A 211,510-nucleotide genomic window follows, 5' to 3' on the forward strand; every position below is an offset into this window, starting at 1 on the left:
ATGACGACAAATATGAAAAAAAAATAAAATTCTCCACTTCAAAATGAAAAACCTGAGGAGTTATTTTTGTTCAACTGAGCTCTAAAAAAATTATGGGAATTCAATATTTTTGAAAGAAAAACTTGATTTTTGTTCACTGCCCACTCAGACAACCATAAATATGCACACTGTATTATGTGACTGAAACAAATAGATATGAAAATGCTCATAAATAGCCTAAATTACATTAACTAAGGACCTAAATTATATTGTCTTTTAAAGTGAAAAAACTAAGAGAAATATACCAAATGTAAAACTATCATGTATATAGCGAAGCCTAAAAATTAAAAAAATAAAATAAAATAAAATAAACAATAGTAGCTATAAACAAGACGCAATACTTTTAAACCTTTATTTCATAAAGCAAGTTACTAGAAAATAGTGATGGAATACAAAAGGAGAAAAAGCTAACCTTTTGTAAATTGCAATAAAAAGACTGCTAGTATTTAAATAAAGTAGATATAAATATTTGGGTGGCACGGCGGGGCAGCTGGTAAAGCGTTGGCCTCGCAGTTGTGAGGACCCCTGTTCAATCCCGGCCCCGCCAGTGTGGGTTTCCTCCGGGCACTCCAGTTTCCTCCCACGTCCCCAAAAATGATGCATTCATTGGAGACCGTAAAGTGCCCCGCCGGTGTGATTGCGAGTGCGACTTTTGCTTGTCTTCACGTGTCCAGCGTTTGGCTGGCAACCACTTCGGGGTGTACCCCGCTTAACTGCCCGATGACAGCTGGGATAGGCTCCAGCACTCCCCCAACTCTCCTGAGGATAAGCGGCTCAGAAAATGAATGGATTGATGGATTCTCATTGTTGCAATGACAAATTCTCACACTCGTGAATTATTATTATTATTTTTTTAAATGATTTGACCTTTTTAATATTTCTCCGTCATTTTGCGTGTGTGTGTGTGTGTGTTGGGGGGGGACTGGGGGGGCTCCTGCCTTGCATATGCTGACCTTCTCCTGTGAGAGGCGTGCAGCGGTCAGCAGGTGGTCAAACCAATGCCGCGTCAGCGGGTTTTGAGCTGTTTACAAGAGGAACATCTGCTTCAATGATGTCACTTCCTGCTCATCAAAGCAGGAGGTGGGGGGATGGAAAAAAAAAAGGAGACAAAAACTTAACAGGTTCTTGCACGAGTGTTTATTTTAGTTGGCAATGCACGGACAAAACAGACACGATCAGCTCCACGGAGATTAAAAATATTGGTTGGTTTTTTTTTTTTTTTTTTTTAAGTGGGAGCAAGTCATAAGTCTTTCCCTTCAAGTTTCGAACACGTCCCAAGTGCGTGTGCCAAAAATCAAGCTAGTCACGTCGAAATTAAATTATATTTACTGTAAAACATCCACGTAACCTTGCACGCTGCAGCTCCCAGCTGGGCTCGAGTGCCTTACCGAAGCAATTGCCTGATATTCCTCACCGCGCGCGTGTAAAAGTGCGGCAGGTGGGCACGGCTGGTCCGGACGGGTTCGGCGTGAACGACGTTTCGCTCGATGCTGAAGGCAATGCATCAGGTACTGTTGGCGTTTGGAGAGTGGGCCAATCAGTTCCTGATGCAGTATCATCCACATCGGAAAACTCTTGCGTCACACCCCATTGTCGTCATCTTCATCATCATCATCATTAATGGTCTGAGGCCCAAAAGTCAAAAGTCGGCAAGAGCCGATTGTGTTCCGTTTCACCAGCGTAAACAAAGAAAGTGGATTAAAAAAAAAAAGTTTCCTGTGGCTGAATTTGCTTTACGTGATATTTCATGAAGCTTTAATTTATTGATTTACATCAAATGATACTGCCGGGAAATATATGAAATTGCACGTTCCTATTTCACATTTTGGTTTATTTGATGTTCATACTGTGATTATAAAAATCTGAATGAACCCACCAGTTATTCGGTATTTGAGTAGTTTTATTGTCACCGATTATGGACTCGAGATATGATTTTTCGGACTACATTTTCCTTGAGTCACATTCTTGTAAAGCGGCGATTCTAAAACTGCGGTACGGGGGAGTCCTCGGTCTACGACCGAGATCCGTCCCTACAGTAGCGACTTCTCTCGAATTTCGACTTAAGTCGGATTCCGCCATTAAAGTCAGAATTTACAACAAAATACTTTGTATAAAAAAACATTACATACGTTGACATAAACAAGATGATGTACTTAGCATTACGGCTGAGAGGTGGATGGAGAAGAAGAAGAAGAAGAAAATGCGAAGATACTCCCGGCGCACAAACACAGGCAAGCATTAGCCGGACAAAATGGCTGACGGGGGCGTTGTCAAGCCGAAACGTCTTCGGTCGAGATAGTCTTAACCCGAGGACTCCCTGTACTTGGAAAATGGATGGATCGTGTAACAATAGCGGTAGGCTGGCTCCCTCTAGTGGTATATAAATGAATCACTAAATTAAATAATCTGTGCATAAAGTTACTTTTTATTAATTAAGTGCAGTACATTTATGAACGGTACAGTTCAATAGTGTAAGACGAACTTCCATTAAATCTTTTGGAACGGTTTTTTTGTTGTTAATCAGCTACAATTAGGAGTACATTTAATTTACAGTAATTCCCCAGCCTACAGACCACACCTGGTTATAAGCCACACCCAGTACATTTGGAAAGGAAATACTATTTGGTACAGGCCGCGCTAGCGCTAACGCTGACACTAGCACCGCATTAACGCTGACAGTAGCACTGCGCTAACAGGGCCGGACCAGTAAAAGTCACTTCCTCGGCACATATATTCCACCGGTCTCACTCTTACCTTTTCCGCTCGAGTGCCCCCTTGTGGCCGTTAGAAAAAAAATGCACAAATAAGCCGCATCACCGCATGTAGAAAAAAGTCGCTTTTTATAGGCTGGAAATTACGTTTTGTTTTTTTGTTTTTTTAGTAGCCATAACCAAGCAAAAGTCAAATTTTATGGATTTTATTTTGAAACTAGTTATGTACTTGGGGGGGGGTGGTCACATGATCAACTAACACCAATAAACTGTAAAGGCGCGTTTGTGTTTGTTCTGTTGTATTATGGGATGTATAGTGATACCGAAAAGACTGTTACTCTGTTCGCTGTGTGTTTCTATGCCATAAATAAATATATCTATATATAAAGAAAGAGACGGCGTCAAGTCTTTTCCCCTCTAACTATGGAAGAGCCTGGAAGTACAAATGCAACAAGCGTAACATTCATATTCAAACTGTGCCTAGTAAACTATTTTAATTTTTGGAGATTATTAGGGTACTTGGAGAGTGTTTTTTTTTTTTTTTTTTAGGTGGTACTTAAAGTTGGAGAAGCCAGGTTCAAAAGTACCAGTATTCGAGACAATTTTTGGCTCCTCCGATCACCTCCCGTGAAAATACTACGCTATTATTTTGAGAAACGAGCGCGCGGCGCCTTATCGGCCATGGGAAAATGCGCTCGAGTGTACAGTACACATCACTGTAAGTCAAGATGGCAGCACAAGCATCTGGAAAGTGAGCGCATGCAAATCCGAGCGAGGCATGCATTATGAAAGGAGGCTGTGCTTCAAAAAGAGTTTTTTTTTTTTACCCCAACCCCGTCCCAGTCCCTGACAAAAAAAAAAATAAAATAAAAAATAAAGTGCGGAAGGAGGGAGGTGAGGAAGAGCAGACAGGTCCCGGGTGAGAGGCCCTTGTGTAATCGCAGTGACATCTTCATTGAGGGCCGCAGTATCCCTCGCCTCGCGCCCTCCCCGAAAGGGCGTCGCTGATGCCGGTCGATGGGCGCGGGAGGGCGAGGGGCCGCGTTTAGCATAATCCCAGAGGCCATTGTGAGAGGAGCAAGTGAACGACTCACAGTTGCCAGCTGAGATTTCACCAAATCACGGCAGAATAGAGGTGGACGCGGGGGTGGGGGGCGAGACAGTGGGGCTAACACAAGAGGAGGGAAAAATGGGAAAAGAGATGAGGGAGGGGGGGACGACGACTGGTGGCGGGACAAGCGGCAGCCTTGACGAGGAAAAAGCGCTCTCGCGACTTTGTGCCCACCTCGCATCCTTTGTTTTAATTTCACTTTATTTGAATCCCTCATCAGTTATTCGTCATGCAAATGTGATCGAGTAACGAAACTGTGACGTCTGATTTCAAGTGGACAGCCAGTTATGCATATATCGGACAAGAATAAGTATCAAAACCCTAACTTTCTTAATTTTTCAAAATTTTTTTTTTTTTTTTTTTTTTTTTTAATTGAATGTACATGAGTGTCACGTCCCGTTACCTACTTTGCTAACTACAGTGGTTAATCAATACTATTTTATTTATTTATTTATTTATTTTTACATGGTTCTGTTGCCCACGACAAGTTATTTTAAAATGCTTCATATTAATCATGTATTTTCTAGTTTTAAAAATCATACTGAACATTTCCCATGTATCCCTGAAATTGCTGTGCTCCCCGTCATCATGGGGTCTGGCATTTTAAGAACCCCTTTGATGCCTTCAGTGACAACACGAGCAGCATTTTGTCGTTTTAGAGGCTCAAACCGTGAACAAAATAATTATACTTCAGTTTCATATTTTTCATCATGTTATGTCCTTTTTTGATAGAGTCAATCTTAAAATCTCCACTCTGTTGTAGTGAAACATACATCGAAACGTATTTGTGAAACAGTCCACAGTCAGGTTGGTAACTGAATACTGCTACCGACTGAAGGTCGACCACATGGTAATTCAATCCTAATTTTAGATTAAAATTTACATTTTTGTTGTTTTATTTTTAAATTAAAAAAAGGCAGATTAAAGGCTAGATGTTCTGTTATGTCTCTCATATAATAATATTTCTGGATCTATGTTATGTTATGCAGTCAAAATCCATCCATCCATTTTCTTTGCCGCTTATCCTCATGAGGGTCGTGGGAGTGCTGGAGCCTATCCCAGCTGTCAACGGGCAGGAGGCGGGGTACACCCTGAACTGGTCGCCAGACAATCGGAGGGCACATTGAGACAAACAGCCCCACTCACAATCACACCTTGGGGCAATTTACAGTGTCCAATTAATGTTGCATGTTTTTTTGGGGGATGCTGGAGGAAACCAGAGCGCCCGGAGAAAACCCACGCAGGCACGGGGAGAACATGCAAACTCCACACAGGCAGGGCCAGGATCGAACCCTGGACCTCAGAACCGTGAGGCCAAAGCTTTCCAGTTGAGTCACCGTGCCGCCCTGCAGTCAAAATGTTTATAGTAATCAAAGAAGTCTTTGTCAAACAAAGTTTACATTAAATGAAATTACGTTTTAGTCAGTTAAAGTCTATTAAAAAATACAATTCTTCTTGTCATATTGCAACTATTTACTATTTATTTTTTTCCAGTGCGACCCTCATATTCGTTCATAGACTCACCGACTTTTTTTAAAAATCATTACATTTTTGTAGAACGGTTTCTCTATAATACAAAATTAGATCTACACATTATGGTTTTTATTCTATTAAAACACCTTTTGGGGGATTTACTGAGGGGAAAAAAATTATGTTGTATTGTCTTTTGGCTTAATTTTAAGGGCAAATAATGCCGTAGTTTGCAGTAATGTAAATGTAATGTAAAGTAAACATTTTTTTTTGCGCCAGATCGTCTAACCACACGTAAAAGTAGATGCTAATATACATATTGTGTTTTGCTTGCTGAACAATTTTTTTTTTTTGCTCTGGCTAAAAAGATTCAAATACAATTCAACAAATTCATCGTGAGCTCTTGCATAAAAATAGAAAAAATAAAACGTACTGATGGCCATAGACGAGTTTCGCTGTTTGAAGTCGCCTGTAACAAGATTTGCTGTGACCAACCAACCAACCAACCAGAAGAGAGAGAAATGCTGATGTCATCGGGGACCAGCAATTTAATTTTTTTTCTTTTTTTTTTTTAAAGAAATGGCCCCACTGCTAAAACAGTACGATCACATTGTGAGACAAACTGCAGAATCTCTCCAGGTGATTGTGAGAATAAAAAGCACCTTCACAGTTGCCTGCAGAGATTACGCAGTCGGCCCCTTCAATGCTGGCGCGGACGTGTCCCACGTATTCAAGTCAATTGGCAGCAGATGGCGAACACCAATCACAATAAAGAGACAGTTATGACCGATACGCCCCCGACCGCCCGCCGCACGGCCTCCCTCGTGCCAAAAGGTCCTTCGTTACCATGGTGACCAGGCCAAGGCACGTGCCCGGCCATTGTTGAGGTGTATCCTCCGGGGTTGAGCGGCACACCCGGTTAAGGGTCAGATGTCACCGCGGCCTTCTCCCAAGAGGTCACCGCTCGCCTGCCTTCGACCTTTAACCCCGCCGCAAACACTGAAACAAATTGAGAAACGAGGGTGAGATGAGCATTTTGCATTTGAGATCTACTACAGGAGAGTAAGGAAGGTGACACTACTGCTCATGCACTGTATGGAGAATACTGTACAGAACTGAAAAAAATAACACTGCTGTATGTCTCCCTCTTGTGGTCATCTGGATTTAGAACGTTCAAATTTACCAATTACTGTAATTTGAGTACTATGCGCCTTGAAGTATATAATGCGCACTCCCAAAGGAAGAAAAAAATAAATAAATCAGGAAACCCTTCTACCAATGTATAATACGCACCCCCAATTTGCTGCTACCCATATGCTCAAAATATTAGGAATCATCTGTATTTATATTTTGTTAGGTTTGTACTTGTATTGTTTTTCAAAAACCTGTCCGTACAACAATCATTAATAATAACCATTGTGCAAGAGCTGATGAAGCCGTAATCCCTCAACCAACTAAAATAAATGCTCAATGATGGCATAACATTTTATTAATATTGTTGACAACACATACTGCAGTCTGGAAAAAAACTATTACGTCCTCTGAGCTCACGTTGTTGTCTCGGATTGCCGCGCTACTTCCCGGTTGGTGGTGTCATTGTCACGAGTGATGACATTTCTTTTAAAAGCAGCTGCACAACTAGCCGTTGTAGTCGACATTTTTTTTCTTCGATGAAATTAAAACAAACTCACGTGCGGTTCTTTCTGATGTTTGGTTCAGTAGCAACAAACATGCTACCCTAACGCTCGTAAAATGCAAGCACCCCAAGGAGGTCATAGAGTTCAGGTTGGGGGCGCACATCACCGTAATAAATATAAATGTGTAACATAAGACTTCGAATATCATATCAAAATGTACATGTATACCTTTTTAAAACATTCTATAGACCTGTATTTGACTATACAATGTGATTGTATTTTTCATTTTTCATCTATACCTATATATAATGCACTTTATCAACTTTTTGAAAATATTTTGGGAAAAAAATTGCACATTATTTTTGAGAAATTACAGTATTAGGGATGGGTGATACTGCCTTTTTTATGACTTTCTTGAAATGTATAAATTATCCCACAATGTGTAATCTGTAAGGTTACAAAAATGTTGTGTGGTAACTGTAGATTTAAGCAAGTCCAATTCAAGACTTCAAGACCGCTTTTACAGCCACTTTAGCAATTTAGGATTCATTAAATATGACCATGAAGAGTTTGCTCAAAACATAGCATAGCCTAGTTGCGACAAGTTTGTGATATTTTGTACCCGCAGGACAATAAAAGTGATATACATATTTTTTTTAATTACTTCAGAGCAATTAGTAACTCTTGACTACGGCTTCTGGGGAATACAAGATCCTTTGAGTCTGCGGTATTTATAAGACTTTTGGAGTTCAGATGTAAGGATTAACTGTCATTTTAAGCATCATGAAGGCCTTCATTTTGGACTTTTTAGGGACTGGCAAACAATCTGCTGCTCGTTTTGAAAAACTTCCATTCCCGCCAAGTCGCAGTGCACTCGAGGATACCGCTGGGGTCACTGGGTTGCGAAAAAATGTTGCTCGGACATTGACAAAAGGAAAATCTTAAGTTTATTAAACGGAACAGGCTGACAGTCCCGACTTTGTTAGGCGCTAAATGAACAGAGTGGTTTTGACAAGCCTAACCTCTTAAGCTTCGGGTCCCACTGAGCTCGGCACAGCTAGAGCTAAATGCCATCTGTCCCAAAATCTTCAGCACCCCCCCCCCCCCCACACACACACACACACCCCTACCCACCCCCCACCACCACCACAAAAAACGTCCAAGTTTAGCATAGTAATAATTGTGGCGGTAGTTCAGCAGTTGTAGTGGTAGTAGCAGAAATGGGGTTGGGAATTTCTGGAATGAGGTTGATTCGATACACGTTATTAGATCCAAAAATGATATCTTTAAGGGTGGATTAATGCAATACTATTCGGTTCAGTGTGGGATCGATACGGCTTGATGTAGAGACGATTCCGTAGTTAACATTTGTTGTAAACAAATCAAAGAACCTTGCCTTAATTAACCCAACTCTATAAAATGGCATTTGTCTACTGTACTCCTATTTTCAAACATCTAACAGATCATCTAAAAGAGCTTTATGGCACTTAAAATAAATTACATATAGTGTATGTTTAGTTAAAACAATTTGTAAATAGACCACAACAATTTATTTTGAAGAGAAAATACATGCCCAACAAAATTTAATTAAAAGAGCAGAGGGTGTGGGGGTCTCTTGCTCAGTGCTATTCAAGATAGGAATGCCACTCCACAGATCCGCTACCCCCCCCCCCCCCCCCGCCAAACAATTCCACTAGTGATGACAAATTTTTTTTTAAACTAAGTCGGCGTGTTAGTGTCGAGGCTACCTGGCTGTGTGTCCTCACGGAAGTTTCTTTTTGCGGTCGCCACAGTATCAACACCCGAATGTAAAAGAGGGCTGTAATTGCACCAGAGAAGAAGCAACTTACCGATGGATAGCTCACGGGAATTGCCGAGATCTACACTGCCGTTCATCTGCACGGTTAAACTTTTGTGGCGGTGTCGACAGCAGGCTTAAAAAAAGTAGGTGACGAACGCTACTTTGCTGTCACTGTGACCACCGAAGCAGCTAAACAACTTCAAATCTATTTTATTTTGAAATGGTGACGGGACGGAGAAATGTAGTTAAACTCGTCGTGTCGGTGCTGCCCAAAACTGTTGTATTTGGTTGTAAACATAACTGTACATGCCCGCACAGCAGCGGAGCAGAGCGCGAGAATTGACCCCTCCGTACAGGGCACTTAACCACGCCTTCTGAAGTGACGTCACGCCACGTGCGCTGACGTAAGACAAACAATTTGTAAAAATGGCAAATACAATACATTACATTCTTAACTGAGACAGATGCCATGCTTCTGATTTCATTCAAATCAACGATAAATTATAGATTCTAAATCCAATACATTCTTAACTGAGAGAGAAGCCATGCTTCTGATTTCATTCAATCATTCACACGTAGCAATGTTATGCTAGCGGAGAACGTCTCATTCATTTATACAAGACGTGTATTAAAAATCAAATACAGGGCATATCTTCGTGCAAACACAGTCTGGTTAAGCTTCGGCCGCGAGCTGGCAAGAAAGTGACACGTTTGTGCAGTCCGATCATCGCTAAATATCGCTCAACAAAGAATAAGTGTGTCAATCGTTGACACGTAGCACTGTTATGCTAGCGAAGAACTTCGAATTCATTTATACGAGACGTATTGAAAATCAAATATAAGGCATACCTTCGTGCAAACATATCTGTTCCGGTTGATATTAGATGGATTTTGTTGATGATGCGGTCTTCCACAACGTTTGATCCATCGAAGGCATTTTTCGTACTGGGTCTTCGGTTTTGGAAAGGGTACGAATCGAACTCCACCAACTAACCTTTCAGGATACCTGTCGTCACTATTACAAAGTCAGTGACTACACCTCTTAACCATATCTATTGTTAAAGAACCCAAATACGCGATAAAACGCTAACAAAACCTATACTGGACCATTCAATGTTGTCAGAGAAAATGGCGGGAGCAAAAACGGGGCGTGGTTTATGCAGATCTCTGGCCTCTGATTGGTCAGTGACGCGGATTGCGCAATATCCACGGAGGGGTCAATTCTCACGCTTGTGAGATTAAAACTGTAGAGCCTCGGGCAACAAATTCCGAGCCTCGCGATATCCATTCCACGGCTCTCCAACCGATGTAACGAAGGATTCCTGATGGATTATGTATCGGTGATGGGTATGCTACAGATACAGTCCTTTTTCTTGCCTTTATGAATGGCTATCCGGCCCCTTCGGTTTATCACTCCTAAGCCTACTTCATAGTAGTGATCAGATGTGGTACTCGGGTTAGTAGTAGTTAGTGGTGCTAACCAACTTACTGTTAAATTCACTCCAGCAATATTTTCCATGAACTGTCAGAGCACTTTCAATGCACTGTACTTTTTTACTTTTACTAGCGTGAAGAAGGATCAGTACTCCGTGTTACAATGACGTTTGTGAATTTCATTTATACACTATTGCGTGTGGATGTCTATTTTTAGGATCTATGTTCGACTTCCACTTAGGCCCCCCGTTGCGCCAATCACACGGGATCACTCGTCATTTCACTCAAATACACCAATCAGGTGGCATAACAGTCACATGATCACTACGTAACCATCGCAAACCAATCAAAATGACTCATTTTTCACCAATTAGACGACACAAGGCAGTCACCTGACCGCGCACATTGCCTATCAAAATCACTCACTTTTTTTTTTTTGGGGGGGGGACGCCATGCAACTGTTTATTTTACAGCAGGGGTGTCAAACTAATTTTTGTCACGAGCCACATGATAGTCAAGGTTTGCCTCAGAGGGCCGTTATGACTGCGAAACCATAAAAAAAAATGTTTAATCGCCACATCATATTTACACCTGAAATTTATGAACTAGTTTGGGATTCAGAAATCAAGGGTAATGAGTTTTTTCAGCCATTATTCATATTTGGAAACACAAAAAGGCTTATAATATCTCAACATGATCATTTATATGACACTTTGAAATTTTGGTCCAGATTTTCACAGGAATCATGGAAGTTGACAGAGATGATTGGCCTCCGCGGGCCACACAAAATCATGTGGCGGGCCGCATCTGGCCCCTGGGCCTTGAGTTTGACACCTGTTTTACAGGGCCCCCCCCCTAAAAAAAACAAACAAACTGTGATGCAGTTCTTACATTGTGACCCCCAAAACTTGGATATTTCTGGTCACTTCTAACTTAAAAAAAAAAAAAAAAAAAACACCTTGCGGTAAATTTCCAATCTTTTTTATTGTTGTTTTAGCAGTGGAGATTGCAAAGTTAGCATCAACACATCAGTGGTGTCACACACGAACACGTGCGCATAATCAATAAGTCTGTTCAGCAAAACAGCTTCTCCATGAAGTCATTTAAGTGAATAAAGCAAATGCAGCGCAGGCTCGGTTCTCGACCACAATCCGTTGTAAAAGGCGGTTCGAGAAGTGATTTGTTCGAAAACCAGATCAACCGCCGCACGAGTTACGTTATTTCCGTTTTTTTTCTTCTTCCAGGGATTCGTTCGAATTCACAATAATAAAGCTGGTCTGGCCGTGCACGTTCTGTTATTTAGGAGTTTTGTTGGGGGCGTTTGAGTACCGATTTGCCTTAGAAAAGAGAAGCACAAAAAAAAAAAAAAAAAAAACTCAAAATTTTTGTTTTGAAAACTGGTTTGTTCGAGAACGGGGAGGTTCCAGAACCGAGGCTGTACTTCACCGTTTCTGTAGGGCCCAATGTAGATGCATGTTGGTTTGGGGTGTGTGTGTAAACTCCCATATATTTTTATGTTCATGCTATGATTTAAAACGAAAAAAAAAAACTGAAGTTACTCATTGAGTAGGCTTCTTGTTGAGTACTTACTCCTTCTTAAGTAACAATTTGAATGACTCCCTTTTAGTTTTAACTGGAGTCATGTTCTAAAGTAATAATAATAATAATAATCTTACTTGAGTACAATATTTGGCTCGTGTACCCCACCTCTAGTAGTGGAGCTTGTAATGGTGGTCCTTTAGTAGTAGTAGTAGTAGTAGTAGTAGAAGAAATAGTCGCAGTGGTCTCTTAGTAGGAGTAGTCGTACTACTTGAAGTATCTTTACTGGTGGTACGAGTTGTTGTAGTGGTGTTGCCGTGACGGGAGCAGCAGTGTTGCGAGGTACGTCGACTAAATCGATTCATCCATGACCAATCTAGCAATCAACTATTTTGACAATCGGTTCATCATTGAGACGCTGTTGAACTTAAAAATGATCAGATTTTAGCCGCTCAACAGAAAATATTCTGTGATTCCTGTTCTCCTTCATGATGGCAGACTACCGTAATTCCCGGCCTACAGAGCGCAGCTGGTTACAAGCCTCACAGAGTACATTTGTAAAAGGAAATAACATTTGCTACATAGATACGTCGCAGATGTGTAAAAGCTACAAGTGCCCACGTTGAAACATGAGATATTTACAAAGAAAAACTGTACACAGAAAAGAGTTTAATGCTAGCGCGGAGCTAATGCTAGTGCAACGCTGGCACTGACGCTAGCCCTACGCTAGCACTAATGCTAACAGGGGCCGTTAAAAAAAACATACTGGTAAAAGTCACTGAGACACAGCAGTAACACGCTAGCACAGCGCTAACATGGCCGAACCGGTAAAAGTCACTTCCGCGGCATATATATTCCACCGGTCTCACTCTTACCTTTTCCGCTAGGGTGCCCCCTTGCGCCCGTTAGAAAAAAAACTGCACGACTTAGCCGCATCGCCGCATAAACCGCAGGGTTGAAACCGTGTGGAAAAAACTCACGGCTTATATAGGCTGGAAATTACGGTATATTTTGTGTTGAATCCAAATAAAACAAATATCTGCTTTTATATTGGAAAACAACGGTGGGTTGGTGGGTGTTAATGTCACGCCCAAATTGCAAGTCATAGTTATGAAAACAAGAAACACCATTTTTTAGCAAGCGCTCTGGGATTTTCATTGATATTGTACTAGTAGATTAAAATGACATTGCAATTATGCAATGAGGCAAGTGAAATTTAAAAAAAAAAAAAAAATACAAATGTGCTTGCCAAAAATGATGATTCTCAGTTATGTAGGTCTTTCTCAAAAGTTTGAATCGAGGTAACTTGACTAATTTGTTCAATTTGCTGTTTTTTGTTGTCCAAAAACAAAATGACAATTTACACTATTAGACTTAGGATTTGCATTAAACTAGATTTTTTTTTTTTTTTTTTTTTTTAAAAAAAAAAAAAAAGGAGGCAGAGCGGACGTGTTCACCCAAGTATGTTCCTCTTAAGTTTTCGTAATTCGTTACGGACCAGCCACTCACATCTATTGTCTCCTTTAGTCGGTCCCTCACTGCGACTCATCAACGGATATTTGGGATTCAGTCTTGACCGAGTTGCTTTACGCTTTGCTGACCTCAGCGTGTACTGGGGGGCTCAAACAATGCCGTAATGATATCAACCAATGAACTTTCGTCCCTGGCTCCATTCAAAAGCGGGTGTGCGTTCCGTTAGCTGTCAGCCGACGTTAAGAGCAGCAAAATGACCCCGTTGCCCTTTAGGCAATGTGTGCACTTTAGCACTTCATTAAGGTCCCAAAGACGGCGATTGTCTTGGGCCCGAACAAAAAGACTGACGCATTGCATCAGCTGGAGGTAAATTTATCAAAGAATGTCCGATACAAAGGAGGGACCGGCCCAAATTATGAAACTGTTCTGGAAGAGGCCTCCTGCTGCGCTGCCATATTGTACTGTTTGTTGACGCTCCACTTTTGGTCTTTAGGGGTGAGATTCAGATGGAAAGCACCTCGGCTTATGCGAGCGTGTTTTAGAAACAGGGGTGTCAAACTCATTTTCATCGGGGGGCCGCATTCGAGTTATGGCTTCCCGAAGCAGGGCTCTTATGACCCTGAAAATTATATAAATGTATCATGTACCTCACTGTGTTATTATAAGAATACACGATTGCCACTCCATTACTATATACATCTTTACAAAAGAGACCACTGCAAAAGTATTTTCTGTGATTTGTTTTTAAAAGGTGTTTAAAATGAACACTTTGCTTGAACAATTAAATTAAGCATTTACATGAATTACCGTAATTTCTGGACTATAAGCCGCGATTTTTGTCACATGATTTCAACCCTGCGTCTTATACAATGATGCGGCTAATTTATGCTTTTTTTTTTTTTCTAACGGCCGTCAGGGGCGCTCGAGCAGGAAAGGTAAGAATGAGACTGGTGGAATATATGTGTCGAGGAAGACGCAAGTTTAATGTAACTTCGATCTTTGTGCATGAAAATTAGCATGAACAGACACTCATCATGGAAAATGCAAGAAGAAATGAATATGACGTAGCTTTCAAGTTACAAGCAATCGAGCTGGCGGATAAATAAGCAAACAGAGATGCTGTGCGTAAATTTGGCATAAACGAAACGATGGTGAGACGCTGGAAACGGCAGCGGGACGAACTGGAGCAATGTAAAAAGAACCCTCCCCCCCCACAAAAAAAAAAAAAAAAAAAAAATAGCTTTCAGAGGTAATAAAAGCAGGCGGCCTGAACCGTGTTGCTGCCGCGTCTCCGTGACTTTTACCGGTCTATTTTTTTCTACCCATCCCTGTTAGTACTGTATTACTATCATATTGCTGCTCTGTTATTGCCACGTCACAGGCACTCTTTTGGAAAGAAAAGCTAAAATATATTATCAAAACTTTCTGCGAACTCTCTTTCTTTGTAAATATCTCATGTTTCAATGTGGGCACATGCGGCTTATAAACAGGTGTGGCTTATGTATGTACAAAATGTTTTTTCATTTAAAATCTTACTGGGTGAGGCTTATAATCAGAAGTGCAGAAATTACAGTAGTTAAAATGCTAAAACGAATAAAAATGGCAGGTAAGTCAGTGTTTAAAAACAAAGACCTGAAAGGTTAAATGGTAATATTTGAGTTTAAAAGTTAAACATAACTGAACTCGAGTTAGGAAAGTCCGCGATTGGGTGACGAACAGTTCATGGCGTACCTCGCCTCTCGCCCGAAGATAGCTGGGATAGGCTCCAGCACGCCCGTGACCCTCTTGAGGATAAGGAGCGCAGAAAATGGCTGGATGGATCTTTTGAGTCTCTCTAAAGGGAATACCCTCCACTGAGAACTACTGATTTGCTTAAAATGAAAGTGAAAATACCAAAAGGAGGTGCATATTTTTAACAAAATAAGTTAAAGTGATGGAAAATGATGATGACAAAATTTAGCAACATTTCCTGGGGGGGGGGGGTCATAGCAGTCGAAAGTGAAGAACAATCTAGATTCTTGTACAGATTTTCTGAACAGATTGCAGTTTTCACTTTTTAAAACTATTAGAGTAAATTTTTAACACCAATTTCCGCCTTAACAAATTGAATACGTATGAAAATATTAACTACAAAACATATATTCCTTAATGAAATGCAGGAGGGGTGGAAATCAGATGGAGACCACATCATAACTTATACGCCACAGTATAGACGTTATATAATGAGGCGATCATACTATAGTTATGTGATTTTACTCCGAGAGTAACCATGACTACAACTCCCCCCCCCCCCCCCCCCGATAAAAACAAGTTTGACACCGGCGCTTCACCGAGTCACCGTCCCAATATCCACGGGCGCCCCATAACGACGGCTCGGTATTTCCACTCCCCCCGTGATGTACGCGCCGGCTACAAACAATCGGCGCGTTTGCGAAGCGATGTGACATTCGTAGCGCTCCTGGATTTTCCGTTCGGAGTCCCGCCGCAGGAGTAAAAGGAGAAAGAATGAATGGAGAAGGTGGGGGGGGGGGCAGGGTAGAATGAATGTGACAGAGGAAAGTGCGCATGGGGTCATGAAATTCATGCTACACTGTTCACACGGGTACTGTAGGTTACAAGCAAAAATTTGTGTACACGTATATAGGCTGTGTTGGGAATCACGCCCAACGTATCGAGTCGGCCATTTTTTAGTGCCGTTGTAATGTGTAGTGAGTGCAGGTTACCTCAGGGGTGTCCAACTCATTTTTGTCACAGGCCACGTTGTGGTTATGGTTTTCCCTCGGAGGGTCGTTATGACTGCGAAACCGTAAAAATCTTTGATGGCCTCATCGTGTTTACACGCAAAATTTATGAACTTGTGCGGGGAATCAGAAATGAAGGGGAATTTGGTTCATGTTTGGTGAAACAAAAGCGGTTATAATATCAATGTTATCATTTATGTGAAAATTGGAAATTTTAGGTCCGGATTTTCACAATAATCATGGGAGTCAACAAAATCATGTGGCGGGCACCGTCAAGGTAACCCCAGAAATGACCTTCCGTGATAAATATTGAACAAATAACATCTTATCCGAGCGCGTTTCTCAAAATGAATGTAAACAAAGCACTTTACGGCCGTACATTTTCTGATGTTTTTCTGAATCGATGCAGTGCATCATGGGATACAGTATATTGCTTTTCTCATAACTAATCAGCTGGTCATATTTGTCAAGATGCGTTGTTGGATATACTTTGAGGGCAGTACAGCATATAGGAAATGATGTATACTCACTTATGGTGGCAGATAATATATATATATATATATATATATATATATAGACTGATTGACCTATTCAACATGAGTTGAATTATGATTGGTGAATTCTGAACATAGACATACCCCCATTTTATAACCAAGTAATTTTAACTAGGTAAATGTAACTACATAAAAAAAAAAATGTAAAGTCAGCAAAAAATGACAGGAAAGGCCTACTAGAACATTGAACTTTATTTGGAGTTAGTTGGAGTTAATTTAAATGGCGTTTGTTGACGTCCGCTCAACATTGTTTTAAATGCGATCTGTACGTTCTGAACACACCAACATCCCCAGTTAGTGATTAAAGGTTTTTTTTTTTTTTTTTATCCCTCCTATTTTTCAATTTCAGTTGTTCAGGCGATAGGTCACATTAATGTTGGGGAAAACGTTTTGAAAAAGCGATTTTAAAATGATTTCCGTACGTGCGAATACCTGGCATTTGGGCCGGGGTGCGAGGAATTTGAGATTGATAGTCACATTACAGAGCTTCGACGGGACGGAACGGTGATTGGATGTGCACGCGGCACAACACGCCGTCCTTTCCATATTTACATCCCATCTTGTAATTGGGATCATAATTCCCCACCCCTCCCCTTACTGCACAATCTTCTATTGCCCTTGTGGATGGCTACAATTATAAATGTCACACAAGCCACACGGAGCAATTTTCTGCCTTTTAAAATGCGAATTTATGGTTCATGCAAATGAACCGGGCGGTCGATTCAGGCCCCAGAACGCGTTGCGTTTGAAAAAAAGGCCCCATGGTCATTTCCAAGGTGACCTCTCCTTTATCACTGTTGCACATACTCAATCGGAACTCGCCTACCAATCACAAACAAACGCCATTCATTTAGATAACAAAAATGACATCAAACATTCCTCGCAACAGCTGACGGAATATGATAATTCGTCTAGGGTAGCGAGTAGATGGAACGTTTCCGGTAAATTAGCAGACCTCGATAGCGCCCTAAAAAGCCCACAAAAGAGGGAGTAGGGAAAGGAGTGAATGATTCAACATTCGCTCGTTTCCCTAACCCACTAAATCACTATACGAGGGGGGGGGGTGTGAATAATGAACTCTATAGTTCACTCATCAGTCGTGAAAAATTGCTTTGAAATACTTAATTGCATCATTGTTGTCACATAATTACAAAAGTAGTGAATCAATGCCAGCTATCACAAAATACAATTAAAATCAAACCACTTTTAAAACGTAATCAGTTTTGGATTTTTCATTGAAGAACAAATGTTGGGTTATTATCAAACGCCCCTGAATCAACATCTTTAAAAAAAGACTAAAAATCGCGCACCCCCCCCCACAAATGTTTAAAACTGTTGAGAGTCTCTCTCAATTCCCATTCAAATAATAATAAAACAAATGAATAATACTGATGACCCTAGTTAGGATTAGCTTTACAGAAAATGGACGAATGGATAGGATCATTAGCATTTTTGCATAAGCCTTTCAGGCGACAATCACAATTTTCATGTTCAACTTCATGAAATAATTTCATGTTTCATTGTTTTAGATCAGGGCTGTCAAACTCATTTTTTGTCATGGGCCAGATTTTACTTAGGAGTTTCCCTCAGGGGGCCATTATGACTGTGAAACCGTAAAAATCTTTAACTGCCTCATCATATTTACACGAAATTTATGAACTAGTTTTGGAATTGGAAATCAAGGGTAATGGTTTTTCCAACTATCATTGTTTGGTAACACAAAAATGCTTGTAATAGCTGAACGTTATCATTTATGACATGACAATTTGAAATATTGGGACGGATTTGAACAAAAATCATGGAAGTTGATACACGGGATTTGCCTCTGCGGGCCACATAAAATCATGCGGCGGCCGGGATCTGGCCCCTGGGCCTTCAGTTTGACACCAGTGTTTTAGATTATATTATACTTTTTTTTTTTAAATTATGCTAAAAATACATTTCATCCAACTAAATGTGAGTTCCCTGTTGAGAGCCAACCTCCAATTTGGTTTCCTCCCTTAAATTACTGTTAAACAGATTCCACAGTAGTACAGTACATGATAAATTTGATATGCGCAAACGTCAGGAGTTTGAAAAAAAAAAATAATAAAATGTTAACATTTATGTTAGTGTTACATACCATTACGTATTCGGTGCTTTTCTGAGGTAACGAGCTCGCACGTGCGCGACAAATGACTGACAACTTGTAGGTCTCCACTCCTGTCTCCGACTGTTTGGTTTTCCTTGAGCGCAGTATTTTCTAGCACATCAACTCCAATACATAAGGTGTGGCAGATTTTTTTTTTTTTTTTACAAATCATATTTGGTATGTCAAGTTTTTTTAACTGCAAATATCTTTCATGTCCATGGAAACTTTACAACTTTGAAGCTTCCCTTCATTTTGCAACACCAGTTACATGGAAATAAAAAAAAAAAAAAAAAAAAAAAATTTAAAAAGTACGTTTGGGAACCTGGTTTTCCCCGAAAAAAAAAATGCGCTGCAGCTCCCTGATCTGCTACTTTTGGACCAAAGCCTCGGAGCACGTGGTTGACCGCAGGCTAAAAGGGATCCCCGGCGTCATCCGAGGGCAGACGGTGGCTACCATTAACACCACCCCCCCCCCCAACGACGCAGAGTCTGTTGGTTAAAAAGTCCAACATTAAATTAGTGCCGTTTCATAGGCCTGCTCAATGGGTGTTTTATTGCGTACGGCCAGTTAACGCGTGACCTTTGCAAAGAACATTTCTGAACATTACTACAGCCAGGCGCCGTTAGAGGACACGACCATGATGAGTTCACTTTCGGTACAACTCTATTGTACAGTATTGAAAATTAGCATTCACGTCGATAACCGTACAAAGCAAGCGTTTAAAAATATTGGGAATTTTTAAAGTGGGACACTTACCATGGGAATTCAGGAATTCAAAGTTTTGAATGAGACTTTGGTGGTGTTTTTTGGGATTGAGGGTGTGTGCATTTTTATTATTATTTTTTTTTAAAGGATTGAGTCAAGGGACGAGTGTATAAAACTCATTCATGGTTTTGTTCTTAAATGAAATAATTGATCAATGAAGCAAAATGCTTAAACGCTTGAAAACGATACCATACGCCAAAAACAACATCAATTCCCAGTTCATTTCCCCCCAAAACATTCCCAAAGAAAGTCTCCAATTTGAAATATTCAAATAAAATTTCCTAGTTTCACCTCCCATGGAAATTTACAGTAAACTTTATACAAACTTACTGTAACTAAGTAATTCGGTGCATTTTGTGTCAAAGAAAAATCAATCATAAATCGAGTTCCGGACTGTACATTTTTGCACAACTGCAAATTTTGCATTCCGTCGCCATCAGGCAGAATCCTCACATTTCCTAAACCCGCTTCACACGAAATATGATTGAGCCATTAATCGTAAAAACAGCAGACATACGTGAGGACTGGCCAGTAGTCTCGATGTAGGAAAAAATAGGAAATCTCGTCCGACAATGACTATTTGGGACTGATTAAACCAGGGGTGTCAAACTCATTTGTGCTGTACTTATGGTTTCTCTCAGAGCGCCGCTATGACTGTGAAACGATAAAATTGTTTAATCCCCTGATCATATTTACACATGAAATTTATGAACTAGTTTTGGAATCAGAAATCAAGGGCTAATGGGTTTTTCCAACTACTGTTGATGTTCAGAAACACAAAAATGCTTGCTATTTCTCAATGTTATCATTTATGATAAGAATTTAAAATTTTGTACAGATTTTTAGCAAGAATCGTGGAAGTTGACACACGTGATTTGCCTTCGTGGGCCACATAAAATCAAGGGGCGGGCCAAATCTGGCCCCCAGGCCTTGAGTTTGACACCTGTGGATTAGACCATTGAGTATATTTGTGGAATGTATCTAATTTCTTGCACATTATCTACCTTCTTAAAAGCCTCCTGCGGACAAGTGTTGAAAACTAGCACTTGGGCCAAAACACAATGGATCTTGCTTGGCAAAAAGGGTTTTAGAGACAGGTCTGCTGACCACATAAAATAAAAAGTCTGTGGGATAAGAGTAAACAATGGGAGTCAGATCAAGTTTCCGTTCAGTGAAAACGGCGGGGAGTCGCTAAAAATCGAAGGGAAGTCCAGAGAAGTATTTCTCACGTTATTCAACCAAGCTTATCCAGGTCCCGAAGTCATTTTAACTTGAACCCTGGCGCCTCTCAGCTGATCAAACTAACTCTGGAGACCTTGAGCCCGAGATTGATCGTGGACTCGTTATCGCAATATCAGGCGCATGCACCTGCCGTTTGTCACACGCCCCTCTCCTCACCCGCACTCGCGCGAGGCAAACGCTGCAGGTTTTCGTTATCCAAGGTCTTGGCGCGCACCTCTAAAAACCAGATGGGCTTTACCCACCGCATACGCTCGTGTATTGATTTGGTCATTTCTTCTCATGACCACATTCCAAAAACGTGTATTGAATAGACTGAAACGTCCTGTGCTGTACAACGCCTTTCGCCCAAAGCCAGCTAAGGCAGGCTCTCGCTCTCGCTCCCTCACCGGCGATCCTATTGAGGATCAGCGCGACGGAAAAATGGATGGAAACTGAATTTTGGATCATTTCCATAAAGTTTGTAAAAAGAGGTGGTGAACACGCAGCCCGTGGGCCACAGACAGACCCACGAAAGCATTTACTCTGGTCCGCGAGGAGATTCTAAAAACAAATATAAACCACAAATAATACTCCCATCACAGTTTTTCATCAATTTTGTGGTCTCTGAGGAAACACTAAAACGGTGCCTGATTGGTAAAAAAAACGTGAGCTGTATACCCAACATCGGAATTAAAAAAATATATATATATATTTTTAAATATCATGTAGAAGAAGTAAAATTTTTCTATTTTGTTTCTATCAGGCAAGTAGAGAGTGTAATACAATATATTATTCAAATATTTGATGGATCTTGAATCACCACTTCACAATTGGAAAGGTAGCCGTCAGAATAATAATCTCTTCTGCCGCTGACTTTAAATCAAAGAATCATAGAATGACAAATTTAGAAAACTTCAAAATTCCAATAACTTTCTCAAGGAGACCATCATTTGCCTCGATAATTTTTTAAAACGGAAACTTCTGCACAAGCCTTCTAATGATTCTGCTGAGCATTCCAAGATTTTACGCAGACAACGCAAGTGCACATTAAGGAGGTCCGAGCAACTTTTCACATTACTACGCAGTTCTTTTTATTCATAATTTCTAATTAACGACGCCCGATAGCTCGATCAAAGCGGAGGCAAGTGCCTTATTTTACAAAGATATTTTTCCAAGAATTCACCGAGCACCGATCCAAGAATCACTAAAACTAGCTCGGCGCAGTGTGGGTCAGCACCACTAAGATTTACAAGGTCGGGTCGAGATGAAAACTGACGTAAAATAATAAAAATGCATGCTTGGAGGTTAAGCTTGGTTTAAATCCATCTCGAAAAAGGACTATGTGCGCATTGTGCTTTTTTTTTTTGATTGATGGTCTTTGTCTGTGCGAGAGCTGACCGTGCAACAAACATCTATTAACCCCCCCCAACACACACACGTGGACAGTGGCCATTTGATCGCATGTGGTGTACGTCGGGTGATGAAACGTACCTTTTAATGATGATGCTCTCTGGGTTTGTGGGGAGCGACCTCAACCTCGCACCCTTCCATCGTGGCTCCTTGCCGTTTACGGGACACAGACACTGTTGAACCACAAAGAAAAAAGGCATTAAAAACAAACATCAGCGTAATATCAGGGAAACAACAATGGAGATGATTTGACCTCCCGATAGGGTCAAGTTTTGCTCCCTGTTGTCGGATGCCAGGACTCAGCACCAGAGTCTGGCTTTGGGCCACCTCGGCACAAGCGGACCCAGCGTAATGCTGACAACCCAGTTAATGTCGGCCAAGTGGGGGCAGAACTCTGGAGGTGCTGAAACAAAAGCGCGGCACCATTTCGGGACGCGAGATGGGACACACTTATCTGCAGTAACGTCTTGACGATCAGTCTAGATCGATGTTTTCAACTGAGGGGAAAGAAATACCGAAGGAAGATGGAGGGCCCGAGTATCAGTTATCGGTCACAAAAAAGTTTGTAACCTAACAACCTAACCCTCGTCACCTTTAACAGTAAGAATACTCATTAAAACAAAATTCGACGTCCTGTAACATTTAGGGGTTTTTTGTGTTTTTTTTTTTTTTTTACTTTTACACTGAAAAACTCAAGTTGACCAATTTTAAATTCACTCATAACGTCATCTTTTTTTAATGATTTCATCTTTTAAAAAAAATGCTATTTTTCCAACACTGACTTTGTAACCTTTTGGTGAAAGCTGCACTCGTTTAATTTTACTATTAAAATATGTGGCGGGCCAATGAGAGGAGGAAAAAATAAAACAAAAACACTTATCGGATTGCAAATGGCCCCCGGGCCAGACATTAGACACCCCCAGTCTACAGTATATCTATCTATTTTGTCCTGAATGCTGCTCTGTTTTTGTTTTTACCTAATGTTTTTTTTTTTCCTGTATTCCTAATATGGGTCTAAATGTATGAATATTGCTGGGGGGCCAACTTAAAATCCTATCTCTTTCTCTCTCTGGTTCGAGAAACCGTTGCACCGACGCTGCACATTTGCATGAATTTTAATATGAACGTGGACGCCTCAAATAGATCGAATTGTTCCAGGAAAAAAAGACCAAAATCCCTCCCACGTCAAACAAAATAAAAACACTAATAGTTTCGCTAGGAAATTAGCGTAAAATTGATGATGTAGCTTGCGTTTATTTTTTTTCCAGGTTTTGTTTTGCACGACGCATGGCGCTGCACAAGGTGTGGCTCGGAGGTTCTGCGAAAACAAACTCCGACCTCCATGTTGGGATCCATATTTGCATTTCAAGATCATCTTGATGCCACAGGAAGTCAAAAAAAAAAAAAAAAAAACTTATCCAAGTTATCCCAAACAGCCAAGCCCTTTTTTTTGTCCATATGTCCCATCATATCAGCTCCTTGGTGCCTAGCAACCTATGCAAATGAGCAAGGAGCGTCGATATGGTCAGCGAGTCCAACTGATTGATGATGCAAACCTTCTTCGCTACAGCCTTGTTGGTGACCTCTGACTCCTGCTGCCTCCGGGGGTTAAACTTATTACCCTTTGACTCACGTGACCTCTGCTGTACACACACAAAAAAAAGCGCTACATTGAAGGATGACCACTTCTCAGGCCAGAGCATGTCCAGAGGGGCTGACCATCCCAAACCCAAGAGGGATGTGACCCCGTTGCTACCACGCGCTCTCTGGATAATACTATTAGCAGGTCAATAAATGCTCGTGTGTGTGTGATTCGGGGTGCAGGGGGTGAGGTGGGGGGCATTTTTATTAAGCATGAGTAGAAGAAAGGGACATTTAATTGGGTGGATAATAAACTATGCATTTATTTCGGCTTGGGCTTCTTGCTGGATATAATTCATTTTAGGATAGCAAGAATTGGTAACATTGAAGTCTTACTTCCTTCCTATCTCGTACTGTCGATTTTTTTTTGTACTACAAGTCTAAACTACAAAGCTCAATAAATCAAAATGTTGATTTGATGGTCTGTTCAATGAGGTTTCTAAGTAATAGCAAGGATGGGACAATCAATGGGTGAGGGTGCAAAAATAAATGAAATAGTCAAATCAGTACAGTTGAGGAAAATGGAGTTAACGCTGCTAAAATAGAATAAAAAAAATAATAATAATTTTCAACCCTCCAATACAGAATTTAACGACATGAAACACATGGCGCCCATCCAATTTGTAATCCAAAGGGTGATTGGGTGCTTGCCAACATGGCACGCTCGAGGCCAGCCACTGCATTTCAGCAGTCATCGTCCTGATTCACTCATTCTTTAAACGCATCTGCACAAACAAACTACCGATGACGAAGACAATTACGACTTTGACGAACATCATTTGCAGACACTTTCGCATTCATCACCATCAACTAAACAAGAAATATCGCAGCGTACCCGCAAAGATTATGTACACGAGCCTTGTGGCAGATTCGGAAAGTGCAAGACAAATGCAACAACCAGCCAAAGCACCCTGAAAATGTTCCGTTTTCATACCATATTAAAATCTAGGAACAAAAACAACTGATTACTATGCATTATTGGCATTTGTGGGCTTTTTATAACAGTTCTAGGTTTTTATTCATTTTGAATCAAACGGTGGACCACATTAAAAGATTACGAGGGCCGCTTGTGGCCCACGAGCCCTAGGTTGCCCACCCATGTTCTATAGAAGAGGCTTAAAACAAGCTAAACAGTGAATAGTGAGAAAAGAGCTAGGTTAAAAGAAAGTTTAAAAAAAAAAAAAGCATTGAGGGAAGCCTGCACATACTTATAAAGACACACACACACACGAGGACCACATGCACACTCACAGGTTACGAGAAACACGAGAGGAAATCCCCAACAATGCGGGAGGGGAAACTTTACCGGCGGAAGAAAGTATAAAGGAGGAAAAACGGAGTCGTACCATCTCGAAGCATCCACGAGGAAGCAGAGGAAGAGGCGATGGAGGGTGGGACACCTGCAGACGTCGCTGGCGTGTTCTCTCTCTCTCTCTCTCTCCTCAGTCGATGCTCTGTCTTGGAGCAGAGTGCATGTATGAGCCAGAAGTGAGTGTATGTATGTATGTATGTGTGTCAGGGGAGCAGAGGGGAGGGGATACGACCCCTCCCCGCCTCCTCCTTCTTCTTCATGGGACTGCCTCCTAGACTGGATGGAGGGGTAGGTGGGGCCACTGCAATAAAGCAAACACACACACACACACACACACACACACCACACACACACACACACACACACACACACACACACAACACACACACACACACACACACACACACACACACACATTATGCGCCTTCATTTTCTCATTCTTTCCCGCCTCGTGTTTCCCTCTCAATCCCAAAATGACCCCCCCCCCCTCCCCGTACATTCATATTTACATGCTCTGGTTAATCCCGAGTGCGGGGCGTATGCCGTTTACGGCTGGTGGTGGTCCACGACCTGCTCCACTCTGGCACATCCCATCGTAATTGAGCAGGACGGGACCGGGCGACAGTTGGGGAGATGAGCGACGAAGGAGAAGAGTCGTGCTGGGATGAACAGTAGCAAAGGCTTTGGGTTCTTAGTTCTTTTGGGGGGGCGCACACACACACACACACCACACACACACACACACACACACACACTACCAACATAATGCCCCCCCACCCCCTTCTGTCCAGACATAAATCATTCCCATATACTCGTTACATTCAAAGTATTGATTTTCCCTACCCTACCGCAGCGTTGATTGCAAGGAAACCCTTTCACAACAGTCACAAACAGGAAGTGGAGAAGCAAAACCACGGGTGGGGGGTGGACAACAATGGCGGACTAGCAAGTGCCACATGCACAAGACAAGGTTCTATGGCAGTGGTCTCAAACTCAATTGACCTCGGGGGCCGCTGTGAGCACGTTCTAGCTGATGCGAAATTTTTAAAAAAGTCAATTTTTTTTTTTTTAAGCAACTAAATAAGATAAGCAAGGAAGCTGGTGTAAACAAGTTGTGTGCAAAACTACTCATGAAACTCTCCATGGCAACACGACTAACTTTCGCTCACTGAAAAATGTTTCTCTGCATGCATCAAGCTTGGTCGCCGTCACGCCCCCCCGAGAGCCGCATCCCCGCCGTGATTGGTAGGCTCATCAGATCCACACACAAGGATGTAAAAGTGCAATTCATATAAAACCTCAGAGCCGCACAATCATTTCACTTTCACAGTAAAGCGGGGGCCACAAAATATCTCGGGGGCCGCAAATAGCCCGTGGGCCACGAGTTTGACACCACAGTTCTATGGTTTTCTGCAAACATGCAGTTGACCCCCGGAATGGTCGCCAATCAATTGCAGGGCACATACAGACAAACAACCGTTGACTTTCACGGCGAAGTACAAGCTCCATTATTCAATTAACGGGTATAGTTTTTTTTGAATGAGGGAGAAAGCCGGAGTACCCAAAGACGGTCAGAATTCTGCAGGGAAGCAGGGCTCGTCTTCACATCAATGTAAAAACACAAAACACAAATTTGGGTCCACTGAGGAAGATGTGGGTTTTTCCTCCTTTACGTAAACACAAGTCAGCTCTATTCGCATGTTTGTGCGCGCAGTTATGCACTTAATACAAATTGGTGATCGAAACCAAAAATAAGATAATAACCACACTTACAAATATCTCATAGGAATGCTGTTAAATTAGCAATATCTACACAGTTAAAGTAACATTTCCTGTATCATGGTCTTATTCCGGAAGACAAATCACACCTTTTATGGTCACGCTATTTGCTAACTTAGCGATCGATAGATGGTAATTTACACGGATAAACATCACATAAAACGATCCGGTCCAAAAGGTAATAGCTAACCCAAACAGGGCATTTACAGTACACTTGTGTCACTACTAACCGTTATTGATACACACAGCTGGAAAGAGAGAAAAAAAACAAGTATACTCTTCAAACAATCAATAATCCGCCTACTAAGCCGCACTCAATGCTTCCAGCCACATTGATGTCACTGCCCATGCACAAGGAACGTGACCTGGACAACTCAAATGAGAAATACACAAGGTTTGGAGAAATGTACCCCAAAAAAATTATTAAATGATTAAGACACCTAAATTATGGAAATGAAGATAGAGCATATTTTCCCTAAAAATGAATGACTTTGGGGCCTTTTCTACAGGCTGTGTGTGTATTGCTGGGATGTAGACAAGATAAACAAAACATTTAGTGAAGGAATATTTTTTGGGGGGAGGGGGTTCACAGATAGGGGGCAATCAAGGCAACATACTGAAGCAGACGTTAGAAGAGTGTCAAAAACCTGAAACTGAGCAACACCACAAAATTATAGCCTAAGACTATTTGCGACATACTGTGCATAAATCAAATCTGTTGTTAAGAGTCCACTAGTGGGCTATAATCCACAATGTCCTTCCATTTCTTAAGAACACCCCAAAGCCAAACACTTAGCAAGAACCCCCAAAAAAGTGTAATTGTTGAAAAAAAAAAAAAAAATGCAAACTGTGCTCCAATCCTCCTAGGCTGTTAAAAAAAAAAAAAAAAGTCAGACTTGGTTGAGTTTAAGCAGCACAGTTTTTTTTTTTTTTTTTTTTTTAAATGTGCGCGCGTTTTGCCTTGTATTTGGAAATACTCAAAAGTCGAATCACTCGGATCTCAAGCCGCCACTTGACTTCGCTAACTGGAAAGCAGATTTGGCACAAGAAATTCAGAGACGAAATGAAAAATGTATCATATCGGATTTTAATTTCATTCCTTGTGTGTTGTTACACACTTGGCCATTAAAAGCTGATTCAGATTTACCTCTGACATACATTTTTAATAATGTCAGAGATTTGGGGAACACTATATTTCAACAGAGCCGATACCAGAGATGTGGACAAAAAAATAAATAAATAACAAGCCCCCCCCCCAAAAAAAATGGTGGCCACTGTCCGAAGATTGAAAGTGACCATCAGGAGGAGCGACCGCTGCGGTTGCCATGACAGCACAGCTGAGGACACTTTGCCCTCTGACCTCACGGACCGCTACGTGTGCTCCCAAGCGCTGACCAAATCAGGGGTCAATTAAAGCCAAGGTTGGCAGGGGTCAGATTTTAACGACCTCCCCCCTCTCTCCGGTTACGCGGCCGGATTGTATCAAAGTGTCCAAGAAGCGTCATTCATCCTAATCAGAGTGCTGCACCTTGCGCAAAATAAGGCTCCGCACTCCCTCTGTGGGACATATGCAAGATGCATGGGGGGGGGGGGAAATCAACGTACACATTTACATACCTGAAATATAAAGATCACTCGAATGAAGGACACAATGAAGCACCACGATAGAGCTCGTGCATGTGACGTCACCATTTTCACGGCGCCATATTGGCGGGGAAAAAGAGCTGCTCGACAGTGTGTGTGTGTGTGGGGGGGGGGGGGGGGGAGACGTTGAACCGGAGCAGAATATTCAAAATTCCCAAGTATTTAGAATGCCAATAATTCTCAGAACAGAATCGTCTCCAATGTACACGGAAGCATGTTGCGGCCACAGGTTAAACTTCGGTTAACCTCTCCCTGACACTTTTTTTTTTCTTTAATATGCATTGTTCTCAAATGAGTCCAATGTGTATTTAAAAAAGAAAATAAACAGTCACAATCATGTTTACGTAGATTAACGTGTGGCTGCAACACGCTTCCATGTACGGGGACTGAAGACTATCCCAGCGGTTTACTTTCTTTAAATACGCATTGGACTTATTTGAGAACAATGCATATTTTTAAAAAAATACATCTGTCACGAAGAGGTTTACTGAAGTTTCACGTGTGGCCGCAACACACTTCGTGTATGGAGGAGCCGACTCACTTTTTTTCCCCCAATTATAGTTAATCAATGCGAGTTTGTGTAAAACCAGGGGTCATCTATTTAAATATTGGTATTTGTATTGAAAAAAATATGAGTGCCTCCAACACTATTTGGGATTTATTCTTGATTGAGAACAGATCCAGCAACGAATTATTTGTATGCGTCCAGACTTTTCTAGGCTTTCAAAGTATTCCGTGTAAATCTCGACGACCTACTCACCAGATCCATGTGTAGATGCAGTTGTCCAAGACAAGCGGAAGCGGGTTAACAGTGCATTTTTTTTTTTTTTTTTTAATCAGCAAAAACACCAACTTCAGTATTAAATTTGGGTCCTCTATGCAGAGTTTATCTAATTTTTCCACGTAGCTTTGTTTATTATCATCTTCTAAATGTTTAACGGTATCGGACAAAACTCTGGGCGTCGTGCTATAAGACGCATTTTCGTGCAGTCTCCAACCGACTTAGCATTGAACAATACTTTGTTAGACCGTCAATATGGGCAGTCACGTGACTTCGGTGACGTAGGTGCACGACCTTTATGTCATGGTTGATCGTTCCTGCCCTCTCATAGCAATAGACTGTTTACAGTTAGCTAGCATTCCGCGACCTGACTTTAGTGAAACCAAAATTATATGGCTTTGATTGAACAAATTTGTGGTATAAATATACAGCGCTCAACACTTTTCTGTCATGTCATTTTTACAGCAAACTTACCCAGAAAGTTCAAATTGGGAGGTGACCACTCTACCGCGGGAGCCACTTGAAAATGTTGATTACCGAGATTGACTGGCGACCGATACCAGCTCGTGAAGTAGGCTGGAATCGGCCCTAGCTCAGCCGTGACACTAATGAAGACAAGCGCTATAGAAAACGGACGGATGGAAGTTGATTCCTATTTGGAAGTGTTCATAAGTCCCAGCACCCTGACTGAAGCTGCAGTTCCGGCTGAAGAAAAACGGGCTCTATCGCAGGATGCTACCACCATCACACTTCACTGTGGTGTGGCGCTCTTCTGGTGATGTAGTGGACTGTTTGGATGCCATAAAAAACAAATATATCATCAGGTGTTCCAAAAGCACGTGGGACAATGCGTTATGGTCTGATGATCCCAAGGTTGACGTTTTTGGACTCTGTTTCGAATAGCACGTTTGACGCAAAAGGTGCTCACTTCTACATCCACCATAGTGCTGCCTTCCTGACAACTTGGGAATTGGAAAAATTTCTACCTCCGATTAGGGAAAACTGCATTAGCACCAAATGCAGTCCAGTCAATACATGTGAAGTCCATATTCTCCGATTGCCGATATCGTTTATACTAACTAGGGCACAGGTGTCAAACTCAAGGCCCGGGGGCCAAATCTGGCATCCAGGGTTTTATGTGGTCCGTGAAGGCAAATTATGAGTACCAACTTCCATCAATCCATCCATTTTCTTTGCTGCTTATCCTCACAAGGGTCGAGGGGAGTGCTGGAGCCTATTCCAGTTGTCAACGGGCAGGAGGCGGGGTACACCCTTAACTTGTTTCCAGCCAATCGCAGGGCACATAGAGACAAACAGCCGTACTCACAATCTCATCTAGGGGCAATTTAGAGTGTCCAATTAATGTTGCATGTTTTGGGGATGTGGAAGGAAACCGGAGTGCCCGGAGGAAACCCACACAGGCACAGGGAGAACATGCAAACTCCACACAGGCGTCGCCCGGGATTGAACCCGGGACCCCAGAACTGCGAGAGGCCAACACTTACCAGCTGATCCACTGTGCCACCTATAAACTTCCATGTTTTTAAAAAAAAAACAAAAATGTACTAAAGTTTCAAATCTGTCATGTCATAAATGATAACACTGAGATATTGCAAGCAATATTCTGTGTCCATCGGCAATAGTTCAAAAACCCATTACCCTTGATTTGTGATGACAAAAACCAGCTCATAAATTTCATCTGTAAATATGATGAGGTGAAAGATTTTCATGCTTTCACATTCATAAAGGCCCTCTGCGGGAAACTAACTACAATGTTGTCCGTGACACAAATGAGTTCGACGTCCCTGAACTTGGGGATGAATCGCTTGAATTATTATTATAATTTTTTTTTTTTTAACACACAAATGTAAAAAATGACAAAATAAAAGTAGTCTTCCAAATAACAGTAAAAGCATCCAACTCTACAATGATTTGCTAGACCGGCAATATGGCCAGTCACGAGTTCGATAGGAATTCTTAGGCAGTACATAGAAATCTCATACCAACAAACTTCAGTTAAGCACAAATAGTATTGAATGAATCCATAAAAAAAAAATAATAATTCTCAGGTGCAATGAAACATTGTTGCAACGCAAATTTTTGAGTATACAATATTCTCCCAGAATATCGCTGTTTATGGTTTGCATCATTATTATTTTTCAACCAATCTTGCTGTAATGCCCTCGCATTGTGGGAAAGGAGAGCCACAGTGATGCATTTTTATTGGGAAAGCCGCAAAACATAAACGCAATGAGCACAATCGTGCAAAAAGCGGCTGCCGTCCGCAACTCACGCCCAGACGCTGACTCGCCAACGTCGCACTCCTCCCTTTCAGACCCCACCTCTTAAAGGCAGACACTACAATCTTAATAATATTTTGCACACCTTTTAGGCTGTTATGCTTACATACATTTACAGAGTTTAAGTGTATTTTCATACACTAAAATGCATTTTAAGTTTGTTTGCAGGATTTTGCAGGGGAACAACTGTATAAATGTCTTCACCCGATGCATCTTGGTCTTGAATATATCCCCCACGATAAAGGAGGGTACAATTATTCAATAAACGTTAAGAGGGGATTTAATGCGGGGGGCTTGTAAGAATTAAAATAGGGAGGAGTGTAATTCCAGTTGAGCTTTTCTGTAAAAATGAAACCCATTTAGCGAGAAACATGAACAGGAGAGACTATTTGCTTTAATCGGGGATGTAAAATTACTCGCCAAGGACGCTCAGGCATTAAGTTTGATAACGCTTAAAAAAAAAAAAAAAAAAACTACTGGATTGCGCCGATAGTAACCAAACTCAGGGGGGGAAAGTCCTACAATGGCGGCAGCAAGATGGGGGCTGATGTTTAAGAAAAAGGATGACACCGTCTTGGGCGTCGAGAAACTAGGTTGGGATGGAAGGGGGCAAAGACAGATGAAGGGGCGGAGGGAGCGATCAGAGGGGTGCCAGACACAAAGAGGCCAGGCTGTGGCCGGTGGCACGCGATGGGCAGATTAAGCAGCGTTTCCTCCCCTAACTGAAGCATTAGGACACCTGACTGAGTCCCGCCAATGGCAGCCAGCCAAGGATTTATATGCGTGTGTTTGAGAAGGGGCAGGAGGGGAGAACTGGGGTTCGCCTTTCAGCACTCCTCAACAACACAAAGAGGGGTGGGGCGGGGAAACAAGGGGTAGCTTGGAGTGGAGTGGATATGCTGGGGGGGGGGGGGGATTTGGGGAGATTGGGGGGTAGGGGGTGGCCAAGCCTTACCCCTCACCATCTGTTACCCAGGCTAAGTGCGGACAGGGCCGGATGACCAATACACACACACACACACACACACACACCTGTTAGTGTGTCACTGGGTGAGTCCGCGTCACGGCAGATGGGCCGGGCACCATCGTGGCACCCACAGACAGCACGCATTAAAAGTGAGTATCCCCCCCCCACACCCCATCACCCACATATCCCAACCTCTGCCAACTGATGCCAGCCAATTCTTTATGTTTTGCCTGTGCTTGATTAAGACGTCTGTGATTAGACATTACGAGGAGCAGGGGAGGGGCGGCCGGATCATCCGTAAGGCTTTTACTGTAAACAAACACGGACCACTTTTGCCCTAATGCCACTTAGCAGTGCTAACCCTAATATTTTCATAAACTAGACCACCTTTCTTGCATTCTTTCAGATCTGGATAACTACCATTATAAAACAAACAAAAATAGATTTTTTTTTATTTTATAAATGGAGAGATGGATTAGGTTCTTTGTATGTGTGTAGATTAATAAAAAAAAAGAAAAACAAAATGGCTTTTTTTAAAATGTTGATAATTCATTTAAAAACCAATCATCATATGTACTTTTATTTATAGCTGTACTAACAATTTAATAAAATTAAAAATACATTAATAAATACAAAAAAATACTTAATTTTTTTATTTACAAAAAAAATATTTAATGAGTATGTTTAGATATCCGTAGATATCGTTCACCAGTTAAGAGATACTATCACAGCATCCTGGCAGCATCTTAGTGTAATTTTTTTTTTTTTTTTATTGCTTTTAACAAAACAGTGGGAAAAGGTCCCAGCATTGTGGAATACCTTTCCACACGTACTCTGAAACCAACTCCAAATTGCTAGCGTGTCCCCTCCATTTGAGACAGCACATACAGTGGGGAGAAAAAAAAGCCAGCTATTCAAAGTAGTGTGAAAGGGGATCATGAGACATCTTTTCAGGGAGAGTACTTTTTATGTACAGTGAACCGCTGCTCTGCCGTAATGCAAACATATAATTGACACCCCAAAAAGGTTCATAGAGTGGTTGCTTGAGTTATGAGCTTGTCAAGGTGCGAGCTGTCCCTTGGTCGATTTTTTTTATTTGAGTTGTAAGCAAAAGTTTGAGTTATGGTGGAAGCGAACTGCATGAAAAGCAGACGATTATTACGTCTTCAAAAGGGGATCAACACCCAGTGAAATTTTACTTGAAAACTAAAAACATTTATCCCGTGTAAAATCATACAACTGCCTTACAAACACTCGCTAGCTCAACACTAACACGCGCATGGACATCACAGTAGTTGTAACCCTTTGAGCAATGGATATTTGGACCAAATTGTGTAACAGCACATGAAGAGAGAAAATATTCAAAAGTCATTCTTTATGCTCTCCAATAAATTACTACTTTTAGGCTACTGGAGTTTAGTTGCGACAGTATTCGTGTTACCACCAAGTCTAAGTGAATATGTCTGTGTAACTGCACCCTGCCGGACAGATTAATGGCATTGGCATTCATTTCAATGGGGATAGTCATTTTGAGATGCGGGGGTTTTGACTTACAAGCACAATCACAAAAAACGCACTGTCGGTTTTTGAGAAGATTAAAGGCTTTTAGGTGCGCCTTATAGTGGGGTACGGTATATTATTATGCAGGGCTTGAGCCCAAGCACAAAAACAGCAAACCAGTCAATTTTCTTTAGCAATTAAAAAGGTACACAAAAGGGGGGAAAAAGGTGAATTTGTGTATGCTGAACACCAAATATGGGGAGACTGAATTTAGTTACGCTGTACTGTGGGGTCCTTGGTTGCCTTTTTTTTTGTTTTGAAATCACTAATCTAGACCAAAAACACTTCTAGGCCATAGATATTAAACTGAGGATTCCCCTTTTGTGCGATGTAACTACATATTCTTACAAATCGCTTGTAATCTGGCACCACTGAATGCAATTACATTTGTGATAAGCATCAAGTGGGAGGTAGGCTACAGCAGTGTTCCCCAACCACCAGTTTCTTTGTATTTTAATATACAATAACTGCAGCTCTAAGGGCGATTAGCTTCTTCCCTGACAATCCTATTGTGATTCAATTTAAAAAAACAAACAAAAAAAAAAAAAGTATGTCACTTGATGTGTTTCTCCAACTCTACTCTTGCTTATAATTGCCCAGTTTTGTCAGGTTTGGCGACACTGCTTAGTGGGCGGTGGGACGACAATGAGCACAAGTTGAGAGAAGCAAGCTAATCTTAAGAGAATTGTTCCATGGCAGCTCCAAACACTGTGTGACAGTACAGTCTCCGCTAGGATGATGGGACAAGTGTATCAAAAAGCGGCGAGGCTGGCCATGATGTACGGATTAGAGACGGTGGCACTGAAGAAACAACAGGAAGCGGAACTGGAGGTAGCAGAAATGAAGATGTTGAGGTTCTCGCTTGCTGGAAACAGGTTGGATAGGATTAGAAATGAGCTCATTAGAAGGACAGCCAAAGTTGGACGTTTTGGAGACTTCGATGGTTTGGACATGTCTAGAGGTGAGAGAATTGAATATGTTGGTAGAAGGGTGCTGAAGATGGAGCTGTCAAGGAAGAGAGGAAGACCAAAGAAAAGGTTGATAGATGTTGTGAGGGAAGACATGAAGACTGTGGGTGTTAGAGAGGAAGATGCACGAGATAGGCTTAGATGGAAAAAGATGACACGCTGTGGCGACCTCTAACGGGACAAGCCGAAGGGAAAAGAACACGCAGCTCCAAACACAGTTTAAAGGTCACCCTCCAAAACACAATTTTACTAATCAGGGATGAAGAGGGAAGAAAAAATAAGAGAAAATGTTGCTTTCCAGTTTCCAGCATTTCCTCTCACTTCTATCAACTTTACACATTTTTTCCCCTAGATCTGGCAAATTAGTATTTATGTAACGATCAGTTTTACTTTTCCAATCAAGTACTTCTGCAACCGCTTCATCATTGGAGGTTTAACTGTATTTGCTTTTACAGCAAGTGGCTGGATATCTATTTTTTGTTGGGGTTTTTTTCCCCCCTATAAAGAGGTCATAGGAGCAGACAGTCCGGCCTTGCTGAGCAGTAATCTTAAAATACCAGTAATCCTCCACACACAGCACCCTTCTGGATAGCGAGGCGTAGCAGTGCTGGTCTAGCGTCGCGAGGTGCGGCCCGGTCTCAGTTTAGCGGCCATGCGTCTGTCCGGGCTTGACACGCAAGCCGAGCCTTACAGCTGCCAGGACTCACACTGGGAGATGAAGCGCGGCAAAGCTGTCCCTGGTCACTCACTGAGAATAATTGCCATTTTTTTTTTGGGCGTCCCATACAATGTAGACTGAGTGCAGGTCACTGAACTCATTCAAGCGGCATGTCAGAACAAGTGGCTCCAATGAGTGGCTGCTTAATGAACATAAAATTTTGTTTACGTTAATGAGCACTATTTTTCCCCCGACCAGACAAGAACACCCACATCTGTGATGACTTTGCTGAAGTAACAACAAGGGCGCACCTGCCCTGAAAGAGCACACAAGAACATTCCCAGGAGATTTTTCCAACAATGCAATTGCACTAAAACTCTTGTAATTACATTGTAATAATAAAAACGTGAACGAGCTAGGACAGTACAGTGAACCTTCACCTGCTCTTTTTTTTCCTGTAGAAGTAAAACTGATCTGCTGGGGGGGGGGGGATGCTTTGCGCTTGACGGCTAACGGCAGCGTGATGGAAGATTCCAGAAGGAGTCAGAAAGGAGGGAAAGCCTTCTTGTGGACTTGACGGCAGGAAAAGCAGTGGTAAACATCTCAAAGTGGTACAGAGAAGGTCTGGATAGGCTAATGACAGCTGCTCAACATAAGCGACTGGAAGTAGTCAAGAAAACATATTGCAATATATGGATTTACTATACATCACTCTATACATCAGTCCAATGTAATAGCGTGTCCAGTGGCAAAGTAGTTCCTGATAAGTGTTGAAGTGGGGAAATATATGCCAATGCACCCCCACATTTTAATGTACTAAATCATCCTTATGCCATTTTTCTTTTAAACGTTAATGACAAAATTAATATGTACTTTAATTCAGATTTAAATGATCAAGATCCTGTATTGTTTATTGCCACCATTGGTTCATCAAAATTGTATGCATTTTTTTTTTATTTTGCTTATTGATAATTAACATTCAACACAAAATAAAACTAACAATTTATAAACATTTACATATTTCATATTTTTACACATTTAAAAATAATGTGATTACCTATGCAACTATAATTATATAAATGTAATTGATAAAAATCAATAAAATGGAAGAGCATTCATTAAAAAAAAAAAATCCCCATTCACATTAAATGGATAGATTTATCGTTGAAATATTTGACATCTACTTTTAAAAATGTATCAAAGTGGTTAATTAAAGACTACAGTAGACCCCTACTTGTTGTGGGCGATAGCGATCCCGACCACGGAGGGGAAAATTCTCAAGTGACAGTCCCTTATAATTGCAATTAAATAAAAAGCAAATAAGCAGGGGATCAGATTAAAAAAATAATAAAAAATGAGACTGTAAAAAACAGGAAAGGTTGCAAAAAAAACAAAAGGGATGAATTTGTAAATGCTGAATTGCAAATATGCATGGGTACACCATAATTACAAATAAACTAGTAAGATGATTTTGCATTTAATTTCAACACTATTACACATTTTATGTCACAATTAAATGAGAATGAAGCTTTTATTGAAGAACTGGTTTGTAAATTATAATACAATTTAAAAGACAATTATTACTTCATTAAAATAATTTACACACACACTTAAAATTAACCAGCCCATCTTAAATTTCAAATGTGGGCATTGAGCACATATGTTCACCCGCTCCCGGTTGAAACCATCACAGGCGATCAAAGTTTTATTTTGCCATTATTTGAAAATCGGGGGAAGTGGCGTCAGGTTTTGCTCGCTCACCCCGACAAATAGTGAGGGGTTCACTGCACCGTACAGTCGAGGTAAAAAAAAAAAAAAAAAAAAAAGGTGAAAACCTGCCTTGTGCGGAGCGGTGGGCGCACAATGTTGTGCGGACACATTCATCCCGCAGACCGGTGGACGGCCCAACTGCAGAACCAGGAAATACTTCAAGCCTGACACCACCTGCGGGGGAAGAACTGACTTTTAAAATCTTATGCTAGTGGTCGGAAGATATGATGTGCAAATACTTTGTTACGGCACTTGCATACATTTTTAGTCTCTGCTACCTGAATGCTAACATACAGATGGGAAAGTGCAATGGCACACAGTTAATTACGATCTGTGGCAGTGTTACTACCCTTTGACCAGTGGACATTTGAACAAAAAAGGTGAAGCAACACATAAACATAAAATTCTCCAAATCATACTGTGGTGCCTTGATAATTTTTTTCTGCCCCCGTGTGTACTCTTAAAACATGCATCTCAAATCATCTTTTCCTATTGAAATCAATGTTACTGTCATTAATCTGTTCCAAAAGGCAGTGTCATATTTACCGATTCATATGTGCAGACGTGATTTGACTGAATGAAAAAAAAAAAGACTGAAAAATAGCGAGCATGATAACCAATTTTAACGTGCAAGTTTTATAAATAGTATTGTGAATGAAATATATCTAGTACATCTATAAATAAATGCTATTCTGTTTTCAAAATGTACACAATATGATCTTTCACTGTTTAGGTGCATACATTTACCCCAAAAAATTTCAAATACAAATTCAGCTTGCTACTAAATTGAATTCAGATTTGCATCACGGCTTGCAAGCGTGCTTTCATAGCATGTATACCGTATCCATTCAAAAACGTTTTCATTTCTTGTTTTTGTAAATGATGGAAACATGTATTTGATGAGAATTATTAACGTCAAGTAAATAATACAGACATTATTACAAGTAATTGTTTCTGAACTCTCAGCGTCTGCAACTGGTTATTGGCCTTGGGTTGAGATCCGAATGTACCAGCTATGGAAAAGTTTGTTTTCGTTGCTTCCAGTTGTTTGACGTGTTTTTGTCGTTTCGCGTGAACTTCCGATGCGTTGAAATGTCTTGATCCATAATCAATAGTATCCTGACCCCATGTGCACAATGCTTTACCGTGTCGATCGATTTTGCGAACGAAGTCGCTTCACAGAGTGCCAACTTCCTTCCTGACAACTGTATCGATTTCTCGTCCCATCGGAACTTATTTCTGACATATCAATTTCTTTCACTCAAGAGGCGTCTTTCCTCTTGACCACCTCCATCATGTACACTTGAAAGTGGCCCCATGAACCGCCTCGTATACAACAAGCGTTTTCATTGGTCAGCAGGAACACATTCGACCAATCAACTGACACATACCTAATCTTCCACCTCGCTTCCAAAAATCGAACAAGTGTGGATTCTGGCACGGGTTACGCTCAAAATATTGCAGAAATATGGAGAATTTTTTTTTTTTTAATGAATGCAATTGAAAAAGACGGAATTCCACCAATAAACGGGAAAATCACGTCTGTATCTGTGCATGGGACAAACCCAGCAACAAGGCTAGCTGACGGTTGTGGTCTTTCCTATCATTTTGCAGCAAGCCGTATTCTACTTAAAATTAAAGTGGGATTCATAACATCTCAAATCATATCTCATTTCATCAACACATCAGTTTGACATTTTCAAAAAGAATAAATGAATGTGAGTGCAGTGTTGTTTTATTGTCAACCATTGACCAACACGGATGCTAATTAGCTTTAGCATTAAGCGTGATGACTGAAAGCTTTTTTATTTTTTTTAAAGATGATACGTTGTGTCGACCCCTCACAGGACAAGCCGAAAGGAAAAGAAGAAATAGAAGACGGCAAGTGTAATTCTGGTTTAAGTTTAGTTTTCAGCAAAACAATAAAATAACCGTGAGTCAGCTCATGAGTGTGCACACTGGATGGATCAGTATATATATATATATATATATATATATATATATATATATATATATATATATATAGACACATGTACACACACATACATACATAGAAAGATATACACTTTGAGACATTTAGTTCTTGAAGTGTTCCGTGTGTAAAGTGCCTTAAAAAAATTGAATTGGCATAAGCACATATAAATAAAACACACTTTATTCAAATCTAAATTAGAATGTCATTTTTACTTCCACAAGGTTAGCAAAACTATGGGAACTTACTGTTGAGTAAATAATTTTCATGGAATATTCCTTCTCTTAGAACACCACTACGCATATTAATAAAACTGGGATTTATGTGTGTATTTTTTCCATTATTCCAACTTCTTTGTATGTAATTTGTCTATTAAAACCTACCGATACTTTTGTAACTGTATTCAAAATGTATAATTTGAGTTGAATTCTTGAAACTTTTACCAGTCTTTTGTCACACATATTTGTATAAAATACTCAAGTAGACTTACAGACAGCAGTAATTTTCCAACCTCTGCTTGATGACATCCCTTTTGACCTGGTTGAATCCGACCATGGCGAAGCGAGCCGCCGCCAGTACCCGGTGAGGGTGGCCGGTGATGGCGGCTCGGCGGCCGGTCGACGCTTTCCCATGCGGAGGCACGAACCCGAGCGACCAACACGCCCAGACGAACATGTCGAACCAACCAGGCGTGGGTTCATTAGAAGTTCGGTTTCGAGGAGTTAGAAGACTTGTAACCAAGTCGTTGAACTCACCTGTTTGCTATCTGCTCATTTTTCTGGAACGGAAATGTCGTCGTTGCTAAGCAACAGCGGTTGTTCCCATGCTGCCGTCAAGGTGGACGTGGATGGAGTAAAAGTCCGGGCGAGGCGACGATTGGTTAGCAAACTTTTTGTACCAAGTAACAACTCAAATAATATTTCACACGATTATAGTTTTGTTGGAGTTCTAAAGAGCAAGCAAAAAAGGAGAAGGACTTTTTTTGTGAGCTTATTTAAAGGACTTTATATATAAAGTACTCTGAAAGAGTAAGCCCTTATTCCAGTTTTCAAATTTTATACAAAAAAAAAAAAAGTGCTACAAGTACCACAATCACAACCAAGATTAAAACACGGTAACATTGTCGTCCTACGTGTTCAATAACAAAATCAAAAAACAAAAACAAAAAACGAACGAAGCAGATGTTTTGTTCCCCAAAAGTACATTTAATTGTGTAACTTGTTGTAACTTTCCACACAGTTTAAATATTAATGCTGCATTTTGCAGGGGGGTTGTTCCTCGGTAGTCGGGGTACACTCCGGATCAGGTGTTCCACCTAACTACCACGGGTGTCATCCACTTATGTGTATTATTCTCAGCCTTTGCAACATCATGCAAAATGAATAGTAACACTGCTTGATTATCAGAAAAGAAAAAAAAATACATACTTAAAATACAAAGTGTCTGAAAAACATTATATAGAAATGTATTGTACTGTAATATGTTAAATACAACTGAACTGTACTTAAAATGTATTGTAATTTTTGTTGTTTTAAACAGGTCGTATGCATCTTGACAATGTTCGTGGCATGTCGTGACGACCCCTAATGGGACAAGCCGAAAGCAAAAGTAGTCTGTGATTGCATTGTTTTATTCCCACCACTCTTTCCTCTTGTACTCTGGTTTATTCCCACATTCCAAAAACATGAATGACAGCTTCAATCACAACTCTGAATTGCCGTAGGTACGTGACTGTGAATGGTTGTTTTAATATGCGCTGCGATTGGCACTAGCACCCCCGTTGACCTGGAGTATTACTACAAAAAAAAACCTATTATTTTTTTGGTAATATCCATCCATCCATCCATCCATCCATTTTCTTAGCCGCTTATCCTCTCAAGGGTCGCAGGGAATGCTGGAGCCTATCCCAGCTGTCAACAGGCAGGAAGCTGGGTACACCCTGAACTGGTTGGCAGCCAATCACAGGGCACATCGAGACAAACAGTCGCACTCACAATCACACCTTGGGGCAATTGAGAGTGTCCAATTAATGTTGCATGTTTTTGGGATGTGGGAGGAAACTGGAGTGCCCGCAAACTCCACACATGCGGGTCTGGGATTGAACCCGGGACCTCAGAAGTGTGAGGGCAATGCTTTCCAGCTGCCCCCCCCCCCCATTTACTAGTAATTTAATTAAAAACCTGCAAACATTGAAGACATTAGATGACATTTCAAAATTTCACTCTTGACCTTGAAAAAGTATTTTTATGCCATTGCCTTTGAAATGTTTGAAATGTGTGCATTTTCTACACGAGAAGACAAAAGACACATTCTAACAAGATAATTTTTTTTATTTCAAAGAAAAATATCTACCACACTAAACTTTTACAAAGCCGTTCTCCTTATTGTAACACATCCTTTTAGTGTTACAAGCAGTTTGTTTTTTGAATGGACAATTACAACAATTGAAGTCCTTTTTTTGAAGACTTATGTAAAAGTTGTCACTTTTTGTTTTGGTAATATAGTTGAGCTGGTTGTACTGCATGCATTAAAAAAAAAGTGAAGGAAAACTTAAAAATAGTCATAAAAAGTGCTAAATCTAGATTATGAAAATTAACCCTTACTTTCATAGCTCCATAAGAGCAGAACACGTCAAATTAATGTAACAATAGCTAAAAAAAAAAAAACATTGCTTCAAAAATATAGGAATGTACCACTGACTTATTTTTTTTTTTTGTGATTGGACCACATCAAGTCTTTATGTGGTTTTGTTTAACGATAATTTGGCACGTATTGAAAACCTGACAGAACTTCAAAATTGTACTTGGGGTGTTGCTCAGAAGTGACAAATACCAAGTAGTACTGTACATTTTATACAATACAGAAAAGCTTATTTCACTATTAAACTGTTTCCATTAAACATCCGCGATAGGAAACTTCCTACACAAGGTACCGAATAACTCATCCAGTCAATTAAAAACAAAACAATGCAGTGTGAGTGTACATTGTCTCCTTTCTGTTTTTCTACATAAATAAAATACACCACAATGTTGATTGTGACACAAAAGTAAACGTGTGAGCTGATTAGTGTAGATGAGGGGCAAATATTATTCGTCATTGAAATGAGCTTGAAGGGGGGAAAAACAAAACAAATGCAGTGTAATATTAACAATGAAAAGCAGCAGCGCGACACTCACAAGATATCACAAGCCTAATAACATAATTGCCAAAGTTCTTTGTGTCATATCAATAAAAATAAATGTGGTTACTCCAAATTTTTTTCTTAAATCATTCTCAGTCATTCAGGACAAGGTAATCTGCAAAAATGCAATTGAGGGAAATAAACTCTTATTTGATTTTGAATTATGCTTTTGTTTTCTCCGCAAAACGACTTTGGTGGCAATTATGTTGTTAGGTTAACGACATATTGGGAGCAGCACACCTTAAGTCCCGATTTGAGTCCATGAGAGAAGCACTGCATTGTGTCCTCTTTCTCTTCCTCCTACAAAGCGTTATTCTCCGGGTCAAAGAGCGCCGTCAGCCCGATGGGCTCGTTGCTGCTCGGCACATCCTTGTCCGGCTTCACCTTCTTGTACAGTGACGGAAGATTCCGGATGTGGACCTCTTTTCTGAACTGCTGGCACAGAGCTTTCTGTTGGTGGGTGAAAAGAGAGAAGTGAATTGGATGTTTTGGTTTTTTTTCCCCCCCCTTCCCCTCCTCTCAGGAAAATGGAAGCCCTCTGCAGAGCAAGGTTTCTCAAACTGAGGGCTGGGACTCAAAACGGGTTTCAGTTGTACTTCTGTTTGGTAGTCCATGAACATTGCATAAGAAGGACATGGCAAAACAGTTGTTGACTGTTTGTACATTGACTTAAGAGTGCTCCAATTTACGGGTTTTTCAAGTTATGAGCATTTGCTTTGTCAACAACCTCCTGACATTCAATTCAAGCCATGAGGTAAGTCAGCATTAAGCGCAGCACATTTCTTAGTTGTGTATCTGTAAATCAATTATTATTTTGCCATCAAAAGCCCTGTCTCAGTCTCTTTTTTTATAGCTTCAGGTGTCCCAAAAGCCCCCAAGACCCCACCATAAATTAACTGATTAACTTGACTTTTTAAATTTTCTTTTCACATTTTTTTCCTATTTTTTGGTCAGAGACAAGTGTTTTGGGTGAATCCAACCTATGTTCATCCATCCATCCATCCATTCATTTTCTTAGCCCCTTATCCTCATAAGGGTCACGGGGAGTGCTGGAGCCTAACCCAGCTGTCAACGGGGAGAAGGCGCGGTGCACCCTGAACTGGTTGCCACCCAATCGCAGGGCACATAGATACAAACAGCAGTTGCGCCTACAATCATATTTAAGCGAAATTTAGAGTCTCCAATTAATGTCCCATGTTTTTGGGATGTGGGAGCAAACCGGAGTGCCCGGAAAAAAAACACGCAGGCACGGGGAGAGCATGTACACCCCACACAGACGGGGCTGGGATCGAACCCCGGTCCTCAGAACCGTGAGGCCAACGCTTTTGACAAGTGGATTGCAGTTCATAATTACACCGTGAAATTTTCTTGATTCAACTCAATTTTCCAAAATATTTTTTTAAATGCACAATTTTTTTATTTCATGTTTCTAAACAACAGCTCATTTAATTCACTATTTTATTAATGCCCATTTATTCATTTTATAATTTAAATTTAATGATAATGAATTAAACACTCATTTAATATAATAAAGAAAAACAAAAAGTAAAAACCCGGGACCTCAGAACTATGAGGCCAACGCTTACCAGCTGATCCACCGTGTCGCCCCCCTCCAACCTATGTTTCACTGCTAATTACTAAAGAATGGGATAAGATAGAAAAATTGAAAGAGAAGCATATGCTTTCTATTTTGGCATATTCAGTGCTTTTATTGTCGCAGAAAAGTATTCTATGGGTCTTGAAGGATCAGTCAAAATGCTGTAATATGGCTGGCAATGTTGGGAGCGCTTGCTCTGAAAACACCTGCCAACTTAATGGCAGTGTTCTGGCACCATACTGCCGGATCTCGGGTCGAATCATTAAGACAACATCGCCACCTAAGGACTAAATGTGACATTACCCCAACACTCCCGGCGATGAGCTTCCTGAACTGCTCTTTCCTCTTCTTCTCGCCGACTTTGTGCGTGTTGGGTTCCATCAGGCGGCGGTCGTAAAGGTCCAGAGACTCAATACTGATGTTGGGGACCTGGTTCATCACCGCCCTCAGCTCCATGTAGCGAGGGCGCTGAAGAAGGACAGGAAGAGGTTATGTGCAAAATCCTTCACATTACTGGACAGCGTGGGCCAAAAGTAGGTATGTCTGTATACATTTTTTAAAAATGAAATGGGGGGGGGGGGGGTGCAAGGGGTGATGACAGGAAGGAGGGGAAAAAAGATTTATTAAAGGGAGGGAAAAGGACAGAAGGGTAAGGGTGGTAAGGAAGTAAAGAAGAAACGAAGGAAGGACGGAAGGAAGGAAGGAAAATGATCTATGAAAGATGGGATGAAAGGCTGTATGTATGGAAGGAAGCAAGGAATGAAGTAAAGAAAAAAGGAAGGAAGGAAGGAAAAAGATGGATGAAAGATGGGATGAAACGCTGTATGTATGATAGGAAGAAAAGAGTGAAGGAAGGAAGGAAGATGGGATAAAAGGCAGTATGTATGGTAGGAAGAAAGGAATGCAGGAAAAAAACAAAAGGAAGGAAGGAAAAAGATGTATGAAAGATTGGATGAAAGGCTGTATGCATGGTAGGAAGAAAGGAATGCAGGAAAGACAAAAGGAATGAAGGAAGGAAAACGATGTATGAAAGAGGATGAAAGGCTGTATGTATGGTAGGAAGCAAGGAATGAAGGAAAGAAAAGAGAAGGAAGGAAAAAGATCTATGAAAGATTGGATGAAAGGCTGTATCCATGGTAGGAAGAAATGAATTCAGGAAAGACAAAAGGAATGAAGGAAGGAAGGAAAAAGATGTATGAAAGATAGGATGAAAGGCTGTATGTATGGTAGAAAGAAAGGAAGAAATGACAGAAGGAGATCTATGAAAGGCTGTATGTTTGGTAGGAAGCAAGGAATGAAGGAAAGAAAAGAGAAGGAAGGAAAAAGATGTATGAAAGATAGGATGAAAGGCTGTTTGTATGGTAGGAAGCAAGGAATGAAGGAAAGAAAAGGGAAGGAAGGAAGGAAGGAAAAAGATGTATGAAAGATTGGATGAAAGGCTGTATCCATGGTAGGAAGAAAGGAATTCAGGAAAGACAAAAGGAATGAAGGAAGGAAGGGAAAAGATGTATGAAAGATAGGATGAAAGGCTGTATGTATGGTAGGAAGCAAGGAATGAAGGAAAGAAAAGGGAAGGAAGGAAGGAAGGAAAAAGATGTATGAAAGGCTGTATCCATGGTAGGAAGAAAGGAATTCAGGAAAGACAAAAGGAATGAAGGAAGGAAGAAGATGTATGAAAGATAGGATGAAAGGCTGTATGTATGGTAGGAAGCAAGGAATGAAGGAAAGAAAAGGGAAGGAAGGAAGGAAGGAAAAAGATGTATGAAAGATTGGATGAAAGGCTGTATCCATGGTAGGAAGAAAGGAATTCAGGAAAGACAAAAGGAATGAAGGAAGGAAGGAAAAAGATGTATGAAAGATAGGATGAAAGGCTGTATGTATGGTAGGAAGAAAGGAAGGAATGAAAGAAGGAGATCTATGAAAGATGGGATGAAAGGCTGTATGTTTGGTAGGAAGCAAGGAATGAAGGAAAGAAAAGGGAAGGAAGGAAGGAAGGAAGGAAGGAAGCAAGGAAGGAAGGAAGCAAGGAAGGAAGGAAGGAAGGGAAAAGATGTTTAAAAGGCTGTATGTATGATAGGAAGGAGTGAAGGAAAGACAAAAAGGGGAAGCAAGGAAGGAATGCAGGAAGGAAGGAAGGGTGGTATGTACAGTTGAAGCCAGAAGTTTACATACACTGTGTAAACACACAATCCATTTTTGTCTTACTGTCTGAGGACAAATCAGACTAAACCTCTTCTGATTCAGGTCAGTCAGGATCACCAAATTTTTTACATTTTGTTGATTGCCACGATGAGAGAGAGAATTTGAAGACAGGCTTGTAAAAACAAAAACTCCCATTATCTGCAATAAAATGAGTCCAGCAGCAAGATGAGTCTCTCCAGGACTTACCAGGTTGTCATAGATTTGCATGGCCAGGTGAGAGAGGCTGGCATTGCAGACCTCGTGCTGCCCGTGCGTCTGGAGGCCCTTGAGGACGCTGACGAAGAACCAAGAGACCGCCTCGGGAAGAAGGTTACCTCCGATCACCTGCGCAAAGACAGCACGCTGGACAATGTTGCTTGTCATCTTTTAACAGAAATATCCACTCGAATAAAAGCCAGTACATGACCTGTATCAAATATTCATTTCGTCCGATGACCATCCAGCTGAATTGTAGTCATTTAACATGACGTTTATTTTTGCATGAGGTGGTGGGGGTTGTCCTACCTGCCGCAGGAGGGTCCAGCAGATGATGGAAGCCGTGCGGTGACAGTACGTGGCGTCCTTCCACGACAGTGAAGTGAAGGTGAAGGACAACAAGGTCATGTAGATGTTCTAGATTTAAAAAAAAAAAGTGTTTGTTGAAAGAAGTTGACCTAGTTTTGTTTAAGTGTGTGACATCATGCGTCTTACCTCATTATCCATGAGGCTTTTCCCGAGCTCAGTGAGCTCATCTGTAATCGGGGCAGTGGACGGCGCCTGTGTGGCATCCATCATCACGTCCTCCTCTTCAGTAGCCATATTTTATATTAACACAGTTAGTATTTATTCATTTACCTATGTGTTCATTAAAAAAATATAAAAGAACAAATAATATGATTTTTTTTCATAGTAAATATTGTGTATTTCACATATGCATTATTGCATATTTAATTCAATTTCATTTTCCTTATTCCAGATATGATTCTCACCTTCTACTTCCTCCTTATTGGGAGCAGGTTCGGGTACTTTTCGTGAAATGCAGCTGACAGCTGAAAACGAAAAGCATTACATTTCATCACTAAACAGCAGAAAACCCTACGATATAACACACAACAGCGAAGCAACCAAACAATTAATCCATAAAACAACAATCCAAAGTACAAAACACTACAAAATAAAAACAACCTCTCTCTACACTAATGCAAAATACAATAATACACCCCACAGGGCAAAAAAAAACAGACACGCAAACCATTTTAAAGAAAATAAAAACAAAAAACATCACGCATAAAGCCACACTTTAACCCACAATTCGGGTTTCCTTATTTCTTGGATGTTTCTTTTTTAAAATGAATACGAAAATAACGTTTTAAAAAAACAAGCACATTTATTTTATATTCTTTTAATGTATTAATTCTTTACTTATTTTAAAAAGTTTGGCATTTTTTAAAAATATATTTCATTTACATATTTTCATTGATTTGTTTGTTGTGGTGATGTTTTGGGGGAAATAAATACACGTTTTACTGTACTATAGTTTTTTTTAAATATTCAGTTTTATGATTTTGGATTACTTTTATCATTTTTACGATAGTTTATTTTTAAAATTTGTCTTATTTAATTAATTTTTTTCCTTTTCATTGAATGCACTGAAGTGGTACAGAAAATGAATGGATAGATAACTTGTTTGGTGTTGTATTGTTTTCAAAGTCATTTTAAAATGCAATAAATAAATTTCTCATAGAATATCATGCCCATCCCCATTTTTTCAAAATGTAAAAACAAATAAGTGGACGGCGGGAGAAAAGGAACCTACTGATGAAATCCAGCACCTCCCTGGTGAGAATGCGCACCAGCTGCTCCTCCAGCATCTCCTGTGTCACCTGACTCTCTTGACACACCACCTCCTCTTCTTCCTCCTCACCACTAACAAAAAAACATGCAAATGTATTTGAAAACGCTAGCTCAAGTCCGAATATGCACGATTTAACATAGTGACGTATAAAAGAATACGATATTCAGTGACAGCGCTTACTTGACAGAAGCCCTCTGGTTAATGACTTGCCACTTCATGTTTAAGCTCTACAGGAAGAATAAAAAGAAAGGTCAGGAGAGTGAGTAACTGCACGCACAAAAATTTCATAATGCAGTTAACGGTCAAATGTAAAACCTGCAGAATGTAGTTGAACAGAGGGCCGAGCAGGGGGCAGAGGAGACTGTCGTTGTATTCCGAGGGACACGACAGCACCATCTGCCTTACGAATAAGCGTACAAGTGGTTAAGGAATCGGTCGAATATTTGTCAGAAGTGTGTTCTTCAAAAAAAAAAAAAAGGACACATTTAACATCTTTGTTGCGGCCATGCGTTAAACTTCGGTAAACCTTTCCCCGACACTTTTTTTTTCTTTAATATGTATTGTTCTCAAATGAGTCCAATGCATATTTAAAAAAAGAAAATAAACCGTCGATTACACAGGTTTACTGAAGTTCAACGCGTGGCCGCAACCCACTTCCGTGTACAGGGACTGAAGCCTATCCCAGCGATTTAGTTTCTTTTTTTAAATACGCATTGGACTCATTTGAGAACAATTCTTCTTCTTTTTCTTTCAGCTTGTCCCTTTAGGGGTCACCAGTGTCATCTTTCAATGCATATTTAAAAAAAAAAAAAAAAAAAAAAGTCCATCACTGAGAAGTTTACCAAAGTTTAATGTGTGGCCGTAACACACTTCGTGTACGGAGGAGCCGACTCGCTGTCTTTTTTTTTTCCCCCAATCATAGTTAATGAATGAGAGTTTGGGTAAAACCAGGGGTCATTTATTTAAATATTGATATTTTTATTGAAAAAAAATCTAAGTGGCTCCATCGCTACGTGGGATTTATTCTTGATTGAGAACAGATCCGGCAACGAAGTATTCGTATGCGTCCAGACTTTTCTACGCTTTCAAACTCTTTCCTGTAAATCTCGACGACTAACTCAAAAGATACGTGTGTAGATCCAGTTGTTCAAGACAAGCGGAAGCGGGGTAATAGTCCGATTTCTTATCGGCGAAAACATCGACTTCGGCATTAAACATGGGTCCTCTATGCCAAGTGTCTCTCATTTTTCCACATACCTTAGTTTATTATCACCTTCTAAATGTTTAACGGTATCAGACAAAACTGGGCGTCGTTCTAGAAGACTTATTTTCGCATCGTCTCCAATCGACTTAGCATGGAAGAATGGCTTGTTTGACCGACACTTCCGGCCAGTGACGTGATTTGATGACGAAGGTGCACGAGCTCTATATGTGCTCTCGGTCTGGCTGGCGACCAGCCCGGGGACATCAGTCTACGCCCCTAATATGGATAAGCGCTATAGAAAATAGATGAGGTTTATTAGATAATGCAGTTTTAGCTAATCACAGAGGAGGATATGAATGAAGGGGCGAAGCCTGTGGTCCGGCACGTGTTCGAGGGAGAAGAAAGCCGAGGCAGAAAGTTCTTCAGCCAGCCTGTCTACGTTGTAGAACTCCTGTTGCAGGGAAAGCCCTCCGTTTCCCAGGATGTGAAAGCTGCAGAAGGGAAAAATGCCACGATGAGTGTACAGATATAATGGGTGACATTGAAAAGCAAGGACGGCTCTAATTACCAGTTGTCATACAGTTGGCTGAAAAATCCCTGCATGCGCTCCAGGTTTGTTTTAAAGGAAGGAGCGTCGTATGAATCCTGAATGGAATGACCCAGACCTGGAGAACATGAAAGATTAGGGCAGGATTATTGCTGCTGGTTCAAGTGCCCAATTCCGATTAATTGCCTACACAGTGTTCCCCCTCTATATTATGGCTCATCACTTGCACCCATGCTAGTTTGCATTTTAAAGCAATCATTATGTTTTTTTTCCTTTTTACAGTACATAGTGATACCTTGACGTACGAGTGATCAAACCTAGTAGTTTTTAGATTTTTTTTGTTGTATGTTGCGAACAACATTTTTAGTTCTGAACGTTACTTGGTGGCAGCGAAAAAAAACACAACAAGCAGACGTTTGGCAGACAGTGAGTAATTTTTCATAAAAGATTAAGTGCTTGCTTCAAGTTCTTTATAGCCTCTCTCGTCACACTAAACATAAAACAAGCACAATTACACTGTGTGCTCCATAACTAGCTAGTGAAATAGTGCTATCTTTATGATCACCCACAATGTAAAATACCATAAAGAAAATTGCAGCAATGTTGCAGTTTTCTAAACCTGTAAAAAAATATTAAAATAAATATTTGAACATAATAATCAAGGGCCTATGTCCTGTTTTCCTCTGTGAAAAACGACTGATATTATTGTATTTAAGTGAGTAGTTCTGATAGTCTTCTGTGTGTACAAAAGTACATGTGATTATATTCCCCACTGGTGGGTACAATGAATGTCTGAAATCATAATGCAGAAACTAATTATTTCAAATGTATTTAATTATGTTATTAATGCAGAAACTAATTATTTAAACTGTATTTAACTATGCTATTACTCTACTTTTATGTAAAGTACAATACTGTGGAGTGCTTGAATCAAGTACCGTAATTTCCGGTATATATATATATATTTTTTTTAATATATATATATATTTTTTTTTAACCAGCCCTGTTCGTCCTACCGTATTGTTGTTATGTTAAGATAAGGAATTAAAACCTTGAAAACTCTTTCTGTGCACTGTCGTTCTTGATAACTCGTGTTTCAATGTGGACACTTGCGGCTTTTACACAGGTGCGTCTTATGTATGTACCAAATGGTATTTCCTTTACAAATGTACTGGGTGAGGTTTATAATCCGATGCGCTCTGTAGGATGGAAATTACGGAAGTGTAAATCCAGGCAAGATGATGACATAACTGCTTTTGTGAAAAAGCAAGAAAAGGCTCACCCAGAACGACATTCCTCTCGCCGTCCATCAGCTCGTGGACTCTGGTAAAGGTCTCACTCAGACGAGCTCGGTTCTCCGGTGTAAACAAACTGTTTTGAGTTCTGTGGGGAGATGAAGGAAAAACGTGACACTTTATTTAATCCAGCTGCTTGGCGATTTCCTGGCACGCACCTGATGAGAGCCAGCAGGTTTGGCAGGAAGGCTAAAAACTGGGCAGCGCAGGGGTTTCTGTAGATGGCCGCTCCGGATGGCGTATAGCCCACGAAGAAGCCTCCGGCCTTGGCGGCTTCCTGGTCCGCAGGCCAGTGTGCCCGCTTCACCACGCCCAGCATTGCGTTCAAACAGAAGGCCAACTGGAAGAAGGTTGGAGAGAAAACGGTAATGCTGCTGTTGATTGACGTCCTTGTTCTAATTGAAAGGTACCTTCCCCAGTAACAAATATGACTGGTATTTCATTGATTATTAATTAGTATTATTGTTGTGAAACAATAACAGGTTAGAGTAAAACTCAAATGAAAAGATTTGTAAATGCGTGTGTGTCTGTATTGTAATCAACAAATAGTGGTGGGAGTGTACACATTCTATACAACAATAATGTAAATCATTATAATAATGGGACTACTAATAAAAACCATCTAATCTTATTTTGAACCAAAATTTAAAAAAAAAAGGTTACAGCTGCCTTGCGTGTGTGCCTGCTGGCCGAGGCACACACGCACACACTAAAAGGAGCAGCACAATGACCATTGAATTATTGCACAAAAGCACAATGTAAAAACAGTTTATTACTTACATTACATGGAATTCTTTTTTAATAATCTTTATTAAAGTAAGTAAAGTAAGCTTACCCTCCCCCTGTTGAGGCTGACTGCATCCACTTCTTTGCACTGCTCGTTCACAACCTGATCAGCTCCGATGAAGGAGAGGAAAACGGCCGGGTTGGAAAGCACCCTGGGAGGCGAAGGAGAGCCAACAATCAATGACAATTTGCACAGGCGTTAAAAATCACAAACATGCCAAAAGAGGAAGCGACTTCAAACTTACTGCTTCGTCGTGTCTGAGGTCCAGTCGGCCATCACGGAGGCCAGCAGCTCGCCTATGAAAGCCTTCTGCTTCTCGAAGTCCTTGAACTCATTGCTGATGAGCACCAGAGACTCGATCAGGGCGCTCTTCTCCATGACGGTCAGAGCGGCATCGCCAGAGAACATCTTCTTCACGTGGTTGTAAAACATCTCGAAACAAGGCTGCCAAAAGGGGAGGAGGAAAATATATACACTGTAGTGCAGTGGTTCGCAACATTTTTAACACCAAGTGACCAACACTTCAAAAAAATTGCTAGTGCTCCAACTACAAGATGAAGGTAGAATTAAATCCAGACATATGTAAATTCAAATTAAATACAATTGAACTCCACTTAAAGGTAGGCAGTAATGCTTTCTGGTACCAAAAGAGGGCGCACTAGTGAGCACAGCACTCAGTTGATTAGTGAATCTACAAAGGATTCAGAGCACTTTTTCCGCTTTTTGTGTAAATTTCTTAATTGATTAATAATAATGAGCAAAATCTAAAAATATGCAAAAATGTAAATGTAATCCAATTTGGAACATGGCCGCAAATAAAGTAACAAAATGTGGAAAAATTAACTGGCCGTGAAAAGTTACTGGATCCACTGTAAACACATGTACAGGTGCATTTTTTAAAGATACATGTATTTACTTTATTCAGCTCCATCTGTCCGCATTTTTGTTTTTTGCAGCTTCAACTGTCAATTCTAGCTTCAAGTGTCAATTAAATTACCAAAATGAACTGCGGGTAATCCCGGCAAATCTTGATGATGGCAGAGCAGGCGTGCCTCCTCACATTGTTTACAGCTCGGGTGCGTGGTGCCTGTGTTGAAATACATTTTCACAATTGAATCCATGGGTTGTGGAAAAAAATAGTGATCGATATTGTGTGCGGGGGACGTACCTTAATTTCCTGAACAGGCTCAAAGGTAACGGTTTCAAAAAGCTGCAAAGGCCAAAAAGGATGAGGGAAGGTTAATCATCGTTCATAAATAATCAAAATATTGCAAACCAAAACAGCAGCACCACAGCTTGTAAATACTGCAGAACTAAAGTCTAGACTGAATTTTCTCTGGATGCTCCCAGCAGGAATACATTACACATTAAATATTTGCTAAAAGAAAACCTTTAAACCAGGATTCTAATTCGTATTGTGATGACTGCGATTTAGGCCACTTAACCAAAAGAACCTTGCTGTTTTCCAAGTCAGTCTAGCGATACTTCCCACATTCACGTGGCTACTGCATGGGAAAACGAAAATAAGCAGATCCTCCTATCTGCACGTGATCCTGTTACTGGCAGCTGAGTGGAGGTGGAGGACAGACGTCAAGGTCCTTGTCATCCGTGAGTCTGCGTTCTCCTGGCAATTTGTTTCTCAATCTATGTAATGACAAGAGAAAGAGCTTGGCCACCTCGTGAAGCATTGCGGCAAGGTCGTAGTGGTCCGAGAGGCACATCTGTCTTAATTATTAAAGAACCCTGAAGACAGCCTGCGACAGGGTCCATCATCAATCGTAACGGTGACCACGTCAGAGGTGCACAACACAATGTGTGTGTGTGTGTGTGTTACTCTGAGGACTGTTTAAAAATAAATACATTTTAAAAACGCCTTGTTTTGAAAGCTTTTCTAGGCCTAGGTCTAACTTTTTTCCATTTTTTTTTTTTTAACATCATTAGGGATCAGAACAGTTCTGTTTCTTAGCACACCTTTCACATTCAATACTCTCGACTGACCTTGCAAAGGACCTGAGGCAGGAATTCCAGTCTGTGTTTGACGAAAGGGAAGAGAGTGGACACGTTGGTGAGCACGCAGGACATGATGAGAGGCTCTTTGGTGTCGTAGCTCAGCACGGCCTGCAGCAGCTCCATGCTCCCCCCGACGGGCAACTTCTGCACATTCCACATTCCAAGCAATTGAGCTAATATTGACGTGTCTGTTGCCGTGTCCGGTTTGCTAGCTGTTGTCAGTTACCTCCTCCTCGAGGCTCTTCAAGACCTGAGACACCACGCACTCCATGAACACCGTCACAGCGTCCCACTCCAGCACTGGCGTGGAGAAGAGCGAGGACAGCCCCTCGCCTTGAGCTAGAGAAAGCATGAGAAAACTTGAGCGTTCTGCCATCTACATATACGCAAACAAGACATAACTGTGCAGTCAGCTGCAATATTTTAGCATTAAGCAACACCTCCACAAATCCATAAAAAAGCTACAATATTACGAGAAGTCGGAATCGAGCAAGACATAATTTATGAAAATTATGAAAATAAAGTTGTAATATAATGTGATGTAAATTTTCCAAGAAAAAAAAAAGTTTCCAAAAAAAATTGTAACAGAGATAATTTGTGTAATATTGTAATTTTATTTTTGTAAAATGAGAAATTTAACATTTCTACACTCTAAATTCCCCCTAGGTGTGATTGTGAGTGCGGCTGTTTGTCTCGAAGTGCCCTGCAATTGGCTGGCAACCAGTTCAGGGTGTACCCCGCCTTCTACCCGGTGACAGTTGGGATAGGCTCCAGCACTCCCCGTGACTCTCATGAGGATAAGCGGTGAAGAAAATGAATGGATGGATTAACATTTCTTGTGGCATTATTTTTTTTCAATTTTGCTTCTTACTGACTAAGATTGTTAGACTTTTTTTTTTTTTTTTACTATATTCTTTAAAGATTGTGGAAGATGCTACAAAATTATAAAATATTGTATCTCACTAGGGTTCCAGCTATTGTGAAACACAAAACATGAACATACTGTATAACTTCAACCACTTTAAAGAATTTAAACACCATAATTAAAGAGGGAATTAATTCCTCCAAAAAGTACATACGTGTGGCATTGCTGTTGCCAAGCTTGTACTGCAGCCACATGGCGGCCATCTGGAACGCCTCCAAGGGAACAAGGCGACACGCACACCTCACGCCCTCTCCCTGATGCGCCCGGAATGCTACGGGGGCGAAAAGAAAGATATCCAGAATATTCCACGACAATCATAGAGAGGATCAAATTATTCATATTACACCAGAATAAACGCTTACAATTAAAGAAAGTGTTGAAATCCTCATCACTGTCAAAGTCCACACGTGAGAACTGACAACTTGGGTGATCGTTCCTGGAGGGAAAACCCGTCTGGGGAGAGGACAAATCGTGAATGGGCAGCCGGGTTGGCTTCTCAGCGCACTGAACATAACGACGCACTCACCTTGACGAGGTTAGTTATGGATAATCTGAGGTACTTGATGGCCATTTCTACAACAATGGGCTCTTGGGAGAGAGTCTCGTGTCTGAAGACAGACGCCCACGTGGACAGAGTGGATGACCTCAGAAACTGTGAAAACCAAGAAAAATTCTGATTCAATTCAGTCAATACCCTTACAGAGTACTCCACAAAAGTCTAATTGCCAATGCCACAAAAACAGTAAAGTGGAGTTCCAATAAAGGTCAGTGTGGTACTGGATGAGTGATAATTTGTCATTCATCTTACCAGGCTGGAATGTGTTGAGAAAGCCAACACGGCTTCCAAAAACTTGCTGAGGTTCGCAGGAACGTCCACTTTGGCATCTGAACCCTGAAGAGATGTTAACATAACATTTAAAATAACCATATTGATACCACAATGAAGTGTTGTTAACAATCCTGCCAAATTTGAATAATGAGAAAATAAATCAACACAAATCAGCAACTATATATAAGGCTTCAAAAATCACAATAAACAAAAGATCAAGCTGTTTTCTGTACTCTCAAGTGCTATGAGGGCAGTGACTGAATCCACGGCTTCAACTGTCAATCAAATACCACTACCACAAACCAGAAAAATGGATGCTACGTCATCTCGTATCATCCTCTTACGCCTCAACATAACTATGTTTGAGCCACAAAAATATTAAGCTTAAAGGAAAATTTCCGTGATTTGGAGTGACAATTTATCCAATAGGTCATATGTACTCTACCTTGATAATGTGATGTTAAATCTTCTCTCATTTAATAGTGTTTTGAGAAGATTTTTATCGACAATTACGAATTTCCGCAAGCTCGCTTCCCGGCCAAGCCGCGGAGCTCAATCGTCACACTCCGAGTCATTCCACCCGAAGAACTATCCGAATATTCAACATTTACAGCCATAGGTTCAAATCTGTATGGAAATATTCCTCTGTCTTCCCGATCAACCGATACTATTTCTTCATCAGATGAGGATAAATCCGAGAAATCAGCGCTGGGCATGATGGTGTCCCATGTAATCGAGCGTTTGGAACAGCACGAAATACGTCACATCCGCGCACGTAGGTCATGTGACTCGCGCAACTGAAAATTCATAATGGGCGATAAAAGTCTTCTCAAAACAGTATTAAATGAGAGAGGATTTAACATCACGTTATCAAGCTAGAGTACATATTACATGACCTATTGGATATATTGTTACTCCAAACCACCAGAATTTTCCTTTAAAACCTCCAATAGCTGGGACATACTATGTCACACTGGGTTGTCACGGGTTTTTCCCATGCCACGACGAAGCGTTCTAAAGCAAGCACGCAGCAGAATATCCGAAAATAAGATTTATTTTCCCCGGCATCGCTAGCGTGCTAACTATACATTGCACGTAAGTGCTTTACGCAGAAGCTGGCATTTAAGTTCTTATATAGTGTGGAAGCGGCAACTTATCCAGGCCAATATGCGTCACTAAGTCACTTATGAACCATGCACAAAAAAATCAGGACAGCTAAAATGGTAAAAGCGGTTCAAGGGTATCCCTCCATGATAAATTGTACATTTGTGTGCCGTGTGAGATCATCAAGTGTAAACAGATTCTGGAAAATGACTTGCGAACGCACCACCAGATAGGTTAGCTGACTTCCCAGAGCACACAGCACCTGACACAGCCTCTTCAGAAAAACATAGCGTCGCTCCACCACCTCAACCGATCTACAACACAAGTACGCAGTCATCAGCTGCAAAGCGCTTCAAGCATACACATCCTTCTACGCGCTATCTACTTACTGTGTTTCGGAGGAGGCCGGGCCATCAGCTGACCTGGAAGCAGACACACCCGGTTGAAACGGTGACAAACACAAAAAGTGAGCGCACGCTGAGAATCACAAGTAAACTCACTGTGCTGCACAGAGAATGTAATTGATGGCGACATCATCAAACAGCAACATGAACGGCTTCCTTTCCTCCAGCTTGCCCTACAAAACAACAACAACAACAAGTTACGAGCTGGATTGAGAATTCAGCAATAAAGATCTGCAAGTCGACCCCGGCATTCCGAACCCTGCGGCTGATGGCGATGAGGAGGCACTCGGCCGCCTCCAGCTGCAGCTCCGGCTCGCTCAGCAGCAGGCACAAGCTCTCCAGCAGACGGCAGTTGCCGGACGTGATGTATACCAGGGACACCCAGTCGATGTAACCAGCGAGTGTGCTCAGCGTTGCCACGGCCACTCTGCAGTGAGCCCTGGCCTGACATACACGTTTCATTTGTTCAAATTTGTCCAACATTAATTTTACATTATAAAAAAAAAAAGGTCAACGTACAACACGACCGGTTTAGGGTGTAGTCTGCCATACGCCCACAGCAATGTTCTTTCTAAGCTGCGCAACTGCGCATTTGCGCACTTGTCGCAGATGAAAAGAGATCCAGCGCAGTAAACTACAGTCCGACGGTTTTTTTTTTGTATCACGGCAGCAAACCGGCTCTCACAACGACCTGCTGCCCTGTCACACCGGGCCACACCCCCTACTTCCTGGTTTACCTGTCTCCGCCCCCTCCGCTCTTAAAGCGGTAATTATAAATGGTGTGTTATGTTAAAATTCCACCTTGGCACAGCCTGATTGAGGATGAAAGCACAGATGATACAATGCCCAAAAAGCTAATTCTGTATTTAAAATATAGGACGCAATATAACATTAACCCTAAAACTGTTTGGGGGCATCATTCAGCTTTCAACATGCATTGCCAAAGATATTCTGCAAGCAATAATTCAGTTTCACACCAAGAAAAACAGACGGGGATATCATTGTGCGTTAAAGAAAAAATAAATGAAACAAAGTTGGAAGCGACATTTCAAATTTATAGTTCATAGTTGGCTCGGTTTGGTTAGCGTTGTATTTTTTTTTTGTTTGTTGACATTTTCAGTGTAAGTTTGCAAAATCGTTCTTAAAAATGTTCTGATGGGAATGTAATCGGAACCTTTTAATAAGCTATGTAACTTCAATGGATGACACTGATTGATCACAGTGCGTACGTCTCATGTTGCTCATGGTGGTCAAAGGGGGCACTCATGGCCTTTGTGTGTTTGCTCAGACACGTGTAAAATTAGAGGGAACATCGACCCACAGTTAGCTGGGAAAAACTCCAGCACTCCTGCGACACTTGTATGGATAAGTGACTTGGAAGATGGAACGGAATTCTAGAATGGCTGTAAAAGGAGCATTCTGACTTGTTGGTCTCCTACATAAGCAGCCTTTGATGTAGAAATTCTGCTATTTAATGCTAACACACGGTTCAAAATGACACATGGGGTAAAAAAAACTAAACAAAACAAAACTCATGAACATGTCAATATTTAAACTTGTAAGCAGAGAAAATTTGAACACAAATGGTCCAAAAAGTTGTGGATAAACAGTACTAACATGCGTAGTTCTTTATCCAAGCCCCACACATCAGAACGAGCACAATGCCAATTTATGTTTATATTATGAATGTATGTTTATATGAAGTATACTGAAATACTGCACAGTGCTATTTTAACTTTAGGGAGAAAAAAAACTAACTCATGAGGCAATGCACCACTGTATATAAAGAAGACTGAAAAGAATCACTCACCTTCATTTCATGCTGTGGCGACCCTTTCTAGATAAAACACATGAGGTTGGCAATTTGGTCAAATGAAGGCGGCATTTCCAAAATCAAAACATTATCTGAAACATCTTATTTTACCAGTTTTTGGTACTCTTTTATGTTTAGGTGCAGAATGGTCATGAGGAAGTTGAAGATGCTCTCCATGTTCTGCGAGAGCGTCTGCTGGATGTCCCGGCGCCGCTGCAGAGGCAACGTCTGGAAGGTGATCACGTCCTCCGCCAGCCTCAGCAGGATCAGCATCACAAGTTCAGTCTGGGCCTCCTTCATGAAGTCACGAGTACAACGGTGTCAGTTCACTTCAGCTCAGTGAGCATTTGGTGAGCAACTACATACATATATGTCGCTTTTTCGTGACACTTCTTTCAAAAGATGGAGCAATGTCACCAGTCATCATGTCACATGAGGCCAACACTACCTATACCTCGTGTACACCCAAAAGTGAAATTAAAAGTACCGTAATTCCCGGCCTATGGTGCGCACCTGGTTATAAGCCTCACCCAGTACATTTGTACTGGAAGTACCATAGGCCGCAGCCGTGTAAAAGCTGCCCACATTGAAACACGAGATATTTTACAAAGACGGTACACAGAGAGTTTAAGGCTAATATCGCCCGCTAACGCTAGCGCCGCTGTGCTAACACTAGCGCCGCCGCCGTGCTAACAGGGCCAGTTGAAAAAAAAAAAACATATCGGTAAAAATCACTGACACACGGCAATAACACGCTTGTGCAGCGCTAACAGGTAAAAGTCACTTCCTCGGCACATATAATCGGGCTCACTCTTACTTTTTCCGCTCGAGTGGCCCCTTGCCGCCGTTAGGAAAAAATGGACAAATTAACCACATCACCGCATAAACCATAAGCTTGAAAACGTGCGGAAAAAAAGTCACGGCTCATAGGCTGGAAATTACGGTACCTTTTTTCGTCTCTAATTGATGCAGCTAGTGAAAGCCATGTTGTATACTTTGCCGTTACAATTTGCCCGTACTGGCTAACATTAATTTTGAGTACTTTAACTGCCAACATGTGAGTTTGATGACATAGTACCATTTGTGTAAAGTAACTAGAGTATATATGTTTGCCCATGTGCGATGTCAAAGTCGGTTTGTCGTTGTGTGTTGCTTAGGCCAGCTAATACTACTGATGAGCCTCATGTGAGGTTGGTTTGCGTGTTAAACTACTGAAAAGTCATTTATGTAACATGAGTTTCTGATTCTGTACATGCTAGAAAAGCCTCATGTTAATGCTTTATGATCCTTTCCATTTCAAGTGCTTTACCACCATCCTGTGACGTCTATATTTCCACACAATCCCCTTTTGAGGCGGCATCAATTATTTAGATTTTCACATTTAGCAGCAGGGCTCAGCCCCGAACTGCGAATAAAGGGGATTCACTACAGGTGCATGTTGTACTCACCCCTTCGCTCGAGAGACTTTCCATCTCCTTAAGCATGTTTGGCCAATTCTGTGGCCACTCCCTCTTGATCATTTCCACCACCACTCGCGAGAGGACATCTTTGATGTAGCTTTCCTCCTCTAGGATTGGATACGTCCCCTGAGTGCAAAGGGGAGGCAGATCAAGCACCAGCAGTCACATTTCGCCAAAACCACACACCAGCGGCAGAAATCCAGGGGGAACTGCGAGAATGACCCCCGAGGCCCACTTTTTGGTCCGTCTTTAATGTGCACCCTTTATTCCTCTTATTACACCACTTAAGTCAGTGTACCAGGTGATTATTAAGAGAGCATGTTTCTGATCGGCTGCATGTGCGTTGTTATTTTTACTTTAAAAAATTAACCCATGATTACTTTTTTGGGTTGTCATTTTCTGGTCATGAGATTCAAGATGATGTTTGTTTACATAGTTCAATGATATACAAATATTATTTTCTACAGCTTGATACAATATGAGGACAATGACACCAGCTACTTACTTTTGATAACAGCTGCATGGTGCAGTCTTTCACCTGGATTTTCTCCTGTTGGTGCATGTCATTCCAACGGAACCTGCGAGGGGGAAAATGCTTATCGCGAATGTTCATTCTCGTTAAAATCTTAAAAACACTTAAGGCTAAAATATGACACTCACTTGATGACGTGTTCCAAAATTTGCAAGCCAAAGTGCCTGATAACAGCAGTCTGGGCTTTGTCTGCCAAATGTAAGCCGCACGGGACACATAGGAGGCTTTTCTCTTTAAACTCCTCGAAAAACTGTCATAAAGACAACACAACAACGGCAAATATGACGGGAACACGTTAAAAAAATAACCAGACAGCGCATTCTTACAACTGGACGGGATACATTTTAGTACAACAAGTTCAATTTAAACCGTGAAATAGTTTTATACAACTGGAGTTGACTTCTCCTGCTCCCACGTGAGGCAAGCGTTTGAATGAATGTAGTGGATGATGTTAGCAATGCAGGCTAACTCTCGAAACATTTGGGTAACAACTGGCAGTTTGTAACGTGCAAGTCCGATTTGGCAACACTAATAAGACAATATTAATGACCGGAGAGTGTTTTATATTTCACTAAAACGATGGATTTAAAAAAAAAAACTACATTCAATTCTTTTTTAAATAAACGACAATTTCAGCCGCCGGCTAGCAACCAGCTAGCACAGAATAACGACGCTACCTTTAGGGCCTCCAGTCGGTATATTTGACTCGATTCCGGATCCATAGTCACGTTCACAGCCTTGATAAGCTGGTCACACATGGCGGCGACAAGCGCATCCATGGCTGGCGTGGCGCGGCGCTAATGTTTACAACAACGCGAACCGTAAACCACCTGCTCTGCCGTTTTGATGCGACGTCCGACAGACGCTCAACGTGCGGAAAAGTGTGTCACGGGTGTAATTTTTGGACCCTTTCGCTTGCCGTAGACCGAGTTTTGGGGCGTTGAAGTTTTTACTTAAAAGTCGAATACACAGCTTGTGGCAGTTAAAAGGACGGTGAGTCACGAAATAATATATTTAAAAAAATAACTACTTTTATTTATTTGGGATTAATCAACGCGGGTGACCTTTTGGATAGATAGATAGATAGATAGATAGATAGATAGATAGATAGATAGATAGATAGATAGATAGATAGATAGATAGATAGATAGATAGATAGATAGATAGATACTCCCAGTAGTAATGTTAAAGATAGAAAACAGATGCTCGCTGCATATCCTCTGCAAACCGTTTATTTACTTTTTTTAAGTCCATATTTCAGGAATAATTACATTTACAATACAATTACATTTAGCGTTCCATTCGGCAATTTAATTAAGTATTGTTCTGGACCTTGTCCTTGCCGTAGCTTGGTGATACTGGGAGTTGTAGTTTTTATTCTGTATCGTCAAGCGATGGTAGGGCAACAGTGGTCACTGAAATAAACGCATTGTTACAATTTAAATTTGACCGTTATCGTAAAAAATTAGCAACAGCGAATAATTTTATGTTTTTTTTTTCAATTATATTTTGTTGTGAATCCGTTTTGACTGTGGTACAGTGGGTGGAGTTATCTTAAAATGAGTGCGTTAGGGGGGCGGGGACACCTCCTTCCTTCTCCTCCTCCTTGTCCTCCCCACGTCACATTAGTCTGGGATCGGCTGCCAGCTAACGTGCAACGTTTTATATTCCCCAAAGCGGAGTTTGTGGCTCTTTAGCTACGTCTTTTCACGGGTAAGTCCGAGCTAAAACACGACCAATGTGCTTTTATTCGCCAAGGCGAGAAAACTATTGTTTTAACGCTTCCTTTGGGCTCGTAACCAATATGTGTAAAGTTGTTAGTCGAAACTTTCCGAGAGGAGGGAGGCCATGTTATTGCTTGCAACAGGTCTTCAGTGGCCGTAGGTTTTTCGGGGATATTGTAAATATGTTTTTTTTTTTCCCTCCTTCCTCGTTAACGACAGGACGACGGTGGATACAGAGAGGAGAAAGTCTCCTTCCCCAAAGCGGCTTCTCGGGCTGTGAGGGGATTAAAGTCGCTCCGCTTTCGTCGAAACTGGCAGCGGTGCGGATGCATGCTTAAGCTAAATGCGTTACGAAGCTAAAATGATGCCGGTGAGTTAAATCGTTATTTTCTATTTTAAACTTTCTATTTTTTTTTCCACGTTTATATCATCGTTTGTTTTATTTTGAGACCCCACAAAATGTTGCCTCAATTTGATGTGGCGACATTCCTGTTATTAAGGTTATCGTTGTCTTTAATGTACGTTCTCTGTTTCTACTGTAAAAGTAACATTACGTAGTGTATTTACATTCTGACGTGTGCTACTGTTGACACTGTCATCTTTGAACCATTTCCCATGTTTACATTGTGGGTGGGGAGTGTGCAGTGCTGACTCGGGTACTGTTTTTTCGTTTGTTGTAACCAAACAAGACACTATCTCAAATCATCTTTTCATATTGAAATGAATGGAAAATGTTTTATTAATCAGTTCTAACCAGAATTTTATGGGACGTTTGCTAATACTGGAAATCCTGGCACATACAGTATTCCACGGATCTGGACTTAAAAATGATGTCAAAAGGAAAAAAACACACTCAGTAATTTTAGCCTTTATTTTCTGATCACAAATTTTGGTTTTCAGTCAGATTTTGACCCACCACCATTGAGGTGAAAACCTGCGTGACACATCATCAGTGACAATAGATGAGCACATTTACTCGTGCACGTTGTTTCAAAAATATTGGTCTGTCCCACTTTTTTTTTTTTTTTACGCAACCAATTTAAAGTGGGAAGAATATTTTGATCAAATTTATAAATACTTTTGAATGTTGTAAAACTATTTTCTCATTTTATGTAGGCAAGCTGTACTTCTTAATAGTTATGTATTATGAAAGTCTATTTTTTTAAGCAATTATGAGTAAAAATAGTGAGATACATTTGAGTAGGCTTGAAATTTTTGACTGTAATGCGAAATTGCAGAAGGAAGATCTATGTGCAATGGGGAGGTAAATCATTTCCACCTAATAGGGTAGGGTTAGTTCCCGCATCGTTTTCTATTATAATTGTGCATCACTCATTGTTCTAAGACCTTTAGGAAGCTGATGTAACATGCATTTCCTTTGTGACATGTGAGGCTTTTTGTACATTTAGGGATTTTGCCTGAGCAAAGCTTGAGGTGAGGAACGGCTGGCATCGTATTCTTTTGATCAGTCTCATTTTAATAAATGACAGCATAATAGATTAATCATTTTTTTAATAGTAACAAATCTAGTTATTTAGTTAGTTCGCAGCTCATTTCCACTGTCAGGTGGAAAAGACCAACTAGAATAGCTTAAAAAGGACCTTCAAGGGATTTCTTGTTTATCTTGCTAACCCAACAAAAGGACGTCAAATGTTATCTGTAAAAAAAAAAAAAAAAAAAAAAAAGTAATAATAATAATAATTAAAAAAAAAACTTTTAAGTAGAATAATTTTCTATCTGGAACTTGTCGCTCCTTTAATTCATTAGTTAATTAACGTCTTTTGAAGTCAAATATCCATGTTGACCCCATGGGAGCTCTGGCAGTGAATTTAAAGTGTTGATTCGCGCTTGTTGTTTTCCCTTCTTGGAAAATGCAAGATTATCATATAACATCACTTTGAGGAAAGCAAAACAAGGCTCGCTCTCATTTGCTCTTGGAGAAGAGTCAAAGCGTGCTTGCTTCCAGCTGTTTAATTATCACTTCCTGTTAAATGTATGCCAATGCGTAGCACTAAAGAGAATAAAACATTGTACTGGTATTTTTAAACGGTAAAATATGATCATCTAACAAAAGTCTACTAGCTTGATGGGAATATACAGTCCGACTCATGTGACTAATGACTGCTGTATCATGTGTCATCATTCACGCAAACTGCTATATAATTTTAATTTGATGTTAGTGAGGATGCACAGATTCTACTTCAGATACAGTACAAGGCTTAGTATGGAACATTTAGAAAGTTGGAGGTATGCACTGGAAAGGAGAGGCATGAAGATTAGCCTGAAGTCAAACAGAATATATGTGCGTGAATGAGAGGGGGGGAGGGGAAGAGTGAAGCTCCAGGGAGAAAAAGATAGCGAGGGTGGACGTCGTCAAATACTTGGGGTCAACAATCCAGAGCAACGGTGAGTGTGGTAAGGAAGTGAAGAAACGGGTCAAAGCATGTTGGAACAGCTAGCGGAAGGTGTCTGGTTTTCTATGTGACAGAAGAGTCTCCACTGGGGTGAAGGGCAAAGTTTATAAAACAGTGGTGAGGCCGGCCATGATGTACAGATTAGAGACGGTGGCACTGAAGAGACAACAGGAAGTGGAATTGGAGGTGGCAGAAATGAAGATGTTGAGGTTCTCACTCGGAGTGAGCAGGTTGGGTAGGGTTAGGGAGCTCATTAGAGGGACAGCTAAAGTTGGATGTTTTGGAGACACGGTTCGAGAGTGCAGACTTCGATGGTTTGGTCTTGCAATATAGATAAAAATATGATGTCTTTTAATCAAATATTGTTTAAAATAGGGTTAGTTGAGTTTTTTGAGGTATCATTTGGCGACTTATTGAACGTTGTTTTTTTTTTTTTTTTTTTTTTTTTAAGTCTGAAGACAAGTGACATACGTCATAATGTAACCTCATGTGCGGTGCATTTTTAAGAATTGTCTTCTTCCGCTCAGACTGGTGCTTCTAGTAAGACTGCTCAATCAGCGAATGATTCACCTTGAGCAGCAGCGACAAAATTAGCATTTTGGTGACTTCCTCCTGGTGTGCGACCGCAGCCCGGTACACAACGCAACGGTGTTTATCGTCAACAGACGGACCCCGCGTACGGGGCATAAATTTCGGCACCTTTTCAGGATTAGTTTCATTAGAGCGCATTTGCCTTGAATGTGTCACTCGTTGAATTTATATGAGAGTGTTTGAATGAGATACAGCCAGTGGGGTTTGCCTGATTAAAAACAAAACAATCTGTATAGCCACATCGCATGGAAGGTATTGTCTCGAAATGACAAGCGTAACCCATAGCTCTGCTTGTACAGGCCATGACGCTGGAGGCGGACTAGAATGCAGCGTTGTAATTGCTTTCCGGCATTGTAAATAGAGGGGGTGGGACTGTTTCGTGAACACAATGAGCTGCAGAGACTCCGGCTGTGTAATGTAGAGAGCAGATTGTATGTAACTGTGCTGTTGCAGCACACTGATAGGTGACGGACTTGCTTGACTGCACAATATAAGTCACGTGCCTCTGGTATTTTAGTCGTAACGCTTTCACGAATGAAGAATGTAATTTCAAGCTTCTTCCATAGCATGTCATACCAAAAACTAGATTTAGTGGTGCTTTGGGTCATTTGGTTGTCCTCTACAATGGAATTGTGGAGATGTTGCTTTGCCTTCAAAACTGACCTGAGCTGTACTTCTTGGTGGTTGTACAGCAAAACCCTGACAATTTTAAATAGTTCAACATCATTAGGATCTGCTTGTGAAACCGCACAGAGGCGCTCCTTCAAAAGCGCTGAAACTGCTGTCCTGGAACAACCAAATTCACACGTTACAGCAGCGTTTTACCTGCATTGGTAAGTTGGCTGTCAACAAAGTCCTTTTTTAAAGGGGATCATGTAAAAAGCTAATTTTAGCGGTAACTATTCTTTGTATATATTAAAATAGCAGAACAATCCACACAAGCTCAAATTGGTTATTTTCTTGTAAATTTCACAGTCACCAGCCTCTTCCTCATTCTTCCACCATGACGACTGTCGCTCGGTGTGTATCGATTCTGAGCAGATTGCCTCCCTCTCTGAACACAAATGTACATATTTGTCTTCTTTTTTTTTTTTTTTTGCTGCCAAACAATAACATCTCTCCGGTGTTTCACGTTGGTGGGAAACTGCGTGTGTGTAAACAGAAACCTGAGCAGGCGTTCTCTGCAGCCGCCATAGGCTTTGTGTTGGTACTATATGACCTTCGTTACGCAAGTACGTTGTCACCAGGTTCGGTTAACAGCAATGCTTTGACATTTATCCACAGCGTAACAGTTGGGAACAAGTATCAATCTTAAGGAGGAATGTGGGCATGGAACTGTGAGCACTGTAGGAAGATTGTCAATGTCTTCCTAGCGCTGACTACTGTGATATTCTCACAATACACCGATGCTCCGAGTTGATTTGGAAGAGGCGCTCGTCCATGTCCGACTGCTTGTAGTACAGAATTTAGCGTTCAGGTGGTACAATTCCAGCAGACATTGTGGCGGCTCTGTATGAAGAAACAGAAGGAACTTCTCTAGTCTATGTTCAGACCTTTAGGGTGTACAAGCCTGGACACTATGTTGTGTCAGCGCTAGTATATATTTTTTTCTGTGAACAATTAATCCACACCTTTTCTGTACTGGTTATTGCATCCAGTGGCTAGAGATGAGACTTTCAATTTCAGGTGGAATGAACTCCAAACTGGTTGCAGGCATGTGTTTCGAAATGATTTGTCTGTTTCAACTTGGAATCTTTTTGGGGCCACTTCTTCCTTGATAATCGTGCCATGTTTGTGTGGTTCAATAGAAAAAATAACTTCAATACATTGTATGCCCCAAAACCTGATCCAGGGTTTCAATTTTTCCTTCCTAGTGTGGTGTCAATGTACGACGCTCAGTAACTCGGTGTGTGGAAAGTATCGCCAGCTTTTATTTGTTTATTTATTTATTTATTTTTAATTCGGCTCGAGTTGCATTTAGCCATGTCACTGTCTGCAGCAAATTACAGTTTTTAAGCTAATTTCTTTCCTCTGTTGTAACATCTCTGACCAAATCAATGTTGCATGAATTAGTTATCTTGAAGTGCTACTTTTTAAATAAATATCCTTTTGTTGCTGTTGCTCTTCAGGTAAAAGTAAGTAGTTCCACGTATTAACAGTTCCCTTCTAGTCTGGATGTGTCTAAATCAGATTTCAGTCATCAAGGTACTTTGGAAAATATGATCTGCCGGACATTTTAGGTCCCCCACCCCACCTGACAGATAATGTAATTGAGGAATGGGCGCTGATTATGAAGCACAGAAAGAGTTGGCTTCACCTAAGACAAAAAGGCCATCTGGATGGTTTCTGCTGCCTTGCCTTTTTTGAAGGACTCATGATGACATATTGGAACCGTGTCAACGCTGAACGCTGTGACAGGGACAACGGCGATGGCCGCCGAGGGAATGCTGCTGCAGTGTCTCACCAACGGACAGTCATCACAATCGGAGGTGACTCTCCCAGCTACAAGATTTATGTGCTTACCTCAGCCAGAAGCAAAAGTGTGCGACAGGTGCTCATCCCTACACCCCGACGATTATTAGATGGTGCATTTAAAGTTAAAGTTAAGCAAAACTAATGTATCGCAACAGCACATGTATGGTTGGCAGCACAAGCTGTTGATGTTAGTTAATTTCATATAGCCTACCACCTCCAGTTAAAATGGGTTGTATTATCATCACAAGAGGTTGACGATAGATATATCTACTGATGCACTTTCAGTTGTGGACCGGCCGTGATGTATGGATTAGAGACGGTGGCTCTGAAGAAACAACAGGAACCAGAAATGAAGATGCTGAGGTTCTCGCTTGGTGTGAACAGATTGGATAAGATTAGAAATGAGCTCATTAGAGGGACAGCCAAAGATGAATGTTTTAGAAACAAGGTTAGAGAGAGCAGACTTCGATGGTTTGAGAGGATGATGCACGAGATAGGCTTAGATGGAAAAGAATGACGCGCTGTAGCAACCCCTAACGGGACAAACTGAAAGAAGGAAGATTGAACAACATTAAAGGGTATCGATTGATTGCTAATAAACACCTTTATACGTGCTTCTAAGGCTACAAACGCTGACTGGCTAACAGTTAACATCCAGTCACTAACTTGTTCTCACAACAGCCAACTCTACGCTCTCATTCGCTGGCTCCCACGTCACTCACCAGTTAAGGATCCACAGACTGGAAGTCAAAAATGATATAGTGTGGAACAGGCAAGATTGGGAACTCAAGTGGCTAACAATATTATGTTGACCTCACGTGCACATTTTGTATTTTAGTAATGTATAATATAAAGGAATCGGTCTTAATGATTATAAGCAATGTACAAAATGGACGGTTGGATCAATGTTGCACCTGATACTTCAATGACAAGTCAACTTTCTATATCCTGCTGAGGTGAATATAAAGAGCTTATTGGGAGCATAAAAATGCTCTGAGCAGAGATGGACAGCCAGGATATCTTATCTCACTTGGAACCATTTCAAATGCCAATTGAAGATAACGAATTCTTTCTGACGGCGTAGTTGTTTTTCCTTCCCCAGTCAGTACCAACACGGAATGCGAGAGGATGACCTTCAGATTTGCTAGTTACCCTGTTGTTGCAGAGTAACTCAATTACATAGTCACCCCCCCTGTGATCTTTCTGTTGCTGCAAATAGGAAAGTGCCCCCCCCCCCACCCCGTCAGAGAGGTTTCATCTCTCCTAACGCAATATGCGTTATACCAGTCACATCTGAACAATGGTCCTGAGAGGCAAATTGACCCTGACATGGAGAATGAAGGCTTCAGAAGTTGACACATGGATTGAGATTGATGTAGGTGCTTTTGTCCCACCTTTGTTTGAAATGCAATTTTAATTGGCTTTCAAACTCTGCTGATTCACTCGCTGTAAGACATAAATCATCCTGCACCTACACTCCTTGTTCACCCATTCACCGCTACACCCCTACAGAGCAGCCCTCCCTCTTTGTGATTGGCTGTGTCTGTACTATTGACGTATCAAACGCACATCTCTTCACGATCTACACACTTGGGCCTCGAAGAGCTTTTTGCCGCTCGGTGTGAAATTATTGGCATCTGCCACGGACGGGGGCTTCCAAATTGGAGTTTAGGGACAAAGTCTGGTTACTAGCAAGTTGAGTTTGCTTTCCCTTAGAATGCTTTGGAATGCAGACCTGGCGTGCTTTTAAACCGCATCAGTAAATAGCATGTTCATCATTGCATTACGACACTGTAACGTGTCAATGAGTTCCCAGGAAGTCACGCATGCAAAATAGAAACGCAAGATGCTTTGAATCCTCTCAAAAGCCACAATATTTACATATCCTCCTAAGTGGAAAAGCGCAAAGAGGAAAGCTACTGTTAATATCTGATTTGCTTATTTTATGAACTCCCCATAGACATCTAGATCATTATCGTTGTCTGTCATGAGACGATGTCGCAATATAGTATACAGGATGACATGACCACAATTCTCCAAGAGTAACTGGTAACTTAATCCAATCCATCACCTTGTTTTCTGTTGTGCAGGTCAGCCTATCTCATCTGATCTTGATCAAGAGGCAGGTTTATAACCCAGGGTTGTCGGCACCCAATTGGAGGACCCAAATAAACAACCGCTCACACTTAGATTAACCCATTCATGGGCAGGGTGGCAATTTTTTGTCCTATTGAGAGAAGTCTCCTAACAGGCCACAATCAAGGAAATAACACTTCTTTTTCGTTTATGGTTGAGTTATATGATAACTTGAGGCAGCCATGTTGGGTCAGGAAGGAAAGGGAAATGACTCCGTGCTAACTTTGACCGATGAGTTATCCTCTCCTGTTACCAAATTAGTGCTTCAGATTAAAACACTTAAATATTTTGACACACTGAAGGATATAATGCGTGGAAATCATGATGTCCCAAAAATGGGACTCTGCCCACGAATGGTTTAAGGTGTGAAACAATTACAATGCGAATGATGTTTTAAAAACAAACAATTCAAAGCAAAATCTCTGCCTCGAAATTTGACAGAGAACATTTTAACAAACACAGCGAAATTTCACCAGTAATGTGTACTTTAAAGTAGTATTATGATGATAAAGATTGGAGGTATGTCTACATGGGATTTATAAAGATGGTAAATGAAGCAAGTGCTGTCCCCTGCAGGTTCGTACAGTGTCTTTTAGATGTCTTAATGGATTGCCTTTTGTTCGAGGATTTGATGTCGCAGCCTTTCATCTGGAGAGGTTGTGTTTTTGTTGTGTCCGTACCGAAGGGGCTTAAAAGGGTTGTTGCAGGTTCCACCTGCATAATTATCATCCTTTTACTGTCAATCATAGCTTCTACTTATCCTTTTCCTTATGATCGTGATCGATGATCATAATAACTAGCATCTTTATAACATGGAAACATCAGCTGTTGGCACAGTGACTGCCTATAGATTTTCAACTAGCCCAATTTAAGCTTACCCTTGTAATTCTGAGCCGGTAGCCGTTTGAAAAGCTGTATTTTTTTAATATCTATACATATAGCGGATTAATTTAATCCTTCAGATGTGCTTCCAATGCCTCAGCCATATCACAGCTTTACTTTGAGAGTAGCTACACTGAATCCTGCTGAGTTCATGACCACATCCTCCATGCTATGATTTCCAGTCATATCAGTCAAAAATGCCTTGGGAAACGGGGCAGCGTCTCCGATGGTGTAAGAACGCAACTACAATCATATTGATCGATTCCCGTACTTCACTTGGCCTTGAGCCGATGTGGTGTACTTTCTTTATTGCATTGGCTCCCAATTTGTTTGGTTAACCAAGGAAGTGCATTCTCATAACTTCCTGCACTCCCCGTTTGTTTTGACAGCCTCATCCGCTTGATTTTTGTCACGTACTGTTCAGGTGACGGTTGTATAAACATGCAAATTGTTGGGCCGAGAGAAAATAATGAAGGTGCCGCACTGTCGGTGTATTCAACATGTTATAAAACGGGTACGTATTTACTTCTTTTTAAACAGCTGCATCATATTTAAGAAGGATCTCATTTAGTGAACATTTCAGACACAAGCCTGTTTGGTACCAACTCTACTCCTCAAGCGAGTTAAAACCACATATAGTAGATTCTAGGGATATAAATGGGAAACAATTCTTCAAAAAGAGGCCAAGTACTTGCTGTTTAATGCCACTCTATTATTTCAAGCGCGCCAGGCCAGTATGAAACTGAGAGTTTCCTATTGGGGCAGGGGTGGGAATATGCATGCTAACAGTCAACCCTATTGCTCAGCTCTGTATGTTACAGTATTAACACTCCACACAATCCATTTTATCGCAGCATGGATAAAAAGTGTTCCTTCATTGATGCCTGATAATACCATTTTTGTTTAGAGTTATTGACTGGAGAAAAGATCTTGATGGTAACCTTATTTTTGCATCACGAAAGGTCCAAAAGTCATACATTCAAATATGCACGTATTGCACAAACCTGCAGCATTCCTGCATTAAATATTAACTCGGTGGGTACAAGATCATTTTGGTCCTAGTACGTTGATTTTAGTGCAAAGTGCGATTGGCTTCTCAGCAGGCGCCTTTCCCTTCCCCTCCGCCTTCCACTGTTTTTTTCCCCCCTTGGCCCCTCCCTCCTTGCTCTGTTGTGTCTCCTCCCCTTTCCAAATATTAACAGGGTCATTTGAATGTCCTACATTGCTGGGATGTTTTGATGATGTCAGGTGCTCTGCGGTTGCTGGAATCCTGAGTAAAGCGCGTCCAACTGAGTTTAAAGCATTCATCATGGTAACTAACTGAGCAGGTTGGCAGCAATGATGATGATGAGCAAACTTGAGTAGGAATTGTTGGTTTTGTCATTCTCTGGGGTGGCCCCTGAAAACAGAGCTGTTTATAACCTCCTCGTCCGCTACATTACTCTTGATGATGACTCACTAGCTGATTCAATGGGGGCTTTTATCTGCATTGTAATGGACCAGACTATTTTAGTCGGCTGGTCTTGATTCATCCCCTTACCTTTCGCTGTAGAAGACAACTCATGCGTGTTGCTAAGGAAATGTGACTCCTTCACCCGGCATCACGGATCTATTTGAAGATGAAAAGGGGAGGATAAAGCCATTTTAAGGCTTTGTCACAATTGCCTTTCTTTGCCGCCTTGTATCAAGGCAAACCCAATACTTTTGTTTCTAGCTAATGGCGTCGGCTGGCCTGCATACTTGCTACCACAAAGCCTTTGTACCCGTGACCCGCCCGACCTGATTTGTTTCACGCCGAGCACCCTGTCGGCCGCACATAACAAGAATAGAAGCATTTAATAGCTCAACCTAGGCATTTAGATTGGGGGACAACAACATGATGGGCACTTATTCATAGCGGCACAAAAATTATAAAAAAAAAAAAGGGCCTGGTGCGTTATGGGAGCATACCGCTTTTACTTCAGCCTTATCAAATCTGCCCTTCCTACTGTCTAATCAGATTGCATTTGAGAGCATATTCCACTGTTGGCCCCAAAGCCTCTTAGGCACGAGATTAGATCCTGCTTTATTGTCATGCCGCAACACTATTAAATGCATTCTTACCAGAAGTGCACAAAGCATTTCAGACCAAAATGATGTACACTTAAATACAACACAATTTTTTTTCATTAATAAGTACAATATCAGCATTGGGTTAAGTGACTGCGTAAATATGCAACTGTCAGGAATTTGATAATTATAAAGTGCAGCGTATGCATTTACCCAGGCTTGCTTATGGTTGCAACTGTATTCCATGTAGTTTTAGAACTTGAACAAGGTTCGCTCCCTGAATCAATAATGGTTTCATATCTTATCGAGTGACTCATTATTGGTAATCCATTGATCATACCCATCTGCATTAGTTATTTAATTCTTCCTTTTTTCTTGCATGCTAACTATGTGCCTCAATACTGCTTTACTCACTATTGCCACTTAACCAAAGCCAGGTGATATGAGGTACGGTGCTAGTTTTTGTACCTGGTCAACAGAGTACATTTATGGATACTTTTCAAGTTTAAAGAGAATTTGCCTGAGGAGTCTGGAATGTAATCAGATAACTCTTAGACATGGTAAAGCTACTTTCTACAGAGAGTGGTCGCTATTTGCAGGAGACTAGGACCAAGCTCTGCCTCAAATAGTGAAAATCTATAAGTGATTGAGACCCACCCCAAAAGCCACCCAAGCACAAAATGGTGGGAAAGCACAACTTTTTTTTTTCCTACTATACAAGGCTACAACAGCAGGTTGACCCACTTCGCCTCACTTGGTTTTTTTTGCTATCAAGACCAAAGTAATATTTTTATATTAGACATGTCTGAGTGCTAAAAAACAAAATATGCAAATGAAGACTGGGATTATGCGTGTGTTCACTGTATTCTTCACTTAGCTACACTGGCCTTCCTTAACGTGGCCAATTCCCTGATGTAGTGACAGAGACATGATAACAAATAACTTTTCCAAGTGATCCGTTCACGTCTTCATTTTCGTGGTTTCCTGCTGTAGACTACGGAGGTGGAAAACCAGGTACTCCAAATCGAATGACAAGTGGGGCCGAACCAAGCCAGGGAAATCGTCAAGTTGGTGTCAACACTAGTTAAAAGATCCATGGCATACGGTGAAATGGAATTTTGGAAGCTGGCCTCGGATTTCTGTGTTGACACACAGGAATGCGGGCCAGCCTGCTGTTACTGCTATCAGTGAAGCTTTCACACACACACACACACACACCACACACACACACACAGACTAGAAAATAAGATGCCAATAACAGGGAATTAAATTATTCTTAGAAAAGAATGGGATTTTATGTTATTACAGTAGTACCCCAATTTACAAGTTATTAAGGGGGGGGGAGCCATTGCTCGGCTGATTTTTTTTCTTTTTGAGTTTGAAGCAAAAACCTGAGTTAGAAATGCAGCAGATGGTGGAAAATTCTTCAAAAAAGAGGCAGTGTTCGCTTCAAGCTGTTTAATCCCACTCCCCAGTTAAAGTTTAAACCTGACACCAAGATAATTGCACAATGTATTTGACCAAACTGTATAATTTAGTAAAGGATGCTAGCTTAATGCTAAGACTCAATGCAAAACGCCATAGACAGGCTTGGGAAAATAGCATTAATGTTGCAGTTGAGTGCTACTGTTTAAAAAAGAAAAAAGTTTTTAAAAGAAATGGTTCATTCTTTGTGGGGGGTGTAATGGATTCATTGGCTTTCCATTTATATATCTATAAGGTTAGATGATTTGAGATGATTTCAGTTACGAGCATGGTCAAGAAAACATTTAAACTCATAAATCAAGGCATCCCTTCATATTTTCATTGCAATCGTCTAAACTAGCCTTTCTGTCTTCCTCCTAGATGTTTCTGACAGTTTACCTCAGTAACAATGATCAACATTTTACTGAGGTTCCCATCACTCCAGAAACACTATGCCGGGATGTGGTGGACTTGTGCAAGGAGCCTGGGGAGGTCGACTGTCACCTGTCGGAAATGTGGCACGGATCCGGTGAGCGACCCAGTCACTGTTTTCCAGAGCCAGCTATTTTTTTTTCTGAAATGTAGCCTTAATGGATATTAACTGTGTTCGCCTACATGACAATTTATTTGTGAAGGACTCTTGACGCTCACAAATGCAAATTTAGAACCATAATCCCAAACTCAAGGACCTAGACTCATCTAGCATCCATTTCTGAGAAGCATTCCCGTTTGGAACTGAAGGAGTTATTTGCGTCTGTGTTTCCATGGTGATGTGCCAATTATCATGTTTGAGGACTTGCACAAATAGCGTGAAGGGGGACCGCTCAGAAGCTGCATCGTATTGCTGACTATTCTCTCTATTTTCCACATCTGAGTGACTGCAACCCGTTAGGAATGACTCAAGTCAATTTTTATTGAATGGGTAATGAATTACTTGGCGCTATATCAGCAAGAATAACTGACAATGAATGCATCAATCATTCTCTGAGGTCATATGTACCGCATGCTTTGATTCTGGCAGCGTAATGAATTAATTTTGACCTCTTATTTTCACATCTCTGTTTGGTTTGTGCTTTGAACACAAATAATCATGACGAACCTCCGTGTTCCAGAGCGAGCCGTAGGGGATGGGGAGCGAATGCTGGATGTCCTCCAACGGTGGGGGCAGCACAGGGCGGAGGTACACTTTTTCCTGCGTCACAACCGAGCCCCAAGTAGGGAATCGGGTAAGTATTCGCCCCTGCCTCATTTCTTGAGCTGTTGTTTTGTCTTTTTAAAACATTTTTTTTCACAGTTTGTCAAATTGTCTTTGCTGTTTTTTTTTTTTTTTTTTTTTTTTTTTTTTTTTTTTTTTGACTGAGTGTTGGAAAATGTGAGGGATACATATTTCAGGCCAATACCTTGGCTTCCACTTTGTGTAGGAAGGACTGTTGAAAGATTTTTTTATGATGAACAAGTAGCACTATAATTAAACAAAAATTGACAACCAACGCCATTGCCTGTCAGTAGTATCCTGAACTGTTTGAGCTTGGGTAGAATGCGGTTTCACGCAGTCAAGTCAGTGTGAGCTCATTACTGTTCTGTTTTTCTTAAGAACATAGAAAACCTGAGAGTTTTGGGTGGTGTGCGATCCTCTCAGCCCTTCAATTGCATAACTAAGCCCCTTTTGCCCCCTCACCGCTTGAGTCTGGGCTAGAGATTAGGTGCATGTTTTCCCTTCCTGTTCTCTTAGCTCCTCTTAGTTTCCCACAGTTGGCTCACATCTCTGGAGTTGTGGCACTGTCCCTTCATACCTATTCCTTCAATTTTAAATGATTCTTTTTGGTTTGTAGTAGTAGTTGGTGTGCTAATTTAGGTATTTAATAATTTCCCGCTAATGCAGGTATTGCCACGACAGATTCATCCATCCGTTTTCTTACCAGAATTCCCAGCCCCCAGAGCGCACCTGGTTGTAAGCTACACCCAGTACATTTGTAAAGGAAATACCATTTGGTACATACATACGCCGCAGCTGCATAGAAGCCACAAGTGCCCACACTGAAAGACGAGATATTTACAAAGAAAGACGGTACACAGAGAGTTTAACGCTAGCGCCAAGCTAACAGGGCAGGTTTAAAAGAAACAAGAAAACATACCGGTAAAAATCACTGAGACAGGGCAGTAACACGCTAGCGCTGCACTAATAGGGCCAGACCGGTAAACGTCACTTCCTCTGCACATATATTCCACCGGTCTCACACTTACCTTTTCCGCTCGAGTGCCCCCTTGCGGCCGTTAGAAAAAATGCACAAATTAGCCGCATCGCCACCTAAACCACAGGGTTGATAGCGTGTGGAAAAAAAGTCACAGATTATAGGCTGGAAATTACGGTATGTTTTTGGGAGGGACCAGAGAAAACCTGCGCAGGCACAGGGAGAACATGCAAACTCCACACCGGCAGAAGTGGGATTGGAACCCAGATTTTCAGAACTGTGAGACTAACACTCTATCCAGTCACCCCGCCAGTACAAATTCATAACTCAAAATGTCTTATTTGGGTCCATCAAAAGTCCATCATAAGCTATTATGTAGGCAAAAGGGCTTTGGCTATGGGGGAGGGCTTTATATGACATAGACCTGAAGTCCTACTCCACTCCCCAGTTTCTAAAAATGCAAACAACCTGTCGCGGAGGTCTGTAGCCTCCCCGCCATTCTTGTTGACAAATTCCGGCTTGCTGGACCCTCCCACCAGGCGCATGGTTATGTATGAAGTCAAAGCTCCAACTTGTCAGTCACAATGAGTGCTGTTGTTTACCAGGAGAGGAGAGATCATTGAGTGGCAGTCACCCATTTATATTGCTTCCTACTGTTGTGCATCCACTTACTGCAGCACTTGTGAGATAAGAGATAGTCTTGTCCATCACTGTGAATGCACCTTTGTGATAGAAACTGTCAGACTTGCCTGTAAAAGAACTTTTCTTTTTCTTTCTTTTTTTTTTTTAAATTTTCTTCACCCTAGCATTTGTCTGATTGGGTGTTTTACCATATTGCTTCCTTAGGGGGGTCCAGAGGCTCAGAGCCAAAGAGAAATGGGATGAAGGGTCCACCAGACAGAAGAATGGAGAATGGGGTGAGTGCCTGAATCTATTGCATTTTTTTTTTAATCAAATTAACACCACGATTTGAAAAATTGTTCAGAAAAGAAAATGCTACTGAGGACCTAAAGCTACTTTTGGGGGAATTAACAATTGACTAATTGCAATTAAATAATGTATATATTTTTTTAAGATGATGGAAAACACTGAAACCCTCCGTTCTTTCCTCATTAAAACCTCATGGTCTTCTACTGTTAATTGGACCTTTGATGACTTTGCATTGTTTGAAGCATCCCATTTTAACATAAAGTATGTGACCCACTATATCATCTCTTCTTTACTGCCCAACAAGGAACTAATTATTCACGAATATAAATCGCAAATTAGAAATTAAACCAGGGCGTGTGTACAAAGACTTGCTTGTTCGTGTAGTTAACTTTCAAGTTGCTCTAATTCCAAAACGTTCTTTTCCTGGGGAACAAAAAACTGAATTATTTTGGTCAAACATTCCCTTGATTAAAATCCTAAAATAGTACATACAGTATTTTAAGTAACGTTTAGCATTCTTAACTTTTTTTACTAGGGTAAAGCAGGGATCCCAGACCTCTACATATATTTTGCATCCATCCATGTATTTTCTATCGCATATCCAAGGTCTACAGTCTGGGATCCCTGGTAAAGAGAACTTAAACACTATCGTTTGCATGCTGATGGTTATCTGGCGTGTGCCATGATTTCCCTAATTGAACCACTCTTGGGGGGAGTTCAACTTCCAGTTCCCACTCTAGAATGAAATGATAATGTAAATTTTACTATACCTACATTAGTTATATATTTGGATCTTTTTGTCAAGGTGTCAACACCCAGGATGGACATGACTTTGACCGAGCTGCAGGAGATGGCAGCCAGGCAGCAGCAGCAAATCGAAGCCCAACAGCAACTCCTCGCTTCCAAGGTACAAACCAGGACATGCAAAGGAAGATGAAAGTCCAGACTGAGGGGTGGTAGAGATGATTGGCTATGGAGGATGAAGAGCTTAAGTGGTGGCGGTGATAAAAGTAAAAAAAAAGTGAAAGGAGATTGAAGGAGGCCAGAGGTTTAAAAAAACAATTATGATATTCTGATAAGGAGGTTGTGCTGGACATCTGGGATGAATCACTGCAGGTAAAATGTTTAAAATTTGAGAAGCCTGAGACCACTGCCTCTCGTGCATTCTCAACAAACATGCGGCATGTCTCCTGTTCATGCACTCAGACAAACCATAGTAATGTCTAATTAAATTTACAGTTTAATAGTGAACCTAGCCAAATTACCTTGTTCAATTGCCACCATGTATTTTGCGGTTTTAATAAGCCATCTATCATCCGTCTTCCCCCAAGCCGTCTTTTGTGTAAACCTGTGCAAAAGCCAAGGAATGTACCTTGAAGTAAACAACAGCACTCGTGAATGTCAGCAAACAGGAATTACCCATTGGCACACCGCCTCAAACTTTCAGTGCCTGTTCCCCCAACATTACAAACTGCTGTTTCATGTCAAGAAGGATGATATAAAAATAGCCTCTTGATGCTTGTAAATATCATTCCACCTGTCATTTTGTCCTCTGTTTAATGTATTTTCCCGGTATCGGTATGTGACTACGGAATTGTTGGCAAATAAGTTGTCTTTTGCCGTCTTAAAAAATAAAATAAAAAAACTCCTGATTCTGGCATTTATAGTTCACAACTAATCTGAAAATCAGATACAGTACAATGGTAATACTTGTAGCGACCATCAGGCCAGTGGCGGAAAAGCAGGTGACCAACAGAAGGATTTTGACATGATAAAAAGGAATATTTTCTGTGTGTGCAGACCTTTTTATGAAGTTATCAAACTGGCTATTGGATTTAATTAACAGTAAACATTAAAAAAAAAAAATGTTTTACTTTCTATTTTCACCACCAGGAGCAGCGACTGCGCTACCTAAAACAGCAGGAGCAGCGTCATCAGCAGCAAGCCTCTGAACAGGAGAAGCTGCAGCGTCTCCGTGACAACATCGAGAACCAGGAGGGTCGCCTCAAGAAGGTTCGAGCTCTCAAAGGCCAAGTAGAGCAGAAGCGCCAAAGCAACGGCAAACTCGGTAAACTCTCAAAGCAGCCAATGTGATATAATGTCTCTAATAATAATGCCATGATATCGTTAATACAATTACATGACTTGTATAAACTCTATACCCGTTGTTCCTTCACCCCCGCCTGGTGTGCAGTGGAGGAGATCGAGCAGATGAACAACCTCTTCGTGCAGAAGCAGAGAGAGTTAGTGATGGCCGCGTCCAAGGTGGAGGAGTTTAGCCAACAGCTGGACTTGATAAAAAATGGAAAATTGGACGGCTACCATTTCCAACAGAGTGGCATGGCTGAACTGGACCGCTTCTACACGGAGCTACAGGTGTGTGCTAGGAAACAATACTTAAGAGTAAGTTTCGACTGGGCAATCAATGGGTTTTATCAATTTATTTGAATTTTAATATTTTATTTTGCGGCTTCCGTTGTAAGAAGCCAGTCTCCTACGAATTTGCACGATCAACATGGCCACAAACAGACTATCTACTTCACAAAAGCAAACTGTTGCCCACTTTGTAATTTAGTTGATATATTTAGCGACCCTTTCGACTACTCAAGTGACTATTTTTCAAAAAGTTGACTGGCGAGAAATTGACGAGCGGAGTCTTTTAAATTTTGTATTGGAAGAAAGACAAATGGGTACTTTACGCTTTGAACATTGTCAGACACACAGGTTTCACAAACAGTGATTCTCGACGTGTTAGAAACGTGTAACTTTATTTATTTCAAAGTGGCAAATATTTCGGTGAAGTGACGTTGGCTCGCTTATACAACTGTGCATGAGAGAGCTGACATTAGACATTGACCAGCTGAGCCATGGAGTTTGATACCTCACCTTATGATGTTAAATATATCTAGTTATTGGTTTGCCAAATGGGAAGAATAAACATAGCTTTTAAATTAGCCAGGGATGTCCAAAAGACTACTTTCTAACCAGAAGGGGAAAAACTAGCAACACCTTTGAATCACTTCATTGTTGTATTTTTTTTTTTTCTATAAGGTAAGCGGGTAAACTCAACCAAAATCTTGTAATTTTATTTGTGGGTACTAAAAAAACCCCACAAGATTTTATATTCAGAGACTGAACTCGTTTGTGTCTTACCAGCTGAGGATCCAACTCAACGATGTGCAAAATACTAAACTGCAGCTGCAGCGAGAGAAGTTGAACAAGCGCAACATGGAGGCGGCCTCCATGGACAAGAGGATCAGCGAGCTCCGAGATCGGCTGCGGAAGAAGAAGGCAGCTCTTGAGCAGAAGGGGTTCATTCTTGTAAGAATCTCGTGTTTTATTATCAAGGTCATTAACTGTCCACATCTTGGAGTGGTCTTGACCATAGTCCCCTCTAGTGGCGGTTTGCCGATCTCACCCTCAAGACACCTTGGCACGCTGAAGCGTTCTGTACAGTAAACCTCCATTTATGTTCCATACCCACTCGTGATAGCTGAAAATCTGTGATATAGAGAGAGAATGTAATTATTTTTCCCCCCCTTCTGAACGCTTTAAAACTAATTTAAACTTGTTTTAACTCACTTAAACCCAAGAAACACTTGCGTTTTCCTTCATAGCTGATCTAACTCTTGCTGGAAAACAAGAATTTCTTAATTGCTCACACAGTTCTCCAAATAAGAAAAGTCCTTGCTTCAGGCTGTTTTCACTTTAGCTTGACGTTTACTGTAACACTGACACATTTAAATATAATAGATTAAATCACAGATAAACAACAAAGTCTTCGATTAAACCATAATTTCATCAATCTAAAATATGCTACTTAATGTGAACATATAATGCAAAAGGCCGAAGATGGACGAGCAGAAATTAATATAGATTTTACGGTAGTTTTAAATCTTAAAACTACTGCTACTTTGACACACAACACACATCAATACATAGAATATATTCAAACCAGAAAATAAAAAAAATTACATTGAGAACAAAATGTTCTAAACCATACCAAAATATAATAAAAGTCTGATAGCTTAATGCGAACATATAGTGCAAAATGCCATGGATGGGCAAAAGAAAATTAATATTACGGTAAAAGGTGACCTAAACGCATACCGAGCTTCCACCAATCTCACAGGCATGGATTCTCTTTGTTCTACGGGAATGACGACTATTAGTGAAATTTAGTGGGGGATGATCTGTGCCTTTTCTTCTCGCTCTTAATCTCACAGAAGAGCTCAGTGCTGCCTGAAATGTTCACCAGGTCAAAGCTTACAGTTGTAAAAATTTGGGATCGGGATGGTGAACAATGAACCGTAAATGTAGTGGCGAAATACTGTACTTGCTCTTCTGTGTGAGACGATCAAACAAGTACTCTGCTCTGTTCCACCTCAGCTGTCTGTTAATTCCCGTTTTGAGGAAAAACTCCCGTAACATGCGAGTGGATTTACAAGTGGGCTGCTGACATTGCAGGCAAGCTGTAATGTCAGGGGAGATGTTATCTTCCCTGGCTTGCAACAGGAAAAGGGCGAGATCGACTGTTTTTCTGTAAAGGGCACCAAACAGTTTTTTTTTTTTTTTTTTTTTTTGAAAAGGAAAATGTTGAAAAACTCTTTGTGGATCAAATAACATTAAATATGTAAATAATAAGTTCATCAGGCACCTGTTTAAGAAAAGAGTGAAATACAATAAGCCTTTATTAGATCGAACCTCCCCACAATTTTTAACTGCTTATACATGAGTATTTATATTTTCAATTTAATTTTGCCGGCTTATTAGCATAAAATGGAAATTTTAACTATTTTCAAGTATAAGCTGAAAGAATGTAACTATTACCCCTTCAGTTATGGTGCAGGTCAAATTGACTTAGTTTAAAAGTTTGAAATTTTCTAAATTGCGTTTGTGTAATTTGTGTAAAAACAAACATTTGATAATGGCTGTTGCACAAAATATTGACTGACTAGTAATGGTGTTGTGGTGTGTTCTGATTTTATTATTTTATTCATAAAACTTCTGCCAACACAACAGTAGGGTTTACAGGTGCCTAGCAATAGAGTAGAACATTGTGAAAAACCAAAGTTCAACTCAAAAAGTGAAATTCATAAATTCAAAATCCCTCCACACAGTGAAATACCATTAATTTGGAAAAAGATTTTAATAGATTTCAGCTTAATCCCCACATTGACCATCTCAACAATGAATTTCTCCAATAAATGTTCTATGCTCTAATTTAGTCGGCTGCACCTGTTCCACTCTACTTCTCAAAAGTGTTTTTTTGTTTTTGTTTTTTTTTTTTTTCCCCCCCCTTAAGAAGCCCATTATTATTTTACATGCACAGTAAAGTAGGACTAGTGTCACACATTCAGACAGGAGGTCCTGAAAAGGTTTTGCGAGGAGGTGATTCACCCACGCTGCCCAGAATCATAATGAGCGGGCCTTTTTCACACCCGCACAAAGCCTCTCTCCATCCCAAGCTGCTCTCTCCTCCGACCCAACAAGAAATGTCTGGCTGACATGCATGCGCTACACACACACACACACACACACTCACCCGCTCACTAAGGCTACTCTTCATCTGTGAGTCAAAGGAGTTCAGCATACCCCAGAAGAGGCGGGCCAGGTTACTGGATAGGGAATACAAAGGGGGACAGTATTTTTTTTTGTTAGTTTTTTTTTTGTTTGTTTTTTTTTGAATTGCTGTTGCATGTTTGTGCTTTTGTTTTCCCCAAGAATGGCTATCCCACTAAAGAGAGGGCTTCAAAAGACACCCATCCTCAGGTAATCAAAACTAGCATCAATGCAGGACCATCTGTTCTCCATTTTCCTCTTATCTGCAGTTTGACTTTGCACGGGGTTTTATTGACTCTTAAAACAAAACAAAACCTTGATAGGCGGAGTGCGTCATTTCAAGTTTGTCAGGCACATTGCACGATCGCATTCATTCAAGGTACGATACACGTCGTGCGCCAACATTTTGATCTTGATAACTGTATTCTCATGAACAAAGTGAAAGTCTTAGTTGTAGTTGTTTACACGCATTTATTTAGTATATACCATATTTGCTCACATAGCAACAAAAGTTTTTTTACACTAATAATTACAATATTGCAATATGACATGAATTATAATGTAGATTTGATTTATGAGTTGAAGTTATGTGACCAAGGATGTAACACAATATGCTCGATAGAAAATATGAAAATCAGTTTTTCCCATTGACTTGCCATGAATTCATTCCAGCTCCACCAAAACTTAACATTTTTTCACTTTTAATTTTATTGAAAAATAGCACTAGTATAAGCATGCATGGCTGTCTCATTCAATAACTGACTGATGATGTATCGGCGATGTTGGCTTTTGGCTTTCTTCACTTAAATGGAAGAGTGTCTGAGTAGCTGAATGAGTCAATTTATTTCATAACTTGATTCAATTTGCAGGCATATCTAAAGCCTGTACGTAATTCCGATTTTTGACATGGGGGGGGGGGCACACAAAACAACCAAGCGAAAGCTCGTAACTTTAAAAAACTTAAGTTGGGGTGCTTGTAATCAAGGTACCGATTGTACCTTTTTTTTTTTTTTTTTTTTCAACCTTGTGAGGAATATTTGACTGCTGGCATCCTTATGCTGACATTGGAGTTTTGCCACCCATACATAGATTGAAATATTTTCATTTTAATACAGTTTAGTACAGATTCTTCCTGGGTGTTCTCCACTTTAAAATGTTTGAACAAAAAAATCATATTCTGTTGTTTCCCCCCCATCACTAGGCGCCTTCTGACGGACCAGCCAGCCAGCAACAGTCAGGTGGTACATCTCGTGTGGCAGCGGTCGGCCCTTACATCCAATCATCCACGCTCCCCCGCGGTGGCCCCGGAAGACACGAGCTGCTTGTAAAACCAGCCTACCCAGACGGCACCACTACCTTGCCAACGCATGATCTGCAGAGCAAGGGTGGAACAGGTGAGTTAGCACTTCTCTTTACCGTCCAACAGCCTCTTAACTCGGGAGTGGGCAAAGAATGCCCATCTAACATGGACATTATCAACAGACCAGTATTCATTTCTTAACCAACCTTAATCATGGGCAGAGTGGCAACTATTTGCCTTTTTGAGATAAAAGTCTCCTAACAGGCCACAATCAAGGAAATAACACTTCTTTTTCGTTTAATGCATAAATCAAAGGGCAAAGAAGATGTACCCTCTCGCGGGCAGCGTCCCAAAACTGACCCGTCTGTTCTGTTACCAGTTCTATGAAGTGGTACATACTACTGATATGTTTATGAATTAATTCTTACTCTAGAATGACACCTGCGCATTAATAATACTGAGGGATTAGCATTTTGAAGACATACTTGGTTGCATACTGACCTTTCTCCCTTTCCTCTCTTGAAAAACGCTCCATGTGTACTTGAAGCAGCCATGTTGGATCAGGAAGGAAAGGGAAATAACTCCATGCTAACTTTGACGGATGAGTTATCCTCTCCTGATACCAAATTATGGCTTCAGATTAAAACAGTTAAATATTTTGATATACTGAAGGATATAATGCGTGAAAATCATGATGTCCCAAAAAATGGGACGCTGCCCATGAATGGGTTAAAATTAAAATGTATTTACAGTGTGAATGGGACAAAGTGGAAAACTGTGGGTAATTGATTTATTTCAATTCGGTTACATGATGAAGTGTTGTGATGATCACAAATGAGGTGACAGGAAAAAAATAAAATTGTAACTAAAGGCACCACTGTATTTGGTGGAAGACCAACTTTTGACAAGACTGCACTGCACCCTGCAGGAGCAGAGAAATGTGACGCTCCCGCTCCTTTTGATGTCACTTTAAGCTCAGAAGGTAGCCCGCTAACCTCCTGGTTTGCTGTGTTGGTTTTTAAGCATCAGTAGCTTTCAAAAGAGCTTTCTTGGCTTGTTTTGCAGTGACCCTTCATGTGCTTTGTAAAACGGAGCAAATCAATGCCGTTTGTGCATCCTGGTAATTTTTTTCTTTCATAATTTGCTGGCTTGTTCTTGAATGTGTCTCGGTAACCGTTCATTACATATTAAAAATAGATTATAGCATTTCCTCAAAGAGCTGCCTCCTCTGTAGCAAACACCATTCACTTAATTTCCTGATGTGCCGTCAAAATATGGAGACGTACCATCTTTAAAGTTGAAATTCAGCGGAGCATTAAAAGAAATTTGGAGCAGCGCACAACTAGTTCGAGCGTCTAAATTGCCCCTAGGTGTGACTGTGATTCCGGCTGAGGTCTGTCTCCATGTGCCCTGCAATTGCCTGGCAACCAGTTCAGGGTGTACCCCCCAGCTTTTGCCCGTTGATGGCTGGGATAGGCTCCAGCACTCCCGCGGCCCTCGTGAGAATAAGCGGCTCTGAAAAAGAATGCATGGTGAAGAGGGTTTGTATCAAAAACTGCTCTTAGTAATTTCATATTGTACAATTGCATTTGTACAAAAACGAGTTTTACTCAGATGCCTAATAGTCCGTAGTTTATTGAATTCATGGCATAAATAAGGAAATCTGCATTGCCCAATGCATGACTGTCATCCATCAGTATTCCCCCTAAGCGTCCATGTTGTTTTCATCTCTCGAACTGTGGCTTTGGATTTGAAAACTGCTTTATTGAAGCGACTTTGTGTAATATCTCAGGCCCCTGCTCAGACCAGCTTACATGTCCACTTCTCAGGCTATATGGTTATTGATTATCTCCCCCCTCCTCCCTCCTTTGGAATCCATCTTCCTCAGAAGCCATGTTCTTGTTTGAGCCTCTGAAAGAGCTTCGGGCCAAGAGAAAAGGTATAACGAAGTGGTGCTTGCCGTGCTTCTCTCTGGCTTTCTATTGATATTGCTATTATCTTTGTGAGGAAAATGATAACCTGATTTTCTTGCTTGACCATGTTTGCGTCGCAATTGTGATTTCATAGTACTTTTGGAGGTTTTTGGAGACTAGATTCTACCTTGACTGTTTTTTTGAGTTGAAGTGACAATCCTGTGTGGATATACCTATGCACGAATCGGAATCTTTGTGTTTGAAAAGGGAGCATTTCAAAGTTAAAAAAAAAAAATGTTTTCAGAGTTGTTCATGGAAATCTTCATGAATTCAAATAATTATCTCGTCACTCCTACCAGATCTTTCCAATGACTGTAAGCTTTCCCAACACAATTACAACATCAACTTGGGAAAGGGTTGCATTTTCTGGTTAAGGGACACGGTAGTGTGCGGAAGCCTCTCCTTTACAAATTGCCTCTTAATTATTTTATTCATCTTCTGCTCGCTTATCTATCCTTCAGGGAACCATTCCTCGAAACTGGAGTCCAACGGTCATGTTCCAGCTTCTTCAACACTCCCACGAATGACATCGCACTCCCACAAAGACCAAGGTAAGCAAACACACAAATGGGTGTGAGCAGGGATGAACTAGTCTACTAAAGTGTTTTTGTTTGATATCAGGAGAAAGAACTCTAATTCCACATTAAAAGAGTGAGGGGGGAAAAAAGCAAAGCCTGTTTTGTATGAAGCCTTTTTTTATGTGAAAACATTTAATTTTAATCACTATGAAGTGAAAATAAGTCTTGAAAATTTGGCACATCACAAAAGTGTAAAGAATCCTTGAGTTTAAAAAAATGAAACAAACATCTTGTGAGGATACGCGGCTATGGAAATGGATGGATGGTCAAAATACCATTTCTTTACAACAAATAATGTCTTTGATTATCTATGTATGGCAGTGGCATATTATATAGAGAGAATTAAAAAAATGCTCTTCTTTGACGGCAGAAGGTGTATAATTGACTTGTTACCACTTTTTTGACATGTTCTTTGTCGGTATCTACTGAGGTTTTTTATATGATCGTCTTTTCCTTTCGGCTTGTCCCGTTAGGGGTCGCCACAGCATGTCTTCTTTTGCCATCTTAGCCTATCTCCTGCATCTTCCTCTCTAACCCCAACTGCCCTCATGTCTTCCCTCACCACATCCATAAACCTTCTCTCTGGTCTCTGGTTTTTTACATGATATTTTTCAAATGTAAGATATGTGCCTTGGCTTATTAAAAGTTCATTTATGATTTATTTAGAAACACACATCTAAATTTGTAGGGTCTTTGAGCCCTAATCAACCAGCCCGGCCGGGGACAAAGCGTTTACAAAACCTGGACTTTCTTTTCGCTTTGTGTAGCGCACACTGTGTCCAAATGAAATCACATTCTTTTTTTTTTTTTGGTGACGTTTTAATCAGATGACGCCGAGCCCAAGAGGGACAGGAAGGTACGTCCACTTTCCTTGTTCGAGCCAACTGAGGTTCCTGCCACGTCCCTCCGCAAAAACCAGAGCAGTGATGACTTGGTCAGGGATGCCCAGGTAAGAAGCAAAGCAAATATCATCAGAGCTTCTGCGCAAATAACATTTAAAGTAGTGTATCTTAATTGGTTTTGCCATCTTGTCATTTTAGTCTGCTCCAAAGGTGCCAATCAAGGTACCACCGCCTGTGCCCACTAAACCAAAAGGCCCAAATGTCATCCCATACGGCAAACAGGGCGTCAACATGGGCACCTTTCCTAAAACTAAGCCTCACAGCAGCCACCCCCAGGCTGGCCACAGCGAAGGCAACGTCCCTCTCCCGCCCTCCCAGAGCCAGACACTCCCACTGCCTCCAAAGCAGACGGACCCACCGCCTGCTGCCACCGTACGGCCTTTCACCCCAGAATTGCCTTCCTCCAAGCCGCAGACCCTCGCCACCAGCTCCATCTACTCAATGTACACTCAGCAGGCCGGTATCCAGGGGGCCCTCAGCAGATCTCAAAGCCGGCCCAATGGCTTTGTTAGTGGTAAGCACGTCACCCCCCCCCCCCACCCCCCAAAAAATCATGCAAACATTAAATAATTCACTGCTGAATGAGCATGTCAAATATTCATCAGTATGACCTTAATTTCAAACACTTAGGATGTGATGAGCTGGTTTGGTGTTTATGAAGATGTTTTCATTGTGCTCGCTTTACTGTTTCATAACATTTTCATATACCCGGGTGGGTGGTAGATGGAGAAATTTTATCCCAGTGTTATAAATGGATAAAAGTACGGCAACATTATTTCATTATGCTCCTCCTCGGTTTGCGTAAACTGTGGCCATGATGCATTCAGGGACACTTGTTCTCCAGCAGCTTGTCAACAGCACTTAACCTGTCCTATTTGCAGTCTATGGGAAGCCGGTGATTCCCAGTGGAGGTTCCCAGCACCCAGAGAACCCTTACCTGGAACGTCACTCCCCGGCGCTGGAATCAGAGGTGGACCACAACAACGCAAACCACGCAGGTCCCAGTCCTTCTGAGGGCGGCCAACCAGAGGTGGAGCGCATCCCGCGACCCCTCAGCCCCACTAAGCTGCTCCCTTTCATTTCTAACCCCTACCGGCACCAGAGCGACGGGGACCTGGAGGCCCTCAGGAAGAAGCTCTACAACGCCCCTCGGCCCCTAAAGAAGCGCAGCTCCATCACGGAGCCGGAGGGACCCACGGGGCCCAACATCCAGAAGCTCCTTTACCAGAAAACCACCCTGGCAGCCATGGAAACCACCGTGATCATGCCGAGCACTCCCGCCACACCTAGAGAAGCAGAGAAGGGAGCAGAGGTAAACATGGGGCCCCACATTCCGGGCCCTTTGAGCAGTGCAGAGAACCACCCATCAGATCCGGGACTATCCCTGGAGGGACCCCAGTTCCCAGGTGTGACCGTTCACCATCCAGCTCCCTCCGAACAAACCAGATCGACTGCTGTCATCCTCGACGCCGAAGACATCGTCCCCCCGCCTCCTCCGTCACACCCGGCCCCTCGACCCGAAGATTCGCTCTTCCCGCCACCGCCACCTGCTGGTATGGAGGACCCCATCCCCAACCTCCCCCCTCCGCATCCAGAGGGCTTCCTGGAAGAGTTCCCCCCTTACCCGCCACCTCCGTACCCCAGCGGAGCAGAGCAGGACACCCTGACCGAGGACACCTTTAATATGAAAGCGCCCGAGGTGACCGGTCAGGTTGCTCTGCCTCCAGTAAGTCATGAACCCTAATCTTCATTTAAAACTTTGACGCTGTATTGAAACACTAATTTGAAACCCCATTTCTGACTTGAACCCTTATTTGAAAGTAATTTTTTTTTTTCTTGAAACCCTGGCCCAGGCTTGAAATCTAAATTTGAGACTGAACTCTGGCTTCAGACCCTAATTTAAAACCCTGACCCAGGCGTTGAAACCCAAAGTTTAAAACCTAACCCCGTGTCAACATCGTGTCCTTAAACTTAAATTAAATTTTTTATTTTTAAGTTTTAAATCAAGCTCTCGATGTTTGTTGGGTCCACAAGATTTGTTGAATCAACAGTCATGACCCGGGTCGACGTTATATAATTAGATAATCCTCATCAGGGACTGTATTGTTTCTTGGAGAAAACGGTCCTTATTCTGATTAAACAAAGTAGAGGGTCAGCCTACTTTTCTCCCGGATTTCCACACTCCTCCTCATTCTCTGAGACACACTTTGGTTTAAAAATAAACACCAGTTTACACGTCCTTGTGACCCTACCGTCAGAGGTGGATTTGTATCGGTTTTACCCCAAAAAAGGCGACCAATTAGAAATCAATGTTGTGGCCTATTTATCTCGAGCCCCACCTTCTCTTTTGTTTGTCCAGCTAATCGGGTTGCATAACGCTCAGTTAAGAGAGGTGAAATTGTTTCTTACCGCTTGGCTTAATCGTGTATGGGGGGGGATCTGTCTTCCTTGCTTCAGTTGAGCACAACCACAGCACAAAGTGGACGTGTTGTAGCACGCTCATTGTTATGATTGTGTCTTGAAGGGCAAAAGGACCAACCTGCGCAAACTTGGCTCGGAACGCATCGACCACAACATGAGAGTCAAATTCAATCCGCTGGCCCTGCTTCTCGACTCCTCTCTGGAAGGAGAGTTCGACCTGGTCCAGAGAATCATCTATGAGGTAAAGGCTCAAACCCAAAACCTGGACCTTCTCTGTTTGGGATTCGCATGTAATATTTTTTTTCCCACCTTTCGCGCTAAAGGTGGAGGACCCCAGCCAGCCCAACGACGAAGGCATCACCGCGCTACACAACGCTGTGTGCGCCGGACACACGGAGATCGTTAAGTTTCTTGTCCAATATGGCGTCAACGTCAACGCTGCAGACAGTGACGGCTGGTGAGTCGGAACACGCACGCAAGTCAGATTTTAAAAAGGTTGTCAGGTCTTTCTCTTTTGGTCAGGCCTTATCCCTTTGATCACAGAGAAAGAAAATGACAAGATTATTTAAAAAAAAAAAAAAAACAATAATAGTTTTAAAAAAAATTCCCTTTTGGGATTAGCTTTATTTCTAAGATTTGAAAAAGCAAAAAAAAAATCAACCAGGTGTTTATTCGTAATTTGAAAAACCTCCAAGTTGGAGCACTCGTCAGTTAAGGGACCACTTTGGTTTTTTTTTTTCTGTGGAAGTGAGTGTTGTTGTGTGTGTGTGTGTGTGTGTGTGTGTGGGGGGGGGACATCGTGGAAAATTATTCCTTCCAAGATTGATTGATACCAAAAAAAATAAACACAAAAATAAACCTTTTGGGAGAATTTGTCACCTGCTGATTTAAAAGCGAAAGGCAAAAAAAAGTATCAAGCTGGACGAAGCAAAAATGACCTTTCTGACACGGTCTTTTCTTCTTGCACCTCAGGACGCCGCTTCACTGCGCCGCCTCCTGCAATAACGTGCAAGTGTGCAAGTTCCTGGTGGAGTCCGCCGCCGCCGTCTTCAACACGACGTACAGCGACATGCAGACAGCGGCCGACAAGTGCGAGGAGATGGAGGAAGGTTACACCCAGTGCTCCCAGTTTCTCTATGGTCAGTTGGATATGACTTTTGGCATTACAGTAATCCCATGTTTATAATTTTAGATGGGTTCCAGATCTGCCTGCAATCTAGAAAATTTTGAATGGAAATTTTTGATTATCAACATTTAAAACCTCATAAAATACTTAACTGAATAATAATAATTGCTGGTTTTTTACTCTCAAGACATGGAAGACTTGTAGAGTATACCGTAACTTCCGGCCTATAACTGCAACTTTTTTCACGCGCTTTCAACCCTGCGGTTTATGCAGTGATGCGGCTAATTTGTGCATTTTTTTCTAACGGCATCAAGGGGGCACTCGAGCTGAAAAGGTAAGAGTGAGACCGGTGGAATATATGTGCCGAGGATGTGACTTTTACTGTGATGTTGTTGTTGTTGTTTTTTTAAACCAGCCCTGTTAGCGCTAGCCTTTGCGCGGTGTTAGCGCTAGCGTTAGTGTTGAACTCTGTGTACCGTCTTTGTAAATATCTGGTGTTTCAATGTGCGTTTGTGTTTGGGTACTTGTGGCTTCTACACAGCTGCGACATGTATATGTACCAAATGATATTTCCTTTACAAATGTACTGGGTGAGCCTTATAACCAGGTGCGCTCTGTAGTCTGGGAATTATAGAAACAGACTTGCACATTTTTCCAAACAAGAGATATTCCGTATTTGATTGATGCTATTTGTCACTCGGTTTAGGTTTACTGTAAAACTGACACACAAAATTTTAATTAAGCATATGTAAAACTCATTTCATCTAAAGAAAATGAGCTGTCTTAATGCAAACATATAATGCGAATCTCCATAGACATTAGCAGAAACGTAGCCCCAATTAACTGTTACATTAACAACCACATATACAAGCAGAGCATACAACAATAAGTCATAGCCATATTACTTTTTTTTTTCTGTAGGGATATGAGATATTAGTGGCACTTGACTTGGACGTTGAGGACCTTCTCTGCCTCTTCTTACTTTTAATACTACTCTAGTAGCTAATTCTAGTAGAGCTCAGTGCTGCCTTGGCACAGTGTGACAGCATACTACTTATTACACTGAAACCGTATAACACCATCCATCCATTTTCTTAGCCGCTTATCCTCACAAGGGTCGCGGGGAATGCTGGAGCCTATCCCATCTGTCAACAGGCAGGAGGGAGGGCAGACCCTGAACTAGTATCAGCCAATCGTAGGGCCCATGGAGACAGACAACAGTCGCGCTCACAATCACACCTAAGGCCAATTTAGAGTCTCCAATTAATGCATGTTTTTGGGATGTGGGAGGAAACCGGAGTGCCCGAAGAAAACCCACTCAGTCACAGGAAGAACATGTGAACTCCACACGGGTCCGGGATTGAACTTGGGACCTCAGAACTGTGAGGCCAATGCTTTCCAGCTAATCCAGATTTTCCGAAGGGGGGAAAAAAAAAATCAACAAAAAACAGTCACTTAAAGTTGCACTTGTTAGTTCGGTATGTCAAAAGGCTCATTTTTGTGTGCTTAGGTGTTCAAGAGAAGATGGGCATCATGAACAGGGGCGTGGTCTACGCACTCTGGGACTTCACGGGAGAGAATCCCGACGAGCTGTCGTTCCGCGAGGGGGACTGCATGACGGTCATCCGCCGGGAGGACGAGGACGAGATTGAGTGGTGGTGGGCGCGCCTGGGAGATAACGAGGGCTACATTCCCCGTAACCTGATCGGGGTAAGAGACGACGACAAAAAAAATAAATCCCACCCCCAACCCCGCAAAGCCAGTTTTGCTGAGCAAAAAAAAAAAAAAAAAAATCTTAAGAAGCCATGTCCAAAAAAGGCATTGGAAGTTGCCCATTTTGTTTGAAAGGAGCCATTCCAGGGTCTTTTTAGGCATTGCAAAAACTCTCAAAGCCATGTCTTAAAAGATAAAAGTGGCCATTTTGGTTTGAAGCAGCCAGTTTAAGTTAAATTTTGTCACGAGTTGCCTTGTTTCATAGTATGAGCGAGGTCTCATTCATCACTGCTCACACCTTTTATTTGTATGACTTTTAACACTTGGTTGTCATCTTTATTTTATTTATTTATTTATTTATTTGCCTCTTACAGCTGTACCCGAGGATAAAGCCACGACAGAGAAGCCTCGCTTAAGGATTCCTGCACATTTCAACACACACATTCACTACTCTTACGTTGGACTTTGTGGTAAAATTTCGGGACCTCAGACTAAAGGCACAGATGTGAATGTCCTTGGAAATGTTCACGGATCAAACACCTGCTGTGAATTGTGCTGTTCACCTCAGAATGGTGTGCAAAAGGTGTTTAAAACGTTGAACAGTTTATATTCAGAAGTGTAGAGAAGGCCAGATTCAGTCCACCTTTTAGGTTTGTGCATTTTCGATTCATCCTGAAATTTTACCCCAAATTCCAACATCCCTAATTTTTCTGGCTTTAACAATCCGGGAAGAGAAGGAAACTGATGGAATGAAGTAACACTAAAGCAGGGCTGGGGGAACCTACATCACCTTATTAACCATTTCCGGAAAATAAAACCTCTGTGGAACTGTTGCAAAAAAAAAAAATTCATATTCATAAATTCAGTAATGCCCTTGGAGGATTTTTTTTTTTTTTTTTTTTTTTTTTTTTTTTTTCTCAAGGTTCCCCACCCCTGCACTAAAATGAAGGATAAACTAGTGAACACTTTTCTGGCCCAACTGTGGCACTTTTCTCCACATTTTTGTCGCAGTGCCGCTAATTTTTTATTTTTATTTTTTTATCATTGTCGTACAAATTTGTGAAAGTGACTGCAACTAGGGATGTAAACAGAACGTGCAGTATTCAACGTTTTTTTTTTTTTGTTGTTGTTTTTTGTTTTTGTTTTTTTTTTTAACCACGGCTATCAGGTTGTGGTCCATTTTTTTTTTTTTTTGAACAGCGTCACATGATGAGGAAATAGGCGTTGCTGATGAAATAACGTAAAAATTCTCCGTTACCACGACAATCTTGAGCGGAGTTTTGTTTTTATTTGACTGTGCCTCGTTGTATATCTGCACTGGAGGTGTCACGTCTCCTCAGCTAAAAAAAAATATATATCAATTGATTATTACTATTCGATTAACTGCTGTTCAGCACGTGGCCGATGACGCCCAAAAGCTTTTTGAGCGTTTTTCGGTATTCTTGATATTCAACTTCAGGCCCGTTTCCTGCTATGCGTACTCTTTGTTACCGGTCAGACAATTTAGCGCGCTAGTAGATGGGCTCTTACACAAATCTTAATATAGAATAAATTCTCAGTCATCATTAAAAAAAAAAAAAAAATGTCCATCTTAAGATACTACTCGGTCCAAAGTCTGCTATTATACTGAATTGTCAAATGACTGCAGAGGATGTTTTAGTACATACAATTTAAGATTAATATCGAGGCAATGGAAAGTAGTTACATTATTTATTCGATTTGAAAAAAATTAATTATAAGACAGTCGTTACACTAATGTATCTTAGTCGTCCTACTAGTACGTGGAATATCAGGGATACCGAACTAGTCTCTTTAGTCAAAAGCATCAGCAATAGATTTTTATTTTTTTTTTAAACCAGGAAACTGGTCTTCTACTAGTGCGCTCGCCGTTGTTGCGGTTATTCAAAATCAAGGCTAGCTAAGTCAATTGAACATTGCTTGTCCTTGATATCTATCTTTTGGTTATGCTCATAAAACAAAATGTATTACTAGTAAGACAGACATTCTCCTAGTGCACTGAATTGTCTTACTAAGTGCAAAGCGCGTACAAGTTTCGACCTTAATTTGCATATCAATGTTACGCTGTAAATGTACAAATGACTCCACGGCCATTGTGCTTGGGCCGAGATGCCACTATTTGTTTAAATGTGCTTCTTAGTCACAAACTAGTGATTTGACGCCATAGGAGTGAAAACGACCCAGAGAGAATATGCAGTATATTATATTCCCCCTAATAGTAATGTACAATGACAAGTTAAGATGACTACCGAGGAACAGTTAAGTTAGCATGTATCCCTAATTCATGGACTTTTTCTCATATATATATATATATAACAATATGGAACTTGTGTACTTATTTTGAGCATATGTCACAGTGCAGATATATATATTTTTGTTACCATGTTTCCATATGCTGTCTTAAGAAGTGTAACCTCAAATGTACTGTAGTATTTTCAACATTTATAATAAAAAGACTTTGTACCACGTGAAGCTTTTTGTTTTCCCTCACCTACATTTTTCCAGAGCATTTGTAATGATTAGCGTCGCCACTCGACTGTGATGGGCTCCATATCGGCCGTCTGGAGCCGATCACAGCAGACTTTGGAGCAAGAGGCGCAATTCAACCTTGACGGTGAGTCAGTCAGTCCCACTGATCTTAAAAAAAAAAAAAAAAAAAAATGGATGGCTTATTGGCCACCAAAACTGAAGTCGCCGAAAGCAGATATCCGCCATCTTGATCCTCCCAAAACAACCATCGCCTTACCTGGTCCATCAATTGCCAGTTTCGTGGCTGTAAGAAAAGATTCCACAGGTAAGTTAGAAAGACTTACTTTGACACTGTTAAAAGTTCGTAAAGGGTTTTTTATTTTCTGATGAACTTAATTCACTTGATCAAAGTTTTGTTTATGGTTGTTGTTCACTCTCTGCTTCACCTTTATAGGCCATCGGTTTTTCGCGAAAAACCAACGTAAATATTTTCCCAAACTTCATCAGTGGACAAGCAAGAAAACACATTTTCTGTGAAATTTTTGATGAATTTTGTAATACAGAACTCCGCAAACTGAATTAGTTTTTCAAATGCGAGGAAACAAGTTGAAATTTTCTGTCTGAAATTGGATGTCGCAGAGACAACAAATGAACAATGCGTTGAGAATTTATTTGCCCATTTCCAAAAATACATAACAGATTTACTTAAAATTTTATGTTTTTATGACAAAAAATGCTTAGGTTTTTTTTGGTACGTTGTTGATAGTTCTTCACAGCGTATTTTGGGAAAAATTAACGTTACAGAAATTGTGCCCTAGGTAATATGCAAGGTTTCTTGGTCGTCACGGTGTTCTGTGTCTTTCCTTTGCACTTCGCCTTTTTTGGCTTACCAAGTCGAATTAAAAATCCTTCATGTTTCCAGAACTGGGAAAAAAAATGTCAAGCTCACACGACCAGTTTTATTCTACATTCCAAAATTTGAGAGAGAACACCGCCATGGTTTCTTTCGGCTTGTCCCTTTCGGGGTCGCCACAGCGTGTCATCTCGGATGAACGCACATATTTGTTTGGCACAATTTTTACGCCGGATGCCCTTCCTGACGCAACCCTTCTCAGGGAGTGGAGGCCCCAGAACCCACAACCCCTGGTTTACCAAACCAATGCTCTAACCACTGAGCTACGGGACCTCCTCAGAAAACGCTTCAATTTTTTTCGATTTAATTATGACTCCTCACCTACAATGTGAAAGTGCTATTGGTCCATTGCATGTGCGCATGTATAAAAGACCCTTACTCATTTCAGTTTGCATTTCGAGGCAACAATGACAATGCAGGAGTTCGTTCGGTTCTATTTCCATCTGGGACTTTATTATAAAGACGTTGGTGCTTTACAAGCAAGTCGTTGAAACTTACTCATTACAATGAGTAACTTACTCATTACAATAAGAAACAAGTTAGCTTTTTTTTCCCCCCCAATGTGCCTTTAGGGGCTCCGTACATTTGTCAGTACTGTTCAGTTACATTTTTAAGTACTATACAGTTGCGTTTAATCTTTTAGAACTGTTTTATTTAGAAAATTATATGCCTCGTTGACAATGCATTTTTAATTTAAGCATTTATTCATGTCCATTTTTTTTTTTTGGGTCGTAGATTGCTGAGACAATTTAATGTTCAAATTGGTCTTACATACATCCATCCATTTTCTTTGCCGCTTATCCTCACGAGGGTCACCAGAGCCTATCCCTGCTGTCAACGGGCAGGAGGCGGGGTACACCCAGAACTGGTCGCCAGCCAATCGCAGGGCACATAGAGACAAACAGCTGCACTCACAATCACACCTAGGGGCAATTTAGAGTGTCCAATTAATGTTCCATGTTGTTGGAATGCGGCAGGAAACCGAAGTGCCCACCCGGAGAAAAGCCACGCAGGCACGGGGAGAGCATGCAAACTCCACACAGGCGGGGCCGGGATCGAACCCGGGTCCTCAGAACTGTGAGGCCAACGCTTCACAAGGTGATCCACCGTTCCGCCGATAACAATATTGTGTCTTTTAAGTCTGTGCTATGCATTTATTACGGTTAGTTGTATTTAACTTTAAAGTACCAGTATATGACATTCTTTCATTGGTTTTCCAAGCGGCTTATCCTCTTAGGGTCAGAGGAGTGCTGGGCCAAGGAATAGTTTTTTTTTTTTACACAAGTGTTACTGTACTGTTCATAAAGCCTTAGAATGATATTCAAAGTACGGTATTTATGAATAAATACTATGCTACTGGATTTTCACGTTGGTGGTATTTGTAGCGCTATGTTTATTTATTTTTTTGTTTTGTTTTGTTTTGGGGTTTTTTTCCACTCGGAGCAAATAGGGTTGAGAACTACTCCTGTAATTGAACTTTTGACGTCCGCCATCTTGTGGGTTGTAAACTACAACATTCTCCGTCAACAAGATGAAAATTTACTCTATAATATTTGCGATACTAAAATGAAACCTTCGCGTGCTTTTTGGTGAACGCTTTTATGTTGGTCGTAATGGTGGCACTTTGAGAGCCAAGTTTTTTTTTTTTTATTTATTTCCCCACGTCCCCCACCCCAAGAACTGGTCTATAAATTGAATTTAACCTGCAGTTCCGCAGGTTTCCTGTAGATGTCACTGTATTCCGTCTAACTTGGGTTTAAACCGACAGGTTACAGTAGTGCACCTTCTTTTTCTCTCTCTCTCTCTCTCTCTCTCTCTCTCTCTCTCTCTTCTCTCTCTCTCTCTTCCGTCTCTAGTCCAGCCGCAAAGCACTCACTTACATTCAGTCACACTACAAAACGAGACGATTCCACGCCGGGCTGAAAAAAAAAAAAAAAAACACAGAGACTTAAAAAACAAACCATTGAACAGCTAATGGGGCCGGCAAACAAGAAGAAGTAAGAGTTTTTTTTCATTTTTTTTTATTTTTAGGGCGATACAAGTGTACGTTTCGTGGGCGGCTTTGGCTTGGAAGTGTTCCAGTGTGGTGGCTGTTGATATACAGGACTGGTTTAAAAAAAAAAAAAAAAGAAAGAAAGAAGGTTGTGGGGTAAAGTCCACTTGGAAAGAGCGGTTCCAGCAAGACTACTCGTTTGCTGCTTTTTTTTTTCCCCCACGATTCCGACGCGAATCAGGTAAGACTAAACAGCACACCGTTGACTTTCCACTGGCTTCACTCAAACATTGTTTTTGTTTAAAGTCGTGTTTAGGGTTCAAGACGTTTGTCCGTTTAGACGTGTCGAAATTGATCAGTCAGTGTGTGAGCTAATCAATTGAAACTACTTACTATCACATGCCACTCAAGTGTGTTTGTAAGAGAGAACAAAATGTTGTTTTTTTTTTTTTTCTTTAAAGCACAGGTGTCAAAGTCCAGGCCCGGGAGTCCAAAATCTGGTCGCCATATCATTTATGTGGCTCACTAGAGCAAATAAGTGTCTTGTTTCTCACTAAATGGATTTGTTAATCACAATACCTTTACTGGAATATCTTTTTTTTAACCCACTTAAGTTTACAGATACTCTACATTTTATTTTGCACTTTACAATATTTTACATGTTACGTTACAAGTACTGAGTTGTGGCAGTGGACTTCCAAAGCAGATTGGGGGGGGGGGGGGCTTTAAGTGTTTTACTAACATCCACAATTGAAGTTTAAACAGAGTTACATATTGTGTACATGTTTTCGCCAGAGAATTTTAGGAAACGCCATAGACAGGCTAACGAAAAGCATGTGTGGTGGTGGTGTTGTAGCGCTTTAAGGAATAGCTATATGGCTACAAATTGTGCATTCTTGATCCTCTTACTCTTCTCCTTCTAATCCAAGTCACTCTTTCCCAGAAAGAGCTGCCATGAATTAATCATGACCCGCAAAGTCGTTCCTGACATTCTATTTTTTTAATCATCAAGTCCGGTATTAAACTGTTCATTTCACGTCCCACAATGAACTAAACTCGTATCTCAAGGCATCTTTTATTTTTCAAAGCAAATTACCACACCATCGACTTTCAAATGTGTTTTTGTCACGGGCCGCATTGTAACAACTGTTTCCATCCGAGGAACAGTTGTGACCGTGAAACCATATACAGTAAAGCCTCGGTTCTCGAACGTCCCTCGTTTTCGCACAAATCAGTTTTCGAATGAAAATTTCAATATTTTTTTTTTTTTGTTTGTGCTCTGTTTTCGAACAAAAATCGGTACTCGAACGCCCCCGACAAAATCCGGAAATAACATATTGCGCGCGGCCAGACCAGCTGACCCACGACGCTGCTTAGTTGTGAATTTCCACGCCTGCGAAAAATCCCGGAAATAACATCGCGCATGCCGCAAGCAGTTGACCCACCCACGACGCGCTTTGTTATTGTCAATTCGAACCCCCCCACCACTCCAGAAAAAACCCAGAAATAGCATAATGTGCGCGGCGCGAGTAGCGCACTTTCGTTATTCTGTATAAACGCAGCCTCTGTACACAGACGTGTCCCGGTAGTGACTGTTGTTTTTCTTCTTATCGAGGACTACCGTATTAACCCCAAATCATTGCTCCAAAGAAGGCAAGTTGCTTATTTAAACTTATTCTGCACTTTTGTTAATTAAAAAAAAAAAAAAAAGTTTACAAAGCTGGGGCCCGAGTCGCTACAGATACTGGCACTCCCAGCCTAGCGTACTCTACTACTAAAGCATACATTTTAAGCAAAAAGTAAATGTATTTCTTAATTTTTTTATTATATAAAGTATTTAAAGTATACATTTATTTCGACTATGCAGTCTATTATCAGGAAAAGCTAAAAAAAAAAACATGCTTTAAAAAGGACAAATTTTTTAGAATCAGACCGCATTATTTCTTTTTCCAATCATTGTAATGGGAAACATCGATTCGGTTTTTGAACAAAACACTTCTCGAACCGTTTTCTGGAACGGATTGTGGTCGAGAACTGAGGCATCACTGTATATCCTCGTCCTCAGTGTCATATTTCATAAAACAGTTCCTTGCGTATATCAAAGGCTGTCCAAAGTTTTAAAACTTGCATTACTTTCAGCCATCAGGACAAGCTAAAAAAAATGCTTTAAAAAGCCAAATTTTTTTAGGATCGGAACGCATTATTTCTTTTTCCATTCGTTGTAATGGGAAACATCGATTCGGTTTTCGAACAAATCACTTCTCGAACCGTTTTCGGGAACGGATTGTGGTCGAGGACCGTGGCATCGCTGTAAATGTATTTTTACACAACAAAATTATGGATGGCACATATGGTTGGTTGTTTCAAGTACTGTATTCTTAAATGAATTTTGGTTGTTCCTGCAAGAGTAGGAAAACGCAGGTCCCAGGGCGGCAGAAGTTGAGAACCACTGGTTTAAATTACATTGCTCAACGGCACAGGTTCTGAAGGCCACGGACAGATTACAGCAGATTAACACGGCAACACAAAGGGCTCAAATCTGATTGGACAAAATTAACATCCACAATACATTTACCATAGAAGCAGATTAGGCACAACAAATGCTAAGAAATGAAGAGAGGATAAATTAATACAATCTCATATCACAAAATGATTTCAATTTCAGTCGTCTGTGCAGTTCTGCGCTTCTGAGAGAAGAACGGCGCGAGTGTGAAAATGTCCCAACCGGCGACACGGTTGAACGAACTCAGCACGGGCACGTTTGTGCTGTGTCCACCGTACAATGTTTTTATTCTTCTCTTGGGTATTGGCTGCACGCCTTGTTCCGTTATTCCAAACAAAGGGAGCACAATTTGGCCATTTTTTTTTTGGGGGGGGGGGTAGAAGTCCAAATTGCAAAGCTCAAGCAAAAGCCAAATGGTTTCATTCCGCAGCTGCCGCCGTCTTTTGTCGTAGCGCCGCCTGCAGAGCGTTCGAAAGTCGACAGCGGACTCGACGCAAACAAAATGGTGCACAGTTAAACAAAGGAGGCTTATTCAAAGCGTTCAATGCCTTGGACTGTGCTCTTTTTCTTCCGTTTGTCTGGCAAACACGTGCGTTTTTGTCCAAAAGTGTCGTGTCTTTTTTTTTTTTTGGTACAACTGGCGATGAAGTCGCCTTGTCATATTTGGAGGCTGTTATGTGGAGACTGTGGGGGGGGGGGCTATCGCACGAAACCAGGGGTGCTCAATGCGCCGATCGCGAGGCAGTTTCGGTCGATAGCGACGGTGTGCCGAGAAAATAAAAGAAAAAAGACATCAGCATGTACAGACGACAGTACAGGAAAACATGCCATCAGTGAGTCCCCTCCCCACTCCCACCCCCGCCCATTTTAAGCTCTCGCTCAAGAAATATTAACAGACATGAGTATGGATGCTGCATTAAAGACGACAAAAATGTATCACTTTGATACGGAATGTGAGGCGGGATTATTTTTCACGATGTCTGCCTCATCCGCCGGCGTGGTGAAATGTGCAACGGCATTTTCGAAATTGCTTATGGAAAAAAAGACGCCGACGTTTCCGGCGAAAAGCCAGCTGATTTTTGCCTACGGTTTCCACTACAAAGCCATAAAAATGTTTGACCGCCTCGTCGTATATTCATCAGAAATTTGCTCATCAGAGATCAAGAGTTTTTCCATCTATTGTTTTGTAACAAAAACGCTTGCAATATCTCAATGATATCATTTACATGACGTGACAATTCGAAATTTAGATTACGGATTTTAACTTCAATCATGGAAGTTGATTCCATGCAGCGGGCCGGATTGGCCCCCCGGGCCTTGAGTTTGACACGTGCCTTAAAAAAACATGTTTGAAAATACAAATTACAATAGCTGTTTTTTTTTTTTTTTTTTTTTTTATTCCTCCCTTCAGTCAGGCAAAATCTGAAACTCAAATTTTAACAAAAAACTTGACAATTAGAAATTTTGATTACGGATTTTAACTTCAATCATGGAAGTTGATTCCAGATGACTTGCCTTTGAGGGCCGCATAAAATCATGCAGCGGGCCGGATCTGGTTCCCCGGGGCTTGAGTTTGACACCTGTGCCTTAAAAAAAAAAAATGTCTGAAAATACAAATTACAATAGCTGTTTTTTTTTTTTTATTATTCCTCCCTTTAGTCAAGCGGAATCTGAAACTCAAATTTTGGCAAAAAACGTGACAATTCAAAATTTTGATTACGGATTTTAACTTCAATCATGGAAGTTGATTCCAGATGACTTGCCTTTGAGGGCCGCATAAAATCATGCACCGGGCCGGATCTGGTTCCCCGGGCCTTGAGTTTGACATCTGTGCCTTAAAAAAAACATGTCTGAAAATACAAATTACAATAGCTGTTTTTTCATTATTATTATTATATTATTATTATTTATTCCTCCCTTCAGTCAAGCGGAATCCGAAACTCAAATTTTGGCCAAAAAAAAAAAAAAAAAATAAAATATATATATATATATATATATATATATATATATATATATATATATATATATATATATATATATTTTTTTTTTTTTTAATATATTTTTAAAAAAATTTATATAGTTTCTAAACCCAGTCTAGAAAATGAGGACCCATTAAATCAATCAATTCCCATGAATGAACATCAACGGGGAGACCGAAGAGAAAGTTATCATCCCTTTTTTTTTAATTTCATTATCCTTGATCTCAACGCGTCGACGCCGTTTTTATCCCCCCGGCTCGTCGCTTGCGCTGCCCCCGTTGCGTCGCGTGTACGGCTTACTTTATGTACTTGCGTGAAAGCCTCTAATTCCCCCCCCCCTTCCTAAGGAGCACATAAGCGCCACTTCGGCGGTCTGACGGAGCGGCCGTCTGAAAGCGCGGAGAGGCCTTGACGGCCGTTTGAGCGCGCGGGAGCTCGATAAACGACTCCTGAAGGGCTCTTCGGCGTGCCTCCTACGCAACCTGATAAAAGAAGCCCAGACGAGGCCGTAAAGGCGACCGGGCACCTTTTCATTGCAGTTTACTGCGAGCGAACTCGCTACTGCAGTGATTGGATGTACGGTATATTTGCTGCTGTGTACTGACAAAGAAGTACATTGTTGAAATGTTTTTGCGTTGGCATGAAAAAGTATATTTTGTGTATAATCTTGGAACCGCTTCAGCATTCAGCCGTTCTAGCACTGCACATTTAAGTATAGCGTACAATGCCTTTGCTTGTGATTATTTAGAAATGTTTGACTTTTACCGTCAGAATCAAAAATACTGTGTTTGTATTGATATGCACATTTCATGATAAAATGTTTTTTTTTGGGGGGGGGGGGCACGATGGATCAGCTGGTAAAGCGTTGGCCTCACAGTTCTGAGGACCCGGGTTTGATCCCGGCCCCCGCCTGGGTGGAGTTTCCATGTTCTCCCCCCGTGCTTGCCGTGGGTTTTCTCCGGGGACTCCGGTTTTCTCCCACATCCCAAAAACATGCAACATCAATTGGACACTCTAAATTGCCCCAAGGTGTGATTGTGAGTGGGGCTGTTTGTCTCCATGTGCCCTGCGATTGGTGTACCCTGCCTCCTGCCCGTTGACAGCTGGGATAGGCTCCAGCACTCCCTGCAACCCTCGTGAGGATAAGCGACAAATAAAATGGATGGATGGATGGATGTTTTTTGTGGGGAGGTTATGGTTTACAAAAAAAAAAAAAAATGAATGCATTCTTACAGTTATCTTGTCTGGTTAGTATGATGCATATTTTTTTATGTTTGTTGTTTTTTATGTTATTGAATAAGTGTCTGACACTGTTGCCTGCTGTTACATTAGATTTTTGAAAAATTTATCCATCCATCCATTTTCTTTGCCGCTTATCCTCACAAGGTTCGCGGCGAGCGCTGGAGCCTATCCCAGCTGTCAACGGGCAGGAGGCGGGCTACACCCTGAACTGGTCGCCAGCCAATCTCAGGGCACGTAGAGACAAACAGTCGCACTCACAATCACACCTAGGGGCAATTTAGAGTGTTCATTTAATGTTGGATATTTTTGGGATGTGGGAGGAAACCAGAGTGCCTACCCGGAGAAAACCCACGCAGGCACGGGGAGAACATGCAAACTCCACACAGAAGGGGCCGGCATCGAACTCGGGTCCTCAAAACTGTGAGGTCAACACTTTACCAGCTGATCCACCATGCCACCTTGAATAGTTTGTGTTCCATAATTGTGATAGTATTGGAGTGGTACACGCCCGATTTTTCTTGTGGGCGGCGTGGGATCGATTCCCGCTCAGCGATGGTGTCGATGTGTGCCCTGCGACTGACCGGTGACCAGTTCAGGGTGTAGTCTGCCTTTCGCCCAATGTTAGCTGGGATAGGTACTCCCTGGACCCTTGTGAGGATAAGCGCCTCGGCAAATTAACATGGGCAAGTCCCCTCAGGTGCCAAATTGACGATGCCGCCCATATTTTCCTCTTCTTTCAGGTGTTCCAGTCAAGCAGGCGACCTGCGCGTGAATATGTTTGCGTAAGCAAAATCCGGCGGATGCACCGCGGCGATGAAGGCCAGCCGCTCCTCATCACTGCGGCTCCTGCTGCTGCTGTTCGGCTGCTGCGGGTGCGCGGCGGCCGCCCACCCGTTCAGACCGCCGCCGGACCTCGACGTGACTCCGCGCGTCACCGTCTCGATCAACAGTAAGCGTGCTTTGTGTCGCTCGCGCAGCGAAAGTTGCTCATTAACCAAAATATTCGGTCGGCACAGTCCAGTCAGTCGGAGCGGAAGAGCCGCATCGGAGGTGGAGCTGTTAAATCGACAATGTGATTGTTAACGGCGTTGCAGTCGGTCATATTAACTACTGTTAAAGGGCCGCTGTCATGAAATGCATGATTTTTAATATGTTACTAATGAAAAAAGGTAGCCGGAATGGACCCTTCGTTTTTTTTTTTCACCACAAAACATGATTTTGACATCTGTGGCTTTTTGTAATTCGCGCCATGAAAAATCCCCTCGAGGGATTTGTTTTCGTTGAGAAACAGGAAGTTACGTGCTGGGCAGCACCGCCCTCAAGTGGACTTGTTTATACGAGTTTTACCCGCCGGAAGGTAGCTCGTTTGTTCCTCCGTGTTAGCCAAAATGCCGGCTCGTTTTATTGCTGAATATTGCTCGAACACTCTGGAGGATGGATTCGCTTTTCATACTTTTCCAAAAGACCCGGTTTGTCGTGAAAAATGGATTGCATGGGTGAAAAGGACGAGAGCTTTGTGGGTTCCAAATGACAAGTAGGTGTGTGTATAGAGCTACTAAAAAAAAAAAACCCAATAGTTGTGGGGGGCGTAATCCGTAAATAGGGGTGCCGCTGAAGGACGGCCTACGCTGTCCTTCTGGATCGCCGCCGGACTTATCGTCACGGCTTTGGCCAGGGTGACTCGTCGCAGCGCCGGGCCGTGTATCTCCTGCGCGGAAATGGATTGGACGGGGAGGTGGTTTGGCCGAGGCGGCCTTGTCGCTTGCGGGCGGGTGGCGTTGTTTTTATCACAGCCGCGCAGAGGTGGATCGGCCGGGGAGGTGATTTGCCCGTGATCCGCATATCATCTAAATATGGCTCGAAACAACAGGGTAATTTTGCCCCGGTCACTTCACTCGGCTGTGTGATGTTCTCTTCTTCGAAAACAACTTCCGTGTCAGAAGGGGCGTGTTCGTCTCCCATTGTAGTCTCCACCGCCTGTTTTCATTGGCGAATGTCCGGGTGTGACGTCACGGACGGGAAATGCAGCCAACATGGCGACCACTTGGATGTCGAACGACACTTCCACAACTTTACGCGTGGATGACGCGCTCTCCGTTCATATTTATTTTTCCGTATAGACATTGAAGTGAATAATGTTATGTATTTTTCATTACAATATCTATTTTAGAATATTTATAGGCATGACACTTGGGCTTTCAAGTCTTGGAAGTACATTTCGAGCTGTAATAATGTGAGACTTAGTCTTTTTTTTTTTTTTGTGGTCTTTTAATATCTTCATCACGTTGCCTGCTTTCTTTATTTCCTTGAACTTGTTTGCCCTCCGGTCGCAGCGCTATTCCCAAGTGGGTCTTCTCTTTGTTCCGTCCATTTTCTCTGACGTACTAACGACGGCCTTCCACTGTCTCTGTCGTCTTTCAAAGTCCTCACGCTCGGATCCCCCCGCTGAACACCCGCAGAGACTCCCGCTGCCTCGGCTTCTTTGAGGGAGGCGCCGTGACCGTGACAACTGTCGCGCTCGACGACCGCCACGTACCACCACGTCATTTAAAAAAAATAAGCAGGGGTTTTTGTAAATAATGGGGGTTCGGTTTCCCCCAAAAAATATTTGGAGAGGTGAACTCTGAATATACAGGTGTCCATTGTATATGCTTGTGAGTATTGTCCGCGCTTTCTACATATGTTGCTGCTCCATTTGTATTCAAATAGCTAATGTTTAAAGTTTTGTATCACGAACCAACGGAGCGGGGGCGGACCTCAATGCAGGACTCCAAGACGAGGGCATGATGTTCGGCGTCGATTCCAAAACAAGGCAGAGGTACAGATACGTTAGGCTAGGCAGGATCCAAAAAAACGTAAAGAAAGGTCCGATGACTATGGGGAAAACTAATGAGCATAACAGGACGTGATTAACAAAAAGGCACAGAATCGCCGTGACGAGGATAGCTCAACACTACACTTACTCTCAGTGGTGCAGAATCCTACTGGCCGTGAACGCAACACAGTGACACGTGGCGTTGAACTGGTAACGCCAGCGACAAAACACCAAAATTAAATACATGGTCAATTAGAGTGCGGAATGCAACAGCTGTGACGAGTGCCAGAGGTGGCACCGCCCAAAGCGGTGGCCAGGCCACGCCTTCACTTGGGAGTTGTCCAGCCTTGCTCATGACAGTTTGTACCCACCATAACACCGCTTGATTCCCGCGTCTATGGCATTTAAAATTTTTGGGTTGCATCAGGCTAGCAAACTTTAGGCAAAGCTATGCGGTTTCAGATGCGCAATTTGTAATTCTCTTCACATTGCGTAGTTTCTGTTTCATGTTTAGTTTGACAGTAAACCTCAACAGCTTGAAGCAAGCACACTTGACCTCTCATTTGAAACACTTCGCTAACCTTTGCTTCTTTTAAAGTTTGCCGCCGCCATTTCTGCGTTGTAGCCGAAAGTATTTGCCAGCAAATTTGGACAAATCATCCAAGCAACGGCCAGCATTTTGGATAAACTCGTGAATTGAAGCCCACAGTCGAGGCATCTCCCGGTAGCTTGGTCCTCTCGCCATCTAAATCCCACAGCGAGAGCTCCAGCCTTGCCCACGAGTCCTCCGACATGACTCACCTCAGCTGCAGTACAACAATGCAGCTCCGATCTACAACCCGCCTCCGTGCTCTTGTTCTGTTTTCTATTCTGCAGCGGGCACTTTTTATGTCAAAAAGTCTTCCTCGGTTTAATTGACCTTGCTCTCGCGTGAAATTCTTTCATATGGAAATGTCAGCCTGTCATCAGGCGGCTTAATATTTTAGCAACCTAATGACGGTATAGACGCTCGACCAGCTGACGAAATCCCCTCTTTCCGCGACGTTAGTCCTTCAACCAAAATGCTCTGGACAAATAGCAAATCCAGCAAATTTAAGATCAATACATCGTTGCTTAAAATACGACCTGTGCAACGATTAACGTTTTTGTGAGGAATTGTTGTGGAGTTTTAATGAGCTTGCGTTTCGGTGAGGAAATTGGTATTCTCCAAATGTGTCATAATTTGATGTGCAGCCATAACCTTCACTGTCGGTATCTTGAGATGATGTAGCCTCGCCTTGCTGCTTATTTCAACCCCCCAACCGGGCATGCAAACGTGGCCTTTCACCTCCAATCTTGTATGCAGTGATTACGTGCCTCAGTGAATTATTCCATCAACGTATAGCATTAATATAACTCCGATTGAACCCCCACCCCCTCACTTTCCACCACCGTGGCGCTCTTCTGCTGACCGGAATCGTCTTTCCACACACGTCCACAAGATTGCATCAAATGTGTCATAAATACGAAAATATCAGAGTTACGACTTGGCCTTGACTTAGAAGAGAATGAATTTCACAGGTTTTTTTAAGATACGAGCCATCGCATGACAAATTTTTATTTTTGTCCAACATGCAATGCTGGTTACCAGTAGCGGGCGCTCGGAAAAGTTAATGTTACAAAGAAAACGGTCCTCAGATGCGCTCGGGGAACATGCAATTCTGATGAAAGATATCCTGCTATGTTACGAGGGTGAGGTGAGGGAGAAGTATCTTCGCCGAGTTTGATTGAATTATTATCAGTACAGTAGAACAACTTTCACTTTGTTAGCGTATCACTGACCTGACGAATGAAGTGTGGAATGTTTTTTGCCGAAGAGTCGGGTTAGGGATACGTAAATGCGCAATGTCATGCAAGAGAAATGTCCATTTGCCTATTTGAATCGCATCATACTTTTAAGACAGAACACTTTAGGACAGGTTCGATTACGAGCCAAGTCGAACTTTTTCATCTGGTGACTTCGTACTGACTGAGTTAATCGCCATTGTTTAAATGTAGAAAATCAAATTTAACTCGCTTATAAAGACCCCAACGATATTACTCGTGATCTTTCCTAGTAAAAAGTACTCACCCTGCTTTACATGCGCAGTACGATTCCACTATCTTATCCCGTTGGATTTCAATATGAAGTTTGTGAGGCGTCAATTTTTTTTGCATCGACCGCCAACGTTTCGCCGTAGCTCTGACATTGCGTCCTGCTCCGTCCAAAATCTTAATTCCGTGCACACATCCTTGCGTGAAATAGTTGAGACCTGTCTGTAGAACTCTCTTGGACAAGTCTGACGCATTTGGCAAAAAACATACCGCAATATTATCTGGAATACGAGAATCAACCTCAAACCTGTTATGTTCAGTCGCCATTTTGGAAGCTTGTAGGACATAGCAACGGTAGCTAAGGGGGGGGGGGGCGGAGCTTGAGATCGCCAGTCAGAAAAGTCCATTACGCTACGCATAAGCCACAAGAACAAAGAGTTTAACTTGTTACATTTTATGAAATTGTTCTTATTTTTTTTTTTTTTATGTTTTTATAAAAGTACAATACTTTTCTGACACCGGTTAGGGCATGGGTGTCAAACTCATTTTTGTCTCGGGCCACATTTTCCTTATGGTGAAACCAAAGAAATACCGAATCGCCTCATAATATTTACACTTGAAATTTATGAAGTACTTTTGGAATCAGAAATCAAGTGTAATAGGTTTTTTAACCATGTTCATGTTTGGTAACAAAAAAAAATATCTCACCATTATCATTTATGATATCTGACAACTTGAAATGTTGGGACATATTTTCAAAAGAATCACAGATTTTGACACCGATGATTTGCCTTCGCGGGCCACATAAAATTATGTGGCGGGCCGGATCTGGCCCCCGGGCCTTGAGTTTGACACCTGGCGGTTAGAGCATTATCCTCACAGTTCTGAGGTCCCGGATTCAAATCCCAGTCCCGCCTCTGTGGAGTTTGCACATTCTCCCCGTGCCTCGTGGGTTTTCTCCTGGCATTCCAAAATTGTGCATGCTAGCTTAATTGAAGACTAAATTGTCCATTGGTGCGAATGTGAGTGCAAGTGGTTGTTTATCTGTGCGCTGGGATTGGGTAGCAACCGGTTCTTGGTGTATACCGGCAACCGGTTCAGGGTGTACCCCGCCTCCTACCCAAAGAAAGCTGGGATTGGCTCCGGCACGCCCTCGACCATTGTGAGGATAAGCGGCTCAGAAAATTTATTGATGAATAGATGGATGGAGAATACTGTTCCAGTTTTTCTTTTCTTGGATTGAACCGTTCTCACTAGTTTTAAAGTAAAAAGTGATGCAATCTACGTTAGTCTGTCAAGATGTTGAAGAGAAACTTTATCTATAAAATGAAAAACCCTCAAAGTTTTTTTTATGTACAGGAAGTCATAATAAATCAGTCCTAGCCTGCACTCTCGCACAGAAAAGTATCAGACGCTGTAATGCTTATGATTAAGCAAAGGAATCTGAGAGGCATCGCCTCGGCTACGGCGCATTGTGTTCGCCCACGGGGAGCCGCTCGTCATGTGGCCGCTCACGTAGGCAAAGTTATTGTACCGGAAAGCCCACGCAGGGATCCGCTCATACTCCTCTTCCTCCTGCTGCGAAGGAGTCGGCACACGATCAGCCGGCGGGAATGAAACGCGGTCCGCCGGCAAAGGTGGCAGCAAGTCGCAGGTCATAGCCGAGTCCCGGTTACTGTGCCTTAGTGATGAGCGACTGTCTCTGTGAACGTTGGTGTGTTTGTTATACTGCCACCAGGTGGCCAAGGTGCACAAGAGCAAGTGGCACAGTGTCTATGGAATTGAAGTTTAAAAAAAAAAAAATGGCAAAGATGTCATTATGTCGTTTATGTCATTTTTATGAAAGAAAAAAAAAAACAGACTTGTGACAGAAGAATTTAAGGTGGAGGTGGGACTGCATCAGGGATCCACCCTGAGCCCCTTTCTGTTTGCTGTAGTAATGTATAGGCTGACAGATGAGGTTAGACTGGAATCCCCTTGGACTATGATGTTCGCTGATGATATTGTGATCTGCAGTGAAAGGAGGGAACAGGTGGGGGAACAATTAGAAAGATGGAGGCGCGCACTGGAAAAGAGAAGAATGAAGATTAGCCGAAGTAAAACTGAATATATGAGCGTGAATGAGAGGGGTGGAGGGGATAGCGAGGGTGGATGATTTCAAATACTTGGGGTCAACAATACAGAGCAACGGTAAGGAAGTGAGGAAACGGGTCCAACCGGGGTGGAACAGTTGGCGGATGGTGTCTGGTGTGCTATGCGGCAGAAGAGTCTCCGCTAGGATGAAGGGCAAAGTCTATAAAACAGTGGTGAGGCCGGCCATGATGTACGGATTAGAGACGGTGGCACTGAAGAAACAGCAGGAAGCGGAACTGGACGGAGCAGAAATGAAGATGTTGAGGTTCTCGCTTGCTGCGAACAGGTTGGATAGGATTAGAAATGAGCTCATTAGAGGGACAGCCAAAGTTGGATGTTTTGGAGACAAGGTTGGAGAGAGCAGACTTTGATGGTTTGGACATGTCCAGAGGCGAGAGAGTGAGGAAATTGGTAGGAGAATGGCAAGGATGGAGCTACTGGGGAAGAGAGGGAGAGGTAGACCAAAGAAAAGCTTGATGGATGTTGTGACATTTGTTTGGAGGTCAGTGGGTGTTAGAGAGGAATATGCACGAGATAAAGATGACACGCTGTGGCGACCCCTAATGGGACAAGCCAAAAGGAAAAGAAGAAGAAGAAGAAGGTTATTTTGATGAAATACTTCAGTATTAAAAAAAACACATTACACTTCTTTTTTGGGGTGGGGGTCGTGGGCTGGATCCGATTAAAGGCATTTTCATTCATTTCAATGTGGGAAAATGATCTGAGGTGGAATCCTTCTGTAGATAATTCAGAAAAATGACTGCCACAGCTGATGAGAACCTCAACTCGTACGGGAGTATCCAGTGACCGTTAAACACTTGAAAGTGCGTATCACTTCCTGATAAGCGAACGGATAGAACTTCAAAATGTAAAACAGTACTAGTAGAGGTGTAGAGTTTGTGATTTATTTTGATTTGTATTTTTTGGTGGGGGGTGGGTACATGTTAGTATTTTAGTACTAGCACTAGTCTAGATTGTGGATTTTCACTTTTTGGATCCCGCACGATAAACTGTAATTGAGTTTTGTAATTTTTGTCTGATCCTGCTCACTCAAACTGCGCAAAGGTCGTTGCGGTGTCACGTTTACTTGAGTCAAGCGGCGCCCGGATCGACGGTCCATTTGTCTCGAGTAAGCCTCAGGCGCCGTCACATGACTTACAAACGAGAACTTTTTCACCACGCAAGGAGCACATCCAGTACCCCGCCGCACACCACGTCTCTTTGTTTAGTACTCGCAAGCAGTCGACCTCATTATAGCAATTAATTTGCTTTCACATACTGGTTGCGATGCAGAATTAGCAAGCTAAAAAGTGTTGGGCCTCTTCATTATCATTTGTTTCCGTTTAATACTTCATAAAGCTTATTTCTTAGCTGAGCTGTGTTTTTCAACGCCGCTATAGCGTGAATTGGAGAGAGAGGAATACAACGCCAAGTATCAAAAGGCTTTCCCAACTTTTTCCGCTACAATTCCGCAGTCGTACGCTTGGTGATGCCGATGATAAATACATGTACACAATATTCGAGCACATTCATTAACATATACTGTAATTTCTCGTGTATAATGCATCTCGAAGTATAATGCGCACCCCCATAGTTGACCTAAAAAAATCAGGATAACCCTTCAACCAATGTACAATGCGCACCACCAATTTGCTGCTACCCAAATGCTCAAAATATTGGGAATTATCTGGATTAATATTTATTTTCGCATTACCGTAATGAATATAAATGTGTAACATAAGACATCGACTATCATATCGAAATGTATACGTATACCTTTTTTTTTTTTTTTTTTTAACCACTCTATGTACCTCTATGTACCTTGTTTTTCCATCCATACCTATAAATATTGCGCTCTGTTAACCCATTCGTGGGCAGCGTCCCATTTTTGGGACATTCTGATTTTTACGCATTATATCCTTCAGTATATCAAAATATTTAAGTGTTTTAATCTGATTCTGGTTTTTGGGACGATCTACTAAGAAAATCAAAGTACCCTCTCGCAGGCAGCGTCCCATTTTTGGGACAAGATTATAAATTAGTAAAGTTATCATAAAACTGTTATTATGTTATTTCCTTGATTGTGGCCTGTTAGGAGACTTTTATCTCAATAAGGAAAAAAATTGCCACCGTGGCCACGAATGGGTTAACTTTTTGAAAATATTTTTGGGAAAAAATGTGCGCATTATTTTCGAGAAATTGCAATGTGAACATATGAGCATTTTTGGATCGATAGATATTCGGACGCCAATACTTTTCACTCGCGTGTATTGTTTTAAACTACACAGCTTACCTGTAACTCTCTTTGTTTTAGGTTTAGTTTGACAGTAAACCTCAACTGGGAGGGGCAAAAAACAGCTCAGAGTTGTGACGTGGGTCGATTTACGGTCATGAAACCGTTTAGCATGCGTTCACAAATTTTTCCCTGCAAACAAAAAAAAAAAATCAATTAACAGTTTGTATGGAGTAAAAAAAAAAAAAAAAAAAAAGCACAAAAGTCCGGTCACTCATATGTCAAGTCACTGCTGTGCTATTAAACGAGTAATAACTGTGTTATTGTTCAAAATATCAGTGCCTTTTTGCATCTTTATGAAGTTCTCCAGTCTCACCGCAGAATAAAGTAGGAGATGATGTCGCAATGTTTTGTTTTTGTTTCACAATCGTGAACAAACGCCGCTCGTGCCCACAGATCTGCTCGATTGCCGACGCTTTGGCTCCTCTTCCGCCGTTAACTACAGCACGATGTTGCTGGAGGCCGACGGCCAGCGCCTCTACGTCGGGGCCCGCGGGGCCGCGTTCGCTCTCGACGCCGCCGACGTCTCGGCCGGCCCTCCGCTCACTGTGAGTTTGCTTTTTGTCCAAACCGTCTTTTAAGTCTGGCTAAGCTACGTTTGCGTTTCATTCTGTTTGTGAAGAATGCTCATGTAATCATTGGACTATCAGAAAGAAGTTATCACTACATATAGTAATGTCATTTTTAGAACTTATGAATTATGGCTACCCTGGAGACATTTAGAAGAAGGAGTCCTGCCATACCGCCAAAACTCCTTTCAACTGTGCTTTTTCTTCCACAGGGGTCATTACAGCTCGTTGTGAAAATTGTCGGTGCTGCCGTCGCCCATATTTTGAATGCAATATTACCCAGGATGGGAAGTTGGTTAGGTGTAAATTTTTAAAAAAACAAAAACATTTCTTTTATGCAGTTATTTGCTTCATCAAAGCCATTAGAGTGATAGATTTCAATACTATAACGTTTTATTTGTCTTCCACTAGCACTTCCAATTCCATCACTTTCAGACCTCATTTTACACTTTGCGAAAACCATCAGAGCTACGCAAAGTGCAAATAAACCCTCTTTAAAATGTCTATTTACAGAACTTTTAAAGCTGTTGGCAACAACTCAGAAATTTGTTGGACTAGTTTAACACCAAATTAAGCGCCTACTCATTGCGGTGTTAGTAAATCAGACCCTTGTTTTTGCCTGAATTAGAAATTATATTAAATGCGCAGTTGTTACAATTGCATTATTGGAAGACAAATTGAAAAGGATAAATATTTTATGGAAAAGTATTTTATATTTACATATATTAAATTAAAATATTGCTTAACACTACAATTAGTGTGAAGTAATGAATTTGAATATATTTTTTACTCTATTGATAGTGCTTAACTGTATCCTTTAAGAAGTATTTCACATTGCCGTTTTTATTTTTTACCCCATACCTGAATGAACCGCCACTTCTGTTCATTTTAAAAATCAAACGTGGGCCTCGACTACAGAAGCTTACACCCCGTAAAGATACCCATTATTTTATTACTTCTTTTATTCTATTTTTTTGTCGCAATAAATGTCTGAAGCGCTTGCTGTACTTGGCTCCGTATTGAGTGAAATCTAGTTATGGGGCTGTAAATTTGGAAAAAAAACAAAAACATTCCTGTTATGCAGTTCTTGGCTTCATCAAAGTCATTAGAATGATAGATTTCTATAGTGTAACGTTTTGTTTGTCTTCCACTAACACTTCCAATTCCATCACTTCAGACGTCATTTTACACTTTGCGAAAACCATCAGAGCTACCCAAGGTGCAAATAAACCCTCTTTAAAATGTCTATTTACAGAACTTTTAAAGCTGTTGCCAACAACTCAGAAATTTGTTGGACTAGTTTAACACCAAATTAAGCGCCTAATCATTGCGGTGTTAGTAAATCTTTCGCCTGATTTTGTTTTTTTTTGTTTTTTTGGCTGAATTAGCATGGGAGCCACAACCAGTCCTCAGTATTTTAAATCGAGCTCGTAATATGCACGAGAATCACGATAGTCTGTGACTCGCTCACTCAAGGGTGAAAATAATCTTCATCTTTCACACAGCAATAGTCAATGCTACGTAACCTACTGTTGCGTCTTCCCGTGTGTTGCGTTACGTCAGATCGCGTGGGAGGCCTCCCCCGAGCAAAAGTTGCAGTGCCTACTCAAGGGGAAAGACAACAAGGTGGGGATTTAACTTTTCTTTTTTTCCCTAGTTATGTATTTCTTTGATTAATTTTTTTTTCCCCCCTCCTCTTCCTTTTCCCACCAGACGGAGTGTTTTAATCACATCCGCTTCCTGCAGAGGTTCAACTCCACGCACCTCTACATGTGCGGGACTCACGCCTTCCGTCCTCTCTGTGCATACGTAGTACGTAGATATTACATTTACATACATACGTGCTTTACATATCTAGACTTTGGAGCCTTTGCTCTGCTTTTAGCGCTATTTCGAGTTCGAATTTCATTCACGATTGAACTTCGTCTACGCCGCCATTTGAGAGATGTGGAAAGAAATGGAATAAAAATTTCTGTGATGACCCGGCGTGTGGATAAATGAGAGCCGCGGTCACTTTTGTACCGTAGCTGTTTACTTAAAGTAACAGTCAAATACACAAATACAGAATGAGAACACTCACAAGGAGCTGCTGTAGACCACTGCTCACACATACATGCTCACACTGAAGTATAACCGGTGTTGACGGTCTGAGCGCTCCCGGTGCTGAAAAGTCTCCTTGTGATTAACATGCGCATTAATATACGCTCATGCGCGTATATTTTTGTAAACTTCCGGCCAGTCTGAAACATCCCCATCCATGCTCCAACTTGTCGCCGAGTGTTCATGTTCGCCATGGATGTCTCAGAAAGACGAACACAGCGAACGTACATATGTGTATATCTTTTTTATGAACTTTTGTTTAAAGGCTAGGGTTAGGTTATAACATATGTTAGCTACTTCTATTTAGAAGAAGGGGAACTATGAGACCGGGGGATTTCCCTGTAACGGTCTGCTATGTACCCAAAGTTCCCCTGTTAGCAACGCTTGCACATTAATAACAAGGAGACTTTTCAGCACGGGGGAGCGCTCAGACCGTCACACCGCCCCCACCTGACTCCAGATCCTGTCACTCGCTGAGTCTCAAATGTAGTCTTCAAACAAAAATTACTTAGTGCAGTACTTTGACTTCACAAAACCAGATTATTTCTTCGCGTTATTTTTAGTTTTTATTTCATAAAATGCTATCGCGATTGGCCGGCGACCAGTTCAGGGTCTACCCCGCCTCCTGCCCGTTGACAGCTGGGATAGGCTCCAGCACTCCCCGCGTCCCTCGTGAGGATAAGCGGCGAAGAAAATGGATGGATGGTTAACTATGTTTCAAAGTGCAATACCTAACAAAAGTCTTTTTCCTTTTTGGATTTAAACCTAGACGACGGAAATAGAAACTGCGCACGGAGGCGTAAGGGTTCGAACCCTGAACTTCACAGCAATCAAGCAGACGTGCCCTGCTGTAACTGTTTTTCGATTACCATTTGACTAATTTCATTTGTTTGAGTTCTGTGAAGTTCCAACCTTGAGGTCCACCAGCGTACATTGGCGCTTTTCTGCGCTGCGTTCCAGCCTCAAGCCCAACAAGGTCACATACGCAGGTGTCTGGTTGTCATGGCAACACTTTGCTTAGGGAAAAAATCAATGCGTGAGTTAGAGAACACACAATTTTAATAATCCATCCAATTTTCTGCAGCATGTTTTCGGATTTGGGTATCACAGCTGACTTTTGGGCAGAGACTTTTTTTTTAATTATTATTATTATTTAACTTGTACGGCAGTCAAAAATGATCTCTAAAAACATTTCCTGTAGAATTGTTTTTTTTTTTTTGTAATGACGGTGACAGTTTAAATTAAATCATGTTATATTATAACTTTTAGGGAAATACAGTAGTCTTGGAATTGTGTTGCGAGATAAGTTGTGTTTCTCACTTTTTTTTTTTTTTTTTTTTTTTAAAGAATGCTGAGAAATTTGCGATGTCTCCACCTGAAGAAGGCAGAGACAAATGCCCCTACGGCCCGACAACGGGATTCACCGGCCTCATCGTCGGTAAGACACGTCGAAAGACGCCAGCGCCCTCCAAAAAGAATCCCAAAACCCGAGAGGAATCGGTTTCTCTCCCAGACCAGGAGCTGTTTACCGCTTCCCAGTATGAATTTCGAAGCTTCCCAGATATCCGTCGGAACTCCCCCACACTGAAGACGGAGGACGCTCCCACGCGATGGCTGAATGGTGAGAAGACACGTTAAAATTATTATTATTTTTAATTTCTTCTGTAATCCAACACTGAGCATTTTCATTTTTTAAGAGACATGTACTAATTATTGCATTAATTTAGCTGTTTTTCTGAAAATTTGTTAATGAAAAGAAATGTGATTTGTCTCATTAAATATTTGTTTTTTATTTATTATACAAAATATCGTTCTACACAATTCCACACAAGTATTTATCAATTAAACTTTTTTATTGATTAGTTAAATTCTGAATGTGATTTTCATTCAATTAAACAATTTTACTAATTTATATAAACATCTTTTTTATACAAACAATGTGTTTTAATTGTTCTTAATTAATTAGTGAATTCGAATTTGATTAATTTTAAGTAATAAAATATATAAATAAATTGAAAAAAATTCTCTTTATAGAAGAATTATTTTCCTTGCACATGAACATTTTTAATTCTGTTCAATGGTGAATAGTTACAATTGCATTATTGAAAAAATTGATATATACATAATTTATTGTATGAAATTATTTCTTAACACTACAATTAGTCCAAAATAATGAAATTGTTTTTTTTTTTTTACTTTATTGATAGTGTTTGTATTTTTTCTGAAGTATTTCAGATTGCCCTTTTTATTTTTTACCTCATACCTTCTGTCCATTTTAAAAATCAAATGTGGGCCTCGAGTACAGAAGCTTACAGCTCTTGACATTATTTTTATACCTGTTTTATTTTATTTTCTGTCACAACAAATGTCTGAAACGCTTGCTGTACTTGGCTGCGTATTGTTGAATAATTTCCAAGCCTCCTGAGAGAAATCTAGTTATGGGGCTGCGCATCTTCGTGCTTGTTTTCTAACAAACGGCATCAGAAAAAACAGCGTCTCGTGTTTGTGTCAATGACTTGGCTGAGCTCATGCATAAATATGAGCTCTGGATAAAATTGGGTCTCGTTCTCGACGGGGAATAAGAACGATTGTTTCCAGTAATGGGAAGCAGTTCAAATAATTTCTTACTGTACTTGTGTATTTCAGCTTAGTTTTTTGAAGACTTTGAATGTATACATCTGAAAAATATCTGCACTTCCTCCACAATGTTTTTTAAAATAGCCTTTTTGTAATTCATCATATAATGCCAGCAAAGCAATGGGAACACACTTACAATAGTACTGTACAATGCTCCACGTGATAAGTATACAATTTAAATTAATTGACAGCAAAAAAGAAATAAACATTTCAGTCTCTCCTTTTCCTCTCCTCCAGATGCCAACTTTGTGAGCTCCGCGCTGGTGAGGGAGAGCTTGAGCGGGAGCGTCGCGGGCGACGACGACAAGATCTACTTCTTCTTCACCGAAGGTGGCGCCTCCGGAACCCACGGCAGGGTGCCGCGAGTGGCTCGCGTTTGCAAGGTGAGCAACGGCTCGGCTGATGACAGCCTGATCGGAGGCGTTTGTCATTAATATAATATAATATAATATTTCACTTTTAACCAAAAAGGATTCTTGGGTTTTCTCTGGGCGCTCCAGTTTCCTCCCACATCCCAAAAACGTGTAACATTAATTGGACAGTAAATTGCCCGTAGGTGCGATTGTGAATGCGGTTGTTTGTCTCGATGTGCCCTGCGATTGGCTGCCGACCAGTTCAGGGTGTACCCCGCCTCCTGTCCGTTGACAGGTGGGAGAGGCTCCAGCAGTCCCGCGACCCTCGTGAGGATAAGCAGCCAAGAAAATGATGAATGGATGGGTGGATTCTTCTGTTGTTGCAACTTTGTAGGACAAATTTCTTTGTAAATATCTCGTGTTTCTACGTGGGCACTTGCGGCTTTTACACGGCTGCGGCGTATGTACTGTATGTACCAAATTGTTATTTTCTTTACAAATTTACTGGTTGAGGCTTAAAACGAAGTGCGCTATGGAGGGCAGGAATTACGGTACTATATTAACCTTTGTTTATCTGCCTTGTGGCAAAAAAGCTAATTTATAGCCGCTTTTCTTGGAGAATGATCAAATTTTGGGGCAGGGAGACGAGATTCAGGCGGATGATAGGGGATGGTGCCGTCCTGTCTTTTTGAGATATTTTCAGTTTGACATAAATGGCTTCTTTCACACCTACGGCAAACCAGTATTCCCCCCGATCCCAAATTCAGATATAATCTTCCTAAATAGGATGTCCCTTCTTTTTGAAATGCAAATAAAATGTTGAGTCACCACCAGAGGAAAGTGCTGTCCTCTGTTGTGCCATTTTGCTTGTGTAGCCGTTGCTCAGTCTCACCAATGTAGAGGCCGTTGTACTCATCAATAAAAAAAGTCTAGTTTCTCTTTTGGTTGGCAGTGTTAGCCGTAGGGGTTCATAACCTTTTATTCTTGTTTTTTTTCTCTTGTCATCTGCTGCTCTCTTTCCAGGGTTCCTCCCACGTGACAATTTGAACCAAACGTCTGTTTGTTTGCTTGTTTTTTCCTGTCATATCTGACCCCCTGTTTCCACCTGTTCCGCCTCAGGGTGACCGAGGAGGCCACCTCACTCTCCAGAAGCGCTGGACATCATTCCTCAAGGCTCGGCTCGTGTGCTCCTTGCCCGAGTACGACTTCCACTTCAACGCGCTGCGCAGCGTCTTCGTCATGCCCGGAGAGACGCCGCGGGACACGCTGTTCTACGCCATCTTCGGCCTGGGCTGGTGAGTAGAGGGGGGGGGGGGGGACCCCGGCGCAAGTCGGAGATCGATACGTTGGGACAGTCGGAATGAGATGAAAGGAAGGATGAGACAGTGAAGACGGAAGGTTGGGAAGGGAAAATCTGCCCGAGAGCAGATTAAAAATGCAGATTTGAATCTGTTTCAAAGTTAAGACTGTCTGGAGATGTTTTTTCAGTGCGGTTCTACCCTCCTCGAATTTGGAGCCCTCCAGCAAATCACAAGAAGTCGGAGCTAATTAATGCCAGAATTAAACCGTAAATGTGCTGCTTGCCCGTTATATATCGTTTGCGCCCTCATTATAATGTAGTTTTGGGGTTTTTTTTGTGATTGTTTTCATAGGATTTGACTTATGATTTCGAATTCATCCCATAACCATACTCAAATCCTTAAACACTTGTATCTTAAATCATCTTTCCCAAATGAAATTAATGCAAATGCCATTAATCCTGTCCAGCGCCCAAAAAGACATCGACAATAAATGTTAGTAACATGTTAACAGAGGAAAAATAGCAAACTACAGTATTGAACTTCATAAAAACGTACAGCAATAATATCATCGAATTGAATGTAAAGTATTAAACGGTTTGTGCATCATAATATTTCAATGGGTATTGTGCTTCTCCTTCTGGTATGTGTGGTCCTTGCCCACCAGGGGGCAGTGTAACATACACAGCCATTTCATGTTAGTTTTTCGCAGAGGATAAAGAATATCTACCTGTATTATTGTATGATTTTTCGACATTTCTTGCGACCATTTGTCTTTGAACGAAAGGTGTTTCCAAGGTGATAATTAGCACAACATCAACGCTATTTTGCTTATTTGCTTAATTTTGCTTTGCTGGTGTGTGATTATGTGCTAAAGGAGAGCCAAGGTCACCGATGCAATTTTCAAAATAGGGTCTTGCATATTGTTTTTGTCAAATTATTAAATGCCATAAATGTAACCTTTGAGAGTGTACCAACCCCGTTTTATTAATCTGCTTTTGCACATTCTCGAGTATTGCTTCTCACCTCTGGCTGCATTTTTTTTTCCACTTGTCTTTTCCTCCTACTCTAATCTGCTCCTCACATCTCTGCCAGAACTCCTCTTGCGCCTTCTCTCCTCTTCCCATTTATCTTGTTTTTTTCATCTTTTAAACTAGGTGCGCCGCTGATCTACTGTACTTCGTCTGCGGTCGCCATGGCAACGCCGGTTTATCGCCGTTGCGGCTCGCTGTATTCTCTGCTCTCGCTCACTCTGTGTGTGTTTGTGCATGCGTGTGTGTGGTTTTTTTTTTTTTTTTAAAGGAAAAACACAAAGGCATCTGCGTTGTGTCGCTTCTCGCTGTCTGAAGTCCAAGAGGCCTTCCAAGGGCCTTACATGGAGACCCAGGACTCTGGCTCCAACTGGAATGAGTACAGTGGAAAAATTCCTGACCCGCGACCTGGAACGGTAAACAGTCACACATACGGTACACATGTACGTGTTCCGTGGCACCTTGACTTAAGTAGACCAACTTACCAGTTTTTCGACTTATGAGCCGTCGTTTGATTGATTCCCCCCCCCCCCCCACTTTAAGTTCTAAGCCAAAATTTTGGGTACGAATATTTCATAAAGAGCTGCTGTAGACCACACCTCACATCCAAGCACTCACTAGCAGACTAACTTTCACGTTCGGTAAAGGGTTTCTCCGAATGAAACGCGGACGCGTGGCAGCTATTGAGTCGTTTTGTGGCTCTGGGGGACTCGATTGAAGCTCTCCAGGAAAGCTTGGAGGGGTGGGGGCACACAAACTGTCACTTACCGTAATTTCCAGCCCATAGAGCGCACCTCCTTATAAGCCTCACCCAGTACGTTTGTGAAGGAAATACCATTTGGTACATACGTAGGCCACAGCCGTGTAAAAGCCGCAAGTGCCCACATTGAAACCCACATTGAAACACGAGATATTTACAAAGAAAGACGGTACACAGAAGGAGTTTTCATACCTTAGTTTAGCTTAACATAGCAACAACACGGGAGGACAAACAGGGCTATTTAAAAAAAAAAAAAAAACAAAAAAAAACCACTGGTAAAAATCACTGAGACACAGCAGCAAGACGCTAGCGTGGCGCTAATGCTAGCGCGGCACAAACAGGGTTAGTAAAAAAAATAAAAGAAAAACATACCGGTAAAAATCACTGACACACACCAACACGCTAGCACAGTGCTAATGGTAGACCAGCGCTAACAGGGCCGGTTAAAAAAAAAAACATACGAGTAAAAGTCACTTCCTCGCCACATTGATTCCACCGTCTCAGCCTTACCTTTTTCCCTAGAGAGCCACCTTGCGGCCGTTAGAAAAACTGCAAAAATTAGCCGCATAAGCCGCAGGGTTGAAAGTGTGTGAAAAAAGTCGCGGTTTATAGGCCGGAAATTACGGTATTACATTTTTGCTAATCTTACTTTTCTGTCAGCGACTAATATACTAATCCATCTCTTGTACCAAATTATGCAGAAGAGCTTTTTATTCATATACGCAGTGGAGAACTGATTTGATTTCACCGGAAGTTCACTCTCTCACACTCACTCACGCACACTCAAATCCCTCTGCAAGTTTTGATATACCCGATTGCTGGGGTGTCAAACTCATTTCTTTACCGGGCTACGTCCGGGTTTCACTCAGAGGCCCCTTTTGACTGTGAAACTATTAAAATGTTTAATCGTCTCATCATGTTTACATAATCAATTTATGAACCAGAATCCGAATCAGAAATCGAGGGTCACATGTTTATCAACTATTCACGTTTGGTAACACAAAAATGCTTGTAATATCTAAACTTCATCATTTAGAATGTATGACATTTTTGAAATTTTGGTACAGATTTTTACAAGAATCATGGAAACGGAAACTCTTGATTTGGATTCGCGGGCCACATAAAATCCTGTTGGCGGGCCGGATCTGGCCCCCGGGCCTTGAGTTTGACACCTGTGCCCTATTATGTACTGTCAGGTTTAGCTGCGTACGCCCAGTTTTAATACACCCAAATGAATAATCCACCCCTTCCATGACTAGCCAAACTATTTAAGATCGACACACGCTTCAACGTTACACCGAAGTTGGTGCACTCCAATATTTCACCTAAAAGAAAAACACCGATTGCCCAGTGTCGGGTACGTTAGCCTCGTTAGCCAAAATGAAGCTTCTGCTTGCTTCTCACTGGGGATGAAATGTCTGTGATCCTCAGCAGAGATCCAAAAAGGAGGCAGATTAGAAGATGCAGGCCGGTAACGAGGCCGAATGTCTGTAAAAGGAGGAAGAACGGACTCCAAACCCCCAACCGGCTTATTCCGCAAAATCCTCTCCCCTGCAATTAACTGCGGCGGACAGCTTTGGTGGCAACTTTTTTTTTTTTTTTTTTTACCGCCGAGACAGCCCGGGTCGACGTTATCCGCCGCGCTGTCACTTCAACGCTTAATTTTCAACTTTGCTATTAAACGGCAAAGTGGCAGACATTCAAGGGAGGCGGGAAAGCCGCTTAGATGACTCGGCCGCACTCATTTGAGAAAAGGGACACTTGGAAGTTCAATCGGGCGTTTCGAGCTTACGGGCTAAACGGAGTCGACGTTTCTTTGCATGCTTGAATGCTCGCTAAGCCTCATTTGAACCTGAATCATCTTTATTTGCCACATTTGGAGGGGAAGCACAAGGAATTTGGAACTAGTAGTTGAGTCACACTTCTGACACAAAGTGTGTGTTTCTTTCGGCTTGTCCCTTTCGGGGTCGCCACAGCGTGTCATCTCAGATGAACGCATGTATACGTTTGGCACAATTTTTACGCCGGATGCCCTTCCTGACGCAACCCTTCTCAGGGAGTGGAGGCCCCAGTGGGATATGAACCCACAACCCCTGGTTTTCCCAACCAGTGCTCTAACCACTGAGCTATCTGACACAAAGTACCGTCTCATAAAATACAAATTGTGCTGTAATAAATGTTGGAAAGAAATCTGGAAAGCTTAAATGCAAATGTATTGCTTCAATTAAATACAACAGTTACAAAAAACATACAAATACAATACAAAAAAAAAAGTCACATTCAGCATTCACAAGTTTGCTTGTTATTTCCATGTGCAGCACGGTACATCTGCTGGAAAGTGTTGGCCTCACAGTTTTGAGGTCCTGGGTTCAATCCCAGACCCGTCTGTGTGGAGTTTGCATGTTCTCCCCCGTTTCTGCGTGGGTTTTCTCCGGGTGGGCACTGCGGTTTCCTCCCACATCCCAAAAACACGCAACATTAATTGGACACTCTAAATTGCCCGTAGGTGTGATTGTGAGTGCAACTGTTTGTCTCGATGTGCCCTGCGATTGGCTGGCAACCAGTTCAGGGTATACCCCGCCTCCTGTTCCAGCACGCCCTGTGACCCTTGTGAGGATAAGCGGCTAAAAATATTGGATGGATGGATGGATATTTCCATGCCCATTCTATGTTATTGGATGATGATAACCGTTTATGCGGTGATGCGGCTAATTTGTGCATTTTTCCCTAACGGCCGCAAAAGGTAAGAGTGAGACTGGTGGAATATATGTGCAGAGGAAGTGACTTTTACCAGTCCGGCGCTGTTAGTGCTGCGCTAGCGTGTTAGCCCCGTGTCTCAGTGATTTTTACCGGTATGTTTTTTTATTTTTTTACCGACCCTGTTACCACGGCACTAGTGTTAGCGCAGAGGCGCTAGCGGTAGCGTCAGCGCGGTGTCGCTAGCATTAAATCTCTGTGTACCGTTTTTCTTTGTAAATATCTCGTGTTTCAACGTGGGTTCCAACGTGGGCGGTTGCGGCTTTTACACTGCTGCGGTGTATGTATGTACCAAATGATATTTCCTTTCGAAATGTACTGTGCGAGGCTTAAAACCGGGCGCCACTTGTAGGCCGGGAATTACGGTACAATTTCGGTAATTTGCACTATTGGTGCTGGGACTTGGTCCCTATCTGCTGCAAAACTCTCCCTTACGTGATTTTTCTTGAGCAGAAAAAAGTAACACACAGAGTAACACACTAAAACCAGTCATACAAACAGAAATTTTCCATTTCCGTACTTTGGCCGCCTCTCTGTTAACCGACTGCTTTGTTTGCCTCGTTTTTTTTTTTGTTTTTTTGCCCCCACAGTGCATCACAGATGCCACTCGGGCCAGGGGCATCAATTTGTCCACTTCCCTGCCCGATGACGTGCTCAACTTTGTCCGAAGACACCCGCTGATGTCGCAGCAGGTCCAGGCTTTAGACCGCCGCCCCCTGCTGTTCAAGAGGACCACGGACTACACGCACGTGGCTGTGACTGTGGTCCAAGGCTTGGATGGCCAAGCATACCATGTCTTATTCATGGGAACAGGTGGGCTTTTCGTTTTCAGACTGTTCCCGTAATGCTGGACTCATTTACAGTGAACTCTTATTGGTTTACCAAATGGCAAAATTTTACTAATTATGATGAAATTCTGATTTTAAAAGCCCCATAACAAATATAGCTCTCTGGTGATAATCAACACAACTGACCAAGCAAATACTGGTACATGCTTTAAATGCATTCATACTTATTAAAACATTAAAAAACACGAAACAAACAAAAAATACCACCATAATTTCCCTGACTTTTTTCACACGCTTCCAACCCTGCTGTTTATGCGGTGATGCGGCTAATTTGTGCGGCCGCAACGGGGCACTCGAGCGGAAAAGGTAAGAATGAGACGGGTGAAATATATGTGCCGAGGAAGTGACTTTTACCGGCCCTGTTAGCGCTGCGCTGTCGTTAGCACTGTGCTAGTGCGTTGCTGCTGTGTTACTGGCGTGTCTCAGTGATATTTATCGGTAAGTTTTATTTTAACCGTCTGTGTTAGCGCTAGCTTTAGCACGTTGCTAGCGTTAGCACTAGGGTTGGCGGTAGCTTTAGCGCGTCGCTAGCGTTAGCGCCGCGCTAGTGTTTAAACTTTTTCTGTGTACCGTCTTTGTAATTATCTCGTGTTTTTACACAGCTGCGACGTGCATATGCACCAAATGATATTTCCTTTACAAATGTACTCGTGAGGCTCGTAAACAGGCGCCCTCTGTTGGCCGGGAATTACGGTTTATGTATCGTAGTGGTTGCAGTGTACGTGCACGAGCCTTCCAGAGGTCGGTGATTTGTGTGTGCACGTGTAAGTGTGAGCTGTGGCCAACAGCAGCTTCAACATTTTTAGTGTTTTACTATCCTCCCGGCTAAAACGTGTATCCCTGAATACGACCCTCAATAACATAAGCATTTTTTTTGTTTATTTTCTGATTGGTTGGTCTGAGCAAAACTTGTTGACGCTAAGTTTGATCAGCAAAGCACGTGTTTATGACATTATGACATGATCGACATGACCAGCTTCCGTGGCTATTCTGATAAATAGTGTGTTTTTTTTTTTTTTTTTCCCGCTCAGATGAAGGCTGGCTCCACAAGGCCGTCCACGTGGAGGGTCAGTTGCACATCATCGAGGAGCGACAACTGTTTGAGCAACCGCAACCAGTGGAAAACGTGCTTATTTCCGTCAAACAGGTTGTTTGTTTGACCTTCGCACAAAACGCACATGTGCGCTTGTCACAGTGTTCACTGTTTGTCTGTTGTGGAACAGAGGAGCGTATACGCGGGCGCCCCGTCGGGCGTGGTGCAGCTGCCCCTGTCCAGCTGCCGCAGGTACGCTTCCTGCTACGACTGCATCTTGGCCCGGGACCCTCACTGCGCCTGGAGCGGAGACGCGTGTGTGGACGTCTGGGCGTACGCGGACAAGTGCGTGTCCTTGCAGAGTTTGTTTGTTTGTGTGAGCACGTGTCAGCGTATTTTTAGTGGAGAATTTCACAACACAGCACTTGCCGAGGCAGATCCGATAAGCAAACAATGCAAATGGCAAACCAGTGGCCATATTGAGAGACGTGCGGGTGTGTGTTATGAGCCGAGGCGATCAAAGAGGAGCCGGTCGCCTTTTTGACGCACGTCAAACAACACCGTGCCCCCGTCACAGAGTCCTTTCCGAGAAGTATTTCGTAATACATCTGTTGGCCGAAAAAACTTTGAGCAAACACAACGTGCACCTGTGCACTCTCGGCCCACGTTTTCGACAAGTGGTGCATTTTCGGTCACCGCAGTACGCTTTGAGATGGTAAGCCACCTCCCAGTTGTACCGTAACTTAAAAAGTTGGGATTTTTTACTCCCTTTTCCATGTCGCTGTTCTGTATCAATCCACTTCCAGACCCAGAGATGAGAATTTTCCGCCGATTCGCGGAATTCTGAGTTTTTGAGTTGAGTTTTGAGCTGAAAATGTCATTTTTGTGAAACGTGTAAATCAGTTGAGAAAGTTGGAGGGGGGGGGGGTTACGGCTTGACGTTGGGCGAGGCTGTGATCAAGACCGGCGTGACGGTCTGAGCGCCCCCCCCCGTGCTGTAAAGTCCCCTTGGGATTAATGTGCATGCGTGTAGAATTTTTGGAATTTTCTACTTTTTCTACTTCCGTGCCAGTCTGAAACTTCCCCATTCGTGCTTCTTCCGTGTGTTAATTTTTGAAAGCTCTTCAATGCTTGAAGGCGCTTTCCAGTTGATAAATGACAAACACTCCGTTCGCATTTGTTTCCGTGTTCTTTCGTTCGCTTTGTGAGGCGTCCATAGCGAAATGCACGCGGAGCGAAAATGAACACGTGGACGAAGCATGGATGGGGAAGTTTCAGACTGGCACGGAAGTGGAAAAAGTAGAAAAATTCCAAAAATTCTAATCAAAATCTATTGGCAACGCTCGTCGTGATATTAGTCACAGCCGTGATAGCGGAAAACGGCATTGCTATCGTTTTGCATTAAATTTGGCGTTTATAATAACGACAACATTCCGATTTCCGGCAGCATTTTGGCGGTATTTTCACGCTGATGTTAACATTTCACAGAGAAGCATTCTGTTATTATGTATGTCTTAAAGACATATGTACGCATATGTTATCAAGCGGTCTGCACGTTTATCAGTATGGCAAAAATCTTTGAGCAAAAAGATGAATATCGTGCTGGGGAAATTGATAAAAACTACGAGGAAACAAACTGTTTCAGATGGGCGTGGCTTGAAAAAAGTGGAACAAAAACAATATCTAACCGAACACATACAAAAAGTGGACGTTCTTTGCAAAGTGCTGCGCGCTCTGTGTTCCGATATCAATTTTGGTAGCCGAGGAGCAAAAAATATCCATCTTATCTTTTCCAAACCAAGAAACACAAAGGTAAGTTGGACGTACATTTCTCAATATTATATAATCGACAACTATTAATATGATTAGGCCTACCTGTTGCACTGGCCCTGTAGATCACGCATTTTATCGATCACTTTCATATTTCATGATCTCTCTCTGTCATATTTTTTATATATATATATATAAACAAATTACTTGTGTACTTATTTCTGAAGTATAACTTGTAAGTGCAGTAACCTATTTGATATAAATTTCATTTTTATGTCTGAAGTTTGGCAAAATTATTTTGGTTGCTTGGACTCATATTTTGAGTTTTCAAAATGTTATGATTGCCCTGTATTCACACTGTTAGAAGTAACCAGAGGTGACCATTTATTTTCAGGAAAAAAAATGGCCAAAGCCGGACATTTTCAGTGTTTTTCCAAATTGGTCACTGATGTCAGGAGGAGATTGTACGAAATATGGTCGATAGCAATGACATTCAGAACCAAAACGGACCCTATTGCATTATTCGCACCGACGCTACGCATCTAGCATGCACACCATCTTGAACCCATGTTACATAAACAACTGTATTCACCATTTAAATTATTCAATGCAAACACCTTCACACGAGGTTTATGAATTTTCAATGGCGTCCGGAACGTGGCCCCCATAATAAACGAGTGTTCTGTACCTCAAATGCATCATGTCCGCGTTAGCCCGAGTAGCGTAAAATAACATGTTCCTGCTTTTCAGTCATTTTTTTGTTGTTTTCCTCGGCTCTCCTTCGCAGATCTACGTTAATCCAGGACATCCAGCGAGGCCGCAGGGGGTGTGACAACACTCGAGGCGGTGAGTGGAATTTTCCAAAAGTTTGCTCTCTACGAAAAGCGCTCATGAAAGTGAAATTACAAAAGAGTCAGACAAAAAAAAAAAAAAAGATGCAGAGTTGGGCGTGGAGAGCCCTTTTGAAAAGTTGATTATGCACGCGCTCCTCTCCTCTGTTCTTTTAATCCCATTCTGAGGCGAGATCTGCTTGATATTCATGGCAGGCGAACGCTGCCTTCCTCCTCGCGGTTTCAATCTGATCAAATGTGACAGCTCCTTGTTTGGGGCCGTGCAAGGTGATAAGATGGCTGAAAGCAATGCAAGTTTTAAAACTTTGGACAGCCTTTGATATACGCAAGGAACCGTTTTATGAAATATGAGACTGAGGTCAAGGATATACAGTGATGGCGCTGTTCTCGACCACAATCCGTTCCAGAAAACGGTTCGAGAAGTGATTTGTTCGAAAAACGAATCGATGTTTCCCGTTACAATGAACGGAAAAAGAAATAATGCGTTCCAAGCCTAAAAAAATATGAGGCTTTTTAAAGCATTTTTTAAGCTTTTCCTGATAATAAACTGCATAGTAGAAATACATGTATAGTTTAAATACTTTACATAATAAAATTATTTAAGAAATATATTTATGTTTTTGCTTAATATGTATGCTTTAGTAGTAAAGTACGCTAGGCTGGTAGCGCAATGCCGTATCTGTAGCGACTCGGCCCCCAGCCTTGAAAACTTTCATTTTTATTTACAAAAGTGCAGAATAACTTTAAACAAGCAACTTGCCTTCTTTGGAGCCACGATTGGGGGTTGATACGGTTGTCCTCGGTAAGAAGAAAAACAAAAGTCACTACCGGGACACGTCTGCGTACGGAGGCTGCGTTTTCTCCTTATACATCGAAATCTTGAAATGTTCATTCGAAAACCGATTTGTTCGTGTGCGTATATTTTTGAAAAAAAAGTTATCTGGTACTGCCTCCAGATCGGCTTGTCGTGCCAAAACTCAGACGGAAAGGTACAAACGGGTTTTTTCTCTCTCTTCCAGACGTGGCCACACGCCGTCGCTCGGTGCGAGTCGGCGACGACGTGCTCTTGCAGTGCGAGCTGAGCTCCAATTTGGCCACGCCACTGTGGACGCTGGACGGCCAGGAGCTGCACGGCTACGGCCTCAGTTCGGGATTCCGGACCGGCACCGACGGCTTGCTCGTCATCCGGGCGCGCCGGGACCAGAGCGGCCGTTACACCTGCTACACGCTGGAGAACGGCATCCGGGTCGCCGTGGTTACCTACAACGTCAGCGTCTCTCTCGACCCGCCGCTTCCGCCCACTGAAGACCCTCGACGCCAGTCCATCCCCTCGCCGCCCGCCACCCCCTCCGAGGGGGACCCGTCGTCTCGGATGCCCCACTCGGAGATGCTCTCCGCCAAGAGCATGGAGGCCCTGTACCTGTCCCTCATCACCATCCTGGGCAGCCTGTGCGTGGTTCTCACCGTGGTGCTGTTCTACTTGGGCTTCTGCCTGCGAGTGGGCAACCAAGGGAAGTACTCGCTGCGCACCGCGGCCGCAACGTACCCGGGCGGGAAGAGAAACCCCAAGAAGCGAAATTCCTCCCACTTGGAGCTGAAGACCATTTCCAGTAACGGCCACGGCGTCCACAACGGTGTCTCCATGCGTCCTTACGGCGACATCCACGCCGGAGGCTTCCTCCAGATTGTCCCGGGTGAGGCTTACACCTCCCCGAACACGGACAACGCCACCCCGCCGCCGCCGGCCCCTCCGCTGCCCACCGCGCCGGAGTGCAACTTCGCCAACGGGCTCTCGGCCACCCTGCCCAACGTCCTGCGACGGATGAACGGCAACAGCTACGTGCTGCTCACGCAGAGCGACGGCGAGAGCGCCGCGCCCATCTGCCCGTCCTTCGCCGACGAGCTCAACAGGATCCTGGAGAAGCGCAGACGCACTCAGCTGATGCCCAGGCCGGACGAGAGCTCCGTCTAGGCCGAGGAAAAGAGACTCGCAAGGGGAGAGGAAGCGAAACTGACTTCATTTGTGCCCTGAGGGACACGTGCAGCTTTGGGGAGAGAATTTTCAAAGTTGGAAACTTTCCACGGGAATTGACCAGAAATGTGGGAATAAATGGAAATAAAACAGATAATTATTTCTCAGCTCACTCAGGTTACCTCCCACCTTCGGAAAACGTGCGTTTTAGAGTCTTCGAAGACTACACGGTTTAGATAGAATGGACCTTTCCGACCTGTCAATCATTCGTACAATAACAGCCAATCAGATAGCCGCCCCTGGCTTGACACGCCCCTGCCGCCATGTTGTCCCACAAGCAATGCTGGTTGCCAGTAGCGTGCGCTCGGAAAAGTTAATGTTAAAGAAGAAAATGGTCCTCAGATGTGCTGGGGGAACGTGCAATTCTGATGAAAGATATCCTGCTAGCTTACGAGCGGCCCGCTTGATTCATTGTCCAAAGCCTAAAACGCACTTGACGAAGCGTCTACGACGGATTAAGGCTCGCGGAAGAGCTCGCGTACAACTAAATGTGAACAATATCGACAAACACAAGGCTGTATGTTCGAAGGTAAGTGAGGGAAAAGTATCTTATTAATACTTTATACATTGCAGGAGAACAACTTTCATTTTGTTAGCGTATCAATGACCTGCTGAACAAAGTGTGTCATGTTTTATGCCGAAGAGTCGGGTTAGCGATACGTAAATGCAAGAGAAATGTCTATTTGCCTATTTGTATCACATCAGACTTTTAAGACACTTCCCCTGTTTTACATGCGCAGTACCATTCCACTATTTGGATTTCAATATGAACTTTGTGAGGCGTCAAACTTTTCGCTGTAATTCTGATATTGGGTCCCGCTCAGTCCAAAAATCTGAATTCCGTGTACATATCCTTGCGGGAAATAGTTGAGACCTCTCTGTAGGACTCTCTCGGGCAGGTCTGGAGCTCCGTCGGAAAGGTCCGTTCAAGACGTGGGGCGAGACGGCAAATTAAAAAAAAAAATTTCTAGCCTGGAAGCAAGGTTATATAGGCTCATAAAATATGGTCAGATTGGTTCCTTGTTTTGTAATTTGACCTTCTGCATAACAAATTATCTATCATAACCAACATAATACTGACATCAAAGTGAAACAAATTGTCACAAGGTGTCCAGCCCTCTCGGAACGAGTGGAACAGCCTGCAGACACACAACAAACCTTTTTGCAAAAAAAAAAAACAAAAAACAAAAAAACAACCTCTTCTTACAAAAGACCATAAACAGACCAGAGCTACCTAGCGCAAGCCTACACTGGCAACACGGCGTCATGTGACGTGGAAACAACCGACGACGTAGCAGTGTCATCGCGTCAAAGCTTCCCCGCGATTAAACCCAACGTTCTCCATCTTGAACTCCCGCGGAAATTTACCAGGAACCCGTCGGCAGCCCTACGGTGACTATACCGTAAATAACGGCGTGTGGAGAACTTCCGTATTTGGCCGGGCTCAAACTAATCGGGAACGATCCGAAGTTTGTTTGTATTAACCCTGTGCAAAGATGGCAATGTGCTTTTTTTTTAATAATTAAAAAAACAAAAAAAAGTGTGCCACAATCTTCTTTTTAGACTCGAAAAAAGTGTAAGTCACAAGCCTAAAATGCCTGAGAAACGATTACACAACCACTTCGACGGCTGAGAAACACAAGAGGAAGTGATCTCGTCTAGCCACCCGATAAATGTGGCTTCAAAATAAAACGCGCAGCCTACTTCCTGTGTTTCTCAGATCTTCAACTGCATTTTCCCCCTTTACCGTGAACATTTTTAAACACCCAATTCCTTCCATCAGTAATACCGTTGAAAAGAACGAAAAAAACAATAAATGCCAGAGCACGTGCTGCCTTTCAAAATAAGAGTGCGTTCCCACGTCCTGTCCCTATTATAGCGCACAACATCACACCATTACATCTGGATTAAAAAAAAAAAAAGTCCAGCTGTTTTTGCTAAGAATATAACGTTTTGAAAACATTTACTTTAAGTTTATTTCTCATAACAAGGCATTTTATCATAATTTCCGGCCTGCAAGCCGCGACTTCTTTCACACGCTTTCAACCCTGCGGTTTATGCGGTGATGCGGCTAATTTGTGCATTTTTTCTAACGGCCGCAAGGGGGCACTCGAGTGGAAAAGGTAAGAGTGAGACTGGTGGAATATATGTGCCGAGCAAGTGACTTTTACCGGTCCGGCGCTTTTAGTACTGCGCTAGCATGTTAGTCCCGTGGCTCAGTGATTTTTACCGGTATGTTTTGTTTTTTTTTTCCTAACCGGCCCTGTTACCACGGCACTAGCATCAGTGTTCTGTATGTGCCGAGGAAGTGACTTTTACCGGCCTTGTTAGCACTGTGCTAGCGTGTTGCTGCTGTTACTGGCGTGTCTCAGTGATATTTACCGGTAAGTTTTATTTTAACCAGCCCTGTTAGCGTTAGTGCAGCGCTAGCATTTGCGCTAGCGTTAAACTCTTTCTGTATACCGTGCATCTTTGTAAATATCGCATGTTTCAATGTGGGCACTTTGGCTTTTACACAGCTGCGGCGTATGTATGTACCAAATTGTATTTTCCTTTACAAATGTGTGTGTAGGCCGGGAATTGCGGTAGTTCTTGAGCCATTTAGCAATACGTACACATGAAATACATTATACAATGTAAATCTGCATGGTTGTACTTCGACGTTGGAAAATTCACCAGATAGACTTGAATTTAAATTTCGTTAAATTTCCTAAATGGCTATTCCCGTTAAAACCTGCAAAAGCGTCCTTGAAAGTAGGTGCGTAGCACAATGTTCATAGAATCAACAACAAGATAAAAATAGTTCCATTACTTTATCTTGTAATTATCTCTTTTTATAAAGTACAACATTCTATCGTTGATATTTAAAAAAAAACTTTTGGGTGATTCTGGAACGAATTGATGACATTTCCATTCATTTCAATGAGGAAAAATGATTTGAGTTAGCAGCGTGGTCACAATTTTTTTTTTTTAACTCATATATCACAACACCACTGTACTTCATAAATAGGAATACAAATCTGTCAGCCGCAAATAAGAATAATTGGGCCTTACGGAGGGCGTGTAGGAAAAACAAGAACGCGCCGCCGCTCCAACTTGCCGTGACGCGATGTTGTAACGAGCGCGACGAAATCTGAACCGTCGCCGTCCGCATCGCGCACACGTGACGAGACGCGCCCCACCGGCAGCTCGCCTGCTGCCGTCTTGTTTACGTCAAGACGACTCCTCCGAAACCGGGCCGGCAGGAAGTGCCGGTTCGCGCTTGATTTGTTTTTCCTCTCCCGCCACAATGAGATCGCTTTTGTTTAGCTTTATTTTGACAGCATTCATCTGTTTGTGTTCAACACCTCGCCCAGACACTGTATGTCATTTTTTTTTTTTTTTTAGGGTTACTCTTTTAAGATGATAATATCTCCGGTTTCTCCACCAAGTTTTCACTTTTGAGAGATCAAAACTGGTTTGCCTTGTTGTAGCTAGTAAAATAAGATCCAGATTGGAGAAGTGTGACAGATGTGAAAAATAGATTTCAAACATCGCGATAAGCCTCAGGGAGGGTGTGGAAAGATCAATCAAATCAGATCAATCAACAGCGTGCTTAATAATTTTATTTCTGGAACTTATTTCAATTAACAAATGTAGAGAAAGTTTTACTTTTCCAATTAAATTGAATGAGTTTGCCAATTATTTAATAGGAAAAAAACCAAGAAATTCATTTTAGATCATTTAAAATAAAGTACCAATTGTTTCATGATAACATATTAAAAGAGGAAAAAAAATTCTTTTATTTTAAGCTTTATCATTTTTTATTATTTTTTTAATCTTAGTGAATATTTTCATTTTGTTGTAAATAAAATAATGATAAGGGAAATTTTGCATGCATTTTACATGTATTTTATTGTTCAATTAGTTTTGAAAAGAAAATCTTAAAATTCAATTGATTATAAATACACTTGAAATCTTAAAATTCAATTAATTATAAATACCTTTAAAATTCGAATAAATAAAAAAATTAAACTTCATTTGCAGCAATGTAGAGATTGTTTTTCCTCTAACTTTGGTTTAGCAAATTGTAGCAATTTCTACATAGATTTAACTTAATAAAAAAAGATAATAGATCTAAATCAAAGGTTAATATTAACAAAATAAACTTAGATTACGTTTAAGATTTTAAATTTAGTATTATATATATATATACATATATATATATAATAAAGTATTAGATTATAATAAAATAAATGTATTTTCTGTATTAAATTGAGACTTTTTTTTAAATTGATCATAAATAATACAGTTGAAAAAAGGGTAAGAAAATTGCTGAAATCACCCATTTGCATTTTAAGCATTTCCCTCCCAAATTTGATTTATTAAATGTGCTTCATTTTTTTTGTATACTTCATTTTATCTCAAATAATTTGTCCTTTTTTTTGTCAAAAAATATTAGCAACCCAAACAGCATTATATATAGATTTAACATTTTGTATATAAATTTGAATATTTGGTTGATAATTACAATGAATCAAATTTTATTCACCTGTAAATATATATATATTTTTAAATGAGCATGACAATTGCATAGAATGTAATTTTATGCGGATTCGGCCTTCCTCCTAAATTAGGTATTTATTCATTTGGATTTCTTTTCATTTCTTTAATTAGTTAATGAGTTATTAGAAAAAACAATTCAATGAGGACGAGCCTGTTTATCACGTCGACAGAGCGCGTCACATCGGAACAACAAAATAAACGCCAACCGGGAACTCCTCTAGAGTGCTTTGTACGCACGCTAATTAAATCATCGCCTTACAAGTAACTTGCAGCGCAACTTTTAGCCTACTAGCATGACCTTAAGATGGCCGTCGATACATATTCTGTATCCTTGATGTTCGTTTCATAAAGTAAATTTACCATAAATTTCAACCAGCTGAGTCACGACAGCCACTAGTGTTGGATCTGTGCTCGTAAGGGGTGTGGCCTAGTGAGTGAAACTTGGTCCGCGTGTGAGCGTCTGGGCGTGAGTCGTGGTCTACAGCAGTTCTCGTTTTGTCTGTGCGTTTGACACTTTCATAAAGGGTTGAAGGGACATCGGGAAGTGCGCCTTTCCTTGCCCGCACTTGTGGGCATCGCAGAAAACAATCCCGTCACTCGAACGACGCTAATCTGAAGCGCTAGCGTACCCTGTTAAATTTTGAATCAAAGCACAACGCAAAAAAATCGACCCGGCGATAGCTCATAAGTGCAGTACCGGCGAGCATCCACACAAAGAAAAACCACATTAAAGGAAAAAGACAACAAGGCACACAATCGACCCTCGTGAGCGCCACGCTGTCGCTAAAAAGCACGAAGCTTGTCATTGTCACCTTTCATGTTTTACGGCCTACAGGCATGGAAGCAATCGGAGACGCTCGGGACGCACCCGAGTGATGCGTCAGCTGTGGTGCAGCAGGCTCATCGCGACGTTTCGTGCTCAAGTGTAGCCGCAAAGTGTTCGCAGTGCTTCGATTCATCCCCGTTTTGTTGTTGTCGATTATCGTCACTGGCGGGGAGGCGGTGGGGGGGTTGGGGGAGTGTTTTGGCCTGCGAAAAGGACTAGAAATCCCTATTTTCACTTTTTTTTAATATATTAATTTAACAATAATATCTTTTGAAAAATCTAGGTTTTATGTAATATGTGCAGAATTTTTAGCTAAAAAAATTGAATCTATTTTAATTTTTAAAATTAATTCAATTTATTTATGAACAAAAATGATTCACTGTCCAGCACTCTTGTGTGCCTTGTAATTTTTTTTTGACTGTTTTCTGTACATGTAGCGACATCTAGCGGTAGTTGAAATTCGTGCATTACACTTCTGTGGCCGCCCACTGGAGGTCACCAAAAGCTAATTTATTGTCATGTCAACAACTGCGCTTGAATGTAAATGGTGTCTAATGAAGGTAATGAATAACGGACTTTTGAAAAATAGATGAAAACATTTTTGCCATCGTGTATTGAAAATTTAATGGGCCAAAAAGTTGTTTTTTTTCCTCTCTCTTTTTCTTTTTTTTTTTTAGCAATTTTAATATTTGGGATTTTTATGATAGGTCATTTGGGAAATAACAAGTAATCGAACTAAGAAAGGAAGGAAAAATGAGCGCATCTCTTCCGTAGCTTTTCTGTGCATATATGAATAAGTGGCAGTAAGGCAACTGAGTTATGATTATTTTTTTATGATTGCATGTTGTCAACATGGATTTGCGTTCCTACTCAGTTCCTTCCTTTCTTTGCCAGTTTAAATAAGTGATTAATCTCTCAATGCAATTTTGTGCGTGTGTGTGCGTGTAATTGAGTTGTGAGTCAGCTCCAATTTAGTGGATTAAAGCTGATCTGCGTGTGTTTACCGCTCAGTTCGAGAGCGCTTTGACCCACTTCTGCACCCACAAACCGGACCCGCATGTCCACACCCGGCCGGCGTTAAATTAGACACGGACCGACACGACGAACCGAAAACAAATCTATTCCAGAGGGTCCTTCATTTCCGGGTGTCCCAGTTTGAGTTTGTTTGTTTTTTGGGGGGTCCATCCATTGCCGCTTATCCTTATAAGGGTCACGGGGAGTGCTGGAGCCTATCCCAGCAGTCAACAGGCAGGAGGCGGGGTACACCCTGAACTGGTCGCCAGCCAATCGCAGGGCACATGGAGACGAACAGCCACACTCACAATCACACCCAGGGGCAATTTCGAGTGTCCAAATTCATTTTGCATGTTTTTTGGAATGGGGGAGGCAACCGGAGTGCCTGGAGAAAACCCACACGGGCATTGCGAGAACATGCAAACTCCACACAGGCGGGGCCGGGATCGAACCTGGGTTCTCAGAACTGTGAGGCCAACACGTTACTCGCTGCCATGAAGTACAATTGTGTCAAAATTTAAAAATGGAGCGATGATGGTACTATGATCCCTTGCGTATGAAAGAGATTTGTTTCGAACAACATAACTATATATATATATATACTGCTGTTTATGTAACATGGTTGTGTACAGGCTACAGTAGATGTTGTTTTCTGATCCTCTCCATTTACTTAGTTGCTTTGCCGCCACCTTGTGGCAGCTCTGCATAATTACAAGCCCCAATTTAGGTGCGGCGCGTCGCTTATTTTTGGGGTCGTTCGCTAATGATGAATGATGACCACTTTCATGATGTCTACTTGACCAGTGGCGTTAATTTATCGGAAACTGCACGTTTATTTCATTCGGGGGCCATTTTTGCGCCGTTCCTGTCGGTGGTTTGTTCTCGCGGTACTCCCCCCCCTTTTTTTGTAGCGCGTCGCTTATGTAATTCAGATTAATGGTACCCACGTGCACGCGCTTTAAATAATTTCTCAGTGGTGCACTGTAACAGCGCGCCAATATTTTTATAGCCGCGCCGTGCCGCAAAACACGGCGGCCTGGCGTGACCCCGAGCCGGAAGGATGAAGAGCGCAAAAGGAAGTCGTTGACGCTTTTTCCGAGACCCGACAAACTCAAATCTTATCCAATTGTGACTTTTTCTCTTAAAAAGTGATTTTTTTTCCCCCCCTACATGAGAGCATTTCAATTGTGTGTGTGTGTGTGAGAGAGAGAGAGAGAGAGAAATTTCAATTGTGGATGTGTGTGATTTTTTTTTTTCAGTAGTGTCTGAGAGGATTTTATTCGAAATATAGAAATATATCAGAGGTGTGACCAAAAAAAAAATCCATAGTGTGTGAGAGCAAATATTTATTCAGTGGTTTAAATGAGAGTAAGTGTGAGGGAGCGTTTCATTAATATGTTGAAAAGGAAATCTGTGAAAGTTGTGTCGTTTCATTATCCAAGCCGCTTAGCCTCACAAGGGTCACAGGAAAGGTGGAGCCTATCCCAGCTAGCTTCGGGCGAAAAGCGGACTACGCCCTGAACCGGTCGCCCGGCAGTCGCAGGGCAGATATCGACACCGTCACTGAGCGGGAATCGATCCCACGCTGCCCGCACCAAAGGAAGGCGTGTGTACCACTACACCACCAGGCTATAAAAGCTGTGTGACAACAACAAAAAATTCTGTAGTGTTTGAGAGAGGCTTATGTCTAGTGTAAGTGAATATTTTTCAGTGTTTCAGAGGGTTTTATTAGTGTGCGTATGAGTGGGGGGAGGGGCGGCAGGAATGTGTGTGAGAGTTTTACAACTGTCTGACTTTTTCAGTAGTGTGTGATGGAGAAAAAAATCACGTGTGTGCATGTAGATGTGAGAGTGACAAACTTTTTTTTTTTTAGTTAACTTGAGCGAGAGTTCAAGTGACAAATTTTTCATTCGTGCTTGTGAGAGTGATTCAGTAGTGTCTGATTTGTTTTCAGTAGTACATGTGAGCAAATCATTTTTGTTGTGTGTGTGTGTTTCAGATGTTTTTTTGTACTGTGTGAGTGAGCTTGCGTGTGATTTTTTTTTTCTTTAGTAGCACGTGAGAGCAAATCATTTTTGTTGTGATGTGTGTGTGTTTCAGTAGATACATTTTTTTGTGTGTGTGAGTGGGAGTGTTTCAAACTTGTATTTAAGTGACAAATTTTTCATTAGTGCTTGTGAGAGTGTTTCAGTAGTCTGTGTGATTTTTTTTTTTTTATGAACGTGTGAGCGAATAATTTTTGTTGTGTGTCTGCGTGTATGGGAAAAATTACGTGTGTGTGTTTCAGTGGATATTTTTTTTGTAGTTTGTGAGTGGGAGAGTTTCAGACTTGTATTCGAGTGACAAATTTTTCATTACTGCGAATGAGTGTTTCAGTAGTGTGTGTGTGCGTGTGTGTGTGTGAGGAGGCAGAAATCACGTCTGCGTGTGTGTTTCAGTATATACATTTTTTTGTAGTGTGTGAGTGGGAGAGTTTCAGACTTGTATTTGAGTGACAAAATTTTCATTCGTGCTTGTGAGAGTGTTTCAGTAGTGTGTGTGGAGGGGGGGGGGTCGTGTCTGTGTGTGCGTGTATATGAGGGGGAAAAATCACATGTGTGGTTCAGAAGAAAAAATTTTTTGTAGCGTATGAGTGAGAGTGTTTCAGACTTGATACATTTTTCATTAGTGCTTGTGAGAGTGATTCAGTAGTGTGTGTGTGATTTTTTTTAGTAGTTTTTAGTTTTAAGTACGTGTGAGCAAATCATTTTTGTTGTGTGAGCGTGTGTGTGTGTGTGTGTGTGTGTGTGTGTGTTTCAGTAGATACATTTTTTTGTGTGTGTGTGAGTGGGAGTGTTTCAGACCTGTATTCTATTGACAAATTTTTCATGAGTCCGGATGAAAGTGTTTCAGTAGTATGTGTGTGTGTGTGTGTGTGTGTATGAGGGGGAAAAAAATCACATGTGTGTTTCAGAAGATGATTTTTTTTTGTAGTGTGTGAGTGGGAGTGTTTCAGTAGTGTGTGTGTGTGTGCGTGTGTTCGTGTATTCGCGTATGAGCAAATAACTCGAGTCGTACATTTTTTTGGGAACCTTTCAGTGGTGTGTGAGAGCATTAATTAGTCCTTCTATGGGATTCGCATGCCATATAAGGAAAGGTGAGCTTGTTTTTTTGCTGCTTTGGCAGTTGCATAAAATACACATAAAGACAAATATGTAAGACACAAACACGTTTTAATTGATGAAGAATATATGGTAATTGTTTGGATTTTATCAGTGATAGCTGTAATATATGTAAATGTGTTTATTTTATCAAATAAAAAATGTAGCTCAACTTGATTTAAATAAGATTTCAGTGGATATTAAATAATTTTAATAAAAGTGAAGGCTGGATTTGAAGCTCTGCTCCTGCTCGTGGCTGATGTGGTCACTAAGTTATATTTTTGATTTTTTTTTTAATGTACTAATATTGTCATAAACTAACTCCATGGGGGTCATGTGCAGTGCACGGCGCAGTCGAACAGTTGGCCACTTATTAAAATGTATTAAGAGCATCTGGATGGTGAATAAAGGGGAGGATCAAAGTGGCGGCTGGTGACCGAATACATTATCTCCCCCGACCGCACTCATAATGGGCAGATATGAAATAATCATCCTCTCTCATGTTGGAGGAAGTGAGCCGTCTCGTAGCTCAACCCCGACAAGTGACGAGATGAGACGCTTCGCTTGTACACAAACGGCTCGATATCGGATGAGCCGCCGTCGTCGGAGTTCGTGCCGCACTGACCCCCCCGTCCGACAATTCGGGAAATATGCTAATAAGATCCCCACCGACATATGCGTCTATAATTGATGCATTTATTTATGTTTTCTAGCGGGGTAAAACAATGGCAATATGTAGTTGGATCACAATGTCGCGGGGAGTGCCGGAGCCTTTCCCAGCTGTCAACGGGCAGGAGGCGGGGTACACCCTGAACTGGTCGCCAGCCAATCGCGGGGCACCGCGGAGACAAACAGCCGCACTCGCAATCACACCTAGGGGCAATTTAAAGTGTCCGATAAATGTGGGTGGAAACCGGAGTGCCCACCCGGAGGAAACCCACGCAGGCACTGGGGGAGAACATGCAAACTCCACACAGGCGGGTCGCGGATTCAACCCGGGACCTCAGAACTGTGAGGCCAATGCTTTACCAGCTGCTCCACCGTGCCGTTTAAATAGAACATTTCTAAAGAATTTCCAAAGAACTATAGAACTTCAGGACCCAAATCCTAGAAATTGCATTGTTCTGTAGAAATTCTATAGAAAATCACAGCCAAAGTTCGATAAAACAAGTTGTTCTGTACAAATTCGATAGAATTCTATAGATTATAGAATTTGTACAGAACATTTTTTGTGTGGGGAAATGTCAGTCAGCAGTGGGGGAAAAAAATAGTAAGACACACTTTTGAGGACAAAGGGTTTATTAGTACAAGCTGGATAAAGAATCTGTGTTTTGAAAATGTTGGCGATGAGTCAAGCGAGCGTCAACGGAGTGACCCCGCCCCCCTCACGTATGCGAGCGGGCTGCCCGGGTGTGCTCACCGAGCAGCCTCATCTTTTTTTTTTTTTTTATGGGGGGGGGGGGGGGGTTCGATTTTGGCGGACAAGGGACTGCTGTCGGGATCGGAGCCGGAGACAGCACTTTCGGGTCGGGGTTGGGGGGTTCGGGGGCGGCGGACGACTCCAGCACAAGTCGCCCCGAAAGAGAAGGAAAACAAGAGCGGAATTGGTGTGGTTCGCTCGCCCGCGGAAGTTCCACTCGGATTCGGGTACGTGCTGGACCTGCTGCCGTCCGGAGCTCCGAGACGTCTTGGTCGAGGTGAGCCCAAGTCGCTCTTTGCTAACCCAATATTGACCTCCTGAGGGGTTTTGTTGTTGTTCTTGTTTTCTTGATTATTATTCAGTCACTTTTCCGTTCCCCTTTTAACTAGTTTGGGAAAATCAACTACATAAAACTAGCGCGGAGCTAAATAAACACAAAATGTTGCTTGCGTGATTTTTAAAAAGAGATTTTCAACCCATTCTCAAACTGAGGGTGGAGGACCCAAAATGGCTCATGGGTGAGGTATCTGTTCGAGTGACTTTCATCCATCCGTCCATTTTCTTTGCCGCTTATCCTCACGACGGTCGCGGGGAGTGCCGGAGCCCATCCCAGCTGTCAGCGGTTAGTAGGCGGGGTACACCCTGAACTGGTCGCCGGCCAATCGCAGGGCACATCGACACAAACGGCCGCACTCACAATCACGCCTCGGGGCGATTTAGAGTGTCCGATAAATGTTGCATGTTTTGGGGATGTGGGAGAAAACCCAGGCAGGCACAGGTAGAACATGAAAACTCAACACAGGCGGGTCCGGGATCGAACCTAGGTCCTCAGAACTGTGAGGCCCAACGCTATTACCAGCTGCCACGAGTGACTTTGACGCACTATATTTGTAGTGAAAATGGGTTTAGTGGGTTGGCAGGTCGGTAGTTTTGGGTTTAAGTGGGGTACATACCGACACATTATTCATGTTAATATATTGAGGAGTTTATGAATATATCGGTTTGTGCTTCTCAGGTGCAATTTTTTTTCCAATGGTCATTTCGTCTCACCCGTCTCACCACTCCAAACGAGAAAATCGCTTGCGAAAGCTCGCTAAAGCTATAATATTGTAGTACCACGACTGCCCTGTGAGAGGCAGTAAAGTGCAACAGGGTGTCCAGACTGCTGAAAAAATACAACAACGTAGACTTTTTGTGAGCTTTATGTGATGACTCATTTGTGGTTGCGGCACTTTTCTTTGTCTTTCGTCATCGGAGCGGGTAACTTATGAGACACGCTCGACACAAACGGTTGCTCCTCCGTTTGTGGCGGTCGACGCCGCCGGCTTCGGCGAGCCAGCCGATTGGCCGTAATTCACGATGGCAGAGTCGGCAACATGGCCCAATTCGGACTTAACCTCCGGCATGAAGTTTAGTCATCTTAAATATTGATTATTTATTTTTGCCAGCTCCTGTCGTTTTCAAAAAATATCCCTCCGAACACATCCATCCGTCTCCGCAGGGTAATCGCGCGATATGATCTTTCATAGACATCCGAGAATCCGTCCGAAAGGGTGTGTGTGTGTGTGGGGGGGGGGGGAAGTTAAATTCTTCAACTTGTCCCGATTGGTGGAACGTTTGCACCCGAGTCGGTCTGAACGGGGTGTTGTCAATCTGGTTTGAAGTCGGTTTCCGCGTCGTGTTTTTAATCAAGCCGCTCGGCGTGTGTAACCAGACACGGCAGTATTAGCGCCACTCGCGCCGTGCAGCTGTCGGTGCACACACACACACACACACAAGCATTGTGATTGTCAAACTCGTGATCCCCTCCAGCTGTTTTCGGTTCCTATGAAAGCCAGGCGCGCTAATGAAGAGGTCGAAGGTCACCGAAGATGCCAGAGAGCCGCGTTTTGTTTTTATGATCCCCGGCCGGGCTTATTTTAATGTGTGGATTACTCCGGAGATGGGATGGAAAAGCCTACAACGAGGTCCGATTGGATGATGAATCCACAATCCTTCCGCGTTGAATCCACAACGCTTGATGCGATTGGTGGAAAAGTTTATGTTGGGCGGGGTTAAAATGATACCGAAAACAAATCGTTGGGGACAAATTGTGCAGTTTATCTTTTCCAGAGAGGTCAAACAGTCAGCATGGTCAACATGCCGTGTACTTTATTGCGTGTGCAGTGTGTTTTTGGGACGTGTGAGAACCCTCAACCTCAGAACTGTTCGAGGGATATGTTATTCACTGGCCCGCAGGTGTCAAACTCATGGCCCGGGGGCCAGATCAGGCCTGCCGCATGACCTTATGTGGCCCGCGAAGGCAAATCGTGTGTGCCAACTTCCATGATTTTTGTTTAAGACTGCATCCAAATTTCAAATTCAATCCATTATCTACCACTTTTCTGGGTCGGGTCACGGGGGAAGTACCTTCAGCAGGGACTACCCAGACTTCCCTTTCCCCAGCCACTTCTTCCAGCTCTTCCCGAGGGATCCTGAACCGTTCCCAAGCTAGTCGAGAGACATAGTCTCTCCAGCGTGTCCTTGGTCGTCCTCGGGGTCTCTTTCCGGTGGGACATGCCCGGAACACCTCACCGGGGAGGCATCCGAATCACATGCCCCAGCCACCTCATCTGGCGCCTCTCAATGCGGAGGACCAGCGGCTCGACACTGAGCCCCTCCCTGATGACTGAGCTTCTCACCCTATCTCTAAGGGAGGACCCGGACACCGTGGGTAGGAAACTCATTTCGGCTGTTACAAGCACTCCTGATTTTGGTCTTCAAAAGTAGTTCATAAGTAAGTAAGTTTCTTTCGGCTTGTCCCATTAGGGGTCACCACAAGCGTGTCGTCGCAGATGAAACGCTCGTATTTGTCCGGCACAGTTTTTACGCCGGATGCCCTTCCTGACGCAACGCCTCAGGGGGAGTGGACACCCCAGTGAGATACGAACTCACCACCCCCGGTTTACCAAGCCAATGCGCTAACCACTGAGCTATGTAGTAGTTCGTAAAATGTGTCAATATGATGATGCGATTAAAGATTTTTATGAATTCACGGTCATAACGGCCCCTGCACTCGTCCATCGTTCCCTCCGGAACTCGGTCTCCTTTCATCTCACCAACCCAAGTGTTTTTGATTCACTATTGAATTCACGGGACACAACAAATTCCCACGACGTATAACAGATATGAAATTTTCCATTCCAGTTTTAACGTACCGTAAACGCTGCACGAGCTCAAAGTCTTCCTCTCGGTTGTTACATCACCTCTCCGCGGGAATCATTCCGCCTCACGACCAGGAGACTCTTTATCAACCTTGGCCTGTCACCCGAGCGCAGGCCGGGGGGAGTGTGTGTGTGTGTGTGTGTGTGGGGGGGGGGGTCGATTAGGTAAGGTGGGACTCAAGGGGCAGAGACAAGATGGGGGATTTGTGGGCGCCGGTAGGAGGTGATAGCCGAGCTCAGGGTCGCAGCGGTTTAGGGGGGCGGGGGGGAGTCCCGATCGTCACGGACGAGCCGAGCGAGAACGCCGCCGCGGTCACGGTCAGTTCGACGTCGTAACTTAAGGTGGAGTCTTAAAACTGTCATTGTTGGCACGACCTATAGCCGTGTCGCCATTGCCAAAACCAGGTAGGGGGGGGGGGAGTCTTTGATTTTTATGAGTTCGGTGACGTAACCCGAATTTGTGGGCGATTCTCGACGTGCCGTAATCGATAACCTATGCTAATCCACCGGATTAGCACTCTGACGTGAAGTTTACTGTCAAGCTAAACATAAAACAAAGGAATAACAAACATTTGCCTTCAGAATTTCAGTTTGACTTAATGCTAACAAACAATGCAAAACAACGCAATAGACGGATTAACAAATAGCCTCACGTTGTTGTTGTTGTAACCTTAAAGGGCCGCTGTCATGAAATGCATTATTTTTAGTATGTTATTAATGGGAAAAAAAGGCAGTCGGAATGGACCCATCTGTTTTTTCACCACGCGTGATTTTGACGTTTATAGCTTTTTGTCACTCCCGCCGTGGAAATCCTCTCGAGGGATTTGTTTTCGAGAAGAAGCAGCAAGTGACGTTCGTAGCAGACGCCCACTCAAGCGGTCTCGTATGTTTCTACTAGTTTTACCTGCTGGAAGGTAGCTCGTTGTTCCTTCGTGTTAGCCAAACTTGCCGGCTCGTTGTATTGCTGGATAATGTTCGAACACTCAGGAGGATGGATTTACTCTTCATCATTTTCCAAAAGACCCGGTTCGTCTTAAAAAATGGATTGCACGGTGCAAAGGACGAGAAGAGAACTTCGTGGGTTCCAAATGACAGGTAGGTGTGTGTATAGAGATACTAAAAAAAAAAAAAACAAAACACGTAAGTCAGGGGTGCTAAACGTGTTGATGTACCCGTCGGCGCTGAGCACGGCTTCGGACAAGCCGCCGCCGGAGCCTTGCCTCGTCCGCCGCCATCACGGTTTCGGCCGGGGTGGGTCATTCCGGCGCCGAGCTCGGGTGGCTCACCGTGCCGGCGATGTTATACGTATTTTTCAGTACTATATCTATTTTATAATGGTTTTCGGCATGACACTGGACCTTTAAGCAACGGATATTTGAACAAAACTCGTAGAGAAACAATATAACAATACTCGCAGGCATACATTCTTACGCGCCGGGAAAAACGACTACTACTCCTACGACTTACTGAGGTGTGGCGACCGTTTCCATGTACGTAATATCTATGCGGTACGTATGTATGTATTGTACTGGTGGCCCAGAATCCGCAGCACAATGTCCATCAAATTGCATCGTATGAATGAATAAACATCCCCCAGGCCACCATTTTCAGAAATGGTATTTTCATCATGTCATCGAGAACATGAATGCCAGGAAACCCCGCCTCGCGCTTGGACTGAGTTTGTGCTCTTTGCAACAAATACCGGGAGTCGTTCATGCAAGCCAGTTTGCGCACTGCGTGTATGCGCGCTGATGCTGAGGGTACAATAACCGTGATTGTCTCTACTAGCTTGTTTTGTTGCCGTACGTTTGTGGACAAGTTCCAGTCGCGCCTGCGAGAGTCCCCTCAGCTGTCATGTGTCGGACATCACGTCATCGCTGACGGCTGTCGGAACGCTTTAGGGAACAGGCTCCGTTGCGTCGCGCTCGCGCAACACGCGCACGCACTCACTCGCTAATACGACAACTGCAAGCCGTCTCTTGTCGCCGCCTGCTTTCGGGGCGAGCTCTCCCGCTCTCACGGGCTTGTTCCGCGCAAGTCGAAGCCTTAACGCTCTCCGTATGCTGCTGTGATTGACGTTTAGCTAAATTGGGTCACGTTAGGAGCACCTCTCATTAGGATTTAGCGGCGCTCTATGCGGCACTAGTACGAACCGCAAAAGCGCAGGACTTGTTGTACACTTAATACGTCGTAAAGACAAAGTAATTCCTTTTCACGCTGTTTGGTTTGCGTTTTGTTTTTATCGTGCAGTATAAATTACGATGAGAGGGCGGGACGAACGGTGCTTATAAGAACGGCGTATATTGAATTTTATAAGACAAAAAGATCGGGTCTTCATTCCCGAGTTCGCCTTTTGCGGTTTTCCGACATCTTTTTAATCAGCGCGAGCCCTCTGAAGCGCCTCCGCCGAACCGACTCGTTCCCTCATTAAAAATTGAGGTTCATACGAGGACGTTCTATCCGCTGATTTGTGTTTTCTGGATACGGCCCCATTCGTGACTTTTACGTCTAGCTGTGAAATGTTGACGCCAGGCAATAACCAAGTACAATCGGACGCCGAGATACAAAAAATTCATGCGGTGAACCCCTTTTTATGAACAAAATCCCACTCTGCAATGCGCTGGCTCGCGCAAAACCAGATGGAATGATCCCGAATTTCCGAGCCTCTGTGATATTTATTGTCCCAGATGAAAAACACGGCTGTAGCTTTGGGACGTGGCGGTGCAAACTGTTCGCGGTCGGCTTGTGTCGTCATCAAGCGGTCTTGTTTGTTACTGGCGGTCCTCTTTGACAGACTTCGAACCGTCAAACGGGCACTTCAAATGTCCCGCTGCCTTCTCGTTGTCGTCCTTGTGTGGAACTTTCATCTACAGGCCTTCAGTTTGCCGTTCAATCACATTCCTACGCCAGAGAGCTTATCTAGATTTGTGCCGTAGAACCGCCTCAAAGTTGTTCTCAAACTTGGGCTAACGCAGTAGCAACTTCAGAATTCTGGTAAATCCATCCATTTTCTGAGCTGCTTATCCTCAAGAGGGTCGCGGGGAGCGCTGAAGCCTATCCCAGCTGTCAACGGGCAGGAGGCGGGGTACACCTAGAACTGGTCGCCGGCCAATCGCAGGACACATAGAGACAAACGGCTGCACGCATAATCACACCTCGAGGCAATTTAGAGTGTCCAATTAATGTTGCATGTTTTTGGGATGTGGGAGGAAACTGGAGTCCCCGGAGAAAACCCACGTAGGCACGGGGAGAACATGCAAACTCCACACAGGCGGGGGCGGGATCGAACCCGGGTCCTCAGAACAGTGAGGCCAATGCTTTACCAGTTATTCCACTGTTCCGCCTTATGGTAAATCATTTTATTGAAAAAAAATGGTCTCATACACCTCTCGTGTTCCAGTGCCTTGCTTTGAGTCTTATTGTGACCCCCCCCCCCAAAAAAAACCCTTGTACAACACATTTTATCATTGTGATACTATTATCAGTATAGTATACTGAATTTGCCATTTTTGTTTGAATGTTAATAATTAGTAAGCACTGACGGTGTGGTGCGGGCAGCGTGGGATCGATTCCCGTTCGTCGTCGGTATCTGCCCTGCGACTGACTGGCGACCAGTTCAAGGTGTAGTCCGCCTTTCGCCCGGAGCTAGCCCGGGTAGGCTTCAGCTTTCCCGCGTCCCTTGTGAGGATAAGCGGCTTGGATAATGACATGACATGTTTATAATTACAGGGCGGCACAGTGTTTCACCCGGAAAGCGTTGGCCTCGCAGTTCTGAGGTCCCGGGTTAGATTCTGGAGTCGCCAGCCTCCGTTAACGGGCCGGTCAACCCGCATTTGCTCAACGCGGGACCCCGCATCCGTCTTTGCCGAAGCGGTCTCGCTTGTCGCCGATGGGCGAGGGCCCGGGTGACCCCCCGCGCTGAAACCGCAAAGGCAGACGGGGGTTGACGGATGAGGGGAACTCGGAGGCCCGACGCGGGAAGAGCCAGATGTTTTTATCTGCTGGCCGACGTCGCTTCCTGCTTTGGCTCGGCGGTAAAAAATACGTTCAGCTTGACCTCCCAGCTGTTGATTTCAGACACGTCCGCGTTTATACTCGCTGGCCGAAAAATATATCAACGTCTGAAAACGGAGCCGCCGGGACCCCGTTTATAACGCCAAAATGCTTTTCTCCGCGTTTCTCCTTTCTGCTAAGAATCGCAGGAGCGTCACGGACATTTCGTTGCCTTGCGGACTCGGCGTTGTACTTCTGGTTTTGGTTGCTTTATTGCAGTTCTAAAACGTGCATCCGGTCTTTTGTCTTACATAGCCAGAATTCCGAAGACATAAAAAAAATGTAAGATTAAAAAAAAAAAATTCTCATAACTTCTGCAGCTGCCTGTTCTTGCCCGGAATGTTCTTTCCAGTGGGAAAAAAAAATAGCTGATTCATCAGAATGTTTTTTTTTTTTAATGTAAGCTAGCAAAGATCTGTTGACATCCTTTTGTTTGCACGTGTAATTTTTCAAAATCCTCTCAGCCATGTTTTTAGTTTTTTTCGTGGTTGAGAGGATGCATCTGATAGCTGACCCCGTCTCAAAATTTGCACGGGACCCCCGCTTTGTCTTCCCGTGCCAGATGACTAAACCGTGGCGGACTCGTCCCATAGAAAAACCGGGTTGGCCAGGAAGAACCCGGGCCCCGTGGAGGTTTGTGTTTACATCGCCGTTTCCTGCACCGATGAAAATGTCGGGGTCAGTCCGTGCCTCCTTAATGGCTGACATGTGTGCATTTTCCCCGGGAAACTCTTGGGATTCCGACCCAGCTGTGGTATCGGATACGTAACTCCCACTACCCTCTTCGAGACGCAAATCAACAGTCTTTGAAAATTGGGGAAAGGGTTGGGAGCCAGGATCCTGTAATGCTCCATAATCCACGGATCGAAGGGTTGGGGACATTCATGATTTATGAAACGAAAACAAAACAGTCACACGCTAAGCGAAAGTGCTCACGGGGAACTCGCGGTCTCAGGCTGAAGACTGACCGAATAGAACGACAGGGCCGGAAGTTGAGGGGCAACAGGAGATCAATCCGACAGAAAGTGCCGGAACACCTTGGTTCGGCGCGTATCGAACATTCTGGCAGTGAGTAACATAACTGTCTTAGCTAACTATTGTAGAGTGTTGAAACGAGACCACGTACTTGTTTTGTTATTGTAAGATTTGCGTACCGTAATTTATGGTTTATGCGGCGATGAAGCTAGTTTGTGCATTTTTTTCCAACGGCCGTAAGGGGTCCGCTCGAGCGGAAAAGGTAAGAGTGAGACCGGTGGAATATATGTGCCGAGGAAGTGACTTTTACCGGTCCGGCCCTGTTCGCGCTGCATTAACGTGTTACTGTCGTGTCTCAGTGACTTTTATCGGTATTTTTTTTTTTAAACCAGCCCTGTTAGCGTGGTGTTAGCATTACCGCGGTGTTAGCATTAGCGCGGTGTTAGCATTACCACTAGCGTTAGCGTTAAACTATCTGTGTACCGTCTTTCAGCGCTAACACGGGCTTTGCGCTACTGCAGTGATTCCCAAACAGTGTGCCGGGGTACATGAGTGTGCCGTGAGCGTTCTTCAGGTGTGCCGTGGGAAGTTATCCAGTTTCATGTAATTGCCATTTATTTCCAAGAAATAATGTATCTTTATTCATCTATTTATGCCAGTGACAGACAGAACAAAACAAATCCTCTTCTATTAGATGACAGGAAGTACATACAGTAATTAATCTATCCATTTTTAGTGACATTTACTTTTGTTGATGTGCCGTGGGATTTTTGAATTGTAAAATATGTGCCCTGGCGCTATAAAGGTTGGAAATCACTGCGCTAGTGTACACTAGTTACACTGTTACTGCCGTGTCTTAGTGATTTTTTTTTTTTCTTTTTACTGGTATGTTTTTTTTTAACCGGCCCTGTTAGCGTGGCGCTAGCGTGAGCATTAGCGCCGACGTTAGCATCAGCGCTAGCGTTAGCTGTTGCTTGTAAAGATTGAAATCAACCTAGCTAGCTACATGTTAAATAGGGTTTGTTTTGTGTTGTTTTTGATGAGTTGGGGAGGTTGTGACACTGACAAAAGTGCAAATGCATTTCCAAACAATCTCGAGCGAACGGGAAAGTCTTTTTCGGGTTCCACCTCGGCGTGACGCGGCTCAGCGAACCGAAGCGCCGTCGGCCTCCGTGCCGTCGTCTCCGCTGCGTTATCCCGAAGAGAATTGGTTCCGGAGAATTGTGTCTGCCCGCTGAGTGGGATTTCTTGGAAATGGGAGGCACGGCGTGGATAAAGACTTGAAATGGGGGGAGTATGGGGGGGGGGGTTGTCTTGTGTATGATCAGCAGAAAACTGAAATCAAGTCCTCAGCAGGAGATGCGCTGAGTGTGTGTATTTGTGTTCGTGTGTTTGTTGGCTGAATTTTCAATGAACTGTACCAAACAATGCGATTCTCAAAGCCTCCCTCGGCCGTTTAATGTTGAAAAGATGTATTGTCCTCACAGCCCTTTGATATTTACATCATATCAGGCTGGGAGAGGGAAGGGGGGGGTGGGACACCCTTGTTGTGTTTGGGGTTCTTTGGCGTACACCCCACTTACCCAGTGTCCACTCGACGGAACTGGGTCAAAGTTTACTGGAGCGTCCCGTCCGAGTGGGCGGGATTGGCTCAAGGGGTCGTCCTTCGTACCAGGGACCGCCCCCAGCCCCCACCCCCCTCTGCCGGAGGGTGAATCATCTTGTATCAAAGCACTTTAAAGTTCTTGCCAACTCATCGCTGTCAGTAATTTGTTCCAGAATCATTTACAAATGTATTTTTGTGGTAAATTAATTGCTAAAATAGGTAAAGGATATTTATTTATAACTGGAAATGTCCTATATGGCGCGGCACGGTGGATCAGGTGGTAAAATGTTGGCCTCACAGTTCTGAAGACCCGGGTTCGGTCCCGGACCCGCCTGTGTGTAGTTTGCACGTTCTGCTCGTGCCTGCGTGGGTTTTCTCCAGGTGGGCAATCCGGTTTCCTCCCACATCTCAAAAACATGCAAGATTAATTGGACACATTAAAAATTGCCCCTGTTTGTCTCCATGTGCCCCGCGATTGGCTGGCGACCAGTTCAGGGTGTACCCCCCCTCCTGCCCGTTGACAGCTGGGATAGGCTCCAGCACTCCCCGCGACCCTCGTGAGGATAAGCGGCAAAGAAAATGGATGGATGGATGTCCTATACGGTGGTCCCCTCCATATTCACAATTCACTATTGATTCATGTACAGTGGAACCTTGATAGAATGGGCAGGGTAGGGTCATAGGTCGTCCGATATATCCAATTGGTCATTAAAATGAAGGACTTCATGATCATCATTATTTTATTGTATTTTTTTAGGCCACATGCACACATTACTCTACAGTCCATTTTTTGTGTGGCCGAAAATCCCTAGTACAGTACAAAGTTATGGTAAATGGTTTGAAAATGTTTGAAATTTTGAGACAGACGGCACGTACGTGTCTTCGACGTACAGCGCTCATCAAAGTTGAGTCGACGTTCATGCGCTGCAAGGAATTTGTGTGCTTACTAGTTTCAAATCCATTTCTAAGAACGAGTAGTTTGAACCCCCCCCTCCAAAAAAAAAAAATTACAGTGTCAAAAATAGCATGTTCCACACTCCCAAAACTTGTTTGTATTTCTCACCGTTAACACTGCCGCCACGTCTCTCTCTCTCTCTCTCTCTCTCTCTCTTTCTCTCTCTCTCGCTCTCTTTCCGCCATGTCTTTTCCTACATTGCACCACACGGCTTGAAGCAAGCACGCTTGGCCTCTTATTTGGAGAACTATGTGAGTGAGTCACGTTCGTTTCCTCAAAGTAAATTTACGTACTCGTCAGTGCTCATCACGAAAATAACCACGCCATACCTGCCGGGTGTGGCTTAATTTTAAACACATTTATATTAATATCCTCTCATGAAAACGACCACCAACATCCTTTTACATGATTTAACGTGTCTTTCCGTTGCACAAGCGAGCTCGGATGTTTTTCCGCTGTGATCCGCGCGAGAGCCGCCGCGTGCGCTGGAAACATCTTCATGACGAAAGCGTCCATTACGCGACAGCGGGAAAGGTTTTATCCGGATCGTTTTGCGGGCCGTCGGATGAGATGCGATCTGGTTTGGCGAGAAAGCCGTCGTTGATGAACCCGATGAAGTTGAAGAAATGGAGGGGGGGGCAACGGATGAAATGAGGGCAGTGTCATGCCGTCTCATTTTTTGCTCTGGGTTGGGAAGGGATTAGCATCACTTACATAACACTCACCCCATCCAATCCCCCCCACCAGCCCAACTCTCCACCCTCCTTCTCCCAAGACCACAAGGTTGCTGTTCGAACGAATGTGTGCGCTACTGCAGCGTTGTCAAGCCGTTATTGAGCCGAAGCGCATATTTTACTTTTGGAAAAAATGTTTTTAAATCTTACGCCACACCACCAAATAAAAAAAAACGGTTACTTGTGTTAATTAGCTACATTCTGCCATCTGGTGGAAGAGCATGCAATTGTTCTGCGAGTCTCTTGCTTCAGTAGGTTATCCATCCATCCATTTTATATGCCGCTTATCCTCGCGAGGGTTGCGGGGAGTGCTGGAGCCTATCCCAGCTGTCAACAGGCAGGAGGCGGGGTAGACCCTGAACTGGTCGCCAGCCAATCGCAGGGCACATCGAGACAAACAGCCGCACTCACAATCACACCTTGGAGCAATTGTGAGTGTCCAATTAGTGTCACATGTGTTTGGGATGTTGGAGGAAACCTGAGTGCCCGGAGAAAACACGCGCAGGCGCGGGGAGAACATGCAAACTTCACACAGGAGCGGCCGGGATTGAACCCGGGACCTGAGAACTGTGAGGCCAACGCTTGACCAGCTGGTCCACCGTGCCGCATCCCAAAAAAATGCAACATTAATTTGACACTCTAAATTGCCCCTAGGTGTGATTGTGAGTGCGGCTGTTTGTCTCGATGTGCCCCGCTATTGGCTGGCAACCAGTTCAGGGTGTACCCCGCCTCCTGCCCGTTGACAGCTGGGATAGGCTATGGCACTCCCCGCGGCGCTCGTGAGGATAAGCGGCAAAGAAAATGGATGGCTGGATGGAAGTATAAAATGTCTTTTGTTTAGTATTATAAAACTGAATCTGTTTCAATACCAATGGTGCGGTAACACCCGTATCTAGACAATAAAACAAAACTCACAACCATATAGTCTTTATCCTCTGAAAAAAATACTGAGCTGTCGTTACTGTCTTCATTTATGTCCGTATTACAGATGGGGGGGAATCTCCTCTGGTGCCATGCAAGCCATCTTTACAGTGCATTAGCGCTATCTATTGGTGGAAACTTGGTACTGCAGGCAGTCACAGTAATAAAGATTAAATAAATAAGAAAGAGACTCAACTCAGCCCTACATAGTCAGTGTGATGGCTTTCCTGGCCATCAACTGGACCTAACGTCCATCGTGAATACAGTCAACCTATCCTTTTTTTCAATTTTATTTTCTGATAAAGCAAAAAGAAAAAAGATGGAATGAGGAGAGAAAAAAGGGGGTGGGGCAGCGTTGAGTCTGGATGAGAGAGAGTCTATTTATAGTTTATCCCACCGCTGCTGGGTTAGACCGCCTGGCCCAGCGCAACACGGCTCAGCATCCATGTCAGTCCTCGTGTCGGTCTCCATTAGCTTAGCGCACACAAACACGCAAACGGCATGACTCAGAAGGCGTCAAAACGCCCGTCACGCAAACGTGGGAGCGCTGACCTTTGCCACTCAGCTGCGAGTTAAAAGAACCCACGCGGTGTTGTGTGTGATGATGATGTTGCGCAACATCAGTGGCAAGTCGAACGGTGCTCAATAGTGGTTTTTTTTAATGTTGCGAGGCAAAATTTGAGTTCATAAACGCTGCCGCTCAAAAGAAGTTGAAAAAGAAATTTGTACTTGCCCTTAGATGCCACAAGATGGTGACAAAGAACTCGAAACATAGACTAGCGTTCCATTCGGATTATTTTATTCACATTGATTTTCATTTTTTTAAAGTAACCCTCCCAACTCTGCCAGCGTGGAATACGGCACAAAAGCTGCGCAAGTACAAATTCAAACTTGTCCGCGTACTTTCAAACCTATAAGAAATCTTAGCCGGGCCCGCAAATGATGAAGCGATTACACAACTTTATTAGCCCTCCGCTGAGTTTGTTTGTATTTTGTTGTGCCCCGCGAGAAATGTAGAAACGGCGCTTTTTAGCGTTCCGAGGACGCTTGCGCCGCTGTTTATAAAAGTTAGTGACCCGTGGGGTGGTGTTTGACTAGCACCCCTCTGGTGTGTTCCAGTTGCACATTTACGCTAAGTAAACTAGCTAACAAATGGACAGAACGTAATTGATCGGCGCAAACGTGTAGCAGTGTCTGGTTCTCATCACGGCTCTCGTGGCGCGTTGCCTTCCCCGGGTGATTTTTTTTCCGCGCGTTTCGGCGACACCACCCGCGGACGTTCGATTGGCACTCGCAGATAAACGCGACTCGGCTGCCGCGACGACGTAGCCGTCCGCAGCCGCCACCGGAGCCATTCAAAGTCGGCTCTGTCGAAAGCTCCTCGGAGCCGGATGCTGACGGACGCCGCGCTCGAGCGTCTGTAACGGCCCCGTGGCGGCGTCATCTGTCCGTTTCGTTTGGCTTTTGAGCGGAGGCGTCTGCTCATAGAAAAGTGTTTTTTTTTGGGGGGGGGGATCCAGACGGAGACTACAGAAGAGATAAGAAGGCGTCCCAGTGAAAGAGCAGCACAAAAAAGACAAACGCGAAGCTTTTGACTCTGAATCAGTTGAACTGAAAACATTCCAGACGTTTTTGTTGCCATTTTGTTTGTGTGGCTCCCGTCCGTCTCTTTTATTTCCACTCAACGGCCACCTTTTGCCCCCCCCCCCGCCACCCACATCTGGCAGATTTCCCACTGAAGACCCTCATTAGTCATCTGCAGTCTGAGCGTGCAACATCATTCATTCTCTTTCCAAGAGGGATTTTTCACAGTCTAGCTTTATTTCAGCCTACAAAAACAAAACAAAACAAAAACACTCTTTATCTCATCTCCTTTGGCCACCAAGACAGACGAGGAAAAGAAGAATATATTTCTGTAAACAATTACCATGGGAGTTTCTTTACTCAACTGTAGAAGGGGAAGGCCGAGGCTATTAGTAGTGCCTTGACGCCAGAGTTTGTCGTCTCAAACCATCTTGATGCAGTTTGAAAGTATCAGTGATTGTGTCGTCGCGAGTACTACGGACAAAAGAATGAGTGGGCTATCGTGACTTAGCTTTAAATGCTATGCTAGCTACCGTTTCTCATTATCGATCCATATTGAACTCAAATATTACATTTATATAAACGTTTTACTGATACGACACAACTGCTTGGATGAAATTGTTGGCGTGCCTTGCGTGAATAGTACCGTAATTTCCTGCCTACAAGCCGCAACATTTTTCACGCACTTTCAACCCTGCGGTTCATGCGGTGATCCAGCTAATGTGTGCATTTTTTTCTCACGGCCACAAGGGGGCGCTCGAGCGGAAAAGGTAAGAGTGAGAGCGGACTATATATGCCGAGGAAGTGACATTTACTGGCCATGTTAGTGCTGCGCTAGCGTTAGCACTGTGCTAGCGTGTTGCTGCTGTGTTACTGGCGTGTCTCAGTGATTTTTACTGGTAAGTTTTCTTTTTAACCGGCCCTGTCAGCGTTAGGGCTGCGCTAGCGTTAGCATTAGTGTTAGCGCTACGCTTGTGTTAGCGCCGCGCTAGTGTTAAATTCTTTCTGTGTACCATCTTTGTAAATATCTCGTGTTTCAATGTGGTTTTCAATGTGGGCACTTGCGGCTTGGCGTATGTATGTACCAAATGGTATTTCCTTTACAAATGTACTGGGTGGAAGCTTATAACCAGGTGCGCTCTGCAGGTCGGGAATTACGGTAAATAAATAGACATTTGGCGTACGATTTAAAAAAAAAAAAAAAAAAAACAAATCTTCAATGCAGTGAGGAACACCTTTGGTTGTCAGGACTTTGCCCTCACTTGTCAGGACTTTGTCAATTGGCTCAAGGTGAGTGTGCACCAAGCCCGACTTCCATTTTTTGTTCAGCGGGTGGAGGATTTGCTAACAAGACTCAAGTGAAATATCACCCGCAGATGGATCTGTCGGAACGGCAGTTCCCACACATCTCTTCCTTTAACGCCAAGACGAATGGCTTTCATTAATCAGGGCCGTTTGTCTTGCGCTGGAAGTTTTGGAGGTCAGCGATTAAAGCTCCGACCTCAGCACGGTTGCCAACGCTCGGCTGGCCGCCCGTTTTCTCTCTCTTTCTTTCTTGTGTTCTTTCCTCCGCTTTGCCGCCGTCTGACGACTCGTTGCGTCGTCTGCCACCTAATCCCGGACGAATAAAAGTCAGCAATTGAAGCAGCAAATCATGTTTTATGTACGCGTGCTTACACAATGTGAGCAGGATGGAAAAGTGGGCCAAGCATCACACGGGGCAAATTATGACAACAAAGAAGCTTTGCCTTCTTCTTCTTTTTCTTCTTCTTCTTCTTCTCTTCTTCTTCTTCTTTCCCTTCAACGTCACAACAACAAGGAGCCTTCGAGTCTGAATACATTTTGAGATTCTCGCTAATGTCGGTGAAGAACTGGAGCAGCCACACCAATGGAAAACGTTTCAACCAGCGCTATTAATAGATCATAGATAATGCGCTCGATTGTGTGGACGCTATTGTCGATTAATCGCGTCTTCAATCACTAGAAAGAAAGTAGAGTGCGATTTTTGAGGTACAGCGAACCCCCACGAATTGGTGGGTTAGCATTCGCGCGGGATGGGATGCTAGTTGGAAAAATCCTCCTTTGCTGTTTTTGTGCTTAGACCATGTCTAATGTAAAATAATAGCTCAGTTTTTGTGGGCTCTTGGGGCCAAAGAAGTATTTGGAAGTGGTGTGAGGAATATAAATTTAGTGCAATAAACTGTTTTTGGGTGGTCATCTGTTAATTGTGGGCGTCGGCTGCGTTTTTCCATCCGGGCTATGACGACAAACTGAAAAATCAGTCTCAATAGTTGGATGTACAGAAATGTTTGGGTTTTTTTGTACACTTTATGCACTTTTTATTGCTTTCTTTTGGTCGGGTCCTCCACCGGACATCAAATCTTAAAAATGACCGTGGCTCATGAATTTCACATTTGACCGCAACGTAAACAAAAATGTCCATCCGATGCGACGCGGTTCTGATTTTCCCGTGCGAGTGTATTCAAGTATACCGCGGAAAAACCACATAAAATGCTTGCTGAGAAAGTATAACGATATAGCGGGGACAATGAAGGGTCAAAGTTGATGGGGTAATCCGCTGGTGTCAAACTCAAGGCCCGGGGGCCAGATCTGGCCCGCCACATGATTTTATGCGGCCCGCGGCGTCAAATCTAGAGTGTCAGTTTCCATGATTCTTGTAAAAATCTGTAACAGAATTTCAAATTGTCATATATCATAAATTATCAAGTTGAGATATTACACACACAGTTTTGTGTTACCAAACGTGAATAGTTGATTTCTGATTCCAAATCTAGTTCATAAATCGATGAGGTAAATGTGATGAGTTGACGAAATATTTTTGTTTCACAGTCATAACTGCCCTCTGACGGGAAACCGGAACAACAGTGTGGTCCTTGAGGGACCCTTTTTGTTAGCACGCTGGTACCTAGTACATATGTCTTCAGAAACTTTACACTTAAATAATTTATGAACAAAAAACGCAAAATGATAGCTCGTGATTTGCATAAACAGTCCAGTGAAGCCGTTAATTGCGGGGAATGCGTTTCAGACCCCCCCCCCCACACACACACACCCCGGCAATAGGTGAAAATCTGCAATATAGTAAGATCATCCAAAAAATGACTTTATTTCAATCATTTTAGTCCTCTTTTATATAACGCTTATAAAATCAGTTTGATCAAAAGAAAAGAAGATTTTCTAGCTCGCAGCGTTCAAGCCGTTTATCATTTCCTCTTGGAATTTGCTGTAAAACTGATACAAAAGACATTTTATACTTCCATCCAGCCATCCATTTTCTTTGCCGCTTATCCTCACGAGGGCCGCGGGGAGTGCCGTAGCCTATCCCAGCTGTCAACGGGCAGGAGGCGGGGTACACCCTGAACTGGTCGCCAGCCAATCGCAGGGCAGATAGAGACAAACAGCCGCACTCACAATCACACCTAGCGGCAATTTACCCACGCAGGCACGGGGAGAGCATGCAAACTCCACACAGGCGGGGCCGGGATCGAACCCGGGTCCTCAGAACTGTGAGGCCAATGCTTTACCAGCTGCTTCACCGTCCCGCCCACATTTTATACTTAAACAACAAAATGTTCAAGTAAACTACAAAATAATGACAATAACAATTGTAATCATCCAAGTCATTTATTAATGTTTTTCAATTTTCAATTCAAAGAGCGGCACAACTCTAAATTCACACTTGCCTGTGTACTGTGAATACTTATTTTAAAAAATGGCTTAAAAATATGCGAAATATCAGGCGCGCGAATGATGAACTTCCACTGAAGTTCCTTGTCTGCGTGCATTTTCCTCACTTTGATGAAAGCCTGCTGGCGACGTCACGACTGCCTTCTGAAATATTAAAAAAAAATCAATATTCGAATCTCATCGCTGAGCCGAGATGTACCTAACGGGGGAAAAAAGAAACCTTGAAATCAGAAGACCAAAATCTGTCAAATTGGACGTAATAGTGTGTCATTTTTACCCCCAAAATTGTACAATTTTACATCAGAATAAGCTGATGTATACAACTATAAATCTTCATCATGAAAATTCATACATTATTACTTCCCTTCATCCCATAATGTGAATTTGTGCATTTGAAGTTAAAATCCTCTTGCAAAATGCAGTTGTGGCCAAGCGGGGGCAGCATTTCCTCCCCACAAGACGCCACTGAGCAGCAAAAAAAACGAGCTGGCCTTGCATCTGAAGATTTGTCAATTGCTGAATTCAGTTTTGTGTTTTTTTTATTTATTTTTTAATTATTATTATTATTATTATTATTATTGTTGGTCTCTAGGTTCAGAGGCCCAGAAACGAGCTCCGCTCTGGGATGAGCTCTGCCCGCCGTCGCCCTCTTTCCACCAGAACTTCCGGAAGAACTTCGCGGGCAACGTTGTGAGGTAAAGAACCGAACGTTAACAACATCTCCGGACTAAATCTATTCTCGGCGGACTAAGCTCGGTCTAAGTGGACAGAGACACAATTCTAAGTGATATTTACATTCCTCACAAAAATTTCAATTTTTATGGGACGTGTTAATTATGCTCTGTTTTGAAGTTGTTTTGAATTTTTTTAATTACATTGCCTTTGTGTATGTCAGATACGCTGTTGATGAAATTAGTTGAAATTGAAATTGAAGTTGAAATGAAGTTCAACTGCATGAACATTTTTGAGTATAGTATGAAATACTATCAAGAGGCGGTACTATATTTATATGATTTTTCACAATCGTCCCGCCACCCCGCCCATGGGGAACTACGATGACAATGTGGGCCGTGACAAGAATTAGTTTGACACCCCCCGGCTTTAGCAGGGTGTCCGGGCTCTCCCTTAGAGAACGAGTGAAAAGCTCGGTCATCAGGGAGGGGCTCAGTGTCGAGCCGCTGCTCCTCCGCGTTGACAGGAGCCGGATGAGGTGGCTGGGGCATCTGAATCCGGATGGCTCCCGGACCCCTCTCTGGTGAGGTGTTCCGGGCACGTCCCACCGGAAAGAGACCCCGAGGACGACCCGGGACACGCCGGAGAGACCGATCCCTCTGGAAAAACTGGAGGAAGTGGCTTGGGAAAGGGAAGTCCTGGTATCCCTGCGGAAGCTACTTCCCCCGCAACCCGACCTGGAAATAGGGTAGATAATAGATGGATGGATGGACCCCAATCGGGAAAGATCAATTTCATCTGTAGAGGTTTGTGGTGCGTTTTAGTTTCATCTTGAAATTTTACCCCAAAAAGATGACTATCCATAACTTTTTTCGGGGGGGGGGGGGGTTGTATTCATGGAAACGCAAGTGTCTTTGAAGAGTCAGCGTAGAGGGATCAGGTTGAGTATGCGTGTCATTCAAAAGGACGGGTTGAGTAGAAGTTCAAGGGGGTCAGGAATTTCACAGCTGAGCACCTGGCTGATACGAAATCACATGCCCCCCAAGCCCACCCGCGGCCCCCCCTGCCTCTGTAAACTCACTTTTCACCTCACTGCAAATCAATTTCAATGCGTTTCCTCCTCACAATCTAGAGTGCAACGTTTGTTTGTCAGAGGCCTCCTGCGGGCCATGCGACACTGCAGCCTGACCTTATCACGGCGGGGGTGGGTCGGGGCCGGGGGGGGGGGGGGTTGCGAGATGCCCGTCGAGATAAGCGTCTGCGGAGGACAACAACAACGCAGCAGCTGTCTTCCTTACACTCCTTCCAGCGTTTATCCATGACGGGCTTCCTTGTTTCCCTTCCTTGTCTGGCTCCCGTCCCTCAGAAGACCGGAAAGATTTGCCACCGCCTGCATTGACACGGTCCCCTCTCAGAACACAAATGGCTCACGATGCCTTATTTTTGGTTTGAACGCCGCCCCCCAAGTCCACCAAACCCAATCAGTTTCCATGAAAAATGTAACTTTTTAGCACTTCTACTGCACCCCATTGTGTCATTAGTCTGGTGTAGTGATGGTCCAAATGCTTGTTGAACCAGATAATGTACTGGTCTCTAACCCTGAACCAGAACTGACCCCACGTGGCCCATAGCTCGTTGCTAGAATTGGGCCAGGTTTACGTGGGATTTACGGCCTGTTACTTTGTAGCCATTCTGCACTGTGCCGGGTAGTTTCTGGTACGCTTTCTGTTTACCTTGAAAAAGAAGGAAAACAAAATGGTGGTCGAATAGTTTTGAAATCTTTGGCGAGCGTCACACAGAAATATCGTAACATTGGATCCATATTTCCGTGTTTTAGCTGAATGCATGATTTCACTGTTCCGCTCAAGGTCCGACGCCGGTACCACAGGATTTACAAGACGGTAAATATGTCAATATCGCATTTATTAAGTAGTCGGATTGAAAAACTGCTTTATTACATGACACAATTGCGTACACATTTCATACTACATTAGCTATGACTTTGAGTGTGTCGCGTCATTATCCAAGCCACTTATCCTCACAAGGGTCGCGGGAAAAGCTGTAGCCTATCCCAGCTAGCTTCGGGCGAAAGGTGGACGAGATCCCGAACTGGAACCTTTTGTCACTGAGCGGGAATCGATCCCACGCCGCCCGCGCCAAAGGCAGGCGTGTGTACCACTGCACCATCAGTGACTCCCCCACTTTGAGCGTGTGTGACTGTAAAAAGGTTTTTCACCTGGCGAGTGATGCGGGAGTGAATGAGAGCGTAAAGTTGGCTGTTTTGAGTGCAGGTTAGCGACTGGCTGTGAAGTGGTTACCGACCAGCTAGCTTGCGTGCTGACTGTTGATTGGCTCCGGGGTTTATACGTTATACTTTTTTTTTCAAGCGTGAATTGCTTCTAAACTTTGGACTACTGGACGGGACTACTGCTGGCAAATGATCTTAAAAACCGGAGGCCACTGAGCTCTTTTCCTTCTTTATTCCGACACATGTACCGAAGAGAGATATACAAAAGTTGATTGGATGTTGTCTGTCAACCTTCCAATATTTATTTGATCACTGTTGGGTTCACGCCGCTTTAGCCACGAGGTATGAAGACCTAAAGATTTCCATCCATCCATCCATTCATGATTTGCCTTCACGGGCCACATAAAATCATGTGTCGGGCCGCATCTGGCCCCCAGGCCTTGATTTTGACACCTGTGGGTCTAAATGTTCTGAGGAGTTATACCGTGATTATGTCCGCAATCCTCATCCATCCGTCCATTTTCTTTGCCACTTATCCTCACAAGGGTCCCGGGGAGTGCTGGAGCCTATCCCAGCTGTCAACGGGCAGGAGGCGGTGTACACCCTGAACTGGTCGTCGGGCAATCGCAGGGAAAATTGAGACAAACAACCGCACTCAAAATCGCACCTACGGGCAATTTAGAGTGTCCAATTAATGTTGCATGTTTTTGGAATGTGGGAGGAAACCGGAGAGCCCCACGCAGGCACGGGGAGAACATGCAAACTACACACAGGCTTGTCCAGGATTGAACCCGGGACCTCAGAACTGTGAGGCCAACACTTTACAAGCTGGTCCACCGTGCCAAATTTTGTTTTCATCTCCCGTTGAAGATGATTTATTTAAATAACGACATTCTCTTTTTTTTTTTTTTTTGCCTTCACACGTTTGAATGCTGAAAATCAAACTCGTACTGATTCACGCTCAACCCCACAAGTGTGCGCAAGCGCCCCCCCCCCACACACACACACACACGTGCGCGCGCACACGAGGCTCAAAAGCTTTTTTGTGTTCCTCTTCGTGTGGTGCGGTGGGCAGTGTTAATGGCAGCAGAGTGCAGTGGGGGGGGGGAGCTTAAGTGAACTTTCTTCTCACTTGTTGACCGCCAAGGGACTCGAGGGGGGGTGGGGGGAGTACATGTAAAGTTTAAGTAAAAAGTTGAAGAGTAAACAGAACGCACACACGTCTGCTCTTGTCCAGCATTACTCAGCTTTTACTGGTCGTCCACTTTGGCACGCAACAACAGACGGTAACGTGTGTGTGATCTGTAAGTAGCCCGATGCTGCTAACAGTTGGTGCATTAATCACGTGCATTAGCGGGAGTCAACCTCATTTCAGCATCCCGACCGTGGATCAGGTTGCAAAAAGCTTCTACGTGTGCCCCCCCCCCCCCCCATCCATGTGCTCAGCCATTTGAGCATTGACTCGAGATCCTTGATATCCAGTTTAAAGGGCCACTGTCATGAAATGCATGATTCTTAGTACGTTATTAACGAAAAAAAAACGACAGCCGACGTGGACCCATGCCTTTTTTTCACCATGCGACATGATTTTGACGTATACAGCTTTTCGTAACTCCCGCCATGAAAATCCTCTCGAGGGATTTGTTTTCGAGCAGAAGCAGGAAGTGACGTTTCCTCCCACATGCCAAAAACATCCAACATTCATCGGACACTCTAAATTGCCCGTAGGTGTAATCGCGAGTGCGGCGGTTTGTCTCGATGTGCCCTGCGATTGGCTGGCGACCAGTTCGGGTTGTACCCCGCCTCCTGCCTGTTGACAGCTGGTATAGGCTCCAGCACTCCCCGCGGCCCTCGTGAGGATAAGCGGCGAAGAAAATGGATGCATGTATGGAAACTCCATCTTGCTAGTAAGGATTTTTTCAACTGCTATATGGATGACATTTCTGCATACTATTAGGACAACTGCCTGTACATGTTACTAGTGAGGCAAAAGTACCAGTGAGGATATTAGTGATACTCTTATGTCTACTAGTTACAGTGTTACTAGTGCAGCACAGTAGTTTGTAAGTAAAGTTTAATTGCATTCTAGTAGGCCACAAGTGGTGGAAAAAGCATTTCTAAGACAGTCATATCTAGTAGCGCGCTGAGTCGTCTTAGCAGTAAGGACATAGAGCATACAAGTACATGGACCTGATATCGAATCATTGCTGAAAACATCTTTCCATACCTCTATGATAATTCTTCATCAGCCACTACGTTTTACTAATGCAAAGGTGTCAAACTCAAGGCCCAGGGGCCAGATGTGGCCCCGCCACATGATTTTATGTGGTCCGTGAAAGCGTAGTTGTCATGTGCCAGACTGGACCACGGCCAAGATGGGCGTGGCCACTGCCCTGGTCGGCGACACCTGTCACCGCTCACATTGGGACTGTAATTAGATGGTATATTTAAGTTGGAGTTTTGGTCGCTGGCATTCGCCAGTTCGTTGTGCATTGTCCCCTGAGTTTGTGAGTTGCATTCACTGACAGTAGGAATCTCCATCATTGAAAATGGTGTAGTGTTGACCTATCCTCGTCACAGTGTTTCTGTGCCACCTCAATGGTTGAATAAAACTACGCCTAACATCGTGTCCTCGTCCTGGAGTCCTGCATTTGGGTCCAGCCCCCGCATAGGAGTGAAGGCATGTGTATCAGCCTCCATAATTTTTGTTAAAATCTGGACCAAAATTACAAAATTTAATATCATAAATGACGACGTTGAGATATTGCAAGCATTTTTGCGCTAACCAACGTCAACAATAGTTGAAAAACCCATTACCCTTGATATCTGATTCCAAAACTATCTGATGAATTTAATCTGTAAGAATTTGATGGGTCATTTTAATATTTTCACGGTTTCAATCATAACGGAAACCATAATGTGACACCCCTGCTCTTACGAGTGCCCTCGCTCACCTCCGGACGCGTGATCAAACGTTACATAATTCGTCCCACGTGAGTTCATCGTCCGCCATCACCCCCCCGTGTTGAAGCTCTTCATCATATTAATGTTAATAATTTCGCCCGAGAGGGTCAGATGATTGGATGGTACAGTGGGCGGCGGGTGGGGGGCGGGGGGGTACACTCGTGTGCAGCCACCAAAATAAAGAATGAAATAATCCTATGGGAGAGATGGAAGATGCGTAGGAAAAGGGGGAGTAGGTCCAAAAATGAGAAGGAAAGTTGATGGGGAGGTGTTAGAAGATGGAAAGAAGAAGCAGCTTGGGGTGGGGGTTTTGGGAGTGTGGGGGGGGGGGGCACACAAAAAGTGAGGGAGGAAGCCGGAGGAGTGAGCGAGGGGAAGGGGAGCAGGAGGCGGTGCTTATGCAGACAAGCGAGGGAGGGAGAGCAGAGAGGAGAGGGAAAGAAAAAGAGTGGGGGGGGGGGGGGGGGGGCGTTTTGATAAGTGTCAGGATATGAAGAAGTGTCGGAGCGGCGCAGAGGCGAGGGCGGCGGCGCCGCGGAGACATTAAGACCGCAACGCGCAGCCGCCGGGTTTAAAAATAAAAAATAATAATCATCATAATAATTTCCCCCCGCGAACGAACGGATCCAGTCGGCGGCAGGGATGCAAGGCTCTCGCCGGGGTGAGTGTTCGCAAAACGTAACGGCTCTCCGTGTGCGCTCGCGCCTTTGTAAACGCTTCCAAAGCGGCCGCCGTCCCGCCGCTCGGCCTCATTTGCATGACGGCAAAGTTTGCTTGAGGAAACTTTGGCGTGGATGCCACAAACGGAGGCTTAAATGCTTGGAAACAAAAAAAAAAAAGTTGCTTGGCAGGAGCACTCGCACATTCCTAATGGACTTAACGGCACTGGAAGCTTAAAACAGATCTCATCTCTGACATTAAATTATGAATGCGGCTAAGTGGAGGCAGCAGCTGGATGCTTCGGTTAGCTGTCCGCGCGCATTTTTCATTTTTTTCACGTTTGAACTCAAAGTGGGGGGAAAACGGTGACATTTTGGTCATTCATTGACATTTATTGGTGTTTTATAGCTTGAAATGTTAAAAAAAAAACTCAAATATGAGCACATTTTCTATACCGCCAGTGTTTCATTACTTTGTTGCAATTCTTCCCCAAAAGAAATCTCAAAATAAGCCACAAAACGTGGATACGCAGGTCAACATGGGAGAACATTTATTTTTTTCCGCTTGTATTTGTATGTCACTGGCGTAGAGAGATGACCAATAATTAATGTTTTACAGATCATTTACTTTGGCCCAGTTACATTGGATTAAAAAAGTGTACACACCCCTGTTCAAATGCCTTTTTTTTTTTAAATGAGACCAAGCTGAATCATTTCAGTTGTACACCATTAATCAACTCTGTAACAAAAAAAAAAATAAACAAAAGCCTAGTATGACATCTAAACTTTATTTAATGTTAAACAAAGGTACCTGATTGGTAGCAGGTTGGTGCTGACTCCCTTTAATTCATTTAACATGAATTTGAACGTGATTAATTTTGAGCGCAGTTACACGCCAGTAATTAATAGGGTGTGTACATTTGTGCAATCACATTATCTAAGTTGTTTTTTTTACTTTCCGTCTGAAATATATATTTTTTCCAATTGAGTCACCTTACTGGGGGCTAAAGTTTTGAAATCATTTATCTCGGTCTAATTTTTTTGGAATATCACTAACTCCTCTTTTTTCAACAAGGGTGTGTAAACTTTTGATTTCCACAGTCAGTAAAATTGCATCACTTTGATTTTCCCGAGTTAAAACAAGTGACTTAACTAAAGGCAAATGCGATACCTGTTACTATTTAGAAGTTTGAATCGCAGATTATGTTTTGATCAGTCGTACATGCATTATCGCAACGTTTGCGATTGAGCGACAATCAAGTCCATTCCCACTTGTTAGATATGATCCAACTTTTCCAATTTTTTGACATTTGCTTGAGAATTTGGTGGCAGGTTGGTGCTGAATCCCATTAAGTCATTTAACATGAATTTGAATGTGATTAGTTAATTTTGAACACAGTTACACCCTAGTAATAATAGGGTGTGTACACTTATGCAATCATATTATCTAAGTTTTTTTTTTTTTTTTTTTTTTTAACTTTCCTTCTGAAATATCAATTTTTTTTCCAATTGATTTGCAAATATGGGTCACCTTACTGGGGGCTAAAGTTTTGAAGTCATTTATCTTAGTCTCATTGTTTGGAATACCACTAACTCCTGATTTTTTTCAACAATGGTGTGTAAACTTTTGATTTCCACGGTCAGTAAAATTGGATCATTTTGATTTTCCCAAGTTGAAAAAGTGACTTAACTAAATGTGATAATTATGTGGAGATTTAGAAGTTTGAATCCCAGTCATTTAACATGAATTTGAATGTGATTAGTTAATTTTGAACACAGTTACACCCTAGTAATAATAGGGTGTGTACACTTATGCAATCCTATTATCTAAGTGTTTTTTTTTTTTTTTGCTTAACTTCTGAAATATATATTTTTTTTCAATTGAGTTGCAAATATGGGTCACCATACTGGGGGCTAAAGTTTAAAATATGTTACTATTTAGAAGTTTGAATCGCAGATTACGTTTTGATCAGTCATACATGCGACGTTTGCGGTTGAGCGACATTCAAGTCCATTCCCAGTTATTAGATATGATCCTACTTTTCCAATTTTTTTGACATTTGCCTGAGAATTTTCTCAAGTTTCTTAGCCAGCAGCTCTTATAAATAATCCAGAAAGCCCCAAACATCACCAATTAAAAGGGTTGTAGTGGAATGAGGAGTTTCTTTCTGTAATGCTGTAGACTGTCGAGGTATTGATTGAAAAAGGTCCTCAGACAGTTGGGCTGTAGGAGGATGTTATTCAATCTGGACACGGACCACACATTGAAGATAAGAAGCTCAACACGCGTTGTTTCAGTCTAGAGGTATTTTTCATGTTCCTTTAAGGAACGAATCCCTTTGAGCGACACCGATTAAAATTACAAGACTGCTCGTGCCCCCCCTCCCCCCCCCACCCCCCTCCCGGCACACACACCGTAGCACGGGAGCAGATGTTGACGGACGGCGGGACGCGCCCTCCGCTCTCTGTAGTCACCGCGACGTGTTGACATTCTCACGCGAGCGAAGGGGCCGCCGTCAAGTGGCCGCCGTCGCGCGGCGTCGACGCGGCCGCCTTAAATGGGCAGGTGCCGGCTGGCGCTGACGTAACTTTGAAATGGAAAATGAGGGGGGGGGGGGGCTGACGCGGCTTGAATCGAAAGACGGCGGCGGGTTACCTCATCTCCTCTGAGGTAAACGCGTGGTGCTGGTCGCACGGAACCCTTTTTGCCCCCCCACCCCCCACCCCCCACCCTATCTATGCTGACTCACATATAGAAACAACGCTGCGCGGACTTCAATTTTTCTGCCCCCCCCCCCACCTCTTCTTCTTATTGTCCTCAGATCCACTTTTTTTTTTTTCCAGGGCTCTTGTTGAGCTCAACCTCACAAGCACAGGTATTTATGTAAAACCTAGCACGGAAGACCGAGAGCGAGCGGAGACGTCGAGAAAATTAGACGCGGGCCTGGCTTGGCTTCACTTTGCTGAATGAGACTTTTTCCAAACCAATCTACCCGAAGCCACCGCCCCCCTACCCCCGCCGCCTCCTCCATCTTTCTCCACTTTCGCAGCGCCGTGCTCCGACGCACATGTCGGATATTTTCTTAGATGAATGCGAGTGAATTATACATCAAGGCTAGCGCGCTTGAAGCGCGCCGTAGCTTGCTTACGCAATAGCGGCTCAGTTCGCGCTGCTGCCTCGACGTTAGCGGTAACGCGCCTCGCGACATCTTGACGGGAGAAACGGCAAAAAGGGAACTAAAAGCTACAAGTGATAAGCGATGTAAACGAGGAAAGCTGTCACAGCGAAGCCCCCCCCCACACTTCCACTCTCAAATCACACAAGTGTGAGATAGCAGGCCTAGAAAAGCTGTCTGCTCCCTGACCTCTGTTACGCCGAAACAATGGCCCTCCATTGTGCGGAGAGCCAGAAGGGCTGCGAGGGGGTGAAGGACGGGAAGTTTTGGAGAGAATGCGTCTATGCGGGCAGCCTGTAAAAGCTGTCATTTTTTTTTCCTACCACCTGCCAAGCCAAGCCAAGTGAGTGAACCGCTACACCATCAGAAGTTGAGTTTATATCAGAGCTGCAGAATTGCACCGGAAAGGAGAGGAATGAAGATTAGCCGAAGTAAAACGGAGTATATGTGGATGAACGAGAGGGTGGGAGAAGCGATGGCGAGGGTGGGTGACTTCAAATACTTGGGGTCAATGGAGAGTCTGGTAAGGAAGTGGAGAAACGGGTCCAAGCGGGGTGGGACAGTTGGCGGAAGGTGTCTGGTGTTCTATGCGGCAGAAGAGTCTCCGCTAGGATGAAGGGCAAAGTCTATAAAACGGTGGTGAGGCCGGCCATGATGGACGGATTAGAGACGGTGGCACTGAAGAGACAACAGGAAGCAGAATTGGAGGTGGCAGAAGTGAAGATGTTGAGGTTCTCGCTCGGAGTTAGCAGGTTGGATAGGATTAGAAATGAGTTCATTAGAGGGACAGACAAAGTTGAATGTTTTGGAGACGAGGTTTGAGACGCCAGACTTCGATGGTTTGGACATGTCCAGAGGCCAGAGAGTGAGGAAATTGGTCGGAGAATGGTAAGGATGAAGCTACCAGGGAAGAGAGGGAGAGGAAGACCAAAGAAAAGGTTGACGGATGTTATGAGGGAGGACATGAGGTCAGTGGGTGTTAGAGAGGAAGATCCACGCGATAGGCTAAGATGGAAAAAGATGACACCCTGTGGCGATCGCTAATCGGTACAAGCCGAAAGGAAAAGAAGAAGATCGGAGCTGCAGAATTCAATAAAATCCCCACAGGTCTTTGGAGTCCAACGACCTACATTTCCTTATCCCGTCCCGTTCCGTCGAAAGCAATCGTCGCAGGCCGACTAATATTCCTCACGTCAAACCAAACTTTGGCACTGATCTCCTCACAGATTTTAATTATCTGTTTGATGTATGCTGGATTGCAATATGAAAGTGTACAAATATTGGCTGGGTTCTGCTTCATAGGTGGATAAGAAGGAAAAAAATGGTCTTTATTGTCACCAACAAATGCTTGGTCTTGACATTTGACACGAGTGTGGCTGATCCCTCACGATGAAACTCACATTATTTTGGATTTGGAACCTGAATTCCCTCTTTGGGGTGTTAACCGTTCCTCACCACTTGTCCACGGTTGCCCCAAAGGTAGTCTAGATGCCGGCTTTAAAACCGGGGGCCTCATACACCGGTCTACGTCCCCTTCCTCAGCTACATTCAGTGTCACCCTGAGGCTACTGTTACAAACCCTGACGCAGAAATTGTCTGGAATCGCTCTGTCTGAAGCAACATTTCTTGTGTACGTAGAGTCAGAAGCAAAGAGCAGGCAAAGGCGGTGAAGATTCACATGGAAAACGTCTGCCTTTCTGCGGGTGGCGCAGATCTAAATTTAAGCCTCGGATCAATGTGTCCTCAAAGTTAAACATCTCGAGTGGTATCATCGATTCTCCCGAACAGACAAAGTCTTTCAAAAAAAGGACACTCTCGGTATTTCCAGTGTCTGCCTGTCTGACCGCCGTCGGGTAGCCGTCAGCGTCTGGAAAAACTCCTGGAAAACACAACATTTCTAGCAGATCAGGAATTTCAACCATCTTCCTCCTCTATTTTTTTTTATTTTTTTTAACAGACATCTACCCTTGTTTCTTTCCACCTGCACCAGACTGCATCCCCCCCAAAATGACTGTGAAGCAAATCTGATCCGGAGCCGTCACAAGTGATCCGTCACTTGTTCACAATTAAGTTCCATCACTTTGAGTAATTTCCTTTCGAGGAAATTGAAGTGTCTCAGGTGTTTGGGGAAAAAAAAGAAAGTGCAAAGGAAAATCAGTCCGTGATTGAATTTAGCTCATGGAGACCATTGACCAGGCAGTGACCAGATGTTTTGTCTGCTCTAATGGTTTTTTCCCTCGACAAGCTGCGCTTGTAACCTCATTTTCTTCATCCGAGGCTCTCGGCGGAGACACAGACGTCTCAAGTTGGTTCAAAATCAACCCGTAAATAAAAACGTGCTAGACAGTTAGCTTCTCGCGTGTCGTTGATGTCTAATGCACCCTAGTTTTAGTTGTTGGGCCATCAACCTCGATGGGCGACTTTTGGAGTGTCCCTTTAGGAGGATCTGAGTTCAGTCGGCCCACAGCTGAGATGAAATGAGATGAGAGGTCTTGCATCCAAATTGAAGACATGTTTCCTCCCAGCTTCTCTATGGTCTGGATCAATAAATCCCAATCACGCTCCCAGTGCTGGGTGTCATGGTTCCGCCGGTCCAGCCTGGGCTGTGCGGGTTCCCGCACAGTCACACTGATTAAGAGGCGCACACCGGCGCCTCATACTGGCTGATTGACTCCGGTATATATAGGACCCAGGGGACGACTGGTCTTCGCCAGATCGGCGCAACTCATGCCCCGTTCCTGCACTCCCGTATCTCCGATCGTAAACCCTTGTGTACCGACGTCCGCCTGTTCTCGACCGACCCCGTAAGCCTGACCCCTTTGACACTCCTGCTATCTCTGATCGATCTCCCGTGTACCGACTCCTGCCTGCCCACAGACATGCTCTCTAGGCCCGACGTCCTGACTACCGCTGCTGCAGTTGACTGTCTATCTGATCCCCGACCTTGGACCGAATAAACACTTTACCCAAAATACCTCTGCGTCTCCGGAGCCCTGCATTTGGGTCCTCCTCCGTCTCGATGGGTCGTGACACTGGGTGCTTAAGTGGTATGTCAGTATGTAAGTGGACCAGTGCAAAAAAAGGGTTTACATAGAATATTTTGAAATGTCGTTTTTATTGAACCGGAAAAACATGGCTGGATTGTCAAGGAAAACGTTCAAACCCACGAATAACGGGTGAAAATAAACCAGACGTTTTTTTGGGAGGCTGTTGGCGATGACCGATGACCCGCAAATTTCGGCAACAGAGATTACACACTTTATTTTATAGCCACAGGTACAAATGAACCCCGCACAACACACACCAGTTCTTGTACCGTAATTCCCGGCCTACAGAGCGCACCTGGTTTTGAGCCTCCCCCAGTACATTTGGAAAGGAAATACCATTTGGTACACACGTAGGCCTCAGCCGTGTAAAGGCCGCAAGTGCTCACATTGAAACCGACATTGAAACACGAGATGTTTACAAAGATGGTACACAGAGAATTTAACGCTAACGCCGCTGTAGTAATCCTACCGCTAACGCTAGCGCCAACATTTGCTAACACTAGCACCACCGTGCTGAAAGAGCCAGTTAAAAAAAACATACTGGTAAAAATCACCGAGACACGGCAGTAACGCGCTAGCGCAGTGCTAACAGGGCCTGACCTGTAAAAGTCACTTCCTCGGCGCATATATTCCACCGGTCTCACTCTTGCCTTTTCCGCTTGAGTGGCCCCTTGCGGTCGTTTAAAAAAAAAAAAAAAATGCACAAATTAACCGCATCGCCGCATAAACCGCAGGGTTGAAAGCGTGTGAAAAAACTCGCAGTTTATAGGCCGGAAATTCCGGTAGTTTGAAAAGAAAAAAAAAATTCTCACTCCTACATTCAACTTTAACGCCGTAGAGAGTTCTCTCAAACAATAAAGGGAAAGCAATGTGCTAAACTTTGCCCTACGCAATAGCCAACTTCTTCCACTGGTACTTTTACAAAAGCGTCCTTCCAATTACACTTCCGATGCCAATGGACATATCATCGCCGACTACAAATAGTTTATTCTTGATCAAACTTGATAACTGCGAGCAGGAGCAGGAATTTCAATCAATAGGTTTCTTTTTCCTGGTCAGGTCACACATTAACTAGTTCTGGAGGCGCACTAGTTCACTTGCCCTCACTTCAGAACGGACACTGTGGCTGTCAGATCCTTCTAAAAGTCTTTTCTTGCCAATGTTTTCTCATTCGGCCCCTCTTTTTTCTTTTTTTTTTTTTTTTTCTACTTGCGCAGGAACAATCCAGACCTTTGCTTCCTTGGTAACACTTGCAAACAGAGAAAAGTACAAAACCAGCAACAAATTGACTGTAAAAATGGGAGGCGGGAGGGGGGGAAGAGGGGGGGCTGCATCTGTTGCCAATTACTACCGGTAAACTTTTTTTTTTTTTTTTTTTTGAGAGAGAGAGCTTATTCCTCCTCCTTCATCTCAGGCTCCTTAATCAGGTCCCAGGCGCCCCGGACGCTTGATCTAGCAGCTTTTTGTTCAAAGTTGCAATCAAGCATGTCCCGTTGCCAAAGTGGACAAAAAGAGCCTTTGGCGCCCGGGCGGCCATTTGTGATCTCAAACCGGCCCGCTGAGAGAGTGAGAGAAGTGAAGCCGTGTGGGGGAAGGTGACAGTAAGCAAGCCTCTCAGACAAGACGGTCACAATGTTGGAACGGCCGGGACAATATAACCTCGAGTAATCTGGCGGCACATGAAAAGACTCCCCCCACCCCCGTCGTCCTGAGAGCAGGAGGGATGTCTTTGTCATGGACATTTCTCCTCTGGATGGCGTGCAAACAAATGCAAGTGTGATGCGGTATGAACTGATTGTGCGCGTCGGTGGGCTTCCTCTCGCCTGCGCTAGTGGACCTTTTTTTTTTTTTGTTCCCCTGAATCACCTACTGGCCTGTTGACTTTCTCTCAGGATTAATGGCTGCCACCCAAGCTTTAAAAGTGGAATATTTCCTGCCTTTTCAATGCCACATTCTTTCAGTGCTCGACTTCACTGTTGTGGTACTGTCTCCTACCTAAAACCAGCGTTTGCACGCGGCCCTAAAAGTACCTAAAAACCCCTACGTTTCTGAAGGTCCATTTAGGGGCCCCTAAAAGACCTTAAAATTCACCAAAAACCAGTCAAGCCCTTAAAAAGGCCTTAAAATTAAAAAAAAAATCCAAGGGAGGACCTCTACCGCCAAAATTCTCCCCCAAAAAAAATTACCTTTTATTTAAAAAAAAAAAATAGAGATCCGTCTGGCGTCCAACAGCCGGAAATTATCAAGGGAAGTCACTCTTAGGGATGAGAATTTTCCGCCGATCGGCAGATTTCCGACTTTTTCAGACCAAAATGACCATTCTGGAGATAAGCGCAAATCCATTAAGAAAATTCCGGGGGGGGGGGGTCGTGCGCCTGCCTCTCGGTGGTGGGCTCCGAGCTGCAAGTTCAGCTTAGTGCTAGCACAAGCACGACTATCATATGCTGTTCTAACTTGCTCACTACTGTAAATATTTGCATTTTGCGACGTAAACAGTAAAACTCGTTTGTGGCAGATTTCTCGATTGCACAATAGAGTTATACGGTATAACGATCCAATCGTGTTAGTCTGTTTTTCCAAATTGTGTTCACAACTAGTCGCCATCTTGTCGTCGATATTCCATTGTTTGTTTTTGTGAGTCGGCATTTCACTCCGTCTTCGTAGCGATCCAATAAGAATACTTGTATCATGGGGAAGTGCATTTTTCAAGATGCTTGGGTTGAAAGTAAAGACTTTTGGGAGCCGGGTTCGTCGAGATCCAAAAGATCGGCGCATGTTCCGCTGTCATCTGCGCGAACGGAGTTACCGGCTTGGTAAGATGGGCGTCGAAGCGCTGGAGTCGCACTAGAAAAAACAGGAGACACGCTGATTTGGCGAAGACTGTCTCATCTTCTGTTAGTATGAATCTGTTTCTGTCAAAATATCAAGATAGTGAAGCAGTAGTAGGGATCAACTGAGCACCAGTACTGGCGGTGCATGCGCACCTACAGTTGTCCAGTCATCGACTTCAACCAGCCAGAAGTCGGGCTTTACGAACGTAGTTCAATACACGAAAACGGACTCGTTAAAGGCAGAGATCGTGTGGACTTTAAAAGTGATCTGGAGCCATTAAAGTTACAAATCTTGGTGATTGGCCACGATGGCCCTACATTTTTCGTCTCTGCCCCTAAGAATGCCCCTAAAAAGCCCTTGAGTTTTTTGGGGTCAGAGTGTGTATGAACCCTGTAAAACTCTCTTAGATCGTGCGCGTCCAACAAAGAAGAAACATTATACAAATCTATTATTACATCGACGGCTCTTTCTGTGGTTCCCACACGTATACTCCGGCATTTGTTCATATGGAGTCTCTGATCCGACAATATTACACATCCCACCTGTCGCTCTCCTCGACACGCTGGCTTTGCCCGTGGTTAGTCATGCTGTGCGTGTAGCTGCTCCAGAAGCAGATTGAAAATCTAACCCCACCGCCCGGGCAAGCGGTGGGGGAGCGAGGGGTGGGGGATCGGATAGACGGCCCCGTTCGAGATTTCTTTCATTGCTTAAAATTAATCGCCACGCCAAAGAGATGACTAGAGCAAGAGGTGTCCTGAAGAGATGAATAGTTCAGTTCATCCCGTCTCGGTACAATTTTGGACCGGTAAAATCTGATCTGGCTTTGCGTTTCCAGTGCCGGGTCGACATCGCAGCAGCGTGACACAGTGTGACCCGCCAAAGAATAAACAAAGAGCGCTACACAGTAAACAAAGAACCGCAGTGACTGCTAGCATCTTGTGTTTTTTTTGCCTCGTAGCTGTTTGTCATAAGAGGAATTTTCGACTTTTTCTATTTTTATCGTTGCGTGAATTTCGAAGTTCTCTTTTGAACGATCAAATGACTGTCGAAGTCCACGGTTGTTCCTCTTCCTCTCCTCCACTGCACTTCTTTTCTACTTTGCCCGACACAGCTATAACTGGGATAAGTGAGTTGTAGCAGGTACTAGTTCTAATATCGGGGGTACAAGGGTACCTAGCAAAAACTCTAGTAGTTTCCTGGTCGTCGTGTTTTGTTTTTCTCTACATTTGATTACTTTTCATTGTCTCTCGGCTCTCATTTCACTCTACTGTGCAGCGGGACAACGGCATCATTCTTACTCTACTACTACTACTACTACTACTTCTACTACTAGTACTCTACAGTTTGCGAGCCAACTCAACAACATGTTGACACTGCTTCTTTTCTACTTTGCCCGACACAGCTATAACTGGGATAAGTGAGTTGTAGCAGGTACTAGTTCTAATATCGGGGCTACAAGGGTACCTAGCAAAAACTCAAGTAGTTTCCTGGTCGTCGTGTTTTGTTTTTCTCTACATTTGATTACTTTTCATTGTCTCTCGGCTCTCATTTCACTCTACTGTGCAGCGGGACAACGGCATCATTCTTACTCTACTACTACTACTACTACTACTTCTACTACTAGTACTCTACAGTTTGCGAGCCAACTCAACAACATGTTGACACTGCTTCTTTTCTACTTTGCCCGACACAGCTATAACTGGGATAAGTGAGTTGTAGCAGGTACTAGTTCTAATATCGGGGCTACAAGGGTACCTAGCAAAAACTCAAGTAGTTTCCTGGTCGTCGTGTTTTGTTTTTCTCTACATTTGATTACTTTTCATTGTCTCTCGGCTCTCATTTCACTCTACTGTGCAGCGGGACAACGGCATCATTCTTACTCTACTACTACTATTTCTACTACTAGTACGCTACAGTTTGCGAGCCAACTCAACAACATGTTGACACTGCTGATAAAAAGCAAACTTTGTAAAATGTCACGATAATCCGAGACAAATTAGTTTAAAATGTACAAAGCCTTAGTGTTAGCGGATGGCCCGGAGTTAGCCATAACGGCATGTGGCCTTACTTGTTCGAGTATCTGAAAGAAGCAGATGTTTGTGAGACAGATAAGAAAAAGCACATTTGCTGTCTAGCAAGATGGGTGATGGTATGATTTGTATTTATGTCTCCCTTCACGATTGATTTCCCCGGCTAGGACATCATAAGGCGTCTGTGTGCTCGCCAAACAGGATTAGTGAGTTCTGCTTTTCCCAAGGCCTCTGTGGAGACTTTCTTTAGACAAGCAGGTACTGGATGGAATTCTTCTGAACTCTACACCCCCTCCCGCTCCCCCATCATGACCTCCACCCGGTCTGCCTTTGTCTCATCGCCCCCGAGAACCCTCATCTTGTTTTTTTCTTTCGCCGTCCCGCCGAGTCTCCGGAACAGCCCGGCTCGGAGGTTGCGTACGATCGCGAGGAATGATGTGTTGCTGCGGAAGAATGCGCATCCGCTCTCGGGAATTGGCTGACAGTATTAGTGGTGTGATAATAATGGGATTATTTGCCCATCACGGATCCTGGTAGCGTGTCTTGTTTTTTAGAGAACGACCTGATGAGCTTTCTTCTGTCATCATCCCGGGCCACTTGCTTGCACTCAAGCAGTTTCAGTCGCCGTTCAAGCAGTAAGCCTGCGTCTGAGACGTCCGGCATCATTTAATAGTTTTAGAGTGTTAGGATGCGGTGTGAAGTGCCCCCGGGTCGACCCCGCGATTGCTGGCCGCGACTCGATCGGAGTTTATTTTTAAACGTCGCCTCAAATGGCTCGCCAAGAGATTTGTCCCGTGAAAAACTATCTGGACGATTTTGGGCTGTTAAGATGTTTTCTATTTTTAGGGCTGACGGATATGTTTTTCTTCTCCCTCTTTTGTTGTGCCGACGCCAAAGGATGATGCGTGCAAGAAGGGGCAGTGGAAATGGACTCAGATGCCGCACTGGAACTTTCAGTTTTTAATCAAGGTGCTTTTCAATCAACGGATTTTCTCCCCGGTCACTGATCTAGTGGTTCATTTGCCTGACTAGGTCTGAGTTCAGATCCCACAAAGTGGTGCTATGAATGGTTTTCTGTCTCCTTTTGTGTCCTGGGATTGACTGGCAAGGAGTGCAGGGTGGAATCTGCCTTTTGCCTGAAGTCACCTCGAATAGATTGGTTCCAACTTATTCCAATCCTCAATGGGATAAGTGGTCCAAAAAAACAAGAAAGAATGGAATGGTCTGAATTTAGACATATGCGCCTCTTCTTTTGGTCCAGATAAATTTGACCACCACCTAAATTTTTCCCAGTCCAAACACAAAGGTCCCCAAAAGTTTTCTTGTTCCAGGGTAAAACGCCCCGTCGTTGAAATTTGCTGAGATGGTCCAAAGGACTTTGCCCAGGGAGGGAAGATTTAAATCGCTTTGCAACATCAGAGTGGAAATTAGCTTTTGGGATTTATTGCCCGAGTGGCTGGAACAAAACCCAGACCCTCAGGGGTCACAGTGGCGGGAGGGCAGCTCACATCCAGTCCTCAGGGGGTCACTGGGTTAGCGCTCGGGGGGTAACACTTGACGTTCTCACAGGATTGTTAATTCTATGATCTCCGCCTGAGAGGTTCTCGTTAGGGGTCCGGGAGGGGAGCGGTGGCAGGGATAAAGGGATTAAAAAAAACGTAGAAGGTGGTCACGAGGCGTTATTGTTTTGGGGATAGGAAATGATCACATCGCAAAGATTTGGTCAATGGCTGTGGCTCGTGTGCATCTCGGAGCCTGCCTCCGAGAAATGAAAGACACACTTGACTGATCAATTCCAAATAATTAGGCAGCCTCGTGTTTTCTTATCGAGGGCCGGATGGCGTGACTTCCACACTGTTGACCGCCTTCCTGGAGTTATTTTAGTTTGATTGTTTGCTCAGTTGTAAACTGCAGCCGCTTTTTTCAGGAAAGAGTTGTTGCTTCAGTGCCTTCATCCGGTCCAGATTGTCCAAGAGTCTTCAAACATCTCTTCGCCACAACCTGAAGCCGTTGGTTTGGGACAGATAAGTGAATGCAATACTGAGGCGAATTCTTTTATATGAACAGTCAAACGCATGAATACAAAATGAAAACACTTGCAAGGAGCCGCTGTAGACCACAACTCAGGCCCAAACACTCACCCGCAAACCTGCCAGTTCGGCTCCGGTTCCTGATGTCACTCAGTCGGCCACAACCCTCGGGTAAATCCATCCAAAAGACAGAAGAAAGTTTCATTCAGTTATAATATCCATTCATTTATTTACACTCTGTATTGCTTTATATTTTTTTTGTACAATATAGGGTTACATTTTTTTTCCCCTCGTCCTTAAGCAAGCTTAAAACATTTCACGTGGATTTTGAGACGTCTTTTTCCACTGGACGCGACTGACGTGTTCCGTGGTGTTAGTTCCTGGCAGGCTTTGCGCCGTTATATCTGCTGTGGATTATTCCGCTCGGCCAGACGGATTTAGGCTTGGCGCGGCAGGCTGAGGACGCGCGTTCACCCGGGCAGCCGACACCGATAATGCTATCTGCAAACGGGAGGACTTAATCTGCCGCCACGCTCACGGTTTCAAAACGGCGTGCCCGCAGCGGCTTCACGTTCGCGCCGTTCCCTCGCAAATTTCCGATCGGACCCATCGCCGGCGACTTTTCCGGGTTCAGACGGGGACGTTCCCGAGAATCACGCAGCGGCTGCGGACGTCGCCGATCGAGACTCATTTGTCACGAAACTCAAAACTCTTTCTCTCCTCCTGCCTCGTTAGTGGAAATGGCAAATTAGCAGCAGAGATGCCTCTGCCAAGTGCAGTCGAGATGGCATCTGCTAATAATTTGCTTGCTTTGCTGCAAAGAGTTGGAATTAAAAACAAAATAATCATTGATGGCTTGGTTCATAATGTTGAAGGTGACTTCGATCCCCCCTGGACTTTTCCAGGCACCGATCACACCACCAGTGACAAATAAGCAAAGTTTATGCTGGAGTTTATGTCGTATGCTTTGGTGACAAAATCCAGTCTTCTCCTGTCCAGTTACTGTAACCAGAATCAATATTGATCTAATAACACAAATAAGAAAAAAAATAAAGGAAATGCATCACCAGAGATGCTGAAGAGTAAAGTAAAAATTTTGCTCTGGGAAAAACAAACAAAAAAAAAAAAAGCGTCATTGTGGGCCAATAAGTTGATCCTGTATGAATGAATTTTAATTTTGATCCAATTACATTACCGGCAGCACGGTGGGCTCAGATGGTAAAGCGTTGGCCTCATAGTTCTGAGGACCCGGGTTCAATCCCATGCATGTTCTCCCCGTGGGTGCGTGGGTTTTCTCTGGGTGGGCACTCCGATTTCCTCCCACGTCCCAAAAACATCCAGCATTAATTGGACACTCTAAATTGCCCCAAGGTATGATTGTGAGTGGGACTGTTTTCTGTCTCCGTGTGCCCTGCGATTGGCTGGCGACCACTTCAGGGTGTACCCCGCCTCTTGCCCATCGACAGCTGGGATAGGCTCCGGCACTCCCCGCGACCGCCGTGAGGATAAGCGGCAAAAGAAAATGGATAAATAGATGACATTACCATTGCTAATGTAGTTAAAGTAACATCAGGCATAACGAGTGATTCTGAAGGCTTTGCGCAAATCAGATGAAATCTGAAATCTGATCGGACGTAAAATCCAACATACACATACTCGAAGCAAGCCAAGAAAAACACTATGAAATGAAGCAATGCACCGTTGGGAATCTATTAATAACATTTCATGGGATAAATATTAGAATGTAGGTTGTAAATGTAGGTCAGAGCTTGTGGAAGCGTCGAGGCAAGCAGAGAAGGCCTTGCTCACCCTGACCGGGCACTTGGTTAGGATGAGTACTGGACGTAGACCACGACGCTAATCAGGTTATGTCGTAGAACAGATGAAAAAAAAGGTTTTCTGCTGTCGCCTCACACAGGGTGCGTGGTGTGGGTAACGCCATCGCAGTGCCATGGCTCTGGTTCAAGCTCTTCCCGTCACTGACCGCCCCAATCCCGGCGTCGACGTCCAGCAGCACCAGCCGCTATCCTCCTCGCACTCCCCGCCGGCCTCCCGCAGCACGGCCACCGCTATGGGTTCCGTAAGCAGTCTCATATCGGGCCGGACGTACCAGGAGAGGCACTGCCGGGCGGCCAGCGAATTCGCAGCCAAGGCGCGGCGCTCCACGCCCGCTACCAGCTGCTTCCGCCTCCAGGATAACACCCTCCGCAGCGCGAGCTCCTTGGAGCAGCTGCTGGTTATCTGCAACCAAACGCAGGAGCACCACCCCCAGGCCCAGGTTCTACCTCCACCGCTGCCCACTAAGAAGCAGCCTAGGCCGGGCAACTCCGCAGTGCCGTCCGGCGGGGCTGGAACGACCGCCGGTGTTGCTGGGGGCGGGGTTAATAATAACTCGGGATACGTGAACAGCGAAGTGGTTCCCGGAGACTGGAACGACAACCTGGTGGTGGCCGCTGCAAGCCCCTTCAGCGACTCAGAGGACCAACGGGAAAATAGGACCCTGAATGGCAACATAGGAGGACCTCCCCCCAAACTCATCCCAGTTTCTGGACAGCTAGAGAAGGCAAGTGAACACCCGCCCGTCTAAAATGAGGGATAATATCAAGACACAGCGGCGTTGGGTGAATTCCGCAACATAGAGGCCATTCTCCTTTGCTCACAAATCCACAATACAGTGGCGGCGCAAACGTTGAGCCACGATCTAACCAGGACTCATCGTACATCAGAGCTAAGGTCTACGAAAACTGAATTGGTGTTATAGCGCCACCTCTTGTTTTGTCAAAAAAGGCTCTGTTTTTATGTAAACAGATTAGTTTTGTTTAAATTACGCATACACAGTGATGCCTCGGTTCTCGACCACGATCCGTCGCAGAAAACGGTTCGAGAAGTGATTTGTTCGAAAACCGAATCGATGTTTCCCATTACAATGAATGGAAAAAGAAATAATGTGTTCCAAGCCTAAAAATTTTTTTTAAAGCATTTCTTAGCTTTTCCTGATAATAACCTGCATAGTAGAAATATATGTATAGTTTAAATACTTCATATAATAAGATTATTTAAGCAATATATTTATTTTTTGCTTAAAATGTATGCTTTAGTAGTAGATTACACTAGGCTGGGAGTGCATTGCCGTATATGTAGCGGCTCGGCCCCCAGTCTTGTAAACGTTTTTTTATTAACAAAAGTGCAGAATAACTTTAAACAAGCAACTTTCCTTCTTTGGAGCCATGATTGGGGGGGTTAATACGGTAGTCCTCGATAAGAAGACATAACAACAGTCACTACCGGGACACGTCTGTGTACAGAGGCTTCGTAATACAGAATAACAAAAGTGCGTTGGTTGCGCCGCACGCGTTATGTCATATCCGGGTTTTTTTTTTCGGGTGCGTTCGAATTGACAAAAACAAAGCACGTCGTGGGTGGGTCAGCCGCTTGGGCCGCGCACATTATGTTATTACCGGGTTTTTTCGGCGGCGTTGGAATTTACAACAAAGCGCGTCGTGGGTCAGCTGGTCTAGCCGCGTGCAATATGTCATTTTCGGGTTTTGTTGGGGGCGTTGGAGTACCAATTTTCCTTCGAAAACAAAAGCAAAAAAATCTTGAAATTTTCGTTCCAGAACCGAGACTACTGTTCAGGCTTCTCTCTGTTCTTCAATCTGAGCATTTATTTAAAAAAAAAGCAAGAGTCCTCTAATATTTATTACATTATATATATTATATTTCTTATATCTGATGTCACCAAGTGATGGTTTATAGGTATTGCTGAAATTACGGGTAGTCCTGTAATTATTGGACGGAGTAGCTAGTTTTCTAGGTGGCTGTCGGGGTTCAGTCATTCACGGCCATGGACGTTAATATTCGTCAACTGGCCACTGAAGTATATAAACGTGAAGTATGTTTTTCAGCGGGTAGGCTTTGAAGAGCTTGTTTGTGAGATTCAAGTTTGTACGCCACGGTAATGACCGACAGAACCCTGTTGATGGCGACGTTGCATCACTTTGGATTTTAGACCGACAGAACTTTTGATTAGAAAATAACGATTAAGGCATGAATCTCAGCCAGACAGGTCATGTTTAAAAATTAAAAATAAAAAAGAGGTACATCTTGGCTTAATAAGTTCGTAGACTGAATAAGGAACGGCAACTGGTATTCGACTCGTGAGTGAGCACCACTCATGGCGCATTTCTTATCTGTAAATAGCGCAGTTTCACTTTTATTGTTTTTTATTTATTTATTTATGTATTTTTTTCAGAACATGGAAAAAGTGCTGATCCGTCCAACGGCGTTCAAGCCCGTCGTTCCCAAGAATCGCCACTCGGTGCATTACCTGTCCCCGCGACCGGCGGGCTGCAGTCTGTCCGAGAGCCAGGGCAGCCTCAACCTCCTCTTGCCCCCCGGGGGGTCCTCCGGCGGAGCCAACGAGGCCAGTGGCGGCAGCTCCGCTTCGGAGGAGAAACGAGACTCCTTCAGCGGGGGGCGCAACGCCCGCAGCAGCCAGTCCTGCTCCATATCGGACTCCGGGAGGAACTCGCTCTCCAGCCTGCCCACTCACAGCAGCACAGGCTACAGTTTGGCCCCCAGCGAGGGCTCCAGCTCCGGGTCGGCGCACCAGGATGCCGGGCAGGTCCCGGTCAGAAACACTTCGGGCGGGATCGGGATTCACGGTCATCACTCGGACAGCGGACGCTCGTCATCCAGCAAGAGCACCGGCTCGGGCTCGCTGAGCGGGCGCGGGCAGCCCCTGTCGGACAGCGGCTCGTGCGGCCACTCGTCGCCGCCCGTGGAGGGCTACGAGGTGGTGGTGAGGGACCTGGAGGAGAAACTGAAGGAGCGCGACATGGAGCTCCAGCATCTACGGGAAAATCTGGACGAGAACGAAGCCGCCATCTGCCAGGTGAGACCCCGAATCGCGTGGGAGGAAGAAAACCAACCTCACGGCGCTCGGGCTGGGTGACAATTAAAATTTGCTCTTTGCTGTTTTCTCTTCCGGGATTTGCTGCGTTTCCCCTGAACCCGAGCAAAGCTTTGAAACAAGTTTTCAAGCTTGCATAAAATTACACAGAATAGCAATATTTTTTTTCTGCAGATATGGTTTGCGGGTGTAGGGACCGAGCCCTGCCACCACAAGCAAAAATGTTTGAGTTCTACATAAAAGGTTTATAATTGCTTGTAGATGCTACAAAATTGTAGGTTCTGATTAAAAAAAAAAAAAAAAAAAAAAAACACTTGAATGACAAAATGCCGAAAATCTGAGCTGTAATGTGAAATTAAGTTCTTTTTCTTACAAAATTGTCATATACTATTCACTTAAACTATGGTGCACGTTTCTTACTTAGAATTTTGCAAATTGGACCATTTTATTATTTATCGCCGGCTGCTCCCAGACCGTCGGCAACCGATTTCGTTCCAAGCGTGTCATTGTTTGCAATTCAGCAACGTTCAGCGCAACTGCTGGAATTCAACTCTCAGACACATTTTGGAAAAACAGTTGCCACGGCGGTCGGGAAAGTATCTAAATATTTTGACCGCATCGCTAAGCTGGCGACGGTGGCGGCTTATGTAAATTAGCTCCTCGCACCGTTTCCAGCCATGTTACATAAATCAATAAAATGAGATCGAGATGGATCAAAATCGGGTGCATTGCGCTAACCTGGCAACCTTTGCCGCGGAAGGTCTACGAGGCCAAGCAGCGTCGCTGCGAAAGCGAGATGGAGGAGCTGAGGCAGAACTGCGCCACCAAGATGAAGCAGGCCTCTCAGAAGGCCCAGAGGACTCAGCAGGTCTTACAGTTGCAGGTTTGCTAGACCGTTGCGCCATCAGTGGCCGTCCGGAATCCACCTACGCTGACCTTAAAGGTCAAGTGTCATGCCTGTAACCGTTCTAAAGATAGATATTGTAATGAAAAATACATGTTACATTATTCACTTCAATGTCTACACGAAAAGATAAATATGAGTGGAGAGTGCGTCATCCATGCGCAAAGTTGCGGAAGTCTCATTTTCCATTCAACTGGGGGCCATATTGGCTGCATCTTCTCTCCGTGACGTCACACTGGGACATTCGCCGTTGAAAACAGGCTGTGGCACCTACTACGGGAGACGAACCCGCCCCTTCTGACACGGAAGCTCTTTTCGAAGAAGAGAACATCTCACAACCGAGTGAAATGACCGGGGCGATATTACCCTATCGTTTCGAACCGTATTTAGATGATATGCGGATCACGGCCAAACCGCGTCCCCGCCCGATCCACCTCTGCGGTGGCGACGAACAACGGCGCCCGCGGCCGTGAGTGACGACGACGCCGCGGCCAAACCGCCTCCCCGTCCGATCCACCTCCGCGGCGGAGATGATCCACTGCGACCTGGCGCCACGACGACCCACCCCGGTGGCGCCGCGTCCGCCAATGACGGCTTCGGCCAGGCTGGCACATCAACACATTTAGGACCCCTGATTTACGGATTACGTCCCCCTGACCCCAACTTTTATTTTTTTTAGTAGCTGTATACACACCTACCTGTTATTTAGAACCGACGGAGCTCTCGTCCTTTTCACCCGTGCAATCCATTTTTCACGACAAACCGGGTCTTTTGGAAAAGTATGAAGAGTGAATCCATCCTCCCGAGTGTTCGAGCAATATCCAGCAATACAACAAGCCGGCATTTTGGCTAACACGAAGGAACAACGAGCTTCTTTCCAGCAGGTAAAACTAGTATAAACAGACAAGACCGCTTGAGTGCGCTACTGCCCCGTATGTCACTTCCTGCTTCTTCTCGAAAACAAATCCCTCGAGAGGATTTTTCATGGCACGAATTACAAAAATCCATGTACAAAGTCAAAATTATTTATTAATAACATACTAAAAATCACGCATTTCATGACAGTGGACCTTTAACGTCAGATTATTTGACTGTGTAACAATGGAGGAACTTTTTTACGTGGATTGCGATCTCGACTTGCAACAAAAATGTCATCTCTACGGAAAATGTATATCTGTATCAATTTTGTCGGACGTGCGGTCAGGTCTTTCAACTCCAGCAAGAGAAAAAGAAGCTGCAGGAGGACTTCTCGTCGCTGCTGCAGGACCGGGAAACCCTGGAGAGGAGGTGCGCCAACATCCAGCGCGAGCAGACACAGCTGGGCCCGCGGCTGGAGGAGACCAAGTGGGAGGTTGGCTCGCATATTGATTTTTTGATTGATTGATTTTTCAGGTCAATTGAGGACAGGAAGCAAGAAAACGCTTTTCGCCGTTAAAATACTTGAAGTCCTACTTCAAATATCTGACGGCCAATAAAGTTATTTAGAAGCCTCGCAAGCTAGTGCTAGCGCTCGTGGTTGTGTGTCAACATGCTGTCGTTTAGTTGAACACATGATCTGACCAGAGCAGATTTCCAACCTCTATGTCGCCAAGGAACATATTTTACAATTGGAAAATCTTACGGCACACCAACACACAAAAATATCATAAAAAGTAGGTACGTTAATTGGTGTATGTACTTACTGCCATCTAATAGAAGACTATAATTTTGTCACTATGCCTCACTGGCATAAAAAGATGAACAAGGCTACATTATTTATTGTAAATATATATACGGTATTTTTTTAACAATTAAGTACACAAGTAAATACAGTAAATGAATAAAAAAATAAATCATAAACAAATTAAAAAATGGGCAAATAAATAAATGATTGAATGAATGAATGAATATATAAACAAATAATAAAATTTAAAGCGTCGAAAGAAGTGTCGGTCAAACAAATCATTCTTCAATGCTAAGCCGATTGGAGACGACGCGAAAATACGTCTTTTAGCGCGACGTTTTTTCCGATTGCGTTAAACATTTAGACGGTGATAATAAACGAAGGTACGTGGAAAAATGAGAGACACTCGGCATAGAGGACCCATATTTAATGCTAACTCGATGTTTTCGCCGATAAAAAATTGGACTGTTAACCCGCTTCCACTTGTCTTGGACAACTGGATCCACACGTGGATCTGGTGAGAAAGTCGTCGAGATTCACACGGAAGAGTTTGAAAGCAAATACTCCGTTGCCGATCTGTTCTCGACGGGGACACTGCTCGTGAACGCGGAAGTGTATTCGGCTACACGTTAACCTTTGCCGAAATTCATCGATCTTTTCAGCTAGTGTTCGATACAAAGACCGGCGATATGATGGAGTGAAAATGGTGACGTCACATGCGCGAGCTCTATAGTATTAGCCAGCGTACTAGTTAAATGACCCACTAGTGCAAACTGACAACAACAGCAACAGATGGTAGCCCAAACAATTTGCACTCACTTAATCTGGGGTGTGTTTACTTTTGTGTCCTCACTGTCATTTGCGGCGACTGCAGGTGTGTCAGAAGTCAGGAGAGATCTCCCTGCTGAAGCAGCAGCTGAAGGAGATCCAGTCCGAGCTCAGCCAGAAGGCCGGCGACATCGTGGTGCTGAGGGCGCAGCTGAGGGAAGCCCGATCGGAGCTGCAGGCCAGCCAGGTTCGCTCTCAGGAGGCCCAGGCGGCCCTGCGCACGCGATCCCTGGAGCTGGAGGTCTGCGAGAACGAGCTCCAGAGGCGGAAGAGCGAAGCCGAGCTGCTCCGGGAAAAGCTGTCGCGCCTGGAGGACGAGACGCTGCGCCTGCGGGACTCCCTGACGGCCGGGGGCGTGAAGGCCCAGTGCGCCGGCCTGCCCGCCTATCAGGGTCGGGGCGTGTCCGGGAGGGGAGGACCCAGCCCCTGCGTGTACCGCGACCTGGACGACGCCCACGCGGGTTGGGGAGGGGAGAGCGACGAAGCCAAGGCGCACAGGCAGAATGCAGAAGCTCTGCTGGGACTCAGACAACAGGTTTGTCTATTTAGAGCACGGGTGTCAAACTCAGGGCCCGGGGGGCCAGATCTGGCCCGCCACGTGATTTTATGTGGCCGGCGAAGCCAAATTTAAAGTGTCGATTTCCATGATTCTTGTAAAAAATCTGTACCAAAATTTCAAATCGTCACATAAATGATAAAGTTGAGTATTTTTGCGTTACCCTTGATTTCCGATTCCAAAACTACTTCATAAATTGATGATGAAGTAGATGAACATGATGAGATGATTAAATATTTTTTGTTCCACAGTCATAACGGCCCTTTGAGGGGAAACCGGAACAACAACAGCGAGTTTGACACCCCTGATTTATATGAACACAGTGCCAGACTGTGTTTGCATAACATTGCATTATTTTTCTACAAAAAGCACTGAACACTGGCAGAGCTAAGTAGTTATAATACTTTGTGTGAAATTTTTGAAAACAAAAAAATATATATATGTTCAAGTGAAACTGAACATATAGGACAAAAAGTGTTCCAGCTGCAAAAAAAAAATAAAATAAAATACGTTTTGTGTGCTTCGCGTCAGGTGGAGCGGCTGAAAGCCGAGCTGATGTACGAGCGGCGGACGAGCGAGGAGCAGCTGTCTCGGTTCGAGGACGAGCGCACGGTGTGGCAGGAGGAGAAGACGAAGGTAAAAAAATATTTAAAAAATATATATATAAAAGTGTCCGTAGCAAAATATTTGTGCTTTTGCTACTTCCCCGCCGCCGCTCACTGGCGTATTTCCCCTCAGGTGATCCGCTACCAGAAGCAGCTGCAGCAGAACTACATCCAGATGTACCGGCGGAACCGCGACCTGGAGCGCGTGATGCGGGAGCTGAGTCTGGAGCTGGAGAACAGGGACATGGACGAGTACGAGGTGCACAGCGGCAGCAACGACATCCACTTTGAGGAGATCACCGCCACGGAGATCTAAAAAAAAAAAAAACAAACAAAAAAAAACGCCAGACCCCCCCCTCTCTCCACTTGGGGGGGGGGGGGGGGCTTTAATTCTTGAGCGGCTCCCAAAGGTGCGTTCTTCCTTCGCCGCTGCACTCCTCGTGATCTTTCATACTGCGTTTCACCTGCACTTTTTAAAAGAATTTTACTCCACCACTACAAAGTCAGCACAAAACAAAAAAAAAAAAAATCTTCTGAAGCGCTGAGAAGTGTTCAAATCAGGGTACTATTGAGGATTGTAGGAAAAAAAAAAAAAATCAAACTGTTGGCCACGTGCACATTTTCTCACAATTAAGCAACGGGGCACTAGCATGTCATGTCATGTTATGTGATGATAACGCCCGTTACGTCTGCTACTTCATGTTGTGTCGTGTATTTCTAAAGGGAGATATTAGCCTGAGCATGCTAACGTTGGTCCCTTTTAAATGGTAGTACCACCCCAGGCCTTCGGGAGCGCGACAGTGAGCTGCAGCGCAAACTTTTTCCCCTCTATCCTCACGATTAGCGGCTCAGTTTAGTGCAGTTGCGTTTCTGTTTTGAAATTACGTCAAGCGGAGGAAAAAAGCCCACCTCCGTCGTCCTTGAGACAACAATTGCCTGACGGAAAGAGTTTTATTCATGAGGAGACTGTAACAGGGTAAGCTAACATTAGCATGTTTGCCATTGCTAGCCTTTGTATCGGCAAATGTTAACTGATACTCAGCCAGTCAGCAGGGGGCTACAAAATGGCACCAGCATACGTCGACCAGGGATATGAAATAGTATAGTGAGCCCTCGTGTATCGGGGGGGGGGGGGTGCATTCCAGACCCACCCCCGCACTGAGGTGAAAATCTCCCAGCCGCATTATTGAAATTAAAAATGATCTGACTCAAAACGAGCGCGCATAGCGACTCAAATACGTTGGCACCAGTGGAAGCAACATTTCATCACCAAAACACACCCGTCAATGAATGTTGCGGTTTGGTGGCTAACAAATATCCCCACCTCGTCAATTTAACCGAACATTTTTAGCAAAGGCTAACGCTAATCTGTGCTAACACTGCTGCTTTAGTTATTACAGGGATGAGACTAAGAGGGCCTCATTCACTCACAGGCATTTTTGATAAGAGCCACATAAATTAATATTTACACGGTTGTTTGATTTCGCGCTTAACGGAGGATACAAATAGTCCATTTTCCAAAATATGTCCCAATCGAGAGAGAGAGAGAGAGAGACGCAGCAGTCGGAGATGTCAGCAGGACGTTTGTGATTTTGCTCTCTTAGTCTGCTTTCCTCTATTTTTAGCAGCGTTGGGAAACTAAAAATGGAGTCTCGCTGCTGCTTCTTTCTTTTTCTTCCTCAGGCTTCTGTTTGAACTTGAGGTGGGCTTCTATGCACACTTTTAGTTTCTTCCTCACAGCGAGCTTTTTTTTTTTTTTTTTTTTTTATAAACTTCCAGGAGTCCAAACTCACAATCGTTTTTAAACTTGAGTCTTCCGAAGCTTCTCGAACTGGAGCCGACCCGGTGGAGTTTGGACTGGACAATTAATTCCGTAATTCCCGGCCTACAGAGCGCACATTTGTAAAGGAAATACCATTTGGTACATAGGTATGCCGCAGCTGTGTAAAAGCCACAAGTGCCCACATTGAAACACGAGATATTTACAAAGAACGGTACACAGTTTAACGCTAGTTTGGCGCTAATGCTATCACTAGGGTGGCGCTAATGGGAGTGCGGCGCTAAAGCTAGCGTAGCGCTGACAGAAGTGGTTTTAAAAAAAAATTACCGGTAAAAATCACTGAGACCCGCCAGCAACACGCTAGCACAGTGCTAACACTAGCGCAGCACTAACATGGCCGGAAAAAGTCACTTCCTCGGCACATATATTCCGGTGTCACTCTTTACCTTTTCCGCTCGAGTGCCCCCCTTGCAGCCATTAGAAAAAAATGCGCAAATTAGCCGCATCACCGCATAAACCGCAGGGTTGAAAGCGTGTGGGGGAAAAAAGTCGCGGCTTGTAGGCCGGAAATTACGCTAAGTCTTGAGTGAAGCTAGCTTACGTTTTTGTGGATGTTGGAGGGAGACGGAGTACGTGGAGATAACCTAAATTGGGATTCAAACCCCCGACCTCAGAAGTGCGAGGCAGACGTCCAGCGACACTCGCCAACCGAGCTGCATGAGATTTTCTCCAACTGCTATTCAATTCGAGCCACGTCCCCAAGACAGTCTAATAACTCAGCTTTAATTATTATCATTTTAATAATCCAGCTTGAAAGACCGTAAATTTCATATCTATCTAAAAAGGAAATCTATATCAAAAAGATATATTTTTATAGACCTATATGAGTATAGCACCAGGTAATATTTTTTTTCTTGTTGCGGCACCGGTCTCGGAGTGGGTTTCTTATGGCAAATCTATATATCATATCATAGACATATACGCAGTAGACCGCCAAGATGGAAGAACGGAAATAAAAGCTCAGAGAGAGAGAGAGAGACAGAGAGAGCCCACAAATCATTCAAGAAGTTATCATTTTGTCTATATTTTCTCGTCACGATATCGAGTGCGGCCCTCGGGGGGGAGTTTCCCGACTGTTGCTACTTTTGCTGAGTGTAAATATGTAAAAGAGATGAGAGTAAAACGCGTCGTCTCGAATACGGACGTTTCAAATGTAGCCACTGTGACGATAGACCAAAGTGACTCATTACTATTCCTTTTTGTTTGCTTTGTTGTGGCTTTTTTTTAATCTTTTTTTATACACATATATATATATATATTCATTTGTTTATGTTACGTCACACTTGATTCATAAAGTCGATGTGGTCCATGTTAGTGTGGACGTTTTGTTGTATAAATGAATTTTTTTTTCAGTAAAGAACAAGTTGTCACACCTTTCACCTGACTTGTTTATTTTTGTATGCCGATTTGTGTATTAAATCATTTCACATGCTATATTTCCTCTTAAAGGGGCCCGACGGTTTGTTTACTCCACTGGAGGGAGTTTCGGGCATCTATTAGGGGTAAGGCATTTATTTTTATAATATTTAATGAGATATAGATTTTGCTGTCAAACGGCAGTTTATCTACTCACCTGCTATGAGACACTCAAGTGTAAAGCATTTATTTGGACTAAAGTGTTTTTATAATATAGTAATAAACAATTTGACTTTCTATAAATTAATGAGAACATGTTCATTAAAATATTGATTTTATTTTCCATAAATTGGTTTTCAGTAAAATGACTACAATTTTGTGGAATTTGAAAAGAAGTTGCTTTATTTTGTTTGTATTTGCAGTCTTCCTGCACAAGTCCACGACTGACGCGGACGCCAAAAAGTTGATTTATGCCTATAGACGCCAGAAGATGGCAGTAAAGTATTATTTTCTGATTCGATACCGTGACGACTTGTATAATCGAAGTTCCTCTCCTCACTCCAACATAGTTCTTTGATGCAGAGATGGAGCCGGAGCAATAGTTTTGTATTCAAAAGGGCTTTAGAACAGCAAATATGTGAGTATTTCGACAACAACAAAAAGTAGCGGTTATAAAAAATCAAAAACTGAATTTGTGAGAAGTAAATAATTAGTTATTCAGTAATAAAATACTCTTATTGAGTCACTGGTAACTTTTAATATATATTTTTTTTTAAATAGCATATGAATGTCAAAGAGGTGAAGCTGCAAAATAGGAATGTACTAATTCAGATATTGCCTCTATAACAAATATATCTATGTATGTATAACTGAGGTAAGGTGCCACGGTGGGTCAGTTTATGAGGTCCCGGGTTCAATCCCGGACGCACCTGTGTGGAGTTTGCATGTTCTCCCCGTGCCTGCGTGGGTTTCCTCCCACATCCCCAAAACATGCAACATTAATTGCACACTCTAAATTGCCCCTAGGTGTGATTGTGAGTGCGACTGTTTGTCTCTGCGATTGGCTGGCAACCAGTTCTGGGTGTACCCCGCCTCCTGCCCACTGACAGCTGGGATAGGCTCCAGGACTCCCGCGACCCTCGTGAGGATAAGCGGCTAAGAGGATGGATAACTAAGGCAAATGTGACATTTTATGACTCAAAACAATGTGACTTCTTTATCTTCAATGCTGTGCGTACGTTGCGGATTGCTACGACAGGATGGCGACCCCAAGTGGGCAGAAATAAGACGTGCACCTCGCGTGCATATTTTGTGTTGGTATTATTGTTTCATCAGGAATGATCAGTTTCTATCCGATTACTCGAATAATGGATGAAAAATATTCATTAGCAGAAGACCTAGTAACGGAATAAAAGTAGCATTCCATCTTTAAGTTAAAGGTAAAGAAAAGTAATTTCAAAAATGTCAGTAAGTGACAATGTATGCGTGTTGTACTCCACGATATTCTTTTCTGTCTCGAAAGTGTGTCATGGCCTGCCTTCCTTTTTTTGTTTCCCCCCCCCCCCCCCCTTCTCCTCCTCACGTGTAATTAAAGCTCCAAAGTGGCAGATTTCTCGGGAGCAGGCAGCGCTCGTGCCAGACAAAAATCCGGCGCCAAAAACGTCGAGAGAAGCCATTTTGCAATCATCTCCAAACTGTCGCTTTTGACATAATACTGTACAAGAGTTTTAATCTGTCTGTAAATCTCACGGGACAGCCTGGGATTATCTCCTTTCTGGCAGCCCGCCGCGTGTTGACATCATGAATGACAGTCGCTTTATCTGGCATTTAATATACCGTAATTCCCGGCCTACGGAGCGCACCTGGTTACGAGCCTGGCCGAGTGCATTTGTAAAGGAAATACCATTTGGTACATACAGTGCATGGGGCGCAGCTGTGTAAAAGCCGCAAATGCCCGCATTGAAACACGAGATATTTACAAAGAAAGACGGAACACAGAGTGTAACGCTAGCGCCGTGCTCATGCTAACGCTAGCATCGTGCTAAAGCTCACACAAGCGCTAACGCTAACAGGGCCGGTTAAAATGAAACTTGCCGGTAAATATCACTAAGACATGCCAGTAACGCAGCAGCAACACGCTAGCACAGTGCTAATGCTAGCGCAATGCTAACAGGGCCGGTAAAAGTCACTTCCTCGGCACATATATTACACCGGTCTCATTCTTACCCTTTCCGCTCGAGTGCCCCCTGCCGGCCGTTAGGGGGGAAAAAAAAGCACAAATTAGCTGCATCACCGCATAAACCGCAGGGTTGAAAAGCGTGTGGGGGGAAAAAAGTCCCGGCTTGTAATGCGGAAATTACGGTATGTATATGTATGTGTGTGTGTGTATATATATATATATATATATATATATATTCACCAAAAAAAACTTTCCTTTGAGGTGAGGATTTCTGATTTGTTGGGAAAAGTTGCAAAACCACAGCAGGTCTTGTTGAGTGCATTTTTTTTTTTTTTTTTTTTTTTTTGTGGGGGGGGGCACATTTTTTACAACTACATGAGGATTGTGGGCGGCACGGTGGACCAGCTGGTAAAGTGTTGGCCTCACAGTTCTTCTCCCCGTGGCTGCGTGGGTTTCCTCCGGGCACCCCTGTTTCTTCCCACATCCCAAAAACATGCAACATTAATTCGACACTCTAAATTGCCCGTAGGTGGGATTGTGAGTGCGACTGTTTGTCTCGACGTGTCCTGCGATTGGCTGGCAACAAGTTCAGGGTGTACCCCGCCTCCTGCCCTTTGACAGCTGGGATAGGCTCCAGCACTCCCTGCGACCCTCGTGAGGATAAGCAGCAAAGAAAATGGACGGATGGATGAGGATTGTGGACATAATCATGTCATAACTCCTTGGAACATTTAAACCACAGGTGTCAAACTCAAGGCCCCGGGGCCAGATGCGGGCCGCCACGTGATTGTTATGTGGCCCGTGAAGGCAAATCATGTGTATCGGTTTCCATAATTTTTGTTAAAATCTCAACCAAAATTAGAAATTGTCACATCATGAATGACGACGTTGAGGTATCGCAAGCATTTTTGTGTTACCAAACGTCAATAGTTGAAAAACCCGTTAGCCTTGATTTCTGATTCCAAAACTAGTTGGCTAATATTTTCATGGTTTCAGTCATAACAGCCCTCTGACAGAAACGATAACTACAATGTGGCCCGGCCATAGAAGTGAGTTTGACACCCCTGATTTTGACAGTTTGGGCCGCTTCAGTACCGTCTGTGGACGCACACACATGTACACAAAAGGTAAGCGCCCACACAAATTCATTTTCCTACAGTATGTGAGCAGTGCGTCACGTAATCAAGTGGTTTCCTCTGATTTGTGTATTGTAATTTTTTTCTCAATGCACCCACGTGTTGAAGGTTACAAAGTAACACACGCGACCGTCGGTGTACGTTAGCCAATCAGGCGTGTTTTCCATTTTGTCTCATCAGCCGTCGTGACTTTCCCTTCATTTGTCAAGGAAACAAGTTCAGACAAGCAAAATGTTTGCGTTCTCTTTTTTTTTTGGGGGGGGGGGGGGATTGTTCTGCTGTGGCGGTATCAAAAGATTTACACCCATTTACGCAAAGAGGGGATTAAAAAGTGCATTAAAAAGTAATTTTTTTTTTTTTTGGAGCGAAATAAATGAAAACCTAATCTTTGTCCTTTTTATGCTCGTTTAGAGCATTTGTGGTGATTATGACCACCAAAAAAAGTGTCCATCAGGAGGAAAGTAGTAGTGGGAGGAGTTGTACGTAGTTGGCTAATAGTATAAGTCGGAATAGTAGCGGTGCTAGAACTAGAAGCGCTAGTGCTATGGCAAGCTGTAAAGTCGGGTCTCACTAAAAAGGCAATTCGAACTGAAATGAATTTCGATAAATACCTGTAATATTGTTTCAAATAATAGATTTTGTCACACAAATTTTGGGTGATTTTTATCATAAAATATAATTTATAATGTATTATTTAATGTAGATTTTAAATGCTTTTATTTATTGAATTTATTTATTTTGGGGGTTACCTTTTCAATGATTTTTTTTCACGTATGAAAAATCTTAAATTTGTTTTGAAATATTTTTCGATTAAAAAAAAAAAAAACATTTTGAAATATTTTGAAGTCGTGAAAAGAGATTTAAGATGAAAAAATACATTTGATATATTTAGAAGTCAAAATGTTTAAAATGGCAAAAGTACATTTTGAAATATTTTTACATATTCCAAATTTACAAAAAAAATGTTTAAATCGTTTTTTTATGAATGGAGGAGTGAGCGTGCCCCTTTGACGTGGCTTATTCGTGCCAGGACGATAAATGTGCAAGTGTGTATGCCATCGACGCTCCAAACGTTGACAAATTGCAGTCATCTTTGCGCCGCCGGGTCGTCCATACTGCGAGCGCAACAAGTCCAATCAGCCAAGTCTTTAGTCTCCGGGAATATCGATCGGTATGTGTGTTATTATCCATCCATCCATCCATTTTCTTAGCTGCTTATCCTCACGAGGGTCACGGGGCGCGCTGGAGCCTATCCCAGCTGTCAACGGTCAGGAGGGGGGGTTACACCCTGAACTGGTCACCAGCCAATCCCAAGGCACATCGAGACAAACAGTCGCACTCACAATCACACCTTGGGGCAATTGAGAGTGTCCAATTAATGTTGCGTGTTTTTGGGATGTGGGAGGAAACCGGAGTGACCGGAGAAAACCCACGCAGGCATCGGGACGACATTCAAACTCCACACAGATGGGTCTGGGATTGAACCCAAGACCTCTGAACTGTGAGGCCAACATTTTACCTGCTGCTTCACCGTGCTGTGTGTTATTTTGTTACAATTTATTATACTGCCCCCTGGTGGCCATGGGACGCACACCAGAAGAATCAGCACAATGTTCATTGAAATCAAGCAAAAGAAATCATCCATTTACTCTTTTTTTTTAATGCTTTCTTGAAAAAGTCTGAAAAATGCAACTTATCATTAAGCAAAAACTTTTGTATTAGTTTGTTTGTTTTTTTTTTCTTTGTTTATTGCAAAGGACCCCCCCCCCAAAAAAAAAATTACGTACAGTGGATATACAAAGTCTACACACCCCTTTTCAAATACCAGGTTTTTGTGACATAAAGAAAAATTACAACATGGTAAATGATTTCAATACTATTTTTTTTTTATTATTATTAACGTGACTTTTAACCTGTATAGCGATTTTACAAAATACACAATTCTGAATACAGCCAGAGTTGTAAGAATGTGTACAATATTGCAAAGACAGCATCTCAGTTGCTTGAATAAGCACCGCCCTTCATTTGGCTTCCCGTGGGGTGCACGGGCACAGACAGGGTTTGAACCCGCGACCTTAGGTTTGCGAGACTGATACCTTTCCTCTTTCCATTCAAAATAAATACATATTTAATATACTTGTGATTTTCATCCTATCTTTAAGGTTCTGGAGTTCTTATTTTTCAGATAACTTCTGGCTTTTAGCTAGCATCAGGCCTCAACCTAGCAACATCGCTTTTTAGGAAACCAAAAACAAAAGGCCAGCGACATCGTCAAAGGGAGCAATCATTTGTAAATAGTTTTGAATTGTGGAAAAATATATTGCGTATTAGTATGACCAAATTTGGACATAAATCACGGCAGTGTTTCATTTGAAAACAGATATCTACTTATTTCTCTGTACTTTATCAAAATAAGCGTGTTACTTTTTCCATTCCAATACTTTTTGTTTTACTGAAGTATATTTTTGAATTTGTACTGTGTACTGAGGAAAAGGATATCAATCAATATTTCAACTTTTGGCATTTTTCGAAAAAATGAATCACTTAAATACAGCTGAGCCGTAGCTTTAACTAGTTGTCTTTTTCTATTTGATACAATTTAGCTTCTATGTGCAAGACACTTTAATTGAATCATTACCCAAGTAAAAAAAAAAAAAAACGTCAGTACTGTATTCAGTGGAGTGTTAATGTTCAAACTAGTATTAAAAAAATATTAAATATAAACTAAAAAGTTGGAGAGTAGGCTGCGTCGTGACTATAAATTGTGTAACAGCACCACCTTATGGCCAAAAGGTTTGCCCCGTTTATGCGGTAGCTTGTAAAACTTATTTGTATCACCAGATATCACAAAGCAGAACATAACAGTGATGATTTAATTACAAGTTAAAATCCTAAATACAAAATATTACAATATGGCCGATAAAAGATGTCGGGGAGGGGGGGGGAGCAGTCACGTGTTTTCATTATGCGTCATTGGAAAAAGACGAAACACCAATCAGAACGAGGGGGCGTTTGTCTGACCAATCACGTGGCGATATTTTAGACCACGTGTGCTTGCTGCTAACGATTCAGTCAAGTAACCAAGTCCCAAATGATGCATTTGCGTACATCCAAAAATTACACAATTACCTCTCCGTGATGTGCGTCAAACGGAAAATACTGTAGCTACGTTTTTAACAGATTCATCAGCTAATTTTGACTTCAGGTAACTCGACGTCGTGTTCTTGACAGACGGATACATCGCTTCCTTTTTTCTCCCGCTGGTCTCTTTTTGTGCCTATTTCACTGTTTGTGGACCAGTAACATTAGAGCGAAGGCCGAATTCCCCAACACGTGGTAGGCTACCTGAAGGCAACGCAGCTCTCGCAGCCGGGTGCAGTGATATTGAGAGGTCAATCGTCTTCAAATTCATCCTAACCAGGTAACGCTCGGACTTCGCTTGAATGATGAAGTGTTTGCATTTTGCCGATTTCAGTCACAACGCCACGACGGCGCGGTTTAAACCTCCCCCCGTGATGCTTCCGAGCCCTCTGCTAGCTTAGGCGGCTCGTAGCCCGGATGACTTGAGGGCGCCGGAATGGTGGAATTTGAGGATCAAACTCTTCGGATATTTTCCTGGCGCAATCTCTTATTCGGTTAGCGAGTCTGTTTTTTTTTTTTTTTTGTATCATACTATGTCACATTTGTAACAATTTGAGCTGTATTGTGTGGACTCAGCTTGGTTGACAGCTCAACGGTCACGCGCAAGCTCTGACGACACATCTTTCATATGAATTGACGGGAAGTGTTTGAATTATCATTCATGCTTTTGCAGTAGTTATTTACACAACATTCATCAGCTCGAACACGTTTTCGCCCTCGAACGCACCATACCAGCAGTTGTGCACACTGGTTGCCCATCAATAACTAACAGGACCTTCAATTATGCTTCCATACACATAATTAAAGTTCGGTTGTTTCTTTTCATATTTAACGGGAAGCTAGTCCAGCTCCTCCAGAAAGAGACCTAGTTGCTATATTTTTATTAAAAAGTACATTTTCCGTATAGTGAATTGACGTGCCCCAAAAAGTTTTTAAGCCTGTAGAGCCCGTGCAACCAGGTGATAAAATCACGTGACTTTTGTTTACCTCGCCATATTGCCGGTCAAGCTAAGCCTTGCTCAATGCTAAGTCGGTTGGAGACGACACGGAATAATGCCTTGTAGCAAGACTTTTGTCCGATACTGTCAGACATCTAGAAGGTCAAAATAACAGTACGTGGAAAAATTAGATAAACTCAGCATAGAGGACCTGTATTTAATACCAAAGTCGATGTTTTTGCCGATAAGAAATTGGATTGTTAATTCGCTTGTCTTGGACAACTGGATCTAACACATGTATCTGGTGAGTAAGTCGTCGAGATTTAGACGGAAGAGTTTGAAAGCGTAGAAAAGTCTGGACGCATACAAATACTTCGTTGCTGGATCTGTTTTCAATCAGGAATAAATCCCACATAGTGACGGTTTTGACCGCTCGTGAACGCGGAAGCGTGTTCGGCGACACGTTGACATTTGCCGGAATCCGTCGATCTTTTTCGCTAGTATTCAATAGAAATACCAATATTTCAATGTCGGGCTGCTCTTTTCGACCGGCAATATGGCGCCGTGAAAATGGTGACGTCACGTGCACGACCTGCATAGATGCCACAAGTAGGTGGCAGCTCGCTACTTTCAGCTAAATGAAGCTCCTCACCTCACTTCAACAGCTCCTAAAGTGATTAATTCCCCTTCCCCAAGGAAATCCAAAATGTCCGGAGAGCTGCCGCTCAACATCAACATCAAAGAGCCGCGATGGGACCAAGGGACGTTCATGGGCCGCGCCAAGCACTTCTTCATGGTCACGGACCCCCGGAACGTCCTGCTGCCCTCCGAGACGCTGGAGGAGGCCCGGGTGATCGTGGAGAACTACAGGTAAGAGGCCCGGCTCGCTTCGCGGACAACACGACGGACAAACGAACGAAGAAGCCATTCCAGTTTGCTGTGGACGGAGGCGTTAATTCATTTTACGGTTTGAAACTTGATGTGGAGCTTAAAGTCGGTGTACTAACTAGTACGCTCTGTGACCTCACTAGTTGGACAACTACTAATAGCACAAGTGACAAAAAGTTAACATGGAGCACTAGATTTAAGTAACTTCCATTTTGGGTTCTGTGGTTGTCACGCACACAAAAAAAAAAATGAATCAATGAAGAAGCAAAACTTAAAATGTTATTCTTTATTAATCTAGCGTATGTACATCTTTACATTTTACTTACTGGAGTGAATGACGTAGCTGGGAATTAACCGAGGCACAGTGTGTTGTTATTTAACCCTTGTAAGGATAAGCGGCTAAGAACATGAATGAATGGATGGGTGGGTGTTTTTTAATTTCAAATCATGCCACCGTTTGAGTAAGTAAGGTAATATATGAAATTTTTAAAATTAAATAACAGTGAAAAATTGTTTTTGTCAGAATTAAAACTGCATTAGTTAAATTGAAGTGAACCCACAATAGTCATGGAAAAACAATGAACTACAATTACAAAAAATAATGTAAAATGTAAAAAATACAAGTAAATGAAAAAAAATTCAAAATTAAATTTTAAGGCTGAATTCAAATAAAACTCCATTAAATTGAAATTAACCTACAGTAATCATGAAAAAGAATTGGAAATACAATTACAAAATAAATAATGTAAAAAAATACAAGTAAATTCAAAATTAAATTTTAAGGCTGAATCAAAATAATACTCCATTAAAGTTAAATTGAAATGAACCTACAATAATGAAAAAGAGTTGGAAATACAATTGCAAAAAATAATGTAACGTATGTAAAAATACAAGTAAATAAAAACAAAATCAAAATTAAATTTTAAGGGTGAATTAAAATAGAAGTCCATTAAAGCTAAATTAAAATGAACCTACAATAATCAATTTGAAAAAGAATTGAAAATATAATTACAAAAAATAATGTAAATATAAAAAAATACAAGTAAATGAAAAAATCTAAATTAAATTTTAAGGCTGAATTAAAATAAAAAAATCCATTAAATTTAAATGAACCTACAGTAATCATGAAAAAGAATTGGTAGTATAACCACAAAAAATAATGTAAATAAAAACAAATCTAAATTAAATTTCAAGGCTGAATTAAAATAAAACTCCATTAAAGTTAAATTGAAATGAACCTACAGTCATCGTAAAAAAGAATTGGAAACACAATTACAAAAAATTATGTAAAATGTAAAAAAAATTAAAAAATAAAATTATAAAGCTGAATTAAAATAGAATGATTTAATGAACATTAAAATGGAATAAAATAAATCATGAAAAACAATTTCCTCCCCAGAGCCGGCGTGGTGACGCCCGGCCTGACGGAGGACCAGCTGTGGCGGGCCAAGTACGTGTACGACTCGGCCTTCCACCCCGACACCGGCGAGAAGATGTTGGTCATCGGCCGGATGTCCGCTCAGGTGCCCATGAACATGTCCATCACTGGCTGCATGCTGACCTTCTACAGGTACCGGCAACTCCGAATCACTTCACATTTCATCCAAAATAAATGTAGCGATAGAGCATCGTGGGAACTGAAATACACGTTTTAATCCCAGTAGAGAGTGGAAAATCCTCTTAAAGACCCAAAAAAAAAAACACTTCTCGAGGGGGAGGCAACTCGTTTGCAGTCATGCTTTGACGTTGACTTTTTAAACATGTCGAGTGATTCATTTTAGTCACCATATTCAAAATTGAATGAACGCTCACGCTCACGTGATTGCGGCGTGATAATGGAGCTCATTATTAACCATTTGTCACATATTTACAGGACCACACCGGCGGTGGTGTTCTGGCAGTGGGTTAACCAGTCCTTCAACGCGGTGGTCAACTACACCAACCGCAGTGGAGACGCTCCCATCACCGTCAAGTAAGGACCGAGATCGGCAAATATTTGATCAAATTCAAATGAGAATTTGAATTTTCATTTAGTTACCGTACATAAAACAAACATTTGATTGGCTCCATTAAAATTGTAGACGTTGTAAATACAAAAAAAAAAAAAAAAATTAGCATGCAGAATTTGGTTGAAAAATATTTTCCCTTAATTTAGCACTTTTCTCCTAAATGTTTTGAGTTAAAATACAGCCATTTAACCCTTTATTTTAATTTATGAATTTTAAATCAAAGACACATGCAAATAAATATTTGCATTTTTAAAATAGTTTTATTACTATTAATACAATTAAATGTACATATAAATAAACATTTGCATTTTTGAAATTGTTTTAACTATTAATACAATTATATAAATATATACACACATACATGAATTCAATTAAATGTGTATATATATATTGTATTAATAGTCATAAAACAATTTAAAAAACGCAAATGTTTATTTATATATATATATGTGTGTGTGTGTGTGGTGTGTGTGTGTGTGTGTGTGTGTGTGTGTGTATATAGCTGTTTCCTTCTATAATTGGCCAGTTTAAATATATTTAATTCGTATTATAATGTATTGCAAACAAAAGAAATGCTCGTAGTTAATTACAATAAATGGGTCAAGAAATGATTATATTTTTCACAATACTTCTAAAATGGTTAGTTGTTTTTAAAAAAAAAAATAATTTAGCAGTGTTCTCAAATATATTCATTTATTCATTCATTTGCGAATTAAGTGTATGCAAACCATATTAGTCCTAAACAATTTTACATTTATTATGATTTATTATTATGTATGATTGTCATATTTTAAATAATTTAATAGATGGCAAATAAACAAAAAGTAAAATAATATATTTAACAAGCATTTTTTTCCATATGTATTTGTGCCTGAGTAAAGTTAAGTAAAGAATTAGTCCTTTATTTTTTTTATTAGTTTTGAATAATTCATTGCTTAATTTTAGTTACATTATGAATCCACAAAATGAGCAGGAATTCTGGAAACAAACTGACTTGTGTGTGTACCCGCAGTCAGCTGGGCGCGGCATACGTGAGCGCCACCACCGGCGCCGTGGTCACCGCCCTCGGCCTCAAGTCTCTGACCACGGTAATGTCGCAATGGAAAGGTGATTATTATTATTATTTTTTTTTTTTCTTGGCGGTTTAAAGTGTGTCCTTGGCCTCCCCTCCCAACAGCGTCTCCCGCCCATCGTCAGCCGCTTCGTGCCCTTCGCCGCCGTGGCCGCTGCCAACTGTATCAACATTCCTTTCATGAGACAGAGGTGAGATCGCCTTCGCTTCCACAGTTGAACGCGACGCAGACTTCTACTCGACTCTATCTTTTGTTTCTATTCCCCCCCCCATCCCAAATCAGGGAGTTAAAGTACGGCATCCCCGTGACGGACGAGAACGGGAACAGGTTAGGAGAGTCTGCCAACGCGGCCCAGCAAGCGATCATTCAAGTGGTGGTGTCCAGGATTGGCATGGCGGTGCCAGCTATGGGTAAACATCAAGTCGTTTGCATCATAAATCATATTTGTAATTTGAATAAAGTTTGCTGTAAGATCGTCACGGTCACATTTAGTGAATGAGAGTCCTTAAACTCGATCGAAGTGGCCTTAAAAACGTTTTAAATAGCTTCATTAAACCTGCAGTTTCCATTTGCCGCATTGCAGTTAGCATATTTAGCAGTTATTATAGTACTGTGCCAAACAAATATGAGCGTTCATCTGAGATGACAGGCTGTGGCGACCCCTAACGGGACAAGCCGAAAGAAAAGTTGCTTAGTATAGTATTACACAGTCACTCACATTTGACGGGCGCGTATACGCGTGCGCGCCATAGCACTCGCAATTCTGCACAGTCCAGCATGAAAAATCACACGTGTAAAATTCGTCACGAGTAGAAAAAATGGAAATCGGAAGACGTGGCTTATTTTGTGTAGTCTTGACATTAATTTCCGTGTCGTTAATGAAACAAGCCCGCTCCTAAACAATCACCCGGAAAAAGGAAATGCAAGTTAACCGTTGTTCGGAAGGGATGCCGAAAGCGCGTGTTGCGAGCTGCTCCACGTACGTCGAAAGCCATCAACGTACTCAGCCGTGTCGAAGGAAATTCCGTAACACCAGGGGGCGCTCACCGCGTCGATCGCGAAGCAGTTTTGGTCATCGTGTGACTTTGTGCCCAAAAAAAAAAAAAGACATTCAACTATCACCCACCTCGTCGCGTGTTCTAGTAAGCCGGCCTCCTGTTTACGGCAGTCGCCCCCCCGCCCCCTCCTAACTATAATAAGTATGAGATTATTTACTTTGACTTGATCTAAGTTATAGCAATCATTTATTTACCCCCGTGGTACCGCGTTATGTGGAAGTTGAAAACTTTTCCCCTCGACATGCGTTAGGAATACATTGATCATCTACTGCTAGCTTGCATCAATGGATTGACAATAGATAGCGGCGTAAATTATAGATATATAGATTATAACAATATATCACGATTGCCGACAGGAATGTTTGTTCCAATGTTTTGCTAGCTTGTTGCCGCTAACGCCGATTACGTTGAACTAAACTTTCAGCATTTTCAAAACATGGCGGGTGTCGACCGTTGGTGTTTATTCCTCGATAGGCCAGTGCATTTTTTTTTTCTTCAGCTAAAGAATATTTATTGAAAAATTTTAAAGATTGTTTTATATTATTTTCTACTCATATCAGTTGAAATTGGAAATGATCCTTTCTCAGTTTGAATTTGTTTTAAATTTTAGTTATGTAATAATTTTATTTTTAATTTAGTTATGTTATAGTAATCCAGTAAGTTATTTTAAGGTCTAGAGATTCCATCCCTAATCACACCCGCAACTTCATATCTGCGAGCGTGACTGACCGCACCCGTACATTTTTCAAATGTGAGCGACTGATTGCATCAATAATATTACATTGGAGTTGCACGCTGTGCTGTTACTACAATGTTATGCAACGTTCGTACACAGCTACTTGCGTGCCACTGTGGAAAGGCTAACAAGCACATTTTAGTGAGCCCGACTTGGCGCTTGGTGAAAACATATTAGTGGAAGTTAAAGTGAAGTATAGATGAGGCATTTACAACCAGTTAAATGCAGTTGTTTTTTTTTTTTTTTTTTTATTCCCACCTCCTCACCCTCGCAGCGATCCCTCCCGTGATCATGAACGCGCTGGAAAAACGAGCTTTCATGAAGGTAACGTTGTTCTTCACGCCGGGGCCCCGCCGTCAAAGGAGTCCGTCCGCATTCCAACCTTAACGTTGTCGTCTCCCCCCCAACCCCGCAGCGCTTTCCAATCCTCAACGCCCCCATCCAGGTGGGGCTCGTGGGTTTGTGGTAAGTCGGCGGTCGGGTTGAACGCGGTGCTGACGTTTTTGGACGTGGAACGCGCACAAAAAAAAAAATAAATAAATAACCTCGCCCTATCTTTGATTGACAGCTTGGTGTTTGCAACCCCTCTGTGCTGCGCCCTGTTCCCGCAGAAAAGGTAACGTGCGTGGACGTAAAAAAAAAAAAAATGAAAAAGTGAATGTACACAGACAAAAACATGCTCAAAAAACACAAATAATGCACGGACCAACACAAAATACACACGTATGCACATGCGTGTGTATAAATGTGTGCAAATGCGTGCACACTAGATATAAACTTGACACACACAAAAAATGTACACAATTTTAAAAGCACAAAAATGTGAAAAACATTTAAAAAGGAGGAAAAAAAACAGGCACACTAAGAAACAGACTATCCTCCGCTTATCCTCACAAGGGTCACAGGAGAGTCAGAGCCTATCCCAACTAGGAAGACTTGCACCCTCAACTGGTCGCCAGTCAGTCACAGGGCACATATTGACACCGTCACTGAGCAGGATTTGAACCCACGCTGCCCGCACCAAAGGCAGGCGTGTGTACCGCTACACCATCAGTGACGCGTACACTTAAAAGCTGTCTATCCATTTTCTGAGGGGCTTATCCTCAGTAGTGGTGGAGTGGTTGAGCCAACTCTAGCCTGACTTTGAGTAAGACGCTGGACTGGTTGCCAGCCAAATCGCTGGGCACATGGAAACAACCATCCATCCAGTCATCCATTTTCTTAGCCGCTTATCCTCACAAGGGTCACAGCAAGTACTGGAGCCGAACCCAGCCGTCTCGAGGCGGGGTACACCCTGAACCGGTTGTCAGTCAAATCACAGGAAACAAACAACCAACACCCAAAAAAAAAAAAAAAATTACACAGAAAATATGTACAAAACATGATTGTACACACAAACCATGCACAAAAAAACAAACAGTTGTGTAACCGATGCGGTTGGTCGGTGTCCTACGTTCGCAGCTCGATGAAAGTGAGCGGTCTGGAGCCAGACCTCCAAGAGAGGATACGACAGAGCAACGAGACCACCGCCGTGGTCTACTTCAACAAGGGCCTGTAGGACCGCCACCGACACACCCACACGCACACAGATGGGTACACGAGCAATTTGTGCTTTTTGGGTGTCGTTTTTTTTTTTGTGTAAAAGTAAAGTTACTGATGTTATTTAGCCATGAACTTGAATGTAAGCTCCATGTCCTACTGTACATCTACACTGGCGCAATTGTTGCCCCTTCCCGTTTTTTGGTTGTCTGTCTCAGTGTTAAAATGGTGCACTTTTCCTTTAAGACAGGGGTGGGCAACCTACAGTTGGTGGCCCATATTATAGAGCACGTGATCCGGTCCACTATGAAATTTGAAAATTTCAATGCCGATTTTAAAAAAAAAAAAACAAACAACAGAATAGAAGGACAAAATTAAGACTCACAGTAAACCTCAGCGTATTTGCAATTTGGAATCCAATTCCCATAATTGCAGATTATTAGGGAAGCAATTTTTGGCACAAAAGTGTTGCTTTGTGGTAAAGTTGTGAGGGAGGAACAGCGTCTGACCAATTGACAGCACCGCAGAGTTTTCAAAGTTTCCTACAGACGGCATAAGGTGGCACCAAAGCGGTCCTCATCGTGACAACATAGTTCCTTGGTACCAAGATGGCACATAAATGATATTTTTATATTTGACAGGTCAACAATGTAAATGGGATTCTGTTCTCAATTGCTTTACCTGGATGAGGTTCACTGTATACAGAATTTCTATTCCATCCATTTTCTTCACCGCTTATCCTCACAACCCCGGACCCACCTGTGTGGAGTTTGCATCTTCTCCCTGTGGCTGTGTGGGTTTTCTCCGGGTGGGCACTCCGGTTTCCACAAAAAACATTAATTGGATACTGAATTACTAAAGAGTGAAATTATAATTTACGGCATGCAAAAATTTAAATTAGTTTACCCAATGAACATTTTCTATAGAAATTTGGAAATAGTCTGTATATTGTACAATTAAGTTTTTTTTTGTTTTTTTTAATTGAAGTAAAATAAGGGAACACTGCCGTATGACTGATTGTAGTAACATTAGCATCCCCCCGACAACTATGGCCCTTTGAGGACACCGTACATACTTTAAAAAAGGTTCCCCACCTGTTTTAAGTGTACGTATTCTGATCATTTAAAAACAACTCAGCGCTTAATTACCCGTGAGAAAAGCGAGTCTGCGAGTGGCCCCGCGGACCTGAACTAGTAACCCGACAACTGCCAACGTTTCACACTAGTATGCAGTACAGCCGCGAAACCAGCGGACATTTTGTCGGACGACGCTTCCTCTTTATTTTAAAGTTATGACACACTTGACTGTGCAGACGCAAGTTATTCTATGCTAGTAGTAAAAAAATTATATGCTATATGTAGGTGTGGAACATGTATTCTAAAACGGAATATTCTATGTTGATGTAAACGTTATGCTGGAAACGCAGTTCGTCGTGCCCGTGTAAAGCAGTGATGAAATACTTGAGGAAAAATTTGGGAAAATTTTTGTGTGGTGATTTTGCTGTGCTGGCTAGAACAGGGTTTTCTATTATACAATTCATAAAGTTATATACACTAATTTCTCAACTAGTGGCCATACTGTGACACGAGCGGACGGCGATGTAGCAAATCGGCGCACCGGCGATTCAAAACCAGTAACTCTCCGCCGGCCACTCGTGAAAAGTAGTCAGTAAACCCCGTACACTAGCGCAATAAATTCAAAAAAAAAAAAAAAAAAATAAAATAATAATAATCAGATTGACCCAAAAATGTGCCCCGTATCCAAATCTCCTCGCTGCAGTTACTAAATACCCAATTTTTATTCTCTGCTGAAATAAATGTATTGGAAACGATACGTGTATACGGTACAGGGGTGTGCCAGCGTGACGGTCTGAGCGCTCCCCCGTGCTGAAAAGTCTCCTTGTGAGCTAACATATGTTACGTTAAAACAAAAGTTGATAAAAAGATATACACATATATGTACGTTCGCCGTGTTCGTTTTGAAACTTTACAAAATATACGCACATGCGCGTTAATCTCGAGGATACTTTTCAGCACGGGGGGAGCGCTCAGACCGTCACACCGTATCCAAATCTCCTCGCTGTAGTTACTCCATGCCCATTGTTATTCTCTGCTGTATTGTATTGTTATTATACAGGTATAGAGGGGATGCGCCGGTGTCCCCGAACGCAACAGCTCCCAGGCATTTTTAAATCGAGCAACTAACTGGTCTTGATTCTGAGTTACAGAAATTATTTATGTAGCGCATTTTGCCGGTAGTTTATTTCATACCCGTAACGAGTCCCAATTTCCAGCCGCGTGATTGATTTCAAGTGTTCTATTGTTGAAAAGTTTCATTCCGATGTCCTTTGCTCTGTTACTGTACGTAATAATCGCGTTATACCTCACCCGCAGGAATCGCAACTTTTATTTCAAGCTGTCAAAGCATAAAGACTGCGCAAGTCAAAAAACAATATTTGCGGTTTCAAAATCACGCCGCGAGGGTGAAATACCGAAGATTGTACTTTTCCACGTGTCCTCATTACTAACTGCTGATGATGTCATTAACCTCCCTTGCGGAACACTGGAATGTTTTTGTGCATACGTATTACTGTTACAGTGCATCCAAAGATGGGCACATTTACGAGGAAAATGAGTTTTTTCCCCACAAGCTTTATTTTAAAATGATTTTGCACCACGTCACCATTCATAAAGTATTTTCAAGAGCTACGTTACATCTCGTTCTTTGTGTATTTCACGTATTCTCGCGCATCAGAATGGCACAAATCCAAACGTGTACCGTTACGACAATCCGTGTCACTCTCCACGAATGTTTTCAAACGTCGTGTACCGCTGTCAGCGTTGTTACAGTCTAGTCGCCATTTTTATTTTTAATATTGTGTTGGCGTGTGTACATCACCTTGACGTGTATTTTACTCAGTACTAGAATAAAAGATGTGACCGACGTCCACTTGTGTCTCCTCTTGATTTGAAATCCACTTTCTACTTCCGGGGTTTCCTGCGCATCAAGACACCGCTTTAGTCAATCACTAAATATTGATTTATATATTAAATACAATTTAAAAATCTGATATTGTAAATGATTTGATACACATGGGAGTCATAATATTCAAAACGCTTATCAGGAATGATAGTTTTCCGTGGATTCGCGGAATTCTGAGTTTTTTTGTGCTGAAAATGTCATTTTTTTGTGAAACGTGTAAATCCGTTGAGAAAATTTGGGGGGCGGGGTGGGGGCACGGCTTGACGCGAGCCGAAGCTGTGATCAAGACCGGTCGCCGGCATCTTATCGGCGACGCTCGTCGTGAAATTAGTCACAGGCGTGATAGCGGAAAACGGCATTGCATTAAATTTGCCGTTGATAATAATTTTGGCGGTATTTCCACTCTGTTAACATTTCAGAGAAGCATTCTGTTATTATGTATGTCTTAAAGACATACATACGCATATGTTATCGAGGGAGTCTTCACGTTTGCCAGTGTGGCGAAAGTCTTGGCGCGAAAAGATGAAGTTCGTTCCGGGGAAATTGATAAAAACCACGGGGTAAAAAAAAAAATGTTTCAGGTGTGGGCATGGCTTGAAAAAAGTGGAACAAAAACTGTATCATCATATCCCATCAAACAAAAAGTAGACGTTCCCGGCAAAGTGCTGCGCGCGCGCTCTGTGTTCCGATATGATCGATTATGGTAAGCGAAAAATATCCAGGAGCGTATCCAAACCAGGTAAAAGTTGGACGAACATTTCTCAAATATTATAAATTGGCAACTGTTAATACGATTAGGCCTATCTGTA

At 42.8% G+C, this 211,510-nt stretch overlaps 5 protein-coding genes and 1 long non-coding RNA gene across 18 annotated transcripts; 4 read left to right on the plus strand and 2 right to left on the minus strand.

The window, feature by feature from the left end:
• Window positions 1-3,876: 3,876 nt before the first annotated feature.
• On the minus strand, window positions 3,877-40,216 carry LOC133509735 (uncharacterized). The gene is made up of 5 exons (XR_009797435.1): window positions 39,881-40,216; window positions 37,484-37,592; window positions 25,026-25,133; window positions 22,120-22,211; window positions 3,877-6,330 (listed from the first exon to the last, which is right to left on the minus strand). It is a non-coding gene; the product is annotated as an uncharacterized LOC133509735 (long non-coding RNA).
• A 1,504-nt stretch (window positions 40,217-41,720) lies between these two features.
• LOC133509931 (exportin-5) lies at window positions 41,721-62,082 on the minus strand. The gene is made up of 33 exons (XM_061837463.1): window positions 61,792-62,082; window positions 61,243-61,364; window positions 61,088-61,160; window positions 60,571-60,708; window positions 59,234-59,416; window positions 59,120-59,146; window positions 57,568-57,753; window positions 57,406-57,482; window positions 57,295-57,327; window positions 57,129-57,219; window positions 55,781-55,864; window positions 55,499-55,624; window positions 55,335-55,425; window positions 55,127-55,243; window positions 54,274-54,386; window positions 54,036-54,191; window positions 53,206-53,247; window positions 53,035-53,124; window positions 52,282-52,481; window positions 52,086-52,188; window positions 51,409-51,590; window positions 51,238-51,338; window positions 49,977-50,073; window positions 49,763-49,899; window positions 48,520-48,617; window positions 48,385-48,431; window positions 48,166-48,275; window positions 47,339-47,398; window positions 47,061-47,155; window positions 46,875-46,982; window positions 46,557-46,694; window positions 44,472-44,636; window positions 41,721-43,021 (listed from the first exon to the last, which is right to left on the minus strand). The coding sequence occupies exons 1-33, from the start codon at window positions 61,891-61,893 to the stop codon at window positions 42,872-42,874; spliced, it is 3,642 nt and encodes a 1,213-aa protein (XP_061693447.1). The 5' UTR covers window positions 61,894-62,082; the 3' UTR covers window positions 41,721-42,871.
• A 609-nt stretch (window positions 62,083-62,691) lies between these two features.
• On the plus strand, window positions 62,692-96,032 carry tp53bp2a (tumor protein p53 binding protein, 2a). Of its 3 annotated transcripts, XM_061836979.1 has the most exons (20): window positions 62,692-62,827; window positions 63,058-63,208; window positions 75,231-75,378; window positions 75,962-76,075; window positions 77,888-77,958; window positions 78,777-78,878; window positions 79,865-80,039; window positions 80,166-80,347; window positions 81,128-81,292; window positions 83,696-83,743; window positions 84,735-84,927; window positions 87,268-87,357; window positions 88,212-88,333; window positions 88,425-88,800; window positions 89,168-90,012; window positions 90,811-90,948; window positions 91,031-91,164; window positions 91,680-91,846; window positions 93,344-93,543; window positions 93,921-96,032. In XM_061836979.1, the coding sequence occupies exons 2-20, from the start codon at window positions 63,182-63,184 to the stop codon at window positions 93,960-93,962; spliced, it is 3,339 nt and encodes a 1,112-aa protein (XP_061692963.1). In that variant the 5' UTR covers window positions 62,692-62,827; window positions 63,058-63,181; the 3' UTR covers window positions 93,963-96,032. The 3 variants fall into 3 exon arrangements, with proteins under 3 accessions (XP_061692963.1, XP_061692965.1, XP_061692964.1); XM_061836981.1 differs by lacking the exon at window positions 83,696-83,743; XM_061836980.1 differs by lacking the exons at window positions 62,692-62,827; window positions 63,058-63,208 and adding an exon at window positions 63,940-64,272.
• Window positions 96,033-98,793: 2,761 nt separating this feature from the next.
• On the plus strand, window positions 98,794-133,173 carry LOC133509967 (semaphorin-4G-like). 3 transcript variants are annotated; one of them, XM_061837565.1, is made up of 16 exons: window positions 98,794-99,180; window positions 105,154-105,314; window positions 105,404-105,612; window positions 114,374-114,525; window positions 116,110-116,172; window positions 116,260-116,358; window positions 117,994-118,084; window positions 118,160-118,267; window positions 119,521-119,666; window positions 120,756-120,931; window positions 122,237-122,381; window positions 126,073-126,295; window positions 127,362-127,477; window positions 127,554-127,708; window positions 129,921-129,979; window positions 131,004-133,173. In XM_061837565.1, the coding sequence occupies exons 3-16, from the start codon at window positions 105,477-105,479 to the stop codon at window positions 131,954-131,956; spliced, it is 2,622 nt and encodes an 873-aa protein (XP_061693549.1). In that variant the 5' UTR covers window positions 98,794-99,180; window positions 105,154-105,314; window positions 105,404-105,476; the 3' UTR covers window positions 131,957-133,173. The 3 variants fall into 3 exon arrangements, with proteins under 3 accessions (XP_061693549.1, XP_061693547.1, XP_061693548.1); XM_061837563.1 differs by lacking the exon at window positions 105,154-105,314; XM_061837564.1 differs by lacking the exon at window positions 105,154-105,314 and having other exon boundaries at window positions 98,794-98,943.
• A 9,861-nt stretch (window positions 133,174-143,034) lies between these two features.
• lzts2a (leucine zipper, putative tumor suppressor 2a) lies at window positions 143,035-191,598 on the plus strand. Of its 3 annotated transcripts, none has more exons than XM_061836248.1 (9): window positions 143,035-143,238; window positions 161,293-161,395; window positions 182,277-182,921; window positions 184,611-185,252; window positions 186,031-186,153; window positions 187,379-187,525; window positions 188,712-189,200; window positions 189,753-189,857; window positions 189,960-191,598. In XM_061836248.1, the coding sequence occupies exons 3-9, from the start codon at window positions 182,310-182,312 to the stop codon at window positions 190,140-190,142; spliced, it is 2,301 nt and encodes a 766-aa protein (XP_061692232.1). In that variant the 5' UTR covers window positions 143,035-143,238; window positions 161,293-161,395; window positions 182,277-182,309; the 3' UTR covers window positions 190,143-191,598. The 3 variants fall into 3 exon arrangements, with proteins under 3 accessions (XP_061692232.1, XP_061692233.1, XP_061692231.1); XM_061836249.1 differs by lacking the exon at window positions 143,035-143,238 and adding an exon at window positions 157,846-157,891; XM_061836247.1 differs by lacking the exons at window positions 143,035-143,238; window positions 161,293-161,395 and adding an exon at window positions 167,061-167,245.
• sfxn3 (sideroflexin 3) lies at window positions 190,010-210,668 on the plus strand. 7 transcript variants are annotated; one of them, XM_061836252.1, is made up of 15 exons: window positions 190,010-190,085; window positions 193,116-193,168; window positions 193,445-193,518; window positions 193,592-193,659; window positions 199,638-199,758; window positions 201,113-201,286; window positions 202,704-202,874; window positions 203,178-203,276; window positions 204,326-204,401; window positions 204,491-204,576; window positions 204,669-204,796; window positions 206,455-206,504; window positions 206,596-206,645; window positions 206,749-206,796; window positions 207,642-210,668. In XM_061836252.1, the coding sequence occupies exons 3-15, from the start codon at window positions 193,493-193,495 to the stop codon at window positions 207,736-207,738; spliced, it is 1,194 nt and encodes a 397-aa protein (XP_061692236.1). In that variant the 5' UTR covers window positions 190,010-190,085; window positions 193,116-193,168; window positions 193,445-193,492; the 3' UTR covers window positions 207,739-210,668. The 7 variants fall into 7 exon arrangements, with proteins under 7 accessions (XP_061692236.1, XP_061692235.1, XP_061692237.1 ...); XM_061836251.1 differs by lacking the exon at window positions 190,010-190,085 and adding an exon at window positions 190,662-190,802; XM_061836253.1 differs by lacking the exons at window positions 190,010-190,085; window positions 193,592-193,659; window positions 199,638-199,758 and adding an exon at window positions 190,662-190,802.
• Window positions 210,669-211,510: the final 842 nt, after the last annotated feature.

The sequence above is a fragment of the Syngnathoides biaculeatus genome, chromosome 12 (assembly GCF_019802595.1).
Source record: "Syngnathoides biaculeatus isolate LvHL_M chromosome 12, ASM1980259v1, whole genome shotgun sequence".
Lineage (NCBI taxonomy): Eukaryota > Metazoa > Chordata > Actinopteri > Syngnathiformes > Syngnathidae > Syngnathoides > Syngnathoides biaculeatus.

What these genes read in the sequence shown, in the direction of transcription:
- LOC133509931 (XM_061837463.1), bottom strand. Translation starts at nt 61,893, where the DNA reads ATGGATGCGCTTGTCGCCGCCATGTGTGACCAGCTTATCAAGGCTGTG. An exon ending in CAGGCTTCGCCCCTTCATTC is followed by an intron (nt 48,618 to 49,762) that starts ATATCCTCCTCT and finishes AACCACTTGTAC; the next exon opens with GCTTATTCGTAAGGCAGATG. An exon ending in TGTTCAACTACATTCTGCAG is followed by an intron (nt 48,432 to 48,519) that starts GTTTTACATTTG and finishes TTCTTCCTGTAG; the next exon opens with AGCTTAAACATGAAGTGGCA.
- tp53bp2a (XM_061836979.1), top strand. Translation starts at nt 63,182, where the DNA reads ATGCGTTACGAAGCTAAAATGATGCCG. An exon ending in CCAAAGCAACGGCAAACTCG is followed by an intron (nt 80,040 to 80,165) that starts GTAAACTCTCAA and finishes CCTGGTGTGCAG; the next exon opens with TGGAGGAGATCGAGCAGATG. An exon ending in ACTTGGTCAGGGATGCCCAG is followed by an intron (nt 88,334 to 88,424) that starts GTAAGAAGCAAA and finishes TTGTCATTTTAG; the next exon opens with TCTGCTCCAAAGGTGCCAAT.
- LOC133509967 (XM_061837565.1), top strand. Translation starts at nt 105,477, where the DNA reads ATGAAGGCCAGCCGCTCCTCATCACTGCGGCTCCTGCTGCTGCTGTTC. An exon ending in TGCTTATTTCCGTCAAACAG is followed by an intron (nt 127,478 to 127,553) that starts GTTGTTTGTTTG and finishes GTTGTGGAACAG; the next exon opens with AGGAGCGTATACGCGGGCGC. An exon ending in GTGTGACAACACTCGAGGCG is followed by an intron (nt 129,980 to 131,003) that starts GTGAGTGGAATT and finishes TCTCTCTTCCAG; the next exon opens with ACGTGGCCACACGCCGTCGC.
- lzts2a (XM_061836248.1), top strand. Translation starts at nt 182,310, where the DNA reads ATGGCTCTGGTTCAAGCTCTTCCCGTCACTGACCGCCCCAATCCCGGC. An exon ending in AGCAGGTCTTACAGTTGCAG is followed by an intron (nt 186,154 to 187,378) that starts GTTTGCTAGACC and finishes ACGTGCGGTCAG; the next exon opens with GTCTTTCAACTCCAGCAAGA. An exon ending in TGCTGGGACTCAGACAACAG is followed by an intron (nt 189,201 to 189,752) that starts GTTTGTCTATTT and finishes GCTTCGCGTCAG; the next exon opens with GTGGAGCGGCTGAAAGCCGA.
- sfxn3 (XM_061836250.1), top strand. Translation starts at nt 193,599, where the DNA reads ATGCAGAGATGGAGCCGGAGCAATAGTTTTGTATTCAAAAGGGCTTTA. An exon ending in GCCTCAAGTCTCTGACCACG is followed by an intron (nt 204,402 to 204,490) that starts GTAATGTCGCAA and finishes CCCTCCCAACAG; the next exon opens with CGTCTCCCGCCCATCGTCAG. An exon ending in CATGGCGGTGCCAGCTATGG is followed by an intron (nt 204,797 to 206,454) that starts GTAAACATCAAG and finishes TCACCCTCGCAG; the next exon opens with CGATCCCTCCCGTGATCATG.